Source organism: Mobula birostris, chromosome 29, assembly GCF_030028105.1.
Source record: "Mobula birostris isolate sMobBir1 chromosome 29, sMobBir1.hap1, whole genome shotgun sequence".
Taxonomy (NCBI): Eukaryota; Metazoa; Chordata; class Chondrichthyes; order Myliobatiformes; family Myliobatidae; genus Mobula; species Mobula birostris.
The window spans coordinates 18,256,963-18,545,320 of NC_092398.1; the positions used below are offsets into that span (position 1 = coordinate 18,256,963).

A 288,358-nucleotide genomic window follows, 5' to 3' on the forward strand; every position below is an offset into this window, starting at 1 on the left:
TAGATGCAGGAAGATTGCTCTCGATGTTGGGGAAGTCCAGAACGAGGTGTCACCGTTTGAGGATAAAGGTGAAGCCTTTTAGGACCGAGATTAGGAAACACTTCTTCACACAGAGAGTGGTGAATCTGTGGAATTCTCTGCCACAGGAAACAGTTGAGGCCAGTTCATTGGCTCTATTTAAGAGGGAGTTAGATATGGCCCTTGTGGCTAAAGGGATCAGGGGGTATGGAGGGAAGGCTGGTACAGGGTTCTGAGTTGGATGATCAACCATGATCATACTGAATGGTGGTGCAGGCTCGAAGGACCGAATGGCCTACTCCTGCACCTATTTTCTATGTTTCTATGTCTACGTTTCTATGTAACAGCACTTCCCTACTAGCATGTATTTCCCTCAGTTCCTCCATCTCACTGGACCCTCGGTCCCTTACTATTTCCGGAAGATTATTTATGTCCTCCTTAGTGAAGACAGAACCAAAGTAGTTATTTAACTGGTCTGCCATGTCCTTGTTCTCCATGATCAATTCACCCTGTTTCTGACTGTAAGGGACCTACATTTGTCTTAACCAATCTTTTTTTCTTTTCACATATCTATAAAAGCTTTTACAATCAGTTTTCATGTTTCCTGCCAGCTTTCTCTCATAATCTTTTTTTCCTTTCCATATTAAGCCATTTGTCCTCCTCTGCTGGACTCTGATTTTCTCCCAGTCCTCAGGTGTGCTGCTTTTTCTGGCTAATTTGTATGTTTCTTCTTTGGAATTGATACTATCCCTAATTTCCTTGTCAGCCACGGGTCCATGCGATCTTTAAATGCTTTCCATTGCGTATCCACCGTCAACCCTTTAAGTATCATTTGCCAGTCTAAGCTAATTCACGTCTCATACCTTCAAAGTTACCCTTCTTTAAGTTCAGAACCTTTGTTTCTGAATTAACTATGTCACTCTCCATCTTAATGAAGAATTCCACCATATTATGGTCACTCTTACTCAAGGGGCCTCGGACGACAAGATTGCTAACTAACCCTTCCTCATTTCTCAATACCCAGTATAGAATGGCCGGCTCTCAAGTAGGTTCCTCGACACGTTGGTTCAGAACTCACACCGCATACATTCCAAGAAATCCTCTTCCTCAGCACCCTTACCAATTTGGTTCACCCAATCTATATGTAGATTGAAGTCACCCATTATAACTGCTGATCCTTTATTGCACGCATTTCTACTTTCCTGTTTAATGCCATCCCCAACCTCACTACTACTGTTAGGTGGCCTGTACACAACTCCCACCAGCGTTTTCTGCCCCTTACTGTTCTGCAGCTCTACTCATATCGATTCCACATCCTCCAGGCTACTGTCCTTCCTTTCTATTGCGTTAATCTCCTCTCTAACCAGCAACGCTACAGCACCCCCTTTTTTGCATGTGTATCCCTCCTGAATATTGAATATCCCTGAATGTTGAGCTCCCATCCTTGGTCACTCTGGAGCCATGTCTCTGTGATCCCAACTATATCATATTCATTAATAACTATCTGCACATTCAATTCATCCACTTTGTTACGAATGCTTCTTGCGTTGACACACAAAGCTTTCAGCTTTCTTTTTACAACGTTCTTAGCCCTTATGCAATTATGTTGAAAAGCTGCCCTTTTTGATTTTTGCCCTGGATTTGCCTGCCTGCCACTTTTACTTTTCAACTCACTACTTTTTGTTTGTACCCTCAGTTTACACCCCTCTGTCTCTCTGAGCTTGTTCCCATCCCCCTGCCACATTAGTTTAAATCCTCCTGAGCAACATCAGCAAACGCTCCCCCTAGGACATTGGTTCCAGTCCAGCCCAGGTGCAGTCCGTCCTGTTTGTACCGGTCTCACCTCCGCCAGAATTTGAAACAAATAAGGAAATCGTTGTAAATTGGGGAGCCGCTACGGAGAATCCGGTCAGACAATATTTTATACTTCAATAGAAATGTTAATATAAAACAAAGGACAGACTTATGGGATTGCGGATGTTGAAACCTAGAGTACTGGATTACAAGTTATGCTTGGGGAAATTTATGTGTCAAGCAGCATTTGTAGAGGAAAACGAAAGTTTAAGGTTTCGAGTAGAGTCCTTCATGTTAATTGAAAATATTGAGGATAGATAGCCTGTGCAACTAAGTGGAAGGTGTGTTCTGAATGAAAAATTGGAAAGGGGTAGATTGATCTCGGTCAGGTGCGGTATATCAGAATATGGAAATAGGAGGGATGGAAATTATGGAAATTCCAACATCCAACTGCACATTTGGTGCGGTAAAAATAATAAGAGAAAGTACTTGTAGGGCTAAAATTAAAAACTTACAAAAATATGAGTCATTGTCAGCAGTTCAGGTCTTTTGCAACACTTCTGCTGTTTTTGAAATGATACTTTATTTATTCCTCTAGGTTCCTCTTTCCGATCTGCTGACTGTTTATAAAGGAGAGGGAAGCAATTTCCTGAGTTCAGAATCTTGTGGACAGCAAAACATGACTTACTTGTTAACGATACTCACCTTAGGTAAGTGAAATGAATCTTTGTCAAACAATCCCTTCAATGAATGGTGGCAGGCTACCGCATTAACAGCAGTAAGATGCAGGTTTTAGTGTCTTATGGCAGGGGAATGGGGAACATCTGTTTGCCTGAACTGAAGTTGCGACTAAAATTCAAAAAAATCATGTTCTTTAATTCGTTTTTACCTCATGTTTCAGCTAAAATCCGAATAGAACTTTTAAATAATGTCAATGTCTTCAATCCCTGGAGATCATATCTTCTTGTTTCAATCGATCATTGTCTCGGCAGTTTGCATCTGCCAGCCCTTTAAAACAATTGTCAAATTTGTTTTTTTTCCTATATTCTCTGCGTGCTTACTCGTCAAGTCGAGTTGAGTTGTTTTGGTTACTTTCACAAGGGTGATATTATGTTTTGATATTTTCATCATTGAAAACCGTCATTCGCTTTAATTTGGTCCATCGAAATCATTATTAAAACATGAACAGGACGGGGGTGCTGCGTCGCACGTCACACTTGGGAAACTCTCAATGTAGGGTGGACAAGTGAAGATGGCGATTTCAACGATTAGGAACACAATTCTGTCTGCGTTAGCTGGAACCGTTACAAATTGATTAAGTTTTATACTAGTACACGAAAAATTCAAAGTTCAATGCAAATTTAATATCAAAGTACGTATATGTCGCCATATATTTCTCGCGATTTCTTTTCTTGCGGGCGTTCACAGTAGAATAAATTTGTATTTCCGCACGCCAACAATGACCGACAAACAACCAATCTGAAGAAATAAAGGCAACCTGTGCAAATACAATATATTATTATTAATATATTGTTGTTGTTTTTATTTTTAATAATAATAATTACAAAGTTATTTGAATGACTAAGAGGTCTATTGTTATGGTCGTACTATAGGTGGTAAGGCACAGTTCCTAATGGAAATAAAACATTGCACATATATGTTCCCCATTTTGAAACAAGAGGAAATATGTGGAAAGAATATCAGAAGCATTCATGATACTGGGAAGTCTTTTTGCAGACTCAACACACAGAGTAAATAGCTTTCTTAAAAACAGTCATGTCAGCACATTTGGTATATTCACGTCCCTTGCAATTCTGTTCCTAGGACACGGTTCTCATCGAGCATTGCACAAGTTTGAAACTGACCTCAGCTGACTGCAGTTGCAACAAAATCCCGCGGTGCAACTGACGAAAAATCTAATTCCAGAATCAACCGTACGCTGTCAGCATATTTCCTTAGCTGCTGACTATCAAAACCAATTCTTTGCGAAGCTTGCGCCTTTTAGTCATGGATGTGCCCACTTTCGTGCACAGATCTAGAAGTCTCTGAAACACACCTCTTTAATCTTGCCACCAGTGTGTAGGTAGAGGTAGAGCATATTGCAGCGCAGATAGTTAAGTGAAAAGAAATGAAGTCACAGACTGTTTTCTGGTCGAATTCTTCAGAACTGATGGATTTTATGATTCTCATTGAGACTTGCTACAATGTATCTATCTTCATAAAACAGCCAAAAATAAATGCAGCATAATCTGATCGGCTGGTTACATCCATTTATTGACTAGGTTGCTGCTAATGCTACAAATTCACTCAGGACTTTTCACGATCATCCCCCTTTACTCGCAGGGTTAACACTCTGCAATTATAATTTCCAGATTGTCCAGTGTTTTCAGACATACAAAATAAACTTCTTCCCCTGCAATATAGATTTTATGTTTCCTCATACCTGCGCACAACTGTCCCCTTTCATCGGTAATGTCATCACGGTAGGTCTTACAGAGTTAAGCGGTAGGGTACTGGGTAATGTGGTAGACTAAAGGAATATGGAAATAGAGGTACATATCTCTTTGAAAGTGACTTCATAGGTAGATAGGGCTGTAAAACAGCTGTTGGCAGGTTGTCCTTCATCCAGTCATCCCTCGTAAATCAAAGTATTGGATATAGATAATGGAATGTGTAGTTGAGGTTGTATAACATGTTGGTGAGGGCTAACTTGGAGAACTATGAGCAATTTTGGTGATCCACCTACAGCAGAGATGTAAGCAAGGTAGACAGAGTACACGAAAAATCTACAAGAATGTTGCTGGTTCTGAAGGACGGCAGTTACAGGTGGAACATCCTGGGGAAGCTTTCACTGCTATGTAATGATCTCTCTGTAGAAGCAACGCTTGGTTTACGATTAGAGATAACAGGTGCTTTGGAGTCTGAACTGGCTTCTTTGTTCGGCGGGAAATGAAGAGGGAAGATGCCAGATAGAACCGGTCGTAGGTTTCGACGCGCTTGGGGAAGGGAGGAGCGGATTCAACGCCGCGGAAGGTGGCGCAGTCGACTGAGCATTGGTGGCTATTACCTTTGGAAGAGCTGAGCTCCAACTTGCGCCCATTTGTTTAATTATAATGCGCCTTTTTTGTGTATTTTTCGTCTCTTTTAAAGCTTTATGTAAGATTCATAAATATAATCCCTTTAATCATATGCAGTGTGCTGTCTGTGATTTCTTCGCAGTGAGTTGTAAGCAGGTAGCAAATCACACGGCATCCGCAAAAACCGCGACTTAAGGGTACACGAGGTGACTCAATCTCAAGGGTTTGCCGGGAACTGAGAGTGATTTCCCGAGACTTACGCATCTAAGGAAACCAGTAGGATTTAATTTGTGGGGTTAACGTCCTAGATCGATTTCCTTGGATTCTGTGTGATTGTCCTGAGCATTGATCCAGTTGGTTGTGTGCTTAAGCCTTTGTTAAATTATTGTCCGGAATAGTGATTAAGGTACGTGGCTATGGACGCTGTGGGGTTGAACGATGGTGTGAATCGACGGGGTTACCGGCAAGAATGCGTGCATCCACACAAACCGGCGTTTGGGGTAGGAGAGCGCTCTCAATCTGGTTTTGGTGGAACCGGAGTGTATATCCCCTCGACTTATGCTTCGAGTAGAGTCCTTCATGTTAATTGAAAATATTGAGTTTCTTAAAACATTCCTAAAACGTGCATAGAATGGAGGTGCTGCTTCTCATGTCATACTTGGGTAACTCTCAATGTAGGGTGAAAAATTCAAAGTACAATGCAAATTTATTATCATAGAACGTACATGTAGCCATATATTTCTCGCGATTTCTTTAATGGCGGGCGTTCACAGTGGAATTAATTTGTATTTCTACACACAAACAATGACTGACAAACAGCCAGTCTGAAGAAATGCAGACAGTCTGTGAAAATACGATAAATTATTATCAATATTATTGTTGTTGCTATTGTTGATATTATTATATCAGAATATCAGAAGCATTCATGATACTGGGAAGTCTTTTTGCAGACTGAACACACAGAGTAAATAGCTTTCTTAAAAACAGTCATGTCAGCACATTTGGTATATTCACGTCCCTTGCAATTCTATTCCTAGGACCCGGTTCTCATCGAGCATTGCACAAGTTTGAAACTGACCTCAGCTGACTGCAGTTGCAACAAAATCCCGCGGTGCAACTGACGAAAAATCTAAATCCAGAATCAACCGTTCGCTGTCAGCATATTTCCTTAGCTGCTGACTATCAAAACCAATTCTTTGCGAAGCTTGCGCCTTTTAGTCATGGATATGCCCACCTTCGTGCACAGATCTAGAAGTCTCTGAAACACACCTCTTTAATCTTGCCACCAGTGTGTAGGTAGAGGTAGAGCATATTGCAGCGCAGATAGTTAAGTGAAAACAAATGACGTCACAGACTGTTTTCTGGTTGAATTCTTCAGAACTGATGGATTTTATGATTCTCATTGAGACTTGCTACAATGTATCTATCTTCATAAAACAGCCAAAAATAAATGCAGTATAATCTGTTCGGCTGGTTACATCCATTTATTGACTAGGTTGCTGCTAATGCTACAAATTCACTCAGGACTTTTCACGATCATCCCCCTTTACTCGCAGGGTTAACACTCTGCAATTATAATTTCCAGATTGTCCAGTGTTTTCAGACGTACAAAATAAACTTCTTCCCCTGCAATATAGATTCTATGTTTCCTCATACCTGCGCACAACTGTCCCCGTTCATCGGTAATGTCATCACGGTAGGTCTTACAGAGTTAAACGGTAGGGTACTGGGGAATGTGGTAGACTAAAGGAATATGGAAATAGAGGTGCATATCTTTTTGAAAGTGACTTCAGAGGTAGATAGGGCTGTAAACACAGCTGTTGGCAAGTTGTCCTTCATCCAGTCATCCCTCGTAAATCAAAATACTGGATATAGATAATGGAATGCGTTGTTGAGGTTGTATAAAATGTTGGTGAGGGCTAACTTGGAGAACTGTGAGCAATTTTGGTGATCCACCTACAGCAGAGATGTAAGCAAGGTTGACAGAGTACACGAAAAATCTACAAGGATGTTGCTGGTTCTGAAGGACGGCAGTTACAGGTGGAACATCCTGGCGAAGCTTTCACTGCTAACGTAATGATCTCTCTGTAGAAGCAACGCTTGGTTTATGATTAGAGATAACAGGTGCTTTGGAGTCTGAATTGGCTTCTTTGTTCGGCGGGAAATGAAGAGGGAAGATTCCAGATAGAACCGGTCGTTGGTTTCGACACGTTTGGGGAAGGGAGGAGCGGATTCAATGCCGCGGAAGGTGGCGCAGTCGACTGAGCATTGGTGGCTATTACCTTTGGAAGAGCTGAGCTCCAACTTGCGCCCATTTGTTTAATTATAATGCGCCATTTTTTGGTGTATTTTTTGTCTCTATTAACGCTTTATGTAAGATTCATAAATATAAACCCTTTAATCATATGCAGTGTGCTGTCTGTGATTTCTTCGCAGTGAGTTGTAAGCGGGTAGCAAATCACACGGCATCCGCAAAAACCGCGACTTAAGGGTACACGAGGTGACTCAATCTCACGGGTTTGGCGGGAACTGAGAGTGATTTCCTGAGACTTACGCATCTAAGGAAACCAGTAGGATTTAATTTGTGGGGTTAACGTCCTAGATCGATTTCCTTGGATTCTGTGTGATTGCCTTGAGCATTGATCCAGTTGGTTGTGTGCTTAAGCCTGTGTTAAACTATTGTCCGGGATAGTGATTAAGGTACGTGGCTAAGGACGCTGTGGGTTTGAAGGATGGTGTGAATCGACGGGGTTACCGGCAAGAATGCGTGTGTATTGAGTAGGGTAGACATTCGTAGTCGCAATGAATTGTTAGTTCGGAGTTAAAGTACTGTAAAAGCATTAGGAAACGTTACGATCATGGAGTTGAAGGTTGACAAAATGGCGGGCAAACACTGTTTTAGTTCAGACTAGCGCTAACGTAACGGCAGTGGATATGCCTTCTACTATTGAGACCCCGGTATGGGCGAAGTCGTGGGCTGTCCATACTTTCTGGGTGGAAGGGAGTGTCGGCGAGCGTGCCGAAACAGAAGCCGAGTTTCCCGCACTCTGGGTGCCGCAGTCGACTGAATATTGGTGAATATTGCTTTTGGAAGACTCGAGCTTTAACTTGTGCACATTTGGCTTTTTAATTATAATACACCAGTTTTGCTTTTTTTTTCTTTTCTTTACAAACCTTTTAGTTAGGATTCATACATATATTTCCTTCAATCGTAGCAGTCTGCTATCGGCTATTTCTTGGCACCGAGTTGTATTAGGGCAGCAAGTTACACAGCATCCACACAAACCGGGGTTTGGGGTGGGAGAGCGCTCTCAATCTGGTTTTGGTGGAACCGGAGTGTATATCCCCTCGACTTATGCTTCGAGTAAAGTCTTTCATGTTAATTGAAAATATTGAGTTTCTTAAAACATTCCTAAAACGTGCATAGAATGGAGGTGCTGCTTCTCATGTCATACTTGGGTAACTCTCAATGAAGGGTGAAAAATTCAAAGTACAATGCAAATTTATTATCATAGAACGTACATGTCGCCATATATTTCTCGCGATTTCTTTAATGGCGGGCGTTCACAGTGGAATTAATTTGTATTTCTACACACAAACAATGACTGACAAACAGCCAGTCTGAAGAAATGCAGACAGTCTGTGAAAATACGATAAATTATTATCAATATTATTGTTGTTGCTATTGTTGATATTATTATATCAGAATATCAGAAGCATTCATGATACTGGGAAGTCTTTTTGCATACTGAACACACAGAGTAAATAGCTTTCTTAAAAACAGTCATGTCAACACATTTGGTATATTCACGTCCCTTGCAATTCTGTTCCTAGGACCCGGTTCTCATCGAGCATTGCACAAGTTTGAAACTGACCTCAACTGACTGCTTAGAAAGCAGTTGCAATACAATCCCACCCTGCAACTGACGAAAAATCTAATTCCAAAATCAACCATATGCTGTCAGCATATTTCCTTAGCTGCTGACTAGCAAAACCAATTATTTGCGAAGCTTCCGTCTTTTAGTCATGGATGTGACCACTTCCGTGCACAGATCTAGATGTCTTTTAAAAACACCTCTTTAATCTTGCCACCAGTGTGTAGGCGTGTTGGCGAGTGGCCAAGTGGTTAAGGCGTTCGTCTCGTGATTTGAAAGTCGGTAGTTCGAGCCTTGGCTCAGGCAGCGTGTGTGTCCTTGAGCAAGGCACTTAACCACACCTTGCACCGACACCGGTGGCAAGCTGCATGGGGGCTAATGCCCTTCCCTTGGACAACATTGGTGGGGTGGAGAGGGGTGACTTGCAGCATGGACAACTGCTAGTCTTCCATACAACCTTGCCCAGGCCTGCGCCCTGGAAACCTTCCAAGGCGTAAATCCATGGTCTCATGAGACTAACGGATGCCTATATATATGACGTCACAGACTGTTGAAATCTTCAGAACGGATGGATTTTATGATTCTGACTGCGACTTGCTACAATGTATCTATCTTCATAAAACAGCCAAAAATAAATGCAGCATAATCTGATCCGCTGGTTACATACATTGATTGACTACGTTGCTGCTAATGCTACAAATTCACTCAGGACGAGTTCACGATCATCCCCCTTTTCTCGCAGGGTTAACGCTCTGCAATTATAATTTCCAGTGTTTTGAGACGTATAAAATAAACTTCTTCCCCTGCAATATAGCTTTTACTTTTCCTCATACCTACACACAACTGTCCCTGTTCATCGGTAATGTCATCACTGTAGGTCTTACAGAGTTAAACGGTAGGGTACTGGGGAATGTGGTAGACCAAAGGAATCTGGAAATAGAGGTACATACCTCTTTGAGAGTGACGTTATAGGTAGATCGGGCTGTAAACACAGCTGTTGGCACATTGTCCTTCACCCAATCACCCCTCGTAAATCAAAGTATTGGATATGGATAATGGAATGTGTTTTTGAGGTTGTATGAAATGTTATTGAGGCCTAATTTGGAGAATTGTGAGCAATTCCGTCCACCAACCTACAGGAGAGATGTATGCCAGGTAAACGAAAAACCTACAAGGATGTTGCCGCTTCTGAAGGACCGCAGTTACAGGTGCAATATCCTGGGGAAGGTTTCACTGCTAACATAATTGTCTCTCTGTAGAAGCAGTGTTTGGCTTATGATTAGATATAATGGGTGCTTTGCAATGTGAACTGGCTGTTTTGTTCGGCGGGTAATGAAGTTGGAAGATGTTAGACGGAACCGGTCGTAGGTTTCGACACGGTGGGGGAAAGGGGGAGCTGATTCGATGCCGCCGAAAGTGATGCAGTCGACTGAGCATCGGTGAATATTACTCATGAAAGAGTTGAGCTCCAAATTGTGCCCATTTGACAGTTTAATTATAATGCACCTTTTTTTGTATTCGATTTCGCTATTAACTCTTTAGTTAAGATTCATAAACATAATTCCTTTAATCATATGCAGTGTGCTGTCTGTGATTTCTTCGCACTGAGTTGTAGACGGGTAGAAAATTATACAGCATCCGCAAAAAACGCGATTTAAGGGTACACCATCTGTCTCAATCTCAAGGGTTTGGCGGGACCTGAGAGTGATTTCCGCAGATTTACGCATCTAAGGAAACCAGTGGGATATCAGTTGTGGGGTTAACGTCCTAGATCGATTTCCTTGGATTCTGTGTGATTGCCCTGAGCATTGATCCAGTTGGTTGTGTGTTTAAGCCAGTGTTTAATCATTGTCCGGGATAGTAATTAAGATACGTGGCTACGGACACTGTGGGGTTAAACGATGGCGTGAATACACGGGGTTACCGGCAAGAATGCGTGTGTATTGCGTGGGGATTTTTTAATTCGTAGTTTAAGAACTGTTAAAGCATTAGGAAACGTTACAATCATGGAGCGGAGGTTTGACAAAATGGCGGGCAAACACTGTTTGAGTTCAGACCAGCGCTAATCTAACGGCAGTGGATCTGCCTGCTACTATTGAGAGCCCGGTAGGGGCGAAGTCGTGGGCGGTCGATACTTTTCGGGTGGAAGGGAGTGTAGGCGAGCGTGCCGAAACAGAAGCCGATTTTCCCGCACACTGGGTGCCGCAGTCGTCTGAGTATTGGTGAATATTACTTTTGGAAGACTCGAGCTCTAACTTGTGCATATTTAGCTTTTTAATTATAATACACCATTATTGCCTTTTTCTTTTGTTTACAAACCCTTTAGTTAAGATTCATACATATATTTCCTTCAATCGTTTGCAGTCTGCTATCTGCTATTTCTTGGCACCGAGTTGTAAGAGGGCAGCAAATTACACAGAATCCACACAAACGGAGTTTGGCGTGGAAGAGCCGTCTCAGTCAGATTTTGGTGGGACCGGAGTGTGTATCCCCTCGACTTATACAGGCAAGGAAACCAGCCGGGTTTCACAAGGAAAGATTGAATCCGTTAGGACTGTATTCTTCAGAACGTATAAGACTCAGAGGAGATTTGAAATAATGAAGTGACTAGGTAGGGTAAATGCGAACAAACTTTTTTTTTTACAGTAGGTGGGTGGGAGTCCAACCAGACTTCATGGCTTAAAGTTGGATGGTGAAATGTTTTATGGGAACATGGGTGGGGTAACTTTTTCACTCAGAGTGTCAAAGTATGGAACGAACTGCCAGCACAAATGGCCAATGCGAGCTCGATTTTAACGCTTAAGAGAAGTTTGTATCGGGACATGGCCTTTAGTTATATGAAAGGCAAAGGTCCCCGTGCAAGTCGAATGGAGTAGACAGTGCAAATGGTTTCGGAATATATTTGATAGACTGAAGGGGCTGTTTCTGTGGTTTATTTCTCAATTACTCCATGACTTTGATTTTCTTAACGGGACATCAATACCAGCACAAAGAGACAACATACATTATATGTTCGTGTGTTCTCTTCTGGATATGCTCACATTCGTATCGGTTTCTTTGCAGTATTTATTAAATTGATATGTCTATTCAACGATCAGTTTTAAAAGTGAATGTGTTTCATCTTGGCAATGAAGTATACTTTAGGAAATGCATGTCTTTTCTCAGATCTCCCGTATTGCTCCTTGTATGCCCTGTTTGTCTATTATTTGCAAACATCGGGTGCCTGTTCTTGTCAAACGTATATAGGCTATGTGGCCATCAACAACGCGCACCGAACATGTGACTGTGGTTTCAAATCCAATTGTTGCATATTTTCCATCATTTCGCCACAACCAGTGCTATTTTGTCTTTGATATGTGGCTGTCATTTACAAGTGCCGCAATCTGGACTTCAATATGTATTTCAATAGAATAAATAAGCAAATAGGATAGGAAGTAAATAAGTAAACAAAGAAAAAGTAAACAAACAATTGAACGAATGAACAAAGAAACAAAAATAATAAATAAATGAATGAATAAATAAAACAGCAGAGGAATAAATAAACACATAAAATTGATAAATAAACAGATAGCTAGATATATAAAATTAGAAATTATTTATTGAATAAATAAATTAATATATAGGTAAACAAATAGATGGATAGACGCTAATAAATAAATAAATAGATAAATAGATAAATAAATGGATAATTAATTAAATAAACAAAGAATAAAGCAGCCAAATTGACAAATGTGCACATATACAGACATCTTCGATGGCAATCTCGTTTTGATCTAAGTAGTCTCGATATACATCATGTATTAGCCTTGCCCTACTGATCCACTTAAATGTAGAAATAAAGTGTATGGTATTCAACATCTATTGGCTTACATCACGCGTCGGAACATTTATATTATTGGCAATCGACACTGCTTTCTACTTCACACAGTATTTCACTGAACATCTGATCACCTCAATAACTTTAATTAACATTATAATATCGTTTCTTTTCTCTATTTCGTCGATATTGATTTCGTTCCACTTGAGTGAGGCTGTGTTCCAAACTACTTCATCATACCATATATAATTGGAGAACTAGTTTTTTTGAAATACCCGACAAGCATTAAACAAACTGCTAGCTGGGTACATTTAATTATTAATACTATAATTGTAATCATCATCTTCTTCATCATCATCATCATCATCATCATTTTCATCATCATCATCATCATCATTATCATCATCATCATCAGCAACATTTCATATCCTTGCCATGAGCTTGGAAATCACGTTCTCACATCTGAGACACTTCGTGGGAGCAGAAAGTGAGACAACAGGGGGACTGCCGAAGCAAATAGCTCTTATAGAGCAAAAGAAGGGTATCAATGGGAATGACGCTTACCCAAAGATATCAGGTCACTGAGCGGTTGGTAGCAGTTAGAGAGTGAGGGCATCGAAGAACAGCCTTGGCAAAATTAGGTGGGAGTTGCGCATTGCAGAGCAGTTGAGCAATGTCAGTTTATCAGGCTGACAGTAACTTCTACTCTGAGAGAAAAGGGAAAAAAAAATCAGGCTTGAGATGATATTTGTTTATTTAGCGATTCAGCTCGAAGAAGACCCTTCCAGATCTTCGGAAAACGCTGCGTCACCAATCTCTGACAAACACAATGAACACTAACATCACTACAGGCCAATTTACAATGACCAATTAACTTAGCAGGGTGGGTATTAGAGCTGGACGACTGACAATAACCGAAAAATTAAGTTATTGAAGTTGTTACTATCAATACCGCGTCTGAAAGGCTTTAGAGAGCCCAGATGCAAACTCAGATGCAGTTCCCTAGTCCTTTGATGGGCATTATTGTGAGAACACATCAAATACCTGCTTCTTCTCTCCAATCCTCCCAGTATACTTAAATCCCTCTTCTGTGTCCTGCTAAGTTTTACCGTGAAATCTAAGACGTGAACAGTTAACTGTGTTTCTTCTCCAACAGATGTGATTCAACTGCTGATAAGTTGAAACATGATTTAGGATACAAAATATGAAAGAAAAAAGCTTTCCTTATTTCCAACGTGAAATTAATTAGGAAAGCATTTCAGCTGTTGCTTTTGCAAAAAAAAACCTTATTTTCTCCCTCTTATTTCAGTGCTTCTGAAGGTTCAACAGATTGTTCATTCGCAAGGTTAGTGACTTATTTTTCGAAAATATTATATATAGCTTTTCAAATGCGGTTAATTGCATTGTTCATTCATGGTGTGAATATTCGATTTGATGATGTCAAAGATAAAACTTTTTCCAATATTTTTGTATCTGTGTGCTTTCACCTTTATGACTTCGACTGTATCTCTACCGTTTGCAGAACATTTTGAGACGTGATAGCGAATAGAGATATATTTGCTCGAAAGGTTGCTTGCGGTCATACTAACAGTCGAAAACAACAAAAAAACAGTGCCTTTGGCCCTCCTCGTTAATGCCGTCGGGCTGGGCTCGTCCCTTCTGCTCGGGTTTGTTCCATATTGATCTGAAAGTGTCCTATCGAAGAACGTATCCAACAGCATTTTACATGCCATTTGGACACGTTTATGTTTGTATCTGCCTCACCATTTCTTGCTGCAGCTCGGCCCATATATTCTCTCTCTCTCTCTCTCTCTCTGTCTCACAAGACTGAGTCCTTTTGTGGAGTGGAGTCCTTCTGAATCCACTCCTCTCATCTTAAATCATTGGCACATACTGTGGTTTTTGGCTTTGTGACTTTGTGGATATTAAGGGGGCATTTCTGGTTTGTTGCCAGTGACCCATGGTATTCGTCTGTATGGGGACAGATATTTTACACATAGTTTTTCAGTGAATTCGATAATATATTTGATCGTTTAGTGGCAAAGCTTGAGGATGATACCAAGTGGAAGGGTAGGTACTGCTGAGAAAGCAAATTGAATACAGCTGGACTTAGACAATTTGGATGATTGTGCAAAAATGTGGTTGGTGAAATACAGTGTTGGGAATTGTACGATAATACATTTTGATAAAAGGAAAAATAGTGTGGACTATTATTTAATCGTGGAGAATGTTCAAATATCAGAAGTGCAGATGGGCTTAGGAGTTCTCGTGTAAAACTCCCGGAAGGTTAACTTAGAGGTTGAGTCTGTGGTAAAGAAGGCAAATGCCAAGTTGACTTTTATTTCAAGGAGGATAGAATAGAAAAGTAAGGAGATAATGCTGAGGCTTTATAAGACACTACTCAGGCCGCACTTGGAGAGGCTCTATGTCTCAGCAATAATGTGTTGTTTTTGAAGAGAGTCCAAATGAATTTCACGAGAATGATTACAGGATTGATAGGCTTAACGTATCGGGAGGGTTTAGAAGATTTAGGCCTATACTCGCTGGAATACAGAAGAAAGCGAACGGATCTCATTGAAACACAGCAAATTTGGAAAGCACTAGGCAGTGTGGATGTGGAGAGGATGCTTCCAGTTGTACGGTTATCCTGAACAAGGGGGCATAAGGTTCAGTCGCTTTGCATTCAAAATGAGGTAGTAAATTGGATTAGACAATAATTTTGTGTGAGAAACCCGAGATTAGTAGTAAATTGTTGCCTCTCTGACTGGAGGAGGACTTCTCAGATTTGCATATGCATCTGGGTCACCTGTAAAAAATGGGCTAAGTAAATGGCAGGCGGAATTTAATGCAGACTAGTGTGAGGTGTTGTGCTTCGGTTGGACCAACCAGGGTAGTCTTTACAAAATGAACAGCGGGCACTGAAGAGTGCTATGGAACAGAGATATCTGCGAATACAGGTCCATAATTCTTTGAAAGTGACGTCACAGGTTGACAGGTTCGTTAAGAAAGCTTTAGCAGATTCGCCTTCAGAAATCAAACGACTGAGTGCAGGAAGTGCGATGTTATGTTGAAGTAGTAGGCGTTGGTTAATTAGCTGGAGGAAAGATGTAAATAAGCTTGAAAGGGAACAGCGAATAGTTAGAAGGATGTTGGTAAGTCTGGAGGACTTGAGTGTTTAGGGCAGACTGAATAGGTTAGGACTTTATTCCTTCGACAGCAGAAGATTAAAGGCAGATTTGAAAGAGGTTTACGAAATTCTAAGGGGTATTGCTGCAAGCAGGCATTTTCCACGGAGTTTGGATCGGACTGGATTCATAACTCTATAAACAAAATTCTGCCCTGAATATCATTTTGTATCCAGCCAATTATATATCCATGTTAATCTTTTTTAACTTTTTCGCTGAAACACGCATGCACATATATACGCTCATGCATATGCATGCGCATGTGCATGCCCACACGTTGTCTCTCCCTTTCTATGTTCTCTCATGTACGCTGAAAGAGACAGCGAGCGAGAGTGAGACAGCAAGCGAGAAAGTGAGAAAGAGACAGAGGAAGAGAGAGAGAGAGAAACAGAGAGACCTAGAGAAGGGGGGGGGGAGTGGGGGGGGGGGGGGGGGAGAAAGAGAGAGAGATGATTCCGGCAGCTAGATCCCCCAAATATCGGAAATTTTCAAATTCCTGCCATTTGTATGTACGTTTATCTTCTACCTGCTTGTTCCAATGTCAATGAATGCACTCACACATTCTGGTTCTGTTCCTTTATGTTCAGGCACTTAGGAATCTTTAAAATCCTCTGGCAGAATCTTATCATCTTATTGTGAGGATGGAGGATCTTATTGGAGTGCTCCTATTAACTGTGCTTTTGAAGGGAGAGAGAGAGAGAGAGAGAGAGTTATTTGCCATCGATATGTTGCTTTTGAAATAGAGAGAGCGAGAGACGAAGATTAAAGGTTGGACTGTCACTTTAAGGCATTGGAAGTAACTTTGGATTTCTACTGAGTTGGGTTTGGAGGAAGCACCGAGCAGCTCGAAAGTTGCTATGGTGACCAAAGGCAGGTTGTTGATGTTACTTCCAAGGACTTGCTGCCTGCTCGCATTCCTTTACAGACAAAGAAAGGAGGGACTCATTGAATGACAGGTGATGCTCAGCCTGGCGAAATAAATAGGAGGTCAGATGATACAGACCTCAGACATATGATCTGGACACTGAATGAGCATGGGCATTGTTGTGCCCAGAGGATAAGTGTGTTTTGGAGATCGATCAGGCGGATCGATCCAATCGCACTTATAGTGGAAGGAAGAAAAGGGGTTGACTGATGGGGAGTTGTCTATGTGTCCACACTCGCCTGGGTGATAGCTCCACCGCAGAAAACCGGTCCCCTTTGTTAAAGTCACAGCCGATGACTTGTAAAGGATTTCTGAGGACGACGAGAAGATCCACTGCATCAGCTCACCTGAAGACTCAAATCTCTCCCTCTGTCTCTGTCTCTCTCTCTCCATCACTACCCAACTAAATACCACGAACTGAACTGAACTGAACTTTGCTCAACATCGTAAGACTATATCTTTTAACCCCTAGACTTAAAGAAGCTTGGTTTTCATACATATATTTCCACACTTACTGATTTACGTACTTATGTATATAATGATTGTTAGCCTGTGTGATTTATCTTCATTTATATTACTGTATTGCGTAGTTACTAATAAATATTATTAGTTTATAGCAATACTGGACTCCAAAGTGGTTTCTATTTCTGCTGGTTTCTTTATCCCCGTCACGGGGTGCGTGAGAAAATTGGGGTCTCGTCCGGGATATGAACAAATTGGTCGGGTGGTTGGTTTGAATTGATTGGGGAAATTTCCTTGTGATTTGGTTGTGTGGAGTATCAGCAGAAATGGAGTGTGAAGTCAACTAAAAAGTATGAGTTGCGGGACACTGCTAAAGATTTTTGGAATTGAGGTAAAGAAGGTTGTGACTAAAGTAGAAATTCATAGAAAAATAGTTGACTATCATATAGATAAGGGAACCTTTGATGAGGAGGCGTTGGAGTTGTTCGTGGAAGGTGAACCTACTGAGGATGACCTTCAGCTTCTGTCGGATATATTAAACAGGGAGCATGAATTGAAATTAAAACAGCTCGAGAGAGAGGCTAGGGAGGCAGCAAAACAGAGAGAAGAGGCAGAAGAAAGAGACAGCTCTAGAAGGAGAAATGGCAATGTGAAGGTCACGAAGCAGAAAGGCAGAGACAGTTTAAAAGGGAGAGATTGCAGCAGAGAGGTTTAGAGTCGGACCCTGATTATTTTTACAGCTCGGAAGGGCTAGTTTTCTGTGAAGAATTTAAAAGTTGTGTTTCTGATGAGGTAAGCAGTTGCAGAGGATGCCCCTACCCTTAAGGGGTTTAATAAGAAAGCAGACGAAGCAGTTTTAACCCATGAGGTTGAGTTTACTCCTGAAAAGAGTTGGCCAGAGAATAGCTGGGAGGTTCGAGATGACCTTGAATTTGCAACTGGGACAAGTGATGACAGCCCAGAAGAGGCAGTTGTTCCGGTTGAATGTGTTCAGGTTGTTGAAGTACCTGTGAGTTCACAGGATTCTGAACCTTATGCTAAGGCTCAGTTGAAGTCTGATGTGCCTGACCTGGTTGGAAAGGAATGCAGTTTTTGTGTGTTAGATGATCTTGGTTCAGTGAATAAGGAGTTTAACCTGGTACCAGTGGAATGTGAGGATTCTCAGTCATTTATAGTAGACCGTTGTTTTAAAAGTTGGTGAGGTCAATGTTGTTGGAAATAATGACAAAAGTGCTGTTCCTGGACTTTTGGATAAAGTGCTGGAAAAGGTTGGATTGGTTGCATGACTTTTGACCCTGCTTGCAGGACAAAGGCCTGCTGAGACAGGATGCGTAGTTTGTTGAATTTTGTTTGGACATGTGGAAGTGAGCACCTGCAAGGTCATAATGTTATGGAGAAGGAGTAAAAGAATAATTGTTATGATTTTGGAGTGGAAGTTGCTATGGAAGCAAGGCGTAGTGAAGGTCGAAGAAAGTTGATGAAGAGATTGTTTAGCCTCTTTCATAATGTTTACGTAATTCTCATCAGCCTGATGATGATGCAGAATTTGGTAAACAATGGAGGCATGTTGCCAGCTTTCCAAGTTAAGAGTATTGAAGCTAAACACATGGTGTCATTTACATATCACACAGAGCCCAAGGGAGCCTTGGAATGGCTCAACTCAACTCTTAAGATCATGAGTAAAGGACATTGTATGAGAAATGGGAAAAATTGGGATGAGGGGGTTCTCCTCCTTTTATTTATTGTTGGAGATTCGATTCAGAATGCAGAATGCAGGGTAATCTGTTGGAACCTGTTCAGTTACAGGCCAAAAGGACCTTTGACCCTGCTCAGAGAACTCTGGAAGGGATTTAGTAAGCTTTGAGTCCTTGCTAAGGAAAGTTTATAAAATGGTCGAGTCAAAATAAGACACTTGTTTACTGGAATTGCAGCTGGGAGAATTGTTATGGAACAAAATGAAGTCGTGAAATCTGATAATGGAATGGAAAGACATGTTTACCCATTGAATCTAGACTCACCCAGATGTCAGAATTCCATTGATTTGAGACATATTACTGATAAGGTCCATCAGTTGGACCTTAGACCGCAACAACAAGGGAAAGGACTAATGGGGCTTTTGAAATGGTGCACAGGTGCAGTGCATCACGTCATTATGAATTCAGCCCAGCCTTTGAAATGGTATCTTCACAGAGTGAGCTTTGAGGAAAGTAAAATGATTGAAGAAGAAATTAGAAACAAGAAAGAACAAAGAAAAAGAATGGATGACTGTATTGATAGAGTGGAGAAGGCTAAATGACTTATTAAGTTTTACTTGTTAAAATGATACCGGGGTGTTCCTTTAACAGAGTAGGTTAAAGAGATATCAGCATTTGTGATACTGTCGAGACTGTTTTGCCCTTTGGGATGAAAAATGCACCAGGGACATTTCAAAGAATGATCAATTCGGTGATTAGAGGGTTAGAAAACACAGAGGCCTATTTTGGTGACGTAATGGTCTGGAATGACACGTGGGAAGAGCATATTGCAGCTGTAGAAAAACGGGTTGATAGACCTTCCAAGGCCACTCTTACTGTCAACCTCGCTAAAAGTGAGCTTGGCCATGCCATGGTTACATATCTGGGTTATGTGGTGGGCCAAGGCCAACTGGCTTCTGTACAGACCATGGTTCAAGCTATTGCTGAAGTTCCTCTTCTGACCAGCAAGAAAGCTTTGAGAAAGGTTTTAGGAATGGTTAAATATTATCATAAGTTATGTAAGAACTTTGCAGACATTGCTCTCCCACTAACAAAACTCCTGGGGAAAAGTGAAAGATTTGAATGGAGTAACCTTTGCCAGGTGGCATTTGAACGTCTGGAAACCATATTGTGTTATCATCCTGTGCTCAAAGCACCTGATTTTGCAAAGCCATTTTCTATAACAAACGGTGTTAGTGACGAAGCTGCTGGGGCAGTACTGTTACAGAAGGGAGTGGACGACATTGAACATCCAGTAGCCTATTTCTCAAAGAACTTTAATGTACACCAGAAAAATTATTCAACTGTTGAAAAGGAATTACTAGCACTTATTCTGGCTTCACAACATTTTGGGGCCTAAGATCAGAGACCTGAAAACCGTTCTGTTGCTCAGGGACCACTTGTGGTTTACATGGGTTATAATCCGATGATGGTTCTAACTAAGATGAAGGATAAGAATAGAAGATTGTTAAATTGGAGTCTGATATTGCAGGAAGGTGACTTAAAAATCAAACACGTGAAAGGTACTGACAATGTTATAGCTGATTAGTTATCCAGATATTAATTTGGAAATTGCACATATTTCTGTTCAGTCATCTGAAGATTTTTGTTTCAAACTCTATACTTTACATTTTGACAAAAAAAAACATCTTAATCATTTTTTTTTCTCTGAGGAAAGCGAGTGTAAGGAGATGCTGGAGTACTCCTGTTAACTGTGCTTTTGAAGAGAGAGAGGGAGAGTTATTTCCCACCGATATGTTGCTTTTGAAAAGAGAGAAAGAGAGAGAGAGAGAGAGAGAGAGAGAGAGAGAGAGAGGATTAACGGTTGGACTGTCACTTTAACGCATTGGAAGTAACTTTGGATTTCTACTGAGTTGGGTTTGGAGACAGCGCCGAGCAGCTCGAAAGTTGCTATGGTGACCAAAGGCAGGTTGTTGATGTTACTTCCAAAGACTTGCTGCCTGCTCGCATTCCTTTACAGACAAAGGAAGGAGGGACTCATTGAATGACAGGTGATGCTCAGCCTGGCGAAATAAATAGGAGGTCAGATGATACAGACCTCAGACACATGATCTGGACACTGAATGAGCATTGTTGTGCCCGCAGGAAAAGTGGGATCTGGAGGATAGATCAGGCGGATCGATCCAATCGCTCTTATACTGGACGGAAGAAAAGGGGTTGACTAGTGTGGAGTTGTCTATGTATCCACCCTCGCTTGGGTGATAGCTCCGCCACAGAAAACCGGTCCCCTTTGTTAAAGTCACAGTCGGTGACTTGTAAGGGATTTCTGAGGACGACGAGAAGATCGACGGCATCAGCTCACCTGAAGACTCAAATCTCTCCCTCTCTCTCTCTCTCTCTCTCTCTCTCTCTCCATCATTTCTCAACTAAATACCACGAACTGAACTGAACAGAACTTTGCTCAACATCGTAAGACAGTATCTTTCCACCCCTAGACTTAAAGAAGCTTGGTTTTCATACATATATTTCCACACTTACTGATTAATGTACTTATATATATATAAAATCATTGCTAACCTGTGTGATTTATCTTCATTTATATTACTGTATTGCGTAGTTACTAGTAAATATTATTAATTTATAGCAATACTGGACTCCAAAGTGGTTTCTATTTCTGCTGGTTTCTTTATCCCCGTCACGGGGTACGTGACAGTATTTATAGCTCACACTGACACTGATATTTCTTATCCTGAGCAGTCTGAGACGCCTTAATGATGTGGACAGGTATTGTCTGTGCTGCAGCAGAAATCTTAGAGGCACTGACACATCTTGAAATGAAAGAATTTATCTTACTCTTTGATATCTGACTAATTAACATTTCTTAGTCTGTGCTCCTATATCAGGCCAAGTTGTTCACCTTCCGACCAGACGTCTAGCGATGCGTGCATGTGACCTAGAGTCCAAAAGTCATAGCAACGTACAGCATGTGAACAGACCCTTCGGTCCAACTAGTGCGTGCAGAGACAGTAAAACTGCCTACTCCCATTGACACGCACAGTGTCTATAGCCTTCTATATATCTACTATCTATGTACATCTACAGACTTCTCTTAAAAGCTGCAATCGAGCATAAAGGCACCTCCTGCGCTGGCAGCTCGTTTCACACTCTCACAACCCTCTGAATGAAGAAGTTTTAAATATTTCAGCTTTCACATTCAACCCGTAACATCTCGTTGTAGGCCCACCCAACTTTTATGGAAAATGCCCTGCTTGCCTTTAACTTAATTGTGCCCTTCAGAATTTTGTATGCCTCTATCAAATCTCCTCCCAATTTTCCATGTTCCAAATTGAAAACAAAACTCCAAAGCTATTCTGTCTTTCCTTATGATATAGGCCCTCTATTTCCGGCAGCATACTTTTGAGTTTTCTGTGTTGTCTTTTAATATTATTCACAGCTTTTTTTTTGTAGGCGGGTAACCAGTGCTCCAAGTTAGGCCTCACCAGTGTCTTATACAATTCGAACGTAACAGCCTATCTACCGGCCTCAGAACTTTGATTTATGAAGGACAATCTGCTAAAAGCTTTCTTTACGACGCCATCAACCTGTGCCGCCAACTTTAATGAATTGCGGACCTGTATTCCCTTATTTCTTACTGCCTGCCGTTCACTGTGTAAAACTTATCGTGCTTGAGATCCTTCGTCAGGACCGGCAAAAAAGATGAGAAGCGTGAGTCGTTGATCAGTCCATGTCTATCGAAGTACCCATGTATTTCGTCCTTCAGAATACCTTCCAATAATATTCCCACTACTGTTGTCAGCATCATCGGCCTTTAATTTCGTAGTTAATGCTGACAGCGTTTGATAAACAACGGGTGAGATGTATTTCTTCCAATCCTCCGCTACGTCACATGTCGTTAAGGATTACTCAAGTATCCCAGCTAGAGCACCGACATTTTCTACATTTGCCATGTGTCATGTTCTGGGAATTTATCCAACCTAATTTGCCTCAGGACATCAAACATCTCCTCCTCTGTAATCTGTATAGTGGCCGTGAGATTGATGCAGTTTTGCCTCATTTCTAAATATTCTGAATCCATCTCTTAAGTAAACAAGGATGAAGAACAGAATTTAAGATCTACACCGTCTCCTTTGATTCCATGCGTGGATTACAATTCTGATCTTCCAGAGGAACACGTTTTTCCTTTGCAATTCTTTTGCTATTAGCATATTTGTAAAATCGCTAAAGATTCTGCCTCGCTCTGCCTTCTTTTAGTTCTCCCTATTTTTCTGAAAGAGATTTTGATCACTGGATACAAAGTGTACCAAGGCACATACATCTGTCTACTATTTCAGGATGCATATTGTATACATTTCTGCGAGATTAAATTGAACCTATTGAACCTATAACATACTTATCTGTTTTTCCAACTGTCTGTGATGTCTGCAACTTTAATCCCCTAAATCCCTCGGACTATTGGGTGCTCTGCAATACGGTCTCATTAACATTGTCATACATTTGCTATTACTCAGTGTCACTCATAATGCCTCACTAGACGAGTTCTCTGGTCTGTCATGATATTTTCCATGTATGTATGTCCATACACCAATGTATGGACCCATGCAGCTTGGCACCAGTATCGTCGTAGAGCAATGTGTGATTAAGTGTCTTGCTCAAGGACACAACACGTTCCCTCAGCTGGGGCTCGATCTCACGACCTTCAGGTCGCTAGTCCAATGCCTTAACCACTTGGCCACGTGCCCACACGTGAAAGAGTACAGAGAAACTTAACAAGGACATTGCCGCGTCTGGAGGACCTAAGGTATAATGAAATATTGAATTGGGTGGGACTATATTCCTCAGGACGTAGAAGATTATGAGAAGATTTGATAGATGTATACACAATTATGAGGGCTATAGAGAGGGTAAATGCAAACTGAGGTTGGGTGGGACTTCAACCAGAGGTCATCGGTAAAGGTAGAAAAGCGAAAATTTAAGGGAAACATGATTGGCTATTTCTTCACTCAGTGGGGCATGAGTGTAGAATAGTGCAGGCGAGCTCGATTTCAGCTTTTAAGAGATAATTGCATAGGTACACGGATGATAAGGTTGATGAGGGCCATGGTCCCTGCGCAGGCCATTGGGTGAAGAGCTTTGGTATGGATACATGGGCTGAAGAGCCTGTTTCTCTGCTGTACCTCGATGACTCTTGACATTCAAGATACGGTTTTGTCTGTGGACGAGTTAGTCCCGCTACAGAACAAACAAACCAACGAACAAAACGAATAAAAAAACTAACATGTTGGTTTCTGGGAGAATTGAGCCCTCCTGTCTATGCTATCGGAACATAAAATGAGTAAATTTTCAGCAATTTTACCAAATCATCTATTAAACGTTACTTATATTTTCACTTTTATTGTTAACACCTTCTTTCTCATAGCGTGAACCACAATAATAACCCCATAGCTTCTTTTTTTTCGGGGAGGGGGAGGGTGGAATTTAAATGGAGGGAATTAGATACCAGTGTGTGGTACATATGTGAGACTCGTTGCCAAAGGCAGCTGTGAAGGCCAAGTCATTGGATATATTTAAGGCAGAGGTTGATAGATTCTGAATTAATGAGGACATGACGAAATACAGCGATAAGGCAGGAGATTGAGGCTAAGAGGGTAAATGGATCAGCCATGATGATAAAGAAGAGCAGTCTCGATGGGTCAAACTGAGTTTTTCTACATCAAGACGCCTGCTTATTAATATCCTTCAGTGTCTTGCTCACACTGTACATGTTGATTCCAAGAACCTTTCTGCACTTATTTGAGATACTCCAATTTACACTTTCAAAACCATGTTGTACCCTAATGGTTTAATGCAATGCTTTCGTGTAGACGGATCGCGCATCGAATAAGTGCACCAATGGAAGCATCAAATGAGATATACAACATTTGCCCCAAGAGTTAGCAATCGGTACGGCCACTGTTTCACCTATAATCCGCAAAGCACAGCATTATTTGTACGTAATACGTGCTTCCAATCATTCAGTATTTCCAAAGAGCAATCGAATGAGCAATCACGGGGAGCAATTTAATGAATATATTTATTAAATGTTTCTTTAAATCTGAGGTTTCTTTAACTTTTTCAACTTCAGCAGGACGAAAGAGGAAGAAGACGCGCCATGGTAGCCTATCGGTTAAGGCGACCCTCTTACAGATAGGGGCGTTCTGGAATTCCGAGTTCAGGTCCGCCGCTGTCAGTAAGAAGTTCGTGCATTCTCCCTGTGACGGCGTGGTTCCTTCGACTGCTGGGTTTGCTTCCAAAGCCCGAAACTATTCGAGATTTTAGGTTAATTATCCATTGCAAATTTTCCTGTATTTAGGCCAGTGTTATATAAATGGATTGCCGGGCTCGTTGGGCTAAAAGAGACTGTTTTATGTTCTATCTATAAATAAACAGATGAGATAAATGTAAAATGTATACAAAGAGCGTGAGCAACAACTAACGCTGTCTTTATACTTCATTCTAGCGCCTACTGTGAGACTGATTGGCGGGAACAATCGCTGTTCCGGGAGAGTGGAAGTTCTCCACAATAACCAATGGGGCACGGTTTGCGACGACTATTGGGCGAGAGCAGACGCGGAGGTAGTTTGCCGACAACTTAGGTGTGGTTCGCGTGCACTTGCATTCGAGAAAGCACGGTTCGGGACTGGCCGAGGGAAAATTTGGATGGACAACGTGGCCTGCCAAGGTTCTGAGACTCGACTGTCTGAATGCCGGTTCCGGGGATGGGGCGTTCATGATTGCACACATAGTGAAGATGCAGGTGTTACTTGCCAATCAGGTATGCATATATTTATTTAACTGAAAAAATGCTAATTTAAACAGTAGACCTATAATGAATGATGATCATGGTTAACCGGACTTATTCAACTGTAGTTTTGTTACCAAATTCAACCACTGTCTTTTTCCTTTAGTGCCCCTCGGCATTGCGGCTGGAAGGCTTCCCTGTGAGGGGTTTGTTGCAATTCTGCGATCATTCCGTTGAAAGTGCCCCCAAACAAAGCCCGTTTCGAAGTTTTTATTTGGAGTCTGTCAGAAGGAAGTGGAAACATAGACAGGGTCTCTAATACATACTCATAGTCATTAACAGAGTTACGGACTTGTCGCAGTCTGAACTTAAGACCTCACGGCAGAGCAAACAGACTAGTAAATTGTCTCGTGAAAAACAAATGAGCTGTTAATATTGTCACGTGCCCAGTGGAAAATGACGGAAATTTAAACAAAATTTATAACATTTTGCCAAAATTCATACTTAACGTTTATTCACCACCAAAAGAATAGAGATGCTTATTCGACTTACATACTCAGCAAGGTATAAAACTATACCACAACTCAGATATTCACTAATAAGTATTATACCTTTTCACCAAGCTTCTATACTTCAGAACGCTTCAGAAATTACTGGCTCTCAAGGTCGGCACGGAGTATATTTCCCCAACGGGCACCAACAACGTCCATTGTTTAATTCATACCAGCGAATGATTAAAATAAATTATTTCCACAGCAATGTATCAACATTGCAAATTTTCTCTGTACTCTTCCAATCTTTACTTCTTTCCAGTCGGTTGGTGACTAAGACTGCACACAAACTCCAAATTAGGCCTCACCAACGTATTATACAACTTCAACATAATATCCTGTCTCTTGTACTCAATACATTGATTTATGAGCACTTTTGTGGCAAAAGCTGACTCTATGACCCTGTCTACCGGTGATGGCAGTTTCAACAGTTGGTATAAGCAACCTTAACAGGAATATGATGGCTATTTTCTCCCAGAGAGTGGTCGGTACATGCTTCCAGATGACGCAATTCAAATAGGCATATTATCTACAGTAAAATACAATTGGACGGTTACATGAACAGGCAAGCTGTGGAGGGATATGCACCAAAGGTGGGCAAATGAGACTAGCTTACATGGGAATCCTTGTGAATATGGAATGGAGGCGCCTAAACTGTATTCTTCAATTCGGGCTATCTCTCAGTGGGACGTTTGGATATAATACTGTTGCTCAGGTAAAAAGAATATTAACACATGTCATTTATTGAAATAAACAGAGCCCTTTTGAGGATAATTGTAATCAATTCGCTAGAATTGCGTCTTTTCGTAAATGCGACAACATAGCGACATCAGAACAAAAATGATCACTGCCAGGTATCACTGGATTACCCGTAATGAGATATTATGGCCATAGATATGGAACACAGTGAGGTGGCAAAAGAAGCACACACGAAATCTTTCTGTGCAACGGATAAAATTTATTCATTTCCTTTTATTTCGTGTCTGGATATAAGACTAGTAGGTGGCAACAGTTGTTGCTCGGGAAGAGTGGAGGTGAATCACAGAGGATAGTGGGGAACGGTTAGCGATGATGAATCGGGCTTGAGCGACGCAAAGTTTGTTTGCAAATAGCAGTTTCCATAAAACCCCTTTGAAACCTCTCCAGATTCAGCAGAGCCTTTCTAAGATAAAGGGCAGTAAACTACTCACCACTCTTCAAGAAAGATCTCTCCCAAGGCTTCTAAGCATCAACATTACATCTTTTCTTTAATATTCCATTCCTGTTGAAATGAATGGTACCATTACATTTGCCTTCCTCACCACAGACTAACCCCACAGATCAACCCCTGTGCAACACGACTAGTCACGGCAGGCAACCAGAAAAAAAAAGACTCGCTTCATGGCTACTTTGTTAGGCGTACATGCACACCTGCTAGTTAATGCGTGTAGCTAATCAATAAAAGATTAGAAGGAGTCAGAGTTATAGTTCCACGTCCCGGAGTTAAAATTCAGTCGTAGTGAAAAGAAGGCACGAAAAGCTAAATTCTGCATCACTCACTCAGCAGGAGAAATGTGGATAGGGTCTTAGACAAAGTTTCCCTAACATTTTGTTAGTACCATGGAACATTATCATTACCGCTGGTGGGCGGGGGTGGGGTGGGGGGGGGTGGGGGGGTGGTCCGTGGACCTTCAGTTTAGTACCCCTGTGTTAGACCATAAATCCATAACACATAACAGAGGAATTTCATCAGTGGTGTAATCGAGACTCTCCATCAACTCTTTATAACTGATTTATTAACCCTTCGATCAGCAACCCTTCTTCTCTCCATAACCTTTGAACAAAACATTTGGTTGACGAAAAACAGTTTTAAATCTGCCATCTTCTGCTGACATTTATCCTAAAATTAGCTGGGATTCATCATCAGTGAACTTGAGCTGACAAAAAAAGAAATAATGAACATAATTCAGCTAGCATCATCCCAAAGCCAGTACACAAAAGCATTAAAACAATTCGCCCTACACAGCAATACTTACGTAATTCTCCAGGAAATCTACCCTCATAAACATCACTAGAATAGACTAAAAGTTTTTCAGTAATTAAGAAATGAGTGTGATGAAGAGTCGCAACCCTACACGTCGAATGCTTACTCTTTTCCAAAGATCTGCCGAGAGTAATTCGTGTGTGTTGCTTTGGATTTCCAGAATCTACAGTTCTTGTCCTGTTTGTCAAAGGAATGTGCTTGGCTATGGCCATACCTTAGGTTTTGCCAGTTTGTGCTGAGAAAATAGAAGACTAGTGCAATAATGATAATTAAGTAATATATATCGAAAACATAAGGAGAGCAGGTGAAGAGTCCTTGAAATGGAGTCTGCAGGCTGTGGAAACAATTCATTGAAGGGGCAAGTGAAGTTGAGGGGTACTGCCCTTTGGTTCAAGAGCCTGATCGTTGAGGGGTAATAACTGTCCTGAATCTGATTGAGTGAGCCCTGAGGCTTTTAGAATTTCTTCTTGATCAGCAGCGAGAGCGGAGCGTGACCTCAGCAATCGACACCTGCGATGAATGCTGCTTTCCCTCGGCAGCACGCCGTGTAGGCCTGCTGAATGATGTGGAAGGGCTTTATTCTTGATGGATTGGGTCGTATACACTAGTTTTTGAAGGAATTTTGCTTTAACGACTTTTATGCTACTTGCCAAACCTTAATACATGCGGTCAATTTACGCTCCACCGCACAACGGCAGAAATTTGCGGAAGTTTTAGATTTGTTGCATGATTGTATAGTTTAGTACTTTATTTCTTGTAGGTAGAAGATTCAGGCGAGATTTGATACAAGTATACACAACTGTCCCATACATACTGCTGGGGTCAAATTTGACCCGTTTTGACATTTGACAGCAGTAAAAACACCTATAATGCCATTTTTTTCTAGCCGAAATTTGATGAATTTTCCTAAGGTGACCTAAAATGCACAGAAATGAAAATATTTAAAAATATATACTTTTGTACAGGTGCTGCAAATTTTTGTACATTGAGGGTGTTCCGGGTCAAATTTGACCCGTATCTATTGACATGGATTTTATATCTCTGAAACATTAATTAAGGATTAATAAGCCATTGATTAATGTCAGATAGACTATTCATACATTCTAAATAGATCTGTGGTTGAAAATTTGGTATAGACACTTGTTATGAGGGGATTCTTGGGCCAGTTCAAAATTGACTCGGACTATACTGTGAAAGTATCGAATAAGAAAAGGTTGCCTGGGTTAAGCCAGGTATAGGTTGGGTAATTGCAAACAAGCTCCTTTCGCAGGCTGAGTGGGATTACACATAGAGGCCATGCATCTCGAGTGAAAGGTGAAACGTTTAAGGGGAACCTGAGTGGTGTTCATTCAGGGGGTCATGAAAGTGCGGAATTACCTGCAAACTAAAGTCGTGCATACGAACTCGATTTCAACGTTCATGGGAAGTTAAATTGGGGCATGGATAAAGGGTATGGAGGGTAATGATCCAAATGTTGTGTTCGATGACTGTAGGCGGTTTAAATGGGTCGGCAGGGGCTAGATGGGCGTAACGCCCTGCTGTGGTGCTACAGATTTCGATGACTCTATGATAGAATAACCATGCGGATAGAACATTACTGAATAACACTCATGAACAGCTTACTTTATAGATATAGTCATTCCACAGACAGGTAACATATAGAAATGAACAATTGACGAAGACCAGAAATATGCTTAATCAAAAGAGGAAATTCAGAGTCGATGGAATATGAGCAGGGTATTAATTGTCCCAAAAAGGAACATGTACAACTAGTATTATCCCTAAGTCACCATGTAGATACTTAAACTTAACAGCAATAATGGTGCAAATCTGCAGAAAGCCAAAAGTGTAAATATTACTAGAATAGTGCAAAAGTTCGTAACAATGGACGAATGAGTATGTTTGGCTATGCCGGTACCTCAGGTTTTACCAGCTTGTACTGAGATATTGGTTTATAATGTTAATAATAATAATAATAATAATAATAATAATAATAACAATCGTCATACAATTAGAAGGGCAGATAAGTGTTTGGATAGATGGGTTAAATAATTAAGTGGGAAATTAAGAAGAACTAAATAAGTAAAGTAATACCTCGTTCATTGATAAAGAAATAAATCATATTTTGTGAAACTAAGTTGTAGCATTCATTAAAGTGATTCCATAGTTTGGGTTGAGATACCCAGTTTCTGAACGACGATCAGAAATACCCCTAATAGTTCTTGTGAACAGTTTTATCCTTCCGTTTCAGGTGATGATATGAAGAGAAATTTCCGTTCTATCTCCCAGCAGTCTAACACAGCTGACAATGATAGGTTAGGGTCCTTGCTTGGACATCGACTATGTCCTCAAAACTTCGATACCAAAGAACGACATCGCAGTCCAAAACGCACATTTTAAATCAATCCTCAGATATCAGGGCTTATAACCGATTCACGTCAACCAAAACTTGGTGTCAAAGATAACGGGGAGAAGGCAAGAGAATGTAGTTCAGAGAGAGAATGTACGATCGATGGTAGATTGCACAGCAGATTCGATGGCCATTCTGGTCTAATTTTGCTCCTATTGCCTTTTCGACGTTTACTCTACGATGAAACTCACAAGTCTCTCGCTATCGGAGTGATGAGAATTGAGAGTTCTGTGGTTTCCAATGACCCGGATTCAATTTTAAATCCGGAACAAGGTGTCACAGTTATGGACGTGTTTGCTGCTAGTCCGTTTTGTTATTGTTAACTCTTCCGTAGTAGCTCTAGTGCATCGATATGCTGCCTCAATCCCTAACACGGTCTTGAAGGCGCTGCGGCTGGATGCACTTCACGCATCTGTAGTTTATGGGGATCTCCCTGGACACCAATATAAGAAAGTAAGAAAGTAACAATAATATAAAAAAAAAGCGAAACGTAACAGAAAGTTACCGGGACATCTTACCCAGAGCCAACAACTCTGCCGAGCCGAATTCTAATTTGGGTCAATCCTGACAATCCAGTCTCATCATTGACCTATTATCAACCATAATTGCTCCAACAATGGCCGCTCAGTACAAACATTCATATACTGTGTTGTGGTCAGGAAGGTAGAACATTGAAAAGTAACTGTATCCCCTCGTCCCACGGTAATTTTTCCTTTGAATGTCGTTTCAGAACATGGTATAAGGCTGGTAGGCGGCAGCGATCGCTGTTCAGGGAGAGTGGAGGTGCGGTACAATGCACAATGGGGAACGGTATGCGACGATGGATGGGGAACTGAAGACGCCAAGGTTGTCTGCAAGCAATTGGGCTGTCCCTCCGTCGCAGTAGCAAGAGGAGGGGCGCACTTCGGGCAAGGCACTGGGAATATCTGGATGGATGATGTTGCGTGCAATGGTCAGGAATCCGCCCTTTGGAGTTGTTCCTTCGGAGGATGGGGGATTAATAACTGCGGTCACGGAGAAGATGCGGGCGTGAGTTGTACAGAAGGTAGGTATACAACTAAAAACTTCTTTACTCCTTCTTCATACCTACAGGGAACAACGATGACTCTATATGTTAATAATTCAACCAGCTACTTCCAGTTGTTGTGAGGCATAAGGAGATGAATTTGTATGCTAATCCTTGACAGTGCAGCAGAATCTGGACCTACTGGACAAATGGGCTGAAAATTGTAGCTTGGATTTAATGCAGACAGTTTGGAACCGTTGAACTTCAATAGGATAATCTAGGGATGGTCTTACACAGTGAACGGCTTGGCACTGTGGAGTACCTTACGTCAAATATAACCGGGAATTCAATTTCATTACTCATTGACAGTGTCGTCACAAAGAAATTTTTTTTTTGGGGGACACTGGCCTTTATAAATCAAAGTATGACGTGTAGAAGAAGTTATGATGAAGTTTATAAAAAGTTGGTGAGGCCTAATTTGGAGTATTCTGTGCTATGTTGCTTACTTCCCATCACGGAAGATGTGAATCATTTTGAGAAAATAACAGGGGAAGTTTGCAGGTATGTCGGGGTCTCCAAGACAGATTATAAGGAAAGCTTTAATAGTTTTTCATCTCTTTTCTTGGAACGTTGTATAATGAGGAGAAATCTGATAGAGGTATAGAAAGTTATGTGTTTCTGACAGGTTTCATGCAAGCAGGCTTGTTCAGCAGTTGGGTGGGAATACAACGAGAGGTAACGTGTTGAAAGTGAAAGATGAAATGTTTAACAGGAACTTGAGGGGAAACGCCTTCATACAGAGCATCGTAGACTATGGATGAGCTTGTAACTGAACAAGTGTAAGTGAAGTCTATGAGCAGATTGTATAAATAGATGGACGCTCGTGGGTTCTGGGCTATGGTTCCGGTGTAGGCCGATAGGAGTTGTCAGCGTAAATGGCTCAGAACGAACTGGATGGGCACAAAAACCTGCTTTTGTGCTAGACTCTTCTGCGCCTCTTTGACAGCATAGTAACTGCCCGGATAAAACATTACAGGACGAACAAACAAGAAGAACTTACTTAATACCAGTATATGCCGCAATTCCAGCACATACATCACATTCAGAAATCGATAAGTGGAAGCACCAGAAATGTGGCTGAAATCAGAGAGGAAATTAAAAGAGTATAGAACATGAACAAGGTATACATAGTCCTAATATTAATTTATGCAACTACTATTATCCCCGTCACAATAGTATTAAGGAGTTAGGCTGAGATATTAAAATGATATAAATCTCTGAAAAGCCAAAAGAGTAGACAGAACTAGAATAGTGCGAATGTGATCAGAATTTGAAAAATGTGTGTAATTATCTATGCCTGCACCTCAGATTTTAACAGCTTGAGGTGAGTTACAAGTTCAAAGTAATAGTAATAACAATATCAATAATAATAATAATAATAATAATTGGGCAGAAAGATGAACAGATGGACGCATGGATAGCTGAATGTTTAAGTAAATGAATAAGTTAATGATTGATAGGTAGATAAATAAATAAATTGATATTTTGAGAACAGGAGTTGAAGCATCCATGAAGCAAGTCTATAAGTTGAGTTGAGCTTCATTATTCCAGAACAACATTTGCTGAACACTTACTATGCTGTAAAATTGCCTGGCACCCGTTTTGTCAAACATGTTTGCTCTTCCGTTCCCTTCCACGTTTATGGCCATGGTATGTCGAGAAACTTACAATCCGAGAATGGCAGCTGAGACTGATCAGGTTGGGTTCATTGTGCAGGCACCGATACCGTCTTCAGAGCTGATCGATATTCCTCTGCCAAATAACATCATCACAGTGGACGTCCTTGTTCGAAATCAGTCATCAGACGTCAGTAATTATAACTGCTTCAGTCAACCAAAGCTTGACATCAAAGAATACGGGAATAACGCAACAAAATGTAGTGCAGAGGGAGAATATATCAGCCGTCATGGGATTTCGCAGCGGAACCGATGGCCCCATTGGCCTAATTATGTTCCTGTATCTTTTAAAACAATGGCCCAATAAAATCCACAAATTTCCTGCTGTCGGAACGATGTGAATTTAGTGAACCAAGGGTTCCAATGAGCTGGAGACAATTTTAAATCGGGAACACGGAACCACTACTACGAGTGTGCTTGCTATTCGTCTGATTTGGTTTTCGACATGATAGCATCGAATGATAAACTTCGTCGACAGATTGCAGCACTGTATCCCTTCATACAACTACATCCAATGCGTGTGCAGCAAATGTTGATACCTGCTTCCACTGCAGCGCATATAATGTGGGTTGAGATATTATTGTCTGGTGTATCTACGCTGTTAGTATGAAGCCGTATCATATTCAAGGCAGGAGAAGCAAAACTCAGATATTCCATGACATCTACCTCATCAACCAGAAGACCATAAGACATAACATAATTGCCTCACCGTTTCTTGCTGCAGTTCGTTCCCTATGTGCACCAGAACTCCTCTCTATTTCAATACATTTCGATTGGATTCCTTCTTAATTCATCCCTCTCACTAAAATCATTGCAGATTTGCGTTAAATCTACGGCTTCCTAATTTAAATTTAGGTGAGATTGTCACGGTCCCGTCCGTGAAGTCCGCATTCCGGTTCACGATCCGGTCCAGGTCTTCCAGTTGTCCCTTGTTTTGATTGAGTTAATCATAGGCAAGTGATTCCCATCTTTGGGTTTGGAATATAAGTAGCCTTGGGGTTGATTATGGGGGCTGTTTGTTTTGTCAGTCCCCCTTGGAGCAACTGGCTGATGGAAGGCTAGTGAAACCATTTGTGATCTCTAGACCAGGTTGGAGGACCATTGCTTCATGGGGCCTTGTTGCCTCTCGACGAAGCAGTCATCGTGGTATGGATTTGGCCGTTTCGGTAGCCAGTCAAGGTTGCTGGCTGCCCCAGGACTCAGAGCCACCACGGATTGAGCTCCTTTCCTGTCCTTGCCTCCGTTGGGTAAGCTAGGCCGTAATTACCGTTACCCTGCGGTTGGTTCTGTCCCTTCCTGTCCCTTGCTTCTGTCGGGTAAGCAGGCCGTTTGCCGTTACTCGGCCGTTGGGTCCGGCCCGCCCTGTCCTTGCCTCCGTGTGGTGAAGTTCCGCGTCCTGACCAGGAGATGCTGCAAGAACACAAGCCACGAAGATCCCAAGCCAAGCTCCAAGAACACAAACCTCGTAGATCCCAAGCCAAGCTCCGAGAACAGAAGCCTGAAGTCCCCAGCCTCCAAGCCTCAAGACCAAGGCCCCAGCCTACAGACAAGCTCAAGACACAAGACGCCAGCCTGCAACCAAGCTCATGACCCAAGAACCCAGCCCCAAGCTCAGTCCTCTAGACCCCAGCAACGTCCTGTCCTGAAGCTATGTCATGTTCTTGCCTGGTTCTGGGGTCAGAGCCTGAGGCAGTCGTAGGTTCTGGATCCTTGTCCGGTCTCGGGCTCGGAGTCTAAGCCTTGTCTCCTAGCCCATGGTTTCTAGTCCTGGTCCCGCTCTAACTAGCCAAGTATGCGTTGTTGTCCCTGTTCCATGCCTCTATCCTGTCACGTCGCTACTCCAGTCAAGTCCTGTTCCTTGTACCTCAGTGTCTGTGTCTTTTATCTGGGTCCGCTACCAGCGCCCTCATTGTGACAGAACCAACCAGCCAACCATGGACCCAACGACACAGATACTGGAGATGAACTCTCGCAATCCAGGATTCCCGAGTGTCGAAACATCCCCCCACCCCTCCGACCAGCCCGAGTCGTCCGTAGTCCTACAGAGATTTTTCGGTCGCCTGGACCCCTGTCGACTGGAATGCGGACTTCACGGACCGTACCATGACAGTACCCCGCTCCCCTCCGCTTATACGGGGGCCTCCGGGCGACTGAACAGACTCTTGATGACTAAGGACAACTCGGGCGGGTCGGGGGGAGGTTCCGGCACTAGGGAAACCTGGATGGCGAGAGTTCATCTCCAGTGTCTGTGTCGCTGGGTCCATGGTTGGCTGGTTCGTTCTGCCAGAATGGGGTGCTGGGAACAGACCCAAGTGGGAGCCACAGACACTGAAGTAGAAGGAACAGGACTTGACTATAGTAGGGACGTGACAGGATTCAGACCAGGAGGAGGGACAATAACGCAGACTTGGTCTAGGGAAAGCGGGACCAGGACTACAAACCATGGAGACAAGGTTTCGACTCCGAGCCCAGGACTGGAGAAGGACCCAGAACCTGGGTCTTGCCTCGGGGTCGGCGCCCAGAACCTGGCAGGGACATGACATGGCTACAGGACAGGACGTGGCTGGGATCTAGAGGCCTGAGATTGGAGACAGGCTGTGGTCTTTGCTCTTGAAGATTGAGGCTGGGGTCCTGGGTCTTGAGCTTGGCTGCAGCCTGGGGTCTTGGGTCTTGAGCTTGGCTGCAGGTTAGGGTCCTTGCTTGGACATCGACTATATCCTCAAGATTTCGATACCAAAGAACGACATCGCAGTCCAAAACGCACGTTTTAATTCAATCCTCAGATATCAGGGCTTATAACCAATTCACGTCAACCAAAAATTGGGGTCAAAGATAGCGGGGAGAAGGCAAGAGAATGTAGTTCAGAGAGAGAATATACGATCGGAGGTAGATTGCACAGCAGACTCGATGGCCATTCTGGTCTAATTTTGCTCCTATTGCCTTATCGACGTTTATTCTACGATGAAACTCACAAGTCTCTCGCTATCGGAGTGATGAGAATTGAGAGTTCTGTGGTTTCCAATGACCCGGATTCAATTTTAAATCCGGAACAAGGTGTCACAGTTATGGACGTGTTTGCTGCTAGTCCGTTTTGTTGTTGTTAACTCTTCCGTAGTAGCTCTAGTGCATCGATATGCTGCCTCAATCCCTAACACGGTCTTGAAGGCGCTGCGGCTGGATGCACTTCACGCATCTGTAGTTCATGGGGATCTCCCTGGACACCAATATAAGAAAGTAAGAAAGTAACATTAATATAAAAAAAAGCGACACGTAACAGAAAGTTACCGGGACATCTTACCCAGAGCCAACAACTCTGCCGAGCCGAATTCTAATTTGAGTCAAAGCCTGACAACCCAGTCTCATCATTGACCTATTATCAACCATGATTGCTCCAACAATGGCCGCTCAGTACAAACATTCATATACTGTGTTGTGTTCAGGAAGGTAGAAACTTGAAAAATAAATGTATCCCCTCGTCCCACGGTAATTTTTCCTTTGAATGTCGTTTCAGAACATGGTATAAGGCTGGTAGGCGGCAGCGATCGCTGTTCAGGGAGAGTGGAGGTGCGGCACAATGCACAATGGGGAACGGTATGCGACGATGGATGGGGAACTGAAGACGCCAAGGTTGTCTGCAAGCAATTGGGCTGTCCCTCCGTCGCAGTAGCAAGAGGAGGGGCGCACTTCGGGCAAGGCAGCGGGAATATCTGGATGGATGATGTTGCGTGCAATGGGCAGGAATCCGCCCTTTGGAGTTGTTCCTTCAGAGGATGGGGGATTAATAACTGCGGTCATGGAGAAGATGCGGGCGTGAGTTGTACAGAAGGTAGGTATACAACTAAAAACTTCTTTACTTCTTCATAACTACAGGGAACAACGAAGACTCTATATGTTAATAATTCAACCAGCTACTTCCAGTTGTTGTGAGGCATAAGGAGATGAACTTATATGCTAATCGTTGACGCTGCTGAGGTAAGCGCCACTCAGTAACGTTTATTCTGTGTCGCTTAAAGTGCTGGTGTGTTCAATTCGGCAATGATTTATATCCCAGTTGGTCGGGCATATAGGTGCAGATTTCAGAATCATATAGGGTTGGCCTCATCGTATCAGAAAATATAAGGAATGACCTGAAATAAATAAGTATGTCGGATAATAAATACTAATTATCTGAGCTTGCAGCAGGAGCTGGACCTACTGGACAAATGGGCTGAAAATTGTAGCTTGGATTTAATGCACACAGTTAGGAACCGTTGCACTTCAATAGGATAATCTAGGGATGGTCTTACACAGTGAACGGCTTGGCACTGTGGAGTACTTTACGTCAACTATATCAGGGAATACAATTTCATTACTCATTGACAGTGTCGTCACAGCTGTTTAGGTCACTAAGAACGTTTTATTTTGGTACACTGGCCTTTATAAATCTAAGTATGACGTATAGAAGAAGTTATGTTGAAGTTTATGAGAAGTTGTTGAGGCCTAATTTGGAGTATTTTGTGTTATGTTGGATACTTCCCATTACGGAAGATCTGAATCATTTTGAAAAAATAATGGAGGAAGTTTGCAGGTATGTCGCTGGGTCTCCACGACAGATTATAAGGAAATCTTTAATAGTTTTTCATCTCTATTCTTGGAACGTTGTACAATGATGGGAGATCTGATAGAGGTATAGAAACTTATGTGTTTCTGACAGGTTTCATGCAAGCAGGCTTATTCAACAATTGGGTGGGAATACAACGAGAGGTAACGTGTTGAAAGTGAAAGAGGAAATGTTTAAGGGGAACTTGAGGGGAAACGCCTTCATACAGAGCATCGTAGACTATGGAAGGAGCTTGTAACTGAAGAGGTGTAAGCCAAGTCTATGAGCAGATTGTATAAATAGATGGACGCTCGTGGTTTCTGGGCTATGGTTCCGGTGTAGGCCGATAGGAGTTGTCAGCTTAAGTGGCTCAGAACGAACTGGATGGGCACAAAAACCTGCTTTTGTGCTAGACTCTTCTGCGCCTCTTTGACAGCATAGTAACTGCCCGGATAAAACATTACAGGACGAACAAGCAAGAAAACTTACTTAATACCGTTATATGTCGCAATTCCAACACATATATTACATGCAGAAATCGATAAGTGGAAGTACCAGAAATGTGGCTGAAATCAGAGAGGAAATTAAAAGAGTATAGAACATGAACAAGGTATATATAGTCCTAATATTAATTTATGCAACTGCTATTATCCCCGTCACTATAGTATTAAGGAGTTAGGCTGAGATGGTAAAATGATATAAATCTCCGAAAAACCAAAAGAGTAGACACAACTAGAATAGTGCGGATGTGATCAGAATTTGAAAAATGTGTGTAATTATCTATGCCTGCACCTCAGGTTTTAACAGCTTGAGGTGAGTTAAAAGTTCAAAGTAATAGTAATAACAATATCAATAATAATAAATAATAATAATAATAATAATAATAATAATTGGGTAGAAAGATGAACAGATGGACGCATGGATAGCTGAATGGTTAAGTAAATGAATAAATCGATGATTGATAGGTAGATAAATAAATAAATTGATATTTTGAGAACAGGAGTTGAAGCATCCATGAAAGCAAGTCTATAAGTTGAGTTGAGCTTCATTATTCCAGAACAACATTTGCTGAACACTTACTATGCTGTAAAATTGCCGGGCACCCGTTTTGTCAACCATGTTTGCTCTTCCGTTCCCTTCCACGTTTATGGCCATGGTATGTCGAGAAACTTGCAATCCGAGAATGGCAGCTGAGACTGATCAGGTTGGGTTCATTGTGCAGGTACCAATACCGTCTTCAGAGCTGATCGATATTCCTCTGCCAAATAACATCATCACAGTTGACGTCCTCGTTCGAAATCAGTCATCAGACGTCAGTAATTATAACTGCTTCAGTCAACCAAAGCTTGACATCAAAGAATACGGGAATAACGCAACAAAATGTAGTGCAGAGGGAGAATATATCAGCCGTCATGGGATTTCGCAGCGGAACCGATGGCCCCATTTGCCTAATTATGTTCCTGTATCTTTTAAAACAATGGCCCAATAAAATCCACAAATTACCTGCTGCCGGAAAGATGTGAATTTAGTGAACCAATTGTTCCAATGAGTTGGATACAATTTTAAATCGGGAACACGGAACCACTACTACGAGTGTGCTTGCTATTCGTCTGATTTGTTTTTCGACATGATAGCATCGAATGATAAACCTCGTCGACAGGTTGCAGCACTGTATCCCTTCATACAACTACATCCAATGCGTGTGCAGCAAATGTTGATACCTGCTTCCACTGCAGCGCATATAATGTAGGTTGAGATATTAGTGTCTGGTGTATCTACGCTGTTAGTATGAAGCCGTGTCATATTCAAGGCAGGAAAAGCAAAAGTGAGATATTCCATGACATCTAACTCATCAACCAGAAGACCATAAGACGTAACAGCAGAATTAGGTCATTAGCCTGTGGAGGCAGCTCCGTAATTCAGTCATGGCTGATCGTTTCCCCACTCCTCTGGTGCTCCGGGTGCGGTCTTTTATATACTGGTGAGAGATACTGCGTCCGGTCCTCCCTGTGCGGCCTTCTATATATTCGTGAGACCCGACGGAGACTGGGACACCGTTTCGCTGAACACCTACGCTCTGTCCGCCAGAGAAAGCAGGATCTCCCAGTGGCCACACATTTTAATTCCACGTCCTATTCCCATTCTTATATGTCTATCCTCCTCTGCTGTCGAGCTGAAGCCACATTCAGGTTGGAGGAAGCACACCTTATATTCCGTTTGGGTCGCCTCCAACCTGATTGCATGAACATTGACTTCTCTGACTTCTATTAATGCCCCTCCTCCCGCCTTACCCCATCCCTTATTTATCTATTCATTCATTTATTTATTTCCTTTTTCTCTCTCGCTCTCTCTTCTCCCCCCCCCCCACCCCGCTCACAATTACTCCTCCATCTTCCTCTGGCTCTCCCCTCCCCTTTCTTTCTCCCTAGGCCTCCCGTCCCATGATCCCCTCCCTTCTCCAGCCTTGTATCCCTTTTGCCAAATCAACATTCCATCTCTTAGCTCTAACCTTACCCCCACCCAGTTTTCTCCTATTATTTCCGATGTCCCGCTCCCCCTTCCACTTTCAAATCTGTTACCATCTCTCCTTTCGGTTAGTCCTGACGAAGGTTCTCGGCCCGAAACCTCCACTGTGCTTCTTCCTATGGATGCTGTCTGGCCTGCTGCGTTCCACTAGAATGTTGTGTGTGTTGCTTCAATTTCCAGCATCTGCAGATTTCCTCGGGTTTCCCTGTGAGACATGCTGGGGAGAAACTCTCTGCGAAAAAGGGAATGTTGACTGCCATGTCATTCAACTTTGACTGCCGTGTCATTCAACTTTGAAAGAAGAGGTTGTTAGAGAGGAAGTTGAATCTGGAAGATGTCTTTTTTACTGACGAGTTTGATATGGGTTGTTCCAAGAGTACTCAACACACCATACGGGTGACAGAGGGCACCCCGATCTGATAAAGGTCTCTGTGACTGGTGCCTGCAGAGGTCAAAGACGTTCTGCAGCATCTGCGGATGCTGAAGTAAACTCTGATCAACTCTGAACCCAAAAGCCCTCATCCGTCTCCAATAGTGGTGCCCAGGAAGATGAATGGTAAGATACAGATGTACGTAGAATATCGGACTCTGAAGAGCCGTAGAGTCCATGAGCATTATACGGTCCAGAGAGTCAGGGCACGCTGGTGCTAAAGTGGAGCAAAGCCGTTCAGTGCTCTAGACTTGACGATTGCGTATTATCATATCCCCATGGCTGACAAAGACATAACGGCATTCATATGTACTTTGAGATTCGTCCATTTTGAGAAAATGCACCAGGTCACATCGGGAGCCCCAATGACTTTCCAACGTGTGGTGGCGAAATGGGGGATATGAACTTGCTTGAGGTATTGGTGTACCTGGGAGATCTCATAGTGTTCGGGTCCACTTTGAAGGATTACGAAGTGAGGCTGCTGAAGGCGCTGACCGCCTGAGGGATGAAGGGTTAATACTTTCTCTGGACAAGTGCCAGTTCTGCAAGGCGCCTGTCAACTATGTCGGGCACATAGCCTCATGGGATGGAGTCGCTACAGATCCGGCTAAGATCTATGTGATGACCACATGGCCAAGACACCAGACTCTGAGCGCTCTCCTCTTGTTCCTTGGGTTCTGTGGGTACTAGCAGAGGTTTGTGAAGGATTACTCTAAAGTCAGCCAACCTTTACATCAGCTTCCGTCGGATTGCCGTCCCTTGGGAAGTAAGGGGGAGGACGATAGGAGAGGACGGCAAAGATTATCTTAGTCCTTAGGAGCATTTTGGAACGAGAAGAGACAGTTCAGTTCGTTTAGTTCTGTTCATTCGCAAGGTAAGTGACTTTAATTTTGAAAGAAGGATGTATATCGCTTTTCAAATGAGGTTAATTGAGTTGCTAGTTCAGGATGTGGATGCTCCCGGGTTACTTCTCGATCTAATGATGTCAAAGATAATTTTTCAACATTTTTGTACCTGTGTGTTTTCACTTTTCTCACTTTGACTGTCCCTCTGCTGTCTGCAGACCTTTTAAAGCTGTGATAGATAATAGAGTTATATTCGGTCGAATATATTGCGTACAGTCACACTAATAGACGAAAACTACATGCAAAGAGTTCCTTCGGCGCAACTCGTCAATGCTGGCCAAGCTAGACTCGTCCTTTCTGCTGGGGTTTGGTACATACTCTTTTGAAATTGTCCTATCGAAGAACATGTCCAAATGGCTTTATATAATTATACCTGCCTCACCGTTTCTTGCTGCAGCTCGTTCCCTATGGGCACCAGAACCCCTCTCCATTTCCATACATTTCGATTGGATTCCTTCTTAATTCATCCCTCTCACTGAAATCATTGCAGAATGGCGTTAAATCTATGGCTTCCTAATTTAAATTTAGGTGAGATTGTCACGGTCCCGTCCGTGAAGGCCACATTCCGGTTCACGAACCGGTCCGTGGACACAGGACTCCGGGTTTTCCAGCTGTCCCTTGTTTTGATTGAGTTAATCATAGGCAAGTGATTCTCATCTTTGGGTTTGGAATATAAGTAGCCTTGGGGTTGATTATGGGGGCTGGTTTGTCTTGTCAGTCTCCCTTGGAGCAACCTGCTGATGGAAGGCTAGAGAAACCATTTGTAATCTCTAGACCAGTTTGGCGGACCATTGCTTCATGGGGCCTTGTTGCCACTCGACGAATCAGTCATCGTGGTACGGATTTGGCCGTTTCGGTAGCCAGTCAAGGTTGCTGGCTGCCCCGACACTCAGAGCCACCACAGATTGAGCTCCTTTCCTGTCCTTGCCTCCGTTGGGTAAGCCAGGCCCTAATTGCCGTTACTCTGCGGTTGGTTCTGTCCCTTCCTGTCCCTTGCTTCTGTCAGGTAAGCAGGCCGTTTGCCGTTACTCGGCCGTTGGGTCCGGCCCTCCCTGTCCTTGCCTCCGTGTGGTGAAGTTCCGCGTCCTGACCAAGAGAGGCTGCAAGAACGCAAGCCTCGAAGATCCCAAGCCAAGCTCCAAGAACACAAGCCTCGAAGATCCCAAGCAAATCTCCAAGAACACTACCTTCGAAGATCCGAATTGAAGCTCCAAGAACACAAGCCTCGTATATCCCAAGCCAAGCTCCAAGAACACAACCTTCGAAGATCCCAATTGAAGCTCCAAGTACCCAAGCCTCGTAGATCCTAAGCCAAGCTCCAAGAACACAAGCCTTTAAATTCCAAAGCCAAGCTCCAAGAACACAAGCCTCGAAGATCCCAAGCCAAGCTCCAAGTACCCAAGCCTCGAAGAACCTAAGCCAAGCTCCAAGAACACAAGCCTGAAGTCCCCAGACTCCAAGACTCAAAACCAAGGCCCCAGCCTGCAGACAAGTTCAAGACCCAAGGCCCCAGCCTGCAGACAAGCTCAAAACACAAGACCCCAGCCTGCAACCAAGCTCATGACGCAAGACCCCAGCCCCAAGCTCAGGCCTCTAGACCCCAGCCAGGTCCTGTCCTGAAGCCATGTCATGTTATTGCCTAGTTCTGGGGTCCGAGCCTGAGGCAGACCCAGCTTCTGGGTCCTTTTCCAGTATCGGGCTTGGAGTCCAAGCATTGTCTCCTAGTCCATGGTTTCTAGTCCTGGTCCCGCTCTCCCTAGCCAAGTAGGCGTTGGTGTCCCAGCTCCATGCCTCTATCCTGTCACGTTCCTACTCTAGTCAAGTCCTGTTCCTTGTACTTCGGTGTTTGTGTCTTTCATCTGGCTCCGCTACCAGCGCCCCCATTGTGAAGGAACCAACCAGCCAACCATGGACCCAGCGACACAGATACTGGAGATGAACTCTCGCCATCCAGAATTCCAGAGTGTCGAATCATTTCACCCCCCACCCCCAACAGCCCGAGTCGTCCGTAGTCCTACAGAGCCTTTTCGGTCGCCCGGACCCCTGTCGACCGGAATGCGGACCATGACAGTACCCCCCTCCCCTCCGCTTCTACAGGGGCCTCCGGGCGACTGAAGAGACTCTCGAGGACTAAGGAAAACTCGGGCGGGTGGGTGGTAGGTTCCGGCACTAGGGAATCCTGGATGGCGAGAGTTCATCTCCAGTGTCTGTGTCGCTGGGCCCATGGTTGGCTGGTTCGTTCTGCCACAATGGGGTGCTGGGAACGGACCCAAGTGCGAGACACAGACACTGAAGTAGAAGGAACAGGACTTGACTATAGTAGGGACGTGACAGGATTCAGACCAGGAGCAGGGACAATAACGCAGACTTGGCTAGTGAAAGCGGGACCAGGACTACAAACCATGGACTAGGAGACAAGACTTCGACTCCGAGCCCGAGACTGGAGAACGACCCAGAACCTAGGTCTTGCCCCGGGGTCGGCGCCCAGAATCTGGCAGGTACCTGGCATGACTACAGGACAGGATGTGGCTGGGATCTAGAGGCCTGAGCTTGGAGACAGGCTGTGGTCTTTGCACTTGAGGCTTGAGGCTGGGGTCCTGGGTCTTGAGCTTGGCTGCAGCCTGGGGTCTTGGGTCTTGAGCTTGGCTGCAGGCTGGGACCTTGGGTCGTGAGATTGGAGGCGGGGTACTTCAGGCTCGTGTTCTTGGAGTTTGGCTTGGGATCCTCGGGACTTGTGTTCTTGGAGCTTAGCTTGGGATCCTCGAAGCTTGTGTTCTTGGAGCTTGGCTTCCGTTTCAGGCGATGATATGAAGAAGAATTTCCGTTCTATCTACCAGCAGTCTAACACAGCTGACAATGATAGCTTAGGGTCCTTGCTTGGACATCGACTATGTCCTCAAATCTTCGATACCAAAGAACGACATCGCAGTCCAAAACGCACATTTTAATTCAATCATCAGATATCAGGGCTTATAACCGATTCACGTCAACCAAAAAAATGGTGTCAAAGATAACGGGGAGAAGGCAAGAGAATGTAGTTCAGAGAGAGAACATACGATCGATGGTAGATTGCACAGCAGACTCGATGGCCATTCTGGCCTAATTATGTTCCTATTTCCTTATCGACGTTTACTCTACGATGAAACTCACAAGTCTCTCGCTGTCGGAGTGATGAGAATTGAGAGTTCTGTGGTTTCCAATGACCCGGTTTCTATTTTAAATCCGGAACAAGCTGTCACGGTTATGGACGTGTTTGCTGCTAGTCCGTTTTGTTGCTGTTAACTCTTCCGTAGTAGCTCTAGTACATCGATATGCTGCCTCAATCCCTAACACGGTCTTGAAGGCGCTGCGGCTGGATGCACTTCACGCATCTGTAGTTCATGGGGATCTCCGTGGACACCAATATAAGAAAGTAAGAAAGTAACAATAAGAAAAAATAAGCGAAACGTAACAGAAAGTTACCGGGACATCTTACCCAGAGCCAACAACTCTGCCGAGCCGAATTCTAATTTGAGTCAAAGCCTGACAACCCAGTCTCATTATTGAGCTATTACCAACCATGATTACTCCAACAATGGCCGCTCAATACAAACATTCATACACTGTGTTGTGTTCAGGAAGGTAGAAACTTGAAAAATAAATGTATCCCCTCGTCCCACGGTAATTTTTCCTTTGAATGTCGTTTCAGAACATGGTATAAGGCTGGTAGGCGGCAGCGATCGCTGTTCAGGGAGAGTGGAGGTGCGGCACAATGCACAATGGGGAACGGTATGCGACGATGGATGGGGAACTGAAGACGCCAAGGTTGTCTGCAAGCAATTGGGCTGTCCCTCCGTCGCAGTAGCAAGAGGAGGGGCGCACTTCGGGCAAGGAAGCGGGAATATCTGGATGGATGATGTTGCGTGCAATGGGCAGGAATCCGCCCTTTGGAGTTGTTCTTTCGGAGGATGGGGGATTAATAACTGCGGTCACGGAGAAGATGCGGGCGTGAGTTGTACAGAAGGTAGGTAGACAACTAAAAACTTCATACCTACAGAGAACAACGAAGACTCTATATGTTAATCATTGAACCAGCTACTTCCAGTTGTTGTGGGCATAAGGAGATGAATTTATATGCTAATCGTTGACGCTGCTGAGGTAAGCGCCACTCAGCAACGTTTATTCTGGGTCGCTTAAAGTGCTGATGTGTCAATTCGGCAATGTTTTATATCCCAGTTGGTCGGGCATATAGGGTCAGATTTCAGAATCATATAGGGTTAACCTCATCGTATCAGAAAATATAAGGAATGACCTGAAATAATTAAGTATGTAGGATAGTGAATACTAATTATCTGAGCTTGCAGCAGGAGCTGGATCTACTGGACAAATGGGCTGAAAATTGTAGCTTGGATTTAATGCACACAGTTAGGAACCGTTGCACTTCAATAGGATAATCTAGGGATGGTCTTACACAGTGAACGGCTTGGCACTGTGGAGTACTTTACGTCAAATATATCCGGGAGTACAATTTCATTACTCATTGACAGTTTAGTCACAGCTTTTTTAGGTCACAAAGAAAGTTTTTTTTTTTGGGACACTGGCCTTTATAAATCAAAGTATGACGTATAGAAGAAGTTATGTTGATGTTTATAAGAAGTTGGTGAGGCCTAATTTGGAGTATTGTGTGCTAGTTTGGATACTTCCCATCACGGAAGATGTGAATCATTTTGAAAAAATAACCGAGAAAGTTTGCAGGTATGACGGGGTCTCCACGACAGATTATAAGGAAAGCTTTAATAGTTTTTCATCTCTTTTCTTGGAACGTTGTATAATGAGGGGAGATCTGATAGAGGTATAGAAACTTATGTGTTTCAGAGAGGTTTAATGCAAGCAGGCTTATTCAGCAGTTGGGTGGGAATACAACGAGAGGTAATGTGTTGAAGGCGAAAGATGAAATGTTTAACAGGAACTTGAGGGGAAACACCTTCATACAGAGCATCGTAGACTATGGAAGGAGCTTGTAACTGAAGAAGTGTAAGTGAAATCTGTGAGCAGATTGTATAAATAGATGGACGCTCGTGGTTTCTGGGCGATGGTTCCGGTGTAGGCCGATAGGAGTTGTCAGCTTAAATGGCTCAGAACGAACTGGATGGGCAGAAAAACCTGCTTTTGTCCTAGACTCTTCTGCGCCTCTTTGACAGCATAATAACTGCCCGGATAAAACATTACAGGACGAACAAGCAAGAAGAACTTACTTAATACCGGTATATGTCGCAATTCCAACACATACATCACATGCAGAAATCGATAAGTGGAAGCACCAGAAATGTGGCTGAAATCAGAGAGGAAATTAAAAGAGTATAGAACATGAACAAGGTATATATAGTCCTAATATTAATTTATGCAACTGCTATTATCCCCGTCCCAATAGTATTTAGGAGTTAGGCTGAGATGGTAAAATGATATAAATCTCTGAAAAGCCAAAAGAGTAGACACAACTAGAATAGTGCGAATGTGATCAGAATTTGAAAAATGTGTGTAATTATCTATGCCTGCACCTCATGTTTTAACTGCTTGAGGTGAGTTACAAGTTCAAATTTATAGTAATAACAATATCAATAATAATAATAATAATAATAATAATAATAATTGGGTAGAAAGATGAACAGATGGACGCATAGATAGCTGAGCAGTTAAGTAAATGAATAAATCGATGATTGATAGATAGATGAATAAATAAATTGATATTTTGAGAACAGGAGTTGAAGCATTCACGAAAGCAAGTCTATAGGTTGAGTTGAGCTTCATTATTCCAGAACAACGGTGCTGGGTCCTTGCCCAGTTTCTGTCTCGGTCCATACACCAGCCTCTTCTTGTCTCATCTAGTTCTAGGAGCCGATTCCGAGTCCAAACCCGGACCCTTGGTCACAGCCTAGTTGCAGTCCTGAGTCCTTGTCTAGTTTACTATTTCCTGCTCCTGCCTTGCTCTCCTGGTATCGAACAATAATCTAAATCTAAGTAACCTCACAAGATGTGTCTTGCATTTGGGTCCACCCTTGTTCCCAAAGCTCCCGCCCAGTGTGACAGGTGGAGGTTGATAAATTCTTATTTTCAGGGCCTCAAAGGGTTACGGTGCAAAGTCAGGCGAAGGGTGTTAAAAGGGATAATAATTCGGCTATGGTGGAACAGACCCGATGGGCCAAATTTTCAAATTGTACTCCATATTCTTGCATTAAGCCTTATGGTCTTAAACCTGGAGTGTGAATAATATTTACATCTATCTCAGTTCGGTAAATAATAATAATGAGGAGTTGAAGTGCACTTCAGTGGGAAACGGGAGCAGGGAGAGATGATAATTGGCGGTTGAAATGTGTGCTCTGAACTCATTGGTTGTCTCTCCTGTGAATGCACACCACTTATATCAAACCTGTGCCTTCTGTCACATGGCGTTTTTTCCAAACCTAACAACGTGTCCCAAACTACACTTCCTAGACCATTACTGAGAGCATCAAAATTGGCCTTCCTTCAGTTTAGAATCTCAGACCGCGAACCAGACCTATCGTTCGGACAGTTACTTTGAAACTAACGACATTTTGATCACTAGAGAGGAAGTGTACCGCAACACGTACTTCTGTCACCTGCTGGATCTCATTCATTAATAGCAGATCAAACATCGCCGATTTTCGCATTCGGGGTACTATGTACTGATTACGGAATCTTTCCTGAAAACATTTGGCAAACTCTGTCCCATCTAGTGCTTTTACGGTATGGGAGTCCCAGTCAAAATATGGAAAGTTTAAATCACCTACTATAACATCATTCCCTTTCTCGCAGCAGTCTGCAAACTACCCAACTTTATTCCTCTAAATACCTCGGACTGTTGTATGGTCTATAATATAGTCCCATTAATGTCGTCATACCTTTCTAATTACTCAGTGCCACCCATAATGCCTCACTGGGCGTGTTTTCTGGTCTGCCATGACGGAGCACAGCCGTGACATTTTTCCTGACTTGCAGCGACACCCTTCGTTCTTTAACACCTGACGCTTTGTCATGTTTGAAGAACTTGAACCCCCCGGAATATTGAGGTGCCAGTCCTGCCCGTCCAGCAAACAAGTCGAACTAATCGCTGCAATATCGTGCATGCTTCCCTTTGTTCATTCATGTCCTGTGGTCATCTGTCTTTCCTACAATATTTCTGGCATTGCAGTAGAGGTAGCTCAGGCCATTAGTTGTACCGTGCTCAAGCTATTGATTTCTGATATTGACTTGGGTCTTATCAACATCTGCTTCAACAACCTCTCCACTAACTGTTCTGCCACTTCAGGTTCCACCGCCTGCAGCTCCAGTTCAAAGCCCCGCCTTTCCGCACCCCAGACAGCACTAGCAAACCATCCGGCTAGTATACTTGTCCTCTTTCAGTTCAGCTGCAATTTGCTTTGTAAGGACTTTTGTTTCGGGTTTCATCTGGACGGGAGTTTTATTTTTGGACGTTTCAGTTGCGTGCAACAGTTGTGTGATATTGTAGAGAATCCTAAGGGGGTGGTTTTATATGGAAAGACAGATTAAAAATAGGCAGCATGGCTTCGTACGTGGTAGGTCATGTCTAACCAGTCTAATAGAGTTTTTCCAGGAAGTTACCAGTAAAGTAAATGAAAGTAGGCAGTGGATAATGTCTTCATGGACTTTGGCAAGGCATTGGACAGGGTCGCGCAATGTCTGCACTGTTTTGTGCACTTTATGCAGTCCTGGGTAGGTCTGTAGTCTAGTGTAGTTTTTGTGTTGTTTTACGTGGTTTCATATTGCTTCATGTAGCACCATGGTGCTGAAAAACGTTGTCTTGTTTTTACTGTGTGCTCTACCAGCAGTTATGGTCGAAATGACAATAAAAAGTGACCTGACTTGACTTGAAATTTAATGAATTCGTTCATTAAATGTGTCTTTAAATATGAAGATCTTTTCCCTTAACTTTTCAACTGCAGTTGGGAGAAATAGAAAGAAGATACGCCATGGTAGCGTATCGGTTAGCAGAACCCTTTTACAGTTACGGGCGTTCCAGTATTCCGAGTTCAAATCTGCCACTGTCTGTAAGAAGTTTGTGTATTCTTCCCATGACCACGCAGACCCTCCAAGTGGTGCAGTTTGTTCCCATAGTCCGAAATTGTACATACGAAACCATAGGTAAATTGCCAATTGCAAATTGTCCTGTAATTAGGCCAGTGTCAAACAGATCGATTACGTGGCTCGTTGGGCTAAAAGGGTTTGTTCTGAGCTCTATTTCGAAATACATCTATGACAGTGGTGTCATAGATTTCTTACGGTGGTGTCTGAAAAGAGGATGCTGTCCAAGTTTCATGCCATCTTGGGCAATGTCTCCCATCCACTACATAATGTACTGGTTGGGTACAAGAGTACATTCAGCCAGAGACTCATTCCACCGAGATGCAACACAGAGCGTCATAGGAAGTCATTCCTGCCTGCGGCCATCAAACTTTACAACTCCTCCCTTGGAGCGTCAGACACCCTGAGCCAATAGGCTGGTCCTGGACTTATTTCCTGAGATAATTTACATATTATTATTTAACTATTTATGGTTTTATTACTATTTAATTACTTATGGTGCAACTCTAACGAAAACCAATTTCCCGCCGGATCAATAAGGTATGACTATGACTATGACTATGATAAATATAAACTGTACACAAAGAGAGCGAGTCACGGCTAACGGTGTCTTTATAAGTAATTCTAGCGCCTACTGTGAGACTGATTGGCGGGAGTAATCGCTGTTCCGGGAGAGTGGAAGTTTTCCACATTAACCAATGGGGTACGGTTTGCGACGACGATTGGGCGAGAGTGGATGCAGAGGTTGTTTGCCGTCAACTTGGCTGTGGTTCCCGTGCAGCTGCGATTGGCTCAGCACGGTTCGGGACTGGTCGGGGGCAAATTTGGATGGACAACGTGGCCTGCAAAGGTTCTGAGACTAGCTTGTTGAATTGCCCCTCCCGGGGATGGGGCGTTCATGATTGCACACATGGAGAAGATGCAGGTCTTACTTGCCAATCAGGTATGCCTTACAAATATTTAACTGAAGAAAATATGCTAAATTCAGTAGAAGACTTATTACTAATGATGATGATGGTTAACCAGAATTATTTAACGGTTGTTTTGTTACCAAATTCAACCACATTCCTTTTCCTTTCTTGCCCCTTGACTTTTCTGGGAGGGGCTTTCTTGCATTTCTGCCATCATTGTTTTGAAAGGTTCTCAGAAAAAAAATACCCTTACTAAGTTGTTTCATTTGGAATCTGTAAGAACGAAGTAAACACATAATCCGTGTCTCTGAAGCACACTCATCGTCATAAATAAAGTTTTAGACTTGCTGCAGCCTCACGGTACAGCACACTGATCAGTAGGTCGTCTTGTGAAAAAAAAATCGGTTAATTTTGTCACGAGTCCCAATGGAAAATGACGGATACTTAAGCAAAATTTATAACATTTTGCCAAAATTCATACTTAGTGATTATTCACCTCCAAAAAGATGGAGATGCTTATTTCGATTTACATATTCAGCAGAATATAAACCAATGCCACAACTTAGAGATTTCCTAATAAGTAATATACAGTGGTATGCAAAGGTTTGCGCACCCCGGTCAAAAGTTCTGTTACTGTAAATAGTTAAGTGAGTAGAACATGAACTGATCTGCAAAAGTCATAAAGTCAAAGATGAAACATTCTTTTAAACATTTTAAGCAATATTAGTGTATTATTTCAGTTTTGTACAATTTTAGAGTTTAAAAAAAGGAAAGGAGCACCATGCAAAGGCACACGCCAAGAGATTTGAGCTCTTAGATAACTTTTTCCAAGGTCTCACGCCTTAATTAGCATGTTAGGGCTATGTCGTCTTCAGGGGCAGTCCGCATGGCTTTGTGAAGCGCAGATCGTGTCAAACAAGCTTGACAGATTGCTTGGAGGAGGTGACCAGGCATATAGATGAGGTTAGTGCAGTGGATATGATCTATATGGATTTTAGTAAGGGATTTGACATTCCACACGGTAGGCTTATACAGAAAGTCAGAAGGCATGAGATCCAGGGAAGTTTGGCCAGGTGGATTCAGAACTGGCTTGCCTACAGAAGGCAAAGGATCGTGGTGGAGGGAAAACTAAGTGGTGTCGTGGTGTCGCAAAACTAAGTCCCACGGACCCCACGGTTAACGGTAAAGCTCCATGGCATTAATACAAGAAGAATGTCTAAGGTAATATCCACTTGACTCCTGCTAAGTGAGTGAGGCAGATTTTAGCTTTTTGTATTCCGATTGACACGACTCCATTTTAATTCCGGGACACGGAATGACAGTTCTGGACGTGATTGCTTCTAATCGTTTGCGGATTAGATATTTGCATTAACAAGCAGATGTACACGTACACCTAACAAAGTAGCCATGAAGAGACCCGTTAACTGGTTGGCTGCCGGTGCCCAGTGGTGTTCTACAGGGGTTAGTCTTGGAACTGATTCTTTTTACGGTTTTTGCCAATTATTTTGATGACGACATTGATGGTATTGTTGCAAAGTTTGCAGATGATACTAAGATTGGTGGAGAGACAGATAGCTCCGAGGAAATAGGGAGGCTACAGAAGGACTAAATCTGCTTTGTAGAATAGGCAAAGAAGTGGCCGATGTAACACAGTGTCGGGAACTGTATGGCAATGCACTTCGGTAGAAGATATGAAAGCGTTGACGATTTTCTGGATGGAGTGACAACACAAAAATCTGAGGCATGTGAGAACCCTTGTGCGGGATACCCTAAAGGTTAATTTGCAGGTTGAGTCTGGAGTCAGGAAAGCAAATGCGGTTAACAGTATTCATTTCAAGAGGACTAGAATATTAAAGCAAGCATGTAAAGTTGAGACTTAGAGTGCGGTTGATGTTGTGGAGCAGGTTAATATTAAGGGAGAGGAGGTGTTGGTGTTTTTAAAATAAATTAGTACGGATAAGTCCCCGAGCAGGACGGAATATTCCCCAGGCTGTTCCACAAGGTGAGGAAAGAGATTGCTGAGCCTCTGGCTAGGATCTTTATGTCCTGTTGTCTCTGGGAATTGTACCGGAGCATTGGAGGGAGGCGAATGTTGTCCGCTTGTTCAAAAAAGGTAGTAGGGATAGTCCGGGTATTTATAGAGCAGAGTGCGTTACGTCTGTGGTGGGAAAGCTGTTGGAAAAGATTCTTAGAGATAGGATATATAGGCATTTACAGAATCATGGTCTGTTCAGCATATAAACTTTTAGGGTTCTCTGCACAAGTCCCTTTGCATCTCAGATTTTTGGATTTTACTCTGTTTAGAAAAAACGTCTGCAGAGTTATTTCGACTACCATCGTGCAAGACCATGCATTTTCCAACTTTTTATTTCATTTACCGCTTCCTTGCCCATGTTGCAAATCTGTCTGAGTACTTCTGCACTCGACAAATTCTCTCTCTCCCGATTTATTAATAACTTAACTTTCCCAAACTAATGCACGTTAAAATTTCCCATTACTACAATGACAGATACGCAATTTCAAAATCTTCCGATCCTATGTCACATCGTTGTCAGTATTTGATGCCATTCTATAACAACAGAGCCACGCCTCGCCCTCTGCCTATATTCCTATCTTTCGGATACAATGTACAAAGGACATTCAGCTACCAAATGTAACTGTCTTTCAGCAACGAATCAGCGATGTCCACAGCATCTTCCACAACAATTTTTAAAAATGGCAATAAGCTCATCCAGCTTATTTCTTGAAATTTTTGCAATGGGATATAAGGCTTTGAATATGTATTTGCAACCTTTTATTTATTCTGCATCCTAATGCAGTGATCCTCACCCTGCTCGCTGCATTTTGTCCGATTATCTGCTTACCCTCCCTAACAGCCTGACTGCACGGTACTTTCGTTGTTTCAATACCCTTCGTATCGTAAGTCCCTTCACTCCCCTCCCCTTACCATGCTAAATTAGTTTCAACCATCCCCAAAAGCTCAAAAAAAAAACCTACCCGAGAGAATACGTATTCCTCCAGGGGTACGGTGTAATACTTCCCTTTTGTACATGTCATCCCTCCTGTATTGGCATTTCCACCATCTGCAGATTTTCTCCTGTTCTTGAAATGAATGTGCTTGGCAATGGCTGTACCTTAGAATTTAACAGTTTGAATTGAGAAAATATATTTAAAAATCTACAATAATATTTAAAAAGTAGATGTGTGCTTGTGGATGTTGTCTACATGAACTTTAGTAAGGCCTTTGACAAGGTCGCACATGAAAGGTTAGTTCAGAAGGTTCAGACACTAGGCATCCATGGAGAGGTTGTAAACTGGATTCGATATTGGCAGTGTGGGAGAAGACAGAGAGTGGTAGTGGATGATTTCTTATCAGACTGCAGGCCTGTGACTCGTGGTGTGCAAGTGTGAGGTGTTGCATTTTGGAAGGACAAATCAAGTTATGGCATACACAAGAAACGGTAGGGCACTGAAGAGTTCCGAGGAGCAAAGAGATCTGGGAGTTCAGATACACAATTCCCTGAAAGTGGTGCCACAGGTAGACAGGGTTGTAAAGAAGGCTTTTGGCATCCTGGCATTCATAAATCAAAATATTGAGTATAGGAGTTGGGATGTTATGGGGAGGTTGTATAAGACATTGGTGAGGCCAGCTTTAGAGTATTGCGTACAGTTTTGGTCACCTAACTATAGGAAGGATATCAGTAAGATTGAAAGAGTGCAGAAAAGATTTACTAGGAAGTTGCCGGGTCTTCAGGAGTTGAGTTATAGGGAAAGATTGAACAGGTTAGGACTTTCTTCCTTGGAGCGTAGAAGAATGAGGGGAGATTTGATAGAGGTTTACAAAATTATACGGGGTATAGACAGAGTAAATGTGAATAGGCTCTTTCCACATAGATTAGGAGAGATAAATACGTGAGGACATGGCATTAGCGTAAAAAGGGAAAGGTTTAGGGGCAATATTAGCGGGAACTTCACTCAGAGAATGGTGGGAGCGTGGAACGAGCTGCCATCTGACGTGATAAATGCGGGCTGACTCTTATGCTTTAAGAATAAATTGGACAGTTACATGGATGGGACTGGTCTGGAGAGTTATGGACGGATGCAGGTCAATGGGACTAGTGGAATAATGTTTCGGACAGACTAGAAAGGATGAATGGCCTGTTTTCTGCACTGTAGTGTTCTATGGTTCGAAGTAATATATACCGAAAACATGGGGTGAAGAGTTGAGGTGTCCTTGAAATCGTGTCCGTAGGTTGTGGAAACAGATCAGTGACGCTGCAAGTGAAATGGAGTGGTTATACCTTTTGGTTCAAGAAGCTCATCGCTGAGGGGTAATGGCTGTCCTAAACCTGGTGGTGTGAGTCTTGAGGCAGCAGAAAGAAAAGTGCATGAGCTTTGTGATGGACTTGACTGGCGATGGATGCTGCTTTTCTGCGACAGCACGCTGTGTTGTTGTGCTCAATAAAGGGTAGGACTTTATTCTTGCTGGACATGGCCGTATAAACTAGTTTTTAACGAATTTCCCTTTGAGGGCATTGGTGCTCTTTGCCAGAAGGTAATGCATTCGGTCAATATACGGTTCACCACATAACCATAGCAATTTTAGGAAGTTTTAGAAGTTTTGCCAAGATTGCATCGGTTAGGTAGAAGATTGAGGCGGGATTTAATACAAATATACAGACTTATGCGGGGTACTGATCGGGTAATTGCAAGCAAGCTCTTTTCAGAGCCTGGGTGGGACTACAAAGAGAGGTCCTGGGTTAAGAGCGAAAGGGAAAGAGCTTAAGGACAACTTAAGGGGAAAGGTCTTCATTCAGCGGATCATGAGAATGTGGATCAACCTGCAAACTGAAGTTGTGCACGCGCACTCGATTTTCACGTTGATAAGAAGTTTGGATAGGTCCATGGATGATAGGGGTATAGAGGGTGATTGTCCAGGTGTTCTGCTCGGTAGCAACAGGCATTTTAAATGAAACGATAGGGACTAGGTAGCGGAAGGGCCTACTGTTGTGTGAATGATTTCCATGATACAATACTCATCCTGATAAAACATTACTGAATAAGTACACATGCACAGCTAACTTTATAGATATATTCATTCCACACGCACATAACACACCGAAATCAGTAAGTGAAAAACACGAGAAATATACTGAAGTAAAAGAGGAAATTAAAGGACTATGTAACATGAGCGGCGTATTCGTTGTTCCTACAGAAACATGTACAACTGGTATCACCCCAACGTTACTATATAATACAGTAGATAACAGTAGATAATTCGACAGACAACAATAATAATGCAAATCTTCAGAAAGCCAGAAGTACAAATAACACTGGAATAGTGCGAAGATTCTAAGCAATTGAAAAATTAGTATGCTTAGCTATGGTGGTACATAATGTTTTACTAGCTTGTACAGAGATATTAGTTTAAAATAATAATAATAATAATAATAATAATAATCGCCAGATAGATAGTTGGACAGATGGCTGTTTTGATAAGTGGGTAAAATAAATAATTAAGTTGTAAGTAAAGGCTGAAGTAAATATGTTAATCAATAAATAACTGATTGATAAAGAAATAAATACACATTTTGAGAAAATGAGTTGTAACTTCCATGAAAGTATCTTGGGTTCAGATTCACAATCCCTGTGCAACAATTGGAGAATATACTGGAACATGACCAGATACCCCTGTGAATTTTTGTGAACCGTGCTTGACTTGCTGTTTCAGTCGATATATGAAGATCAATTTCCGTGCTAACTATAAGCAGTGAAAGACTGCTAACAATGATCAGGTTAGGATCCTTGTAGGTGCGCCGACACTGTCTTCAGAATTTTGATACCAAAGTACAACATCACAGTCCAGAAATCCGCATGTGATTTCAATGCTGATATAGCAGGACATTCGACCACTTTACGTCAACCAAAGTTTGGCGTCAAAGATTACAGGAAGAAGGCAAAAGAATGTAGTACGGAAGGAGAATATATCAGCCAAGATCGATTGCACAGCAGATTCGATGGCCACACTGGCCTAAATATGCTCCTGTTTCTGATGGACGTTTGCTCTACGATAAAACACATAAGTCTCCCGCTGCCGGAGTGATGCGAATTGAGCAGTCTGTGGTTTACTATGACCCAGATGCAGTTTTAAATCGGGAACAACGAATGATAATTATGGACGTGTTTACTTATAGTCCTTTTTGCCGTTGTTGACATGACAGCATATAGAGGCAAATATCATCGACATGACAGAGCACAATATTCCTTCATAAGACTACATTCGCTGGCTGACGAAAGATGAGTGTGCAGTAAATATTGTAGGTGACGCTAATGCACCACAAGTGTTGTGGGTTATGATACTATTGACTGGTATATGGACTGTTGTTAGGGGGCAACTTATCACATTCTTGTTTAAGAAAATCAGAACTGAGATATTCAATGACATCTGTCTCTGTAGGCGTGGTAATGTGTGAGCACTCTATTCTTATACTTTATAAGACGTTGAGTACAGTATTGAAACCCTTTTTCATACTGCAACCCTAACGCACTGATACTCACTCTGCAGTCAGCCTTTTTGTTCGAACATCTGCCAGCCCTTCCTAACAGTCAGACTGCACGGTATCTTTGCTCTTCGCCCTATCCTGAGTCCATTCTCTCCCGTTTCCACACGCCTGCAAAGTTAGGTTAACCGTCCCCAACTGTTCTGAGAAGCCAATGCGCGAGAATATTGGTCCTAATCAGCTTCAGCTGCAACGATTCACTTTTCTACAGGTTATACATCACTAGGCAGTTATCCCAATGATCCAATAACCTGAAGACCTGCCAACCCCCGCACCAAATTCTCAGACACATATTTATCTGCCAAACCATTATGTTTCTACGCTCACTTGTGTGTGTCACCGGCAGTAATCCTGAATATCTCATCCTTCTGTCTAGCTCGTCTCTGAGGAACCACTTTGTACCAAGATATCTGAATCCCCTTCCCTTCCCCTCCTATTCAAAAATGCTGTGAACCCGATCCGAGTCGGCCCTTGCCCTGGCACCTGGAAGGCAACAGACCATCCGTGTGTCCCGCTCAAGTCAAAAGAATTTTTTGTCGATTTCTCAGATATGAGTCCTCATTCTCATAAGCTCCCGACACTCCGTCTTTACCTTCTGCAAAAAGGACCCAAGGAAAGTGCATTCTACCTGGTCTCCATGGCGTTCCTCTCAGACGTTATAACGAAAAAGAGCATCCAAAACGATATACTTATTATTCTGGGGGGGGGGGGGGGGCGTACCTGAGAGCTACTCTGAGCTAACTGCCTATTCACCTCCATTTCCTTCTTGGGACAGTCACTCAGTTATCAAGCTCCTGCACGTTAGGGGAGGCTACCTCCCAGTACCTCACTCTCCCGTGCAAGCCGAATGCCATGCGCTGCTGCTCCCGATCCGAAACACGGTCTTCCAGTAGCTGCAGCTGGATGCACCTTATGCACATACAGTTGCCCGTGGCGCTCCCAGGACTCCAACATACGGCGTGAATCCGACACAAAGAACTTTTAAACTACAGTACGTACGCTTGACGCTAGTAGAAAAAAAGAAACGTAACAAAACGTAACCGGATAAGTTACTTAAAGCCATTGGCTCTTCTATGTCCTTTGAGCCAAAGCCCGACAATCCCATTCTCTCTACTAGCCTCACCGCTCACTCAATGGTGGCTCCGCTTGTGCAGACATTCATATTCTGTGTTATGGCCAGGAAGGTGGATTTGAACATACCTGTAAGAGACACTCCGACACAGGTATCTCTATAACCCAGAGTAATTTCTTCTTTGAATGTCATTCGAGAGCCAGAGATCGGGCTGGTAGGCGGCAGCGATCGTTGTTCAGGGAGAGTGGAGGTGCGGTACAATGCACAATGGGGAACGGTATGCGACGATGGATGGGGCACTGCCAACGCCAAGGTTGTCTGCAATCAGTTGGGCTGTCCCTCTGCCGCAGCAGCAATAACGGGGGCTCGCTTCGGGCAAGGCAGAGGGAATATCTGGGTGGATGATGTTGCCTGCAATGGAAATGAATCCACCCTTTGGGAATGTTCCTTCCGAGGATGGGGGAGTCATAACTGCGGTCACGGAGATGATACGGGAGTGAATTGTACAGAAGGTAGGCATAGAACTAAAAACATCTTTGTTCTTTATTTCTTTCTATTTGGAATAACGAAGATTTTATCTTTTAATAATTTGGCCTGCCACTTCCAGTCGCTGTGGGTACAGCGATGTGAATTTATGTACTGATAATTGACGTTGTTGAGGCAGGCACAACTTAATTAACATTTGTGCTATGTCGCTTAAAGTGCGGGTGTGTTTCATTCGGCAAAGTTTTATATCTTAGTTCGTCGCGTATATAGGTGCAGATTCCGATGCATATAGGGTAAGACGCATCAGATCAGAAAATGTAAGGAATGACCGATAATAATTCTGTATGCAAAACAACAAATTTTAATTATTTGTTCGCAGCATTTTTTTAGTTTCCTGGGGTTCACGTAGGAAGTCCTTTCATAAAATGCATACAAGCTTTTAGGGTTTTCTCCACAAGTCCCGTTGCACCTCAGATTTTTGGATTGTACCCTTTTTAGAAAACAGTCTGTAGAATTATTTCCACTAACAAAGTGCAGGACGATGCATTTTCCAGCATTTTATTTCATTTGCCGCTCCGTTGCCCATATTGGAAATCTGTCTAACTACTTCTGCGCTTGACAAATCCTCTCTCTCTCGAGATCTATTAATAACTTAACTTTCCCAAACTAGATGCACGTTAAAATTTCCCATTACTATGTAACCCTCAGGCTCAGGCCAGCTCGCCCAGCTCGCTCAGCTTGTATTCGTCTAGGGGAAACTGAGCTGAGATTTTCACTGACATCGGTCTGTGTAAATTACTAAAATCAATTAATGAAAAACACCAGAAATATACCGAATTAAAAGAGGAAATCCAAAGGGTATACGTTTCCCAAAAGCAAAATGTACAACTGGTATTCTACGACATATTCCTTCCAGCGCTTCCGCCTTCATCTCCCGCCGAACAACAGCCCAAGCCTAATTTTGGTGTCCCTCACCAGAGAACCCACAATCAGCTCTACCATTCTAATTGGATTTCTCCCCATCTCCTATCTTCACCAATAACCCAAAGCATCAGAGAACAGAAAAGCCTGCTCCTACATGACTGCTAAAGGAAATATAGAAAGCATAACAGTAAAAATATAAACCAGGGCATTGGACCTGCTTTGTTGTTTACCATGATAGCATAGAAAGACAGACCTTGTCGTCAGTTTGTAGCACAGTATCCCTCCACAGGACTACATCCACTGACTGACGGAAACCGTGTGCAGTAAATATTAATAGCTGATTCCACTGCAGCGCATTTGATGTGGCTTGAACTATTATTGTCTGATATATGGACTGCTGTTTGTTGGCGTGAAGACTTAACATATTTCAGTACAGGGGAAGCAGAATTGCATTATTCGCTGACATCCGTCTCTATCGACCATAAGATATAGGAGCAGAAATAGGCCATTGACCCATGGAGGAAGATCCAAAATTCATCGTGGTTAATTCCACGCCCCCCCCCCCCATCACCTTTCCTCGACCTTCGCCTTGTACCCTTTGATGCCGTGGCCAATCAAGAAACTATCAATCTCTACCAGAAGTACAGCGGACGGCCTGGCCTCCACCCATTCCACAAATTCACTACCCTCAGTCTAAGTACGCTTCCCCCACCTCTGTTTTAAATGGACGCCCTTCCATCCTCAGGCTGTGCTCGCTTGTCCCCCACCATGTGACTTCTCCTTTCCACACCTTCTCTGTCTGTGCTTTTCAACATTCATAAGGCTTCAGTGAGATTCCCCTACATCCTCTTGAATTTCAGTACCAATCCAGAGCCACCAAATGTTCTGCGTATGATAACCCTGTCATTCCCAGAACTTTTCTTGTGAACCTCATCTGAACTCTCTCCAATGCCAGCACATCTATCCTCAGATGACGAGCCCAAAACTGTAAACAGCACTCAGGGTGAGGCCTTCCCAGTACCTTATAAAGCCTCAGCATCATATTCCTGTTTTCGTATTCTAGACCTCTTGAAACGAATGCAAGTATCCCATTTCCCTTCCTAACCACCGACTCAACCTGCAAGTAAACCTTTAGGGTGTTCCGCACAAGAGCTCTCAAGTCCCTTTGCATCTCAGAATTTTGGATTTTTCCCCGTTTAGAAAATAGTCTGCACATTTATTTCTATTAACAACGTGCATGACAATACATTGTCCAAAATTTTGTTTTATTTGTCACTTTTTTGCCCATACATCTAATTTCTCTTTGTCCTTCTGCAGTCTACCAGGTACGTCAACACTATCTAGCCCTCCATACCGCTTCGTATTATCTGCAAACTTGACAACAAAACTATCTTTTCCATTTTCTAATCATTGATATACTGAACAAATGGAAGTGGTCCCGACATCGATAGCTACGGAATACCACTGGTCACTGCAGCCAACCAGAAAAAGCATCCTTTGAATCGCAGTCGCTGCCTCCTTCCAATCAGGCATGCTCTAACTTTGCCAGTAACTTTACGTTATTAGCACGGGATCTTATCTTGGTACGCAGGCTCATGTGTGGAACCTTGTCAAAGTCGTTCTGATAGGTCAAATATAAAACACAAATTGCAACTGCTTTATCTATCCTATTTGCTATCGCCTCATAGAATTCCGATACATTCACCAGATATGACTTACCCTAAAGGCAACCATGCTGACTTTGCCCTATATTGTCCTGTGTCACCAAGTAGTCCATAACCTCACTGTTAACAATTGACTCCAACATCTTCCGAAACACTGAGGTCAGGATAACAGGTCTATAATTTCCTTTCTGATGCCTTTCTCCTTTAATAAAGAGTGGAGTGACAATTGCAATTTTCCAGTTCTCTTGCACCATGCCGGAGTCCAATTTATTTTTGTTGGAAAAATTATTACTAGTTCCTTCATAGTCTCTTCTACTACCTCTTTCTGGAGCCTACAGTGCAGTTCACCTGTTAAGGATGAGTAATTTTTCCTTAGGATTTTCAACTATTTGAGCACCTTATTCTTTGTAATAGAAACTACATTCATTTCTCTTCATTCACGCCTTTAAAAATCTGGCATACTTCTAGTGCCTTCCACAGTAATTGGTCCTTCTATGTCTCTATTGGGAATAAGAAAGACGCAATATTTAAAAAAAATAACCCATCCACTTCCAGTTGTTGTGGGAAAAACTATGTGAATTTATGTACTGATCGATGACATTGTTGAGGCAGGCACTAGTTAATTAACATTTGTTCTGTCGCTTTAACTGCTGACGTGTTTCATTTGGCAAAGTTTATATCTTAGCTGGTTGCACATATAGGTGAATATTCCTGATTGATGTAGACTTGGGCGCATCGGATCAGAAAATATAAGGCATGACCAGTAATAAACCTGTATGCAATACATGAAATCGTAATAATTTGTTAACCATATTTCTTCAATTTTATCGGGATCACGTCGGAACTCACTTTCTTAAATGTAAACACAAAGCAAAGGTCATCCAATAACGTAGAGCCATAGCAACACACAATACCGGAGATACTCATGAGGTCAGAAAGAATCACTGGAAATTAGTGAAGAGTCGACGTTTGAATAAGCTGCATATAAACTTTTAGGGTGCTCTGTACATGAACTCCCAATCCGTTTGCAGCTCAGAATTTTGGATTTTTTTCCTGTTCAGAAATGGTCTGCTGTCATAGTCCGGAGTCCAGTCCGTGAAATCCGTGTTCCGCTTCACGCTCCGGTCCATGGTTCCTTGTTCCGGGATTTCTGGTTTATCCCAGTTTCTGTTGTGGGCACATGTTTCTCGTTATGGGGCTGAGACATAAATATCTCTGGAAACCAGGGATTCCCTGCTGGACTGTTCTGTTCCGCTTGCTGTCTTTTCCCCGCTCGCCTGACTCCCGGCCTGGATACCTCGCCTGACTCTCTGCTTGCTCACCTAGCCTGGATACCCCGCCTGTATACCCTCCCTGTACCACTGAAGTGTTACCGCCAGAGCAAGACCGGAGCCTTGTTAGGTTTAGATAAGGAACTGTTTTTTGTTCTGTGGAATTGTCTCTTGGTGTCCACGCCTTCGCTGGGGGTGGGGGAGGGGGAGTCCGGCCGTTTGTTGCCACTTTGCGTTGGGATCTATCTCTTCATGTTCAGTGTTCTGTGTATGAGTCCCGGCCCTACGTCCTATTCCCAAGGAGGGGTCCCGGCTCTGTATTCCGTGCTCCTATCACTTCTAGTGCAAGGCTCCGTGCTTCTGAAGGCCCTCGTCCAGCCCGTGTCTAGTCCAGTCCTATCCGAGTCCTATCTATGTGCCTTTATCAGTCCTTGTGTCTCGCTCTTCCCAGGAGTTCCTCACCCAAGCCATGTCCAGTCCTGTAGCCTCGCCTTGTCCTCTCCTAGTTCTTGAGTCCGAGCCAAGTCCCAGGTTCTGGGTCCTTGCCCAGTCTCTGGCTCGGAGTCCATATCCAAGCCTCGAAGTACCCTAGATCCAAGATCCCAAACCGATAGGGCAGTGAAAGAAGTGCATGGAGTAAAGCTAGATCTAACATATAGAGGGGCTTTGAGGAAAGAGAAGCAGAATAAACAGTGCAAAGACAGTAAGATAGAAGGGCTGAAATGTGTGCACCTCAATGCAAGAAGCATCAGGAACAAAGGTGACGAACTGACAGCTTGGATACATACATGGAATTCTGATGTAGTGGCCATTACAGAGACTTGGCTGGCACCAGGACAGGAATGGATTCTCAATATTCCAGGATTTCAGTGCTTTAAAAGGGACGGAGAGGGCGGAAAAAAGGGAGGAGGGGTGGCATCACTTGTCAGGGATACTATTACAGCTACAGAAAGGTTGGGTAATGGAGCAGGATACCCTTTTGAGTCAGTATAGGTGGAAGTCAGGAACAGGAAGGGAGCAGTTACTGGGGGTATTCTATAGTCCCCCACGTAGCAGCAGAGATACAGAGGAACAGATTGAGAGGCAGATTTTGGAAAGATGCAAAAATAACAGGGTTGTTATCATGGGTGACTTTAACTTCTCTAATATTGACTGGCACCTGATTCGTTCCAAGGGTTTAGATGGGGCAGAGTTTGTTAAGTGTGTCCAGGATGGATTCCTGTCACAGTATGTGGACAGGTCGACCAGGGGGAATGCCATACTAGATCTAGGACTAGGTAATGAACCGGGTCTGGTCACAGATCTCTCAGTGGGAGAGCATCTGGTGGACAGTGACCACCGCTCCCTGGCCTTTAGCATTATCATGGAAAAGGATAGAATCAGAGAGGACAGGAAAATTTTTAATTGTGGAAAGGCAAATTATGAGGCTTTAAGGCTCGAACTTGCGGCTGTGAATTTGTATGATGTTTTTGCAGGGAAATGTACTGTGGCCATGTAGTCGTGTTTAGAGATCTCTTGCAGGATGTTAGGAATAAATTTGTCCCGGTGAGGAAGATAAAGAATGGTAGGGTGAAGGAACCATGGGTGACATGTGAGGTGGAAAATCTAGTCAGTTGGAAGATGGCAGCGTACATGAGATTTAGGAGGCAAGGATCAGATGGGTCTATTGAGGAATATAGGGAAGCAAGAAATGAGCTTAAGAAGGGGCTGAGTCAGCAAGATGAAGACATGAGAAGGCCTTGGCGAATAGGGTAAAGGAAAATCCCAAGGCATTCTTCAATTATGTGAAGAAAAAAAGGATGACAGGAGTGAAGGTAGGACCGATTAGAGATAAAGGTGGGAAGATGTGCCTGGAGGCTGTGGAAGTGAACGTGGTCCTCAATGAATACTTCTCTTCGGTATTCACCAATGAGAGGGAACTTGATCATGGTTACGACAATATGAGTGAGGTTGATTTTCTACAGCATGTTGATATTAAGGGAGACGAGGTCTTAGAGTTATTAAAATACATTAGGACGGATAAGTCCCCGGGGCCTGACGGAATATTCCCCAGGCTGCTCCACGAAGCATCGGAAGAGATTGCAGAGCTTCTGTTTAGGATCTTTATGTCCTCGTTGTCCACGGGAATGGTACCGGAGGATTGGAGGGAGGCGAATATTGTCCCCTTGTTCAAAAAAGGTAGTAGGGATAGTCCGGGTAATTATAGATCAGTGACTCTTACGTCTGTGGTGGGAAAGCTGTTGGCAAAGATTCTTAGAAACAGGATCTCTGGGCATTCAGAGAATCATGGTCTGATCAGGGTCAGTCAGCATGGCTTTGTGAAGGGCAGATCGTGTCTAACAAGCCTGATAGGGTTCTTTGAGGAGGTGACCAGGCATATAGATGAGGGTAGTGTAGTGGATGTGATCTATCTGGATTTTAGTAAGGCATTTGACAAGGTTCCACACGGTAGGCTTATTCAGAAAGTCGGAAGGCAGGGGATCCAGGGGAGTTTGGCCAGGACGATTCAGAATTGGCTTGCCTGCAGAAGGCAGAGGGTGGTGGTGGAGGGAGTACATTCAGATTGGAGGGTTGTGACTAGTGGTGTCCCACAAGGATATGTTCTGGGACCTCTACTTTTCGTCAGTTTTATTAACGACCTGGATGTTGGGGTAGAAGGGTGGATTGGCAAGTTTGCAGATGACACAAAAGTTGGTGCTGTTGTAGATGGTGTAGAGGAATGTCAAAGATTGCAGAGAGACACTTATAGAATGAAGAAGTGGGCTGAGAAGTGGCAGATGGAGTTCAAACCCGAGAAGTGAGAGGTGGTACACTTTGAAAGGACAAGCTCCAAGGCAGAGTACAAAATAAATGGCAGGATACTCGGTAGTGTGGAGGAGCAGACCGATCTGGGGGTACATGTCCACAGAACCCTGAAAGTTGCCTCTCAGGTGGATAGGGTATTTAAGAAAGCTTCTGGGTGTTAGTTTTCCTAAATCGGGGGATAGAGTTTAAGAGTCGCGATGTAATGATGCAGCTCTATAAAACTCTTGTTATGCCACACTTGGACTATTGTGTCCAGTTCTGGTCGCCCACTATAGGAAGGATGTGGAAGCATTGGAAAGGGTACAGAGGAGATTTACCAGGATGCTGTCTGGTTTACAGAGTATGGATTATGATCAGAGATTAAGGGAACTAGGGCTTTACTCTTTGGAGAGAAGGAGGATGAGAGGAGACATGATAGAGGTGTACAAGATGTGACAAAAGGCCAAGTTATCAGAAGATTGATGCCGATAAGAGATATAAGAGAGAGACAATGGGGAAACATTCAAAATGCTAATGAGAGAGAGAGGAGAGCGATTAACGAAAAGGGACACAGTTCCGAGTATTGTCAGACCGGTTGCTTTGAACCGGAACTGTTTGAAGTTTGATAGACAGGCGATACCTCAGCAGGGGGATAAAAGGAACACACATTAAAGTTGCTGGTGAACGCAACAGGCCAGGCAACATCTATAGGAAGAGGTGCAGTCGACGTTTCAGGCCGAGACCCTTCGTCAGGACTAACTGAAGGAAGAGTGAGTAAGAGGGGGATAAAAGGAACAGGTTCGCTAAGGCAAGCGACACACCACGACACCACGAGATAACGAGACCCCGGAAGTGCGTTGTGCCCCCCACCACAACTTGGTGGAAGTTTTGGAGGTCTGGTAGCGGGACCGACCATAGACGCACAGGGTGGAAAGGTATGATCGGTAGGAACCTGGTATGTGTGTCCGCCTTTCCCTGGGTGCTGGGTTCACCGCAGAAGAACGATCGTATCCGGAACGGCGGGGTAACAGTCGGTAACTTGAGAAGACGTTACAAAGGGCTGGCCCGAAAGCTAACTGCAAGGAATATCAAAGGTCTGTTTGAATCCGATTTGAATATCATCATTCTCTCTCTCCCTCTCCCTCTCCCCCTCTCCCTCTCCCCAACGGCACAGCAGCGATTACTGAGAACTGAACTAAACTGAATTGAACTCTGCGTCACTTGAGACTGATCATTTTACCCCTAGACTGCGATAGAGCTTGGTTGGTCCTATTATCCTATTATGTGTACATGTGTGTTTTATCGTTGTTAACCTGTTGCATTTATATCCTTACTATTAGAGTACTGTGTTACTTATTTCTTTAATAAAACTTCCTTAGTTCCAGTAATCCAGAGTCCAACTAAGTGGTCCATTTTTGCTGGTTTGGCAACCCAGTTACGGGGTACGTAACAAAGATAATAAGAGGAATAGATAGAGTGGATTGCCAGCTCGTGTTCCCCAGGGCACCACTGCTCAATACATGAGGACATGGCTTTAAAGTAAGGGTGGGAAGTTCAAGAGGGATATTAGAGGAAGGTTTTTTACTTAGAGAGTGGTTGGTGAGTGGAATGCACTGCCTGAGTCAGTGGTGGAGGCAGATACACTAGTGAAGTTTAAGAGACTACTAGACAGGTATATGGAGGAATTTAAATTGGGGGCTTATATGGGAGGCAGGGCTTGAAGGTCGGTACAACATTCTGGGCCGAAGGGTCTGTACTGTGCTGTACTATTCTATGTTCTATATTCTATGACACCAGCCGGCAGCCAAGCTCAAAATCCCAAGCCAAGCTCCAAGAACCCAACCCTCGAGGAGCCCAAGCCAAGCTCCAAGAACCCAACCCTCGGACATCCCAAGCCAAGCTCCAAAAACTCAAGCCTCTAGGATCCCAAGCCAAGCTCCAGGAACCCAAGCCTCGAGGATCCCAAGCCAAGCTCCAAGAACCCAATCCTCGAGGATCCCAAGCCAAGCTCCAAGAACCCAAGCCTCGAGGATTCCAAGCCAAGCTTCAAGAACCCAAGCCTCTAGACCCCATCCTGTCTCCAAGCTCAGGCCTCAAGACCAAGACCCCAGCCTGTCTCCAAGCTCAGGCCTCTAGACCCCAGCCACGTCTTGTCCTGAAGCCACGTCATGTCCTTGCCTGGTTCTGGGGCCCGAGCCCGAGGCAAGACCCAGGTTCTGGGTCCTTGGGTTCTGGGTCCTTGTCCAGTCTGGGGCTCGGAGTCGAAGCCTTGTCCCCTAGTCCATTGTTTCTAGTCCTGGTCCTGCTTTCCCCAGCCCAAGTCTGCGTTCTTGACCCTGCTCCTCTCTGTATCCTGTCACGCCCCTACTCTAGTCAAGTCCCTTTCCTTGTACTTCAGTGTCTGTGTGTCGCATTTCGGTCCGTTCCCAGCAACCCATTGTGACACCTGCAGTTTACTTCTACTAGTAAAGTGCATGATCATGCATCTTCCAGCATTGTATTTCTTTTGCCGCTTTTGTGCCCATACACCAAATATGTGGAAGTCCTGCTGCACCCGACAAACTGATTCTCTCGAGATCTATTAACAACCAAATTTTCCTAATCTACCTGCATGTTGAAATCTTCCATGACTATCATAATATTACCCTCTTGACACAGCTGTTCTATTTCTGTTGTATTCTACAGTCTACATCCCAGTACTGTTTGGAGAGCTGCAGGTACTGCATCAAGGGTCCTTTCATTACTCAACGGACAAAGATTTAAAATCTTCCTATACTATGTCATATCTTTCTCAGCATTTGATGCCATTCACTTACTGCAGAGCCACGTCACCCTCTCTGTCTATGTTCCTATCCTTTCGGTAAAAGGTGTAACCTAGGACATTCGGCTTCCAATTTCAGCCATGAAACAGTGATGTCCACAACATCAGACGCGAAAAAAATTTTAAAGTGCAACAAGACCATCCAGCGTATTTCTTATATTCTTTGCAATGAGATATAGATTTTGAGTGCAGCATTTGCAACCCGTTTTCCTTCTGCATCCTAATGTCTAATATCTGGAACTCACCCCGCCGCCTTCATTTTTTTTCCGATCATCTTGGGAACTAGCTGATTTGATCAGCATTTCTGCTGCGATGATATACATATGCTGCAGTTCGAGGACCTGATAACGCGTTCATATCTGAAGAGAGTCCTTGACGAGGATGCCTTGAACCCAGATGCCGTAGTATCCGAAGCAAGAATGGAGAAACGGTATCAAACTGGATCGAGAACGGAGCAACAATCAAACACTAGAGGAAATTACCAGTAGTAATTACGATAGAGCACCCAACCTCGGTTCAGGTGCTCCTTAAATACTCAGTACTTGGCGCCCAAAATATTATTACCACTTATCGGAACGGTGTAGAATTTTTAAAGAAATAGCCCCGGCTATCCATACTCCTGAGAGTCTAAACACGGAAGCTGGCGCAGTTGGATGCGTGTCGTAATAGGATTTCTCCAAAGGGCTGCAACGAGTGCACGCGTTAAAATTGAGGGGAAACCCCGAAAAATAATTACGTCTATTACAATAGACAGTAGACAATAGGAGCAGGAGTAGGCCATTCGGCCCTTCGAGCCAGCACCGCCATTCACTGTGATCATGGCTGATCATCCACAATCAGTATCCAGTTCCTGTCTTATCACCATAACCTTAGATTCCGCTACCTTTAGAGCTCTATCCATCTGTTTTTTTGAAAACATCCACAGACTTGGCCTCCACAGCCTTCTGGGTCAGAGTTTTCCATATATCCACCACTCTCTGGGTGAAAAAGTATTTCCTCAACTCCGTTCTAAATGGTCTACCCCTAATTCTTAAACTGTGGCCTCTGGTTCTGGACTCACCCATCAGCGGGAACATGCTTCCTGCTTGCAGCGTATCCAATCCCTTAATAATCTTATATGGTTCAAAAAGATCCCCGCTCAGCCTTCTAAATTCCAGAGTATACAAGCCCAGTCTCTCCAATCTTTCGAAATATGACAGCCCCGCCATCCCAAGAATTAAGCTTGTGAACCTATGCTGCACTCCCTCAATAGCAAGAATGCCCTTCCTCAAGTTTAAAGACCAAAACTGCACACAGTACTCCAGGTCGGTTCTCACCAGGACCCTGTACAGCTGCAGAAGGACGTCTTTGCTCTTATACTCAATTCCCCTTCTTATGAAGGCCAGCATGCCATTGGCTTTCTTCACTGCCGGCTGTACTTGCATGCTTGCTTTCAGTGACTGATGTACAAGAACACCTAGATCTCGTTGTGCTTCCCCTTTTCCTAACTTGACTCCATTTAGATATTAATCGGCCTTCCCGTCCTTACCACCAAAGTGGATAACCTCACATTTATCCACATTAAACTGCATCTGCCATGGATCTGCCCACTCGCCCATTTTCATAGTTACATCCTCAAAATTTTCCAGTAGATTAGTCAAACACGATTTCCCCTTCGTAAATCCATACTGACTCGGACCAATCCTGTTACTACTATCCAGATGTCTCGTAATTTCATCTTTTATAATTGACTCCAGAAACTTTCCCACCACCGACGTCAGGCGAACCGGTCTATAATTCCCTGTTTTCTCTCTTCCTCCCTTCTTGAAGAGAGGGGCAACATTAGCCACCCTCCAATCCACAGGAACTAATCCCGAAGCTATAGAATATTGGAAAATGATTACCAATGCGTCCACAGTTTCTAAAGCCACCTCCTTAAGTACCCTGGGATGCAGAATATCAGGTCCCGGGGTCTAATCAGCCTTCAGACCCAACAGCTTATCCAAAACCATTTCCTTTCTAATATAAATTTCCTTCAATTCATCCATTACCATAGGTCCTTTGGCAACTATTACATCTGGGAGATTGTTTGTGTCTTCCCTAGTGAAGACAGATCCAAAGTACCTGTTCAACTCCTCTGCCATTTCCTTGTTCCCCATAATAAATTCACCCGCTTCTGTCTTCAAGTGCCCAATTTTGGTCTTAACTATTTTTTTTTCCTTTTCACATAACTAAAGAAGCTTTTACTATCCTCCTTTATGTTCTTGGCTAGTTTACCTTCGTACCCCATTTTTTTCTCCGTGTATTGCCTTTTTAGTTACCTTCTGTTGCTCTTTAAAAGTTTCCCAATCCTCCGGCTTCCCACTTGTCTTTGCTATGTTATACTTCTCTTTTATTGTTATACTGTCTATTACTTTTGGATAAATATGCTGAGCCTAAACATGAATCTTATCCATTGAATTGGAACACAACAATACGTCAATAATGTTGGATTGCACTTTTTTAACCCCACCGCCCCGTTTTTTTTCATGGTTCTATACCTGTTATGTGCTAATAATACGGATCCAATTTATTGAAAGTTGATCATATATCACTATGTATATAAACGAAGCAATGCCAGTACAACTGCAAATCAAAGATTTTTGTTCTCTGCACTGATACCCGCTGTATTCTTCCACTATTAATTCCCTTCATACGACAGCATACATATTATTTCCAGTATTTTGAATAGTCCATTACTAACTGTCAGATGTTAAGTCTCCCGAAATAGAGGCGGCATACTTGAACCGAAATGAAACAGTCAGTATACATGCAGTATACTTTTTTTTGTCCATAACAAGTAAAAGTCTAGAATCTAGTTAGATATATGGAGACTAAGAATTAATTGCAGAGCCATGTGGAGCGATGCGATGCTTATAACCATTTATTGTACAGTTGGGAGAGTTAAATTGTGTTATTACGTATTTATCATTTAACATTATGATTGTTGTCAATGTTTCTCTTGATTCTCTATTTCAGAGCTTTCGCCGCAACCGCAAATCTCCATCACTCCGGAATACCCAGTGTATGTGCAAGGTGAACGCATCACTATTGTCTGCACTGCTTCACGCCCTAATACAGTTGGTCAGTTTCAGTTGATAAAAGACTCCGTCACTCTCATCAACAGCACAACAAACCAAAGGCAGTTCACCTATGATATTGGAAACCTGACCCAGTCCAAAGCAGGCAACTATACGTGCGTCATGTTCTCGCAGATCTCCGGTCGATGGATCCATTCACCTGCCAGCTATCCTGTTAGCGTACTTGTCACAGGTCAGTTTGACATACCGGGAATGTAGTACATAGTATAAGGTAAACAAATCAGCGAATTTAATACCATAATAATGTGAAAACAATGGCAAGGTACTACGATACCTGTAACCAATTATTTTCTTTAAGGAGGTTACGTTCTTCCCTTGACGGCATGTGTTCCCTCCGGGCGTTCCGGTTTCATCTGCAGTCCAAAATCGAACCCGTTGGTAGGTTAATTGGGTATCTCTACTGATGCTCCGCAGGAAATAAAGGCGCTGTTGCGCCTTTTTCACTAGGGTGGAAGAGTTCAGGGACCAGGTGAGATCCTCGGAAAGGTAGACATCAAGGAATTTGAAGCTTGATACACGCTTCTCTACAGCTCCGTTGATGTAGAAGGGGACGTGACGGTGGCTCCTAGCATGCATGAAGTCCACAATGCTCTCCTTGGTCTTCTGGGTGTTAAGGGCCAAGTATTTGTCGGCACACCACGCGGCCTGGTGCTGGACCTCGTCCCTGTAGGCCGTCTCGTTATCTGCTCTGATCAGGCCAACCACCGTGGTGTCGTCTGCGAACTTGATTATGGAGTTAGAACCATATACAGCAACGTAGTTATAGGTGAAAAGGGAGTACAGAAGAGGGCTCAGCGCACAGCCTCGAGGAGGAGAGGTTATCTAATTTAAGTGATTGGGGTCTGTTAGTCGGAAAATCCAAGGTCCAATTGCAGAGGGATGAGCTGATACCAAGCTGGCGAAGTTTTGCGATCATCTTGGAGGAGATAACAGTATTGAATGTCGAACTGAAGTCAATAACCAGCATTCTGACGAAAGAGTTAGGGCTGTCCAGGTGGGTCAGGGCAGAGTGAACTGCCTTGGAGATGGTGTCATCTGTTGATCTGTTGGTGCGGTAGGCAAATTCATGGAGGTCCAGGGTGAATCCGTCAACATTAGTGGAGAATCCGTCAACATTACCTGCGTAACTACACGTCATGGCTCTACTGGACAGTTTCAGTTATTGGAGGATTCCATATAAATCATGAACAGTACCAGCGACCAACATTATTTCGCCCATCGAATTAGCTACTTGAATCCTAACAGCGAAGGAAACTACACCTGTTCCCTTCGACGGCTGCGTTCTTCCGCAAGCCAATCTGTTCAAATAATGCAAACACGAGGAATTCTGCAGATGCTGGAAATTCAAGCAACACACATCAAAGCTGCTGGTGAAAGCAGCAGGCCAGGCAGCATTCACTAGCAACTTTGATGTGTGTTGCTGTTCAAATAATGATCACAGGTCAGCTGGGTATTATTGTTCTCCAGTAGGTTCTCAAAACAAAATGTAGACGCTATGACAACGGGTAATACAAACGCCCAGCCATCCTGCGGTTGTTACATATTTTCTGCACACATCTTCCCCATGTACACTCTGACATTGAGAAAATTTCATTATCTTTATTACTGTACCTTTTCGTGTACTATGATGTAATATCCCAGGGATAGTAAGACTTTCGTGGTGCCTGACTGTTGGATTTTCCAGCTTTTTAGAAGCCACCATCATCAGCACCATAGCCCACTGATAATTTGATGTTGCACCGAAGTGGAACAAAATGTGCCAAGAACGCTTTGAGGAAAAATGCGAGAGTAGGAAATGAAACATTGATTTTAAAGCTGGAGAACACTGCCTTCTCAGCTTAGCGAGTACAGGAGAGAGAAGTATCCTGCCGAACCAAAACCTAAAACAACGAATCCGATACTTTAAATACGCTCTAAGTAGATATTTATAAAGCTGCGACGTAATGGGAAGATAAGAACAGGAGAAGCACACAGGAAGTGAAAAAAATACCAGAAGGAATTGGCTAAAAGGTCCAGATACACTTATAAGACTTTTGAATACTCTCAAGCTTCTTGTATGCTTGCCTTAAACCTGCTTCCACATTCAGTTCCCAAAGCACTCAGATCTCCGAGTTTCAATCATTTCAATTATTTTTCTATCATCAGCTTATAATATTTAACGATCAAACCACTACCAGCCACGTATGCAGAGATATGCTGCGGTTATTAGCCTGCGAGGCAACCATTTTCCTGGCCTCTCAATGTTAAATGCAAACTCCCTCTTATTCTTCTGAATCCCATGGAAAACGGATTCAAATCTCCAGTCCTCTGGAACTGGTCTGTAATACCTTTCAATTCACTATTTACTTACAACTATTTATGAATGGATCACATATAACCAGGTTCAGGATGATATTATGCAAATACCATATATCTCCTTTAATGTCGTAGGTAAGAGCAAAGGGATGCATAAGAGCAAAGGGAAAGTGATGTTTCGTCAACTCAATAAAAAAAAAGTGAATTCAATTTAAGCTGTTTGTTCAGTAGGTAATCGAACATGCAGTCTAAACTTGTGTTTCGACTAATTAATTAATACAGCAGCAGATGAGGGCGAATACTCCTTCCGCATATTTGAAGGCACACTCATAGCAATTCTTCTGCATGTCTCTTGTTTCAGATGCTCCGCCTGGACCCAAAATCTATAAGAGTCCTGATTATTCGATGTTTCTGCCAGGGGAAACAGTCAACATAACCTGCGTTGCAGAACATCCCGTTGAAATTGGGCTGCTTCAGTTAACGAAAGACACCGCTCCTCTCATCAACAGCAGTGAACACCAAGAACACCGACGAGATCTCACTTATATCATGGAAAATGTGAGGAAAGACATGGCTGGCGTCTACGCCTGCGTTCTGCTTACACAAATATCTGGTCGATGGATATCTTCTCCTTACAGCCGACAAGTTCGTGTTATAGTCACAGGTTAGTGTCTCGGTTTCTGTTATGCAATTTTATGCACTGCTTGGTAGTATTAGATAATTGATCAAAATCTAATACAGCACCAGGAACAGAGTTCCGCCGAGTTAGTTCAGTCAGTCAGCAAATGCTCAACTAAACTAATTCCTTTTGCCAACAGAATATTCACATTCTGTCATTTCCTGCACTATTAAGTGCTAATCCCAAAGGCTCCAGAACGCCTCTGTCGTGTTTAGTTCCATCCCCACACTCGAAAACCATGCAGCATATTTCAGCATCCAACACTTTCTGCGCAAAGACCTGACCACATACATATGCTTATAATCTTCCTCGTCTTGCTTAAATTCAAGCTCACTGATATGAGATATTTCAAACCTCGACAAATCTATCCTCTTTATGAGTACCATACTTTTATAAATAGCTACGAGATCTCACCTCAATCACCGCCGCTCCAGAGAAAACAACAGATTTTTATCCATTCTCTCTGACTGTACATGCCTTTTAATCCAGGCAGCTTTCTGGTAAGCATCTGCTATAGCCTTCACCCAGCCCGCGTAAAATCTCCCCAATCTTCCGATAATAGTGCGATCATAACTGAATGGAATATCCCGGATGCAGTCTCCCTAGAGATTTATGGAAGTATAACATGATTTCACAACGCTTAAACTCAGTTCCTCGGCCAATAAATTGAGGTAGGCTTATTTCCTTCTTCGGCACTCTGTCAACCAGCGTAGTTATTTTCAGGGAACTATGATCTTGGACCCAAAGTTCCCTTCTAAAGGAACTTTAATTCAAGACACTGGAAATTTCATTGAATTCGGTTTAGCAACCGAATCTTCTCCACCCTATCCATCTGCACAGTGTCACCACAAGGTTGCGTGCTTTGCCCGTTGGAAGACTCGTTTTATAGTGGTTAGCAGACACTTTACATTACAGAGCAGGTGAGGAGTGTTGAATTTCTGCGATTGACTGTAACGATTTTCTACGTTCTCTCCGAGACAATGTGGGGTTTTTCCTAGAGCTCCTGTTCTCTCTGACAGGTCAAAGACTCACTGGAATTGTAGGGTAATTGCCCATTGTTAATTATCCCGTGATTTGGCTAGGATGAAATCGGGGGACTGGTGCTCAGCGTGGCTTGAGGGCGTGGGATGGCTACTTCAGCGCTGTTTCTCAATAATAAATAAAAGTAAATATATACTAATGAATATACGGCTAACCACAGTTATAATGCCATATAAATGTTCACTGACGATAGTAAAGTCGTTGGTCGAATCATAGATAGTGACGAGGGAGTTTGAATTCATGGTGAGTACTACCAAAACAACAACACCACAACTCAACGTCAACAAGACCAAAGAGCTGATTATTAACTTTAGGAAGATGAAATCGGAGGTCCAAAAACAGTCCCCATTAGAAGTCGAGCGCGTCCGGAAGTTTAAACTTTTCTCTGTTATAATTTCAGAGGATCTGTCCTGGGCTCAATAAGTAAGTGCAATTACGATTAAAGCAGCCTTGTCTTCCCGAGAAGCTTGCGAAGATTAGTTGTGATATCGGATACTTTGGAAATGTTCTACAGATGTGAGGTGGAGAATGGTAGTCCGAGTGGTAAACACGACGGGAAAACTGGATGAAGTCTCATGCAGTATTTTAACCAAACAACAGCAACTAAACTTACCCGTATTTAAGTTGCTTTATTTTAGAAAGTTTACTCATTATAAACATACTTACGTTATTTTTTTTCAGAACCTTGTCCTTAGCCATACATTGTTAAGAGTCCCGCCGACTCGACATACGTTATTGGACCATCGGTCACTATTACATTCACGGTTACAAATCGTAATTTCATTTGGCGAATCCAATTATTGAAGGTGTCCATGCCAATCATCAACAACAATGGTGATCAACGACACTTTATTTATCGTAGAAACATAGACAGATGGAAAACCTGCCGCACAATACAGGCCTTCAGCCCACAAAACTGTGCAGAATATGTCCTGAACTTAGAACTACCTAGCCTTACCCATAGCCCTCTATTTTTCTAAGCTCCATGTACCCGTCCAGGAGTCTCTTAAAAGACCCTATCTTTTCCGCCTCCACCACTGCCGCCGCCGGCTGCCCATTCCACGCACTGACGACTCTGCGTAAAAAAAACTTACTCCTGATATAACCGCGATACCAACTTCCAAGCACCTGAAAACTATACACTCTCATGCTAGCCGTTTCAGACCTGTGAAAAAGCCTCTGACTACCCACACGATTAATACCTCTCATTATCCTGTACACCTCTATCAAGGCACCACACATCTTCCGTCGCTCCAGGGAGAAAAGGCCAAGTTCACTCAACCTATTCACATAAGGCATGCTCCCCAATCCAGGCAACATCTTTGCAAAGCTTCTCTGCACTCTGTACATGGTTTCCACGTCTTCCCTGTAGTGAGGCGACCAGAACTGAGCAGAATACACTAAGTGGGTCTGACCAAGGTCCTGTATAAGTGCAACATTACCTCTCAGCTTTTAAACTCAATCCTACGATTGATGAAGGCCAATGCACCGTATACCTTCTTAACTACAGAGTCAACCTGCTCAACAGCTTTGAGTGTCCTATGGACGCGGACCCCATGATCCCTCTGATCCTCCACACTGCCAAGAGTCTTACCTTTAATACTATATACTGACATCATATTTGACATACCAAAATGAACCACCTCACAATTCTCCAAGTTGAAATCCATCTGCCACTTCTCTGCCCAGATTTGCATCCGATAATTGTCCTGCTGTAACCTCTTACAGCTCTCCAAACTGTCCACAACACTCCCAGCCTTTGTGTCATCAGCAAATCTACTAACCCATCCCTCGACTTCCTCATCCAGGACATTTATAAAAACTACAAAGAGTAGGGGTTCCCAAAACATAATACTGAGGCATACTACACCACTGGTCACCGGCCTTCATGCAGAATATGACCCGTCTAAGACCACTCTTTGCTTTTTGTGGGCAAGCCAGTTCTGGATCCACAAAACAATGTCCTCTTGGATCCCATGCCTCCTGAGTAACTCAACAAGCCTTGCATAGGGTAACTTATCAAAAGACTTGCCTAAATCCATATACACTACATCTACGGCTCTACCTTCATCAATGTGTTTAGTTAACTCCTTTAAAAATTAATCAGGCTCGTAAGGCACGACCCTCCTTTCACAAAGCCATGATGTCTAACTCTTAATCATATTATTCTCCTCCAAATGTTCATAAATCCAGACTCTCAGGATCTTCTCCAGCAAATTACCAACCACTGAGGTAAGTCTCTCTGGTCTATAATTTCCTGGGCTACCTGTACTCTCTTTCTTGAATAAGGGAACAGCATCCGCCACCCTCCAATCCTCCGAAACCTCTTACGTCCTTATTGATGATGCAAAGATTAACGCCAGAGGCTCACCAATCTGCTCCCTCGCTTCCTACAGTAGCCTGCGGTGTATCCCGTCCGGTCCCGATGTCTTATCCAACATGATGCTTTCTAAACGCTCGAGTTATTCTATTCCTTAATATCTCCATGTACAAGCTTTTTAGTCCGCTGCAAGTCGTCGGTACAATCACCAAGATCCTTTTCTGTAGATAATACTGAAGTATTCATTAAGTACCTCTGCTATCTCCTTTGGTTCCATAAACACTTTTCCACTGTCACACTTAATTGGTCCTATTTTCTTACGTCTTATCCTCTTGCTCTTCATATACTTGCAGAATGCCTTGGGGTTTTCCTTAATACTGTCCGCCAAGCCTTCTCATGGCTGCTTCTAACTCACCGAATTTCATTCTTAAGTCCCTTCCTGCTAGCCTTATAATTTTCCAGATCTCTATCATTACCTAGTTTCTTGCTCCTTTCGTAAGCTCTTCTTTTTTTCCTGACTAGATTTTCAACAGCCTTTTTACACCACGGTACCTGTACACAACCATCCTTTCCCTATCTCATTGGAACGTACCTACGCAGAACCCCACGCAACTATCCCCTGAACATTTGCCACATTTCTTCTGTATGTTTCCCTGAGAACATCTGCTTCAAATTTATGCTTCCAAGTTCCTGCCTGATAGCCTCATATTTGCTCTTACTCCAATTAAACGTTTCACTAACTTTTCTGTTCCCTTCCCCCTCCAATGCTATGGTAAAATAGATAGAACTATTACCACTATCTCCTAAACACACCTAACAAGCTCCACTCCATGTAATTCCCTCTTTCTAGGGAGATGCCAATCAATATTTGGGAAATTAAACTCCCCACCAGAACAACCCTGTTATTGTTACACCTTTCCAGAATCTGTCTCCCTATCTGCTCCTCGATGTCCCTGTTACTATAAAAACACACAGTAGTAGAGTTATTGACCCCATCCCATTCCTAACATCCACCCACAGAGACTTCATAGACAACCCCTCCATGACTTCTTCCATTTCTCCAGCCGTGACATTATCTCTAATCTATAGTGCCACGCCCTGTTTTTTTTCTGAACCATCTAAAGCCTGGCAATTGTAGTAGCCATTCCTGACCCTGCGCCATCCGAGTTTCTGTAATGGTCTCGTCACCATAGCTCTAAATCCTGACCCTGTCGCAAGGACGTGGCGGTGGAACGAACCAAAGTGTGAACACGGGCGCGGAGGTCTAGTCATGAGGCGTTACGGTCGTAGCGAGCGTAATAGGTGTCCAAGAGGGTTGTTACCCGGAGCCTTGGTTTTAGAGGAGAATTCAGGAACGATGCTAGACTTAGAACTGATAGTCCTAAGATCCATGGAACGAGGTTACTCATACACGAGTCGACCAACGAACTGGCAGCTCCTTGCTGTGATCACAGGGTCTTTATCCTGCAGTTCCTGGTGGGAAGCAGGTGCGTGTAGCTGGTGGAACTTGGAAATGATTGGAAATTGAATGAGGTGATTGAGGCCCAATTGCTAAGATAAATGGAAAGGTGGGGGATTGCCAGACGGAACCATGAAAGTACACCCCCCCCCCCCGACCCTGAACGGGAGCCTCAGGTCGATTCTGCAGGCCTGTCAGGATGGTCCCGCTGAAAATGCTGGATGAGGGAAGTGTCTAGGATGAGGGAGCGGGAGATCCAGGAACGTGCTTCTGGACCGTACCCTTCCCAGTCCACCCGGTATTGGAAACCGCTGACCCGACGGCACTCATCTAGTAGTCGTCGGACGGTGTATGCCGTATGGTTGTCGATCATACGGGCAGGTGGGTGAGTCTCAGATAGGGGGCACAAGGGGCTGACGGAAACTAGATTTAATTAAGACACGTGAAAAGTTGGGTGGATGCGCATTGATCTTGACAGCTTTACGCGGACCACTGTGGGCTTCCTCAAGGAGCAGGGCGACTGGTTCTTTCGCTCTGACCCTCCTGAAGTCGATAGTCTAATCTAATGGCTAGCGAGATCAGAGAGTCCAGATAGTCCGTGTCGTCCCTCGCGGCCAACTCATCTTTGATCTTGTCCGAAAGGCTCTGTCGAAACACCTCCCGTTGGGCCTCGTCATTCCACCCGGAGTCTACGGCTCACGTACGGAACTCAATGGAATACCCTGGCCACACTTCGAGAAGCCTGTCGAAGAGTAAGCAACCGTTTGGCGGCGTCGTTACCTCGAATGGATTGTTCGATATCTTTCCTGATTTCAGATACAAAGGATAGGAGGAACAAAGCTCTGGTCGGTTATCTCATATCGCGGTTGTCCAAGCCAAGGCATCCCCTCGTAGCAGCCCCATGATGTACGCAATCTTTGTTTCATCGGAAGTGTAGGTACGTGGCTGCAGCTCGAAGAGAAGGGATAATTGTAACAGGAAGGCCGGGCACCTACTTAGGTCCCCGGAGCAGGATTCAGTCTCGGGGACATACGGCTCTCGAGTGGGTTGTGTTGCTGATTCAGGGGCGAAGCCATCCCGAGCGGTGCGGTTTGGGTAGCCGGGGTTCTTGAAGGGGACGGAGCAAAAAACGCAGAGACCCGGTCCGCTTGTTCACTGACCTGCTGCACATTCGTGGCTAGTGTCAGAAACTTTTCCGTGATTTCCCGAAGTAGTTTGTCGTGGGCGCCCAATAGGTCGCCCTGGCTAGCCAAGGGCTGCTGTACGGGATCGTTGCCCGCTGGGTTCATCGTGGCCAGTTCGTTCCGTCGCAAGGACGTGGCGGTGCCACGAACTCAAGTGCTGAATACGGGCGCGGAAGCCGAGTCAGGAGGAGTTACGGTCGTAGTGAGCGCGGAATGGGTGTCCAAGAGAGTCTTGACCCGGAGTCTTGGTTTTAGTAGAGAATTCAGGAACGATGCTAGATTTAGGACTGATAGTCCTAAGAACCATGAACGAGGTTACCCATACACGAGTCGACCAAGGAACTGGCAGCTCCTCGTTGTGATCACAGAGTCTTTACCCTGCAGTTCCTGATGGGAAGTAGGGGTTTGTAGTTAGTGGAACCTGGGAATGTTTGGAAATAAATGAGGTGATTGAGGCCCAATTGCTGAGATAAATGGCAAGGTGGGGATTGAAGAAGGGACCATGACAGATCTACTCTCTAAGCTCATCCGCTTTATTCATAGTACTCCTCGCATTAAAGTAGGCAGATCTTAATCCATCGGTCTGAGCGTGTCCCTTCTCTATCACCTGTCTATCTTCCCTTTCGCACTGCCTCCAATCTTTCTCGATTTGTTAGCCAATCTCCCTTTTCTCTGTCACTTCAATTCGTTTCCCATCCCCACAGCAATTCTAGTTTAAATTCTCCCCATAGGCTTAGCAGACCACCTTGCCAGGATATTGATCCCCTTGTGATCAGGATCATCCCGGACCCTGGCACCTGGGAGGCAAACTATCATACTCGTTTTTTTCCTGCGTCCACAAAATCGCCTGTCTGACCCCTGAAGTATAGAGACCCCTGTTACTGCAGCAATCCTTTTCCTTTCCCTACCCTTCTGAGCCATAGGGCAGACGCTGTGCCAGAGGCGCGACCACTGTTTTCACCCCTTAGTTTGGCCGTCTCCCCCGACAGTACTCAGACAGGAGTACTTATTGTTTAAGGGACAGCCACAGAGGTTATCTCTGGCATCTGGTTCTTACCCTCCCTCTCCTAACCGTTACCTACCGATCAAATTATAAATAAAAATTCTGTTAGCAGAGCAAACTATGTTTGTATCATTTTGACCCATGTATAGAACAGTACTGCACATTGCAGGCCCTTCGGCCCACAATATATTGCCAACCCTCAAACCCTGCCTCCCATATAATCCTGCACCTTAAATTCCTCCATATACCTCTCTAGTAGTCTCTTAAACCACACGAATGTATCTGCCTCCACAACTGGCTCAGGCAGTGGATTCCACGCACCAACCACTCTCTGAGTAAAAAAACCTTCCTCTGCCATCCCCCTTGTACTTCCCACTCCTTACCTTAAAGCTATGTCCCCTTGTATTGAGCAGCGGTCTCCTGGGGAAGAGCGGCTGGATATGCACTCTCTGTATTCCTCTTATTATCTTGTACACCTCTGTCATGTCTCCTCTCATCCTCCTTCTCTCCAAAGAGAAAAGCCCTAGCTCCCTTAATCGTTGATAATAATGCATACTCTCTAAACCAGGCAGCATCCTGGTAAATCTCCTCTATACCCTTTCCAATGCTTCCACATCCTTCCAATAGAGAGACGACCAGAACTGGGCACAGTACTCCAAATGTGGCCGAACCACAGTTTTATAGAGCTGCATCATTACATCGCGACTCTTAAACTCGATCCTTCGACTTATGAAAACTAACACCCCAGAAGCTTTCTTAACTACACTATCCAACTTCGAGGCAACTTTCAGGAATCTGTGGACATGTACCCCAGATCCTTCTGTGTCTCCACACTACAAAGTATACTGTCATTTACTTTGTGCTCTGCCTTGGAGTTTGTCATTCCAAAGTGTACCACCTCACACTTCTTAAACTGGATAAATCCCTGGGACCTGACAGATGTTCCCTCGGACCTTGAAGGAGACTAGTGTTGAAATTGCAGGGGCCCTGGCAGAAATATTTAAAATGTCGCTGTCTACAGCTGAGGTGCCGGAGGATTGGAGAGTGGCTCATGTTGTTCCGTTGTTTAAAAAAAAGGATCGAAAAGTAATCCGGGAAATTATAGGCCAGTAAGCTTAACGTCGGTAGTAGGTAAGTTATTGGAGGGAGTACTAAGAGACAGAATCTACAAGCATTTGGATAGACAGAGACTTATTAGGGAGAGTCAACATGGCTTTGTGCATGGTAGGTCATGTTTGACCAATCTATTGGAGTTTTTCGAAGAGGTTATCAGGAAAGTGGATGAAGGGAAGGCAGTGGATATTGTCTACATGGACTTCAGTAAGGCGTTTGACAAGGTCCCGCATGGGAGGTTAGTTAGGAAAATTCAGTCGCTAGGTATACATGGAGAGGTGGTAAATTGGATTAGACATTGGCTCCATGGAAGAAGCCAAAGAGTGGTAGTAGAGAATTGCTTCTCCGTGTGGAGGCCTGTGACTAGTGGTGTGCCACAGGGATCAGTGTTGGGTCCATTGTTATTTGTCATCTATATCAATGATCTGGATGATAATGTGGCAAATTGGATCAGCAAATTTGCTGATGATACAAAGATTGGAGGTGTAGTAGACAGTGAGGAAGGTTTTCAGATCCTGCAGATGGACTTGGACCAGCTGGAAAAATGGACTGAAAAATGGCAGATGGAGCTTAATACAGACAAGTGTGAGGTATTGTATGTTGGAAGGACAAACCAAGGTAGAACATACAGGGTTAATGGTAAGGCACTGAGGAGTGCAGTGGAACAGAGGGATCTGTGAATACAGATACAAAATTCCCTAAAAGCGGCGTCACAGGTCGGTAGGGTCGTAAAGAGAGCTTTTGGTACATTGGCCTTTATTAATCAAAGTACTGGGTAAAAGAGCTGGAATGTTATCATGAGGTTGTATAAGGCATTGGTGAGGCCGAGTCTGGAGTATTCTGTTCAGTTTTGGTCAACAAATTACAGGAAGGATATAAATAAGGTTGAAAGAGTGCAGGGAAGGTTTACAAGGATGCTGCCGGGACTTGAGAAACTCAGTTACAGAGAAAGGTTGAATAGCTAAGGACTTTATTCCCTGGAGCGTAGAACAATGAGGGGAGATTTGATAGAGGTATATAAAATTATGATGGATATTGATAGAGTAAACGCAAGCAGGCTTTTTCCGTTGAGGCAAGGGGGGGGGGGGAAATAGAGGACATGGGTTAAGGGTGCGGGGGGAAAAGTTTAAAGGGAACATTGGGGGGGGGCTTCTTCACACAGAGATTGGTGGGAGTATGGAATGGGCTGCCAGACGAGGTGGTAAATGTGGGTTCTCTTTTAACATTTAAGAATGAATTGGACAGATACATGCATGGGTGGTGTATGGAGGGATATGGTCTGTCTGCGGGTCAGTGGGACTAGGCAGAAAATAGTTTGGCACAGCCAAGAAGGGCCAAAAGGCCTGTTTCTGTGCTGTAGTTTCTATGGTTTCTATGGTTTCTCCGGGTTGAACTCCATCTGCCACTTCTCATCCCATATCTGCATCCTATCAATGTCTCTCTGCAATCTTCGACAATCCTCTACACTATCTGCAACACTACCAACCTTTGTGTCGTCTGCAAACTTGCCATTCCACCTTTCTACCCCAACATCCAGGTCGTTAATGAAAATCACGAGAAGTAGAGGTTGTAGAACAGATCCTTGTGGGACACCACTAGTCACAATCCTCCAATCTAAATGTACTCCCTGCACCACGATCCTCTGCCTTCTGCAGGCAAGCCAAATCTGAATCCACCTGGCCATACGTCCCTGGATCCCATGCCCTTTGACTTTATAAATAAGCCTACGGTGTGGAACCTTGTCAAATGCCTTACTAAAATCCATATCGATCACATCCACTGCACTACCCCATCTATATGCCTGATCACCTCCTCAAAGGATTCTATCAGTCTTGTTATACAAGATCTGCCCTTCACAAAGCCATGCTGACTGTTCCTGATCAGACCATGATTCTCTAAATGCCCATAGATCGTATCTCTAAGAATATTTTCCAACGGCTTTCCCACCACAGACGTAAGGCTCACTGGTCTATAATTACCCGGACTATCAATACTATCTGTTTTGAACAAGGGGACAACATTCGCCACGCTCCAATCCTCTGGTACCATTCCTGTGGACAACGAGGGCATAAAGATCCTAGCCAGAGGCTCAGCAATCTCTTCCCTCGCCTCACTGCGCAGCCTGGGGAATATTCCATCAGGCCCCGGGGACCTATCGGTTCTAATGTACTTCAACAACTCCAACATCTCCTCTCCCTTAATATCAACATGCTCCAGAACATCAACCTCACTCATGTTGTCCTCACCATCATGAAATTCCCTCTCATTGGTGAATACCGAAGAGAAGTATTCATTATAGACCTCGCTCACTTTCACAGCCTCCAGGCACATCTTTCCACCTTTATCTCTAAACGGTCCTACATTCACGCCTGTCATCCTTTTGTTCTTCACATAATTGAATGTTGATATCATGTTGATGGATACCTTTTTCAGCGAGCCAAGTAGTTGGAATAACAGTAACGGTCAGTTGCAGATCAGTAGCCAGTACCAGAATCAAAATTAGGTTTAATGTCACCGCCGTTTTTATGTAGTCTATTGTACACTCAGTGAAACCAAATGTCTCTTTCTAAGTCAGTAAGGATTTATGGAAAGGAAAATCACCCTTCGATAAAATAAGCCATTGACATGCGAAGTATTTTTCAGGCATAGCACACTTCACACGGCGAGTAGGCAAAGCAAGATATCACTCTATAAATGAATTACGCGCAGATAAACGAAGTAAAGTGCATAAATAAAATACTCTGTGGTACAGTACAGGTTTCAAGTGGTACTTGGAATCAGATCGGACAGAGAGTTCAGAAGCCTAATGGCCTGACGGAAGAAATTGTTTGCCATCCTAATCGACCTTGTCTTTATGCGTTGGACCAATGGCTGATAGAGAATGTTAAAGAGGCTGCTGGATGGGTGTGTGAGATATTTCATTAAAATTAGGGATCTGCATACGCGGCCCTCCTGATTAATGTCTCCGACGGATAGTACAGAGACCCTATGATTCTGTCAGCCGTTCTCAGTCTTTTCATGGGGCGTTCGGTCTGTAACTCTGCTATTCCAAAACCAGATGGAGATGCCATACTGATTAAGGAGACTTCTCTAAACACATTTAGCAAACTCTATCCCACCTAGTCTTTTTACAGTGTGGGAGTTCAAGTCAAGGTATGGAAAGTTAAAGTAATCTACTATAACAACCTTCTGTTTCTTGCAGCAATCTCTCTACACAACTGTCACTCCAAATTCTGCGTCCTGTTGGGTGGTCTATAATATAGCCCTATTGTTCATTCGTTTGGTTATTCCTTAGTTCCACCTACAACGCCTCACTAGACGAGTCATCCAATCTGTCCTGAGTGTGCAGAGCTGTGGCATTTTCCTTAACTTGCAAAACAAGAGAACCGCCAATTACTGAGTTGTAAATCCAGTCCTTCCTGTAACCAACCCTCAACAATGCTTACAATATTATTATTCCATGCCTTGAGGGCAGATTCTTACCTACGATAGTTCTTGCATGAAAATATACGCAGCTCATGAAATCAGTCGCATTTTGCTCAGCTTTTGGATTCCTGACTTGGTCTGAGATCTTAACAACATCTGCCTCCTTAATCTCTCCACCAACTGCGTGCAGAGTATTCGATCTCAGATCCCCCTGAACCAGACAACCGTGAAGGAATATACCTTCCGGCAATTTCTGTCTTGTCCACATTAACTACTTTCTTTTCCCCTAAGTAAGGAATCCCCTTTCACTTCAGTTCGCCTCTTCTCCCCTCTTCCATTCTGAGTCACAGCACCAGATCCAGTCACATGACTGCCCAACTTTTTGTGCTCGGGCATCCCCCCACGCAACAACACCGAATGTATTATATCTGGGGGATGGTCACCACGGTAATCTCCATCGCAAGTTTCTCCTTCCTGGCTTTCACCCGGTCTCCTAGGTCCTGCATCTTAGGGGTAGCTACCACTCTATGTCAGTGCCATCACAGATTCAGCCTCTTGAATGATAGCGAGTTCATCCAGTTCCAGCGAAGTGTTAGAAGTTGCAGCGTCTGTAGTCCTCAAGGACACAAGGTGTTTCCAGCTTTCCTACATCCATCAAGAGAAGAACTCTGCTACCCTTTCTGGCGTCTCTACTGTTCTAAATGAACAAATATAAAGAAGTAGCAGCAATAAGTATACAACAACATCTTGATTCTCGAAAACATCAGCTATATTAGGGCAAATTTAAAACAGTGCAAGAAATAAGCCTTGAGATTTCAGATGAACAGTGGGAAAAACACAAACATTCCGACTGTCTGAAGCCGTTACGGTGAGAGTATCCAAGCTTATGGTTTTGTTTCCAAAAGTACGATTTTTAAAAATATATTTTATGAACTGCAGCTGATGAATTCACTATTCAGCCTTTTATCTTTAATTATGTTGTTCCAGATTTTCCAACTCAGCCCAGAATTTCAAGAAGTCCAGAATACCCAGTGTATGTAACTGGAGAAGCAGTTACTATTTCTTGTGATGTCGCGTGGCGTGGCTCACGGGGCCAATTTCAGTTGTTGAAGGACTCGGTCTCTGTCATAAACAGCACTGAAAACCAGACGCGGTTCAACTATCATGTTGAAGCTGTCAATGCTGACAGTGAAGGGGACTACGCTTGTGTCTTTGTGATAATGCAATCTGGTCGACTGATACATTCTTCCATCAGCCATCACATTCGAATAAAAGTCACAGGTTAGTAAGGCATCCACTTTATAGCGTTCCATTCTAAATAACATGTCTGCAGGGAACGTTAACACAATGGTTTCTTCCGGGTAAAGACGATTCTGTGAAACTTATATAGTGCATACGGAAGCTGTTGAATTGCCCATTGTCAGAGCTGGGTTATTGCAATTAATTTTCCTCAGTATGGTTTACATTTGGAACATGGATATTTTACTACGTCGTCTAAATCGACTGATTAAATACTGGCCCTGCACATAGAAAAAAAAAAAGAAAGATGGGATAATCCTTTTCTGAGAGAAAAAAAAAAACAGCCAAAATTAACTGTGGGATTACACCACGACTATTTAAAGTTCACGAAGAACATTCGGGACGTTGTCAGCAAAGGTGACCAATGAGGAAAAAAAAAATAGCCTGGAACTGGCTGACAGCAGACAAGAAATCCATCAGACCACACCAACATAATATATAGTATTAGAATTCATCACATCGAGTCTTCTCCGCCCTACCTTCATTGCTGATTCCGAAACACACTCAACCCCATACTCCGGCCTTGAAATTATCAACTTCCGCCATACATATACCACGGACTTGGCAACCACCACAGTCTGTGGCAAAGCATTCCACAGGTCTCCACTCATCCTTGTGAAATTCCCCTGGACTCTCTCCAATGCCAACAGATCCTTTCCGAGATATGGGGTGTAAACCTGTTGACAATACTACAAGTGTGGCCTGGCTAGTGTCTTATAAATCTTCAGCGTTATCTCATTAATGTTATATTATATTACTCTGAAATAAATGCCAACATTGAATTTGCCTTCTTTACTACAGACTCAGTGTGTAAATTAACATTCTTTGAATCTTACTCGAGGACTCCTAAGCATCTATGGTCTTTCAACACTCTCACTACTTGGAATATATTCCACACTATTGTGCCGTTTACCACAATGCACTATCATACATTTCTACAGGATTTCTCAGGACTTAGGATTTGACCAGCTGGTGTAGTGACCTATCCACCTTAAGACATTTGAGATTGCCTCGAGCTTTTTCCTTTGAAGTAGCAATGGCACTCACTCTTGTCTCCTGACACTCCAGTCCTCCAACCCACTTGGGGAAGCTCATCTCTCATGCTTTTGTAATTCCCTTTATTTGTTGCGACACTGATGCATGAGACTTGTACTATTCCCTCTCAAATTTCAATATGAATTTAATCATATTAATATCACAGCCTCTGAAATATTACTCGACATTAAGCTCCCTAATAAGAGCTGGGCTTTTGCACAACACCCCATCCAAGATACCCTTCTCCCGAGTAGGCTGAAGCACAAGGTGTCTAAAAATCCATCTCGTAGGCAATCTGCGAGTATAACTTCTTGCGATTTGGCACCAACTTGATTTTCCCAATCGTCTTGCATATTGAACTCCATCATTGCAATTGTGGCATTTCCCTTATTATATGCTTTTTACATTTGCATCATCCCAATCTCAACCCCACATCATGACTACTATTTGCGGGCTTATATATAATTCGCATAATTTGTTCGTTTTTTTTTCCGACCCTTTCAGCTCCTTAAATTCACCCACAAAGATTTGACCATCTCTGACCCTATGTCACCTCTTTCTAAAGATATAATTGCTTCTCTTATCAACAGAACCACACTACCGTCTAAGCCCTCCAGCCTGCCGTTTCGATACAAATTATATCCATTGATGGCAAAGGTTCAAAGGATATAATGGATGCTATGGCCTTCGTTCAGCCACGCTTCAGTGATACCTGCGACGTCATACCGACCAATCTGTTACGCGCATTGAAATACAGCACTTTCAGCATTGCATTCTTCACCCTTTTGAATCTTGCCTGTGTGGACTATTTAACTATTTGCTCTGTCTGCATTTGTATCCAGTCACTGGCTCGTCCTTGCTTACATAAGCCTTGAGATTTGAGATAAAGAGTGGGGAAAACACAAACATTCCTACTGTCTGAAGCCGTTACAGTGAGAGTATCTAAGCTTGTGGTTTTGTTTCCAAAAGTACGATTTTTAAAAATATTTTATGAACTGCAACTGATGAATTCACTATTCAGCATTTTATCTTTAATTATGTTGTTCCAGATCTTCCACCTCAGCCCCAAATTTCAAAAAGTCCAGAATACCCAGTCTATGTAACTGGAGAAGCAGTTACTATTTCTTGTGACGTCGCGTGGCGTGGCTCACCAGGCCAATTTCAGTTGTTGAAGGACTCGGTCTCTGTCATAAACAGCACAGGAAACCATAAGCATTTCAACTATCATTTTGAAGCTGTCAATGCTGACAGTGAAGGGGACTACGCTTGTGTCTTTGTGACAATGGAATCGGGTCGACTGATACGTTCTTCCATCAGCCATCACATTCGAATAAACGTCGCAGGTTAGTAAGGCATCCACTTTATAGCGTTCCATTCTATCAAACCCTCTCCAATGATTGGAACATCATCAAGTATAATCACCAGAACGGTGAAGTATGTTTATTCAAAAGAGGTTAATTTCTAAACAAATTGTCTGCAGTAAACGTTAACACAATGGTTCCGTCCGGGTAAAGACGATTCTGTGAACCTTATAAAGTGCAGTCCGAAGCTGCTGGATTGCCCATTGTCAGAGCGCGGTTATTGCAATTAATTTTCCTTAGTATGGTTTAACTTGTTAACAATGGTATTTTACACGGTGGTCTAAATCGACTGATGAAATATTGGACCTGCACGCAGTGAGAAAAAAAGAACACGGGATAATCCTTTACTGAGCAAAAAAAAAAAACAAAAAAAAACTGCCAAAATTAACTGTGGGAGCAGACCACGACTACTTAAACTTCACGAAGAACATTCAGGACCTTGTCAGAAAAGATAAGCAATGAGAAAAAGAAAATAGCCTGGGACTGGTTTACATTAGACAAGAAGCCCATAAAACCACACAAACATAATAAATAGGATTAGAATTCATCACATCGAGTCTGCTGCGCCCTTCCATCATTGCTGATTCTAAAACACACTCAGCCCCATACTCCTGCTTTGAAAGTATCAACTTATATATTAGGTCTCCACTCCATTCCACAGGTCTCCACTCGCTGGCTATATTATATAAATCCTCCTTACCCTCTCTTTTTTAAAATGTCAGCCCACAATTTTGTAGCTCTGCCTCTAGTTCTGGATACCCCGCCCAGCAAACATCTTGTTCTCAATCACCGATTCTAGTCCTTTCAATAGTCGGTAGGTTTCAACGAGATTCAACCACATCCCCACCGCCCCGCGTTCTCCTAAATTCCAAAGCGTACAGGACCAGAGCTGCCAAACGGCCTTCATATGTTTACCCGTTCAATCGCTGAATCATCCTTGTGAAATTTCCCTGGATTCCTGTGTCAACAGATCCTTTCCGAGATATGGGGTCTAAATCAGTTGACAATAAGCCAAGTGTGGCCTGGCTGGTGTCTTATAAATCCTCAGCGTTATCTGATTAATTTTATATTATATTCCCCTGAAATAAATGCCAACATTGAAGTTGCCTTCTTTACTACAGACTCAATGTGTAAATTAACCTTCTTTGAGTCTTGCAGGAGGACTCCTAAGCATCTATGATCTTTCAACACTCTCGCTATTTAGAATATAGTCCGCACTATTGTGCCGTTTACCACAATGCACTATCATACATTTCTACAGGATTTCTCTCAGGACTTAGGATGTTGACTATCTGGTGTAGTGACCTATCCACCTTAAGACCTTTGAGACAGCCTCGAGCTTTTTCCTTTGAAGTAGCAATGGCACTCACTCTTGCCTCCTTACACTCCAATACTCCAACCCACCTGGGTAAGCTCATCTCTCATGCTTTTGTAATTCCCTTCATTCATTGCGACACTGATACATGAGACTTGTACTATTCCGTCTCAAATTGCGGTATGAATTTAATCATTAATATCACAGCCTCTGAAATATTACTGTACATTATGCTCCCTAACAAGAGCTGGGTGTTTGCACAACACCCCATCCAAGATACCCTTCTCCCGAGTAGGCTCAATCACAAGGTGCCTAAAAATCCATCTCCTAGGCATTCCGCGAGTACACCTTCTTGCGATACAGTACCAACCTGATTTTCCCAATCATCTTGCATATTGAACTTTATCATTACAATTCTGGCATTGCCCTTATTAAATGACTTTTACATTTGCCTGATCCCAATCTCAACCCCACATCATGACTTCTATTTGCAGGCCTATATATGATTCGCATAACGTGTTTTTTTTTTAAACCCTTGCAGCTCCTTAACTTCACCCACAAGGATTCGACCATGTCTGACCCTGTGTCACCTCTTTCTAAAGATGTAATTCCATCTCTTACCAACAGAACAACACCACCGTCTATGCCTTCCAGCCTGCCGTTTCGATACAAATTATATCCTTTGATGACAAAGGTTGAAAGGATATAACCGATACAATGGCCTTCGTTCAGCCACGCTTCAGTGATACCTGCGACGTCATACCGACCAAACACGCATTGAAATACAGCACTTACAGCACTGCCTTCTTCACCCGTTTGAATCTTGCCTGTGTGGACTATTTGACTATTTGGTCTGTCTGCATTTGTACCCTGTCACTGGCTTGTCCTTGCTTACATTCATGTTATACCCATCATCTAATTGTAAACCTGCTGATTCATCCTCTGCTCTACCACACTAGTTCACAGTACCCCTGCCACATTAGTTTAACCACTCCCAACAATTCTTGTAAACCTGCGCACAAGAATATTTCCCTCCCTACCCACCACCACCCCCCGATTCATATGCAGCCCATCCCTTTTGTACAGCTCACACCCGCCCCGGAATTGGCCCCAGTTATCCAGCAATTATGTGAACCACTACCCGCTGCTGCATTTCTTCAGCCACGTGTTTGTCAGCCAATTCGTTCTTTTCCAAACCTCATTGTCAAGTGGCACAGACAGGAATCCCGAGATTACTACCCTTGTGGTCCTGCTTTTTAACTTCTTCCCTAACTCCTTGTGTTATGCTTTCAGGACCTCCTCCCTGTTTCTACCAATGTTTTTGGTATCAATCAGTGCCACGAATTATGCCTGCTCACCCTGCCTTTTCTGAAGGCAGGAACAAAATGTGCCAAGAATGATTTGAGGAACAATGCGGGCGTAGCAAATGAAACATTGATTTTAAAGCTGGCGAACACTACCTTCCCAGCTTAGCGAGTAGAGAGAGAGAAAAATGCTGCCGAACCAAAGCCTAAAACAACGAATCCGATAGTTCAAATGCGCCCTAACTAGATTTTTGTAAAACAGCGACAGAATGGGAAGATAAAAACAGGAGAAACACACAGAAAGTGAAAACAAAATACCAGCAGGAATAGGCTACAAGGTCCTGATACAGTTATAAGACTTTTGAATACTCTCAAGCTTCTTGTATGCTTGCCTTAAACCTGCTTCCACATTCAGTTCCCAAAGTGCTCAGATCTCCGAGTTTAGAATCATGTATCTTCATGAGCTTATAATATTTTACGATCAAGTCACTACCGGCCACGTATGCAGAGATTTGCAGCGGTTATTAGCCTGCGAGACAACAATTTTCCTGGCCTCTTAATGATAAATGCAAAGCCCCTTCTTATTCTTCTGAATCCCATGGAAAACGGATTCAAATCTCTAAACCTCTGGAACTGGCCTGTAATACCGTTCAATTCACTATTTACTTACAACAATTTATGAATGAATCACATATAACCAGATTCAGGATGATATTATGCAAATACCATATGTGTCCTTTAACGTCTTAGGTAGGAGCAATCGGCACTACTCTGAACGGATGTTACGACCTGGAGACTTACGATCAGCCCTCTTTATAACTCATCTTTGCAGTATTTCTTTACTACGCAGTTTCCTTTCTGTGCGATGTCTCTTTCTTGCGCTCGTTTTTGCTGCAAATGTCTACAAGAAAAGAAATCTCAGGGTATAATACAGTGATATTGACGTACTTTTAAGTGAATCTACATTTACCTTGAAGTTTCACCTTCAATGCAAAAAAGTTACACGGTGTTCTACATATGACGTCATGCACATCATGCATAAGAGCAAAGGAAATGTGATGTTTCGTCAACTCAATAAAAAAAATCATTGAATTCAATTTAAGCTGTTTGTTTAATAGGTAATCGAACATGCAGTCTAAACCTATGCTTTGACTAATTAATACAGCAGCAGATGAGGGAAAATACTCCTTTCGCATATTTGAATGCGCACTCATAGAAATTCTTCTGCACGTCTTTCGTTTCAGATACTCCGCCTGGACCCAAAATCTACAAGAATCCTGATCATTCGATCTATGTGCCAGGGGAAACAGTCAACATAACCTGCGTTGCAGAACATCCCGTTGAAATTGGGCTGCTTCAGTTAACGAAAGACACCGCTCCTCTCATCAACAGCAGTGAACTCCAAGAACACCGACGAGATCTCACTTATATCATGAAAAATGTGAGCAAAGACATGGCTGGCGTCTACGCCTGCGTTCTACTGGCACAAATATCTGGTCGATGGATAACTTCTCCTTACAGCCAATATGTTCGTGTTATAGTCGCAGGTTAGTGTCTCGGTTCCTGTTATGAACTTCTATGCACTGATTGGTAGTATTAGAACATTGATCAATATCTAATAAGCACCAGGAACTGAGGTCCTCCGAGCTAGTTCAGTTAGTTAGCAAATACTTAACTAAACTAACTCCTTTTGCCGACAGAATATTCATATTTTTTTCATTTCCTGCATGATTAAGTGCTACTCCCAAAGGCTCCAGTGCGCATGTCGTATTTAACTCCATCTCTACTCTCGAAAAACATGCAGCATATTTCAGCATCCAGCACTCTCTGTGCAAAGACCTGACCGCATACGTATGCTTATAATCTTCCTCGTCTTGCCTCACATGCAAGTCCACCGATATGAGATACTTCAAACCTCGACAGAAAGACACTGGATGTCTATTCGCTTTATGAGTACCATACTTTTGTAAATAGCTACGAGATCTCAGCTCAATCTCCGCCGCTCCAGAGAATACAAGAAAGTTTTTTTTCCATTCTCTCTGACAGTACATGACCATTAATCCAGTCAGCTTTCTGGTGAACATCTGCCGCAGCCTTCCCCAGTCCGCGAAAAATCTCACCCACCTTCCTATAATAGTGCGATGATAACTGAATGGAATATCCCGGATGCAGACTCCCTAGAGATTTATGGAAGTATAACATGATTTCACAACGCTTAAACTCAGTTGCCAGGGCAATAAATGGAGGTAGGCTTCTTTCCTTCTTTGGCACTTAGTCAACCAGCGTAGTTATTTTCAGGGAGCTATGATCTTGGACCCAAAGTTCACGTCTAAAGAAACTTCAATTCAAGACACTGGAAATTTCAGTGAATTCGGTTTGGTAACCGCATCTTCTCCCCCATTTGCATCTGCACAGTGACACCACAAGTTAGTGTGCTTCGCCCGTTGGAAGACTTGTTTTATAGTGGTTAGCAGACACTTTACATTACAAAACAGGTGACGAGTATTGCATTTCTGCCATTGACTGTAACGATTTTCTACATTCTCTCTGATACAACGTGGGGTTTTTCCCCAGTACTCCTGTTCTCCCTGACAGGTCAAGGACTCACCGGTTTCGTAGGGTAATTGCCCATTGTAAATGATCCCGTGATTTGGCTAGGATTAAATCGAGGGATTGCTGCTCAGCGAGGCTTGAAGACGTCGGATGGCTACTTCTGCGCTGTTTCTCAATATTAAATAAAATTAAATATATACTCATGAATATGACTCTAAGCACAGTTATAATGCCATATATGTGTTCACTGACAACAGTAAAGTCGTTGGTCGATTCATAGGTAGTGACGAGAGAAATTGAAATCTTGGTGAGTGCTACACAACAACAACACAACCCAGCGTCAACAAGACCAAACAGCTGATTATTACCTTTAGGAAGATGAAATCAGATGTCCAAAAAAATAGTCCTCATCAGAAGCCGAGCTTGTGAAGTAGTTCAAACTTTGCGCTGTTATTCTTTCAGAGGATCTGTCCTGGGCTCAATAAGTAAGTGCAATTACGATTAAAGCAACCCGTGTCTTCCCGAGAAGCTTGTGAAGATTAGATGTGATATCGGAAACTTTGAAAATGTTCTATAGAAGTGAGGTGGAGAATCGTAGTACCAGTAAGAATCTCCGACGGGGAAAAACTGGATGAATTCTCATGCGGTATTTTAACACAACAACGCCAACAAAACTTCTCATATTTATGTTGCTATATTTTAGAAACTTTTCTCACGAAAAACATACGTACGTTTTTTTTTTTTTCCGAACCTTGTCCTTAGCCATACATTGTTAAGAGTCCTGCCGACTCGAAATACGTTACTGGAGCATTGGTCACTATTAACCTCACAGATACAAATCGTAATTCCATTTGGTGAATCCAATTATTGAATGTCTCCATGCCAATCATCAACAACAATAGAGACCAACGAAACTATTTATCATAGAAACATCGACACATGGAAAATCTACAGTACAATACATGCCCTTGGGGGTTTTCCTTAATCGTGTCCTCCAAGTCCTTCTCGTGGCCCCTTCTGGCTCACCTAATTTCATTCATAATCTCTTTCCTGCTAGCATAATCTTCTGGATCTCTATCATTAGCTAGTTTTTGGAACCTTTTGTAAGATCTTTTTTGCTTCTGGACTAGATTTACAACAGCCTTTTTACACCATGCTTCCTGTACACTTCCATCCTTTCCCTGTCTCATTGGAACGTACCTGTCGCAAGGACGTGGCGGTGGAACGAACCAAAGTGCTGAACACGGGCGCGGAGGCCTAGTCGGGAGGCGTTACGGTCGTAGCGAGTGTGCAATGTGTGTCCAAGAGAGTCTTTACCCGGAGTCTTGGTTTTCGTGGAGAATTCAGAAACGATGCTAGACTTAGAAACGGTAGACCTAAGAACCATGGAACGAGGTTACTCATACACGAGTCGACCAACAAACTGGCAGCTCCTTGTTGTGATCACAGTGTCTATATCTTGCAGTTCCAAATAGGAAGCTGGTGTGTGTAATTAGTGCAACCTGGGAATGATTGGAAATTAGATGAGGTGATTGAAGCTTAATTACTGAAATAAATGGCAAGGTGGGGTTTGTCAGAAGGTACCTTGTGTGTACCACCCCCTACCCCACCCTCACCGGCAGTCTCCAGGCGATCCTCCCGGCCTGTCTGGATGGTCCAGATGAATATCCTGAATGAGGGAAGGGTCTAGGATAAAGGAGCGTGGGACTCAGGAACGCTACTGTGGACCGTACCCTTCCCAGTCCACCAGGTATTGGAAACCCCTGCCCCGACGGCCCACATCTAGTAGTCGTCGGACGGTGTATGCCGGATGGTTATCGATGATACGGGCAGGTGGATGAGTCTCCGCTGGGGGACACAAATGGCTGACAGAAACTGGCTTTAACTGAGACACATGAAAAGTTCGGTGGATGCGCATGGATCTTGGCAGCTTTAGGCTCTCTCTCTTTGACGCTCCTGAAGTCGATAATCTAATCGAATGGCTAATGAGATCAGACAGTCCTTGTCGTCCATCGCGGCCAACTCATCCTTGAACCTGTCCGAGAGGTCCTGTCGAAAATCCTCCCGTAGGGCCTCCGCATTCCACCCGGAGACTGCAGCAAAGGTCCGGAACTCAGTGGAATACCTGGACACACTTCGCGTAGCCGGACAAAGTAAGCAACCGTTCGTGGCGTCCTTACCTCGAATAGATTGTTCGAAGACTTTCTTCATTTCAGTGACAAAGGAGAAGTAGGAAATACAAACCTCTGATCGGTTATCCCATATAGCCGTTGCCCAATCAAGGCATCCCCTCGTAGCAGCCCCATGATGGACGCAATCTTTGTTTCATCGGAAGTGCAGGTACGTGGCTACAGACCAAAGACTACGGAGAATTGTACACGAAGGCCCGGCACCTACCTAGGTCCCCGGCGTAGGGTTCAGGCTCTGGTACATACGGCTCTCGAGGGGGTGGTGTTACTCATTCCAAGGGCAAAGTCATCCCGTGCGGAGCTGTTTGGGTAGCCGGGGTTCTTGGAAAGGACGGAGAAAAAAAAGCGGAGACCCGGTCCGCCTGTTCACGGACCTGCTGCACATTCGTGGATAGTGTCCGGATGCTTTCTGCGATCTCACGAAGTAGTCGTGAGTGCTCAATTGGTAACGCTGGCTTGTCAGGGCCTGTTGTACGGGATGGGTATCCGCTGGGTTCACCGTGGCCAGTTCGTTCCGTCGCAAAGACGTGGCGGTGGAACGAACCCAAGTGCTGAACACGGGCGCGGAGGCCTAGTCAGGAGGCGTTATGGTCTTAGCGAGCGTGCAATGGGTGTCCAAGAGAGTCTTTACCCGGAGTATTGGTTTTAGTAGAGAATTCAGGAATGATGCTAGACTTGGAACTGATAGTCCTAAGAACCATCGAACAAGGTTACTCAGACACGAGTCGACCAAGGAACTGGCAGCTCCTGTCTGTCTGTATCTTGTTTTACGGCGGTTGGCATCCAGCTTAATGGTGCATTACCGCCACCCTCTGCTCCAGAATGTGCACTAGCCATGTATTCTAAATCTCTTCACCCAATCTCTCTCTCTGTCACACACACACACACACCTACACTTCACCCTCCCATCTTTGACCATCCTGGTATCTTATTCCTGTTTATTCGTCATATTCTATAAAAAAACCCTGTACCCTTTAAAAATGCTAAAAAATACCCGGACTTGTGCTCTCTCACCCATGCCCAGCAACCCTTTTAATGTGAATTCCTGCATCCCCAACTCCCTTAATTTATTTCTCATCATCTCTCTCTATCTCATACTTCCTGCAACTCAGAACTACACGTTCTACTGACTCCCTGACATTCCTCACACAATCCTGTCTGGTGTTTCCCTATCATTTTCAATGTTTTGTTTAATGCACAATGTCCCAGCCTTAACCTAGTCCACACAATTTCCTCTCTTCTGTTTCCATTACCTACCCTAGTAACTGCAACACTCTTTTGTATTTGATATAAATGCCTCCCTTTCCCCTCCCTGTCCCATCTTTCTTGCCACATTCGGTTGACTTTTTCCCAGATTACACATTTAACCTCTGCTTTACTGATACTAATGTGCATTTCCACATTTTCTTTCTTTAACGCCCTCTTTGCCAACTCATCCACCCTCTCATTCCCCTTCACCCCTACATGTGCTGGAACCCATAGAAATTTTACCTGACCTCCCTGATTTGCAATCCTTGTAACTAACTGAAGGACTTCATAAAGTACATCTTGCCGACTGTTTGTGTGAAAAGACCTTAAATTTGCTAGAACTGAGGATGAATCTGAACATATCAATGCTTTGACTTGTCTGGCTTTCTGTACCCATTGCAACGCAACCAACACCGCCAGCATCTCCACTGTAAACACTCCTAACTTATTAGATGTTCTTCTGCTGATTCCAATTGCTTTTGCTGGTATGACCACCCTAAACCCTGTCACTCCTGTTGCAGGTTCCTTCGCACCATCCGTATAAATGTGAGTATAATCACTATACTTTTCCATCACATGACAGTTAAATGCATTTATCAAATCTGTTTTATATCTTTCTCTCCTTTTTACCTCTAACAAATGCCAGTCTATGTCAGGCCATACAAGCTTCCATGGAGCTACAACCGGATAAACTACTGAAGGACTTATCCTCAGATCAAATACTCCACATTCTTTCGCGATATCATTCCCTACCCGACTTAAAGGTATCCCCCTGAAACCTCCCATTTTCCAAGCACTCCTGCAACACTCCTTTAGTAGGGTGAGAATCATTGTTCCCCTGAAAGTTAGCCCAGTAGTTTGCCATCAGTTGCACCTTCTTAGTTCCAAAGGCATTATTCCCATTTCTACCTGTAGGGCTGACACTGCTGACGTTTTAAAAGCCCCAATGCACACTCTCAAGGCCTGAGCCTGAATCACACCCAGTTTCCTTATAAGAGACCTAGCTGCTGATCCATATACTATATTTCCATAATCCAATACAGATCTTACTAAAGCCACATACATTCTCTTCAAAGCTGAACAACTTGCTCCCCATTCCCTACAAGTCAAACATCTCATCACATTTATTACTTTTTTACATTTCTCCTCAACTTTCCTGATATGGTCTGCCCATGTTAATCGTGAATCAAATATAACTCCCAGAAATTTAAATGATGCAACCCTTTCTAATTCAACCCCATACATCCTTAACTTCTTCCCTACCTCAACCCTTTTCCTGGTAAAACATACAGATTGAGTTTTGTCTAGTGAAAATCTACATCCCCAATCATAACCTCACTCTATCACTTTATCAATTGCTTCTTGTAGTTTCCAGATTATATGGTCCATGTTCCTGTCTCTTTTCCACAAGGCCCCATCATCCGCAAACAGTGACCTACCTATATCCACTGGTACCTTTGTGAAGACATCATTGATCATAATCATGAAAAGTAATGGGCTAATCACACTACCTTGAGGTGTGCCATTTTCCACTATGTACTGTTTTGATAATTCTGATCCAATCCGAACATGAAATTTTCTACCAAACAAAAAATCTTTAATCCAATTAAAAACTCTCCCACCAACCCCCATCTTGTGCAGTTTAATTAATAATCCTTCCTTCCACATCATATCATAGGCTTTTTCAATGTCAAAGAACACTGCCACTACTGACTCTCTATTTGCCTGGGCCTTCCTTATTTCAGTCTCTAACATAATCACTGAGTCCATGGAATTCCTTCCCTTTCTAAAACCACTGATAACTTGCCAGCATTCCCCTTTTCTCAAGCTCATATGATAACCTTTTTGTTATCACCTTTCCATTATCTTACATATACTTGATGTTAATGCAATTGGTCTGTAGCTAGTGGGTTTTGACAGATCCTTGCCAGGCTTCCTTATTGGAATTACTAGTGCTTCTTTCCATGCACTTGGTAATCTTCCCTCCTCCCACACTCTGTTATAAAAATGCAGCAACTTCAAGAGCGCTCCTTCTGGATTTTTTAGCATCACAGAGCATATCAGAACTTTCCCTGGGGAGGTTGGTCTCTATCTCTTTATTGCTCTCACCATTTCTGCTAATGTAAATGGATCATCAATTATATCATCTGTTCCTTCCCTCCTGCTTAACACACCTGGGTGTTGGCTCATTATTCTTTCCCTTCTTCTCCTCCATTCTTCAGACAAATTTTCTGAACTGTGTATCAGTACAAATGACTTGGCCATGACCTCAGCCTTATCCCTACTGGAGACTGCAGTTTCCTCCTCAGATATCATTACTGGATATTCCCGTTCCCTTCTATCTCCTCCCATCCTCTTAATCATTCCCCATATCTCTCCCACAGGTGTTGTTCTTCCTACCTTGTCGCAAAAACTCCTCCAACTTGCGCTTTTAGCTTGACGTATAGTTCTTCTCACCACTGCCTGTGCTTTCTTATATTGAACCAAATGCTGCATATTATGGGTTCTTTTAAATAGCTTGAATGCTCTATTTCTGTTTTTTACAGCCTGACAACATTCCTCTGTCCACCGTGGTACCAGTTTTCTATTCATCCTATTTTTACTCCTAGGTATAGATCCTTCTGCTGCCATGATAATTGCTGAAGTCACCTGACTGTTTAATTCATCTACATTTCCAGAAATATCAATCTTTGTCAACCCTTCTTCACTCAACTTCTGGAACTTACCCCAATCAGCTTTTTCAAACACCCACTTTGGGGTTCCGCCACCTGGTCTTACTTCAACTCTTTCACCCACTGAGCACAAAACTGGGTAGTGATCACTGCCTACTGTTGAAGCAGTCCAAACTCCCCAGTTACTAATGCCAGCCAAGGTATTAAACACTAATGTAATATCTAACACTGACTCAGTTCCTGTTGTTATATCTATCCTTGTGCCGCTACCATCATTCATACACACCAAATCCCTTTCTTCCATCAAATCTTCAATTACCTTTCCATTTGGATCTGTAATCTGATCCCCCCCCCCATATTATGCTATGAGCATTGAAATCTGCAGACCACACTACTTTATGTCTGTTTTGTCCTTGTATCTTTAATAGGCTGTCCAAATCCAACCTTTTACATGGATTGTAGTAGTTAATTATAACCACTCCCTCCCCTCTCTCCCACACTTCCACCACTATGTATTCCTGATCATCTCCTTTTTCCAGTACCCTATATGGTATACCTTGCTTGATTAACATAGCACAATCCCCTCCTCCCCCTAGATTTCTATCTTTCCTTATCATTGTATACCCATATACCACAAAGTCTAAAGTTGGTTTCAACCAAGTTTCCTGAATACACACGACATCCGGTTTTACAACCATTTCTTTAATAAAGTGCTTGAATTCCTGGCTATTGGCCAGTAAGCTCCTTGCATTCCATTTTAAAAGAATCACCATAATTAGTATTAACCAACACATGACACTTCCTGGCTTGACTGATACTGAGGTTCTCCCTCACTTCCTCCCATGTCAGTCCTACTAACCCTAAATGGTTTACTGCTGCTTTTACCACCAGCTGAATTTTGTCACTTTTTGACTTTACCTCAGCAGTACTATTAGTCACTCCTGCAATGAATGTTACTAGAGCCTTTTTGTCTACATAAATCCTGTCATTTGTTCTTTGTTGCATCTCTCGTATCCCTATTGCTCCCTGTTCATTAGGAACATTATTCTGTTCTCTTGACATTCTTACAGCTTCTGCATAAGTGATCTTTCTTTTCACTCTTATTTCTTGAATTTTAGTCTCCCGTCTCACAACCTCACACCCACTATATGCAACATTAAGAGCTCCTCCACAATTGCAGCATTTTGGTTGAACTCCTGTTCCGCACTTTCCATATTCATGATCACCCCCACATCTAGCACATCTCCTCTGCCTTTTACAGTTTTTAGCCACGTGTCCAAACCTTTGACAATTATAGCACCTCAGTGGCTTTGGCACATACACCCTTACTGGGTAACTCATGAAACCCAGGAACACCTTGCTTGGCACTCTCTTCTTCAAATTCAATCAATACTGATTCACTTTCCCTTTTCACTCCCTCCTTTGTTTTCAGTCTTCGAACATTCATTACTTTCCCTCCTTTGATATTCCTCTTTATCTCCTCCATATTTATACTCATTGGTATCCCCGTGATCACTCCTTTACAACCACTGTTTTGTGCTCCCACCCTCCCAGTGTATTCCACCTTGCATTTTCCTATCTCTTTTAGCTTGAGTGCTTTCTTAAGTTGTTCCTCATTCGCACATCTTACCAATAAGTTGCCATCATTAAGGACTTTTGCAAATACTATTTCCCCTACCTTATTTGTCAGAGTTGTTGTTAGCGCAAACGGGTTAATTTTCTTCATATGTCCCTGAGCCTTCTCATTAAACCTAATTATGACAACAGCTCCTCTCTGAGCTTGTTCATCTTTCTCATTTTCAGAGCTTTCTCCACTATCATTTCTTATTCTTTTATTCCCTTTGTCTTGGTTTTTATTCATCCGACCCCTCACTACCTCCTCATTCCCTTTATTTCTCCCTTCACAATAATCCACCTCTCCCCAGCTGCATACCTCTGGTTCCAAGTCTCTATCCCTCTCCTTCTCCACTTTCTTTCCCTCAACCCCACCTCTTATCTTGTCCGCCATTACCGGACCCACACGACCCCCTCCGAGCAATTTCCGTTCCTTCCCCACTCTCTTTCCCACAACAGGTTCCAAAACACACTCACGCATCAAGCAAAACACAGCCAGCTTCCAGTCAAGCCACCTCGAGTCCCTGCATCCCTGGCAGCTCCTTGTTGTAATCACAGGGTATTTACCCTGCAGTTCCTGATGGGAAGCAGGTGTGTGTAGTTAGTGGAACCTGGGAATAATTGGAAATTAAATGAGGTGATTGAGGCCCAATTGCTGAGATAAATGGCAATATGGGGGATTGCCTGAAGGGACCATGTCAGACCCACTCTCAAGGTTATCCGCTTTATTTATGATACTCCTTGCATTAAAGTAAGCACATCTCAAACCATCGATCTGAGCGTGTTCCTTCCCTATCACCTGCTTTATTCTCCCTTCGCACTGTCTCCAATCTTTCTCCATTTGTTAGCCAACCTCTCTTTTCTCCGTCATTTCAGTTTGGTTCCCATACCCTCAGCAATTCTAGTTTAAATTCTCCCCATAAGCATTGGCAGACCAGCTTGCCAGGATATAGGTCCCCTTGGGATTCAAGGCCAACCACCTTTCTGTGGAAGTGACACCTGCCGCAGAGGAGCTCCCAGTCATCCACAAACCTGAATCATTGCCCCCTGCTCCAATCCCTCAGCCATGCATTTACCCTCCACCTCATTCTATTCCTATACTCACTGTCACGTGCCACAAACAGTCATCCGGAAATTACTACCTTTGAGGTCCTGCTTCTCAACTTCCTTCCTAATTCCCTGTAGTCTGTTTTAAGGACCTCGTCCTTTTCCCTACCTATGTCGTTGGTAACAATATATACCACGACCTCTGGCTGTTCTCCTTCCTATATCAAGATATCGTTCAGGCGATCAGGATCATCCCGAACCGTGGCACCTGGGAGGCAAACTGTCATCCTCGTTTCTTTCCTGCATTCTCAAAATCGCTTGACTGACCCCCTAAATATAGATTCCCATATCACTGCTGCCATCCTTTCCCTACCCTTCTGAGCCACAGGGTAGAATCTGTGCCAGAGGCGCGACCACTGTTTTCTCCCCCTAGGTAGGCCGTCTCCCCCAACAGTACTCAAACAGGAGTACTTATCGTTAAGAGAACAGCCACAGAGGTACTGTCTAGCATATGCTTCTTGCCCTTCCCTCTCCTGACTGTTACCCACTTAACAAATTATAAATAAAAATTCTGACAGTAAAGCAAACTACGCTTGTGTCCTTTTTGACCAAGGTATCATGTTGATATATAGATCTTCAGCGAGCCAATAGTTGGAATAACAGTAACGGTCAGTTGCAGATCAGGAGCCATTTCCAGACTCAGAATCTGGTTTAATGTCGCCGCCGTTCTTATGTAGTCTGGTGAACACTCAGTGAAACCAAATGTCTCTTTCTTAGTCAGTAATGATGTAGGGAAAGGAATATTACCCTTCGATAAAATAAGCCATTGACATGCGAAGTATCTTTCAGGGCTAGCACTCTTCACACGGCAAGTAAGATATCACTCTACAAATGAATTACGCGCAGATAAACGAAGTAAAGTGCATAAACTAAATAGTGTATGGTACAGTACAAATTAGCAAGTGATACTTGGAATGAGATAACACAGAGATTTCAGAACCGTAATGGCCTGACGGAAGACGTTGTTTGCCGTCCTCATCGTTCTTGTCTTTATGGTTTGGACTCTCCTGCCTGATAGAAAATTTTAAGGAGGCTGCTGGAAAGGGTGCGTGAGATATTTGATTATAATTAGGGACCTGCATACGCGGCCCTCCTGATGAATGTCTCCGACGGATGGTACAGAGACCCTATGATTCTGTCAGCCGTTCCGTCAGTCTTTTCTCGGGACGTCCGGTCTGTTACTCTGCTACTCCAAAACCAGATGGAGATGCCATACTGATTAAGGAGACTTCTCTAAACCTTTTTAGCAAACTCTATCCCACCTAGACATTTTACAATGTGGGAGTCCAAGTCAATGTATGGAAAGTTAAAATAATCTACTTTAACAACCTTGTGTTTCTTGTAGGAAAATCTCTGCACAACTGTCACTCTAAATTCTGCGTACTGTTGGACTGTCTATAATATAGCCCATTAACATGTTCATTCGTTTGGGTATTCCTCAGTTCCACCTATAACGCTTCACTAGACGTGTTATCCAATTTGTTCGGACTATGCAGAGCCGTGGCTTTTTTTCTTAACTCGTAATACCAGAGAATCGCGGAACATTGAGTTGTAAATCCGTCGTTCCTGTAACCAGCCCTCACCAATGCTTACAACATTATTATTCCATGCCCTGGGTGCAGACTCCTTACCTACGATACGTCTTGCATTAAAATATACGCAGCTCATGACATCAGTCGCATTATACTCAGCTTTTTGATTCCTGACTTTGTATGAGATCTTAAGAACATCTGCCTCCCTAATGTCTCCACCAACTGCTTGCAGAGTACAAGTCCCAGCTGCCTCAGAACCAGATAACTGGGAGGCAACATACCATCCGGCAATCTCCGACTTATCCACATTAACTATTTTACGTTCCCCTAAGTAAGGAATCCCCTTTCACTACAGCACGCCTCTTCTCCCCTCTTCCGTTCTGAGTCACAGCACCAGATCCAGTCACATGACTGCTTAGAATTTTTGTGCTCGGTCATCCCCACACGCAACAATACGGAAAAACTGATATCTGTTTTTAGAGGGGGATGGTCACCACGGTAATCTCCATTGCAAGTTTCTCCTTCTTGGCTTTCACCTGGTCTCATAGCCGCTCTATGTCAGTGCCATCACAGATTCAGCTCTTGAATGATAGTGAGTTCATCCAGTTCCAGCGAAGTGCTGGAAGTTACAGCGGGATGCACGTCCTGCGCGTGTAGTCTTCAAGGACACAGGGTGTCTCCAGCTTTCCTACATCCATCAAGAGAAGAATTCTGCTACCCTTTCTGACGTCTCTACTGTTCTAAATGAGCAAATATAAAGAAGGATCAGCAATAAGTATACAACGACATCTTGATTCTCCAAAACTTCAGCTATAAAATAGGGCAAATTTATAACAGTGCAAGACATATGCCTTGAGAGTTCAGATAAAGAGTAGGGAAAACACAAACATTCCTACCGTCTGAAGCCGTTATGCTGAGAGTATCCAAGCTTGTGGATTTGTTTCCAAAAGTACGATTTTTAAAAATATTTTATGAACTGCAACTGATGAATTCACTATTCAGCATTTTATCTTTAATTATGTTGTTCCAGATCTTCCACCGCAGCCCAAAATTTCAAAAACTCCAGAATACCCAGTGTATGTAACTGGAGAAGCAGTTACTATTTCTTGTGACGTCGCGTGGCGTGGCTCACCAGGCCAATTTCAGTTGTTGAAGGACTCGGTCTTTGTCATAAACAGCACAGGAAACCAGAGGCAGTTCAACTATCATGTTAAAGCTGTCAATGCTGCCAGTGAAGGGGACTACGCTTGTGTCTTTGTGACAATGGAATCGGGTCGACTGATACATTCTTCCATCAGCCATCACATTCGAATTAACGTCGCAGGTTAGTAAGGCATCCACTTTATAGGGTTCCATTCTATCAAACCCACTCCAGTGATTCGAAAATCATCAAGTATAATCATCAAAATGATAAAGTATGTTTATTCAAAAGAAAGCAATTTCTAAACAAATTATCTGCAGTGAACATTAACACAATGTTTCCTTCCGGGTAAAGACGATTCGGTGAACCTTATAAAGTGCAGACCGAAGCTGTTGGATTGCCCATTGTCAGAGCTCGGTTATTGCAATTATTTTTTCTTATTGTGGTTTAACTTGGTAACAAGAATATTTTACTCGGTCGTCTAAATCGACTGACGAAATATTGGGCCTGCACGCAGAGAGAGAAAAAAGAACACTGGGCAATCCTTTACCGTGCGCAAAAAAAAAAAAAAAAACAAAGCGGCCAAAATTAACTGCGGGAGCAGACCACGACTACTTAAAGTTCACGAAGAACATTCGGGACCTTCTCAGGAAGGATAACCAATGAGAGTAAGAAAATAGCCTGGGACTGTTTAACAGTACACAAGAAATCCATAAAACCACACAAACATAATATATAGCATTAGAATTCATCACATCGAGTCTGCTGCGTCCTTCCATCATTGCTGATTCCAAAGCACACTCAACCCCGTACTCCTGCCTTGAACGTATCAACTTCCACCTTAAATATACCACGGACATGGCATCTACCACAGTCTGTGGCAAAGCATTCCACAGGTCTCCTCTCGCTGGCTATATAATTCCTCCTTATCTCTCTTTTTAAAAAAAGGTCACCCCTCAATTTTGTGGCTCTGCCTTTATTTCTGGATACCCCCGCCATAGCAAACGTCCTGTTCTCAACCATCCATTCTAGTCCTTTTAATATTCGATAGGTTTCAAGGAGATTCAACCCCACCACCACCGCCCCGCATTCTCCTTAATTCCAATGAGTACAGGACCAGAGCTGCCATTGAAATAATATTCCCTTGAAATAAATGCCAATATTGAAGGTGCCTTCTTTAATAAAGACTCAATGTTCAAATTAACCTTCTTTGAATCTTGCACGAGGACTGCTAAGCATCTATGATCTTTCAACGCTCTCACTATTTAGAATATAGTCCGCACTATTGTTCCGTTTACTACAATGCCGTATCATACATTTCTACAGGATTTCTCTCAGGACTTATAATGTTGACCATCTGGTGTAGTGACCTATCCACCTTAAGACCTTTGAGATTGCCTCGAGCTTTTTCCTTTGAAATAGCAATGGCACTCACTCTTGCCTCCTGCCACTCCAATCCTCCAACATACTTGGGCAAGCTGATCTCTCATGCTTTTGTAATTCCCTTTATTCGTTGAGACACTGATGCATGAGACGTGTACAATTCACTCTCAAATTGCAGTATGAATTTAATCATATTAATATCACTGCCTATGAAATATTACTCGACATTAAGCTCCCTAATAAGAGCTGGGCTATTGCACAACACCCTATCCATGATACTCTTCTCCCGCGTAGGGTCAAGCACAAGGTGCCTAAAAATCCACCTCGCAGGCATTCCGCGAGTACCCCTTCTTGCGATTCGGTACCAGCTTGATTTTCCCAAAGGTCTTGCTATCACAGTGGCGGGGGCATTGGGAGCAAGGGGGACCCAAATGCAAGACCCATCTTGTGAGGTTTCTTAGATTTAGTTTATTGTTCGATACCAGGAGAGCAAGGCAGGAGCAGGAACCAGCGAACTGGACAAGGACTCAGGCCTACGACTAGGCTGGGACGAAGGATCTGGGCTTGGACTCGGAATCGGCTCCCAGAACTAGAGGAGACATGAAGAGGCTAGGGTATGGACTCCGAGGCAGAGACTGGGCAAGACCTAGTACTTGGGTTTTGTCTCGGGCTCGAACCCCAGAACCAGGCATGGACGTGACATGGGCTAGGGAGAGGAGGAAGATGGAAAACAGAGCCTCGGTCTCGGGAGGGCAAGTTCATGGAACCATGGACACACACACAGAACGGAGAGCCGGAACCCCTCCTTGGGTACAGGTCATAGGGCCAGGAGTCATGACACTCCGCAGGGCAACGGCAAGACGGCCTAACTTACCCCACGGCGGTGAGAAAAAGACACTCAACACGTGACTCCCCGCGGGGTAACGGCAGACGGACTGACTTACCCACGGAGGCGAGGACGAGACAAGACCAACACGAATGAACACTAGATATTACCTATCTAGCTCCAGCGATGGAACTAGACCAGTGTGCAGGCGGGGGCTGCAGACGAGGGCTAGAGCCAAGAGCGGTGGAGAAGGGTTTCAGACAAGGGGGTAGGACAGGAATCACAGACCGCCAGTACCAGGACTTGACTCAGAACTGGGAAGCCGCCAGGGCCAGAACTTGACTTGGTGCTTGAAAGCCGATAGGGAGATGACTTGACTTGGTACTTCAATGCGGTCGGAATCGGGACTTGTCTTGGTGCTTGAATGCCGCCGGAGCCACGACTTGACTTGGATCCTCCAGGTAGTGGCGAGCTCTTGACTCGGCCCGGGAATAGTAAACAGCCGTTCTTGATTCCCTCCGGCGTGTTAACTGACGGATCCACCTCGGTGAGGAAACTTTGCAGGCTCGCTTTGACGAGGTAACTGGACAGGTTTGCTCCGGTGAGGAAGGGCGAATTACCGGTACTCGCTTCGGCAGAGACTAGGCTTACTCCAGCCAGATGACATCGGCACACCGTACCTTTGATGACTTTGCAGACGCTCTCGAGCCGAACGGCTGAAAGCCGGAAACTATACACTACCAGTTCAGCTGAGCGTTAATTGCCTCTAATCGGCAAAGTCGAGGGACACGGGAAAACAGGGAATCAACGGTCCGGATCGTAACAAACAAGGTAAATTTAAAAGGACCCCGATCCGGCCCATGACACTTGCATATTGAACTCCAGCATTACAATTGTGGCATTGCCCTTATTACATGCCTTTTACATTTTCCTCATCCCAATCTCCACCCCGCATCATGACTACTATTTGCAGGCCTATATATGATACGCATACTGTTTTTTTTTTTTTTTTTTACCCTTGCAGTTCCTTAATTTCACCCACAAAGATTCGACCATCTCTGACCCTATGTCACCTCTTTCTAAAGATGTAATTGCGTGTCTTACCAACAGAACCACAACACCGTCTATGCCTTCCAGCCTGCCGTTTCGATAAATATTATATCATTTGATGGCAAAGGTTCAAAGGATATAATGGATACTATCAAGATTCCTGACTTTTTCTGAGATCTTAACAAAATCTGCCTCCCTAATCCCTCCACCACCTGCTTGCGGAGTACTCGATCCCAGATGCCTCAGAACCAGAAAACTAGGAGGCAACATACCATCCGGCAATCTCTATCTTGTCTACATTAACTGCTTTCTGTTCCCCTAAGTAAGGAATCCCCTTTCACTTCAGCACGCCTCTTCTCCCCTCTTCCATTCTGAGTCACAGCACTAGATCCAGTCACGTGACTGCCTAGACACTTATTTTTGCTCGGGCATCCCCCCACGCAACAGTAGCGAAAGTGTTATATCTGTGTTTTTTTTTTTTTTTTTTTTTGAGGGACATGGTCATCACGGTATTCTCCATTGCAAGTTGAACCATTTTCCCATTCCTGGCTTTCACGCGGTCACCTAAGTCCTGCATCTTAGGGGTAGATACCACTCTATGTCACTGCCATCACACATTCAGCCTCTTGAATGATAGCAAGTTCATCCAGTTCCAGCGAACTGTTAGAAGTTGAAGCGGGATGTACGTCCTGCTCGAGTAGTCTTCAAGGACACAGGCTGTCTCCCGCCTTCCTACATCCATCAAGAGAAGAATTCTGCTACCCTTTCTGCGTCTCTACTGTTTTAAATGAGCAAATATAAAGAATGAATAGCAATAAGTATACAAGAACATCGTGATTCTCGAAAACATCAGCTATATTAGGGCAAATTTAAAACAGTGCAAGAAATAAGCCTTGAGATTTTAGATAAAGAGTGGGAAAAACACAAACATTCCTACTGTCTGAACCCTTACGGTGAGAGTATCCAAGTTTGCGGTTTTGTTTCCAAAAGTACGATTTTTAAAAATATTTTATGAACTGCAACTGATGAATTCACTATTCAGCATTTTCTCCTTAATTATGTTGCCCAGATCTTCCACCTCAGCCCAAAATTTCAAGAAGTCCAGAATACCCAGTCTACGTAACTGGAGAAGCAGTTACTATTACTTGTGATGTCGCGTGGCGTGGCTCACCAGGCCAATTTCAGTTGTTGAAGGACTCGGTCTCTATCATAAACAGCACGGGAAACCAGAAGCAGTTCAACTATCATGTTGAAGCTGTCAATACTGACAGTGAAGGGGACTACGCTTGTATCTTTATGAAAATGGAATCGGGTCGACTCATACGTTCTTCTATCAGCCATCACATTCGAATTAACGTCGCAGGTTAGTAAGGCATCCACTTTATAGCGTTCCATTCTATCAAACCCTCCGTGATTGGAAAATCATCAAGTATAATCACCAGAATGATGAAGTATGTTTATTCAAAACAGAGTAATTTCTAAACAAAATATATTCAGGGAACTTTAACACAATGTTTCCTTCCGGGTAAAGACGATTCTGTGAATCTTATAAAGTGCAGACCGCAACCATTGGATTGCCCATTGTCAGACCTCGGTTATTGCGATTAATTTTCCTTAATATGGTTTAACTTGGTAACAAAGATATTTTACTCGGTCGTCTTAAGCGACTGATGAAATAGTGGGCCTGCAAATAGAAAAGAAATAAAAAAAGAACACGGGATTATCCTTTCCTGAGAAAGAGGGAAAAAAAACAGCCAAAATTAACTGTCAGACCAGACCACGACTATTTAAACTTCATGAAGAACATTCGGGACGTTGTCACGAAAGATAACTAATGGGAAAAAAATAACCTTGGACTGGTTGACAGTAGACAAGAAGTCCAAAAGTCACACAAACATAATATATAGGATTAGAATTCATCACATCGAGTCTGCTGCACCCTTCCATCATTGCTGATTCCAAAACACACACACAACCCCATACACCTGCCTTGAAGTATCAACTTCCACCTTAAAATATACCACGGCCATGGCATCCAGCACAGTCTGTGGCAAAGCATTCCACCGGTCTCCACTCGCTATATACATAATATAAATATATTATATACACATATTATATATATATATATATACACACACACACACACACACACACACACACACATATATACACTACAGAAATAGAGGCACAGCCGCAAAACAGAGGGGTGACCTTTTTAAAAAGAGAGGTTAGGAGGATATATATCAATCCTCCTTACCTCTCTTTTTAAAAAGGTCACCTCTCAATTTTGTGGCACTGTCTTTATTTCTGGATACCCCCGCCATAGCAAACGTTCTGTTCTCAACCACCCATTCTAGTCCTTTTAATATTCGGTAGGTTTCAACGAGATCCAACCCCACCCCCACCGCCCCGCGTTCTCCTAAATTCCAAAGAGTACAGGCCCAGAGCTGCCAAACGATCCTCATATGTTAACCCGTTCAATCGCGAATCATCCTTGTGAAATTCTCCTGGACTCTCTCCAATGACAACAGATCCATTCCGAGATATGGGGTCTAAACCTGTTGACAAGTCTACAAGTGTGGCCTGGTTAGTGTTTTATTAATCCTCAGCGTTATCTTATTAATTATATATTATATTCCCCTGAAATAATTGTCAACATTGAAGGTGCCTTCTTTACTGCAGACTCAAAGTGTAAATTAACATTCTTTGAATCTTGCACGAGGACTCCTAAGCATCTATGATCTTTCAACATTCTCACTATTTAGAATATGGTCCACACTATTGTTCCGTTTACCAAAATGCACCATCATACATTTCTACAGAATTTCTCACAGGACTTAGTGTGCTGACCATCTGGTGTAGTTACCTATCCACTTTAAGAACTTTGAGATTGCCTCGAGCTTTTTCCTTTGAAATAGCAATGGCACTCACTCTTGCCTCCTGACACTCCAATCCTCCAACCCACTTGGGCAAGCTCATCTCTCATGCTTTTGTAATTCCCTTTATCCTTTGCGACACTGATACATGAGACTTGTACTATTCTCTCTCAAATTGCCGTATGAATTTAATCATATTAATATCACAGCCTCTGAAATATTACTCTACATTAAGCTCCCTAATAAGAGCTGGGCTATTGTATAACAGCCCATTCATCATACCCTTTTCCCGAGTAGGCTCAAGCACAAGGTGCCTAAAAATCTATCTCGTAGGCATTCACTGAGAGCACCTTCTTGCGATTCGGCACCAACTTGATTTTGCCAATCGTCTTGCATATTGAACTCCATCATTACAATTATGGCATTGGCCTTATGATCTGCCTTTTACATTTGTATCATCTCAATCTCATCCCCACATCATGACTACTATTTGCAGTCCTACGTATGATTCGCATTTTTTCCCCCCCTTGTAGCTCCTTAACTTCATCCACAAAGAATCGATCATCTCCGACCCCATATCACCTCTTTCTGAAGATGTAATTGCATCTCTTACCAACAGAACCACACCACCGTCTATGCCTGCCAGCCTGCCGTTTAGATACAAATTATATCCTTTGATGGCAAAGGTTCGAAGGATATGATGGATACTATGGCCTTCGTTGAGCGCCATGCTTCAGTGATACCTGCGACGTCATACCGACCAATTTGCTACGTGCATTGAAATAAAGCACTGTCAGCACTGCATTCTTCACCCTTTTGAATCTTGCCTGTGTGGACTATTTAACTATTTACTCTGTCTGCATTTATACCCAGTCATTGGCTTGTCCTTGCTTACATTCATGTTGTACCCATCATCTAATTGTAAACCTGCTGATTCATCCTCAGCTCTACGACACTAGTTCCTAGTACCCCTACCACATTAGTTTAAGCCACTCCCAACAGCTCTCGTAAACCTACCCGCAAGAATATTTCCCTCCCTACCCCCGCCCCACCCCCGATTCATATGCAGCCCATCCCTTTTGTACAGCTCACACCTGCCCCGGAAGTGGCCTTAGTTATCCAGAAATGATGTAAACCACTGCCCCCTGCTGCAATTCTTCAGCCACGTGTTTTGTCAGCCAAAACGTTCTTTTCCTAACCTCATTGTCAAGTGGCACAGACAGGAATCCCGAGATTACTACCCTTGTGGTCCTGCTTTTCCACTTCATCCCTGCATCCCTGTGTTATGCTTTCAGGACATCCGCCCTCCTTCTTCTAATGTATTTGGTATCAATAAGTTCACGATTTCTGCCTGCTCACCCTGTGTTTTCTGAAGGCAGGAACACAATGTGCCAAGAACGCTTCGAGGAACAATGCGAGCGGAGGAAATGACACACTGATTTTAAAGCTGGAGAACACTGCCTTCTTAGCTTAGCGAGTACAAGAGAGAGAGAGAAATCCTGCCGAACCAAAACCTGAAACAACGAATCCGATAGTTCAAATGCGCCCTAACTAGATTTTTATAAAGCAGCAACAGAATGGGAAGCGAAAAACAGGAAAATCACACAAAGTGAAAACAGAGTACCAGCAGGAATAGGCTACAAGGTCCTGAAACACTTCTAAGACTTTTGAATACTCTCATGCTTCTTGTATGCTTGGCTTAAACCTACTTCCCCATTCAGTTCCCAAAATACTCAGATCTCCGAGTTTCAAATCATGTATCTGTCATCAGCTTACAATACTTAACGTTCAAGCCACTACCGGCCACGTATGCAGAGATTTGCAGAGGTTATTTGCCTGCGAGGTAACAATTTTCCTGGCCTCTCAATGTTAAATGCAAAATCCCTCTTATTCTTCTGAATTCCATGAAAACGGATTCAAATCGCCAAACCTCTGGAACTAGCCTGTAATACCGTTCAATTCACTATTTACTTACAACTATTTATGAATGGATCACATATAACCAGGTTCAGGATGATATTATGCAAATACCATGTCTCCTGTAACGTCTTACGTAAGAGTAATCGGCACTACTCTGAACGGATGTTACGACCTAGAGACTTACGATCAGCCCTCTTTACAACTCATCTTTGCAGTATTTCTTTACTACGCAGTTTCCTTTCTGTGTGATGCAACTTGTGCTCCTTGTTTTTGCTGCAAATAACTAACAAAAAGAATCTCAGGATAAAATACAATAATATTGACGTGGTTTAAAGTGAATTTACATTTACCTTGAACTTTCACCTTCAGTGCAAAAAAGTTAGTGTACATTTGACGTCATGCACATCATGCATAAGAGCAAAGGGAAAGTGATGTTTCGTCAACTCAAAAAATATCGTTGAATTCAATTTAAGCTGTTTGTTTAATAGGTAATCGAACATGCGGTCTAAACCTATGCTTTGACTAATTAATTAATACAGCAGCAGTTTAGGGAGAATACTTCTTTCGCATATTTGAATGCGCACTCATACAATTCTTCTGCACGTCTCTCGTTTCAGATACTCCGCCGGGTCCCAAAATCTGCAAGAGTCCTGATCATTCGATCTATGTGCCAGGGGAAACAGTCAACATAACCTGCGTTGCAGAACACCCCGTTGAAATTGGGATGCTTCAGTTAAAGAAAGACACCGTTCCTCTCATCAACAGCAGTGAACACCATGAATACCGACGAGATGTCTCTTATATCATGAAAAATGTGAGCAAAGACATGGCTGGCGTCTACGCCTGCGTTCTGATGACACAAATATCCGGTCGATGGATAACTTCCCCTTACAGCCAAAATGTTCGTGTTATAGTCACAGGTTAGTGTCTCGGTTCCTGTTATGCACGTTGATGCACTGATTGGTAGTATTAGAACATCGATCAAAATCTAATACAGCACCAGGAACAGAGTTCCAGCGAGCTGGTTCAGTTAGTTAGCAAATGCTTAACTAAACTAACTCCTTTTGCCGACAGAATATTCATATTCTTTCATTTCCTGCACGATTAAGTGCTGTACCCAAAGGCTCCATTACGCCTCTGTCGTATTTAACTCCATCCCTACTCTCTAAAAACATGCAGCATATTTCAGCATCCAAAACTCTGAGCAAAGACCTGACCGCATACGTATGCTTATAATCTCCCTCCTCTCGCCTCAAATGCAAGCCCTTCGATATGAGATATTTCAAACCTCGACAGAAAGACACTGGATGTCTATTCTCTTTATGAGTACCACACTTTTATAAATAGCTACGAGATCTCAGTCGCTCCAGAGAAGACAAGAAAGTTTTGTCCATTCTCTCTGACAGTATATGACCATTAATCCATCAGTTTTCTGGTGAACATCTGCTGCAGCCTTCCGCAGCCCCCGAAAAATCTCTCCCACCTTCCTATATTAATGCGATCATAACTGAATGGAATATCCCGGAAGCAGACTCCATAGAGATTTATGGAAGTATAACATGATTTCACAACGCTTAAGCTCAGTTCCTCGCCCAATAAATGGAGATAGGCTTCTTCACTTCTTTGGCACTCTGTCAGCCAGCGTAGTTATTTTCAGGGAGCTATGATCTTGGACCCGAAATTCCCTTCTAAAGGAGCTTTAATTCAAGACACTGGAAATTTCAGTGAATTCGGCTTGGTAACCGCATCTTCTCCACCATTTGCATCTGCACAGTGACACCACAAGTTTGCGTGCTTCGCCCGTTGGAAGACTTGTTTTATAGTGGTTAGCAGACACTTTACATTACAAAACAGGTGACGAGTATTGCATTTCTGCCATTGACTAACGATTTTCTACGTTCTCTGATACAACATAGGGTTTTTCCGGTACTCCTGTTCTCCCTGACAGGTCAAGGACTCACCGGTTTTGTAGGGTAATTGCCCATTGTAAATGATCCCGTGATTTGGCTAGGATTACATCGTGGGTTTGCTGTTCAGCGAGTCTTGAAGGCGTCGGATGGCTACTTCTGCGCTGTTTCTCAATATTAAATAAAATTAAATATATACTCATGAATATGAGTCTAAGCACAGTTATAATGTCATATATATGTTTACTGACGACAGTAAAGTCGTTGGAGGATTCATAGGTAGTGACGAGGGAGATTGAAATCTTGGTGAGTGCTATACAACAACACAACTCAGCGTCAGCAAGACCAAACAGCTGATCATTAGCTTTAGGAAGATGAAATCAGATGTCCAAAAAAAAATAGTCCTCATCAGAAGTCGAGCGTGTGAAGAAGTTCAAACTTTGCGCTGTTATTCTTTCAGAGGATCTGTCCTGGGCTGAATAAGTAAGCGCAATTACGATTAAAGCAAGCCGTGTCTTCCCGAGAAGCTTGCGAGGATTAGGTGTGATATCGGAAACTTTGAAAATGTTCTATAGAAGTGAGGTGGAGAATCGTAGTACCAGTAAGAATCTCCGACGGGGAAAAACTGGATGAATTCTCATGCGGTATTTTAACACAACAACACTTCTCATATTTAAGTTGCTATATTTTAGAAACTTCTCACGAAAAACATACGTACCTTTCTTTTTCCGAACCTTGTCCTTAGCCATACATTGTTAAGAGTCCTGCCGACTCGAAATACGTTACTGGAGCATTGGTCACTATTAACCTCAGTTATAAATCGTAATTCCATTTGGCGAATCCAATTATTGAATGTCTCCATGCCAATCATCAACAACAATAGAGACCAACGAAACTATTTATCATAGAAACATCGACATATGGAAAATCTACAGCACAATACATGCCCTTGGGAGTTTTCCTTAATCCTGTCCTCCAAGTCCTTCTCCTGGCCCCTTCTGGCTCACCTAATTTCATTCATAAACTCTTTCCTGCTAGCCTTATAATCTTCTAGATCTCTATCATTAGCTAGTTTTTAGAACCTTTCGTAAGCTCTTTTTTGCTTCTGGACTAGATTTACAACAGCCTTTTTACAACACGCTTCCTGTACACTACTATCTTTTCCCTGTCTCATTGGAACGTACCTGTCGCAAGGACGTGGCGGTGGAACGAACCAAAGTGCTGAACACGGGCGCGGAGGCCTAGTCGGGAGGCGTTACGGTCGTAGGGAGCGTGCAGTGGATGTCCAAGAGAGTCTTTACCCGGAGTCTTGGTTTTCGTGGAGAATTCAGAAACGATGCTAGACTTAGAAACGGTATACCTAAGAACCATGGAATGAGGTTACTCATACACGAGTCGACCAACCAACTGGCAGCTCCTTGTTGTGATCACAGTGTCTATATCTTGCAGTTCCAAATAGGAAGCCGGTGTGTGTAATTAGTGCAACCTGGGAATGATTGGAAATTAGATGAGGTGATTGAAGCTTAATTACTGAGATAAATGGCAAGGTGGGGTTTGTCAGAAGGCATCTTGTGTGTACCACCCCCACCCCACCCTCACCGGCAGTCTCCAGGCGATCCTCCGGGCCTGTCTGGATGGTCTAGATGAATGTCCTGAATGAGGGAAGGGTCTAGGATGAAGGAGCGTGGGACCCAGGAACGCTACTGTGGACCGTACCCTTCCCAGTCCACCAGGTATTGGAAACCCCTGCCCCGACGGCCCACATCTAGTAGTTGTCGGATGGTGTATACCGGATGGTTATCGATGATACGGGCAGGTGGATGAGTCTCCGCTGGGGGACACAAATAGCTGACAGAAACTGGCTTTAAATGAGACACAAGAAAAGTTCGGTGGATGCGCATGGATCTTGGCGGCTTTCGGCTCTCTTCCCTTGACGCTCCTGAAGTCGATAATCTAATCGAATGGCTAATGATGTCAGAGAGTCCAGACATTCCTTGTCGTCCATCGCGGCCAACTCATCCTTGAACTTGTCCGAGAGGCTCTGTCGAAAGTCCTCCCGTTGGGCCTCATCATTCCACCCGGAGACTGCAGCTCAGGTCCGGAACTCAGTGGAATACCTGGCCACACTTCGCGTAGCCGGGCAAAGAATAAGCAACCGTTCGTGGCGTCCTTACCTCGAATGTCACTGAAATGAAGAAAGTCTTGGAACAAAGGAGGACTAGGAAATACAAACCTCTGATCAGTTATCCCATATAGCCGTTGCCCAAACAAGGCATCCCCTCGTAGCAGCCCCATGATGGACGCAATCTTTGTTTCATCGGAAGTGCAGAAACGTGGCTACAGACCAAAGACTACGGAGAATTGTACACGAAGGCCCGGCACCTATCTAGGTCCCCGGCGTAGGGTTCAGGCTCTGGTACATAGCCTTGAGGGGACTCTTGAGGGGGTGGTGTTACTCATTTCAAGGGCGAAGTCATCCCGAGCGGAGCTGTTTGGGTAGCCGGGGTTCTCGGAAAGGACGGAGAAAAAAAGTGGAGACCCGGTCCGCCTGTTCATGGACCTGCTGCACATTCGTGGATAGTGTCCGGATGCTTTCTGCGATCTCACGTAGTAGTCGTGAGTGCTCAATAGGTAACGTTGGCTTGCCAGGACCTGTTGTACGGGATGGGTATCCGCTGGGTTCACCGTGGCCAGTTCGTTCCGTTGCAAGGACGTGGCGGTGGAACGAACCCAAGTGCTGAAGACGGGCGCGGAGGCCTAGTCAGGAGGCGTTATGGTCGCAGCGAGCGTGCAATGGGTGTCCAAGAGAGACTTTACACGGAGTTTTGGTTTTAGTAGAGAATTCAGGAATGATGCTAGACTTGAAACTGATAGTCCTAAGGACCATGGAAAAGGTTACTCAGACACCAGTCGACCAAGGAACTGGCAGCTCCTTGTTGTGATCACAGGGTATTTACCCTGCAGTTCCTGATGGGAAGCAGGTGTGTGTAGTTAGTGGCACTTGGGAATAATTGGAAAATAAATGAGGTGACTGAGGCTCAATTGCTGAGATAAATGGCAATATGGGGGATTGCCTGAAGGGAACATGTCAGACCCACTCTCAAGGTCATCCGCTTTATTTATGATACTCCTCGCATTAAAGTAAGCATATCTCAAACCATCGATCTGAACGTGTTCCGTCCCTATCACCTGCTTTATTCTCCCTTCGCACTGTCTCCAATCTTTCTCCATTTGTTAGCCAACCTCTCTTTTCTCCGTCATTTCAGTTTGGTTCCCATACCCTCAGCAATTCTAGTTTAAATTCTCCCAATAAGCATTGGCAGACCAGCTTGCCAGGATATAGGTCTCCTTGGGATTCAAGGCCAACCACCTTTCTGTGGAAGTGACACCTGCCGCAGAGGAGCTCCCAGTCATCCACAAACCTGAATCATTGCCCCCTGCTCCAATCCCTCAGCCATGCATTTTCCCTCCACCTCATTCTATTCCTATACTCACTGTCACGTGCCACAAACAGTCATCCGGAGATTACTACCTTTGAGGTCCTGCTTGTCAACTTCCTTCCTAATTCCCTGTAGTCTGTTTTCAGGACCTGGTCCTTTTCCCTACCTATGTCGTTGGTACCAATATATACGACGACCTCTGGCTGTTCTCCTTGCTATATCAAGATATCGTTCAGGCGATCAGGATGATCCCGAACCGTGGCACCTGGGAGGCAAACTGTCATCCTCGTTTCTTTCCTGCATCCTCAAAATCGCCTGACTGACCCCCTAAATATAGATTCCCATATCACTGCTGCCATCCTTTTTCCCTACCCTTCTGAGCCACAGGGTAGAATCTGTGCCAGAGGCGCTACCACTGTTTTCTCCCCCTAGGTAGGCCGTCTCCCCCAAGGTAGGCCGTCTCCCCCAACAGTACTCAAACAGGAGTACTTATCGTTAAGAGAACAGCCACAGAGGTACTGTCTAGCATATGCTTCTTGCCCTTCCCTCTCCTGACTTACCCACTTAACAAATTATAAATAAAAATTCTGACAATAAAGCAAACTACGTTTGTGTCCTTTTTGACCAAGGTATCATGTTGATATATAGATCTTCAGCGAGCCAATAGTTGGAATAACAGTAACGGTCAGTTGCAGATCAGTAGCCAGTTCCAGACTCAGAATCTGGTTTAATGTCGCCGCTGTTCTTATGTAGTCTGGTGAACACTCAGTGAAACCAAATGTCTCTTTCTTAGTCAGTAAGGATGGATGGAAAGGAATATTACCCTTCGATAAAATAAGCCATTGACATGCGAAGTATCTTTCAGGGCTAGCACTCTTCACACAGCAAGTAAGATGTCACTCTACAAATGAATTACGCACAGATAAACGAAGTAAAATGCTTAAACTAAATAGTGTATGGTACAGTACAAATTAGCAAGTGATAGTTGGAATGAGATAACACAGAGATTTCAGAACCGTAATGGCCTGACGGAAGACGTTGTTTGCCGTCCTCATCGTTCTTGTCTTTATGGTTTGGACTCTCCTGCCTGATAGAAAATTTTAAGGAGGCTGCTGGAAAGGGTGCGTGAGATATTTGATTATAATTAGGGACCTGCATACGCGGCCCTCCTGATGAATGTCTCCGACGGATGGTACAGAGACCCTATAATTCTGTCAGCCGTTCTGTCAGTCTTTTCTCGGGACGTCCGGTCTGTTACTCTGCTACTCCAAAACCAGATGGAGATGCCATACTGATTAAGGAGACTTCTCTAAACACATTTAGCAAACTCTATCCTACCTAGGCTCTTTACGGTGTGGGAGTCCAAGTCAATGTATGGAAAGTTAAAATAATCTACTTTAACAACCTTGTGTTTCTTGTAGGAAACTCTCTGCACAACTGTCACTCTAAATTCTGCGCACTGTTGGGCGGTCTATAATATAGCCCATTAACATCTTCATTCGTTTGGGTCTTCCTCAGTTCCACCTATAACGCCTCACTAGACGTGTTATCCAATTTGTTCTGACTGTGCAGAGCCGTGGCTTTTTTGCTTGACTCGTAAAACCAGAGAACCGCGGAACATTGAGTTGTAAATCCGTCCTTCCTGTAACCAGCCCTCATCAATGCTTACAATATTATTATTCCATGCCCTGGGTGCAGACTCCTTACCTACGATACGTCTTGCATTAAAATATACGCAGCTCATGACATCAGTCGCATTATACTCAGCTTTTTGATTCCTGACTTTGTATGAGATCTTAACAACATCTGCCTCCCTAATGTCTCCACCAACTGCTTGCAGAGTACACGTCCCAGCTGCCTCAGAATCAGATAACTGGGAGGCACCATACCATCCGGCAATCTCCGACTTGTCCACATTAACTACTTTACGTTCCCCTAAGTAAGGAATCCCCTTTCACTACAGCACGCCTCTTCTCCCCTCTTCCGTTCTGAGTCACAGCACCAGATCCAGTCACATGACTGCTTAGAATTTTTGTGCTCGCTCATCCCCACACGCAACAATACAGGAAATCTGATATCTGTTTTTAGAGGGGGATGGTCACCACGGTAATCTCCATTGCAAGTTTCTCCTTCTTGGCTTTCTCCCGGTCTCATAGGTCCTGCATCTTAGGGGTAACTACCACTCTATGTCAGTGCCATCACAGATTCAGCCTCTTGAATGATAGCGAGTTCATCCAGTTCCAACGAAGTGCTGGAAGTTGCAGCGGGATGCACGTCCTGCGCGTGTAGTCTTCAAGGACACAGGGTGTCTCCAGCTTTCCTACATCCATCAAGAGAAGAACTCTGCTACCCTTTCTGGCGTCTCTACTGTTCTAAATGAGCAAATATAAAGAAGGATCAGCAATAAGTATACAACGACATCTTGATTCTCCAAAACTTCAGATATATTAGGGCAAATTTATAACAGTGCAAGACATATGCCTTGAGAGTTCAGATAAAGAGTAGGGAAAGCACAAACATTCCTACCGTCTGAAGCCGTTACGGTGAGAGTATCCAAGCTTGTGGTTTTCTTTCCAAAAGTACGATTTTTAAAAATATTTTATGAACTGCAACGGATGAATTCACTATTCAGCATTTTATCTTTAATTATGTTGTTCCAGATCTTCCACCTCAGCCCAAAATTTCAAAAAGTCCAGAATACCCAGTGTATGTAACTGGAGAAGCAGTTACTATTTCTTGTGACGTCGCGTGGCGTGGCTCACCAGGCCAATTTCAGTTGTTGAAGGACTCGGTCTTTGTCATAAACAGCACGGGAAACCAGAGGCAGTTCAACTATCATGTTAAAGCTGTCAATGCTGACAGTGAAGGGGACTACGCTTGTGTCTTTGTGACAATGGAATCGGGTCGACTGATACATTCTTCCATCAGCCATCACATTCGAATTAACGTCGCAGGTTAGTAAGGCATCCACTTTATAGGGTTCCATTCTATCAAACCCTCTCCAGTGATTGGAAAATCATCAAGTATAATCACCAAAATGATAAAGTATGTTTATTCAAAAGAGAGCAATTTCTAAACAAATTATCGACAGGGAACTTTAACACAATGTTTCCTTCCGGGTAAAGACGATTCGGTGAACCTTATAAAGTGCAGACCGAAGCTGTTGGATTGCCCATTGTCAGAGCTCGGTTATTGCAATTATTTTTTCTTAGTATGGTTTAACTTGGTAACAAGAATATTTTACTCGGTCGTCTAAATCGACTGACGAAATATTGGGCCTGCACGCAGAGAGAGAAAAAAGAATAGGACAATCCTTTACTGTGCGCAAAAAACAAACAAACAAACAAAAAAAAACAAAGCGGCCAAAATTAACTGCGGGAGCAGACCACGACTACTTAAAGTTCACGAAGAATATTCGGGACCTTGTCACGAAAGATAACCAATGAGAGTAAGAAAATAGCCTGGGACTGTTTAACAGTACACAAGAAATCCATAAAACCACACAAACATAATATATAGCATTAGAATTCATCACATCGAGTCTGCTGCGCCCTTCCATCATTGCTGATTCCAAAACACACTCAACCCCATACTCCTGCCTTGAACGTATCAACTTCCACCTTAAATATACCACGGACATGGCATCTACCACAGTCTGTGGCAAAGCATTCCACAGGTCTCCTCTCGCTGGTTATATAATTCCTCCTTACCTCTCTTTTTAAAAAAAGGTCATCCCTCAATTTTGTGGCTCTGCCTTTATTTCTGGGTACCCCCGCAATTGCAAACGTCCTGTTCTCAACTACCCATTCTAGTCCGTTTAATATTCGATAGGTTTCAACGAGATTCACCCCCACCCCCACCGCCCCGCATTCTCCTTCATTCCAATGAGTACAGGACCAGAGCTGCCAAACGGTCCTCATATGTTTACCCGTTCAATCGCTGAATCATCCTTGTTAAATTCCCCTGGACTCTCTCCAATGACAACAGATCCTTTCCGAGATATGTGGTCTAAACTTGTTGACAATAATTCAAGTGTGGCCTGGTTAGTGTCTTATATATCCTCAGCGTTATCTCATTAATTTTATATTATATTCCCTTGAAATAAATGTTAATATTGAAGGTGCCTTCTTTACTAAAGACTCAATGTGCAAATTAACCTTCTTTGAATCCTGCACGAGAACTGCTAAGCATCTATGATCTTTCAACGCTCTCACTATTTAGAATATAGTCCGCACTATTGTTCCGTTTACTACAATGCCGTATCATACATTTCTACAGCATTTCTCTCAGGACCTAGAATCTTGACCATCTGGTGTAGTGACCTATCCACCTTAAGACCTTTGAGATTGCCTCGAGCTTTTTCCTTTGAAATAGCAATGGCACTCACTCTTGCCTCCTGCCACTCCAATCCTCCAACATACTTGGGCAAGCTGATCTCTCATGCTTTTGTAATTCACTTTATTCGTTGAGACACTGATACATGAGACGTGTACAATTCACTCTCAAATTGCAGTATGAATTTAATCATATTAATATCACTGCCTATGAAATATTACTCGACATTAAGCTCCCTAATAAGAGCTGGGCTATTGCACAACACCCCATCCATGATACCCTTCTCCCGAGTAGGCTCAAGCACAAGGTGCCTAAAAATCCATCTCGTAGGCATTCCGCGAGTACCCCTTCTTGCGATTCGGTACCAGCTTGATTTTCTCAAAGGTCTTGCTGTCACAGTGGCGGGGGCATTGGGAGCAAGGGGGACCCAAATGCAAGACACATCTTGTGAGTTACTTAGATTTAGTTTATTGTTCGATACCAAGAGAGCAAGGCAGGAGCAGGAACCAGCGAACTGGACAAGGACTCAGGCCTACGACTAGGCTGGGACGAAGGGTCTGGGCTTGGACTCGGAATCGGCTCTTAGAACTAGAGGAGACATGAAGAGGCTAGGGTATGGACTCCGAGGCAGAGACTGGGCAAGACCTAGTACTTGGGTCTTGTCTCGGGCTCGCACCCCAGAACCAGGCATGTACGTGACATGGGTTGGGGAGAGGAGAAAGATGGAAAACAGAGCCTCGGTCTCGGGAGGGCAAGTTCATGGAACCATGGATACACACACAGAACGGAGAGCCGGAATCCCTCCTTCGGTACAGGTCATAGGGCCGGGACTCATGACACTCCGCGGGGCAACGGCAAGACGGCGTGACTTACCCACAGATGCGAGGACGAGACAAGACGAACACGAATGAACACCAGATATTACCTATCTAGCTCCGGCGATGGAACTAGACCAGTGTGCAGGCAGGGGCTGCAGACGAGGGCTAGAGGCAAGAGCGGTGGAGAAGGGATTCAGACAAGGGGGTAGGACTGGAATCACAGACCGCCAGGGCCAGGACTTGACTCAGAACTGGGACCCTGCCAGGACCAGAACTTGACTTGGTGCTTGAAAGCTGATAGGGAGATGACTTGACTTGGTGCTTCAATCCCGTCGGAATCGGGACTTGACTTGGTGCTTGAATGCCGCCGGAGCCACGACTTGACTTGGATCCTCCAGGTAGTGGCGAGGTCTTGACTCGGCCCGGGAATAGTAAACAGCGGTTCTTTATTCCCTCCGGCGTGTTAACTGACGGTCCCACCTCGGTGAGAAAACTTTGCAGGCTCGCTTTGGCGAGGTAACTGGACAGCTTTGCTCCGGTGAGCAAGGGCGAATTACCGGTACTCGCTTCGGCAGAGACAAGGCTTGCTCGGGCCCGATGACATCGGCACACCGTACCTTTGATGACTTTGCAGACGCTCTCGAGCCGAACGGCTGAAAGCCGGAAACTATACACTACCAGTTCAGCAGAGCGTTAATTGCCTTTAATCGGCAAAGTCGAGGGACACGGGAAAACAGGGAATCAACGGTCCGGATTGTAACAAACAAGGTAAATGTAAAAGGACCCCGATCCGGACCATGACACTTGCATATTGAACTCCAGCATTACAATTGTGGCATTGCCCTTATTACATGCCTTTTACATTTTCCTCATCCCAATCTCCACCCCGCATCATGACTACTATTTGCAGGCCTATATATGATACGCATACTGTTTTTTTTTTTTTTTTTTACCCTTGCAGTTCCTTAATTTCACCCACAAAGATTCGACCATCTCTGACCCTATGTCACCTCTTTCTAAAGATGTAATTGCATGTCTTACCAACAGAACCACACCACCGTCTATGCCTTCCAGCCTGCCGTTTCGATACATATTGTATCATTTGATGGCAAAGGCTCAAAGGATATAATGGATACTATCAAGATTCCTGACTTTTTCTGAGATCTTAACAAAATCTGCCTCCCTAATCCCTCCACCACCTGCTTGCGGAGTACTCGAACCCAGATGCCTCAGAACCAGAAAACCGGGAGGCAACATACCATCCGGCAATCTCCATCTTGTCCACATTAACTACTTTCTGTTCCCCTAAGTAAGGAATCCCCTTTCACTTCAGCATGCCTCTTCTCCTCTCTTCCATTCTGAGTCACAGGACTCGATCCAGTCACGTGACTGCCTGGACTTTTGTTTTGTGCTCGGTCATCCCCCCACGCAACAGTACCGAAAATGTTATATCTGTTTTATTTTTTTTTTTTTTTTTTTTTTTTTTTGAGGGACATGGTCACCACGGTATTCTCCATTGCAAGTTGAACCATTTTCCCATTCCTGCATTTCACCCGGTCTCCTAGGTCCTGCATCTTAGGGGTAACTACCACTCTATGTCACTGCCAACACACATTCACCCTCTTGAATGATAGCAAGTTCATCCAGTTCCAGCGAACTGTTAGAAGTTGAAGCGGGATGTACGTCCTGCTCGAGTAGTCTTCAAGGACACAGGCTGTCTCCCGCCTTCCTACATCCATCAAGAGAGGAATTCTGCTACCTTTTCCGGCGTCTCTACTGTTTTAAATGAGCAAATATAAAGAATGAATATCAATAAGTATACAACAACATCCTGATTCTCGAAGACATCAGCTATATTATTGCAAATTTAAAACAGTGCAAGAAATAAGTCTTGAGATTTTAGATAAGGAGTGGGAAAAACACAAACATTCCTACTGTCTGAACCCTTATGGTGAGAGTATCCAAGTTTGCGGTTTTGTTTCCAAAAGTACGATTTTTAAAAATATTTTATGAACTGCAACTGATGAATTCACTATTCAGCATTTTCTCCTTAATTATATTGTTCCAGATCTTCCACCTCAGCCCAAAATTTCAAAAAGTCCAGAATACCCAGTCTATGTAACTGGAGAAGCAGTTACTATTACTTGTGATGTCGCGTGGCGTGGCTCACCAGGCCAATTTCAGTTGTTGAAGGACTCAGTCTCTATCATAAACAGCACGGGAAACCAGAAGCAGTTCAACTATCATGTTGAAGCTGTCAATACTGACAGTGATGGGGACTACGCTTGTATCTTTATGAAAATGGAATCGGGTCGACTCATCCGTTCTTCCATCAGCCATCACATTCGAATAAACGTCGCAGGTTAGTAAGGCATCCACTTTATAGCGTTCCATTCTATCAAACCCTCTCCAGTGATTGGAAAATCATCAAGTATAATCACCAGAATGATGAAGGATGTTTATTCAAAACAGAGTAATTTCTAAACAAAATATATTCAGGGAACTTTAACACAATGTTTCCTTCCTGGTAAAGACGATTCTGTGAATCTTATAAAGTGCAGACCGCAACTGTTGGATTGCCCATTGTCAGACCTCGGTTATTGCGATTAATTTTCCTTTGTATGGTTTAACTTGGTAACAAGGATATTTTACTCGGTCGTCTTAAGCGATTAATGAAATAGTGGGCCTGCACACAGAGAAAAAAAAAAGAAGACGGGATAATCCTTTACTGAGAAAGAGGGAAAAAAAAAACAGCCAAAATTAACTGTCGGACCAGACCACGACTATTTAAACTTCATGAAGAACATTAGGGACGTTGTCACGAAAGATAACCAATGGGAAAAAAATAACCTGGGACTGGTTGACAGTAGACAGGAAGTCCAAAAGTCAGACAAACATAATATATAGGATTAGAATTCATCACATCGAGTCTGCTGCGCCCTTCCAACATTGCTGATTCCAAAACACACTCAACCCCATTCTCCTGCTTGAAAGTATCAACTTCCACCTTAAAATATACCACGGACTTGGCATCCACCACAGTCTGTGACAAAGCATTCCACAGGTCTCCACTCGCTATATACACATATATATATACTACAGAAATAGAGGGACAGCCACAAAACTGAGGGGTGACCTTTATAAAAATCCTTCTTACCTCTCTTTTTAAAAAGGTCACCCCTCAATTTTGTGGCTCTGCCTTTATTTCTGGATACCCCCGCCATAGCAAACATCCTGTTCTCAACAACCCATTCTAGTCCTTTTAATATTCGGTAGGTTTCAACGAGATTCAACCACATCCCCACTGCCCCGCATTCTCCTAAATTCCAAAGAGTACAGGCCCAGAGCTGCCAAACGGTCCTCATATGTTAACCCGTTCAATCGCGAATCATCCTTGTGAAATTACCCTGGACTCTTTCCAATGACAACAGATCCTTTCCGAGATATGGAGTCTAATCCTGTTGACAAGACTACAAGTGTGGCCTGGTTAGTGTCTTATTAATCCTCAGCGTTATCTTATTAATTTTATATTATATTCCCCTGAAATAATTGCCAACATTGAAGGTGCCTTCTTTACTACAGACTCAAAGTGTAATATTAACATTCTTTGAATCTTGCACGAGGACTCCTAAGCATCTATGATCTTTCAACATTCTCACTATTTAGAATATGATCCGCACTATTGTTCTGTTTACCAAAATGCACCATCATACATTTCTACAGAATTTCTCACAGGACTTAGTGTGCTGACCATCTGGTGTAGTTACCTATCCACTTTAAGCACTTTGAGATTGTCTCGAGGTTTTTCCTTTGAAATAGCAATGGCACGCACTCTTGCCTCCTGACACTCCAATCCTCCAACCCACTTGGGCAAGCTCATCTCTCATGCTTTTGCAATTCCCTTTATTCTTTGCGACACTGATACATGAGACCTGTACTATTCCATCTGAAATTGCCGTGTGAATTTAATCATATGAATATCACAGCCTCTGAAATATTACTCTACATTAAGCTCCCTAATAAGAGCTGGGCTAATGTATAACAGCCGATCCATCATACCCTTCTCCCGAGTAGGCTTAAGCACAAGGTGCCTAAAAATCCATCTCGTAGGCATTCCGCGAGAACTCTTTCTTGCGATTTGGCACCATCTTGATTTTCCCAATCGTCTTGCATATTGAACTCCATCATTACAATTGTGGCATCGGCCGTATGATATGCCTTTTACATTTGTATCATATCAATCTCAACCCCACATCATGACTACTATTTGCAGTCCTACATATGATTCGCATAACTCTTTTTCCCCTTGTAGCTCCTCAACTTCATCCACAAAGATTCGATCATCTCCGACCCCATGTCACCTCTTTCGGAAGATGTAATTGCATCTCTTACCAACAGAACCACACCACCGTCTATGCCTGCCAGCCTGCCGTTTCGATACAAATTATATCCTTTGATGGCAAGGGTTCGAAGGATATAATGGATACTATGGCCTTCGTTGAGCCACGCTTCAGTGATACCTGCGACGTCATACCGACCAATCTGCTACGTGCATTGAAATAAAGCACTGTCAGCACTGCATTCTTCACCCTCTTGAATCTTGCCTGTGTGGACTATTTAACTGTTTGCTCTGTCTGCATTTACACCCAGTCATTGGCTTGTCCTTGCTTACATTCATGTTATACCCATCATCTAATTGTAAACCTGCAGATTCATCCTCAGCTCTACGACACTAGCTCCTAGCACCCCTACAAAATTAGTTTAAGCCACTCCCAACAGCTCTCGTAAACCTACCCGCAAGAATATTTTCCTCCCTACCCCCACCCCACCCCGGATTCATATGCAGCCCATCCCTTTTGTACAGCTCACACCTGCCCCGGAAGTGGCCCCAGTTATCCAGAAATAATGTGAACCATTGCCCCCTGCTGCAATTCTTCAGCCACGTGTTTGTCAGCCAAAACGTTCTTTTCCTAACCTCATTGTCAAGTGGCACAGACAGGAATCCCGAGATTACTACCCTTGTGGTCCTACTTTTCAATTTCCTCCTTAAATCCCTGTGTTATGCTTTCAGGACATCCTCCCTGCTTCATCCAATGTATTTGGTATCAATAAGTTCACGATTTCGGCTTGCTCACCCTGTGTATTCTGAAGGTTGGAAGAGAATGTGCCAAGAACGTTTCGAGGAAAAATGCGAGCGGAGGAAATGACACACTGATTTTAAAGCTGGAGAACACTGCCTTCTTAGCTTAGCGAGTACAGGAGAGAGAAAAATCCTGCCGAACCAAAACCTGAAACAACGAATCCGATAGTTCAAATGCGCCCTCACTAGATTTTTATAAAGCAGCAACAGAATGGGAAGCTAAAAACAGGAAAAACACACAGAAAGTGAAAACAGAGTACCAGCAGGAATAGGCTACAAGGTCCTGATACACTTATAGGACTTTTGAATACTCTCATGTTTCTTGTATGCTTGGCTGAAACTTCCACATTCAGTTCCCAAAGTACTCAGATCTCCGAGTTTCAAATCACGTATGTCATCAGCTTACAATATTTAACGTTCAAGCCACTACCGGCCACGTATGCAGAGATTTGCAGAGGTTATTTGCCTGCGAGGCAATAATTTTCCTGGCCTCTCAATGTTAAATGCGAAGTCCCTCTTATTCTTCTGAAACCCATGGAAAACGGATTCAAATCGCCAAACCTCTGGAACTGGCCTGTAATACCGTTCAATTCACTATTTACTTAAAACTATTTATGAATGGATCACATATAACCAGGTTCAGGATGATATTATGCAAATACCATATGTCTCCTTTAACGTCTTAGGTAAGAGCAATCGGCACTACTCTGAACGGATGTTACGACCTAGAGACTTACGATCAGCCCTCTTTACAACTCATCTTTGCAGTATTTCTTTACTACGCAGTTTCCTTTCTGTGTGATGCAACTTACTTGTGCTCCTTGTTTTTGCTGCAAATGTCTAACAAAAAGAATCTCAGGATATAATACAATAATATTGACGTGGTTTTAAGTGAATCTACATTTACCTTGAACTTTCACCTTCAGTGCAAAAAAGTTAGTGTTGTACATTTGACGTCATGCACGTCATGCATAAGAGCAAAGGGAAAGTGATGTTTCGTCAACTCAATAAAAAATATCGTTGAATTCAATTTAAGCTGTTTGTTTAACAGGTAATCGAACATGCAGTCTAAATCTATGCTTTCACTAATTAATTAATACAGCAGCAGTTTAGGGAGAATACTTCTTTCGCATATTTGATTGCGCACTCATAGCAATTCTTCTGCACGTCTCTCGTTTCAGATACTCCGCCGGGACCCAAAATCTGCAAGAGTCCTGATCATTCGATCTATGTGCCAGGGGAAACAGTCAACATAACCTGCGTTGCAGAACATCCTGTTGAAATTGCGCTGCTTCAGTTAACGAAAGACACCGCTCCTCTCATCAACAGCAGTGAACACCATGAACACCGAAGAGATGTCTCTTATATCATGAAAAATGTGAGCAGAGACATGGCTGGCGTCTACGCCTGCGTTCTGATGACACAAATATCTGGTCGATGGATAACTTCCCCTTACAGCCAAAATGTTCGTGTTATAGTCACAGGTTAGTGTCTCGGTTCCTGTTATGCACGTTGATGCACTGATTGGTAGTATTAGAACATTGATCAAAATCTAATACAGCACCAGGAACAGAGTTCCAGCGAGCTGGTTCAGTTAGTTAGCAAATGCTTAACTAAACTAACTCCTTTTGCCGACAGAATATTCATATTCTTTCATTTCCTGCACGATTAAGTGCTACTCCCAAAGGCTGCAGTACGCCTCTATCGTATTTAACTCCATCCATACTCTCGAAAGACATGCAGCATATTTAAGCATCCAACACTGAGCAAAGACCTGACCGCATACATATGCTTATAATCTTCCTCGTCTCGTCTCAAATGCAAGCCCATCCGATATGAGATATTTCAAACCTCGACAGAAAGACACTGGATGTCTATTCTCTTTATGAGTACCATACTTTTATAAATAGCTACGAGATCTCCGCCGTTCCAGAGAAGACAAGAAAGTTTTGTCCATTCTCTCTGACAGTACATGACCATTAATCCAGTCAGCTTTCTGGTAAACATCTGCCGCAGCCTTCCGCAGCCCCCGAAAAATCTCACCCACCTTCCTATAATAATGCGATCATAACTGAATGGGATATTCCGGATGCAGACGCCCTAGAGATTTATGGAAGTATAACATGATTTCACAACACTTAAGCTCAGTTGCTCGGACAAAAAATGGAGGTAGGTTTCTTTCCTTCTTTGGCACTGTCAACCAGCGTAGTTATTTTCAGGGAGCTATGATCTTGGACCCAAAGTTCCCTTCTAAAGGAGCTTTAATTCAAGAGACTGGAAAATTCAGTGAATTCGGTTTGGTAACCGCATCTTCTCCACCATTTGCATCTGCACAGTGGCACCACAAGTTTGCGTGCTTCGCCCGTTGGAAGACTCGTTTTATAGTGGTTAGCAGAACTTTGCGTTACAGAACAGGAGACGAGTATTGCATTTCTGCCATTGACTGTAACGATTTTCTACGTTCTCTCTGATACAACGTGGGGTTTTTCCCAGTACTCCTGTTCTCCCTGACAGTTAAGGACTCACTGGTTTTGTAGGGTAATTGCCCATTGTAAATGATCCTGTGATTTGGCTAGGATTAAATCGTGGGATTGCTGCTCAGCGAGGCTTGAAGACGTCGGATGGCTACTTCTGCGTTGTTTCTCAATATTAAATAAAATTAAATATATACTCATGAATATGAGTCTAAGCACAGTTATAATGTCATATGTATGTTAACTGACGACAATAAAGTCGTTGGTTGATTCATAGGTAGTGACGAGGGAGATTGAAATCTTGGTGAGTGCTACACAACAACAACACAACTCAGCGTCAGCAAGACCAAACAGCTGATTATTAGCTTTAGGAAGATGAAATCAGATGTCCAAGAAAATAGTCCTCATCAGAAGTCGAGCGTGTGAAGAAGTTCAAAGTTTTCGCTGTTATTCTTTCAGAGGATCTGTCCTGGGCTTAATAAGTAAGTGTAATTACGATTAAAGCAACCCGTGTCTTTCCGTGATATCGGAAACTTTGAAAATGTTCTATAGAAGTGAGGTGGAGAATCGTAGTACCAGTAAGAATCTACGACGGGAAAAACTGGATGAATTCTCATGCGATATTTTAACACAACAACAGCAACAAAACTTCCCATATTTAAGTTGCTGTCTTTTAGAAACTGCCCTCACGAAAAGCAAAAGTACGTTTTTTTTTTCGAACCTTGTCCTTAGCCATACATTGTTAAGAGTTCTGCCGACTCGACATACGTTACTGGAGTATTGGTCACTATTAACCTCACAGTTACAAATCGTAATTCCATTTGGCGAATCCAATTATTGAATGTCTCCATGCCAATCATCAACAACAATAGAGACCAACGGCACTATTTATCATAGAAACATCGACACATGGAAAATCTACAGCACAATACATGCCCTTGGGGGTTTTCCTTAATCCTGTCCTCCAAGTCCTTCTCGTGGCCCCTTCTGGCTCACCTAATTTCATTCATAAACTCTTTCCTGCTAGCCTTATAATCTTCTAGATCTCTATCATTAGCTAGTTTTTTGAACCTTTCGTAAGTTCTTCGTTTCTACTGGACTAGATTTACAACAGCCTTTTTACACCACGATTCCTGTACACTACCATCTTTTCCCTGTCTCATTGGAACGTACCTGTCGCAAGGACGTGGCGGTGGAACGAACCCAAGTGCTGAACACGGGCGCGGAGGCCTAATCGGGAGGCCTAACAGTCTTAGCGAGCGCGGAATGGGTGTCCAAGAGAGTCTTTACCCGGAGTCTTGGTTTTCGTAGAGAATTCAGGAACGATGCTAGACTTGGAACTGATAGTCCTAAGAACCATGGAACGAGGTTACGCATACACGAGTCGACCAAGGAACTGGCAGCTGCTTGTTGTAATCACAGGGTCTTTACCCTGCAATTCCTGATGGGAAGCAGGTGTGTGTCGTTTGTGGAACCCGGAAATGATTGGAAATTAAATGACCCGCTCTCTAAGCTCATCCGCCTTATTCATAATATTCCTCACATTAAAGTAAGCACATGTCAAACTATCGATCTGTGCGTGTCCCTTCCCTATCACCTGCTTTATCCTCCCTTTCGCACTGTCTGCAATCTTTCACCATTTGTTAGCCAACCTCCCTTTTCTCCGTCACTGCAGTTTGGTTCCCATCCACTGAGCAATTCTAGTTTAAATTCTCCCCATAAGCATTAGCAGACCAGCTTGCCAGGATATAGGTCCCTTTGGGATTCAAGGGCAACCACCTTTCTGTAGAGGTCACACCTGCCCCAGAAGAAGTCCCTGTGATCCACAAACCTGAATCACGGCCCCCTTTTCCAATCCCTCAGCCACGCATTTACGCTCCACCTCATTCTATTCCTATACTCACTGTCACATGTCACAAACAGTCATCCGGAGATTACTACCTTTGAGGTCCTGCTTCTCAACTTCGTTCCTAATTCCCTGTAGTCTGTTTTCAGGAACTCCTCCTTTTCCCTACATATGTCGTTGGTATCAATATATACCACGACCTCTGGCTCTTCTCCTTCCTATATCAAGACATCGTTGAGGTGATCAGGATCATCCCGAAACCTGGCACCTGTCAGGCAAACTGTCATCCTCGTTTCATTCCTGCGTCCACAAAATCGCCTGTCTGACCCCCTAAATATAGAGACCCATATCATTGCTGCCATCCTTTTCCTTTCCCTACCTTCTTAGCCACAGGGCAGAATCTGTGCCAGAGGCGCGACCACAGTTTTCTATCCCCAGGTAGGCCGTCACCCCCAACAGTACTCAAACAGGAGTACTTATCGCTAAGGGGAGAGCCACAGAGGTACTCTCTAGCATCTGCTTCTTTCCCTTCCCTCTCCCGACCGGTACCCACTTATCAAATTATAAATAAAAATTCTGTCAGTAAAGCAAACTTTGTTTGTGTCCATTTTGAACCAAGTATCAAGTTGATGGATAACTTCTTCAGCGAGCCAAGTAGTTGGAATAATAGTAACGGTCAGTTGCAGATCAGTAGCCAGTACCAGAATCAGAACCTGGTTTAATGTCGCCGCTGTTCTTATGTAGTCTGGTATACACTCAGTGAAACCAAATGTCTCTTTCTTAGTCAGTAAGGATGTATGCAAAGGATTATTACCCTTCGATAAAATAAGCCATTCACATGCGAAGTATTTTTCAGGCATAGCACACTTCACACGGCTCGTAGGCAAAACAAGATATCACTCTACAAATGAATTACGCACAGATAAACGATATGCGTTGGAATCTCTGCCTGAGAGAGAACTTTAAAGAGCCTGCTGGATGGGTGCATGAGATATTTGATTATGATTAGGGACCTGCATACGCGGCCCTCCTGATGAATGTCTCCGACGGATGGTACAGAGACCCTATGATTCTTTCAGCCGTTCTCACAGTCTTTTCTCAGGACGTCCGGTCTGTTACTCTGCTACTCCAAAACCAGATGGAGATGCCATACTGATTAAGGAGACTTCTCCAAACTCGTTTAGCAAACTTTATCCCAGCTAGACATTTTACAGTGTGGGAGTCCAAGTCAATGTATGGAAAGTTAAAATAATCTACTATAACAACCTTCTGTTTCTTGTAGCAAACTCTCTACACAACTGTCACTCTAAATACTGCGTACTGTTGGACGGTCTATAATATAGCCCGTTAACGTGTTCATTTGTTTGGGTATTCCTCTGTTCCACCTACAACGCCTCACTAGACGCGTTATCCAATCTATTCTGACTGTGCAGAGCTGTGGCGTTTTCCTTGACCGGTAACACCAGAGATCCGCCGAATACTGAGTTGTAAATCCAGTCCTTCCTGTAACCAGCCCTCACCAATGCTTACAATGTTATTATTCCCTGCCCTTAGTGCAGATTCCTTACCTACGATACGTCTTGCATTAAAATATACGAAGCTCATGACATCAGTCGCGTTATGCTCAGCTTTTTGATTCTTGACTTTGTCTGAGATCTTAACAACATCAGCTTCCCTAATCACTCCACCAATTGCGTGGTGAGTACACGATCCCAGATGCCTCAGGACCAGACAACCGGGAGGCAACATACCATCCGGCAATCTCTGTCCTGTCCGCATTAAGTACTTTCGCTTTCCCCTAAGTAATGATCCCCCTTCACTGCAGACGCCTCTTCTTACCTCTCCCATTCTGAGTCACAGCACCAGATCCAGACACATGACTGCCTAGACCTTTTGTGCTCGGGCATTCCCCCACGCAGCAGTACGGAAAGTGTCATATCTGTTTTTTTTTTGAGGGACATGGTCACCACGGTATTCTCCATTGCAAGTTGAACCATTTTCCCCTTCCTGGCTTTCACCCGGTCTCCTAGGTCCTGCATCTTAGGGGTAACTACCACTCTATGTCACTGCCATCACATATTCAGCCTCTTGAATGATAGCGAGTTCATCCAGTTCCAGCGAAGTTTTGGAAGTTGAAGCGGGATGTACGTCCTGCTCGAGTAATCTTCAAGTACACAGGCTGTCTCCCGCCTTCCTACATCCATCAAGAGAAGAATTCTGCTACCCTTTCCGGCGTCTCTACTGTTTTAAATGACAAAGATAAAGAAGGAATAGCAATAAGTATACAACGACATCTTGCTTCTCCAAAACATCAGCTATATTAAGGCACATTTAAAGCAGTGGAAGAAATAAGCCTTGAGATTTCAGATAAAGAATGGGGAAAGCACAAACTTTCCTACTGTCTGAAGCCGTTACGATGAGGGTATCCAGGCTGGTGGTTTTGTTTCCGAAAGTACGATTTTTAAAAATATTTCATGAACTGCAACTGATGAATTCACTATTGAGCATTTTGTCTTTAATTTTGTTGCTCCAGATCTTCCACCTCAGCCCAAAATTTCAAAAAGTCCAGAATACCCAGTGTATGTAACTGGAGAAGCAGTTACTATTTCTTGTGACGTCGCGTGGCGTGGCTCACAAGGGCAATTTCAGTTGTTGAAGGACTCGGTCTCTATCATAAACAGCACGGGAAACCATAAGCATTTCAACTATCATGTTGAAGCTGTGAATGCTGACAGTGAAGGGGACTACGCTTGTGTCTTTGTGGCAATGCAATTGGGTCGACTGATACGTTCGTCCATCAGCCATCACATTCGAATAAACGTCGCAGGTTAGTAAGGCATTCACTTTATAGTGTTCCATTCTATCAAACCGTCTCCAGTGATTGGAAAATCATCAGATATAATCACCAGAATGATGAAGTATGTTTATTCAAAGGAGAGTAATTTCTAAACAAATTATCTGCAGGGAAGGTTAACAGAATGGTTTCTTCCGGGTAAAGGCGATTCTGTGAACCTTATAATGTGCAGTCCGAAGCCGTTGGATTGCCCATTGTCAGAGCTCGGTTATTGCAATTAATTTTCCTTAGTATGGTTTAACTTGGTATCAAGGATATTTTACTCGGTCGTCTAAATCGACTGATGAAATATTGGGCCTGCACGCAGAGCGAAAAAAAAAAAAAGACCACGGGATAATTCTTTACTGAAGCAAAAAAAAGCAGCCAAAATTAACTGTGGGACCAGACCACGACTAATTAACCTTCACGATGTACATTCGGGACGTCGTCAGAAAAGATAACCAATGAGAAAACAAAATAGCCTGGGAATGGCTGACAGCAGACAAGAAGTCCATAAGACCACACAAACATAATATATAAGATTAGGATTGATCACAGCGAGTCTGCTGCGCCCTTCCATCTTTGCAGATTCCGAAACACTCAGCCCCATGCTCCTGCCTTGAAATTATCAACTTCCACCTGAAATATACCACGGACTTGGTATCCACCACAGTCTGAGACAAACCATTCCACAGGTCTCCACCTTACCTCTCTTTTTAGAAAGGTCAAACCTCAATTTTGTGGCTCTGCCTCTATTTCTGGATACCCCCACCATAGCGAACACCCTGTTCTCAACCACCCATTCTAGTCCTTTTAATATTCGGTAGGTTTCTACGAGATTCGACCTCACCCCACCGCCCCGTGTTCTCCTAAATTCCAATGAGTACAGGCCCAGAGCTACCAAACGGTCCTCATATGTTAACTTGTTTAATCGCTGAATCATCCTTGTTAAATTCCTCTCGACTCTCTCCAATAACAACAGATCCTTTCCGAGATATGGGGTCTAAACCTGTTGACAAGACTACAAGTGTGGAACGACCCAAGGTCCTGAACACCGGCGCCGAGGCCTAGTCAGGAGTCGTTACGGTCGTAGCGAGCGTGGAATGCGTGTCCAAGAGTGTCTTTACCCGGAGTCTTGGTTTTTGTGTCGAATTCAGGAAGGATGGCCCCTCACCAATGCTTACAGTATTACAATTCCATGGCCTGAATGCAGATTCCTTACCTACGATACTTCTTGCATTAAAATATACGAAGCTCATGATATCAGTCGCATTATGCTCAGCTTTTTGATTCCTGACTTTGCCTGAGATCTTAACAACATCAGCTTCCCTAATCTCTCCACCAACTGCGTGGTGAATACCCGATCCCAGATGCCTCAAAACCAGACAACCGGGAGGCAACATACCATCCGGCAATCTCCATCTTGTCCACATTAATTGCTTTCTGTTCCCCTAAGCAAGGAATCCCCTTTCACTTCAGCTCGCCTCTTCTCCCCTCTTCCATTCTCAGTCACAGCACCAGATCCAGACATATGACTGCTTAGAATTTTTGTGCTCGGGCATCCCCCCCCCCCACGCAACGATACCGAAAGTGTTATATCTGTTTTGTTTTGAGGGACATGGTCACCATGGTAATCTCCATTGCAAGTTGAACCATTTTCCCTTTCCTGGCTTTCACCCGGTCTCGTAGGTCCTGCATCTTAGGGGTAACTACCACTCTATGTCAGTGCCATCACATATTCAGCGGCTTGAATGATAGCGAGTTCATCCAGATCCAGCGAAGTGTTAGAAGTTGCAGCTGTATGCACGTCCTGCGCGTGTAGTCTTCAAGGACACAAGGTGTCTCCAGCTTTCCTAGATCCATCAAGCGAAGAATTCTGCTACCCTTTCTGGCGTCTCTGCTGTTCTAACTGAGCAATTATAAAGAAGGAACAGCAATAAGTATACAACAATATCTTGATTTTCCAAAACATCAGCTATAGTAGGACAAATTTAAAACAGTGCAAGACATATGCCTTGAGATTTCAGATAAAAAAGTGGGGAAAACACAAACTTTCCTACCGTCTGAAGCAGTTGCGGTGAGAGTATTCAAGCTTGACATTTTGGTTCCAAAAGTACAATTTTTTTTTTTATTTTATGAACTGCAACTGATGAATTAACTATTCAGCATTTTATCTTTAATTATGTTGTTCCAGATATTCCACCTCAGCCCAAAATTTCAAAAAGTCCAGAATACCCAGTTTATGTAACTGGAGAAGCAGTTACTATTTCTTGTGACGTCGCGTGGCGTGGCTCCCCAGGCCAATTTCAGTTGTTGAAGGACTCGGTCTCTGTCATAAACAGCACGGGAAACCAGAAGCATTTCAACTATCATGTTGAAGCTGTCAATGCTGACAGTGAAGGGGACTACGCTTGTGTCTTTGTGACAATGGAATCGGGTCGACTGATGCGTTCTTCCATCAGCCATCACATTCGACTAAACGTCGCAGGTTAGTAAGGCATCCACTTTATAGCGTTCCATTCTATCAAACCCTCTCCAGTGATTGGAAAATCATCAAGTATAATCACCAGAATGATAAAATATGTTCATTCAAAACAGAGTAATTTTTAAACAAATTATCTGCAGGGAACGTTAGCACAATTTGTTCCTTCCGGGTAAAGACGATTCTGTGAATCTTATATAGTGCAGACCGAAGCTGTTGGATTGCCCATTGTCAGAGCTCGCTTATTGCAATTAATTTTCCTTTGTATGGTTTAACTTGGTAACAAGGATATTTTACTCGTTCGTCTAAATCGACTGATGAAAAACGGGGCCTGCACAGAGAGAGAAAAAAAGAAGAACACGGGATAATCCTTTACTGAGCAAAAAAAAAAAGCAGCCTACATTAACTGTCGGACCAGACCACGCCTATTTAAACTTCACGATGTACATTCGGGACGTCGTCAGGAAAGATAACCAATGAGAAAACAAAATAGCCAAGGACTGGCTGACAGCAGACAGGAAGTCCATAAGACCACACAAAAATAATATATAGCAGTACAATTCACCACATCGAATCTGCTCCTCCCTTCCATCATCACTGATTCCAAAGCACACTCAACCTCATACTCCTGCCTTGAAAGTATCAATTTCCACCTTAGATATAACACGGACTTCGCATCCACCACAGTCCGTGGCAAACCATTCCACAGGTGTCAACTCGCTGGCTATATATAAATCCTCCTTACCTCTCATTTTTAAAAAGGTCACCCCTCAATTTTGTAACTCCCTTTATTGATTGCGGCACTGATACGTGTGACTTGTACTTTTCCCTCTCAAATATGAGTTTGATCATATTAATATCACTGCCTTTGAAATATTATACATTCAGCTTCCTAATAAGATCTGGGCTATTGCACAACACCCCATCCAAGATACCCTTCTCCTGAGGAGGCTCAAGCACAAGGTGCCTAAAAATCCATCCCGCAGGCATTCCGCGAGTATCCCTTCTTGTGCTTCAGTACCAACTTGATTTTCCCAATTGTCTTGCTCACTGAAGTCCAGCATTACAGTTGTGACATGGACCTTATTATATGCCTTTTACATTTGCCTCGTCCCAATCTCAAACCCACATCATGACTACCATTTGAAGGCCGAGGTATGATTCGCATAATGTTTTTTGTTACCCTTGCAGCTCCTTAACTTCACCCACAAAGATTTGACTATCTCTGACCCTATGTCAGCTCTTTCTGAAGATGTAATTGCATCTCTTACCAACAGAACAACACCACCGTCTATGCCTTCCAGCCTGCCGTTTCGATACAAATTATATCATTTGATGGCAAAGCTTAAAAGGATATAATGGATACTATGGCCTTCGTCCAGCCAAGCTTCAGTGATACCTGCGACGTCATACCGACCAATCTTCTACGCGCATTGAGATACAACACTTTCAGCTCTGCATTCTTCACCCTTTTGAATTTTGCCTCGGTAGACTATTTAGCTATTTGCTCTGTCTGCATTTGTACCCAGTCATTGCCTTTTCTGGGTATTTTGGGCTACTTGAGAAACGTCGCAGATCCTAACACCCGATAGGAAAACTACCAGCTGCGTTTTCATTTTGCGCCCACTAAATCGCCTATCTGACCCTAACTATACAGCACCCATTACTGTTGTCATCCTCTTCAGTTCCCTACCTTTCCTAGCCACATGGCCAAACTCGGTACCGCAGGCACATCTGCGTTGCACTCTCCAGGCAGTTTGCACCCTACTCCCCTCAAAAGAGTACTCGACATGCTGTACTAACTGCTGGAGGTGACGGCCACAGGGCTTTGTCCATTATAGAACATAGAACATAGAACATAGAATAGTACAGCACATTGCAGGCCCTTCGGCCCACAATGTTGTGCCGACCTTCAAACTCTGCCTCCAATATAACCCCCCACCTTAAATTACGCCATATCCCTGTCTAGTACTCTCTTAAACTCCAATAATGTATCTGCCTCCACCACTGACTCAGGCAGTGCATTCCACGCACCAACCACTCTCTGAGTAAACAACCTTCCTCTAATATCCCCCTTGAACTTCCCACCCCTTACCTTAAAGCCATGTCCTCTTGTATTGAGCAGTGGTGCCCTGGGGATGAGGCGAGGCGCTGTCTATCCATTCTATCTATTCCTCTTAATATCTTGTACAGCTCTATCATGTCTCCTCTCATCCTCCTTCTGTCCAAAGAGTAAAGCCCTAGCTCATTACTCTCTGATCATAATCCATACTCTGTAAACCAGGCAGCATCCTGGTAAATCTCCTCTGTACCCTTTCCAATGCTTCCACATCCTTCCTATAGTGAGGCGACCAGAACTGGACATAGTACTTCAAGTGTGGCCTAACCAGAGTTTTACAGAGCTGCATCATTATATCGCGACTCTTAAACTCTATCCCTCGACTTATGAAAGCTAACACCACATAAGCTTTCTTAGCTACCCTATCTACCTGTGAAACAACTTTCAGGGATCTGTGGACATGTACTCCCAGATCCCTCTGCTCCTTCACACTACCAAGTATCCTGCCATTTATTTTGTGCTCTGTGTTGGAGTTTGTCCTTCCAAAGTGTACCATCACACACTTCTCCAGGTTGAACTCCATCTGCCACTTCTCAGCCCACATTTGCATCCTATCAATGTCTCTCTGCAATCTTCGACAATCCTCTACACTATCCACAACACCACCAACCTTTGTGTCGTCTGCAAACTTGCCATCCCACCCTTCTACCCCCACTTCCAGGTCGTTAATAAAAATAACGAAAAGTAGAAGTCCCAGAACATATCCTTGTGGGACACCACTAGTCACAACCCTCCAATCTGAACGTACTCCTTCCACCACGACCCTCTGCTTTCTGCAGGAAAGCCAATTCTGAATCCACCTGGACAAATTTCCCTGGATCCCATGCCGTCTGACATTCTGATAAAGCCTACCGTGTGGAACCTTGTCAAATTCCTTTCTAAAATCCACGTTGATCACATCCACTGCACTACCCTCAGCTATATGCCTGGTCACCTCCTCAAAGAACTTTATCAGGCTTGTTAGGCACGATCTGCCCTTCACAAAGCCATGCTGACTTTCCCTGATCAGACCATGATTCTCTAAATGCCCACAGATCCTACCTCTAAGAATCTTTTCCTACAGCTTTCCTACCACAGACGTAAGGCTCACTGGTCTATAATTACCCGGACTATCCCTACTACCTTTTTTGAACAAGGGGACAACGTTCGTCTCCCTCCAATCCTCCGGTACAATTCCCTTGGACAACGAGGACACAAAGATCCTAGCCTGAGCCTCAGCAATCTCTTCCCTCGCCTCGTGGAGCAGCCTGTGGAATATTCTGTCCGGCCCCGGGGACTAATCCGTACTGATGTATTTTAACAACTCCAACACCTCCTCTCCCTTGATATCAACATGCTCCAGAACATGAACCTCACTCATATTGTCCTCACCGTCATCAAGTTCCCTCTCACTGGTGAATACTGAAGTTGTCTCTTCCCTCTCCAGACAGTCACCTATTCTCTGCCTGCTATAGCCTTAGACTGACTATTTCCCTGTTGCTTGCATCTACCACCTCTTCACTTTCCCTAACAAACCGAAAGTTATCGTGGTCTACATCCAGTTCCTCAGCAGGGTCTCTAAGGAGCTGCATCTCGCCGCAACTGGTGCAGATGAGGCCATCGGAGAGGCTAGTGATCTCCCGGAAATCCCATATCTGACAATCTAACAGAAAACTGGGTCTGCAGACATGCCCCCGATTCTCTCAAGAGGTAAATAAGGAAAAAAAAAATAAGAGGTAAGGACTGAACTTACCCACTCACCTGTTGTCGCCGAAGCCCTGTTGAGCCAAAGTCTTACCAGTCTGACTCAGAGCACTCCGACGATAAGTATTCCCACGATGAGTTACTAGACTCCACTAGACTGCACCCCTCTTTTACGGAGATTTGGTTTTTAAAGCTCTTCGCCAGTCCTGCGCGGGAACACTTCAATTAGTCTACTCAGCAGACGAACCAAAGACCGTTGGGTAGTTTTGATATAATACGGGAAAGTTATGACATAAGAAAATTGTCAGTTGCTATATCTTCTCCGTAAAATATAGTAACTCTGCAAATATGTAAATTTCTGAAATTTTATGTAACGATTACAGTGATTTGAATACACAATAACAATAACAATTTTCTGAAGTCTGAGTGATGACAATTGGAACTGTCATGCACGGTAAAATATATTGTGATGATGAATCTTTAATTATGTACAGATGATCAGTATGTATTGTTAAATTACAAATTTAAATACATTTGCAAATTTGAATTAAAGTAAACTCTACACACATGCTTCTATTTTCACTGTATCATGAATTCTCATCGTTGTAATATATATTGTCCTGTCTTCACCTCGGATTCGCATTATACCTAATGCGTCATTTAATTCTTGAGCTTCAGCAGTGATGAATTGCAGAATATAACGTAGTGATATGGTCCGTGATTACTGCTGTCGGTTACCCTAACTCCACAGCTCTCGTCAAGAATAGTATAGACATGAACGAGAATAAGAAGGCCACCTTTATCAGATTCCGCTCCCATGAATAAATTACTATGACTTTGAGTTTCAAAACATTAACGTCCCTTCAACACTGTCAGTTCTGAGCGATGCAAATATCCCTCTGTGGCTACGGTCAGTTGAGGAACTGCAGCAAGCTATCATCAAATCCGGTAAATCAATCACTAAGAGTTAAAGTGGAATCGGAACCCGGATCACAGACTAATCACGGAGCATACATTTCAGGTTGCATTGGAGCCGTATCTATTTTCTGTTCTCAACCTTCGTTCACATATATAATACAATACTCCCAATGCCGCAAAGTAATAATAGCAATTTCATTCACTGATTGTTCGACGCCGAGTTAATTCCACCAACAGTAAATTCGAAGCCTTTACTCCGCTGAATTAATTTTATTTTCAATTATATTTACAGGGATTATCCCTTCAATTCACTTAATACATAATATATAATGTAATTATTTCTCATTTCAGAGGGTCTTCCTCTCCCGCATCTCTCACTGGAACCCAAGCATTCTATTTATATGTTGGGTGAATCGCTCACTATCGGATGTGCGGTTGAAGGTGGGACTATCAATGGTCAGCTTGAGCTTCTACAAAGCTCTATTCCCATAAGAGTGCAAGAAAACCAGGAGAGCTTCAAGCATTTAATTCCAAGCATTAGCGACAGAAATGGCGGACACTACTCATGCCTCTATAAGAAACAGGTTTCAGGAAGATGGCTTCACTCCGTTCCAAGTGATTCCACCGAAGTAATTGTAACTGGTCAGTAGATTTAACCGAATGCCATCAGTATATGATCGTATTTATAGGGTTTTCAATAGAGACATGAGAAGTAAATTAAGATAGTATTGTTTTGCGTTTTAATCTTGCAGTATTTTGTATCTAGTAGAGCATGTTCGATGTACTGAATAATCTAATGTGGTTCTTGGGTCTTATGGTCTTATTGGAGAGGAGGTAGGAGCTTGGGATTGAGGGAAATAATTAACCGGCCATGATGGAATGGCGGAGCAAATTAAATGGGCGAAACGCCCTATTCTGTCCCAATATCTTATGGTCTTATAGTCTTTATAGTTAAAAACAAAATCGACTTATTGACGCATGCAGAAGTACAGCCGGAGGACTTCAGGAGCCCCAGAAGGTCACGGTGAGGATGTACACACGTCTTACAGGCAGTGGTGGGACTGAACGCAAATCGCTGCCGAGATAAATCGTAACACCTTAGTTAGTAATTTCCCTCCCATATCCCTGTACGTCTTTGGAACGTTGAATGAAATCTGTGTTGCGTATTGTTCTGATAACCACAATGATACCATGCCAAACCGAATGAGACAAGTATTTAACTGAACTTGGAAAACCCTTAGCAATTGTTCCTCACTTTCTTTGATACCGGATTGAAAGTGAAGTATATATATACTTCGAGACAAATATGCAATAGAACAAAAAAAAAAGACACTGACCGTTTTTTTTTGTTTCATTTATTCAACTCCGATGCTTTTTTTTTTGTTGATTACAAGTATCTATTATGGTTTCAGCTGCGTCACCTCCACCGGAAATCTTGATATCTCCCAATTATGCAGTTTATGTGATTGGCGAGTCTGTCGTGATAAGCTGCATAGCTCCACGCGGAAATTCAGTTGGCCGCTTACGAATATTGATAGGCGAGAAATCAATCGCAGATCAGCAGATCGAGCAAGACGGACAAGCGCTGAACTACTCCTGTAGGATTGTGACACTGGAGGATGAGAGGAGCTTCACTTGTTTGTATGAGACAGAAATATCAGAGCGTTTGATATCATACAGAGATTCATTGCAGATAAGAGCAACAAGTAAGGCGAATATTTCCACTATCCCATAAATTTTGCAGAAATGTACACCTGTTGTTCGAGGAACTTCGGAAGACAAATTATTGCATGTGTAACTTTGTCAATGCACAGCCATTATTCAGGCCGTTTCCTTTCCTGGGAAAGACAATGAAACCTCTAATTAGATCTATGGTTAAAACTTCTATCGTCACGACTTGCTACAAAGGTTTGGTACCCTGATCTTTTCCACTTCACTTCGGGGAACTGCATTGCCATTTTTCGCATGCATTGGTAAAGGCCTTATCTTGAGGCTAACATTATTTTTTCTACCCTTCGCGGACACTGCATGATTTGCGGATTTTCATGGCATTATCTTCACCCAGATTTTTAGCTGTCAGGAAGGATTAGAGAATTGTCTTGTTTTTCCCTGCATCTTCGGAGACAGGCGAGTATTTAGAGAGCAATATACAGTTGTGAGAAGCATAGGCATTGTAGATAGTCAGTCTATTAGCCAGGGTAAAACTTTCAATTGCTAAGGGCATGGGTTTAAATGAAAGGAAAATGTTTAAATGGATTGTGGGAGACGAGTTTATTTTTACGCAAAAAATTCCATGACTCTTCTCGACGTGAAGGGAGGGGTGTTATGGCATTGGCAAATTCTTTATTTATAATATGATTATATTTTCTCCTCCAACGACTTCCTGTTAGATGTTTCGTGATTAGGTTCCAGAACTTGTTATGCAAAACGCAATTTCCTGTGGACAACATACATAAAATGCTAGAGGAACTCAGAAGGCCAGCAGCATCTACAGAAAACAGTACAGTCGACGTTTCGACCCGAGACCCTCCAGCATTTCGTGTGTGTCACCTGAATTTCCAGCATCTGCTGATGTTCTCTTTTTTGCAAATGTACTGTGGGTTAACATTGTTGAATCTCCGTGCGGTTCCACCTTATGTGATTGCAAAATAACTTTCAATATTCACAGCATATGTCATAATGTCGTCAACATTTTTGGACAGAAACAAGTTATTCCACTTTACGGTTATCAAACTTCATGCGTTGGACTTAGGGTTTTCGGGTAAAGCAAATATTTATTGTAATATTCACATTACACTTCTAAAGGGAGTGATTACGCTCTCTTTTGAGCGGCTGTTATCCCTCTGATCAACTGCAGGGACTTCTTACCGCTGGGTCCGGAAGATCAGATGTTAGATGCAACGAATGAAAATAACATGAATGATATTGCAAGATACGCTTGCAGGGACTATGCACTTCTGGCCATTGTTCTTCCAGCTGAGATTGGAGGAATAATTCTGCGACCTGATCATTTTTGATCGAGCAGCTTATTCGCTGGTTGATCACCATCACTAGCAAACACCATCGCTGCTGATGTCATGAAGGCGTAACGTGGATGCTGTCTAGCATTCATTCGGGCTGTTTCGACGTACATGATCTCGATCTGGTATCTGGTGATGGTGCTACGATCTTTCAAATGGTTGGAAAGTTACATGCTCCTCGTTCATACCTTTGACGTAGCGAGCAGACAGTCAGCCGCGTGTCTCAGGTTACCCAGTCCCTAGTCTGCTTTAGAGACTATGATCAGGTTTGCCTCCCGTGGATTACAATTGCCGAAATATCTCCCGGAGGCAACTCTGCAATTATAAATCTGTTACATCAAAATAAGTTTGTGAGCTCATCTCTTGTAATTACAAGTTACTGTTTGTATGACATGTGGGGCTGATGTTACTGGCCACTTACCAGCTTATGATTGATTTTGTCAAGGTTGTATAGCAATGCATCTATCAAGAAAAGTATGCACATGAAGACACTGCCCCTTTTAATTGTACACTCTTTGGGCCTATTATGTCGACACAAATTTCATCGTTGGTATTTTTGTTATTTCAGATCGCCCACCACCTCCAACACTCTCGCTCAATCCTAATTATCCCATATATCTGGAAAGAGAAGAAGTCAACATTACGTGCCATGCTCCGAGCCTTCACAGCCATGACCATCTCCAATGGCTCCTACGTTGGAAATTTGAAGAAACAACCAGAAACATGACACAACAACATGTTAGTACTTCATTTACGGTAGTAAATAACAGAAATGAAGGATATTATTCGTGTTTATACGACCAACAAATATCAGGACGTTGGATAACATCTTTCCCCAGTGCCGTCGCGAAGATCCAGAGTAAGTCTTTCTTTTGGAAAGGACTTTTGAATATACCGTGCTGCTTAACGAAAACAATACAACATGAATAACACAAAGCAATCAATTGGTAAATTTGGTAAATTGATGAACTGATTTCCTTTTGTCATGTACACCGACATGCAGTCAAAAATGTTTTGAATAGTTTCCATAGAGTTCATTTCAATATAGCAGTTCATCGAGGTAGCACCACTGAAAATAATAGCAATATACAGGATAAAGTGTTACGGTTCTACAGCAAATGCAGTGAAGATAGACATTAAGTTGTAAGTCTAGAATGTTATATACTGCGAGGATAAAAGTCTATTTTATGTACTACAGAAGAGCTTGGTAGTCTTGTAACTGCGGACTCTGGGCAGCCTTTCAACCTTGTTTTATGTGACTTCGGGATATTGCATTTTCTGTTCAATATGTGGGGTCAAAAGAGAATGCAGTCTTTGATAATGGTTGTTGCTTTACCAAGGCAGCAGGAACTTCACGTAGAGCCCAAGGGTCGAAAGCTGGTTTGCATAATGTGCTTAGCTGTGTTTACAACACTCGGCAAGAGCTGAGAATATAACGACATTATTAATTTCATACATTTTGCCCTCGTCCTAATGTAGTAGTTAAAACTAATGCCAAGGTCTAAGTCAAGGTAAGTGGACTCTAGGTACGAGAACTTCCTAGAGTCACAGCGAGAAAGTACATAAATAGTTTCTGTGGCACAACTCGTCCATTGCGACCAAGGTGCCTACTCGAGCTAGTTCCAGGTTTTTTATTTAACCTTCGTTTGGCCCATTTCACTCTAGTATAAACGATTTGGGTCGAGATTCTTCTTTAAGACTGAGAAGGAATGGGCAAAATGCAAGAACAAAATGGTGGGAATGAGGGAAAGAGGCTAGCTGGATCGTGATACGTAAAGCCTGGTGGGCAGGAAAGGTCAAGGTCTGAAGAAAAAGGTATCCGATTGGGGAGAATAGTAGAAAATAGGGGAAAGGGTAGGAGAAGGAAAAAGGACGGAGCGGAAAGCAACAGGCAGGTGAGAAGAAGAGAAACATAAGAATTTGAAATAGAGGAGAGGCGCAGAAGAATTTTGTTTACCAGAAGGAGAAATCTATTTCATGCCATTAGGTTGGAGGGTGCCTATACGGGATTTAAGGTGTTGGTCCACTATCCTGACTGTAGCGTCACCTTGGGACAAGAGGCCACGGACTGATACATCGAAAGGGGAATGCAAATTGGAATTAAACATGTTTGGCTACGTTGAAGTCGCGCTTATGGCGGATGGCACAGTAGTGCTCAATGAAACAGTACCCCACTTTACCATGTCTCTCATCAAAGTAGAGGAGACCGCATCGGGAGAACTGGGCACGATATCCGACCCAGCAGATATGTAGGTGAAGTGGTAGCTCATCTGGAAGGACTTGTCACGGCCCTGAAAGGAGGTGAGGGTGGCAGTTTATGGGTAGGTATATCTCTTAGGCTGCTTGGAAGGAGATTAGTTGGGAGGGATGAATCGTCAAGAGAAATCGCGGAGGGGAAGATCCCTGTGGAAATTGGAGGGGGTGAGGTAAATATATGTTCAGTTGTAGGATCCCTTTGAAAATAGCGGTGGTTGCAGAACTTAGTGGATTGCGTGTTGACTCACCTTATGTACATTACAATTTGAAATTATACGATCCTTCATCAGTAAATCTAAAAAAAAAATGAATTCAACTGCCAAACTATTTTCAAAAGATAGAAACCTGAAATATGGACTAGGTAAGTGCAGAACAGTAAATATCGAGAAATGTGCAATAGAGCTAGTAGAATATAATACAGAGCAGCGGGATACAATTCAAGCGATGGGTGAATATGAAACATATAAGTATTTGGGATAACAAAAAACAAAGAAAATAAAGGATAGTACAATAGAGGAAAACATTCCACAAAATTTACTTCAATGCTTAAAAAATGTGCTAGAGCTCAAACGTAAAAAAAAAAAAAATAACAAAAGCAATAAACACTATTGCTATGCCCATAATCTCGGATTATTTTGGTATTGTATCTTGGCCCGACACCAATCTGGAAAGGGAAACATAAGAACTCAATTGTAGACAGCACTCGGCATAGCCATACCCACTTAGATGAGCACTACTTGGAACTGAAAGAGAAAGAGGAATAACGTACATTCAGATAAAACTCCAGAGGTTATATTTTCATCAACGAAAACAGGATTCAGTACTCCACGCCAGATCATGCAATTCTGATAAGAAATGCTCAACATTAAACTTACATGAAGGACCAAACAATAAAAAATACAAAGTTATCACAACAGATGACACAAAATGGAAGAGCATTTGTTACAATAAAAAAGTTAAATATTGACAAGGAACGTCATACCCCTGGCTCCGAGTTGGAGACGTCTTCCCAGAAACAGTGGGGTTCCTTGTGGAAACACAGCACCAGGCGTTTAACAAACAAAATATCAAAAAGACATAATAAAATTCCAGCAAATTCACAACGATAAAGGCAGAAAAAGTGAAGAGAAACCTGGAACAATTAAACACATTAAAGGATTTAGGAGCAGTTTAGCGCAATATAATTTCGTACAGGCATAATCAAGTGGCAATCACCATTCAACAAAATCTTGCTTTAAAATGCAAAGGCATACAAGACACAATACGCACGATAAGTACAATCTAGTTTTAGTACCCGAGTTCTAAAAATAATATTACGATAGATCCACTATTACAGATCAGATCATCCATAAGAACGTTCCGGATAAACATTGAAGTAGAATTAACTAAATAGATATCTCCATTCCAGACACACGTAACATATAGTAATTCATAAGTTAAAAACACCGGAAATATTATGGAGTAAAAGAGGAAATTGAAAGACTATGGACAATGAACAGGATATGCATTGTCCCAATAGTAATATAGATAACAGGCATCCTCCCTGTCACTACATAATAGCGTTAAACATTTAGGCCTACACACTGATATTTCAGCGATTGAGAAATGAATGTGCTTGGCTATGCCCTTACCTCAGGTTTTACTAGCTTGAGATGAAAACAAAATACAATAATATTAATCCATTACATTGGTGTTTGTTTTTTTTTTGCAATTTACACGAACTGAAGAGAATTGTCAACTCCCGACTTCTACCTTACATTCACTTTTTTTGCACCTACGTAATACATCGTTCTCCCTTCACAAAGAGGACACATATTCAAAATAATGTGACGGCTGCATTCTGCAGTCAATAACTAACGCCTCTCCATTTTATGACCTGAGTAGCCTAGCAAGTGTTCCGATGCGATGCATACATAATAGTGACTTGAACTGCAGATTCGCAATTAAACCATCCATCCTCTTTTCCAATTTTAGAGTGGTAATTGTTAGCTTTTCCTCGATCTCGCTTTCATTTCATAGGTTTCTCCCTGTTATTTCTGTTCCCGCCCACACTTCGAAGATATGCTACTCGATACTTTAATTGGTACTTTATGTAAATTGGGCAGCAGTTCTATATGACAGAGAAATTGTTACAATGTAGTTGGAAGGGAAGTATCAGTTATGAGAATGATCTTAGGGCCGGGGGAATGCCTTCTCACATGTTCCTCTCGCACTTGGCTGATATTACAGACATGTTGGAGGCTGTGCTTTATAATTTCATTTCTGGTATTGATTGCTGAGCACGGATGCAGAGATGGCCTCTGAGATGTGATTGAGTGCAGTTAGATATTGGCACAAATATTTGTACTAATTATATTGATTTGTTTCAGGGATAAAGCTAACGACTGGTCTATATTTCGAGCGCCAGTCGGGTGTGTATATGAAAGGAGAAACAACTGCTATTACGTGTTTCATCACTAGCCAAAATAGTGCCCACAGTTTCTTGTTCTACAAAGGAAATGCATTGTTGCGATCAGTAGATGTTAGCTCGTCTGATCAAATGGCCTCGATCGTTATAAGCAATATTTCTGACGCAGACAGAGGCTCTTACTCCTGCATGTATGAAGTTATCATTTCTGGACGGCGGTTGCAATCAGACGAAAGTAACACAGGCTTATTAGCAGTAGAAGGTAATATTCTCGCATACGTATTTTCTGTTAACGGACAGGAGAAATGATGATAGAGTAACTTATAACTGGTAAATACTATGGAAATGTTGATTGGCTGTCATCCGCACAGGTCATTCCATACACAGGTACACCGTTGTGGCAAAGAAGGAAATCAAAAAAGTAATGCATAATATAGTGTTACAGATGCAAAGTAAGTGAAGTGCGGACTGACAATTAAAGTGCAAGGCCATGTATTGCTAATTTGGGCGAGCAAGCGTACATTCTTTAGGATATGAGATCTCCGATCAACATTCTGGCTATCCATCTTAAAGGATGATGATGGTTGCTTTCAGTCAGTTAGTAGGGTTTGAAGGATACCCCGCTCCTCAGAAAGGAACAGCATGTGTGTGAATGGATTTTAGGTGTGTAGGGGGTTGCACAGGTCCAGACCCACCCTCTTGCCATCACCTCCCGGCAAGATGGGGTCCGAGACGGCTGGGGGAAGTTCTGTTGCAGTGAACGTCCAGCCCAAGCTTCGAAGCAAGGGATGCTCGTTCCGCACTTCACGGCACGTGTTTGCTACATGGCCGTTGACCCTACGAGAGGGGTCATCCGCCCTTTAACAGGTCTTGTTTTTCGTCCTGCAGGGTATCTAGCCACCCTCAACACCAGGCAGGCCTGGTGGGGGAGCCGGTTTAGTCGCCGACCACCCGACCATGCGACAGGTAGTACTGGGTTACATGGTACCAGTAGCACTCAGACGAGTGACCCCACAGTCTTATACCACCACGACAGAAGTTTCCTTTAGTCTGCGATACGTTTTCTCTCGCTTTTATATCATCTGTCGGATGAAATATGTGAAAATACAGAATAAACGGTTCTCAGTGGCCCATGATTATGTTTATGAATTGCACTGTGCTGCCATTTCATAACAACTAATTCCACGCTATTGGTTAGTGCTTATAAACTCGACTTTGATTCTGAACTTATTTTGCTTATTGATCATTCCGACCAAGTTGTGAAGAAAAATCGTGGTCGTCTGTAGCACTTAAATTCTTTTCATCCTATATATGAGCACGTTTAGTTTCGCAGATTATCAGCTACGATGCAAATTCTACTCTGATTTTAGAATCGTCTAACTTCAGTTGCACCCTGATCAAATTTTTCTATTGAAATTATTGAAAACGTACAAACATGACGCGAGAAATATTAGAAATTGTTTCAATGTTTGAAAACTATTCATTCCATTCACCTTTCTCCACTGCAGAACTGTCGGTACCAACTTTATCAGTGCATTCAACAGATGTTGAAATTGGCGGAGTCATCAAGTTTATCTGCACATGCCCAGGTGTCTACCCGGAAATCACATTCATCTTGCAGAAAGCCGGAGAAGATAATTCCGAGTCACGGGTTATTTCCGGCAGAAACCACTCTGTCACCTTCGACATTAGCAACGTGACTCTTTCTGATGAAGGAACGTACTTCTGCCGATATCAAGTCGTTTTAAATGGAACTGCGTTGTCTTCAACCTCTAGCTCTCCTCTCTTGGTAACTGTAAATGGTGAGTGTGGTCAACGCAGTGACAGGATTCCGATGAGAACTAATGGCAAAGAAGTTACAGGTTTTAACCAAGTGATATCGATCGGAATAGTCCTAAGGGTTCTATAATCTTTTATCCTTATTTTCATTTATATCAGCTGCCTTCAATGTATATACAGTGTGCTTGGATCGTTCATGTATAGCTAGAAATACAACCATTTGAAGCGATGGTGGACAATTACTATTACGTTTATATCTATCAACAACCTATACTGCATTCAGGTAACCTCATGGCCGCGATTTCACCTGCTTCGCCCCCCGATCAGGATCAGGTGAAGTCATGGGAACAGGTGGTGGATGTTCGTTTGAGCAGCTGGGGCATATCACAATGCTTGGTTACGCAACCAAGCGGACAATCTCTGAAGAGTATTGATAATGGTCGGGTCCCCCGGTTTACAAAAAAAACTGCCACACAAAAAAGGCAATGGTAAACCATTTGCAGACAAAAGTTTACCAAGAAAAGCTCTGGCCACTTTTACCATCATTACTCTCAATGATGATGATCTTAGCAGTCATAAAGTTATCGTAGAACGTCTGAATAAAGTAGATAACTTTATTTGAAAGTTGTGAATACTGAGGTGGGGTAATACTGCTGTTAAAAATATAAATATATAGATTTATTTTATAAAAGTTCAGTTCATCCAGTCACGAATCTGTGCTGTCAGACCCAACTTAATGTTTTAGATTAGAAATTTCCAGACCTAATAGTTATTTTAATATATTTTGCATATCGCAGTAATATTGGAAAATATACATATTGGATCTTTGAACGTCCAGAGTACGTAACCTGGATCAGGACTTCTGTTAGCCTGTTCTCTGAATGATGTGTTTGATCTAGGAGCGTGTCCTCTAGGTAAAGCTCTTATTAGTGAAAACCCGGGTTTTGTTTTAAATAGAATCGCAGCCAAAGTGGACTTACTGCAATTGCTCTAACTCAACTGCCCATCTCTTCACAGTCAAATCCTGGATCAAGATAATATACGAACATATATATATTATCGCAGTGGGGGTGCTGGTAATGATCGCAGCTGCAACAGCAATAATAATAATCAGCAACAACAAAAGAAAAGGTAGGATGATGGGCAGAACACCTGAATATCAAGAATAATCCATTCGATACTGAATTGGAGGATATGCTTAAAATAATGAATATATAATGTGCAGATATACTGTGTAATTGGAGTATATACGTCATTATGGCAATAACTATCAACGTTATGTAGAAAATGTACATGGGACTACACTCGGTGGCCAGTTTATGAGGTACATCCTGTATCTCCTTTGGTATCCCCTATACTTTACATATCTCCTGTTCTCATAATGTGATCACTGAGTTTATGCTCGTTATTCGGCTGCTGTACCCATCAATTTAAAGATTCTTACTGTTGTGCGTTCAGGCACAATATTGTACACATCAATGCTATTACGTATGGTTGTATGACGCATTAGCGCCTTCCTGTCAGCTTGAAATAGTGTGACCATTCTCCTCCGACCTAACTCACTAACAAGGCGTTTTCACCCACAGAACTGCCGTTCACTGCATAATTCTCTTCACACCTTTCTCTGCCATTCTCTGTAAATTCTTGAGGCTGTTATGCTTAATAAAAAGAAAAGAAGGGGCATCAATAGTTTCTGAGATAGTCAAACCACACCGCCGGGCTCCTACAATTATTCCACGGTCAAAGTCATTTACATCATGTTTCTTCTACAGTCTGATGTTAGGTCAAGACAACAATTGAATTTCTTGACCACGTTTGAATATTTTCTTGCGTTGTGTTGCTACCACCTGATTGATTAGATATTCATATTATCGATACAGGCGTATCGGACAAAGTGGTCACTATGTGCATGTCTTGTAAAAGCATCATCTTGCTTTCTCTTCAGCGTTAAAATAGAGATCGAAGTACGTGAGTGCCAAGATTGGCTGCTTAAGCGTCCTGGATGTCATTGTTGACAAGGTCATGCAGAAGCAGGGTTTCGTGAAGTCCTTGGGAGGGGTGCAGTACTGAAGAGTGAAGTAGTTAGTCTAGAGCTTAGAAATAAGATATCTGGGCATATGTTTCACTGATTGACAGACCTCCCAATATATAGCGAAAGTTAGAGGAACTGATTTTTTTATAAACATTTATTTAGCGATACGGTGAAGATTAGGCCCTCACGACCCTTCGAGCAAGACCGCCACAGAAACACCCCAAGAATCCCGATTAAACTTAACCTAATACAGGGACAATTTACAATGGCCACATAACCTATCCGTTGCGGCTTTAGACCTACGCATTCCACGGGGAGGACGTAGACAGAGTCCTTTACAGAACGGCGGGGGTGGTGGCGGCGTTCCAAACACATGTGGGGCGGAGTTCTGTTAGTGCATGCCGGAGAAGTTCTTCAAATAGTATATGGAGAACACAGTCAGAGGTGAAAATATACTGGAGCTAGTTTTGGCAAACAGAGGAGAAAAGATTTGGACTCAGTTTGGAGAAATAATCTTAGCCTAATGAAGACCTGATAGTAAATGGAAGTGTTCTGAATAATCACCACAATTCTTATTTTAAGACAGCTAACTGTAAGAATAAATTTGAATCTGGCTGGAAGGAGTAAAATTGGAAGGAAACAAATTACAGTAAGTTAATACAGCAGCTGGGAAAGTTAATGGGAAGAAACAGTTGTGAAATAATCTATGACTTACATGTAGTAGTTGTTTAAACACCAGCTATAAGAGTTCAGTATCGACATATTCCAAAAAGGTGCAATAACAACGATTTAAAGGTAACTTGATGACTCGAGAACTCCTACATTAATATCAACTAAAAAGAGGCATAGTGTGCTTTAGGAAATCCTAAATCCTGACAGTGGCCTTGGGAGTATTAAAACGGTAGGAAAGTGCTGACCCAGCCGATAAAGAAGGCAGCAAAAAACACGAAATGATCAAGTATAGTCCCAGGCATTTTAAACATACGAAGAAAAAGAAGATACGTAAGGCGAGGGTAGGCCCATTCTAGGTTAAAGGAAGGGCTTTGTTCTTGGAGACAGAGCGGGGGTCGGGGGGGGGGCTGCTATTTTCAAGGTGTCCATGTTTACGGACAAGAAGAAATTGGATGTTACTGCAAGTAGATTAGGCCATGCCAATCTGCTGAAACGATTTGAGGTTAATGACGAGGGAGTGCTCAAATGCATAACGGTGGATAAGTGCATCGGCTCTGATGACATATATCCCAGAATGCATCACGCTGCTAATGAAGGTGGCAGAGGCATGTATATTAAGGGCATTTAGAAAATATTTAGATAAGCACATGGATGCTAGAAAAATTGAAGACGTTGTTGGAAGGAATGTTCAGATGGAATTTTAGAGTAGCTTAAAATTGTAGGCCGTGAATTTCTATACTGTGCTCTGTTATATAGCAGAGACTTTGACAAAGATTATTGTATCCCCATTCAGAACGGCCGAAGTCCCGGCAGACTGAGGAACATCAAGTGCTGTAGGCCTGTTCGAGAAATGAAATAGGGCAATGCAGCTAAATATTGACCAATGAAACCCACCTCAGTGTTACAGAAACTATTGTTGACACTGAAGAATATGAGTGATGCACATTTTGAAATGGCTGGCTTGATACTGGACAGTGGCTTTACGTGGGGAAGATTATGACTTGGAAATTTGATTGATTTTTTTGAAGAAGATGAAGGGGCTTAATGGGCATAATGCAGCGACATTGGGCATAATGCATGGTCTTTGATGAGGCAGATGGCAACGTCCCAATTGCTAAGTTAATTCAGAACATGAATATGCCTATAGTCCAATGTAAATTGCAAGTTTTGATCCGAACCGGATTCCCCATAGGAGGCAGACAATCGGGGGTGGATGACTGCTATTCTGGCTGATTGTCCATGACCAGCGGTGATCTGTTGTTCCCGATATACATCAATGATATGGATGAATATGTACGTGGACTGATTAAGAACTTTATGGGCGACACCAAGAATAATCATGTTATGGACATTGTAAAAACATATGAAAGAATATAAAGGAAGATATAGGAACATATATCTAACTGGCGTATATATTTAATTAGAAAGAATATACTTGGAATAATATGTGAAGTTCTATTCGGCCATTATAAGAATCATAGAGAAATTAAAACAGCGAGGAAAGGGTCATTCGGGCCGATCTAGCTATGAAGCAAATCAAAACCACCGGAACACAATTCCCTACTCCCTACATCTTATGCACATCTCTCCATCTTACTTATATCCATATATCTACAATGTATTTGACACTACCATCATACCAGTCAGCGCATTCCAGGCATCTACAACTCTCTGAGTAAAATCTTACCCCTCAGATCCCCTTTAAACCTACCCCCTCAAGTTCAATGTATTCCCTCTGCTATTAAGGATTATGGAAACAGTGCAGAAGACGTTCACAAGAAGTTATCTCGGTTCGAGGTATAAACTGTAGGGCCGTATTCAACAATTTTGGTTTGTTTCCTTAGTGCATTCGATGATGAAGGTATAGCTGGTAAGTTTTTTTTAATGGTGAGAGGCACATATAAGGTGGACATCGGGAATATCTCCCAGAGAAGAAACGTCTGCGGCAAGGTGACAAACTTTTAATTCTAGAGGAGAAAGTTTAAAGATCATATCAGGACAATGCTCCTTTTACACGCAGAGTTGTGGGTGCTTGGAATCCGATCTCCAGTGTAGAAAAGTAATCAGGTGGTTTGCTGCTATTTAAGAGACTTATATACAGGGAGATGCATATGAGTGCAATAGAAGAATGGAGATGATGCACAGAAGAAGCGTATTCAATGCACATCCTCATAAAGATCGTCGCAATATCGCAGACCAAATGTCCTGCTCAGTGCTTTATAGTTCTGTGTTTGATGTGCAAATGCAGAATAGTAACAGTATCGACTGAAAGGCAAATGTGCTGACTTCACCTCCTGAGAAAACTTAAAGTGCGAAAAAAGTCAAAAAAGAGCCGTGCTATCAATTCTACTTTTACAAAATAGAGCTATTGTTGCTGGTCAGGATGCTTGCCCATGTATCTACATCTCATTGCTCCCATCTCCGGTGTTTCTTCACGTATGGCTACCTATAACAATGAATCCATGTTTCCGCGGCCACGATTCATTGTTATCAGGTGTCTGGAAGACTAGAAGATTAATTCCAAGGACCGAAGCATGGACTGAATCCCATTAAAGTTATTTCAAAGGATCGACGCTCTCTCTCTCTCTCTCTCTCTCTCTCTCTCTCTGTATATATATATATATATATATATATAGACAGAGAGAAAGAGCGTGAGAGAGGGACAGATTGTTTGCATGAGTGAGAGTTGGATACATAGATACAGATAAGGAGAGAGAGAGAAAGAGAGAGAGAGAGAGAGAGAGAGAGAGAGAGAGAGAGAGAGAGAGGGGGGAGAGAGAGAAATCAGATTATACATAATTTTTACAGTAGAGTACAGGACTATAAAGTATTAACGACCATACGGTTCTGTTAGGAATTAAGTCACTGAGGGATGTAGCTATCCTTCAAAATAATGATACGAGACATTGGGCTTCCGTACCTCCTGTCCAATATTATGTGGCCGAACATGGTCTGCCTAGCTGGTGGGAATTTGATAATGGTTCTTTCCTTCTTGAGACGGCGCCTGCTGTACAGGTATAGAACATAGAACATAGAATAGTACAGCACAGTACAGGCCTTTCGGCCCACAATCTTGTGCCGACCCTCAAACCCTGCCTCCCATATAAGCCCCCACCTTAAATTCCTCCATATACCTGTCTAGTAGTCTCTTAAACTTCACTAGTGTATCTGCCTTCACCACTGACTCAGGCAGTGCATTCCATGCACCAACCACTCTCTGAGTAAAAAACCTTCCTCTAATATCCCCTTTGAACTTCCCACCCCTTACCTTAAAGCCATTTCCTCTTGTATTGAGCAGTGGTGCCCTGGGGAAGAGGCGCTGGCTATCCACTCTATCTATTTCTCTTATTACCTTGTACACCTCTATCATGTCTCCTCTCATCCTCCTTCTCTCCAAAGAGTAAAGCCCTGGCTCCCTTAATCTCCGATGATAATGCATACTCTCAAAACCAGGCAGCATCCTGGTAAATCTCCTCTGTACCCTTTCCAATGCTTCCACATCCTTCCTAGAGTGAGGCGACCAGAACTGGGCACAGTACCCCAAGTGAATTTTATAGAGCTGCATCATTATTAGGGACAGTCCACTTCTCTCTACATCTCCTTATATTATGCCCTTTTTTAAATTGCCGTACCATACCATAATGCAACCGGTCAGGATACGATCAAAGGTATAACTGTTTTTTCACAGTGATCATTGAGAGGCGGAACGTCATATGAATGTATGCATGCTGGAGCTAGATATCACATGCTCCAGCATTTTGCACCACGGAATACTTGGACATTTACATTGCCTCACTAGAATCTACGGCGAAATGCCAAAACGGTATCAAACCCCAATAGCATTATCTCGCATTTATCTTTATATACTGTACTTACTAAATATGCTTTTTCTAGTAGTGATAACACAGAAAAGCGAAAAACCCAACTAATTGCAGGTGCAAACCAGGATGAATTTTGATTAATTACAGACTTGTTTGTTCTATCTTGCACAGCTTTTGGATACAATGCAACTGACCTAAGCAAATCCAAGCCTTGCTCCACGGCAGAGACAACTTTCTGAACCTTGAACGTTCTGTCGAGAAAGCAATCTGAATCATTACATGTCTTTCCGAGGACTTCCGAAATCTAAGAATATTCCAGTATTCACTCCTCTGCTCTTCAATAGCTTCTGCCTCCCGCCACATCAATTAATACAAATTGAGATTGGTTAATCATTTATTTCAATGTTGAACATTTGATAATAGCACGAGTATGTTTCTTAAATTTACCTGTACAATACTCATATGCTTGTCTTGACAATAAAAAAATATTTTAAAGATAGTGAAAAACTACCATCTGGCGGAAATTTTTATTTTTATATAATTAGACATTTTGCTTCATCATTCAAATCATGCAACAATAAATTACATAACACATTTCAAATCTTAGCAAGTTATAAGGGAAAGGAAATATCATTTGTCTTTGTTAAGGACCAACGTAACAAGTTATAACAGGTAGTGACTGGGTGTTAAGATACGTTCAGTCCCATTGATGTCATTTAAGCAATGGTTCACAACTTTGATCGTAATTTTATTAGTACGTGAGAAACAGTGAATGACATGTGAAACTCTGACAAAAGCAGGCAGTACCAATACTAACTATGATTAGAAAGCGAGATCAAGTGATAGGATAACTCAATCACGTGAAGAGAGAGAGCCTCGTTCAGAGAAATCCACATGTGGACAGCTAAAGATGTACAAATTGTATATAACAACCCAGGAGTCATTAAAAAAAGACGAAGTACAAAGGGTCATAGAGATAAACATGAGCGTCCTCGCATGCACAGTGAATCAACAAAATATACAGAGAAACGCATTGTTTGTATAACATCAAATCAATGAGCTTTGAGCAGGGTAGCTCGGAAGAGTCTCCATAGTTCTGGCGCCAACAAAACATGCCCACGACTTCAAAATTCCCGATAGCCAGTTAACAGATGCGCACACACTATACTAATGCAGGGAAATTGCACGTTATTTGCTTAATTTCTTGTATTCTGAATTATAACTGTGTCTCATGCTTATGCCTTTATTTAACTGTGCATGATAGCTTTCTAAAGACTAGCTGACTGATGTCCATGAACAATTATATCTCTAATTATGGAACGAAATACAAAGAACCTTGTAATTAAATAGTAGCAATATTTAACAATGAGCTGAAGTACAGACAGATATATCACTTTTTCTCTTTTATAATCTTGCGTTTGCTGTCTGTGCCACGCGACAGTAGGGATAGGAACAGAATGAGGTCGCTGATAAATTCGTAGCTGAAGAATTGGAGCAGAGGGCAGGGAATCAGACCTCTTCTGGGGTAACTATGACCTGTAGAAAAGGGACGGGTTGCACTGGAATTCGGGGCGGGGCGGTGGGAACCAATATCCTGCAAGCAGGTTTGTTAGAGCTGTTAGGAGTGGTTTAAACTAATATAGCGATGGCATGGGGACTAGTGTGATAGAGCTGAGAATGAGCCATCAGGTTTACAACTAAATAATGTAATGTGCAGTACGAATATAAGGAAGGACAAGCAAATGATTAGGCACAATTGAAGACAGAAAGAAGAGATAAGTTGCAACACAGAAGCAACATTCAAAAGGGTGAAGAATGCAGGACTGAAGGTGCTGTGTTTAAGTGTGCGTAGCATTTGGAATAAGGTGGACGAACTTGTGGCGCAATTAGAGATTGGCCGGTATGACGTTTGGGGCATCACTCAATCAGGGCGGAAAGAACATTATAGTTCGGAATATAACATCAAAGGATATACTTCGTATTAGAAGGACAGATGCGAAGGCATAGGCAGTGGTGCGGCTCTATTGATAAGACAGGCAATTACATCTTTATAAGAGACAATTACATCTTTAGAATGTGTGTCAGAAAATTTCAAATATTTGTGCGTGGAGGTGAAAAATTGCAAAGGTTAAAAATAAAAGTTATAGAATCATATTTTGATCCACATATAGTAGCCAAGATGTGCGTTTCAGATTGCAAAGTGAGCTGGAAAGTGCATGTAATAAGGCGAATTCACAATTGTAGTAGGGGACTTCAATATGCAAGGGGATTAGGAAAATCAATTTGAGGTCGGATAGCAATAGGGGGAATTTGTTGAATGCCTACGAGAAAGCTTTTTCAGAGCAGCTTGCGCTCCAGCCTACTCGAGGAAAGGTTATGTTAGATTGGGTGATGTGTAATAACCCAGAGATTATTAGAGTGGTTAAAGTATATGAACCCTTAAGAAGCAGGGATCATAATATGATAGAATACAAACTGCAAATTCAGAGGGAGAAACCAAAGTCAGACGTACCAGTATCGCATTAGAATAAAGAGAATTACAAAGTCATGAGAGAGGAGCTTGCCCAGACCGATTGGAGGGTGTTACTGGTGGGGATGACAAAGAACCTAGCTGGCTGAAGTTTCTGGAAATAGTTCACACGATGCCGGATGGATATGTCCCACATCAGAAGTTTTCAAATGGTAGAGCTGACAAGTTAAGGAAGTTAAGTACTGCATGAAAGCCAGAGAAGGGCGTATAAGACAGCAAACGGGAGTGGGAAGTTGGATAATTGTAATGCTTTTAAAATTCAAAAGAAAACAACTACAAATGCTAGAAGAATAGCAAAGATGAACTATCAGGGCAAATCCGTGGATAATATAAACCAAGATTCTAAAAGAATTTTCAGTTATACAGTATCAGGAATAATAGGGCTGTGATAATTGATATTGCACCACTGGAAGATGATGCCAGTGAGGTAAAAGAAATGGTAGATGAAGATAATAACGTTTTGCTTCATTCCTTACTGTGGAAGGCACTAGCTGTAGACTAATGACAGGGAGCAGGAGGGAGTGCCATTGTTATTACAATGGAAAAATAGTTAGGCAAACCGAAAGGTCCTGACTACTTCCCAGTGCTCTGACGAGTTTGCTGAAGAGATAACAAATACATTGATCATGGTGTTTCAGGAATCACTTGATTCTGCATGCACCTGGACTGGAAAGAGGGGAAATTTTGGGCCAGATAGCCTCACCGCAGTGGCTGAAAACGTTTTGGAGACCATTATAAAGGAAGATGTTTGGGGGTATTTGGAGACTAATGATAAAATAAGTAAAAGTCAGCATGGTTTCTGTAAAGTCAAATCTTGCCTGACAAATCTGTTAGAATTCTTCGAAGAAGTAACAGGCAGTAGGCAAAGGAGAGGTAATGGACGTCATTTATTTAGATTTTCAGAAAGCATTTGATAAAGTGTCTCACATAAGGCTGCTTAACAAGATAAAATCCTATGTTTTATATGAAATATAGTACCAAGGATAGAGGAGTGACGGACAGGCAGGAGGCAGCGTGTGGGAATAAAGAGGGGCATTTTTGGTTGCCTGCCAGTGGCTAGTGGTCTTTTTGCAGGTGTCAGTATTGGGACGGCTGCTTTGAACATAGTTTGTCACTGAGTTAGACAGTGGAATTGATGGTTTTGTGGCAAAGTTTGCAGATGATACAATAGGTGGTGGGGTAGCTAGGGCTAAGGAAGCAATGATATTGCAGCAGGACTTCGACAACTTGGAAGACTGGGCAAAAATATGGCAGATGGAATACAATTTTCGGATAGATATGATAATACATTTTGGTAAAAGGAACAATAATGCAAGCTATTATCTAAATGGGGAGAAAGTTCAAACATCAATGGTGTCCAGGGGCAATTGAGTCCTCGTGAAAGAATCCCAGAAGATTAATTCACAGGCTGAGTCTCTGGTAAAGAAAGCAAATGCAATGTTGTCATTTATTTCAAGGGGAATAGATATAAAATCAAGAAGATAATGCTAAATATTTAAGGCACTGGTCAGGCCGCACCTGGAGGCCTCTCAAGAGCTTTGGGCCACTTACCTCAGAAAGGATATATTGTCTTTCGAAAGAGTCGGGAGGAGGTTCACGAAGATGATGCCAGGAATGAAGGGCTTAAAGAATAAGGAGTACTTGACAACTTTGGGGCTGTACTCACAGGAATTTAATGAATGCCTCAGGATCTCTTTGAAATCTGCCAAATATTGAAAGGACTATATAAGGCAGATGCAGAGAGGATGTTTCCCCCTCTTGTGGTTCTACTCAGAACTGGAAGGCAGAGACCCAAAACTGAGTGGCTACCTTTTAGCACAGAAGCAAGGAGCATGGTCACAACGCAGATTTATTTCATTTTCATTCTTTTTTTTCCCATCAAGATTTCTTCGCTCGCTTTCCCGAGCTGTAATTGCGATACTGATGTCGCTGGAGAGCTGTAACCAAACCTACTGCAAATAACCTTGCCATCCTTTAAATATCAGTGATCTTTGAAACCGTCCCCATTCTCCGTTTCACTTCACTTTCACCCTCCACTTGTTCTCCATGAACAACAATCACTGACAGCTACTTGAATTTTGTCTCACTGAGATAGAAGAATGTCAGCAAAGTCATATCTTGTGGCACGTTGTTTTCCAGAAAAGAAACTAACATAATCTTAGTCTTGTACTTCATTAAACGCCACAGCATCGCTGCCATTGCTGAATAACAACAATGGCAGAAACAATATGCTATTCCTCTAACATTACTGTGGCTTGAATTCTACCAGGGAAGGTTGGTAAGAAAGTCCAAAGTCATTTTATACCTTGAATATAAGACGATAACTAGGAAAAGAAGAAGAGAATGAATGATAAATGCATTATTTATGCATCAAATCAGAGAAGGAGATGGGAGTTGGGAAATGGTAGGGCATTGAGTTATTAGCAACGAAGGAATGCTTCATCTCATTAAAAAAAAACACCAGTTAACGTGGATAAGTGCAGACGACCTTACGAGATACTTTCCATGTCATTGAAAGAGGCAAGAAACTTCATTTCTTGAAACTTGAGGAACATTTTTTTACATCATCTATAGTAACGAGAAGATTCCGGAGAATTAGAGAGCAGGAAATGTTTTTCATTTGTTCAAATGCGGAATAGGAATAATGTAGGAAATTATAGGTGCGTGAAGTCTCAATTCAGTGGTAGGGCTATTACTGAACAGAATTCTTAGAGACGGGTGTAACGCGCTGTAATGGCTTCTCTGTAATGTTTCACTGCTTAGGCTAATGAAATGGCTCCTCTGTAATGTTCACTGCTGAAGTACAGTTTCTCCGTAGCAGCAATGTTTGGGTTATGACTGGAGATAACAGGACTCGTTTATGCATGTTAGCCGATCAGGATTTTGTTGCCCTGTCTTGTAAATCTGGGAGGAGATGATTTAGCGGGTTTTTTGTTGAGGAGACATGAAGAGGGAAGACGCGCGTGGAGAGAGCTGGTAGACCATCGGACCGTGTGGACTGGGATCTGAGGGTCCGAAAGTCGGCGACACTTGGAGGAGACCGATATTGGAAGAATGACTACTGAGTGAGCTCCAACGTGAATTTTTGACTTTTCTTTGAATTGGGCCCTTGCTTTTATTTTCATTACTCATCCTGTATTCATATTAAGATTCACAAAGTGCAATCACTTAATTGCAAAAAAAAAAAAACAAAACACTATTTTGGGGGCTACGTTTGGGATGGATTCCGTTGGATGCTCTGTTATTCCCTTGAGCAATGAACGCGTGGGGCAGATATTTGTACTCCGGATGAATTTTTAATTCCACTGTTAAGTACTGTTAACGTTGCGATTGTGAGGGAGGTTTGATAAAATGGAGGGCACAGCTCTAGTTTTAAAGCAGACCAGCACTGAGGCAGTGGTAGTTAGGGGCGGAGATTTCAAAGACAGGGTTATATTCTTTCTGAGGAGTGAAGGGAAAGAGTGGTCGGATTTGGAATGTCTAATTAGTCCACGTTCCCCGGAGAAGAGTGAGAATTCTGAGGTAGTATCCGCCCTTACTTCTCTGGTGAATAAATGGAAAAATCAGATTCGAAGTCCCAGCTATGGAAGGTTCCCCCTATTCTCTAGAACAACGCCCACTCCTCAAGGGGTGGAGGAGTATGAGATCTGGGCGGAGCGGACGTCTCAGTTGTTAGATGAGTGGCAGTGCTCTGCTGATGAAAAGCGACAGAGATTTGTTGAAAGTTTGAATGGGCGACCCTGAGGGTTACACGGGCTTTACACACGTTTGGAAAAATATGACCTGATTAGGAAGAGCCAGGATAGGCTTTGTATGGTTCTGTAGTGGCTAACGGAATTGATAAAAGTTTTTGAAGAGGTGACGAATGTGGTTGATAAGGATAGGACAGCGTACACTGTGCACCTGGATTTTTGTCATTTGACAAATTCACTCTAAGTGCGCTAATCCAAGAGTTAGAGGCATATAGGATTCGCGGTGAATTGCTAGTTTATGCATTCGAACTTGGCTGTCCAAAATAAAGTGGCGAGTAGTGATGCGAAACAGTTATTCTGGCTGCAACCAACGATGTTAGAAACATAGAAAGATAGTAAACCTACAGCACAATACAGGCCCTTCGGCCCATAAAGTTGTGCCGAACATGCCCCTACCTTGGAAATTACCAGGCTTTTTCACTACCACTCTTTTCTAACTGTATGTGTCTGTCCAAAAACTTATTTCCCTCCACCAAACTGCCTGCTTCTATCAATTGTGGTAGTCGATACCACGCACCGGCCACTCTGTGTGCAAAACTTTAAAATCCGGTTGCCCTCAACCTAAAATTATACCCTCTGCTGTTTGATATTTTGTAATCAAACATATGTTATGACTGTCTACCACCTCTTTGTTTCCATATAATTATAAGTTTTCTATCGTGTGCTTCCGACACTCAGGGGAATATATTTCAAAGAATATGTAAATTTATTTGTCAATTTTAAACCTGAAGTTGCAGTGTTGTAAAACTCCGTAAGTGACCTAATAGATACACACTTGCAACACATGCCATCAATGTTAGCGCGCAATAAAAGGAAGTGCCTACTAATTGCAGAAATTTTATTTTAAACTGCCGTAATTTCAACCATTTGCGAACTGAGCGCTGATGAAAGGTAACAGAACAACAAATCGTAACGAAAAATACCTCTTACCCTGCGTGATTTTTACCCTGTGTTGACGATCAATGTTTCTTCACTTGGTATCGCTGACACCTGCAAACGCTCAATTAAGTACTTTTAACGCAAACTGATAGGAAGGAAATTGAGGAGGAAAATACCTCACCCTCACATTCGCCTGTGGATAATACTGCAAGTAATAAGCACTGACTTCGTCAGCACAAGAGAAGCTAATTATATAATTTCATGTCGAGGCAGCGGGGATGCATAGATGTAATTGTTTAAAATAAAATGGTATAAATGCTACCAAATGCTTGAAAGAGGAACATCTCATATTCCGTCCACGTTGTCTTTAATTTAACGACATGAACATTGATTTCTCCAACTTTCGTTAATTTTTACCCCCATTCCTATCAATTCCTCAATCTAACTAATCTCCTACTCCTCCTTTTCTCTTCATCTGGCTCTAATCTCTTTAAGGTGAAGGGTTGCAGGAATTTAATGGTTTGTGTATTAAATTAACAGTGGCCCATGTCTGGAATCGGCTCCCAAAAGTAGCAGTGACAGAATCTTTCCCTTTCCCTCATGTGTTACTGTCCTCTGCATCAACCCCAGTCTTCCTCAGCTCTTTAACTTTTCCACCTACCACTTACTAGCTTCACTCTTGACTCTCCCCTCCGCCAATCAGTTACCCGCTCCCTCACTGGGTAACCCCGGATGACATGCTACATTACTGAATAGCTCGATGCCCTCCTCATAAACGTACGAATTAAGACGCCTGGGAGACACCTTTGGGAAGGTAACTCCTGGACAGATATGTAAAGGAATTGTTAGAGTTGATCGTATACTTTCATCGTTATAATTCATGGGAATATTTAAATTACCATGTAATGAACACGTGCAGATAAACCCCTTCATTTTATGACAGAATACTTGCATTGCTGTACAGTGTTGAAGATGAGTATACTTCAAGTGATAAAGGGATATTTGAAGGAAATTATAACAACAGAGTTAATAATTTTATTATTGGTTTCCATCACACCCATAATAATCATGTCAGTGCCCTTAGTGAAGCTATTAGTTAAGTTTTATGAAATGGCATAAAAACGGGTAGGTGTAAAAACGAGAAGAATTTATGTGAAATCTATATACACATCTAGAAGTCACGGCGCAGGGGTTAAACTGGTATAAAACACATGATGCGTCATGTTGATTTGTAAGCAGCAAGCCGCGGCATCGCGGGACAGAGTAGAGGGGAAAGTGAGCTTCCAGATACTTAGTACGTGATTGTGCTCTTGTGATCGTATGCGTTCTTGCTCCGAATACACATAAATACAGCCAAAAGTATCGGCGTTATTACTGAGTCAAAGTTTAAAGGCACATTGCCAGCAGTCACGCTGACTGTAGGTAATGTGTCTTTGCAATTTAACGCCGCAACAAAGCTGTTTTTATCTGTATTCATATATGGTTAAAATGACAATTAAAATTGAATTAAATTGAATTGAATTGAATCAGTGTAAAGTGAGTGGAAGAACATCTAGAAAGTATACGAGCGGGGAGTTCTTCACTGCGATGGTTATGGATGCATGGAACGAGCTCCCAGACAGGAAATTGCAGACATGAATGCAGTTACGATATTTAAACGAGATTCAACAAGGCACTCATTTAAGAGATAAAGAGAAAAAATAATTTAGATGTACGTGGGCCAAACACATGCAAAGGGAATAAGATCTGATAGACAACGTAATCGGATTGAACAAGTTGAACGAAGGGTTTCTTTCGTTGATGTGCAGCTGTACGACTCCATAATTCGGAGTCCCTATGTATTAGCTTAATTTGCTTGACCTTGTTTAAAAAGTAGCAATGAAATTATATGAATGCATGTCAGCATGTACACACGCACGAACACGTGCGCCCACACTCCCCCCACGCACACACACGCACGCATACAGCTACACACACACACACACACACACACACACACACACACACACACACACAGAATTTATTCACTCACGGCCGGAAGTAGAAAGGGAGGTGATGCGTAAATGTGCGCTTTGAGCTGTTATCTTATGTGATTCCCATAGTGTCAGAACCTAAGTATTTGCCGGAAATCGCGACCATATAGGCAGAATAGGGATAAAAGACGAGATAGATCTCCCAGCCGACATAATTGTCGGTCAAGAACTTTTCTTTCGTTCTCATTCCAGAGCATGGTGACAAGCCAGTCGATGACAGAGATCATACGTTGGGAAGACACATGGCGAACTACAATATACAATGGGTAACAGTTTGCGACAGTGTCTGGGTCAAGGTAGAGGCCGAGCTTGGTTGCCTGCAGCTTGGTGTCGGCTGCAACATAGTGCCACCTGCAGTTGTAAACTTCAAGCAAGAAAATGGGAATATTTGGAAAATTAATTTTCCCTTTGGGAACGTTCCTCTGTCTTCTTCGGACAAATGGAAGATGCGGAAGTGAACTAGACCGATGGTGAGTTTATAGGCTTACAATAAACTTATAAATTTACAATAAATAAAATGTTTTCTTTGACCCCTTCTGTATTGATAGCGGCAGAACAGATTTATGAAAAACACAATCAGCCTGCCTTTGACTGAAGTTCATCAGCTCCGCAGGGAGCACACTTCGACAATGAAGCGGGGAAAATGGATGAGCTTCTAAAAATGGATTTGTTGCCAATAGTGGCACCAGATCTTCCTTCTGGAACTATGCCTTCTCAGGATGGAAGATTTACGAGTGCGATCACGGAGAAGATGACAGGCGTGAATTGTACGGAAGGGTGTTTATAACTTTACAAAGAAAGAGGATTTAAATTGGTGCTTTGCACTTGCTGCTGAGGCAATGTGTTCATCATATTTTATTTCTCTTATTGAAATGAAGATATCGTTGATTACTCATGGAATTGGCGATAAAACACTTAATACACACCATTTCCTACAGGGGTCCAAGTTACTCTAAGGCCCTCCTTTTAGCGTGTCCTAATGGACTCATAGGGCGGTACGATGCGCATACAGCCCACGTCGACAGAGGTGCCCACCCGCTAGACCTCCTTCCCTGCATTCAGTCGATATCTCTCCAAGCCCTTCGCTGCGTGTACCTCTCAAATAGTTCTTTACTGCTTGAATTTTAGCTACCACAACAACTTGCTTGGCACCTTGTGCTATATACTCTCCACCCTCTGCGTGTTCTGTCGGAATGGTATTTTGCAGAGCCGTATATTACAGAAGTCAAACAGCGTCACGGGGAGAATGTTTTTGAGTGCGTGTGGGAAAAATTCATGCAGGTTTACTTTAACTTTGTTCTTACCCCCTGCTGAGATCGTTGATAATTAGCAGTTTCAGAACATATTCGCACTTTGAAGCCTCCTATATTATTTTGCATATTACTATTTGTCAGATGTCAACTATGTTAACAATGCGGTTACAAGTCTGCATTTTTAAGCAGTATGACGGCGATCCACAATACTTGTAGTATCAGTTAGTAACCGCACAGTTGCCACACATCATGTAAATAGCACTAATGGACAAAGAATATGCACACATTCAATATGAGTTTCTTTTTAATTCTCAACAACCTGCCAACCAGAACGTTTAGGTAAGGTAATAAACCAGGAAAATATATTCTTGTCGGTTAACTTTATTACAGATCAATCAATGTCCGTATCAGAGTGAATCGGCGAAGCTGGCAGAATTCTAGGATAAGCATTACGTAATATCGGGACAGGACAAAATGAATGAAACAGAGCACCATTACCTTCACCTCCTGGTGAAAATGTGGATATTAAGGGCAGTGTTCGTCCCCAACGTGCATCCAGGAAACACAATTTTAGAATGAGGCATGGGTGGTGCTTGTATTTTGTTGATCTAACTTAACTAATATAAAAGTATTTTGTTAAAAGTATATGCAAAGCATGAACGAAAATCCTTTTCAATTGAAACATCATATCCGCGATTTCTCAGCGATTCTCAGGTGCAGCTTCCCTATGACCGCAGTTGCTGATCTCTCATCCTGAGAAGGAACACTTGCACCTTCAAGCATCTCTGCTCGTGAGCCACAGCCAATCTGTGTGCAAACAAAGTGGGTGGGGAATTTTGCACAACTTGTGTGCAAACAACTTGGTATCTCAACATGGGTGGCGAATTTCCCCAAATTGTCCACTGTACGTCACTTTCAGTTGGTCTGTGACACGACAGTTAGAATCATACAGTCATATGTCAGTCTCTGGAATGTGAAGGGAGAGAATAAAAAAGAATCTGAGACAAATTATTTTCGAGAAAAACGACGCTTCGTTAATGGAGTTGCCCAACCGTTAACACGGCGGCTGTTTCAGCTGGCTATGGCCAAATTTCCTGCTTTCATGCAACAGGTATTTACGCCTGGAGAGAGTCTCTCCGCATAATAAGAAATTAGAAGTCCACATTCTGTTTTAAAGTGTCTTGCATTCTCCGTGTAATTTTATGCCAGAAGATGGCGGAGTTCTGGTGTTGCCCAACACATTATTAGATAGTGTCGTGATGATCCCGGATATAATTTTGACACATTTGCACGAATTTATACATATTCATGTATTTAACAAGATTTTTATGATTATTATCATCATCATTATCTGTACTCAAGGTGTTCTATCTCAATGTGCGGAGTATAAGAAATAAGGTAGATGGTCTTCTTGCACTATTACAGGTTGCCAGGTATGATGTTGTGGCCATCACTGAATCGTGGCTTCAAGATGGTTGTAGTTGAGAGATAAATATCTAAGGTTACACGTTGTATCGGAGAGATAGGAAGGTAAGCAGAAGGGGTGACGTGGCTCTGCTGGTAAAGAATGGCTTCAAATTAGTACAAAGATGTGACATTGGAACGGAAGATGACGGATTCTTGCGGCTTGAGTTAAGAAACTGCAAGGGCAGTTATATATATAAGTCTCCCAACAGTAGCTGGGAATCATTGATTACAACAGAAAGAAGAAAAAGCTTATCAAAACGGCAATGTTATGATAGTCATGGAAAATTTTAACTTCTAGGTCGTTTGGAGAAATCAGGTTGGAAATGGGATCTCAAGAGATTAGTTTGTGGAAGAATTAGGAGATGGCTTTTCTAGCAGTTTGTTTCTGAGACTACCAAGGGACCAGCTATACTGGATTGGGTGTTGTGTACTGAACCGAAGGCACTTAGGAAGCTTAAGTTTAATGATCCTTGGAAGGTATAGATCAGAATTATGATTGAACTCAACTTCAAATTAGCTAGGGAAAAAAGTAAATTCCAATGTAACAGTATTTGAGCAGAGTAACGGAAATTACAGTGGTATGAGTAAGCAATTGGCCAAAGTAAATTGGAAGGAGCTGCTGGCAGGGAAGTCAGCAGAGCAGCAATGTCGTTTCTGGAAAAAAATTAGGAAGTTTCAGACATGTGTATTCCAATAATGAAGAAACAGTCAAATGAAAAAAAATAGTACCACTGTGGCTGCAAAGGAAGTGAAAGCAAATGTAAAAACAAAAGAGAGGGCATACAACAAAGAAAAAGTTAGAAGGAAGTTAGAGGATTTGGGAAGATTTTAAAAAAACGACAGAAGGCAACTAAAAGAATCATAAGAAGAGGAAAGATGAAATATGAAAGCAAACTAGCAAATAACATCAAAGTGGATATTAATAGCTTTTTCAAGTATAGAAAGAATGGAACAAAGATGACAGAGGATATAGGCCCGCTAGAAAACGAGGCAGGAAAAATAATAACGGGGAACAAGGTGATGGCAGATGAAGTAAATGAGTATTTTGCATCAGACTTCACTGTGGAAGACATTAGGAGTGTGCCAGATGTTATACTGAGTGGAGGAAGAGAATTGGGTACAATTACTATTAAAAGCGAGAATGTGCTCAAAAGCTGAAAGATCTAGAAGTACATAAGTCACCTGGACCAAATTAACTACACCATCTGGTTCTGAAAGAGGTAGCATTAGAGACTGTGGTGAAAGACTGTGATGAAAGAAGATGAAATAGACGGTTTCGTTGCCAAGTTTGCAGATGATACGAAGATTGGTGGAGAGGCAGGTGGTGTTTAGGAAACAGGTAGGTTGTAGAAGGACTTAGGCAGATTAGGACAATGGGCAAGAAAGTGGAAAATTAAATATCATTTTGGAAAATGCATGGTCATGCGCATTGGTATTAGACATAATGAGCGGTCTGTTTTCTAAACGGGGAGACAATCCAAAAATCTGAAGTGCAAAAGGACTTGGGAGTCCTTGTGTAAATCACCCTAAATGTTTATGTTGAGTCGTTGGTGAGGAAGGCAAATGCAATGAAAACATTCATTTCAAGAGGTCTAGAATACAACAGCAGGGATATGATGCTTAGGATTTATAAAGCACTTATTAGGCCTCACCTTGAGGAATGTGTACAGTTTTGCGCTCCTCATCTTAGAAGAGATGTGGTGGCATTGGAGCGGGTCTAGAGGAGCATCACAAGGAGAATTCCAGGGATGAAAGGGTTATCATACGAGGAACGTTTGCTGGCTGTGCGTCTGTACTCGCTGCAATTTAAAAATATGAGGGGGTATCTCATTGAAACCTTTCTAAAGTTGAAAGGCCTAGACAGAGTAGATGTGGAAAGGATGTTTCCCACGGTGTGAGAAGCTAGGAGAGAATGGCACAGCCGAAGGATAGAGGGACGCCCATTCAAAACAGAGATGCGGGGAAAATTCTTTAGGCATAGGTTAGTGAATTTGTGGACTATCTTGCCATGTACTGATGTGGAGGCCAAGGGGTTGTGTGTATTAAGGCAGAGATTGATAGGTTCTTGATTGGACATGGCATATTAAACACACATTGGATTCAAATGGGAACAAATGGAACTTCCAAAAACATGATCACATTCTCTATGCGGATAATCTGTTTATCCTCCAGTTATTTCAACGATTTACACATTGTGCACACGGGAAATATAGAGAAATTCAACTTTTTATATTCGTGAAAATATTGTCGGATCTGTACCCTTTCTGACGCATTTTTCCGCTTTGCCTTCCCGTGAATGGACAGAACTGAAAGAAGTTTGAATTAACGTGTCCATGCACGAAGGATGAATACAACGAATGATGTAACAATTACCCACCCAGGAAAATAAAAATGTGATTCTGAAGTGAATACCTAATCAATGATCTGCATGCTTTGACTAGAATTTCACGGCATAGCACGGACGGTGCTTGGACATTATTAATTGATATATAATGACATAAACGTACTTTCTCCATAGGCAATAAAAATAACGGAATTTCTGTTTAGTTTTAAAATTATACACTTTGCTTGCTTACAGTGTATCCCTGCATCTTCCCCGTAATCGTAGTTGATAACTTTGCACCTGAATAAGCAAAATCCCCAAAAGCAAGATTTGTTTAGTGCACTTATTATTTCCATCCAATTTCCCAGCTCCGTCAGCCTAAATACGCGTTCTTAAATTCTGCTGCAGGTGAGCTAATAACGAAGTCATTGCAAACAAACTTGATGTCTCCGTTGTTCCAGCCGTCAGTGCAAACTGCCCCCATTCCAATTTGCAGAAATCATTCGGTGCCACCTTGTAGTCCCTTACTGGAAATCAGAAATCAAATGGAGTGAATAAATTTCGTCTGAGACACCGCGTGATACAGCACGGAGTCGGCACCTCCAGCATTTCGAAGCCCGCCACAAAGCAATCTCCAAGGTAATCCTTCCCTAATCACGGGACATCTTACAATGACTAATTACTCTACTAACCAGCACGTCTTTGTACTGTGGGAAGAAACCGGGGCTACTGGGGAAAATCCACGCGGTCATGTTGCAGGAAGTGGCGGGTACTGAACCCAAGTCAGTGGGTACGCTAAAGCGTGTGCTAACCACTACGCCACATTGCTGGCATATTAATGTAGTTGTCACAGTAAATGGATTTGTAACAGATACATGCAATATCTTAAGACGAATGAATCCCTGTGTGATATCTTTCTTTGCCGTATGACGCCCTTTTATCGACTTGGCAATTTCTGTGCAATCCCGTACACGTAGAATGTTGCAGTCATTAGTGACACCCACCTCGTATCCTGTCAAATGGTCTTCTAAATCCTGGACATTGCATTTGAAATGCGCTATGCTCAATTAACATCCTGGTTGCTATTCAAGTGTTTTCTTTCGGCTGGGCCCCACGTTCTCTTTGCCATTTCTTACGAATGGCATTCTTTTAGTATTTACTGAATATTACTGCAGTCTCAAATATATTTCTCACCCGTATTCATACTGTCCAGAACAGGCCAGTTGAACTCATATTGCTTAATGCTTGTTTCAGCAGTGATACATGACATTACAACATCAAAGTTATAGCTTAAGGTAAAGAACGAGAGCAACCTCGTGAACGCCCTTGTCCTTTCTTTTAGCAAACCGATTAAGAATCTCACTTTCCTCTTGTTTTTGTGTATTGCCTGTTTCGCTTGTTGAAGTCGATTATTAAGCAGGGTGTAAAATGCCCGAATAGAGCTGTAGAATGTCTATTCTACGGAACTGCAAGTTCAAGGTTTACACAGCTCAGTACATTCAGTACATTCTTCTAATATACATTCATCAAACATGTTGGCTCGCCTTCACTTCTCAGTTAACAATCGCTGACATTATTTCCCGAATTATATTATCTATATATTCATTATTTTACTCTAGCCTTTGATGTATTCTTACTGGGCTTTTGTGCTCCTTTTCCCGCTGATTCGGTCGACCATCTATCAGAGAAGCATTCATTGTCGGTCTGTCTTTTCGTCTGTCTGCGTATCTTTCTGTCTCTGTATTTGCTTGTTCGTCTCCCTATCTGTCTATTTTTTCTTTCTTTCTATCTATCTATCTGTCTGTCTATATGCTTATTTAATGTCTGTGTGTCAATTTAACTGTCCTTCTATCCATCAATACACCCATTTGTCGACAATTTTAGCAACTCACGATTTAAGCCTACTGTAGTCACGGGATGAATTAGATTGACTAATTAGCATACTAACCGGTACATGTTTGGACTCTGGCGGGAAACGGACGCACTGATTCCTTACAGATGACTTCGGAACTAAACTCCGAACTTCGAACTTCGACGTCCTGAGCTGTAATAGTAACACAGCAACTGCTATAGTACGTGACGCACAATTTATTGAAAAGCTAACGCACTACCTTATACGGCAGTGGTATACGCCCCCCACCCCAACCCCAAGAGGTGACACATTAAGTGGCCAATTAACCAATCAACAAGCCTATTTATGGAGAGTGGGGTGACGAATATATATTTCAGCAGCTGGATTAAACTCAGAAAGAAAGAAGGAGAAAGTGTGAGCTCCACCTGGAGACTAAAGGGTGTCTGGATTGAGCCCATGTCGGTGAAGCTATAAAGCAGAATTTCTACTACATGCAACATGTGCTCTGTTGAACTCACCAGAGACATCGAAAGACCACAGAGAGCAAGGCAATTATGAGTATCTGTATCCTATTAGACGCCTTGGATTATTTATAATGAATTAAATTCTAACAGGGCAAGTTGACCTTAAATAAATATCTGTGAACACATTGTGACTGGAACAGGCAAAAGACGACGAAATGAATATGTATTTAGCTACCTCTTCAATCGCTTTACTTTATGCAATTGCCTTTATTGATTTATTCGCCTTTCACGATTCTCAACTCTGAATGTTGTAATTGGCAGCATAAATATAACTTCCACACCTGAAAACACGATGTAATGTTATTATACAACGTTGTGTTTCACGGAGATTGCCTATACACAAAATATTCCACAAATAATATCTCTCCATGAGTCTGGACAGAGATCTACTCCCATCAGCCGCGATTGACCCATACAGTACTGTGTAAACGTCTTAGGCAAATATAGACAGGGTGAAATTGGTAAAACAACCACGGGCAAAGGATGTTGGAAATGACGAGGGTGGATCACCACTAAAAAGGTGTGGGACAAGTGGCAGCAAAGGAAACCCAGGGGCAAGGGGTGGCGCGGGTACTGACTCATCAGCCCTGATACACTAGACAAATAAATTAATTACAAAGAACTGGCTCATTTTTCATTACCTAATGTATTTCTTTCCCGCTCCCTCGAATTTCCTTTTCCCAACTATGATTCTTCTCTCGTTGCTCCTTCCCATTCTCAGTCCACAATAGAAACCTATATCGGAATTAAGTTTAGCATCACTCACGTTTGTTTTTTTTTTTCCAGCAGCAGCAGAGTGCAATACACAAAATTACATGGCTGTGCACAATTCTTAGTTACACGAGCTATATATGTATGTTTCAGAATTTGCACATTACTGCGGCTCCCTAAACCTATCTTCTCCATCTACTTATCTAGATGTATTTTTAGTTTTGATGATGACCCCGCCACGATTGCTGATAGGCAGCGGACGAGTTAGGCAGAAGAGTTTGTTTCCATGATGTCCATATCTATGACTCAAATAGTAGCAAGTTACGAGATGATTTGACATCATATCGCCTGTAGTTTTTTTTTTTCACACGCTGGCTTCAAACTAAGGTACTTCTACTTATAACTAGGACAGTTTCTTCTTAGTTACTTGCAATTATATATTATCTGTACTTGTATTATCATTATTAACGCCAATATTACTACCATTGATAACAGTGGCATTTAGCAGTAGTATTAATATTGCAAAAAGTGATCCTCTTCCTCTGAGTGTTCTGCTTTGTTGCCATACACAAACCATCACTGGAATCCTCTTAAAATAATATTTTTTTAGCATAATCTCTCACTAAGATTTATGTTGGCCGGTCTTTTAGCTAATATTATGGTAGCAAGGCAGGAAACCGTCCCAACTTAACTTATTGAATGTCAGTGGGGAGAGTTTTGAAAAAACAAACATTCCATAAAATCGGTCAACAGAATTAACATCATTAAGAATAACGTCGCAACTCAGAAAATCTGTCTGAGTGATCCCACAACAACGATCTCACACTCAATGTCAGAGAGCAAGGAGCTGATTACTGACTTCAGAAGGAGGAAACCAGAGGTCAATCAGTCAGTCCTGTCGTGGTTCAGAAGTGGTGATGGTGAGCAAACTTAAGATCCTTCGTGTTATCATTTTAGAGGATCTTTCTTTGACCCAGCCCGTATGTGCCATTACGAAGAAAGCACGGCAGCGCCTTTACTTCTATAGATATTTGAGAAAACTGGGCATGAAATCTATACCTTTGGCAAGCTTTTATAGATGTGTGGTGGTGAGGAAATCGTCTGGTTATATCACGGCCAGGTAGGGAATAACACCAATGGACCTATGCGGGAAATACCTTAAAATTGCGGATACGGTCCAGTCCGTCATCGGTAAAGGTCTCCCCTCCATTGAGGGCATCTACAGTAAGAGCACTCGCAGGAAAGCAGCATCCAACGTCAAGAACTCCCATCACCCAGGTCCTGCTCTCTTCTTATGCTGACATCAGAAAGAAGGTCAGGACGCCGGACATTATTTTCAGGAACAGTTCTTACACTTTAACAATCAGACTCTTCAACTTCACTCGCCCCATCACTAAACTATTCCCATAACGTATGAATTCATCCACAAGTACTCTTCAACTCATGTTGACAATATTTATTGCTTATTTACTATCATTATTTTTTTTTCTCAGCTGAAGCTAGTAAACCTGAGTTACGGGCAAAGCCAAAAACACATTTCTCAACTGCTACGAACTTTCGCAGTACTCTAGTGGCGTTTTGTATTGTTACTTTCGGAAGAATTACATATATAGTGCTGTACACACCTAACTGGTTAATGCTATTGTGTAGTGACTTTGGGATGATATTACTATTGCGAGTATGTATACTGTGTTCATGTTGCATGGTCTTTCAATGCTCGGTTTTATTTCAGCATATTTCTGATGCTTTCACTTTCATGATTTCTTTATGCCGTGTGCTTTGAATGCCCATACTATTGAGTTAGATCATCTTGCTTGTTTATCATGTAATATTATATCCGGACGGTTATTATGGATTGCCTTATTTAATAATTGATCAGTTGTAACTCTGACTCTAAAACTGGATCAGGCCTGTATTTATAGTAAGGCGTCCTCTATGAACTGATATTTTAAAGCAAGATGTTGGTGAATGCCACTTGATTGCGCCTGTGTAAGTTAAATATATTGAGTTAAACTGCTTCAGGATCCATCAATATGGTGGATTGTTCCTGGTTTCTCTTGACATTTTCTGCATTTATCGTTTTGAAATTTTATCATGTATTTTTTTTGATTTTTTTTTTTGTGTCAGCACCCTGGTCCTGTATTGTCACAAGAAACGCCTCTGTATCTGGGAAGAGGTTTCCAACTATGACTCAGGCAGTCGACGCTTCCACGTCGATTTATAGTCTGACCAGGTCGTGAGGATGTCTTCGATAGAGTAGCATGCTCTTCCATTAGTTAACTTTTCTTCAGTATTGGTGATGTCTTCCTTTTTTCTGAGCTGTGCTTTCCTTTAGGTTTAGTGATATGTACTTCTTATCAGAATTGGATATGCTCGCCTGGGGTGTTACATCCAATTTTCGTTGACGAAAATATATCCTTATAAGTTTTATCTGACTGTCTATTATTAATATCTGTTATTCCCCTTCCCCATTCTCTCCTACATAGTGTTAGACTACGTGCATTGCAGTGTACATAGCGCTTCAAATTTTGTCATTTCAATTCAAATTTGTCTTTATAAATTTCCCAGATTGGTTTTGGTCCAGGATATTATGTGAAGAAGGTCGTTATTTTACGTAACCGGCAACAATGAATATCAATTGAGTCAGGTTATATAAAAACAACCAAACATTTATTAAACACGGATAAGCAATAAAAAAAAAACAAACGAAAACCTTAACTGGAAATTAACCGCTATGCGGTTATTCAACAAATCGCCACTCGGTACTGGTTCTTAAAGCTATAAAGGCGAAAACAGTTCTTAAAGCGGTAAAGTCAAATACAGTTCTTAAATACGTAAATTCGAAAGTCCAACAGATTTATACATTCAATTGGGGGAGACTTCCCTGGAGAAGGATTTCTTCATAGACGCGACTTTCCTGCTGGTTCTGTCCAAAGGATTTACGATGAAGAAAATAAACGGCTTAAAACAACTGTCCTTTATTTCTAGAGAGCAAACCTTGCATGAACTTCCTTGCTCTTTTGACGGGAGTTATCTCGATGCAGGTCGATACTTCTTCAACGAAGACTCAATAAGGTCGATCATTTGTTAAACTGCCGAACGATACCAACTACTCTTAATCTTTCAGGTTCTGTACTTCGATGAAGTCTTCACTCTCCATACTAAATCAGCAAATCTGTCAGAAATGGGTAAACTGCCAGTCTAGCACTATTGTACCTTACAATAGAACGTAAAAGTCCGTTTTAAAAATGAAACTGCGTCATAAGGCAAATACGCCACGGAACGGAGACTCGTAGTAACGTTCTAGCTGGAAACCTAAACTGCGTCACCAGGGGTCTCCCTTTTATACCGGTGGTGAACTTGTCATCACATGACCTCACATCGGCGGGAAAATTCCATCAGGTAACCTCCAAAAGACCATTACATCATTCTCACAAGAAAGTCATAAGATCTCCTTGAGGTATGTAACAGTTAATATTGGTGTGGCGAATGTGATTATTGCCTTTGTTATACTATTATTGTTGAACTCTGTTCGGCAGATTCTCTTAAGCCTTTTAAGACGGTGATTTAAAAGTCACCCTGCAAACAGGGGGCAGATGGACATCGGGCGGCTGCAGGCAGACACAGCTGTCTTTGGCCCTCAGAGAGCATACCTTTGAAGCACAACGGCGTTTAACGGGGCCCAATGCTGAGATCCCGCCAAAGCACAAAAGATAACATGTGCCGGCTTCTTTCTCTTGACTGGAATGGGAGTTGCAAAAACAATATATTATAAAAAATAAAAACGACAGGGTAGTAATCTCAGGATTGCTGCCTGTGCCACGTGCTAACGAGCGTAACAATAGTATGATCAGGTATATTATAATGAGAGACTAGTGTTGGGGGTAGGGCTTCGGGTTTATTGATCACTGGGGCCTTTTCTGGGGGCGCTACGACCTGTACAAAAAGGATGAGTTACACCTGAACCCAAAGAGGTCCATTATCCTAGCAAGCAGGTTTAATGGAGCTGTTATGGAGGGTTTAAACTAACTTGACAGGCGGATGGGAACCGGAGTGACAGGGCTGAGGAAGATGAAAACAGAAATAAATCCAACATAGCGTGCAACAGAAATGATAGAAACGACAGGCAAGAGATGAGGGATAATCACAGCCAGAGGGGTGATTTACATTGCAATAGAGCTGTGATTCACTTAAAACAGAAAGCGACAAATACTGGACTGAAATGTTTATATTTGAATGCAAGCAGCATTACAAGTAAAACGGACGATTTTGAAATTCAGCTACAGATTGGCAAGTATGACGTTGTGGCCATGTCTGAAACTTGGCGACAGGATGGCTGTCATTGGTAGCTCAACGTCCACGTTAGTAGACAGAGGGGGTGGTGTGGCAATGTGTACAAGATATAATATTAAATCATTAGATCATAGGATCGGAAGCTGAGTTAAGAAATCTCAAAGGTAAAAGGACCCTAATGACTGTTGTATACAGGCCTCCAAACAGCATGCGGGATGTGGATTACAAATTACTGCAGAAGATAGAAAAGGCGTGTCAGAAGGGTAATGTCAGGATAATCGTCGGAGTTTTTAACGAAAGTGGATTGGGAAAAACAGGCCATTACCGGACCCCGTGAGAGAGAATTTGTCGAATATCTAAGCAATGGCTTTTAATAACAGATTGTTGTTCAGCCCACCAGGAGCTACGCTCTGTTGGATTGGATGTAGGGCAATGATCCAGAGGTGATATGGGAGTTTAAAGATAAGGAACCTTTAGGGAACCGTGATTACAATATGATCGAGTATACTTTGAAACTTGAGAAGGAGAAACTAAATTCCAATGTGTCGTTATTTTAGTGGAATAAAGGAAATTACAATGACATTAGAGGTGAACTGGCCAAAGTTGACTGGAATGGGACACTAGCAGGAAGAACAGCAGAGCAGCAATGGCTGGAGTTTCTGCTGGAAATGAGGGAAGTGCAAGACATATATGTTCCAAATAAGAAGAAATTTTCGAATGGAACAAATATTATACCGTGGCTGAGAAGTGAAGTCAGAAACAAAGTAAAAGCTAAATAAAGTGTACACAAAGAAGAAAAAGCTTATTATGAAAGGAAGCTGGCGACTAATATCAGAGAAGATACTGAAAGCTTTTTAAGTATATAAGCTTAAGGAGATCTCCGTGTAGATATAGGACTAAAGAAAGTTACGCTGGAGATATTGTAACGAGAGACGCAGAGATGGCAGAAGAATGAAAGCGTATTTTGCATCGGTCTTCACAGTGGAAGACATCTGCAGTATATCGGACATGTACGATTCTCAGGGAAGTAAAGTACGAGCAGAGAAATTTACGACTGAGGAGGTACTCAGGAATCTTAATTGTCTAAGGATGCATACGCCCCCTGGACTGCACTCTCAGGTTCAGAAGGAAGTAGTCGGCGAGTTTGCGGAGGCATTAACAATGATCTTTCAAGAATCGATATATTCTGGTATTGTACCGGATGACTGGAAAATTGTTAATGTTGCTCCGCTATCTAAGAAGGGTGAGAGGCAGCAGAAAGGAAACTGTAGATTTGTTAGCCCGAAATCAGTGGTTGACAAGTTGTTGTAATCGATTGTTTAGAATGAGATTACGGAGTATCTGGAGGCACATGACAAGACAGGCCAAAGCCAGCATGGCTTCCTGAAAGGAAAATCCTGCCTTACTCGCCTATTGCAATTTTTTGAGGAAACTACATTATGCAGGGTAGACAAACGAGATGTATTAGATGTAGTGTACTTGGATTGTCAGATGACCTTTGAAAAAGAGCTGCACATGAGGCTGCTTAGCAAGATAAGAGCCCAAAGAATCATAGGGAATTTGAAACATTGACTAATGGGCAGAAAACAGAGAGTGGGAATAAAGGGATCCTATTCTGCTGGCTACCGGTGGAATTCCATAGGGGTCGGTGTTGGGACCGCTGCTTTTTACGATGCATGTCAATGATTTGGACCATGGGATTAATGGATTTGTGGCTAAATTTGCCGATGATACAACAATACTTGGAGGAGCAGGTAGTGTTGTGGAAACAGTGAGTCTGCAGTGAGACTTGGATAGTTGGGAATGGCAAAAAGTGGCAAATAAAATACATTGTTGGAAAGTGTATGGTCATGCACTTTGGTGGAAGAGATAAACAGGAAGACTGTTATTTAGATGGGAAGAGAATTAAAAATGCAGACATGCAAAGGGACTTTGGAGTCCTTGTGCAGGATACCCTAAAGGTTAACCTCCAGGTTGACACGGTGGTGAAGAAGGCGAATGCAATGGTGGCTTTCATTTTGAGAGGTATAGAATATATGAGCAGGGATGTGATGTTGAGGCTCTACGAGGCACTCGTGAGGTCACACTTGGAGTAGTGAGTGCAGTTTTGCGCTCCTATTTTAGAAAGAATATACTGACAGTGGAGAAGGCTCAGAGAATATTCACGAGAATGATTCCAGGGATGAATGTGTTACCGTATCAGGAACGTCTGGCAGCTCTTGGGCTGTATTCCCTGGAGTTCAGGAGAATAAGGAGGGATCTCATAGAAACATTCCGAATGTTAAAAGGCCTGAACAGTTTAGATATGGCAATGCTATTTCCGAGGGTAGGGGCGTCTAGGACGAGAGGACACAACTTCAGGATTGAAAGACGTCCATTTAGAAGAGAGATGCAGAGTACTTACTTTAGTCACAGGATGGTAAATTTGTGGAATTTGTTGTCACGAACGGCTGTACAGACCAAGCCATTGGATGCCTTTAAGGCAGAGATAGGTAGGTTCTTGATTAGCCAGGGCATCAAAAGGTATGGGGAGAAATCAGGGGAGTGTGGATGACTGGAGAAATTGGATCAGCCCATGATTGAATAGCAACAGACTCGATAGGCCGATGGCCTACTTCTGTTCATATATCTTATAGTCTTTTGGCCTTGAGGTACATTGTTCTAGCACTTTTCCTTTAATCCTTGGACGCAGTCGCTTCAGAACTGCAATCTCCTTTTCGGCAAACAACTGAAACATCCGCACTTTCCAAAACATCTCCGCAGATCGTTGCCCATTCTTCTGTGAAAGGAGTTTGCACTCTTTCGGAGAAGCGACTGCTCCTGACAACCATAGTCCGTGATTTGAATAACTGGAAACACAGTTGGTGATGACTTGCGCTCTATATGTGCTGCTTTCATTTGTCTTCTTCTTTTGCTTCGCAACACTGAAAGAAATTTTGGAGGAAATTATCTCGATATGAAAAGAAGGGTGTGGTCGACGTATTAGTAATTTTCGTTTGATTGCACCTACGCGAAATACTGCAGGCAAGTGATTTCTGTCCGCAGGTACTAAATCATTGGAAACAAGGTAGACTTACAGACATGCAGACATTGGAATGTGGAGCAAGATGCGGGGTGCTGGAGGAACTCAAAGTCAAAGTTGATCAACTTGAATGGAAAGCAATGCAGTGAATACTCAACACAAAAAGGTATAAATGATGAAAATCAGCAACAAAACAGAAAATGTTGGAAAATTCACCAGCACAGGCGTAGCTGTGGTATGAGAAACATGGTTAAAGTTACAGGTTGGACACCTTCGTTGGAATTGAGTAGGAGGAAATATAAGTTGATTATATTGGAATATATTGATTCGGTGGAGGACGTTTACGCTTTTATTTAATGTAGGAAACCTGATTGTCAATGCAAACAAAGATACATGGTAAATGAATTATGGGTGAGGGACTTGGATATCCAAAAGAAAAGGGTCGTGTGTTCAATCTTACCGTAGATTGATAGAGTGACCCACATTTCTTCAGGAAGATAGATCATCAATATCTTCGCAGATACCGTTATGGGCCGGCATTTGTGCTACTTCAGATTCAGAAGCCCACATCCGTTGAATGATTAAAATATGTGTCCCATGAAAACACCACTAATTGTTTTCATACATAAAGTGGTACTAATTTAACTGAAGGGTTTAATAGGAACCAGTATATATGAACTCAGCTGTGCTTTAAACAGACGTGAGCGTGATGCATTTATAAAAGATAAATAGTCTTCCAGATTGCAACACGAATGCATAATATTTTCTACTAGTGATGCAATTAATGCAATAGACTACTTATGTATTCGTCAGATATTCACCCATCAAAGCTAACGTATCAGTATAGCCGTGAAGCATTTCAAATTACTTTGCCCTGAAGCTCATTTATGACTGTTGCTATGCTATGTTTTGCAGTTAAACTCCAAAGGTTGACTGAATAATTTATGCACAGTTTGTCCGCAAAAGAGTGGACATGGTCTTAAGTCAGCAAGCTTTGAAAGACCACAAGAGAGGCGGCAGCACTTCTCATAGAGAACGGTAAGCAGTTTTGAAATGTTCAGATGTTGCAAGCTCTAATTTCAGAAATGTTTGAACGCTGGTACTTTGTGATTTTACCACTGAAAACGGTTCACACTGGTGTGTGGTTGAGGGGGCATGAGAGAGAGAAGGAAGACAATTCATAGAATGATAATGACTGGCGTATACTACGAAACATCCTTTGTGTTCACTGGATGCAGAAGTAGATAATTTGATAGATAGCTAACTATATAGATATATAGATAGATAGATGAACAGACAGGCAGACAGATAAAGATAGATAGATAGATGGGTAGAGAGAGAGAGAGAGAGAGAGAGAGAGAGAGAGAGAGAGAGAGAGAGAGAGAGAGAGAGAGGAAGACAAAACGAAAATTTGGGCCTGTTATCTGTTATACTGGAATCTTGATACCGGACGCAGTATTTTGAAGTCAAATCAGACAGAAAATCACACATATTCAGACAGCGTATTAAGTTATGATAAGAAGATTATGCCATTTCCTGAACTTTCTTTCTCTGCTTAAGCAACTAATGAGTTGATGTTAAATTAAGGTGTACGATGTAATGTAAGAACACTGTTAAACAATGAAATTAGATTCTCCTTTAGGTAAAACAGAAGCTGACAGAACTATAAAGGCACAGACAAATATCAGAGAACTTTAAAAGAATCGACAACATGAAATTAAACTATACCTTTCACGTCTGGAGTATTGGAATAGATCCATGTAAAAAAAAGAAACAAGTTGCACTATCGAAGGATTACTTACAAGAAAGTGCATGAATTATTTAATCAAATCTAAATTAACTTTTCGAGAATGCTAAGTTGTCAAGCAGCACCAGTGATAAATATTTTTTTTATGGGAGTTAGAGGAAAAGTTGGAGATTTTGCAACGCGGGTATCGCAAATCAGTTCTGGGAAACTATAAATCCAAGAAATGTAAATTGCTCACGCATTTCAATAACTGAGTAGTGACCAGTTTTATGCGAAAAACGCATAAGCCTGCATGAATATTTCATGGCTGAATGTAATTATTCAAAATTATTACAGAAACGTTTGTTGCCATTCACCTTCCATGCAATTGGTCACACCGAGGAATGACGAATCTTCGGGAATTGGTCCCAGATCGATCTGGGTGATTGCCAACCCAGAGACGCAACTCTCTCCTTTTCATGCACTTTCGCCTGTTGCTGTCACATGATGTTCTGAGCCCCGCCTATACCTGACAAATCCTATTACCTTTCGCCAATTTGATTGTAACTCAGAAAATAGACCAGAAATTAATACTGCTATGGTTCTGCCTTTAACGTTTAGCCCTAATCTCTCATGATTACTCAGCAAGAATACAATCCTCGTTCATCATTAGTGCCTACGAGGACTACAGCAAATGGATCCTCCTTCTGCCAATGGGAAGGGGATTGCAAGTCAAAGAATAGATGCCATTATACTTGAACTACATCCAGTGGCGTTTATAAGACCTGGATTTTTTTAATATATGCAACAACGTACAGTGGAGAATGTCTTCTTTCCCTGTGTATGAACATACACCGTATATTTAAACGATAGTGAAGATTAATTTTCCTTACATATTTCTAAGAGATAGAATTTGGCATCTGGGAATAATTTAAAAACATTTAGCAATACATGCGGAGGGCAGTGTTAGAATTCAAAAGAAAATTGAAAAACTGTATGATATACGTATGCCGAACTGAGGTATGAAAAAATAAAGTAGCAAAATCCAGGGAATATGTACAATGGAGGCTCCCGTTTCTAAAAGGAAAATCTGCAGACTCTGGCGACTATTCTCTACTAAGTATCGAAGTATCAAACGTCTGTGAACTCTAATATATCAGTTTAAGTACCCATGGAAGCAGAAAATACGTCAGCTTATCAGGAAAAAAATCGTATCAGTATTGTCTTCGAACCACCATCCCACCTCCTTGGCTTCTACGTATCATTTTGTTTCAAAATGAAGTCAACGAAATAGCCGGGGTGTTCTTGAAATGAAACGTATTTTTCTATCAGTCAATGATCTCTTTGTCCCTTATCGTACCCTTGAATATTGGAATCTTTCAAGATAAACAAACTGGGACTCCTATACAAGTGTTCCTTTCCAATCATTTTTTTTTTGCCAGCTCCTCTCTCAGGCCTCTGTAATTCCATTTGTTCCAATGTAATACTGATTCACCTGACTTTAGTTACTCTTTCTCAAATTGCAGGATGTATTCGGTCGTAATATGATCACTGGCTTCTACGGCTTCCTTGACAAGAAATTCTCTAATCAAGTCCTGCTCATTCCATAACACCAAATCCAGAATAGCTGATCCTCTAATGTGTTCTACTACCAGGATTTCAATGCTAGAGTTTTCGTAGGAAAGACAGATGAGCTCAGTCTATGGATCAGCATGGAGTTGTGTTATTGTAGCCATTAGTGAAACTCGGTTGCAGGAGTGACAGGACTGCCGGTTCAGTATTCCGGGGTGTCATTGCCTCCGACGTGACAAAATGGGACGATTTCAAGAAGGAGTGGTGGCGGTACTAGTCGGGGAAAATATCATGACTGATCTCGGTCAGGACAGACTGGAGAACTTGACTAGTGCGGCGTTATGGGTAGAATTGAGGAATAACAAAGGTATGACCAAGTAAATGGGATATATTGCAGACCATCCAACAATCCGAGGGATCTAGAGGAACAAGTTAGTAGAGATATCACGTACTTAACTATCCAAGAAACATACGATAGTTAAGTACGTGATTTAACTTTCCATATATTAAATGGGACACCCATACTGTAAAATGGCTCGATGGGATAGAGTTTGTCAAATGCACTTAGGAAAATTTCCCGAATCAATATACATATGTCACAACTAGAGAATGCGATATCTGACCTTTTATAGGGAACAAAACAGGGTAGGTAACCGAAGCATTTATAAGGGAATACTTCTGATCTGGTGATCATAACTCCAATAGCGGCAATAAAATTATGGAAAATTATAGGACTGGTCTTCGGGTTGAGCTTCTAAATTACAGAAAATTCAAATATGATAGCACCAGATCTCCAGAAAGTTGTAGATACAGCCCAAGTTATTACAAGCAAAGTCCTGCCCAATATTGAGTTCTTTTTGATGGACCGTTGCCACAGGAAAGCAGCATCAGTCGTCAAATGCTCCCACCATTCGGACCGTGCACTTTTCTCGCTACTACTATCAGGCACACACCTTACGACCCACATAACTATGTTTTAGAATAGTTGTTGCCCTATAATAAGCAGACTCTTGAAACAACATGGTCAATTTAATTTAACAACACTCTGAAAGAATTCTAGTCCCTACAGAATGTGTATAGTTTTTTTGTACATTGGTTGATGTCAGTCTTTGTCTGTGTATGTGCGATCTTTCCTAAAATTCTTTGTACAGCTCTTTCTAGTAAATGCATGTAAGAAAACGACTCTCAAGTTATAGTAGGTATCTCGGTAATAAATTTACTGTTGACGCACTTTGAACTATCCTACTAACAGTGGCGATCCCAGGAGGCCCTGAACAGGAAATCCCGTATCTTATCTTCTTTTATAATTAACGGATAGTAAATTCGGTGATTATCTAAAATATTTTACGATCTATAGAAACAATTTTCAGGAGTGGCACCATTTGTCGTACTGGAAAGCAAATTAGTTTATTTAAAATGAAATACTATACAAATATGACTGAACATCTGGATAGTGAAAGCACGCTTGGGTGATGCAAATATTTTCCAGTACGCGAAAATGTAGACTACTCATATGGAGCTATCTTCATCTATCTCGTCCCCATGGTCTTGTTCCTCTTGGTTGGTAATTAATGGCTGTAAGTTATGTACTCGGCTTCCTGTCAAATGGAAATATAATACAGTTAGTTGGTAAAATGGAAATTTTATCGACAGGGGAAACTAACGTTGCAGCCTTCTGAAGATTGACGCGAATTGGGTTTCAGAAAGGTATTTGGTAAGGTACCCCAGGCAAGGCTTATTGTGAAAGTAAGGAGGCATGAGACCCAAGGGGACATTGCTTTGCAGATCAAGAATTGGCTGGCCCAAAGAAGGCAAAGAGTAGTTGCAGACGGGTCACAATCTGCGTTGTGGTCGGTGACCAGTGGTGTGCCTCAGGGATCTGTTCTGGGACCTATTCTCTTCGTGATATTTATAAATTACCTGGATGAGGAAGTGGATGGATGGGTTAGTAAAATGCTGTCAGAGGTTTCAGTGGGACGTTGATAGGGTGCAGAACTGGGCTGAGAAGTGGCAGATGGAGTTCACAACAGATAAGTGAGAGATGGTTCATTTTGGTAGGTCAAATATGATGGCAGAATATACTATTAATGGTGAGACTTTTGGCAGTGTGGAGAATCAGATGGATCTTGGGGTCTGAGTCCATAGGACACTCAAAGCTGCTACGCAGGTTGTCTCTGCGGTTAAGAAGGCATACGGTTGATTGGCCTTCATCAGTCGTGGGATTGAGTGTAAGAGCCGACAGGTAATTTTGCAGCTATATAGGACCCAGTTTAGACCTTACTTGGAGTACTGTGCTCAGCTGTGATCGCCTCACTTAAGGAAGGATTTGGAAACCATAGAAAGGGTGCAGAGGAGACTTACAAGTATTTTGCCTGGATTGGGGGCATTGCCTTATGAGAATAGCTTGAGTGAACTCGGTCTTTTTTCCATGGAGTGTGGCAGGATGAGAGGTGACCTGATAGAGGTGTATAGGGTGATGAGAGACATTGATCGTGTGGATAGTCAGAACCTTTTTCCCAGAGCTGAAATGGCTAGCACGAGAGGGCATATGTTTAATATGCTTGGAAGTAGGTACAGAGGAGATGTTAGGGGTAGGTTATTTACGCAGAGAGTGGTGGGTACCTGCAATGGGTTGCCGGCAACAGTGGTGGAGGCGGATACGATAGGGTTTTTTAAGAGACTTCCGGATAGGTACATGGAGCTTCAAAAGATAGAGGGCTGTGGGTAACCCAGTGTAATTTCTAAGGTAAGGACACTCTGGGCACAGCTTTGTGGTCGAAGGCCCTGTATTGTGCTGAAACACGATGAAATCTGCAGATGCTGGAAATTCAAACAACACCCACAATATGCTGGTGGAACGCAGCAGGCCAGGAAGCATCTATAGGAAGAAGTACAGTCGACGTTTCGGGCTGAGAGCCTTCGTCAGGTTTTCTGTAATTCTGTATTTCCATCCCGAATCACAGGACTTAAATGATCTATCGAGCAGCATTGAACGCTGTCGTCCTGAAATAATTCTACAGTAATACGATACGTAATAAAATTAAAGCGAGTGACCTTCCACTAACTGTCCTCTTTTTGTGAGTTTTTAACTTAAAGGATAAGCTAAAAGCATTGCTGCTTGTTATCTGGGCATGTAACCTGTCTATTATTTTACTGACTGCACAATGCTTGATCAACACCTCCACCCACTCCACCACTACTTTATCATTTCCCGTCAGAATAACTTTATGTCAATAACGTCATGCAACCAATCTCGTGTGTATTTATATTTTGATGTGTGTGTGTTTGGGACCCCAGTTGCTTACAATATATTTTAATGACTTGGATGAAGGAATTAAATGCAGCATCTCCAAATTTACTGATGACACGAAGCTGGGCGACAATGTTAGCAGTAGGGAGGATACTAATAGGATGCAGGGTGACTTGGATAGGTTAGGTGAGTGGGCAAATTCATGGCAGATGCAATTTAATGTGGATAAATGTGAAGTTATCCACTTTGGTGGCAAAAGCAGGAAAACAGATTTTTATCTGGATGGTGACCGATTAGGAAAAGGGGAGGTGCAACGAGACCTGGGTGTCATTATACACCAGTCATTGAAAGTGGGCATGCAGGTACAGCAGGCGGTGAAAAAGGCGTATGGTATGCTGGCATTTATAGCAAGAGGATTCGAGTACAGGAGCAGGGAGGTACTACTGCAGTTGTGCAAGGCCTTGGTGAGACCACACCTGGAGTATTCTGTGCAGTTTTGGTCCCCTGATCTGAGGAAAGATATCCTTGCCATAGAGGGAGTACAAAGAAGGTTCACCAGATTGATTCCTGGGATGGCAAGACTTTCATATGATGAAAGACTGGATGAACTAGGCTTATACTCGTTGGAATTTAGAAGATTGAGGGGGGAATCTGATTGAAACGTATAAAATACTAAAGAGGTTGGACAGGCTAGATGCAGGAAGATTGTTCCCGATGTTGGGGAAGTCCAGAACGAGGGGTCACAGTTGGAGGATAAAAGGGAAGCCTTTTAGGACCGAGATTAGGAAAAAATGCTTCACACAGAGAGTGGTGAATCTGTGGAATTCTCTGCCACAGGAAACAGTTGGAGCCAGTTCATTGGTTATAGTTAAGAGGGAGTTAGATATGGCCTTTTTGTCTAAAGGGATCAGAGGGTATGGAGAGAAGGCAGGTACAGGGTTCTGAGTTGGATGATCAGCCATGATCATACTGAATGGCGGTGCAGACTCGAAGGTCCGAATGGCCTACTCCTACACCTATTTTCTATGTTTCTATGTTTATATTATTGTGGTTTTTTTTGTGCTGTTTCGGATCCGGTGTAAAAATTATTTTTATTTTGATTTATTTAGAGATACGGCTCGAAATAGGCCCTGACAACCCCGATCTCTGATTTAACTCTAACCTAATCACGGTACAGATTGTAATAACTTATTGACCTATTAAGAGCTGGGTATTTCAACATTGGGAGCACAGGGAGAGAGCACACGCATTCCACGGGGATCACCTACAGAACCCTGATAGGTGACGTCCGAATTGAACTCAGAATTCCGGCGCCCCGATCTGTAATAGGATCGTGCATCGTCACCATGTCGACACTTTGGTCCCCTTCAAACTTTTGTGCTTGAAGTGATATTAAACAATCTCGAATCTTCCACCTGAACTTAAGCAGAAAAAGAAACTTCTCGTTTCAACATTATGTCTTCAGAAAATTCGCAATTCCTACCTTTTCTGTCCCAAATATATCCAGCTTTTCTATAACGATTTACTACAAATATTCCAATCACGATTGAAATTATCACGGCTACAGAGAAACCAATGATTCCTTTCCGATTAGAAGAACCTACAAAAATACAGTAAAAAATACGATTAAGAAACAATGCAATCTTCCAGTGAATATTGAATATTGCAAGTTATAGTTGTGAGATTCGTATAGGCTAACTTTCACCATTGTCTTCTTCCCACTCTCCACCCGCTGCATACCCACTGAAACACATCTGGAGGGAAAGAGCGTAGGATCTCGTTTCGGTTCGAGACATTCTAACAGGACTGAAAAGGTAAGGAAGTTTTGCAGTATATAATCGTACACAGTGGTGAAAAATAGATCGATGGATTAATGCTTGGTTGTTTGGATGGTTGCTAAATTGCATGGTTGGATGGATCGTAACAATGAATTGACTTATAGATCAGCCGATAAGAAAGTACGTGGACGTTTGGAGGCGTATATAAATGGACAGGTGGAAGGATGGACGAGTGAATGGAAGTGTCTGCAATTGCGCGTACCGATGGGTTGCACGGATGGATGGATAAATGGATGGTGGTGGATGGATGGAGGAATGGAGCTAAGAAGACGTGAATTTCCGGATGAAAGGACAGATGTTGGAAGGATGCAATACGAATTGCTAGATGGATGCGTCGATTAATAGATGTGTAGATGATTGAACAGAGCAGCGCGCTCGTCGTTGGATGCATAGGGGAACAGTATGCACGCGCAATGCAGAATAAAATATCAAGAACACCAAGCAACACTCAAACACTGTCTGAGCAGTGACAAGTAACATCCGAGCCCGATCAATGCCGAGCACTGGTAATTTCTGGCACATTGATGTCAGATCACCCATACTTTCTAGTGAATAACATGACTATCTCAGAGCTATTGGAATATTAGCGTCTTGTTGTTTACACTTGACATTTCTTAACCGAACCAGACACTTAATAAAATGGTTTGTAATAAAAGTATATATGTTTCTCAGTGAGTGATATGGCCTCTAGAATTCAAATGGTTAATCAATGACTGTACGCTATCGATATTCCAAAACCTGGTCTTGGCCGCTCCCACTGCCCACATTCCGGTTGTTTTCTCTGGACCACGGCTCGTAAGATGCCTCCCCGGTGCCCGCAGCGAAGGCTGTTAGCAGCCGCATTTCATTATCTGGCCTTAAATTCTCAACGTATTCTGCTCTGCTACGGCGATCTGAGTGTGCAGTAACTTAATAAACCAGATAGAATAATAGATTCCTCTCAGAACATTTCTCCCCAACGTCAAGAGTCGCTGCATGAAAAAGACAACGTCCTTTGCTCAAATATGCCCACCATCTTGGACATGTTACCTTCTCACTTCTACCAATGGCCAATAGGTTCAGAAGCCTAATCGCAAACTATTAGGTTTAAGAATAATTACTTCCCTCAACAATTCGGCACTTAAACCAACATGCACAACCCAATTGATTACTTCTGGATAACAACACTCTGACCGTTCTGACCACGTTCCATGAACTTCGTTTTCTTTTTCTCGTAATTATTTTCTTTTCTATCTAAGACTGTATATAATTTAAAGCTAATATTCTGTGAATGTTGTGTATCATATGGTGCGTGCCGATGTTGCTACTGCAAGTTCGTCAGTAATGGCAACAGTGCACTTGTACTTGCGACAATGAACTCCGCCTTGACCTTGAATGGGACTGAACATCGCGGACCCAGAAGAGTCACTAAACTTGACTTCACTTAGAATATTGCATAGTTGCATAACTGTAGTTATTCCTATGCACTAGGCTAAAAATTGTTTGTTTCCCTCCACTATAAAGTTATTATGCGTCATTCACAAAATGTACTGCCATTCATTGCCAAGATTCCTCTAACACCTGGTGAAGCTGCGACGTCAAACCATAAGAGACCCCGTATAGATATCCCTGAATGGACAACCGAGCTTGACTTGAAACTATATTGCAGGTCCTTTTCCCTCGCTACATTTAATTTCTGGTATTCCCTCCACAACAGCCCTGAGCAGAATATTTACCCATTCAACCACGCGACAGCATTCAAGTACGCAGCTGAAGAACACCTTCGCACAAGTACTCAGGGATGCACAATAAATACTGGCATTGCAGAAAATCATTTAAAACCAATTGAAATCTATGATAGAAGCAAACATATGCAAATCCCCAAGACATCAATGCAAATTCGTCCCTCTTGAAACGTCCAGATGGAAGATTTGGTTTCGTATAATTTGAAATTAATGTTGAACAGCCACAGTGGAATGGACAATTTATATTTGTGAGGTAGATGCCATTTTTGATTCAGCACGTATCAAGTAGACTTCCTAACAGAGTACTGGTATACAAAATAAAACGAAATTTAATAAATAGGCATATATTTAAAAATTGAATGAGTACCTGCCGAATTTCGTCTTCTGGGTAAAGGTGTATCTGTAGAAAGAAGAGAGACGTATTGAGCTGAAGGTTTGTAATTCTGCAAGCAGCATCTTGCATGACATTACGTGCGTGGAAATTCAAGTCACGTTCACATTTTCACAATGTTAATGATTGGATGGGTCTGGTTATTCTGGAATTTGTTCATGCCATTCAAATACGTGGCTTAGTAGGGTACATGCACTGTTTTATTAAAGTTGATAGTGTACGTCAGTTTGTCAGTCTGGAGATGACGGTGTTCGATTTCAAATGTCGACTGTCCAAGGGAAATCTGTCGAGGATGCGGTTGTTTCAGCTCATTGAGTTCGAGCCGATCATCACAAACCATTCCCGATAGTCTTTTTTTTTTATTATTCGGCCCATATTCCTGGTTAGGCCCGGGAGCTACTGGACGAACTCCACAGTGTCACCGAGAAAACGTGTAAACTACATCGTCAGTAGTAGAGAGAGAGACCAAGATATATACTTGTTCTCTGAAGCTGGGAGATAGTGGTTCTACTACCTTTTATCCGGACAATTCTCGTCCGCTGATGATGGTCACATAGTCCTACTTTGTGGCTGCAGAGAGGTTGAAATTGTCCACTGTATTATTCCAATTGGGTTGTGCCAGTCGGGAACACCAAACTGGCATTGTATGCTGAGGGCCCAGAAAATGTGAGCCGCTGGACGGACTGAGGGGAAGGTAGAGACTGTGTCTGACGTATATCAACTCCAATGTAGAGAAATTTGTGTGAGAGGAGGGTTTGACTGGAAGAACAATGTTTCAGGTCTTATACGTTTTAAATATGACTTTGGTCTTGTATGGCAAGCAAGTAGGGACTAGAGAGACGAAAAGAGAACATGGATTAATAGACACATCATAGGATAGCGAAGAGCAGTATCTCCCGATAGCAACTAATATGGAGGACTGTGAATTAGGGACTGAAGATCCTCTCGCCCAGGTATATACAGAGCGGACAAATTCTAAACAGAATGGACGAAATGGTTGAACTCGCTGGATGAAGCAACTGCAAGTCGTATGATATCGAGGTTAAGGAAAGGAAAAAATAATTCTGGGAACAGGTGAGGCGGAGACGAAGGAACTGAAAAAGTGAATGAAATTTTTACAATTTATAAGGTGGGAAGAATTGTAGTCAAGATAGCAGTGAGAATCAGTACGTTCATAAAATATATAAGTAGACAGTCTGTTACCAAACATGTCCTCAGAGCGATCAAAAAAGGGAAGAGAGGACAGGTTTTTAATAAAGGTTTCCCTTGAGAATATACTGCAGGGAACAAGGAATGATACTTGTATAAGTGACAGGAAAGAAGGAGGTAAAGTCACGATAGACGTGATATCATAGTACGTATAGTCACATATGGAGATGTCGTCAAGATGTATCTTTTCACAAGAACTGTCAATCTCACCTGATAACGTTAGTTTCAATGGGTCACTTGCTGATGACACTATCCACTGGTCTCCCGTTAAGTATGTATATCGACAGGAATAGTATCCTTCATCATCCTGTCCAATCCTTTCGATGTGAAACGTTGCAGAGACATCCTGGGGAGTCAGATCCTCGTGAGACAGGTAAACGCTGTTCCTTAAAAATTCTAATCTTTTGCTTGCATTATGTTTCTGTATTGTACATTTGAATGTAATGGACTCCCCATTTTCAAAAACGTCATAGTCTGGAGTCAACGACAATCTCGGCTTTGGACCTGCAGAATATTGACGGGAAATCATTCATCATGTTATTGGAAATAGGTTGCAGGCGTGTGATGGAAATTCAGCAATTTATCAGTGCTACTAATATCAGATTTAATCAATAAGAGACTGTAGATTTTCTGGTTGACTGATAACGCAACAAACTGTTTCTCTACATCAGCAAGACCAAGACATTGAAAGATAGACGATGAAACACATCACTTCTCATCGACGGGTCAGCAGTGGTAAGCAGTTGGATGTTCCTGGTTGTCAACATGTCTGAATATCTTTTCTGGGTCCAACACAAACTTTTACGAGTCAGATGCTTCCCAATTTGACGACAGAATCAACATCGATTGTTTTTATTTTAAATTATTGCCCCATAGAAAGCGTTCTCTATGGATGTATCATAGCTTGATATAGAAGCATAGAAACATAGAAAATCTACAGTACAATACAGGCCCTAGAAATTACCTAGGGTTAACCACGGCCGTCCATTTTCCTAAGCTTCATGTACCTATCCGGGAGTCTCTTAAAGGACCCTATCGTATCTGCCGTCACCGCCATCGCTGGCAGCTTATTTCACGCACTCACCACTCTCTGCGGGAAAAAAAAAAACTTATTCCTGACATCTCCTCTGTACCTATTTCCAAGCACCTTAAAACTGTGCGCTCTCGTGCTAGCCATTTCAGTCCTGGCAAAAAAAAAGTCTGACTATCCACACGATTAGTATCTCTCATCAACTTATACATCTCTATCAGGCCACCTCTCATCCTCCGTCACTCCAAGGAGAACAGGCCGAGTTCTCTCAACTTATTCTCATAAGGCATGCTCCTCAATTCAGGAGACATCCTTTTAAATCTCCTCTGCACCCTTTCTATAGTTTCCATATCCTTCCTGCAGTGAGGCGACCAGAACTGAGCACAGTGCTCCAAATGGGGTCTGACCAGGGTCCTATATAGCTGCAACATTACTTCTCGGCAATCCCATGGTTAATGAACGCTAATACACCGTATGGCGCCTTAACCATAGAGTCAAGCTGCGCAGCAGCTTTGAGTGCCCTATGGACTCAGAACCCAAAATCCCTCTGTTCCTCTACATTGTCAAGAGTTTGACCATTAATACTATACTCTGCCATCATACTTAACCTACCAAAATGAACCACCTCACAGGTTTCTGGTTTGAAATCCTTTCGCCTCTTCTCAGCCCAGTTTTGCATCCTATCGATGTCCTGCTGAAACATCTGACAGCCCTCCACACTATCCACATCATCAACCTTTGTGTCATCGGCAAATATACTAACCCATCCCTGGACTTCGTCATACAGGTCATTTATAAAAATCAACAAACGAACGGGTCGCAGAACAGATCCCTGAAGCACACCACTGGTCACTGACTTCGAGGCAGAATATAACCTGTCTACAACCACTATTTACCTTCTGTGGGCTAGCCAATTCTAGATCCAGAAAGAAATGCCCCCTTGGATCCCATGCCTCCTGACTTTCTCAATAAGCCTTGCATGGTATCAGGTGCCTTGCTGAAATACGTATACACTACATCGACTGTTCTACTTTCACTAGCCTGTTTAGTCACATCCTCAAACAAATCAATCAGGCTCGTAAGGCACGGCCTGCCTTTGACAAAGTCATGCTGAATATTTCAATTTCTATTATGTCTCTCCAAATTTTCATAAATCCTGCCTCTCAAAATCTTTTCCATCAACATCCTAAACACTGAAGTAAGACTCACTGGTCTACAATTTCCTGGGCTATCTGTACTCCCTTTATTGAATAAGGGAACAACATCTGCAACCCGCCAATCCACCGGAACCTCTCGCGTTCCCACCGATGCTGCAAAGATCACTACCAGAAGCTCAGCAAAATCCTCCCTCGCTTCCCACATCAGCCGGGTGCACATCACCTCCGGTCCCGGAGAGTTATCCAACTTGATTCTTTCCGAAAGCTCCAGCACATACTCTTTCTTAATGTCTATATGCTGAAGTTTTTCAATCCGCTGTAAGACATACCTACAATCGCCGAGATCCTTTTCCGTAGTGAATACTGAAACACAGTATTCATTAATTACCTCTGCTGTCTCCTCCGGTTCCATACACACATTTACATTGTCACACTTGATTGGTCTTATTCTCCCATGTCATATCCTTTTACCCTTCACATACTTGTAGAATGCCTTGGGATTTTCTTTAATACTGCTCGCCAAAACCTTCTCATGGCCCATTCTGGCCATTCTAATTTTATTCTTAAGCTCCTTCCTGCTAGCCTTATAATCTTCTGGATCTCTATCATTACCTAGTTTTTTGAACCTTTCGTAAGCTTTTCTTTTCTTCTTGACTAGATTTCGAACAGCTTTTGCCCAGCATAGTTCCTGTACCATACCATCCTTTCCCTGTCTCATTGGATCGTACCTATGCAAAAGGCCACTCAAATATCCCCTGAAAATTTTCCACATTTTTCCGCACATTTCCCTGAGTATACCTGTTCCAAATTTATGCTTCCAAGTTCCTGCCTGATAGCTTCATATTTCCCCTTACTCCATGTAAACGCTTTCCTAACTTTTCTGTACCAATCTCTCTCCAATTCTATGGTAAAGGAGAGGGAATTTCGATCACTATCTACAAACAGCTCTCCCACTGAGAGACCTGACACCTGACCAGGTTCATTTCCCAATACCAGATCAAGTACAGACTCTCCTCTTGTAAGCTTATCCACATATTGTGTCAGGAATACCTTCCTGAAGACTGCTAACGATCTCCAAGCCATCTAAACCCCTTGCTCTGGGGAGATGCCAATCAATATTTGGGAAATTAAAATCTCCCACCACGACAATCCTGTTGTTATTACACTTTTCCAGAACCTGTCTCCCCATGTGCTCCTCGATGTCACTTTTACTATTGGGTGGTCAATAAAAACACCCAGTAAAGTTATTAACCCCCTTCCTGTATCTAATTTCCACCCACAGAGTCTCAGTAGACAATCCCTCCATAATTCCCTCCTTTTCTTCAGCCGTGGCGCTATCTCTCCTCAACAGTGCCACGCACTCACTTGTGTTGCCTCCCACGCTGTCCTTTCTGAAACATCCAAAGCCTGGCACGCTCAGCCACTGTTCCTGTCCCTGAGCCGCCCAAGTCTCTGTAATAGCCACAACATCATAGCTCCAAGTACTGATCCACGCTCTAAGCTCATCCACTTTGTTCATGATGCTTCTTTCATTAAAATAAACACATCTCAAACCATCGCTCTGAGCGTTTCCGTTTTCTCTCACCTGCTTATCGCCGCTTTCGCAGTTTCCCCAAGCTTTCTCCGTCTCTTCAGTTCGGTTTCCACCCAGCAGTAATTCTAGTTTAAACTCTCCCCAATAGCCTTAGCAAACCTTCCCGCCAGAATATTCAAGTGCAACCCGCCCTTATTGTACAGGTCCTACCTGCCCCAAAAGAGCTCCCAGTGATCCAGAAATACGAATCCCTGCCCCCTGCTCAAATCCCTGAGCCACGCATTTATTCTCCACCTCACTCTATTCCTATAATCACTGTCGCGTGTCACATGCAGTAATCCGGAAATTACTAACTTTGACGTTCTCCTTCTCAACTTCCTTCTTAACTCCCTGTAGTCTGTTTTCAGGATCTCCTCTCTTTTCCTCCCTCTGTCGTTGGTACCAATATGTACAACGACCTTTGGCTGTTCATACAGAAATGCTCTCCAGGTGACCGCAAGAAACCCGAATGATGTAGGCAGAGGTCGGTCTATTAGGGACGCCAGCCCGCCCACCATTGACTCTAACCAATCTTCTTGTTTTCTCAGTGAAACAACAAGCACAATCAAAGACACAAACATCGGTGTATGTTCTATCGTCTCCACTCTCCATTTGCGTAGAAGCACGTACAACCAGGATCAAGGGCAGCATCTATCCCGTTATTATCAGATGCTTGAAGGGATCACTTGAAATATAAAATAGTCAGTTGACCTCACAAACTACATCATAATGATCTTCCACGTTATTGTTTAACTGTACTGCATTTTCTCTGTAGTTTTTACACTTCATTCGACGTTGTTAATAATTTTACCTTATTCTAGCTCGGAGCAATTTGCGAGGGAGAAGGTAAACTCGGAAGTGTCATTATTACAGTTGAACAAAGGGAATTATAGTGCTATGAGGGAGGAGCTGGCCAAAGTTCAATGGAACAATACCCTAGAAGAAATGTCAGTGGAACAGTAATGGCAGGTGTTTCTGGGAATAATGCGGAAGGTGCAGGATCAGTTCTTTCCAAAGAGGAAGAAAGATCCTAAGGGGAGTAAGGGGAAGCTGTGGATGACAAGGGAAGTAATGGACAGTAGAAAAATAAAAGAGAAGTATAACATGGCAAAGACGAGTGGAAAGCCGGAGGATTGGGAAACTTTTTAAGAGCAACAGAAGGTAAATAAAAAGGCAATACACGGAGAAAAAAATTAGGTACGAAGATAAACTAGCCAAGAATATAACGGGTGATAGTAAAACCTTCTTTAGGTATGTGAAAAGAAAAAAAAAATAGTTAAGACCAAAATTGGGTCCTTGAAGACAGAAAAGGCGGAGATTATTATGGGGAACAAGGAAATGACAGACAAGTTGAACAGGTACTTTGAATCTGTCTTCACCAGGGAACGCACAAACAATCTCCCAGATATAATAGTGGACAAAGGACCTAGGGTAATGGATGAACTGAAGGAAATTTTTATTAGGCAGTAAATGGTGCTGGATAGACTGTTGGGTCTGAAGGCTGATAAGTCCCCGTGACCTGATGGTCTGCATCCCAGGGTATTTAAGGAGGTGGCTTTAGAAATCGTGGACCCATCGGTAATCATTTTCCAATGTTCTATAGATTCAGGATCAGTTCCTGTGGATTGGAGGGTGGCTAATGTCGCCCCTCTCTTCAAGAAGGGAGGAAGAGATAAAACAGGGAATTACAGACCGGTTAGCCTGACGTCGGTAGTGGCAAAGATGCTGGAGTCAATTATAAAAGATGAAATTACGACGCATCTGGATAGCAGTAACAGGATTGGTCCGAGTCAGCATGGATTTACGAAGGGGAAATCGTGCTTGACTAATCTTCTGGAATTTTTTGAGGATGTAACTATGAAAAATGGACAAGGGAGAGCCAGTGGATGTAGTGTACCTGGACTTTCAGAAAGCCTTTGATAAAGTCCCACATAGGTGATTAGTGGGCAAAATTAGGGCACATCGGTATTGGGAGTAGAGTACTGACATGGATTGAAAATTGGCTGGCTGACAGAAAACAAAGAGTAGCGATTAATGGATCCCTTTCAGAATGACAGGCGGTGACCAGGGGGGTATCACAGGGTTCAGTGCTGGGTCCGCAGCTGTTTACAATATATATTAATGATTTAGAGGAGGGAATTAAAAGTAACATTAGCAAATTTGCCGATGACACAAAGCTGGGTGGCGGTGTGAAATGTGAGGAGGATGTTATGGGAATGCAGGGTGACTTGGACAGACTGGGTGAGTGGGCAGATGCATGGCAGATGCAGTTTATTGTGGATAAATGTGAGGTTATCTACTTTGGTGGTAAGAACAGGAAGGCAGATTATTATCTAAATGGAGTCAAATCAGGGAAAGGGGAAGTGCAACGAGATCCAGGTGTTCTTGTACATCAGTTACTGAAATCAAGCATGCAAGTACAACAGGCTATCGAAAAAGCTAATGGCATGCTGGCCTTCATAACAATGGGAATTGAGTATAAGAGCAAAGAGATCATTCTGCAGCTGTACAGGACCCTGGTGAGACCACACCTGGAGTACTGTGTGCAGTTTTGGTTTCCAAATTTGAGGAAGGACGTTCTTGCTATTGAGGGAGTGCAGCGTAGTTTCACAAGATTAATTCCCGGGATGGCGGGACAGTCATATATCGAAAGATTGGAGCGACTGGGCTTGTATACTCTGGAACTTAGAAGGCTGAGAGGGGATCTTATTGAAACATATAAGGTTATTGAGGAATTGGACACGCTGGCGGCAGGAAGCATGTTCCCGCTGATGAGTGACTCCAGAACCAGAGGCCACAGTTTAAGAATTAGGGGTAGGCCATTTAGCACTGAGTTGAGGAAAAACTTTTTCACCCAGATAGTGGTGGATATATGGAATGCTCTGCCCCAGAAGGCAGTGGAGGCCAGGTCTCTGGATGCTTTCAAGAAAGAGATGGACAGAGCTCTTAAAGATAGCCGCATTAAAGGTTATGGGGATAAGGCAGGAACTGGGTACTGATTGTGGATGGTCAGCCATGATTACAGTGAATGGCGGTGCTGGCTCGAGGGACGAATGGCCTACTCCTGCACCTATTGTCTATTGTCTATTGAGCACGATGTAATGAACTGATCTGTACTAAGAGAATAGAAGACAACTTTTTCTTTGTACCTTTGTACATGCCAGAATATAAACCGATACCAGTACAAATAAAAAAAAAAACGATTTTGCGGACTTCGACTTCGCAATTTTCTTGAAACTTCACACCTTTCCCATTCCATCTTCAGTGCTATCCATTTTACCTACGTAGGCCCTGTCACATATATCCTGCGTTCCAATCTCTCCAGCGAATAATTTCCATCCCCCGATCACATGCGCACACGCATACTGCACCTGCTATTTACACGCAAGATTTTATAAATACTGCTTTTCCCGCTCTGCTTTCATTTCTACTGGATCCGTCTTTATTAATTCATTTTTATCTTACTTCTACACCATATTCTACCACTTTGCTACCACTATTTATACTGGCCAACGTTTATGACTAACTTCAACGTTCTTTTCCTACCAGAGTCGATTTGCCAATCGGCTCCTGCGCCTGCAACCGGACACGCCCATCGTTGGCTAGCTCTGCACAACCTTTTGTCTTTTCCAACTCTATGGGTCTAGAAACGTTGACTGTGCATTTCCCTCCACGGATGCTGAGTTACTTCACTGCTTTGTCTATTGCACACTGTCTCCAAAATATCGAGTCCGTGCTTCCATCTGCAAATATCGTCTGACCCACTGGGCTTCGCCAGCAACTCGTTTATGTGTTCTTTGTCCCAGGAACTTGGAGTGTGATGTATGTTAATTTATGTTATGTATCGTCGTTATGGGGAACAATGCAAATCAGGAGAAAACGTATCTGCCACCCTGCCTTATTTTCAGGTAGGTATGATGCAGCCTGATATTTTCCTTTTGAATTTACCAGAGCTGACTTTAATTTGCGATGACATGCCGTAAATTAGTCCCTCTCTCTCCCTCTCGCTGTCTATTCCTTTCTCTGTCTCACTCTCTCTCTCATTCTCCCTCCCCCTCTCCCTCTCCCTATCCCTCTCTCCCTCTCTCTCCCTCTTTCCCTCTCCCTCTCCCTCTCTCTCCCTCTCTCTCCTCTCGGACGGCAGCAGGGCCGATGACTTTAACCCTAATGCGAGGGGCCGATGAAGGGGGAGGCGAGCTTGCGTGAATCCACCTTGAGTGGCAGGTGTCGGGTTGAGAACCACACACGCTGTCCCTGGCGGTGACGTGGGGACTTGGTGCGATGACGATCAGCTTGTCGCTTGTTGCTAAAAAAGGCACGGAGAAGGGCGGAGCGATTGCGCCTCCACGTCCGCTGACAACGGCGGATGAATGCTTCGGCAGATGAAACCATGGAATTTAAAAACATGCAGTTCTAGTAATCTGGCTATTTCTTTGACAGATGGGAGTTTAGGCAAAGGAATGAAGTGCACAGACCTGGAGAAACGATCAACTACTTTGAGAATGGTGGTGTTACCATCTGGTGGGGGAGGTCTGGTGACAAAGTCCAGGGCAATGTGGGGGCAGGGCCTCTTGGGGAAAGGCAGGGGTTTTAACAGATCAGCAGGTGACCGGTTAGAGTTTTTGCCTTGAGCACAGGCCGATCAGGCTAAGAAAAAGTTGCGGATGTCATCTCCCATGGAGGGCCACCAGAACTGTCGATTATTGAAGGCTGCAGGACGCTTGGTTTCAGGGTGACAGGATAACCGGCAAATATGACCCCACTGCAATACCTGTGAGCGGAAAGAGCTGGGAACATAAACACGGTTAGTGGGGCATTGACTAAGGGCTGCCTCGCTCTATTGAGCAGCTTGCACCATGTCCTATTGCGCTGCACCCACGAGACAGTGAGCAGGGAAGGGGTAATATGGTACTTTAGGGGTCTCAGAGTGAGGGGATCTACGGGAGAGGGCATCAGGGTTTCCATACTTGGAACCGGGGAGGTAGGACAGAGTAAAATTGAATCTTGGGAAAAACAGGGACCAACGAACATGCATGACGGGAGTTGAGACGCTTGACGTTACGGATATATTCCAGATTCTTGTGGTCAGACCAGACTAACAATGGCACAATTGCTCCCCTTAACCAATGCCTCCACCCCTCCAGAGCTAGCTTCACAGACAGCAGCTTCCGGTTTCCGACATCGTAATTCCGCTCCGTGGGAGTGAGCCGGTGAGAGATGAAGGCGCAGGGGTTTACCTTCTCATACTTGGCCGAGTGCTAAGAGAGAACAGCTCTTATACCAATTCCAGACGCATCCACCTCCACAATGAACTTTCGGTCGGTGTCGGGTTAAATCAGAATGGGGACAGAGTTGAAACGTTCTTTCAGGTCAGAGAATGCTTTTTTAGCAGCAGGGGACCAGTAGAGTCTGACAGCAGGTGAGGTAAGAGCAGCGAGTGGTGCAGCCAATGTACTGTAATTTCTGATGAAGCGGCGATAGAAGTCAGCAAAGCCCAAGAGGCGTCGTTACTCCCGACGAGTTGAAGGTTGGGGCCATTCGACTACAGCCATGTCCGGCAGCAGCAGGGGAGGAAGACGGCCGGATGATGCTTGCAGCCAGAGACTCTTGAATGTACTTATTCATGGCTTCTGTTTCAGGCACTGACAGGGAATATAGGCGGCCGCTTGGGGGAGATGTGCCAACAAAAGGTCAATGGCGCAATCATATGGACGAAGAGGCGGTAGGGAAATGGCCTGGGACTTGCTAAGCACGGCCTTGAGGTCCATGTATTCATAAGGGATGGCACTAAGGTTCCCCAAATTCCTCGGGGAGTTCTGGGCTTGGAGACAAGGGGATCTGAACATGGTGGAGGCAGTAGGAGTGACAAAGTGGGCTCGAAGCCTACAATCTTGCGACTGAGCCAGTCAATATGGGGGTTGCGTTTAACTAACCAGGGATGGTCCAGGACAATAGGAGCGTGAGGATGGTAAATAACATGAAGGGTTAACTGTTCATGATGATTGCCGGATAAGCTGAGTCTCTCCGGGGCCGTGACATGGGTGATGTTAGCCAGTCTCTGACTGTTCAAGACGTTGGCCAGCAATGGTGACTGGAGAGCAGACGTGGGTAATCCCCACTGGGCAGACAAGTCGGGATCGCTAATACATCCCTCCGCACCGGAATCAACCAAGATGGAGACTGCTTGCCGTTGGACGCCCCACTCCGGAGAAGCAGGAATGAGAGTGAGTATCGTCGAGGAGGGCTGGACAGGGGTCACACTCACAAGTACTCCTTGTCCTACTGGTGAGCGCATGGCTTTTACTGGGAAGGTGGAGATGAAGTGGTCTGGTTAGCCACAGTACAGACAGGAACGGGTGCTGATTCTCCTTTGTCTCTCAGTCGGAGTCAGGCGGGTACTGTCAACCTTCATTACTTCGGGCTCTGGAATTGGAATTGTAGATGGGGGCAAACAGCGGGGCAAAGTAGACTGCTGAGGAGCTTGTAACTCACCCAGTGCCCCAGCGACTCTCTGGAACCCCTCCCTCTGTTGCACTGCTGAAGGTGAACATCAATGCATATGTCGAAATCCACCAGGGCTTCAAAGGTGGCAGGAAGGTCCTGGGTGACCAACCCATCTTTGATGTCTTAAGAGGGGCCATTCAGGAAGGTGTCGTATTGTGCCTCCGAGTTCCAGCCCCTGCAGGTGGCTCGGGCCCGGAACTCTATGACGTAATCTGACACAGATCTGCACTCCTGGTGCATGTGCAGCATTTCATAGTCAGCGTCTCTTTCACGTTTGGAGCGAACAAACACTTTTCTCATCTCCTCAGAAAATAACTGAAAACTAATGCAGAAAGGGCAGGCTGCCTCCCAGACGGATGCTCCCCATTCTCTCGCCCGACCGGACAGTTGAGTAATGAAGGAGGCCACCTTGGTTCAATAAATCGGAAACGTTGTTGGTTGTAAATCAAAAATGAGGGTGCACTGGGAACGGAAAGAGCAGCAGGAACTGGTCTCACCTGAGTACTTTTGTGGAGGAGGTAGACATGGCTCTTGGACGGGAGGAGTAAGAGAGAACGCGGAGGACGGGGTGGAACATGCAGTCGCAGAATGTTGATGGGCGCTCTGGTACAGCTAGAGTGACTGAGACTGGGTGACAAGATCGGCTACATTGCCAGAAAGCGACTCCGCTGCCCTGAACACGGAGTCCAGCTGGTTCTGGTGTCTCCCGAGCATCACTCCTGGTTGTTCCTGGACAGCTCTCAGACGACCGGGGTCTGCTGGATCCATTCTGGCCAGATTGCACTGTCAGGGCGCGGAAGCAGGGACCCAATCGCAGACCAAGTACTGTGCGCACTGTGATATTTACTGAGTAGCAAATCCAGGGGGGCAACAAAGTCGGCGCCAATGTTCAGGTGGAGATCAAAAATTCCAGGTAAATCCAAAAATCAGAATCGGGAAATAGGCAGAGTCGATATTCGGACAGACAGAACTCGGATACGAATGCTGGAAAGGCTCAGGAAAACTCACTGTTACAATCTGGCAACAAACGTGAAAACACAGGACTAAAAGATACTCAGCAATAAATAGAGGCAGATGATAGGTAGAACACAATGAGAAGTAGCAGCAAAATAGGTAATAATGAGAAAAAAGGTGAGGAGCGGAGTACTCAGTAATACAGGGGCCAGAGTAGAACATGACAGGGGACAGGAGGACATGGCGCATGAAAACAAATAGGAGCAGTTGGCAATGCAAAACCACAGACTGACGGCTCGGGGGAAACACACAAAAACACAAAGTTCTACTGGAGGTACTGACAAATTGATTATATGTGCAACACTTTAAACGTTGAAGGATGATTAGTTTAAACTAGTCAAACACTTCAACAGGATCAACCGTTGAGTTGCTTTTTTCCTTACCTGAACAAATTACACCAGCGTCCTCATTGTGGTTACAGTTATGTTGACCCCAATGGCGGGAAGGACATTGCCAAAGAAACAATTCTGTCCCTTGGCAGTTCAAGTCGTCCAGGATTATAGGACCCGTCCCTTTGCCGAAATACGCGTGACTCTTTGCTGATATAGCATGCCCGCATCCAAGCTCTCTGCATACAATATGGGCATCTTCAACTTGCCATTGGTCATCGCAGACGGTACCCCACGTTTTGTTGTTCAATACTTCCACTCTACCTGAGCAAGCATGGCTTCCGTTCAGCAGCCGGATTTCTACTCGTTCTGTTAAATAGAAGTATATTATAAAAATCAAGCTTAAGTAAAATGCGTTGTCTTTTATTTTATGACTCAGAGTTCTATAATTTTTCAGATTTTATTGAATCCAACTGTAACTATCTTGTAACGAACAACAAAAGCTCTTTTGTGCAGTGTTTAGGAAGTCGACGTCTCTTTTTTTCACAATGAAAAATGAAAATATATCTCTTAATGTGATGGCAAAAAATGTGTGGATTCTGGAACCTGGAATCAAAATAAAGCTGCTATTATAAGTATTAATGTTTCTTCTAGTTTGAATCTGTCATGGTCCGGATCGAGGTCCCTTTAAATTTAGCTTGTTTATGTTACGATCCGGACCGTTGATTCCCTGTTTTCCAGTGTCCTTCGACGTTGGTGATTAGAGGCAATTAACACTCGGCTGAACCGGTAGTTTATAGTCTCCGGTTTTCAGCCGTTCGGCGCGGGAGCGTCTGCAAAGTCATCCAGGTTACGGTGTGCCGATGTCATCTGGCCGGAGCAAGCCTCGTCTATGCCGAAGCGAGTGCCGGTAATTCGCCTCTCCTCACCGGAGCAACCCTGTCCAATTACCTCGCTAAAGCGAGCCTGCAAAGTTTCCTCACCAAGGTGGGTCGGTCAGTTAACCCGCATGAGGGAATCAAGAACCGCTGTCTACTGTTCCCGGGCCGAGTCGAGAACTCACCACTACCCGGAGGCCCCAAGTCAAATCCTAGTCCTGGCTGCCTTCTAGCACCCAGTCAAGTCCTGGCCCTGGCGGCATTCTTGCACCAAGTCAAGTCCTGGTCCTGGCAGCATTCAGGCACCAAGTCAAGTCCTGACCCTGGCGGCTTCCCAGTTCTGAATCAAGTTCTGGCCCTGGCGGTCTGTGACTCCTGTCTTACCCCCTTGTCTGATTCTCTGCTCTGCCCCTCTCGCCTCTAGCCCACGTCCGCAGCCCCCGCCTGCACTTCGGTCTAGTTCCATCGCCGGAGCTGGATGGGTACTGCCTGGTGTTCATTCGTCTTGGTCTTGTCTTATCTTGTCCTTGCCTCCGTGGGGTAAGCCAGGCCGTCTTGCCGTTGCTCCGGAAGTGGGGGTGAAGGGGATCATGTTTTGTCTTGTCTGGTCTTCGCCTCCGTGGGGGTAAGTCAGGCCGTCTTGTAGTAGCACCGCGGGGGTTCATGTTCTGTCTTGTCTTGTCTTATCCTCCGTGGGGTAAGTCAGGCCATTTTGCCGTTGCCCCGCGGGGGGTCGTGAGTCCCGGCCCTATGTTCTGTATCCAAGAAGGGGTCCCGGCTCTCTGTTCTGTGTGTGAGTCCCGGCCCTATGTCCTGTACGCAAGGAGGGCTCCCGTCTCTGTGTTCTGTGTATGTGTCTATGGTTCCATGTACCTGCTCTCCCGAGACCGAGGCTCTGTTTTCCATGTTCCTCCTCTCCCTAGCCCATGACATGTCAATGCCTGGTTCTGAGGTCCGAGCCCGAGGCAAGACCCAGGTATTGGGTCCTTGCCCAGTCTCGGACTCGGAGTCCATACCCTAGTCTCTTCATGTCTCCTCTATTTCTGGGAGCCGATTCCGAGCCCAAGCCCAGACCCTTGGTCCCAGCCTAGTCGAAGTCCTGAGTCCTTGCCCAGTTCGCTATACCCTGCTCCTGCCTTGCTCTCCTGGTATCGAACAATAAACTAAATCTAAATAACCTCACAAGATCTGTCTTGCATTTGGGTCCACCCTTGCTCCCAATGCCTCGCCATTGTGACAGAACCATAACCATGCCAATCCGTTTGATGTCCATTTTCCATTCCTTGAAATGTTTGTATTAAATATCAAAACATCATGGTACGAAATGATCATCCAGTTATGAGTCCACTCTGCATAAAGCCATAGCCGTTCCACTATGATGTACAACGTAACAGTACATTCATTATAAATCGTCCGATTTCAGACTGAAGTAGGCTCTCTTTCGAGCTTCATGTCAGGTTGGTTTTCACCAATGTGACCGTAATTCATTGGGCTGCAGCACCCCTATCCTTCCCCAGAAATATAAGGCAAACATTGCAACTATTTGAGCCACAATTAAACGCACAATCCCAATAAAATTGGTTGAAAATTTCCACTCACCCGCAACATCTATCGCCACGAAGTTACTGTAGCTGGAATTGAATACCTTGCCGTTTATTTCGGTTTCATAAATGCAGGTGTAGTTTCCACTATCAGACACGGTGACGTTCGGAATTCGGAACTCAGCGCCATGGTTTGTCCATTGCGTGGGTACCCAGTCCATTCCTGTATCCTTGCCATCCTTAATTAAGCGAAACATACGTGTCGTATAATATTCGGGAGCAATGCAGGTGATTCGAACACTTTTTCCTTGAACGTACAAACCAAACATGGTCGTCAGGGTGAGCTTCGCACCCTCTGGTTTGCCTGAAAATGTGACAAAATCAACAGTAGAGCTACACAGTTTTTTGACAAAGCTCGCAAAGCCAACAATGATTAAAATTTACATCGCTCATGTTACACTCATTTTAAATATTTGTATCTCTCCAATATATGGTTCCAAGCTTAGCCGCGAATCGAGTATGGTTGGGTATCAGGTTTGAAACCCCATCACATAAAAATCCAGAGCTTCAAAAGTGCCAACAGCATCTTTAAAATTCCTCATCCCTAGGAGAGGAAGGATATTCGAAGATGAGTTACACCTGGAGTCAATTAAAAGACAAGTCCGGGACAGAAGACCTTGTCAAGTTGCTGCCCATCTAAGGGTGATGAGTATAAATATTTGTAGCGACGCCTGTTATCACATTCCGAAGGCTATAATGAAAATTAATCACTGTATAAACTCACAACGATAAACTGACATGAGACTGAGTGGTGTATGTGTGTTCTCTATTGTTTTGGAACTCCTAAATTCCTACCCGAAATATAGACATTTATTTCCTTCTCCAAATGTCGCTGGACTCATTTTGTTTCCCCAACACATTGTAAGTTTATTTGTTGTTTTTTTTTTGTTTTGGCTCAGAATTGGAGTATCTGCTCCTTTTTACGTGTATTTCTCATACTGTAATTTGTGAAAGCACACTAAACACTTCTGCCCTCAAATAGTCGTTAAACTTATTTGAAACTACATCGCGGCTAATAAAGAAGTAGAGTTTGACGGCAAAATCATTGCTGCTGTATTTAAGATTTGCTGAATTTAAGAGGTAACGATCATATTAGATGGGAGCAAGCTTCTCGTAACAAAATTGGAAAATAAGTCTCAACTACGTGTTTCTGTGTGACTGCATTGTAGCGGTCGGAAAGGATGTACAACGGTGGTCAAAACAGCTAACGCATCACAGGCACGAGCCTAGGCGTCAACAAGAATATTTATGCAGGAAGGTGCCGGTAAACGGCCAGCAACAACATGAAAGATCCCACCCACGCTGCTCGTAGACAGTTTTTTTTAACAGTAACACCCACACCAGGACCACCGGGCTCAAAAGCAGTTAACATCGCCAAGCAGTAAGGCTGATCAACACCTCCACCCGCTAGCACACCACTGTAACCTAGCCCCCCCACCCTAATCAACATTACTTTATCATTTACTGTTACTGTTTCAGTGCTACCTTATGTACAAGCACTACTGTGCCTGGCGCTGTTTTATAGATTTACAATTAATCTATTGACAAACACTATCTTGCATATATATTTCATTGTTTTTCTTTATCTCTATTCTTTATCTCATTGGATTTTGTGTGCTTTTATCGGTTCAGGCTACTACAGTAATTATTTCATTATTGTTTAAATTTGTGCATTGCAGGTAATATTAAACAAACTTGAATCTTGAAATACAGTAGGGGTGCGTGCAAATATTTACGTAGCAAGAAAAAAAAATACCTGTATCAACATATAGTCATGGAGCAAAAATATTCACTTACGTGTCAAAGTTATGTTGAGCCATTCACTGCGAGCTGACGTGTAATGTCTGCCTGATATGTCCGTTTGGTATATACAGCTGTAAGAACCTTCTTTGCTTCTGTCGATTTGGCTAACTTTCAGAACTGTAGTCCAATTTGAGATTGGGCCAATCGACGAAATAACGTTGGTGCTACCCGATTTGTAGAGAGAGAACCTGAGGTTCGTATATACCTTGGGGGCTGAACATATGACAGAAGCATCCTGGCCCTGTAGGTACTGACCAAATGGCCGATTCAGGGAAACCAGTGGACTCCGCAGTTCGGCTGGAACACAAATACAATTGATCTGCTGAAAATAAATACGTTAACTTGCGTGATTGCAGACAAAGAACGCAAATACGTTCCTACGTTTAGTCCATACGCTGGAGATGAAAGGAGTGTTGAAACATATAATGCGAATTGAAATAGCACGGAAAGTAACAGAAATTCCCAGAAGGTCAAACAACATCTGAGGGAAAGGAAGATCACTCAAGTCTTCGTCAGAATACCCTGGACATGTTCGAACTGAACTGTTTTCATCTCGCAGATACGACATAACCCGTAGAGAATTTTTAGTGCGTTCTAATATTACTTCCGTAATGTAGTATATGTGTTTTTTTTCTGATCACTGCTGCCATTAAAGCTTTGGTACCACGAATTAACTCTAAAATTAAATGGTACATTTGCCGTGACTGGGGTAAACATTGGAGCCAGTTTTGCGAGCCTGGATAACGGCGAATTTCTTAAATTCAGCCAGTGAGCCATACCTTACAGTGCACAAAGGGTCATCTGAACTTGGTTCATCACAATTAACCGATGGCTAATAACTGGGATGTGAATCTCAAAAGTATACGTATTTGACGCTACGGTTCGATCATTACCCAGTACCCGTTGAACTTCCTTTCATGTGTCCGAAAATAGTTTTCCAAATTTTCAGATAAGATCAATGGTGTGGATTATTTCAAAGAAAAAAAAAGCAAATGCTACTATTGGCTGGGGAGGAGGGCCAACAGTGAGAAACTGCAGACCAATTAGTTCCAACGGGAAACACGTTACACGCTATTAGGAAGTGCGAGCACTTCAGGGTCGATTGCGCTCAATCTGTTCCTACATCTAAAGTAGTGCGGCTGGGTTGTGTAAATGTTCCAGCGTACTTGAGGAGGAAGAACAAGAGGTAAGTATTCTGTCGCTGTGATCCTTGTTGAACATTATGTTCATGTCACATAGATCAGCTTATTAGTAGGTAGCGCCCAATACTAAAAAGTAATCAATGACTTCTGGTTGCATGAACATGCCGCATTTCTCAAAATATTATCGGTTATCATTGACTCATTTTCTCCCATGTTCGTCAAATATTTATCTATAATTTAGTCTTCACCTTAATGTATCATAGCCATTAGTACATCGCAGAAAATTCGTAGCACTTACTAGATACACTCAGTCTCGTTCGGTCACTCTGGGTTGAGTTGTATAGCTTCCCCGATCTTTTAATTTGGTACACGCAAATATAATCTCCCTGGTCTTTGGGCCGTACGTCTTTAAGATACAAAATCGTGGAGAATCCTGGTGTCTTCGCAACGGCCGCGGCGACGTAGGCACTGTTTTCCACCTTGGACAAGATAAAAGTCACACCCAGGTAGTCACTTTGCGCCGAGCACCTCACGCCCACCGTCTCGCCTATTGAGAATACGCCAGATGACCTTAACAATTCAACTGTTGGCTTTGGTGGTTTATCTGGTAAGGAGGAAAAAAAACATAAATATTAATTATTCTTACCTATCGGTTAGGCAGTATAGTGATGACTCAGAAGAAAGACGTTACTTCTTTACAAAAAGATATTTCGACACAAAGTCGCATATAAAGTGTTGGAGGAACTGGGCCCAGCCATTTGCAGGACGCTCCAGATTCCATCATATGCAATCACTTGCAGATTTTAGAGGCAGAGCTTCGCTGCAGTTTCTCTCACTTGCACTGCAACCAATCACCAAACAGGATTCATTAAAAAGGGCGAATAAAAATATTGCAAGTGCTTTCGGAACGGTCCTGCTTTTGACTGTGCCGCTGTTTAGACTGGCTTTGGGTCACCAGGCTTAAGTGACATCAGGTTTGGGCAATATAAAGTATCCGGTAAGCTGCTCTTTTTGTTCTTATTTGTTCATCCCTCGCCTGTTAGTGAGGTTGACTCCAGGGGCAGTGTTTGTACTGAGATCTCTAAATTCTAGGAGCACTGCAGTCTCCAGAAAAACCACATTGTCACAGCAAGCACTGAACTGCAGCTCCTGAGAGAACGTAGTACGGAACTGGAGTTGGAGGTCCACAACCTTCGGCTCATACGGGAGAATGAGTAGTGGATAGATAGGATCAACAGGAAGGTAGCAAATCTTACGTTTTAGAAGACAGGTAACTCTCAGCAGAACTAAGGAAAATTAACTGAAAGTGCAGAGTACACTTGTGGCGGATTCCTTCAATTGAATGTATATCACTTGAGATACTGTTGAGGGTGACGTCCAACTTGAGGGGCATAATGGTGGATGGCACAGTGACCGAACCTATGACCCTGAGTCTGGTGTTGTGGCTCAGAAGAGCAGAGAGGTGTTCAGAGATTCCATAGTTATAAACGAAATTCTGTGGATGGGATGGAGACACGCAGATGGTACGTTGCCTCCAAGGTGTCATGATCCAGGATGTCACAAAGAGGGTCCATGGCATTCTCAAGTGGAAGGATGAGCTACCATGGTAGGTATTCACACCAATGACATCGGTAGACAAGGTAGGTTGATCTTCAGGAGAGATTTTAGTGAGTTTGAACGAAAAAAAAAAGAACCTGGAAGGTAGTAATCTCTGGATTGCTGCTTGTGGCATACGCCAATGAAGGTGACAATAGACTGATTTGGCAGCAAAATGCGGAGTTGATGAAAAGGTGCTGGGGGAATGGGTTCATCTTTATGGATTAATGGGATCTCTTCTGCGGAAGATACGTCCTGAACAAAAGCGGCCGTTCCAGAGCGACGACCCGAGGGGGAGCAATTACCCTACTGTCAGGTTTGAGCTTTTCTGGAGGTGTTAATCTAATCTGAGAGGGAGCGGGAACAGGTGTGATAGTGCTGCGGATGAAGGGTTGCTTTACAAATAGAGGCAGTGTGTACTGAGACGACTAGGAAAGAGGAACTGGTGACAGGGCAAAATTGCAGTTAACAAAATGAGATGCTTATTGAAAGGCGAACAAATCAAAATGGGTAAATACTACATTGAAGGTGCTGTATTTGAATACAGGCAGTGTGCGGAATAATTTGAAGAACTTGTACCACGGTTACAAATTGCATTCACAATGTTGTGGTCATAACTAAGTCATGGCTGAAAGACGATTATAGCTGGGAGTTTAGCATCAAGGATACACATTGTATCGAAACAGCAAGTGGTTAGGTAGAAGCGGTGGCGTAGCTCCGATGGTAAAACGAAAATGTAGTCAAATCATTTATGGAGCTGGTATGGCGTCAGAATTTGTTGAATCGTATTGGGTAAAGCTAAGGAACTGCAAGGGTAAAACAACCCTGTTGGAAGTTATATGCAGAGCCCCAAACTGTAGAAAGGATGTGGTCTGAAAGTTACAGTGGTAGATAGATAATGCATGTCAAAAGGGAAATGCAACGACAGACTTGTGGGGATTTAAATATGCCAATGATCTGGAAAATCAGTTTGGAACTGGATCCCAAGGCAGGAAAATTTAGAATGACTCCTAGATGCCTGTACAGAGTAGCTGTTAGTTGCGCTAAATTGGGGATCAGCTATCCTGATTGGCTGTCGTATAATGAGCCGTAAATGATCGGAGAAATTAAGGTAAAAGAACTCGCAGTGTCAAGTGATGAAACTCTAATATAATTTACCCTGGAATTTGAGCACGAGCTGAAGTAAGATGTTTCAGTATTTCAGTGGAGCAAAGGGAATACAGAAGCATGAGGGTGGAGTTGGACAACATTGATTGGAAAAAAAACACTTGTAGGGATGAAGGCAGATCCGCAATAGCTGGAATTCGAGCAAGCAATTCATAATGTCCAGAATATATAATTCCCAAAGGGCAGAATTATTCTAAGGGAAAGATGACACAAACCACGGATAACAAGACAAATTAAAAACAACATAAAAGCCAGAGAGAGGGCATATGATAGGGCAACAATTAGAGGCAAATTAGAGGATTAGAAGCTTTTAACAATCAACAGAAGGCAACTAAAATAGTCAATAAGTAGGAAAGGATGGAATATGGAAGTAAGCCGGCCAATCATATTAAAGTGTTTACCAAAGGTAAGATACATAAAGTGTAGAAATGAGGCGAGTCTGGATATTGGTCCACTGGAAAACGATGATGCAGAGCTAATAATAGGGTGCAATAAAATGGCGAACGAACTCAAGAACTATTTTGCATCATTCTTCGCTGTGGAGGTCACTAGCGATATACTATAAGTGTAGGAGTGCTATGGGGTCACAACTGTGTGAAGAAGGGTCTTGGGAAACTGAAAAGTCTGAAGATGGATAAAGGTCGTGGTCTAGAGGTATACATCCCAGGATTCTGAAAGAGGCGGGTTAAGACATTTTGGAGGCATTAGTACTGACTTTTCAAGAATCACTTGTTTCTGGAATGGTTCTAGAAGTCTGGAAAATTGCTTGAAGAAGGGAGAGTGGCAGAAGATTGTAAATTATGGGACAGTTTGTCTGACATCAGTGATTAAGAATATGTTCGTGTCGATTGTTAACGATGTGGTATTGGGGCATCTGTTGGAATTACTTGAAGAAATAACAAACAAGATCGATAACGAAGAAATCGGTATATGCTGTGTACTTGTATCTTCAGAAAAACTTTGGAAAGTGTCACTCATGGGGCTGCTAAACAAATTAAGAGAAATGGTATTGGCAGGAGCAAGGACAGCATTCATAAAGCAGTGGTTGATTGGCAAGAGGTAAAGTGTGTACAGAAAAGGAGCCTTTTCTGGTTGTCTGCCGGTGACTAGTGGTGAACACAGGAGTCTCTGTTGGAACCGCTTCTTTTTACGTTACCTGTAAATGACTTGGATGACTGAACTGATGACTTTCTTGCAAAATTTGCTGACCAAAATAGGGTTTGAATTTTGAGAGAGGCTACAGAGGGTCAAACGTATTAAGAGAATGAACAAAGAAATAAACAGATGGAATAAAATATCAGGAAGTCCATTTCAAGCACTTTTGAAGAAGGATATATAAGCGTAGACTATATTCTAAAAGAAGAAAAAATCAAAAAATCTGAGGTGCAAAGGCATGAGAGTCGCTGTGCAGGATTCTCTAAAAGTTAATTTGAGTCTGTGGTGAAGAAGGCAAATGTGATACTAATATTTATTTTTAGTGGATTAGAATAAAAAAGCAAACGTGTAACATTGAGGCTTTACAAACCACCGGTGAGGCCTCACTTAGAGTATTGTGTGCAGTGTTGTTCTCGTTATCTCCGAAACGATGTGTTAACAGTGAAGCGGGTTCAAACGAGCTTCACGAAAATCACCCCAGAACCGAACAGCTTATAATATGAAGAGCGGTTGATGGCTCTGGGCCTGTATCCACTAGAATTACGAAGAATGAGGGGACACCAAAGGGAAACCTATCGCATACTGAAAGGCCTTATTGGAGGGGATGTGGAGAAGATGTTTCCTATCATGGGACCAGAGGATACAGCTAAGAATAAAAGGGCATCATTTTAAATCGGAGAGAGGGAGAAATTTCTTTCGCCAGAATGTGATGAATCTGTGGCATTGGTTGCCACAGGCGACTGTATTTAAGGCAAAGCTTGATCGATACTTGATTGGTCAGGGCATGAATGCATACGGGGAGTAAGTTGGAGATTGGGGCTCAGAGGGAAAAAAGGATCAGACACGATGAAATAGAGAAGGAGATTCGATGGGCACAGCGGCCCAATTCTGCTTCTGTATCGCTGGTCTTAATGTCCTTGAACGGGAAGTCCGATAAAATGTGATGGATATTGCAAAGCCCATGAGTGGCAAAGCCCTACCCACAATTGAACACATCTACTCGTAACGCTATCGTACGAAGACAGCATCCATCATCAGGGAACCCCTCCACACAGGACATGCGTTCTTCTCGTTGCTGCTACCAGATACCTGAGAAACCACAGCACCAGGTTGATAAAATGTTATTATCCCTCAGCCATCATATTCTTGACCAAATTGGCTACTGTCATTTAATTTCATTTGCCCCACACGTTCCCGAAACCTATGGACTGCCTTTCAAGACTTCTTCTTCTCATGTTCTTGATATTCATTGCTTATTTATTGATTATTGTTTTTATTTATTTCTTTTTGCGTTTGCACGAATTTTTGTCTTTTGCACAGTTGTTGAACACTCACTGGTACAGTCCTTCATTGATTCTTTTATGGTTATTATTTTATTGAATTGTTAATTATCGCTGCAAAACAATGATTCTCAGGATCGTAGACAGTGACATATGTGTACTTTAATTAGGAATGTACATTGAACTTTGAAACTGTACATCCTCAAGGAACTAATTTTAACTTTGAACAGCGGTTTCACTTTTAAGAGTCATTGACGAGTCGGAATCTTGAAGGCATAGAAACATACAGCATAGAAAAAGGCCTTTCGGCCCATTCTTTCGTGCCGAGCCATTTAATGGCCTAGTGCTATCGACCTGCACCCTGACCCTAGATAAAGTCATTGCTTTAACGCAATAGTTTCTTTCCCCCGACTGCTCTAGCTTTATTGCATGTCTCAAGGTACAGAAGGTCGTTTAATTTGCCATTGCCCCAGTGCGTAACCGAGTTCAGGAATATGCATAGGATATGATATACGAAGAATAAAACTAAATCACTATTGTATTGATGGAGATGGTAGATCTGTGTGTGGTACGACTAGGGATCAAGATCCGCTTACTTTGCCCATCCATCTGTGAGCATTTGCAAAATCTATGTTAACCACAAATTTTACATGGAAGGTAATAACAAGAGCAAGAGGCAAGCAGCAAAATGATATGCAAATATAGCGGTCTCCCAGTCTGCGTCGGGTCTCGCCAATATATAAAAAGGCCACATCGGGAGCACCGGACGCAGTATATCACCCCAGTCGACTCACAGGTGAAGTGTTGCCTCACCTGGAAGGACTGTTTGTGGCCCTGAATGGTGGTAAGGGAGGAAGTGTAAGGGCATGTGTAGCACTTGTACCGCTTACACGGATAAGTGCCAGACTGGGAGACCGCTTTGCTGAACATCTACGCTCTGTCAGCCAGAGAAAGCAGGATCTCCCAGTGGCCACACATTTTAATTCCACATCTCATTCCCATTCTGATATGTCTATCCATAGCCTCCTCTACTGTACAGATGAAGCCACACTCAGGTTGGAGGAACAACACCTTATATTCCGTCTGGGTAGCCTCCAACCTGATGGCATGAACATCGACTTCTCTAACTTCCGCTAGGCCCCACCTCCCCCTCGTACCCTATCTGTTACTTATTTTTATGCACACATTCTTTCTCTCACTCTCCTTTTTCTCCCTCTGTCCCTCTGAATATACCTCTTGCCCATCCTCTGGGTCCCCCCCCCTTGTCTTTCTTCCCGGACCTCCTGTCCCATGATCCTCTCGTTTCCCATTTTGCCTATCACCTGTCCAGCTCTTGGCTCTATCCCTCCCCCTCCTGTCTTCTCCTATCATTTTGGATCTCCCCCTCCCCCTCCAACTTTCAAATCCCTTACTCACTCTTCCTTTAGTTAGTCCTGACGAAGGGACTCGGCCTGAAACGTCGACTGCACCTCTTCCTAGAGATGCTGTCTGGCCTGCTGCGTTCACCAGCAACTTTGATGTGTGTAGCTTACGTATTGAACGACTACGTCGTGTCTTATGTACAGCATTAGTGCATATGGTTCAAGAAAATGCCTTATACATAAAACTAACAGAGAAGGGGCTGAGGGAGAGATATTGTCATCGTCAGAAACGTTCACATCACTTATAAGAATGTAAGTTAGTCGTGTTAATGGATCAGGATGATAATGCATGCACTGAAACACATCATGTAAAAAATCGAATCGTTCTAACACGACCCTGTGCGAGTGACATGCACATTGTGCAATAAATCCACCTGACCGTAAAACAAGGAGTTCTGCCTCACTGCCTGCCTTTCCTGCGTTAATACAGTGTTCATAAACATGTAATCCGTTGGATGATCTAAAACAATTTTAAACAATCCTCCATCTCTATGTTTATTGTTAATTTAGGAATAAATGTCCTGTACCATTTATTTGTCGCATCTATTTTGTATATTTAGAACTAACATACTATAAGACATGAGAGCAGAATTAGATCATCCCCTGACCTATTACCTCTCTCAACCCTATTTTCTTCCCTTCGCCCCTTCGCTTTGATGCCTTTACCTATCAAGTACTTCTCAACCTCCGCTTTAAATATGCTCAAAACTTTACCTCCACTGCCGTCTGTCGCACTGAGCTCCAGAAATTCGCTGCCCTTTGGCTGAAGATGTTCATACTCATCTCTGCCCTCCTTGTATTCTGAATTTGTGGCCTATATTCCTGTACTACCCCCCCCCCACCCCCCAAAAAATATGGGGTCGGGTAGCTGTGTTATTTTTCACTTATTCCGAGATGCAGTACGGGAACAAATCTTTCTTGACCAAGGAGTTGAGGCCACCCAATTGCACCTATGTGCGTTCTTAACCATAAAAATAGACGTATTTGGATTGTGTTAGGAAAACTACGCGGTCACAAGGATATGTATCAACTACTCACAGAGTGTCACGTAATTGAACCCGGATCGGTAGTGCTGTCATGGCGTCACGCTAACTGCTACACGACTCTGCTGCACTTACCGCAGACTTGTCTCGCTTCCCCTCCCTGAAACCTTCTAACTATTTAAAAGTAGAAATACCTATCACAATGACTTGTACTTGATCACTTTCATCGGATGTATACCGCCTTCCATCTCTTTCCACCTGATATCTGCAAGTGTAGAACCCTTCGTGTCCAGTGTTGATTTGTGTGATGACAAAAGTTATTCCATTCGAATTCGCTGCTGCTTTGATGGATTTCACGTAGGCAGGCTGGCCGATTTTGTAGAGGTAAAACGTAGCACCTTCGTAAAATGACGGCGAAATACAGTCCAACGTTATGTTTTCCCCTTGAGAAAATAACCCCTTCGTCCTCTTCATGTGAATACGTGGTTTCAGCGGTTGATCTAAAAGGAAAACGAGCAAATAATGAGATAATGTCCAATATCCGACGCTGCTTTCTTGCAAGATATTTATTCGAGGTGTTTAATCATATACAGCTTTCTAATACTATTTCTAGTTCCGTAACAAACAAAAGGAAAGTGACGTTTTATAGTGTGAATGCAATATAAATGCACAGTACAGAAACATGTCTGCTATTCATCGAGTCCGTGTCTACGTTCAAACACGCATTTGACCAAACATTGCAGTACCCCACTTCATTCTCTCTATCCTCCCGTCTGATCATTGCAGATTCAAGCATTGGGGATGGGGAAGAAAGCCGAATCACCACTGGAGCAGCATGTTCTCACACGGAAAAGCTACACACTCCACAAGCAGTCACTACCGGAACTTAGGATTGAACCGGTCATTGGGGTCGCCAAGACGAAGTTCCACGAGTTGTTCAGCTGCGGGCAAAAAAAACACTGCGAATTTCAGAAACAGCGTCACTATGAGGTATGCATTTGCAGACCATTTCGAGCTATTGATATTGTCAGTTTGCCATATCAGTTCTGAACATTTAGAGGCACAGCTACTTTTTCTCACAACCACAGAGTATCCATATTGAGTTCTCTATTTCCAGAAAATTGCTTAATTTCTGTCGTTTTTCTCTCTTGTTCAGATCACCTACTGCAGCTCTTTTTGCTTACAGCGTACTCTTCCCCATGTCTGCTATTTAACTACACACACTACCCTTTTTCATTCCTTTCTTTCTTATCAGATGGCGTCATCGTCACCCGTTTAATGCTAGTTATCACGTTCCAGCGTCTGTCGTTAACCCCTCTCTTCCTTGTTCCATCTGCCTATCACTCTTAGTTATGTGCATTGACCTATTCACGCTCAATGAACTGCTGAGATGTCCGCTGTCCATTTGCGGACGTCACAAACTTTACAAAAAATACTTAGTTTAATTTGTAATTGTGGTCGGAGAAGAACTCGTGGACAGAACAGACTGTTCTTGTACTGCGATTTTCTATTTGTCTAGATTGTGCCTGACGGGCTGAGTTCACCATGCTTTACTTTCGGCAGTTGTAATTGATCAAAACAGCCATGCTTTTCTAACTGAACTGACATTGGCAAGAGAAGTACTTTGGCTTCCCTAAGGAGAGATAAGTTGAAATTAGTACATTATAACTGTAGGTCAAGCACTATTTGATGGAGTGTGACTCTGCGCATGGAATACCTTATCACATACCGCATTACAATGGCCTGAATTAACTCCAGATATACAGTTTATTTTATTAGATACACCTGTACACCTACCCGGCAAGATTTGTAGCCTTGCACAGTTTCCAGCCGTGCTGCGTTTCCTGTCGAGCTAGCAACTGGGAAACAAGCGGTCAAATACTAAAGGAACGGCAAATTTGCAGCCCGATATGCCGCAAGGCGCTGAGAGGAACAGCAACAGCAACCTGTCCTTAATGCAACTATGTGGCACTTAAGTGGCAGAAATTTAATGTAGAAAACATGATCAGGAAGTTCAGGCATTGTTTAGATCAAGTATCTTAATGGGGAAGAACTGTCATTTAAGTGACTTTGACCGCAAAATGTTTGTTGGTGCCAGGCGGGGCGGGATTTGAGTATTTTTTTTAAACTGCTGATCTCCTGGTATTCTTACACAGAGCAGACTATATAGTTTACAAAGAATGATGTGGAGAAAACGTAAATTTACTGAGTGGCATTTCTGTGGGCGTAAATGCCTTATTAACGAGAAAACTCGGAGGAGAATAGCCATTCGGGTTCAAACTGACAGGAAAGACCCATTAACTCAATAATGTCACGGTACAACAGTGGTTTGCAGAAGAGCTCCTCTGAATCCTCAACTCGTTAAGGGGGGTGGGTTGTTGCAGCAAGAGATCACACAGCGTTCCATTTCTGTGCATAATAAATTGGCCAGTGCGTGCATTTTGCCCATAAATGAGGCAAGAGACACTTAAATATTACAAGCGTTCCACACTTGGATATTCAGTGGGACTGCTCACCTGAACAAATAACTCCAGCGTCGTTTTTCATGGGACACAAATGTGGCTGAACCGTTTCGTAGGGACATACCCACAAATAGGTCTCTGTGCCTTTACAGTCGAAGCTCTCCGCCCACGCTGGCCCATCCCCTTCCCCAAAATCTCCGTTCCGTGTCGCTGACCGAGCAAATCCGCAATGCATCTGCCTGCAGGCAACGTCTGCATCTCGGAGGTCCCAATACGAAGCGCAAATTGTCATCCATGTTCCGTTCACAAAACATTCAATCCTTCCAGAGCATGGATCTGGGCCATTGACCAGTCTCAGTTTTATATCGGCTGAAACATCAAAATGTATAATCAAGTTAAATTATCAACTCTAAAATATGACACTTCGAATCAGAAGAAAACAATTAACGGGTTCGGAATTTTTTGGTCACTCGCGAGATATATCTTTAAAGTAAAATCTATTATTTTAAAGGCATCTTCTTGGTGTAACAACGGAACGCTAATGTAGCGGTAGTGCAATCACGTTAAAACGCTGGCATTCATTAATCGGGATTCCATTCCCGCCGCTGATTGCAAAGCATTTGTACCTTCTCCTGGTGAAGAACTGACCGTGTAGGTGCTCCTACAATTCACACAACTACGGTTAGGGTTAGTAAATTGTGGCATGCGATATTGGTGCCGGAATCCTCGGGATAGTTCAATGATGACCATAGTGCAATCCACATTTGGTCTGACGCAATAGCGCGTTTCGCTGTAGTTTCCACGTCTTTGTGGAAAGTAACGCTAATTCGTGGAACAATCGATCAGAATTAAATTACTAGCTATGGAACTGAGTCCGTGGCGGACGAGTGGATATTCTTTGAGGAATGGGCTTGTGGTAACTGTCCGGAGACTTCTTCATAACAGAACGGGGAACCTAAGATTCCTCGGTACATTTGGAAAACATTTCCCTTTTGTGTCTGAAACCATATCATTACGTATTGAAAACGTGAAATCAGATCACTTGAATGGGCGTCCATGTTCGATGTGTAAAACCACCAATTTGAACTCTACAATCAGACTGACTTCAACGTTGAATATGTTAGGTGATTTTGTACACTTAGTTCGTTCTATCAAAATTCTTTTAATGTACTAGTTTAACTGGCTGTTGAAATGCGAATGTAATTATGTGTGAAGTCTTTCAAAGTGCATTGCCACCTTGACAATGAAATCACAGTTGGGAACTTAACATCCAGGGAAACGCATTGCATCGAAAGGATAGGCATGTAGGCAGAGGGGTAGGGTGGCTCGCTTTGTAAAAAAAAAAAAAGAGAAAAAAATCCTTGAAAGTCGTAATATAGTATCAGAAAACGTAAAATCCTTATGGGTCGTGTTAAGGGAATGTAAAGTTTAAAAAAGGCCTTGACGGAGTTATATAGAGTGGTTGGAGTGCGGTGTAAAGTAATCACGGTAGATAGCAGAGGCACGTAATAAGTACAGTGTTACGATAGTCATGGTGGATTACAATATGTAGATATATTGGGAAAATGAGGGTGGGTCTGTATCTGAAGAGAGGGAGTGTGAAGCATGACACAGAGACGCCTTTTCAGAGCAGGAAAAGGCAATTCTGAATTGGTTATTGTGTAATGAAGCAGTTTTGTTATGGAATTTTAAATAAAAGAGCCCTTAGAACGCATTAATCATAATGAGAAAGAATTAATCATGCCGTTCAAGAGAGAGATGCTAAAGTCAGGTGTATCAGTCAGCATTCCCACAGAGTCATGGAAATTACAAAGTTAAGTGAGAGGAGTTGGCTAAAGTTGATTAGAAGGGGCCACTAGCAGGGATGACGGCAGAGTAGCAATGGCTGGAGTTTCCAGGAGAAATTTAGGAGTGTAGTATAGATGTATCCCAAAAAAGAGTAAATCTTCTAAAGTGAGGATGGCTTAACGGTGGCGGACAAGGGAAGTAAAAGACAGAAGAATCTTAATTTAAATATAGCTTTAACATTTTGTTTTTTTTTTAATTATTATTATTGACATACTGTTTAGTTTGGTAAATAGTTTCACTCTTATTATACTTATTGATATATTGACTTGATTATTTTAGTGTATGTTTCTTTGTCAATTTTCAATAATAATTAATAAAAAGATTTAAAAATGACAGAAGAAAGCAAAATAACAGGTATATAATGTAACAAAAAGTAGGATGGAATTAGTAGTTTTTTTTTTAGATAACAACTAAACGGCCGTAAGGAGAGAAAAGATGAAACATGGAAGAGAGCTAGCTAATATTATAAAAGCAAATACAAAAAATATTTTGATAGATAAAGAATAAAAGAGAGGCGAAAATAGACATCGGACCACTGCAAAAATGACACTGGAGAGTTAGTAATTTGGGAGAAAGAAATGGCAAGCAACTTAAAAAAAATTCTCCCGTCGGTCTTCAATGTGGACGACAAGAGCAGTACGCCAGAAATTAGATAGTATTGAACAGTAGAAGAGAGTATGGTTGCTATTACTTAGGAGAAGCTTAAGAAGCTGAATGATCTGAAGGTAGATAAGTTATCTGGAATAGATGTAGTAGTTTCCAGGGTTCTAAAAGATGTAGCTGAAGAGATTGTGATAATTATTGAGTTCTTTCAAGGATCACTAGATCCTCGAATGGTTCGACTGGTTCCAAAGGATTGGAAAATTCACTTTTTAAGCCGGAAAGGAGCCAGAAAAAGGAATTTTTAGGTCAATTTGGCTGAGTCTGTAGTTGGGACAATGCTGCAGTCCATTATTAAGACTGATGTTTAAGAGTACGTGGAGGAAAAAACGCTGCATGCTTTCCTTGAAAGAAGCCTTGCCTGAGAAATCATTTGGAATTGTTGACGAAATAAACAGGCAGGACAGATAAAGTAGTGTCATTGAATGTAGTTTACTTTTATTTTCAGAAGGCCTTTGATAAGGTGCCGCACACCAGGCGGCTTATTAGAATAAGAACGCTTAGTGCTACTGGAAAGATATTATCATGAATGCAAACTTAGCTGTCTGGCAGGAGACAAAGAGTCTGAACAACGGGGACCTTATCTTGTTAGCTGTTGGTGACTAAGGTTTTCCTCAGGGGTCGCTGATAGACTGTTTCTTTTCTCCTTAAATATCAATGATTTGGATGACAGAATTGATGGCGTTGTCGCTAAGGTTGCAGACGATAGGAAGATGGTGGACTTGCAATTCGTATTGAGAAAGACTGGACTCTCCAGATGCACAGGTTAGGGGAAAGGTTGAAGAGGTGGGCAAATGGAATATAATGATTACGTGTGGTGCCAGCACTTTGATAGAAGGAATAAAAGCCTGGCTACTTTCTAAATGGGGAGAAAAAAATGGAGCACTCGTGTAGCTTTCTTTTAAGTTTAACTTGCAGGTTGCGTCGGTGGTAAAGAAAGCAAAATACGCTATTAGCATTTTCCTCAAGACGATTAGAATATAAGACCGATGGTGCAATTCGAATGTTAAAAGATATTGGTCAAACCCCACTTATTGAAGGTGATGTGCTGGCATTGGACAGAATAAAGAGCATGTCCACGAGAATGGTTCTCAGATTTAATGTTTCAACATATGAGGCGTGTTTATTTTTAGCTCTGGACATGTACTCACTGGAATTCAGAAGAATGAAGGGGATTTCGCTGAAATCTTTCTAATATTGAAGTTACTAAACGAGGTGGATGTACAGAATATGTTTCCTATAGTGTGAGCGTCTAGGATCTCAGGCCACAGCTGCAGAATACAGGGCCTTCGGTTAAGAACAGAGATGAGTATCAACTTGTTTAGCCTGTGGGTGAAGAATCAATGCCAATTCTGCAGTGAGGGCCAAGTCATTTAATATATTTAAGGCGGATGTTGATTGGTTATTGATTATCCAGGGTCTGCTTCTATGTCTCATCGGCTTACAGCTGTATTATTTTCGGTCAACACAGTCCTGTGCGATGTGGAAACAATAATCCCGCTAGTTTCTGTGTCTATCATGGTTACATCTTACATAATTTGCTTGGATCTTAACCACGACGATTCAGGTATAAAAGAACACAACAAAATAGGAGCACGACTAGACCATCAGGCCATTCCGCTCTGCTCCACTATCTTATATGATTTCGTGAGACTGATCAATGCTGGCTTCAGCGCTTCATCTGTGTCCTTCGCCTCACCGCCCTATTCCTCGAGCTCGGAAACATTTGGACGCATGCACATTGAGTACTTCTTGTGATCCACATTCTAATACCTACAGCGGACGTGAATTCCGCTAATTTATCACCCTGTGCGAGAAAATATTTCTGCTTATCTCGGTACTGAATGGCTGACCCCTTACTTTGTTATGATGCCCACTTATTAAATGTACGCCGACTGGTAAAAGCTTCTACGATATTCTACCCTTTCCACCCCCCGCAAAAGCATACATATTTGTATCGATTCGCCCCATATTTTCATAAGCCAGAGAATGCTTACTCAACCTATTTTGTTTGTGTTGCTCAGCAAAAATAATCTTCTTCATTCTCATTTTTTGAATCAGCCTGGTGAATCCCTTTGGAACCTCGCCAGCATTGTTACACCGAACTGCTGGACAAGAAGACTAAAGTTCTCTGCTGTATTCTAGTTTTGTCCACTGCGACCCTCTGTATAATTGGAACGGTGTTTTAATGTTTTTTTAATGGCAATCCCTTTGACAATTAAAGCCAAAATATCCTTTGCCGTTTGAACTCAGATTGAAACTACCAGTTGGGTTTTTATAATTAACTGCGACGAATACCTTTAATCCTCTGCACTTCCTTACAGTATGTTCATTCATATTTCACTTTCCAAAATGTAGGATCACACACTTTTCCCGACATTAAACACCCTTTGCCAGTCTTTTCATTTTCACTATATCGCGTTGGCGAATCGGTTTCTTTATCTTAGCAGGCTCCTTAAAGCTCCATTGTATCATCGCAAATTGAAAAATCTTACATTCTTCAGCTCAAAATGAATTAATGTTGACCGAGTCATAGACTCAGCACTGAATCAGATCCTTTGGTTCACCTCTTCCATGTCAACCGAAATGCCCTATACACTCATTCGATTTACTAACAATTGGCCCATAGACTTCCGATCCTTTCGAAACATGCATCTGTACATTCGTCTTTTTAAAATCGGTATTGTAAATCTCTCAACCATCATACGGTAGTTCACTATGGAGGGAACAACTGGGAGCCAATAACTGAACTTGGTGCCCTATACCAATTATCAGCGTCTAAAAAGGATCAATTTACTCCAAGATAGACGATCTTCGATCCATTCTCACACAATTCATCCGATACCCTGGGTGTTTATTTTATATAAAAGCTTTCTATATGGAAACATACGGAAATATAAATACTTCACTGTTTCAGGTTCACTTCTATTAGTATCCCTTGTTCTATTATCGAAAGAAAAAAGTAGGAAAAGTCGAGCAACTTATTTTTGTAAACTTGGTTCACCTATGATGGAACTAAGATGAAAAGTTATAATTACGTAGTCATGGAGTCGGTTGGATGTTGGATAGGCTGCATTTTTATTCCTGGCGGAGAATGAATGCGTCCTGATAGAAGTGTTTATGTTTATGAAAGGGAAAATGGAGAGAAAGAAGAGAAAGAGAGAGAGAGAGAGCGCTTGTCAAAGGCCTTCTGAAAGTTCCAATATACAATATTCACTACTTTCCTTTAATCTATTCTACGTGTAATCTTCTCAAAGATTTGCAACAGGTTTGTCACGGAAGATTTCCCCTAAATGAAACCATGCTGACTTTTTCCTTCTACGTCACCGAGTACTCCATAACCTCATCCTTACCAATTTACCGCAATATCTTCCCAACAATTGAGGTCAGGCTAACTGATATATTATTTCCTTTCTGCTGCCTTCCTCCTTTCTTCAAAAGCGGTGTGATATTTGCATTTTTCCTGTCCTCTAGCATCAAACCAGAATCCAAGTAAAGTCAAGTCAAGTCGCTTTTTATTGTCATTTCGACCATAAGCTGCTAGTACACTACACAGTGAAAACGAAACAACGTTCCTCCAGGACGATAGTGCTACATGAAACAACACAACACTACAGCAGATTAAGTGAAACAACACAAGGCTACACAAGACTACGTAAAACAACAGAAAAACTACACTAAGCTACAGACCAGCACAGGACGACGTAAAGTGCACAAAACAGTGCAGGGCAGTACAATAAATAATTAACAAGACATCAGGCACAGTAGAGGACAAATTACAATGTACTAATAAATGATGTAGATGTCAGTCTAGGCTCTGTGTATTAAGGAGTCTGATGGCTTGGGGAAGAAACTGTTGCACAGTCTGGTCGTGAAAGCCCGAATGCTTCGGTACCTTTTGCCAGATGACAGGAGGGAGAAGAGTTTGTATGAGGGGTGCGTGGGGTCCTTCAAAATGCTGTTGGCTTTACGGGTGCAGCGTGTGGTGTAAATGTCTGTCATGGCGGGAGGAGAGACCCCGATGGTCTTCTCGGCTGACCTCACTATCCGCTGCAGTGTCTTGCGATCCGAGACGGTGCAATTGCCGAACCAGGCAGTGATGCAATACCCCAGGATGCTCTCAATACATCCTCTGTAGAATGTGGTGAGGATGGGAGGTGAGAGATGGACTTTTCTCAACCTTCGAAGAAAGTAGAGATGCTACTGGGCTTTCTTGGCTATTGAGCTGTTGTTGAAGGACCAGGTGAGATTGTCCGCCAGGTGAACACTAAGAAATTTCGTGCTCTTGACAATCTCAACGGAGGAGCCGTCAATGTTCAGTGGCGAGTGGTCGCTCCGTGCTCTCCTGAAGGCAACACACATCTCTTTTGTTTTGTTCACTTTAGGAGACATACTTTTGGTTCTGCACCAGTCCGTTAACCGATGCACCTCCTCTCGGTATACTAACTCGTCGTTCTTGCTGATGGGACCCACCACAGTTGTGTCATCGGCGAACTTGATGATGTGATTCGAGCTGTGTATTGGTGTACAGTCGTGGGTCAGTCGAGTGAACAGCAATGGACTGAGCACACAGCCCTGGGGTGTCCCCGTACTCAGTGTGATGGTGTCGGAGATGCTACTCCTGATCCGGACTGACGGAGGTCTCCCAGACAGGAAGTCTAGGATCCAGTTGCAGAGGGTGGTGCTCAGTCCCAGCAGTTTCAACTTTCCAATCAAGTGCTGAGTAAGGTATGTGTTGAATGCTGAACTGAAGTCTATGAAAAGCATTCGAGCATACGTGTCTTTTTTGTCCAGGTGGGTGAGGGCCAGGTGGGGGGTGGTGGTGATGGCGTCGTCTGTTGAGCGGTTGGGACGATATGCGAACTGCAGTGGGTCCAGTGAGGGGGCAGCAGGGTCTTGATGTGCCTCATGACGAGCCTTTCGAAACACTTCATGATGATGGATGTGAGTGCAACGGGACGGTAGTCGTTGAGGCAGAACACTCAAAACTTCTTCGGCACGTAGACGATGGAGGCGGCCTTGAAACACATTGGAACGACGGCGCTCCTCAGGGAGATGTTGAAGATGTCAGTGAGAACATCTGCCAGCTGCTCTGCACATCCTCTGAGCACTTTGCCAGGAATATCCAATAGTTTTTGAAAGATCATTGCTAATTACCTCGCAATCTCTGCCGATACCTCTTTCAGAAACCTTGTGTGTAGTTCATCTTGTCCAGGTGACTTACGTACACTTAGGTCTTTCAGCTTTTGTTCCACTTTCTCCCTTGTAGTTGTAACTGCCCTCACTTCTCTTCCCTTACACCCTTCAACATTTGGCACACTGCTAGTGTCTTCCAGAATGAAGACTGTTGCAAAATACTAATTTAGAACATCTACCATCTCCTTGTCCCTCATGATTTCCTCGACCTCATCTTCTAGCAGTCCTATATCCACTCTTATATCTCTTTTATATTTTACATACTTGAAAAATCTTTTACTATGCACTTTGATATAGTCTGCTAGCTTGCTCTCGTATTTCATCGTTTCCCTCCTGATGATTATTTTAGTTTTTCTCTGTAGGGTTTTGAAAGCTTCCCAATCTTCCATCTTCGCACTAATTGCTGCTTTGTTGCATGCCCTCTCTTTGCTTTTACATTAGCTTTGACTTCCTTTGTCAGCCACGGTTGATCTACTTTTCCATTGGAATATTTCTTCGTTTTAAGAATACATCTACCTTGCACCTTCCTCATTTTTTTTTCCAAAAGCACAAGCCATTGTTGTTCTGCTATCATTCCGGCAGCATCTCCTTCCAATTTCCTTTGGCCAACTGCGATCTCATACCACTGTAATTTCCGTTACTCTGCTGAAATATTGTTAAATCGGACTTTACTTTTTCCCTAGCAGATTTCAAGCTGTATTGAATCATACTGTGATCTATGCCTTCTGGGATTATTTAACTTTAAGCTCCCTAACCGCCTTCAGCTCATTACGCAATACCCAATCCAGTACAGCTGATCCCCTAGTAGGCTCAACAACAATCTGCTCTAAAAACGCATCTCCGAAGTCTTCCAAAAACTAACTCTCTTGAGGGCCACTTCCACCCTGATTTCTCCAATCGACCTAGAAGTTAAAAGTTTCCATGGCTATCATCACACTGCTGTTTTGATAAGCCTTTCTTACTTCCTGTTGTAATCAATGGTCCTCATACCAGCTACTGTTGAGAGGCCTATGTATAACTGTCCTTCCAGATTCTTAACTCAACCCACAAGAATCTAACATCTTCCGATTCAATGTCACAACTTTGTACTAATTTTAAGCCATTCTTTACCAGCCTAACCACATGGCCCCCTCTGCCGGCCTTCCTATTTCTCTAATACAACGTGTAACTTTGGACATTTAGCTCCCAAGTACAACCATCTTCACCAACAATTCAGTGATGGCCACAATATCATTCCTGACAATCTGTAACAGAGCAAAAATATCATCCAATATATTTCTTATACTCCATGCATTGAGATGTAACATTTTCAATAAAGTATTTACTACCCTTTGGATTTTGCATACGTAATGCCCTGAAACTCCCCATGCTGGCTGCAATTATGCCATGTCATCTGCCTGCTCTTTCTGACGGTCTGACCACACGCTATCTTTGCTTTTTTATGCTCTGTCCTATCGTGAGTCCCTTCCCCCGGGTTCCTATCCCCACAAAATTAGTTTAAACCACCTCCTGCCACCACCACCCCCTCCACCCCCGCCCAACAGCGCTAACAAACCTGCCCGTGAAAATATTGATTCCCCTCGGATTCTGGTGCAACCCGTCACTTTTGAGCAGATCGCACAGAAAATATCCCAATGATTCGAGAATCTCTGCCCCTCCACCAGCGTCTTAGCCACCCATCATTCTGCCGAATCGTCCTGTTTCTACCCTCACTGTTGTGAGACACAGGCAACAATCGAGAAATTACTATGCAAGAAGTCCTGCTTCTCATCTTCCTGCCTAGCTCTCTAAATTTTATTTTTGCTTTTCCTCCTATGTCATGAAATAATTATCTATTTCCTCTTAGAGTTCGGAGCTGCAACGGGACTTGGGAGTCCTCGTACAAGATACCCTTAAGGTTAACCTCCAGGTTGAGTCGGTAGTGAAGAAGGCGAATGCAATGTTGGCATTCATTTCGAGAGGAATAGAGTATAGAAGTAGGGATGTGATGTTGAGTCTGTATAAGGCGCTGGTGAGACCACACTTGAAGTACTGTGGGCAGTTTTGGTCTCCTTATTTAAGAAAGGATGTGATGACGTTGGAGCGGGTACAGAGAATATTCACTAGAATGATTCCGGGAATGAGAGGGTTAATATATGAGGAACGTTAGTCTGCTCTTTAACTGCATTCCTTGGAGTTTAGAAGAATGAGGGGAGACTTCGTAGAAACATTTCGAATGTTGAAAGGCATGGACAGAGTGGATATGGCAAAGTTGTTTTCCATGATGGGGGAGTCTAGTACGAGAGGGCATGACTTAAGGATTGAAGGGCGCCCATTCAGAACAGAAATGCAAAGAAATTTTTTTAGTCAGAGGGTGGTGAATCTATGGAATTTGTTGCCACGGGCAGCAGTGGAGGCCAAGTCATTGGGTGTATTTAAGGCAGAGATTGATAGGTATCTGAGTAGCCAGGGCATCAAAGGTTATGGTGAGAAGGCAGCGGAGTGGGACTAAATAGGAGAGTGGATCAGCTCATGATAAAATGGAGGAGCAGACTCGATGGGCTGTATGGCCGACTTCTGCTCCTTTGTCCTATGGTCTTATGGTCTTAGATTATTGGCCCTACCAATTTCCCACAAATAGCCATCGAGTTGCTTAGGCTGTAGACTTCCAACTTCCACAATCATAAGGCATGAAATCGGATTGTTCAGCTCAACTGGTCCATGCCGACTTTGTTGCCCAGCAAACTCCTCCCATTTTCCGGCGTTTGGCCCGCAGTCTCATAAACCTCTCCTGGCCATGTACCTATCTAAATGGCTTGTAAACATCGCTTATTTAACCATTTGAACCATTATTTCAGTCAGTACATTCCACAAAAGAACTGTCCTTTGCGTGAAAACGTTGCCCCTGATGTTCATTTTAAATCTCTCGCCCATGATATTAAAGCTATGCTTTGTTATCTTCAGCAAATCTTCCCTGGAAAGAGGGACCCGATCTCACTGTTTCACCATGCTATTCCCCTCGTGTTTTATGCGCCTTTTCTACGTCACTTTTTTAAATTCAAGGATATATGATGCAAGGACTGGCTTCCTAGTTTACGGCTTTATTTTTTTCCATTAAATAAAACCCTACTCAAGGAAACTTGTACTTCTACCCTGCAGACTGTTAAATCTTTCTCCGTGCTTTCTAGTTTAATAATACTCTATGTTTTGTGTAACAGGGTGAACAAGACTACACACAAAATTCCAATTACTTCCCCACCGTTGCCTTAGACAACTGTAATATAACAGTCCATCTCCTCTACTGTACGCGCTGACTGAAGGAGGTCAGGTTCCATTATGCCTTCTTCAGCACCATCTCTACGTCTTGATCACTATGGACGGCTGAGCAACATGAGAATGGAATATTTGGAATTGACAACCGAGTGTCAATCTGGCATTGTAAATCTAATGTCAGTGGGATTCTGGCTTCCTTGCGTTATTTTATGTATGGAAATGAAATTTCTGAGACATCTAAACGCCCTGAGATCTAGAGATACTGAGTACTCGTACTTTGTTCTGATCTTGAGAATACGGGTCGGGTGTGACGGTGAAGTTTCTATGAGTTATTTTTCGTAGGTTATTACACTTACCAACCACTGAGATTTTTATGGGCTCGCTGTGTGATGAATTGTACATCTGTCCCGATGAGTTGGTTTCATATTGACAAGTGTAATCACCACTGTCCTTGTTACTTTCAGCCATGATTTTGAACACTACGAAGTTGTCAGTCATAGTGCTAGCCTGGGACCTGATGCAGTTCTTTTTATCGTCTTTATACAGGTAATAACTGGTAACCTGGAAATAGCTCGGCGCACTGCACTGCAGGGTTATTTCCTGGCCCGGAAGATAATTTGGAGGATCCTTATCCGTGGATAGAACGGGCTCAGGCGGCCCATCTGAAAAATAAATAAACGCCGTTATTCTTGAATGTTTTTTTGAAACATTAAATGCTAAGCCATTTTGAGGAGAGAAGTGATAACTAATAATTTTGAAAAATAACAGAGCTGAGTAGTGTCTAGCGAATATTTTATATTTTACTTGAAACGGGTACAGGTTTCAGCAAATGCATTACCACAACTACATAGAGATAATAGTTTCTAATTTTCCAGTTGATTATGTTTTTACTTGAGTTGACCGATGACTATTTACTGTGTATATATGAATTGCTACATGAAATAATATTACAGCAGTGTTGGTAATTTATTTATAGAGTGGCAGTGGTTCGCTGGCTAGGGTACTATTGGGCAGTATAAGGACAGATATGTATACATAGCAGTTCGTGTTGCATCCAATTTATCGGAACATAATATTAGTGCTCTTTCCGGTTATTAGTTTGGTGCAATTGACCTTGATAACTGCATACTATTACCTAGTTATTAAGTTTTCAATGTTCTCCAGTCATTATAAATACTTAACAAACTACAAACGTAAGAGAGTAGATGTGATAATTAAATAGTGAACTCACATAAATATATAAGCCACAAGGGACAATGATCAAGTGGATGGTCACAATACTTTTATTTAAAATACTAGACTCAGAATTAGAGGATGCAGAATCGTGGTCTGAGGAGAAAGATTTAAAGGGGACCAGAGGGGTATTATTTTCATACTGGGGTCGCAAACATGAAACTTACTTAGAATGGACGAGAAAGTGGCTCAGTGCTATGTAATTCTATCGCAATAAACAATTTTGATTGAACGCAACTCGTGTTTTGTAAAACAGCCTCTTCATTCGTTTGAAGCATACAAATTATTCAAATTACCTTCTACCTTTTTTAACAAAGTCCGCTAATAATAAGTTACTGCACAAAAAGAAATGCATTAGAGATTACAATACCATAGTCCTAAGTATATTTGTTTTGTAGATTTTTTCAGTTTCTTATTGTTTGAATCTAATGCTACTAACAGAGAAATACAAATGCGTAGCATTTGACGGCAAACTCCTCTTATCAGTCCAAAATATAGAACAGTACGACCAAGGAACAGACCCTCCTCCCACAACGCTAAGTTAAACTAGTTAAATTTGCGATTAAATACTCAACTAAGGTAAATCCTTTGCCCGCACTATGTTCATAGCCCTCCATTCCCTGCCCATTGCCTATTGCCCACTCATGTGCCTATCTCAGTGCTTTATACATATGTGTGTGTGTGTGTGTGTGTGTGTGTGTGTGTGTTTATGTGTGATCGGATAAACATCTATCACGTCTTATATTTGCTTCCTTTGCTCCAGCGGAAACAGCTGAAGTTTAGCCATAGCACATGCCCTCTAATCTAGTCAGCGTCCTTAAAAGATCCTTCAACACCCTTCCCAAAGAATCCACATCACTTATATAACAGACGACCATAAATGAAAGCAATCATTATCTTGATAAGAAATTCGCTCAAGAATTGATAGCAAAATCTGAACGATATGAAGCGGCAGTTGCACACGATTTCAGAATTTAACGATGATATTTTAGGACTCGATAGAGAAGTGTCAGATGGAAATGCCTACCTTTCACTGTTATTGTTTGCTGATCGCTGAGTTCCGAGCTGAAGACCAACTCTGCAATATCTACATCGTAGCTGCACGTGTAATTTCCCGAGTGCGTTGTCTGAACATTGACGACTGTGAAGTTCACCGATATTTCGTTATCCGGTATCGGCAAAGACACGAGGGGTTTCTTCTCACCAACTCTGTGGAGGAACATCCGACTGCCGGGGTAGAAGGAGGATAACGTACACCGGCCTGTCACGTTCTCACCCGGCATGTAAACACTTGGTGAACGGAATATTGAAATGGATGGTTTCAGGGGCTGCTCTGAAGGGGGGGGGGGAGAAAAACAACATTTTGTCGTACTTGCTGGAGATTAGAATGTGGGTTGGATGTCACTGAACACAACTCAATATTGAAGGGCCTAAATAGGGTGGATGTGCAGTAGCTGTCACCTGTAGAAGGAGACTGTAGGACCAAGCAGTTCAGTCTTACAATAGATGATCATCCGTTTGGAACAAAGATGAGGAGGAATTTCTATCGGTAAATGGTAGTGAATCTGTGGAATTCATTGCCTCTGACAGTTGTGGAGGCGAAGTCATTGGATGGATTTAAAGCAGACGTTGATGGGTTCCTGATTAATCAGTGTGTCAAAGATTATGGGGAGAAAGCAGGAGAATGGCGTTAGAGACATAATAAATCAACCGTGATGGAATTGCAAATCAGATACAATGAGCCGAATAGCCTAATATTGCTCCTATGTCTTATGGTCTTGAGGTCTACATATAATAATGTGAATAAGTTAACAACACCGTATACGGGCAATATTACAGCTGCCTTGTGGGAAATGGTTTTCATATATTTTAAGTATTTGACATTTGCTGCGCATGTTTATGGTCATTCATTCGAGAAAGCTCGATCTCATATATTTAACTCAATATACATAGTTCAGGTAGCCCTGAAATTAACTCCAGACAACGTTACCTTAAGATTAAAAAGTGCTTTGTCTGATGAACTCAGGCCTCTTCCTCATAGCATTATGGACTGCGGCTGCACTCTTGAATTTATTTTAGAAACAATAAGAGTCTGAGGAGGATGCGAATTCTCCTAAGATAGCAAGATTCTGTGACTTTTATAATTGAGGGCGGAGAGTTGATCTCGAATTGTGCTCTAAGATGAAGTTTAAATATTGTACAGATATTGAATCATACCAAGTCCAGATTGCGAGAAGTTAAGAGAGACAGGTTTTCTGCTATTGCACAAAATTTCAATTTACTTTGTGTTTACCTGAACAAGTTACTTCCGCTCTGTAGTGACCGAAGCAGATGTTCTCTGTCCAGGACAGCGTAAGGCAGTTCCACAAAAGCGTTTCGGTACCCAGGCAGTGGACGTAGTTCAGTCGGACTTCGTTATCTCCCATCCCATAGCGTTCACTAGGGGAGGCGTTCTTCACGAACCCACAGCCCAGATGCCTGCACACTACCTGCGCTTCTGAAATTTGCCAGCTGTTTCCGCAGACTTTCCCCCAGGTACCATTGTAGTAGATCTCCACTTCTCCTTCGCATTCTTTATCCTTATTTGCAAGTCTGAGCTTTACACCTTCTGATAAGGAAGACATAGAACGGTTGCCTTTGGGATACTAAAGGAAACTGGAGTACGGATAATTAATGTTTGCTTTTCTCAGTCCTTCGCTTGCAATGCAATTGCCAAATAATATTCCAATACAATGCTATCTGCTGAAGCACTTTCAGTACTTAAAGTATGGTAAAAGGACCTTCTCGCCCAATGAGCCCGCTCCACCCAATTACAACCAGTGACAGTTTACCCTCCAATGCACACTCCTACGTATTTGGTAGAAAGCAGAGCACCCAGAGGAAACCCACGTGGTAACGGTGAGAACGTACAAACTCCTTACTGACCCCGCAGCGGGAAGTGAACTGGTTCGTTGGCGCTGTAATGCCTTTAGATAGATACTGGGGTACCATGCTGCCCCATGCAGAAAACGTTAGAAGTGCAGTACATCACTTACCTTGCACTGTAATATTTATGGCACTGCTCAACGACGAGTTGCAGCGAAGATTTTCCGACAGAAATACTTCATATTTGCAGTAGTAACTTCCCTCGTCGCTTTTTTTAATCTCTGTTACATTAAACAAAGTCTGGTGTAACTCGTCGGTTGCTATCTGGGTACTAATGAGGTTAGTTTCGTTGTCTTTGTACAGATAGAATTTGCATTTTTCATAATAATCTGGCGAGTCGCATAGTAAAGTGACGTCCTGTCCTTCCACTATAACACTAGGAATCCGATTATGGATAAAATCAGGTGGCGGCAGAAATTCTGGAAAAAAAAAGATCAAAGATAAATTTGAATATTAATTGAATTCAACAGTACACGAATGGGTTTAAGATGATAATTAATATGTAGTTATATTTCTATCTTTTTGACAATTAGAACATACAACGGTAAACCGTAGAGTAGGCCTTTCGGTTCACGACGTTGCATCGCCCAGTTAACCTACTCCAAGATAAAGCCAACCCATAATGCTGGTAAGAAGTTGAAAATACAACTTATTTTTCACTGTCATAACTTATGTTAGCGAGGTACTGATATTGAGGTGATTCGATTTAAATCTTTACATGATGTTTTAGGAATGTCATTTGTTTATTGCAATTTGGAAATGAACTTTTAGTGTCGCTGAGTAGTAATTAGAGAACATAGAGGTTTGCTGTATAATCCCTGTTTTCCCTAAGGAAGCTGCACCTTTGTAATCGTTGAGGTAGCGCAGGAAAAGTGCGGGACGGACACCGGTGCAGGTTCTAACATAGACTGTTCCACGTAGCCGACAAACAGGCAGGCATAACTGTGACCCATGCGAGTGCCCATGGCTACCCCTTTTGTTTGACGGAAGTGAGAGGATCCAATTATTTCGAGTGAGGAAATGTCCTTTAAGGCTGAGGAGAGTGGTGATGGAGGGGAACTGGTTGGGACTGTTGTCCAGAAAAACAGCGGAGAGTTTTGATGCCTTCCTGGTGGGGGTCGGAGATGTACAGGGACTGGACATCCATAGTAAAAATAAGCTGATGGGGGCCAGGGAACCTGAAATGATTAAAAAGATCCAGAGCGTGTGAAGTGTCACGGATGTAGGTAGGAAGATGCTGAACTAGGGGGTATAAAACTGAGTCGAGGTATGCCGATATGAGTTCGGTGGAGCAAGAACAAGCTGAAACAATGGGTTTACCTGGATGTTTTGGGATGTTGGGTAGCATGTAAAACGGGTTGGTGATGGTGCGGGAAACAATGGCCTGGTGTTCTTCAGTAGGGGTCCTGTTCGAGGGGTAAGTAAGATGAGGTGTCTCTGAGTTGGCGCTGGGCCTCAGCAAGGGAGAGGTCAGTACGCCAGACTACTACAGCTCCATGCTTATCTGCGGGTTTGATGGTGAGATTAACTGTTGATGCGGAGGGAGTAGAGAGCTATCGGTGTAGGATGGAGTGTCTTTGCCAAAGAAATAGGCTCGGAGGAGGAGGCGGCGGAAGAAGAGTTCAGCATAATATCTCCTTGTATGGATTCAGCGTGCCCTGTCATTCCCATGTTGAAAGTAGAACGTACCTTTTAACATTACGTTTACGTTGTCACTCTTCACGGATCTAAATGCTTTCCCAGAAATTTCGGAATCGTAACTGCAGCTGTAATTCCCTTTATTTGCTTCTGTAATGTTCGATATTACAAAGGTCGCAGTGTAATGCCTTGTTCTAGGTTCTTTCGTTAGGATGGGCGTATTGTCGTTGTCTTTGAAGAGGTAAAACTTTGTGGAAGTGTAGAAACCTTGAGTGCTACATTTTATCTTCAGGTCTTCTCCTTTCATAAAAATATCTGTTACTTTCCCATTGTAGATGGTTGGCTTCGGTGGGTGATCTGCAACAGAACGCCCGGAAAAGTAAACGTTGTGAAACAGGACTGGAGGTAAACCAGCTGACTGTATCTGTCCTATGATGTCACACTGGAGGTTCAGTTGTACTCTCAGTGACCGCATTGTTATGTACACCACTGCACCTGCTCGTTAATGCAAATGTCTAATCAGTCAATCATTTGGCAGCAGCTCAATGCTTACAAACGATTCAGTTGTTTTCAGATAAACATTAGAAGGAGGAAGGAATTTGATGTAATTGACGACCGTTGACTGATTGCTGGTGCTGGTCAAGGTGGTATAAATATCTCAGATATTGACGAACACCTGTGGCATTCACGCACAACAATGACTGCTGTTGACAGGAAATGATATGGGAAGAACAGTATCTAATGACTGGCAGTTCTGTTGGCGGAAGCATCTTGTGAATAAGACATCAGAGGACAATGGCCAGACTGGTTCAAGCTGACAGGAAGACGCCAGTAACTCAAATAACCATATGTTATAACAGTGGAAAGCAGAGGAAAGTTGGAGTGAATAGGAACAGTAGCAGAAGACGAGGAACGAACACTCAGTAGCAGTGGAAAATAAGTGTAAGTTGTTTTCATAAGAATCCTCGCGTTAAAAGCTGATAAAAACGAATAGGAGGGGGTATTTAAGGACTCCATTGCTTCAGGCTCGTAATAGCAAAGTAATATACACAGAAATTTTCAAAATCTTCGTAATTTTTAATGTTTAAAATGTTTTATGTTTATCTTCTTACTGCATGGTTACATGTCACGTTGCACGATGAAGAATCCTTACAGGAGTATTAATCGGAGCAAGTGTTTGTCAATTTTCAATGGCTTCCCCGATGAAAGAAATAATATTACCTTATTACTGTGGAAAGATTATATGACAAACAGATTTTGCAAGACATGTTTTTTTTAATTCCTTTTGATAATTTCAAGGTAATTCTGAAGTTGTTCTATCTATACTTTAAGAACCACGGTGGGAAATATTACACCAGCATGGAAGTGTAACGTTGTCTGGATGCTGAGCAATTTTCTTATATAAATTAAATTATACCTGTAGATTAATAAATACAGTAGATGTCAATGTCAGTCTCTCACCAGTATTGCATATTACGCCAGCGTCCTCCACGTGATTGCAGTTATGTTCCCCAATTTGCCTGACTTTGCACTGACGGATGTTCGTCTCAGTTCCTACGCAGTGCACGTCGTCCAACCAGATGTCATCTATACCTTCGCCGAATTGAGATGAGCCTCTTGCTGATTCAGCAAACCCGCAGTTTATCTGCCGGCAGACGACGACAGCATCTGCCATATCCCAGTAATCATCGCAAATTGTCCCCCACGTGTCATTGTAGAGAACCTCCACTCTCCCAGAGCATATGCTGTCTCCATCGACCAGACGCAACGTAAGTTGATCTGAAGAATACAAAAATAACAGATATATTGATGACAACCAATGTTATTTCTTAAAGACATGCTATAATTATTTGACCAAGATAAAACAGTGTCACTTTTTTCTATATCTTACTTAAACATTGTTAATGAGTCTCATATCATGGCAATAATCTTCCTAAAGCTCATCTAGACCGAACCGAGCAGCAGGCACCACAAAGTCAGTTACCGCACCGCCCTTCTGATCCTACAGAAGACCCATTTTATCCCCCAACATTTCGATCAGTTCAACAAAGATTGCATCACTCTCCCGTACACTGGATACGTTACACTGAACAAGTGCAGAAGTAAGTCAGGAAACTTTGGGACGTGGCAGTAGTGGAGGCCGAAGTAACAGGAAGGAATAACATTGTCACAATGAAAGTGTACATCATTTATACAAAAACACAGCCGAACAGGTTTCAATCCGTATGATGTGCAGCAGCCTATGGTGTCATAGAGGACAGAAACTAGCCTGTTCATTCAATCAGACCTAGATTGCCAATGGCCATGTAAGGCTCCCATCGAGATTCATTTGTCCTCGTTTAGCAGGAATGCGTCGAAAGATTGCGACTTTGTTCATGATCTACTTGGCCTTATCATTATTTTACAATTTGCACTACCAAGGTGTCTAAATTTCGTGCTGTAACGTAATGTGTTACTGTGATGTAGAGATAGGGTGGAGGTTTTGTTTGTTCGTTAATGGTTCCGAGAAAAAAAATGTCTAAGCACTCGGAACCATTACTTTCGTCGACTGCACTCCCCAGTACGAATTTCAAAAGGTACCGTTAGTACGTGGTTAAGAATGGCGTACTCAGTGCCCTCATGGGAACCAACACGAAGTTCAATTATCTAGCACGCTTAGACTTTCTATGGTTGTTTGTTCCATTCCCACAAGGGAAGAGATTACGCAGCAAAAACGTCAGGATCACTAGACACAAAAAGCTACTTCCTCCAAGCCGTCATTATGAGTAACATCTCCACTGATTGACAATCCCCATCAGATTCCCCACGTCTATTACAACAGCATTTCGTGTCAGACTTGCCTTATGTACAGATAGTATTATACCTAGTGTCCCTGTGTGCACATACAATCTGTCAGTCTATGTATAAAAGCTAATCGTATGCATTTATATTTATTGAGTTTTATCGTATTATTTACTCTTACAGAGTTTATTATCATACATCTGATCAGGATGAACAATCATTGTGTTCTATTTTACACTCGTGTAATGTCGTATGACAATAAGCGAACTTGAATCCTGCTTGTCCCTTGCTCAGTAGCTGTCTCTAATCTAAACCATTCTCTACTCTATCTTTGCTGACCTATTTTTTTTTATCCTTCTCCTCTCTCTCACTTTTTCTGGCGAATTAATTTATCACTATCATACAACTTCAACCCCTCTGACATCCACCTCCCATCCTACGCCTACAATTGGCCCCGCAAAACTCCCTGACGTCTCATGTTCTCTCTATGGTAGTCAGCTCCCCTCTGCACCCTCAGTCCCGATGCAGGGTGTCGACGAGAAACGTCGACGATTTCTTCCCTACCCCCATGTGGCTGCAAACCTCCAAATTTCTTCCAAGAGATTGTATGTACGTTCAGTGCTGCAACTAGACCTGAGACGAATTTCCAGATGAATTCAACTGGACGAGTGCTGATTTTTGACATAGAAGGGTCGAAAATATTTCGTCGAGGCCCTGAATATAGATATCTGATATGTCTGGGAAGGGAATGAACAGGGGGAGGCAGAACCCTGTCGAGGTATGAAGACAGAACATTGGTGGGACAAGTGCAAATTGTCACGGACAAGTGCAGGAGAAAGGTAGCTTCGTGACTAGCAAGAGAGGAAAAAGGAACGGAGAGACAATGCAGACTACCCTGTGACCGTTCCCCTCAATAACAATTATACACTGCGGATACAAGCCAGGGGAAAAGCAGAGCTAACGAGTCTCTACACTGAATCTAGCTTTCTGGCTAATAAGAGAAGGGGAGGAGAGGAGAACGGCCATGAAAGGACATTCAATAGATTGGGGTATAAACAGGAGATGTTGTGGACAGGAAAGAGATTCCAAAATACTGTGGTGCCTCCACTGTGTAACGATCAGTGATACCTCAGATTGTATCCGCAATATTCTTAATGGCGAATATGTGCCAATATGCACAAAGTCGTCGTTGATGAACTTAGAATATGTGTCAACATATGGAAGTAAGAGATTGGGCTGTTACAGAGAATTAGCTGTCAGGAGGTTCAAAATGTGAACTCTAAACATTGATCAAGAGCAGGATTGGCTATTGGATGTTCCTGGATTTATATGTTTCAAAATGACAATGAAGAAGGTAAAAGAGTTGCGAGGGTAACCTAACTAATCAGGGAGCGTGTCACAACTGCAAAAAGGGAGGGGTTCGTCGATGTATAGACTGCTCTGTCACTGTGAGTGAAAGTCAAAAACAGGAAGGGAACAATCACACTATGAGAGTATTTTTTAGAAAACCCTCCCGAGCAACAGTGAGACCGCGGTACATAACGTTAGATATACTTTGGAAAGGTGCAAAACTAGCAGGATTGTTATCATAGGGGTCTTCACCGTATCTAATATTGATTGGCATCTCCTTAGTGCGAAATGTTTGAATGGGGCGAAAATTTGTAAAGTGTGCCCTGACACAAAATTTGGAGAGGCCGACTCGACGAGTGGCAAGACTGAATCCGGTATGGGTAAATGAAACTCGTCAGTTGTCAGATCTCTCGGTGGGTGAGCATTTCGGAGGCAGTAGCCACCACTCGCTGCGCTTTAACATAGTCTTCGAGAAGGATAGGAACAGATTTTATGAGAAAGTATTTCATTCGGGAGGACGAATGAAACTATTCAACAGGAACTGTGTAGATAAATTTGGGAACAAAAGTACACAGGAAAATACAAAACAGAAATATGGAGGTTGCTTAGGGAAATTTAAATAGGGTTCTGGAGAGATTTGCCCCTTTGAAGAAGGAAAGTAATGATAGGCTGAAGGAACCATGGTTGAAAACAGATGCGCTCTTGATAGCTGCAATGCAGCCAGGATGGAGCTTAAAAACTGGAAGAGATTGTGGAAGTTAAGGCGATTGATATCACGTCAGATATTGGAAATTAAAAGTTCAAGAGATCCATAAAAGTCGTCAGTGAACGTGTTAAGAAATCATTGTCAATTATATACGTACAGAAGCCGAGAGTTGCAGGAAAAAACGTCTTTTATCAGGCTGGGTCCGAAACTTGCTGAGGAGCGAGCGCAGGAATCTGAAGGCGAGACCAACGGGAGACGAAGACATAGCAAGGGCTGGAGCTGGGATGGGGCATGGGGAGAGGACGTGGCATGAATTCCTGTCATTCAACACCGACAGATTTTGAGCATGGTCTCTGATAACGAGTTTGTTTTCACTGTTCATATCTTGTTAGAAGCAGAGACGTGCAAGAAGTGCAGATTGTAGCTTTCTGGCATTCAAATATTTTCTTATCACTTAATCCCATGGTGGAAATGCTAATACAAGCAGCCATAATTTTATACTGATTTTGGAACGTATAGGAGAGGATGTCAGAGGTAAAGAATACACGACTGAAGCTGTCATATTTGAGTGCACGCAGTATATGTAATTAGGTAGATGAAGTTGTACCAGGGATACAAATTGACATGCATGCCTGGTGTTGTAGGCATCACTGAATCAAGGCTGAAAGACCATTAGAGCTGGGTGATTAATGTCCAAGGATACACACTGCATCGAAAGGACAGGCAGAAAGGCAGAATGGGTGGTATTGCTCTGTTGGTACAAAAATGAAATCATATTATTAGAAAATGGTGACAATATGTCGCAATATGTTGAATCATTGTCGATAAAGTGAAGGAACTGCAAAGATAAAAAGACACTGATGAGAGTGGTAGACAGACCCCCAAACATTTATAAGGATGTGTTCTACAAATTATGATGGAAGATAGAAAATGTAGGCTAAAAGGACAATGTTACAAAAGTCATGGGGAATTTCAATATGCAGGTGAATTAGGGAAAACAGCTTTTTGCTGGATTCAAATAAGGGAATTTCTCGAAAGCCTACTGGTGGTTGGGCCCACTAGGGAATCAGCTGGTCTGCTAGATGTTGTGCAGTGAACTGGGATTGATTAGAGACTTTAAGGTAAAAGAACTCTGAGGAACAGTGATCATAACATGATCGAATCTGCCCTGAAATTTGAGAAGCATATGCTAAAGTCAGCAGTATCAATATTACAGTGGAGTAAATGCAATTTCACAGGCATGAAACACGAGCTAGCTAGAATTCATTGGAGAAGAACAAAGGCAGGGATGACGGCAGAGTCGCAGTCACTGGAGTTTCCCGAGGCAATTCAAAAGGCATGGAATATATAAATCCCAATGAGGAAGGGTAATCTAAAGGTAAGATGACGCAACCGTGACTGACAAGAGAAGTCAATGCCAACATAAAACCAAAGAGGGGCGTATAATAGAGAAAAATTTAGTGGGACGTTAGATGATTGGGAAGCTGATTAAAAACCAGCAGAAAGCAACTAAAATATCATTAAGATGGTGAAGCTGGAATACGAAAGTAAGCTATCCATTAATATAAAAGAAGGATACCAACTGTTTCTTCAGGTGCATAAAATGTAAAGGAGAGGCGACAATGGATATTTTGCCGCTGAAAAACAATGCTGGAGAGCTAGTAATCGGGGATGAGAAATTGGCGGAGCAACTGAATAAGTACGTTGCATCTGTCTTCACTGTGGAAGACAATTGCAATTTTGTGGAAGTTCGTGGTATCACTGGTCATGAGGCGTGTAAAGTTGGCATTACTAGAGAGAAGGTTCTTGGGAAACAGAAAGGACTTAAGGTAGATAAGCACGTGGACCAAATGATGTACACCTCACGGTTCTGAAAGAGCTGACTGAAGAGACTGTGAATGCATTACTAATGAGCTTTCAGGATTCGCTATGTTCTGGAAGGGTTCCGGAAGACTAAAAAGCTTTAAATGTTACTCTACACTTCAAGAAGAGAGAAAGAGGCAGAATGAATGACACTATAGGCAAGTTAATCTGACGTCAGCGGTTGGGACGATATTGGAGTCCGTTATTAAGGATAAGGTTTCAGGGTACCTGGAGGCAGATGGTTAAATACGCCGTAGTCAGTATGGGTTATTTAAGCTAAAATCTTGCCTGGCAAGTTCTTTGGAATTATTTCAATTAGCAATCAGAATTATCAAAAGACAATCGGTTGATATTGTGTACTGGAATTTCTGAAGCCTTTTGACAAGGTGCTACAAATTAGGCTGCTTAACAAGCTACAAGCCCATGGTATTACCAAAAAAAAACTATCATGGATAAAGCAGATTGGCGGCAAAGATTGGAAATGAAAGGAGCTTTTCCGGTTGACTGCCGGTGACTAGTGGTGTACACCGGGGTCTGTGTTGGAACCGCTTCTTTTTACGTTATGCGCCAATGATTTGGATGATGATGGAATTGATGGATTTGTGTCCAGGTTTACAGACGATATAAAGATATGTGGAGAGCCGGTAGTTTCAAGAAAGTACAGAGGCTACAGTATGACTGAGACCGATTAGGAGAATGGGCAAAGAGATGGCAGATGGAACCATTCTTGCCACCATTCAGGGCCCCAAACAGTCCTTCGAAGTGAGGCAACACGTCATCTGTGAGTCTGTTGGGGTCATCTATTGCATCCGGTGCTCCCGATGTGGCCTCCTCTACATCGGTGAAACCCGACGCAGATGGGGGGACTGTTTCGTCGAGCACCTCCTCTCTGTCCGCCAAAACAGACAGGATCTCCCAGTAGCCACCCACTCCAACTCTGCTTCCCACTCTCATTCAGATATGTCCATACATGGCCTCCTCTACTGCCATAATGAGGCTAAACTGAGGTTGGAGGAGCAACACCTCATATACCGTCTAGGTAGTCTGCAGCCCCTTGGTATGAACATAGAATTCTCCAACTTCCGTTAATTTTCTCCCCCTCCTTTCCCCTATCCCTATGTCACTCTGCCCCCTCTCCTAGCTGCCTATCACCTCCCTCATGGTTCCACCTCCTTTCTACTACCCATTGTGTGGGGCCCCCTATTCTTTCTTCACCTTTCCTGCCTATCACCTCCTTGCTTCCCCTCCCCCACCCCTTTATCTTTCCTCTTACTGGTTTTTCACCTGGAACCTACCAGCCTTCTCCTTCCCACCCTCCCCCACCCCCACCTTCTTTATAGGGCCTCTGCCCCTTCCCTCTACAGTCCTGACGAAGGGTTTCGGCCCGAAACGTTGACTGATCTTTTCCACGGATGCTACCCAACCTGCGGAGTTCCATAAGCGTGTTGTGAGTGTTGCTTTGACCCCAGCATCTGCTGAATATTTTGTGTTGGCAGATGGAATGTAGTGCCTGGAAATATATGGTCATACGCTTTGGTAGAAGTGATTATCTTCTAAATGGAGAGAAACTACAAAATAAAAAAAAAAGCTGAGGCGCAGAGGAACTTGGGAGTCCTTGTACAGAATTCCCAAAAGGTTAATATGCAGGTTGAGTCTGTGGTGAGAAAGGCGAATACAACTTTAACATTCTTTTCAGGCGGAATAGGACATAAAGACAAGGATGTAATTTTGAGAATTTATATATCGACGCCTCATTTGGTCTAGCGTGATACACATATCTTAGAAAGGATGTGCTGAAACTGGAGAGGGTTCATAGGAAGTTTACGAAAAAAGGTTCACGAGAATGATGCTAGGATTAACTGGCTTTTCATAAGACGAACGTTTAATGGTTCTGTCCCTGTATTCACTAGAATTCAGAAGAATGAAGGGTGACCTGATTTAATTCTATCGAGCATTGAAAGACTTTGATAGGGTGGATGTGGAGGGGTTATTTGCTATAGATCAGAACGCACAACCCCAAAACAGAAATGAAACATTTAATAACGGAGATGAGGGGGAATTCTTTATACAGAGATTGGTGAATCTGGGAAATTATTTGCCACACTCAGCTGCGGATGCCAGCTATTTATGTATACTTAAGGCAGAAGTTGATATATTCTTGATTGGTCAGGGCATGAAGGGATACGGGGAGAAGGCAGGATACGAAAATTGGCTCAGTCATAATGAAATGGCGGAACAGAATCGATGCGCAAAATGTCCTAATTGTGCTCCTATATCTTATGATCTTATGGTCTTATGGTAGGTGCTTGCCACAGAGAGTGGTGGGTACGTACTACCGGGGTAGTGGTAGAAGAAGATACTTTGAGGCATTTAAGAATATCTTAGATAAGCATATGGCTGACAGAAAAGTGGTGGAAAATGTTGGAAGGAAGGGTTCCGTTGCATTTAGAGTAACGGAAATGATCAGCACCAAACCAAACTGTATTGTGCTGTAAAGCTCAACGTTCTCGTTTCTACGTTACTAACTTCTGCAAAGAAATCTTCTTCATTTAGGTATATCCGTAAGTGTTCTAAATTAGACTGGCATGATTAGTTGCTGAGATTTGCAAGCACAGTTTTTACTTCCTTTCTCATGTATCCCCTTTATTATCCGTGCAAAGTCATCAATCTAAATAACGAAACTAAGATTGATTTACGCGATAGTTTTTATAATTTTGTTAATTTTCACTAACCTTCAGAAGCCACGCTTTTACTGATAAGAATAAGAACTGTGGAGGAAATATAAAAAAGTTTACAATATTATATTACATTTGACAGCATGAAGGCTGATATTAATATTTTAAACTTTACCGTACACTTTGCATAAATGCAGTTATATTATTATTTCTCTTTTTTCTGCTAAAGAAAACATTGCATATCTAGTTGTATGTTTTGAATTTTGAAAATGCATTTCATAAACCTGTTAGTACTAACAGTGAGGAAGGTCAGCGTATGGAAATTCACACAATAATAATTCATCGACATTGGAAATCTCTTTTTTACTTCAATTTGGCAATGAACTCCGCATGTGTACGTTACCATTGCACTGGTTAATAAGCAGAAGAAGCCGTCTAGAAATTTATACCACTCTGTTACTACTCTCCTAGTAAGACAGCACAACTGCGATTAGAAGCAATGTTAGCCATTAAGATTGCTATTGTTGCATCTTCAATCAGAAGACTTGGAAGTGCAACAGGTGCAAGTTGCAAAGAATGGGCGAAGTGGTTTGCAGAACAGTAGATAATACACAGGAACCACTGACTTGATATGTTTAATGGAATTTGGAGCTGTTGTCGTCTGAACGCCGGTGCTAATTAATTAATAATAAACTTAGAATGGAAATAAAACAAGAAGTTAAACGATAAATCGATGAAGAGACTGATTAATAGATAGGTAGCCAGGCTCGAGAATAGACAGAGATGCCGATAGACAGAAAGATGACTAGATAGGTCAAGGGATAGCTCGAGAGATAATAGATAGAAAGATAGATATATAGTTAGACAGAAAGAGTCAAGAGAGAGGGAGGGATGGTGAGTGTGAAAGAGAAGGGAAGACTGCACTCTCCAAGTAAAATATTATGTAACTAATATAACTTAGTTTTAATTTATCAAGATAAAAATCTACATTAGGTCAGCACGTTACCATCTGATTAACAATTTGATGTGATGGGAAACGGATTAAAAATTTCCTTGCATTTATGAATACAACAATAAAATCTGCAACATCAATATTATTTGAAACGTTAATATTCCAGTTTTGGATGGCTAAATACTGCTTACACTATTACAAATTTTGAAATAATCTGGAGAAATCCTGAGAGTTCCAATGTTCCATTATCTACCGTGTCAAGTATCAGAACCTGTTTGCAACTGATAGATGGATGATGCAATTTTATTTTCAAACGACCTCGATATGTACAAATAATAAATACAAGACGCTGATGGAGAGATGCGCGCGTTAGAAACGTGTCACTTCAATACAGGAGAGAATAAAACTGTTTCCTTCTGAGCCAGAGGGCGAACACAGGGCTTCATATTATATTCTGGAGACTGAAGTTTTAAATACACTGAAGAGAAATAATCTACATTTTTGAAGTTTCATGGTGAAAATCCAGAAGGCATTAGTTTTGCCTGACGAACAAAAGAGTGTAGATTTTATTTCATGATACACGATTAGAATGTGGAATGTACAACTTGATAGTGTGTGGAAGGAGACACAAGAGTAAAAAGTAAGAGTAAGAATCAAATGTAAATAGGAGGAAATATGTTCTTTCGGGATCAGAATGATATTTGCAAACTGTTACACAGTGTGACTTCATTGTTCTTTATAAAAGACTTATTTACCTCATTATGCTAATATAATAAATTAAATTTCTCGTTAATTATTGTCGCATATACCAAGGTACAGTGAAATAATTAGTTTTGCATGTCATCTATATATGTATAATTTCATCACATCTGTGCACTAAGTCAAAGAACAAGCAGTAACAGAATGTAGAATGCATTGCCACAGTTCCAGAATGTGTAGTGCAGGCAGATAGCACAGTACAAGGGCATGACGTGGTAGATTCTGAAAGATGAAAAATCCAATTTATCCTTAAACTTGTGAGGAGAGGGGGTTCAATATCAAAGCGGGTTGGAAGTTGGCCTTGTGCCGGGTTGTACACCCTTTCAGGTGTTTCTACCATCTTTCCAATAGAGGGGCAGGGGTGAGAATTCCTTGATGGGTTAACTGTATGATAATGATGATACTTCACAGAGCGACTGAAATTGTATATCTAGTACATTTGTTTCAGTAAAGCAATTTAAATGAAATACTAACCGTGTATGACCTCATTCAGAGAAGAGTTACCGGCATAATAGTGGCAATAGGCTGATGAGGAAAGGTTGGACAGTATAGACGTTTACCTTTTTGGTTTTAGATGCCGCAGTTCTGAAGGGATTTAGTATCACAAGTTTGCAACACATGATGCGAAATAAAACTTTCGATCGACTGTTTGTGGCAAGCAGAATAAATATTGGAAATCAACCATACTCACCTCCACAAAACACAAAACTGAGGTGCATCTTGATTTAATTTCAGTGACACATTAGAAGTTGGAAACACAGACTTTAGTTACTCATGAGGAGCTTCTCTCTGCCGTTTGGCATACGAGGTGATCTTCTGAGAAAGAGAAAAAAAAATACTGTGTTTAGGTTTTGCCGGCTTGTATTTAACATATTGTTGCAATAAAAGTAAACTGGTTTTGATATAGAATGCGTTCATATGGCATACTTCACGCTGATTCAGACGGGCCGACATGATTTGCTGTTGCCAAAAAAAAAAAAATATTTTAGATGTGGGTGTGTAAACTGACTGAGCAAGGACTCACGAGGCGAGAATTCGATTTCTACTGTTTACTTGAAATCTGAATCTTATATACACAATTCCCGCTGCCTTGCGTGTGTAATCAAAACCTAGGTGAGAAGAAAAGAGACTTCGGTTCTATCGGCATCCTGCCATGCCTAAGAACATCGTAGCTATTTATTTACTTCAACAACATTTTCATGCACTCATTATATGTTTAGTTATTAATGTGGCATCTTACACCCTCTGCCTTCAATGTCCTCTAAATATCTTAGAGATAAAATTCTAAACACTTCATACATGGTGAATTAATTGCCTCACACTTAAAAAGAGAATTAAGTCAACCAGTACACTAAACCGCCCCTCCACCGCACGCACAAACACATCCAGGCTCCCTACCTAACAGATGAATATGTCTTCAGGTACAAAAGTTCAAATTCGACGACCGTTGCCCTGAACTGACTGATGACAAGTTCTGATGAATAGTCTTGAACTGAAAGGATAAATCTGATCCTATCTCAGTTAATGTTTTCTGGGCTTCTATTTAATTATTTTTTTCATTTTGATCCAAAATGTTCTTACCTCATTTAATAAGTTAAAGTATCCGATGACTACTATATCACAGCGTCTAAAATTATCAGATATTTGTTCACTGATTTGTCCACGCTTGCATACTCTGACTTTTACAGTTCTTTTAAAAGACGATTACAAGGCCTCCGTTCTAATTTTTTCTTGAAGTTTCACTTAACTTCGCCCAATGTGTTCTACAAGAATATAATGGTAAGAACACTTAGCAGACGAGGCAGCCGTAAACGTCACATACTGTATGACAGAAACATATCCATTCAAAGACCCTTTGTCACTGCATCGTTAGGTTAAGTTGAAACTGCTGACGTAATTGCCTCTCCCAGAAAAAAAGTTTTATTTTCCTTGGATCAAAATTGTTTATTTTTTTTACACCTAATTCGTTTTGAAAAGAAATCTACAAACGTACTTTATCTCAATGATGCCTCTCTATAAATTAGCGGTTAGCAATAGATATCTAATTCCCATATCACCATCAGCAACATTAGTTCATTGTCCTTATTCACTGTCCTCCTTGAAGTACGGTACTGACATTCAGGATAAGTATACACCATATTTTTCTTGTTCGAATTTTATCTTCTGACTTTCAGTTATTTCCTGCAGTCCACCCAAGATCTAACGAACATCTTGTCATTTGCTGTACTACTTCATACACCACTTAACAACACTAGCAAATCTACCGGCGAGGAGATAAAACAAAGAAACCGCATGCGGTCTGACTTACGTTATTCAAAAATGATCCCAATTCCACAGAAATCTGAAGTGCTACATAACGTTACAACTACGAATATATTTGCTAGGCACTCCCCCGCTCTTTATTCAATGACTGGTAGCTCAGTGAGTAATGTGTAAATTCCTCCTCTTTATCTCTTATCTCCTTATCTATTTCGCAACAGATTAACTTTGCAATCATGTGCTCACAGACAGATAACGCACGGGAATAGAGCTCGCTAATCACTAAAACCCGGCCGCCCATCGCTAAACATTTACAAGGATCTTGCTTTAAGACGTGCATGCTTTAATCTTCCCTCATTCTCATGTTCCCCAGACTGTAAGACACACATACACATGTAGGCACTTTACAGTGGCAAATTAACCAGATGACTCGCAATTCTGTGTGGATCTAGGAGGATGTAGAAGCACATGGTGGAAAGTCGGACGGTAACAACTGGAACGTACAAAGTCCAGGCACAGGGAACACTTCAGATTAGGATTGAATCAGGGTTCTGTTTCTATAAATCAGCGGTTCAATTTGTTGCGCCGCTGTTCTTCATTGCTTTGTTGTTAGAACAGGTACTCTCAAATAATCCATTTCTCCCATTTGCAGTAATCTGTAAATTGTATAGCTGCCTGAAAAGACTTTCCTCAAGGTCTCAATTATACTCAACGCCATGGGAACAACATGCCGTTCAGTAACTATAAATCTGAACAAATAAACCCTTGTCTTCACTTCTACCTTTGAATCTTCGTATCATTTGCTGCAGCCGTTTCAACACTCTTCATGAACCATTAAATTGGACTTAAAATCTGAATATAATTAAGCCATGGAACCGCTACACTTTTTGACTGCTGTGCAAATACCTCTTTACTCTTTATCTCCTTTTTTTGTCACTAGCAGAATGTGTTCGGCCAGGAAAACGAACCTATCGTAATCACAGAGACTGTAAGATTGAAGAATATTTCGGCCATTGAACAGGGAAATAGATATTATGGAATGCATATCTATTAATGCTTTCATAGCATTTTTCTTTTCCTTGAGTATATTCAATTGAAAAGGCCTGATCTTCCTTTTTTTTAATTTAATGTAATAAATGTAATTATTAATTTTATATAAGAATTTAATACCGTAATAAATGTAGCTGCCGTTGTTTCTTAAAACCTTTACTGTGAACCCTTTGATTTGTGTCACCCTTTCTGCTGCTCTTCAGCTTTCTACCACGTTCTGTTTTACGATCTATGATGTCCGTTCATCTAAATGTTGAAACGGGAGCATATAATAGCACTGAAATCCTCTACATTTTTAGGCAAGTTATATGATGTGAAATACCAGCGGGAGTACTGTTCTCTGGCATGTTTTTCTGCCCAAGTGAAACACCCCCGTTGCATACAATCTCAGTGCCTCATATCAATGTAATGAAAAGAGTGTTGTAGCCATATATTTGTTTGAAATATATTAGCAATATTTACTGAGTCCATACTCCACTTATGATGTAGAAGAACGATTGCAATAACTCGAAGTCCAACCTGTTTCAGTTCCATTTGTTGAATAATAAACTACAACGCGTTAAGGTGGCATAGATGTCTTCATCTATTACATTCTTATCCTTGTCAATGTGACCATATGTACAGTAGAAACATAATAATTCTAACAGATGTATTTTTCAACCACATTCTTCTTCCTTCTCCCCAGAACCCTAAATTCCATTTTGTGTTAATGAATTTCTCAGATTCACACCTCCCTGGCCTAAGACAGTTTTCCTCATCTTAGTTTTAAAGAGATATACCTTGATATTCAGAAGATGTCCGCAGACTTGACTCTCCCAATGATGGACACATCCTCCCCATATCCATTCTATCGAGTCATTTCAGTACCCAGTAGATTTCATTTAGGTTTCCCTCCCTCCTGCATTGTTCTAAACTCTATCGAGTATAGGCTCAGGGTCTTCAAGCGTTCATCATATATTGTGCCTTGCACCCCGGGGGTCATATTTTGGAACTTCCGTTACACATGAACCATTTAGAAGGCAACCGCTATCAGCCATTGGCTGGGGAGAAACACAACATAAGACCATAAGACAAAGAAGCAGATATGGACTATTCAACCCTTCGACTCTGCTCCGCCATTCTATCATGGCTGGTCCCAGTTCCCACTCAACCCTATACTCATGCTTTCTCACCATACACTTTAATACCCTAACCAATCAATAAACGATCAATTTTCGCTTTAGGTGTAACCACAGAAGTGGCTTCCACCGCTGTCTGTGGCACAGCATTCCACAGATTCACTACTCATTGAAATTCGTCCTTACCTCCATTCTGAATGGTCGCTCCAGAATTTTAAGGTTGTTCCCTCCAGTTCTGGACAGACCACCAGAGGAAATATCCTCTAACGATTCAACTTATCTAGTAGTTTCAAAATTAGGAACATAGAAACAGAGAAAACATAAAAACATAGAAAACCTACAACACAATACAGGCCCTTCGGGCCACAAAGCTGTGCCGAACATCTCCGTAGCTTAGGAATTACCTAGAGCTAGCCATAGCCTTCTATTTTTCTCAATTCCATGTACCAGGAGTCTCTTAAAAGAGCCTGTCGTATCGGCCTCCACCACGGTCGCAGGGTGCCCATTCCACGCACTCACCTCTCTCTGCATAAAAAACGTATCCCTGACATCTCCTCTGAACTTACTTCCAAGCACCTAAAAACTCGTGATAGCCATTTAAGCCCTGGGGAAAACAAAAAAAAACCTCTGACTATCCACACGAACAATGCCTCTCATCATCCTATATACCTCTATCAGGTCACCTCTCATCCTCCGTCGCCCGTCGCTCCAAGGAAAAAAGGCTGAGTTCCCTCAACTTATTCACATAAGTCATGTTCCCTAATCCAGGCAACAGCGTTGTAAATCTCCTCTGCACCAATTCTATGATTTCCACATCCTTCCTGCAGTGAGGCGACCAGAACTGACTCCAAGTGGGGTCTGATCAGGGTACTATATAGCTGCAGCAATACCTCACTGCTACTAAACTCTATCCCACGATTGATGATCGCCACAGAGTCAACCTGCGCAGCAGCGTTGAGTATCCTATGAACTCGGACCCCAAGATCCCTCTGATCTTTCACACTGCCAAGAGTCTTACCATTAATGTTATATTCTTCCATCATATTTGACCTACCAAAATGAACCCTCTTTCACTTATCTCTGCTGAACTCCATCTGCCACTTTTCAGCCCAGTTTTGCATCCTATCGATGTCCCGCGTAAAGCTCTGACAGCCCTCCACACTATCCATAACACCCCAAATCTTTGTGTCATCAGCAAATTTTCTAACCCGTCCCTCCACTTCCTCAGCCAGTCATTCATAAAAATCACGAAGAGTAAGGTTCCCGGAACAGATCCCTGAGGTACACTTCTGGTCACCGATCTCCATGCAGAGCATGACCCGTCTACAACCACACTTTGCTATCCATGTGCAAGCCAGTTCTGGATCCACAAAGCAATATGCCCTTGGATCCCATGCCTCCTTACTTTCTGAATAAGCCTTGCATGGGGTACCTTATCAAATGCCTTGCTAAAATCCATGTACACTATATCTACTACTCCACCTCCATCAATGTGTTTCGTCACATCCTCGAAAAATTCAATCTGGCTCGTAAGGCACGACCTGCCTTTGACAAAGCCATGCTGACTATCCCAAAACATATTATGCCTCTCCAAATGTTCATAAATGCTGAATATCAGGTTCTTCTCCATCAACTTACTAACCATTGAAGTAAGACTCACTGGTCTATAACTTCCTGGGCTATCTCTACTCTCTTTCTCGAATAAGGAAACAACATCATCAACCCTCCAATCCTCCGGAACATTTCCCGTCCCCATTGATGATGCAAAGTTCAACGCCAGAGGCTCAGCAATCTCCTTACTTGCCTACCACAGTAGCCTGGCGTACATTTCGTCCGGTCCCGGTGACTTATCCAACTTGATACTTTCCTGAAACTCCAGCACATCCGCTTCCTTAATATCTACGAGCTCAAGGTTTTTAGTCTGCTGTACGTGATCCCTACAATCCCCAAGATCCTTTTCCGTAGTGAAAATTCAGTAAGTTTCAATGAGATCCCCTCCCCCTCCCCACCACACATTCTCAAAAATCCACTGAGTGCAGGCTCAAAGCTACTAACCTCTCCTCATATGATAACACTTTCATTGCTGGCATCATTCCCGTTAACCTCTTACCGACGTTTTTCACTGACAACATACCCTTTCTAAGATATGGGGCCTAAAACTGTTGATAATATCCCAAGTGCGGCGTGAGTAGTGTCCTATAAAGCCTCAAATGTTATCTTCTTATTATGCATTATATTCTAGTCCCCTTGAAATGAATGTATTTCATTCGTCACATTGCATTTGCGTTCTTTACCATAGGCTCGAACTGTAAATTAACTTTCTGTGTCATTTGCACGAGAATTTCAAAGTCGTTTTGCACCTCTGGTTTCTGAGTTTTTCGCAATTAATTTAACATCTGCCCTTGGTTCCTTTTACGGAAAATCATTACGATACACCTTCCAACACTGCATTCTATCTGCCACTTTTTGCCCATTATTCCAATTTATCTAATTCATTCTATAATAGAATTGCTTCCTCAGCACTACCTACCCCTCCATCTATCTTCGTATCTCCTGCAAACTTTGCCACAATACCATCAGTTCCATTATCTAAATCATTGACTAACAATGTGAAAAGTAGCGGTCCTAATAATGGCACCTGAGGAGCCCCACCAGTCACAGGAAAACAACCAGAAAAGGCCCCCTTTATTCCCAATCGCTGCCTCCTGCTTGTCACTCATTCCTTTACGCATACTATAATCTCTTTCCTGTAATACCATGGGATTTTATCTTGTTAAGCAGCCTTCTAAAAGTTCATTTAAATGAGATCTACTGCCGCTCTTTTGTCCACCCTGCTTGTTACCTCCTCCCAGAGCTCTATGGGATTTGTCAGGCAAGATTTCCCATCAAAGAAACATGCTGACTTTGACTTCTGTTATCATTAATCCCCAAATACCCTGAAATCTCATCTTTAAAAATGGACTCCAACACTTTCCCAACAGCTGAGGTTAGGCGGACAGGCCTATAATTTCGTTTCTTTTACCTTCTTCCTTCTTGAAGAATGGAGTAACATTTGAAATTCTTCAGTACTACGGAACCAAGCCAGAATCAAGTGATTCTTTGAGATGGTAAGCAGAGGATCTTCAGCAACCTATTTCAGTACGTTGGGATGTAGTTCTGGTCCGAATGACCTATCTACCCTAAGACCTTCCAGTCTGCCGAGCACGTTTTCCTTTGTAACAGCAATGGCACTCACTCCTTTTCCCTGACACTCATGGATATCTGGCACAAAGCTAATGCCTTCCACAGTGAAGTCTGAAGCAAAGTACTTACTTAGCTTATCCGCTATGTCTTTCTTCCCCATTGCTACCTCACCAGCATAATTTTCCAGTGATTCAATAATAATGCTCACCTCCCTTTTACCCTTTATATAACTGAAAAAAATATTTTAGTATTCTAGTTTATATAATTGGATAATTTGCCTTCATATTTAACCTATTCCATTCTTGTGCTGTTTTACTTGTCTTTTGCTGGATTTTGAAATCTTCCCAATTATCCAACTTCTCACTCACTTTTGCTACATTATATGACAATTCCTTAGCTCTTATGCAGACCTTAACTTCTCTTGCTAGCCACGGTTGTGTACCCCTGTCATTTGATAATTTCTTCTTTAACGTGACGTATCTATCCCGCACCTTGTGAAATGTTCCCAGAAATTTCAGCCACCTCTGCTCTCCCGTCATCCCCACCAGAATCCCCTTCCAAATCACCTGTGCAATCTCATCATTCAGGTAAATTTTTGTTTAGGAGAAACTCCCTAATAAAATCAGGACTATTACTCAACACCCGATCTAGGAATGCCTTTCCACTAGTAGGCTCATGCAAAACCTGCTCTAAAAATCCACCTGGTAGGTACTCAACAAATTCCCTATCTTAAGATCTGCCACCACCTTGATTTTCCCAATCATCTTACATGTTGAGGCCGCTCATTAGTATTGCAATATTACACTTATTAAATGCCTTTTCCAACACCCTTTGCAATCTCAACTTCACATATCGACTACTATCCGGAGGCCCACAAGTGATTCCCATAATGTTTCTTAACTCCACCAAGGATTTGACATTCTCGGACCCTATGTCACCACTTACTAAAGATGTAATTCCATCTCTTACCAACAGAGATACACCACCGCCTTCGCCTTCCTACTTGTAGTTTCGATACAAACAATGTCCTTGCATAGTAAGCTACCAACTATGGTGTTCTTTCAGCCAGGAGTCGGTGATGCCCACAATGTTATACCGACCTGTCTCTTACTGATCCAAGAGCTCATCAACCTTATTCCAAATACTACTTGCATTGAAATACAGCAACTTTAATCCTTCATTCTCCAACTTTTTTAAATTTTGCATCTGTGGTGCAATTGAACTCCTCGCACTGTCTTCATTTGTACCCGACCATTCACCTGTCCTTCCTTACATTCATATTACACCCATCATCTACTTGTAATCCTGCTAGCTCATCCTCAACTCTATCATACTGGTTGCCACCCTCATGCCATATTAGGTTAAACCACTCCCGAGAGTTTTAACAATTCTGCCGGCAAGGATATTTGTCCCCTTCGGATTCAAGCGCAACCCATCTCTGCTGTACAGGTCACTCCCGCCCCAGAAGAGGTCCCAATGATTCAGAAATCTGAATCCCTGCCCCCGGTACAATTCTTCAGCCACGCATTTATCTTACACTTCATTCTATTTTTTTCCTCACTGACGCGTAGCACAGGCACCAATACCGAAAATGCTACCCTTGAAGTCCTGCTTATCCCTGACCAACTCACCAACATCCTGTTTTCAGGATTTCCTCCCTTATTAACCTATGTCATTGGTACCAATAGGTACCACAACTTTTGTCTGCCCACCCGCCCTGTTCAGGATATTGTGCACGTGTTCTGAACCCAACTCGGACCCTATCACCAGGGCGGCAAGCTAACATCCGTGTTTCTCTTTCGGATCCATATAGTAACCAACTGGCCCCCTAACTATAGAGTATACGAGCACTGCTACCTTCCTCTTTCGTTCCTTACCCTTTTGAGCCACAGGGCCAGAATCACTGCCAAAAGAAAAGGCTGCTGTTGCTTCCCCTAGGTAGGTTGTTCCACCCAATAGTAGCAAAGATGGAGTAGGTATACTTGTGGGGGACGGCCGCAGTTATGTTCTCTACCATTTGATGTTTTTTGTTCCCTCTCTTGAAAGTTACCCATTTTTTCTGTCTCCTTTGGAGTGACTATCTGTTGATTGCTCCTGGCTATCACCTCCTCACTTTCCTTAACATGGCGAAGATATGGTCATCGGGGAGGCATGAAGTCATCTCGAAAGAAGGTATGCTCTAGCGAAATAAGAGGTCTAACATTTAAGAATAACGGACGGGTAATATAATTCGTATATGGGGTAGTGAATCTCTCGAGGGTGTCATCAAATATATTTAGGATGCTGATAGATACATAATTCAACAATCGACTACTTAACAGATATACTAGACGGCAGAGAAGAGCATTTAAGACCAGCATTACTCAGACAATGTAATCTTGTATGACAGTGCAGGCTGGAAGAACCTCGTGACGTAAAGCTATTTTCTTACATACGGTTTGTTACCCCTTCCTAATAATATTACACTGTCTAGTCCTTTCTTTCTTTCTTTCTTTCTTTTTTGTCTTGTCGTTTGCATCCTATATTCTGTTAATACTAGCAACACACATAAAAGTTGCTGGTGAACGCAGCAGGCCAGGTAGCAGCTCTAGGAAGAGGTACACACGACGTTTCAGGCCGAGACCCTTCGTCAGGACTAACTGAGTGAGTCACTCTTCCTTCAGTTAGTCCTGACGAAGGGTCTCGGCCTGAAACGTCGACTGTACCTCTTCCTAGAGATGCTGCCTGGCCTGCTGCCTTCACCAGCAACTTTTATGTGTCCTGCTTGAATTTCCAGCATCTGCAGAATTCCTGTTGTTTTCTGTAAATACTATTTCGTTTTGGTCGGAGACATTCTAATGTTCTATAACCATTGTAATATAGCACCGACGCTGTCCCGTCAGCTGTCAGCTCACGTTGTAAGCTCTAGCCATCTACACCTGAACTTATTCTCCAGCATCAACCGGAGCCATAGAAACACAGAAACATAGAAAACCTATTGCAAATTTCTGGCACTACGGCCACAATACTGTGCCGAGCATGTACTTACTGAGAAATTACATCAGGTTACCCATAGCACTTATTTTACTATGCTTCATGTACCTATCCTGGAGTCTCTTGAAATGCCCTATCGTATCCGCCTGCACCATCGTTGCCTGCAGCCCACTCCGCACACTCAACACTCTCTGTGTGAAAAATTTAACACTGACAACTCCTCTGTACCTCCTTCCAAGCAGCTTAAAACTGTTCCCATTCGTGTTAGCCATTTCAGACCTGGGAAAAAGCCTCTGTCTAATCACACGATCAATGCTTCTCATCATCTTGTACCCCTCCATCAGGTCACCTCTCATCCTCCACAGCTCCAAGGAGAAAAGGCAGAGTTCACTCAAACTATTCTCAAAGGAATGCCTCCCAATCCAGGCAGCATCCTTTCAAATCTCCTCAGCAGACTTTCGATAGTTTCCATAGCCTTCCTGTAGTGAGCTGAGCAGTAATCAGAATAGTATTCCAAGTGGGGCTGACCAGGGGTCCATGCAGCTGTAACATTACCTCTCGTCTCTCAAAATCAATTCCAGGGTTGATGAAGGCCAATGCACCGCATGCCTTCTTAACCACAGAGTCAACCTGCACAGCATCTTTGAGTGTCCGATGGACTCTGACCCCAAGGTCACTCTGTTCCTCCACACTGCCAAGCGTCTTACCATTAATACGATATTCTGCCATCATATTTGACCTACCAAAATGAACCGCCTTACACTTATCTGAGGTGTACTCAATCTACCACTTCGCAGCCCAATTTTGTACTGGGCTTCTTAGCCCAGTTACATCTGACAGCCCTCCACACTATCCACAACAACCCCAACCTTTGTATCATCAGCAAATTTACTAACCCATCCCTCCACTTCCTTATACAGGCCATTTATAAATATCACGACGAGAATGGGTCCGAGAACAGATCCGTGATGCACACCACTGGTTACGGGCCTCCATGCAGAATATGACCCGTCTACTCCCACTCTTTGCCTTCTGTGAGAAAGCCAATTCTGGATCCCTAAAGCAAGGTCCCTTTGGATCCTATGCCTGCTGTCTTTCTCAATAAGCCTTCCATGGGAAGTCTTATCAAATGCCTTTCTGAAATCCATTTACACTGCATCTACTCTTCAAGCTTCATTAATGTGTTTAGTCACATCCTCAAAAAAGTTCAGTCAGGCTCGTAAGGCACGACCTGCCTTTCACAAAGCCATGCTGACTATTCCTAATCAAATTATGCCTTTGGAAATGTTCATAAATCCTGCCTCTCAGGATCTTTTCCATAAACTTACCAACCACTGAAGTAAGAGTCACTGCTCTATAATTCACTGGCTAGCTCTATACCCTTGCTTGAATAAGGAAACAACATCTGCAACCCTCTAGTCCTCCGGACCATTTCTCGACCCCATTGATGACGCAAAGATCATTGCCAGCGGCTCAGGATCTCCTCCCTCGCCTCCAACAGTAGCCTGGGGTTCATCTCATCCGGTCCCGGAGACTTATCCAAATTGATGCTTTCCAAAAAGCTCCAGAACATTCTTTTCCTTAATGGCTATATGCTTAATCTTTTCAATCCGCTGTGTCATCTCTACAATCGCCAAGATCCTTTTCGGTAGTGAATACTGAAGCAAAGTATCCATTAAGAATATCTGCTCTCTCCTCTGGTTCCATACACACTTTTCCACTATCATAATTGATTGTTCCTGTTCTCTCACGTCTTATCCCTCTTGCTCTGCACATACTTGTAGAATTCCTTGGGGTTTTCCTTAATCCCTTTCCAATGCTATGATAAAGGAGATAGAATTTTGATCACTATCTCCAAATTGCTCTCCCACTGAGAGACCCGACACCTGACCAGATTCATTTCCCAATACCAGATCAAGCACAGCCTCTCCTCTTGTAGGCTTATCCACATATTGTGTCAGGAAACTTTCCTGAACACACCGAACAAACTCTACTGCATCTAAATACCTTGTTCTAGGGAGATGCCAACCAATATTTGGAAAATTAAAATCTCCCACCACGACACCCTGTCATTAGTACAGCTTTCCAGAATCTGTCTCTCTACCTGCTTCTCGATGACCCTGTTACTATTGGGTGGTCTATAAAAAATATACACAGTAGATTTATTGATCCTTTCCTGTTTCTAACTGCTACCCACTGAGACGCAGTAGAAAATCCCTCCATGACTTCCTCCTTTTCCGCAGCCGTGACGTTATCGCTGATCATCAGTGCCACACCCGCACCTCTTTTGCCCCTCTCCCTGTCATTTCTGAAACATCAATAGCCTGGCACTCTAAGTAACCGTTCCTCGCCTTGAATATCCATGTCTCTGTAATGGCCACAACATCATAGCAGGAATTACTGATCCACGCTCTAAGCACATCGGCTTTGTTCATAAAGCTTCTTGCATTAAAATAGACACAACTCCAACCATCGGTCTGAGAGCATCCCGTCTCTATCACCTTCCTATCCTCCTTCTCGCACTGCCTCCAAGCTTTCTCTATTTGTGAGCCAACAGTCCCTTCCTCCGTCCCTTCCGTTAAGTTCCCATCACCCTGCAATTCTAATTTAAACTCCCCCCAATAGCCTTGGCAAACCTACCTGCCAGGATATTGGATCCCCTCGGGTTCAAGGGAAACTCGTCCTTTTTGTAAAGGTCCCGCCTGCCCCAAAAGAAGCTTCAGTGATCCAGAAATTTGAATCCCTGCTCCCGACATTACTACCTTGCAGCTCCTCCTTCTCAACATCCTTCCTAGCTCTCTGTAGTCTGTTTACAGGACTTCCTCCTTTTTCCTACCTATATCGTTGGTACTTATGTGTAACACGACCTCTGGCTGTTCACCTTCCCACTTCAGGATATCGCGGACACGATCAGAAACATGGCACCTGGGAGGCAATCTATCATCCGCGTTTCTTTCTGCGTCCACAAAATCGCCTATCTAACTCCCTAACTCTAGTGTCCCCTGTTACTGCTGTCTTCTTCCTTTTCCTACCATTCTGAGCTACATGGTCAGCCTCTATGCCAGAGGCACGGCCGCTGTTGCTTCCCCCAGGTAGGACGACCCACCCCCCCCCCAACAGTAGTACTCAAACAGGAGTAATTGTTAAGGGGCCAACTATTGGGGCACTCTCTAGTACTTGACTCTTGCCCTTCCCTCTCCTAATTGTCTCCCGAGGTCCCGGTGTGACTACTTGCCTATAGCTCCTCTTTATCACCTCCTCACTTTCCCTAACCAGACGAAGGTCATCGAGCTGAAGCTTCAGTTCCTTAACATGGTCCCTAAGGAGCTGCAACTCGACGCACCTGGCGCAGATGAGGCCTTCCGGGAGGCTGGGAGTCTCCAGGACTTCCCACATCTGATATCCAGTAACCAGAACCCCAGCCGGTTCCGGTTTCTTTTCTTCACAGGTAACTTACCTCGCTTCAACCCGTTATCGCCGACGCCCCGTTGAGCCAAAGCCCTCCTACTCTGTTTCCTTCCAATCTGTCCCACGCCCCACACACCCGCTCTGTAAAGCAGTCTCTTTTTAAACTCCTCTCCCTGACTTAACTTGCTGACGTCCACGCGCTTGCGTAGTCATCCTCGGCCAAACCGCTGAAAAAAAATCTCTCTATTTTTAAACTCGTCGCGCCGGTCGAACTTCCGGACGACCACGCGCTTCCGGAGTCATCCTTCGATCATATCAGTCACTCACTGGTATTCTCAAGGGCTCACGTAAATGTTATCAGGGTAACTCCCTTAAACTCTCTCTTCAAGGTTTGAAGCAGATAATAAAAGAAGTCCCGTAAGACAAGCACGGGAGTAGTCCAATCGGGCAAGCAAACTGCACCGCCCACTTAGAAGTATCATGATGACGTGCACCAGGATTTAAATTTTCTTCTGTGTTAGTTGATTATCGCCCTGGAATTCTCGCTCATTCAGATACTCTAACTCATCATCCAACAATCTACATACCTTCTACATTCATCACACTCCTAGAGAAGAAAGGACTACGCATCAATGTTTTCAATGTCATCTATGTTTTCTTGAAGTAATGAAGCCCCTTCCACATTAGGTATATCACTCTATTTTCATGAACATTCTCCCCGGCCATTAGTTTTCTGAACTGCCAATAAATCGATGACTAACAACAGCTTATTCCTTAAGAAAATGCGGTACTTACTTTTGCAATTCATAGTACTGAAGTCATTACTGAGTCGCGGCTGGAGGAAGGTAGTAGTAGTTGGGTGATGAATGTCCAAGGTTACACGTAAAATCGGAGGGATAGGAAGGTAGGCAGAGGGGGTGGTGTGGCTCTATTGGTAAAGAATGGCATCAAATCAGTAGAAAGATGTGACATACGATCGGAAGATGTTGATTCCTAAGAAACTGCAAAGGTAAAAGGATGTTGATGGCAGTTTTATACAGGCCTCCCAATAGTGGCTGGGAGGTGGACCACCGGTTACAACAAGAAATAGAAAAGACGAGTCAGAAGGGCAATGTTATGGTAGTCAGTGGAGATTTGAACATGCAGGTCCACGGGGAAAATCAGATTGCTAACGTATCTCAAGCGATTGACTTTGTTGAATACCTAAGAGATAGCATTTTAGTGCACTTTGTCGTTAAGTCTACAAGGGGATCACATACAGTATAGTGGATTGGATGTTATGTAATGAACTGCAGGCGATTAGGGAGCTTAAAGTAAAAAAAGAACCCTTAAGAACCTGTGATCAGAGTATGATTGTGTTCAACTTGAAATCTGATAGGGTGTAAGCATATCCTGACGTGGTATTATTTCAGTGAAGTAAGGGAAAATTCATTGGTATGAGAGGAGTTGGCAAAAGTAAATTGGTAGAAGCTGCTGGCAGGAATGTGAAGAACATGCGTGTTCCAAAAATGAAGAAATAATCAATTGTCAAAATAGTACGACAGTGGCGGGCAAGAGAAGTCAAAGCTATTTTAAAAGCAAACGAAAGGGCATACAAAGCAAAGCAAAGATTAGTGGGAAGATAGATTATTGTGAAGTTTTTAAAAACCTACAACGAGCAACTAAAATTTCCTTAGAAGGGAAAAGATGAAATATGAAAACAAACTAACAAATAATATCAAAGTGGATAGTAAAAGTTTTTCTCAAGTATGCTAAAAAGAAAGCAGAAATGATAATGGATTTAGGACCACTAGAAAATGAGGCAGGAGAACTACTAACGGGATACAAGGAGATGACTGATGAACTAAATGAGTATTTTGTGTCAGTTTTCACTGTAGAAGACGATAGTAGTATGCCTGATGTTGTAGAGTGTAAACGAAGAGAAGTGGATTGGGTTACTGTTACAAGTCAGATGGTGCACAAAAAGCTGAAAGATCTAAAGGTACATGAGTCACCCGCACCAGAGGAACTGCACCCCAGGATTCTGAAAGAGGTAGCGTTACAGATTGTGGTGGCATTAGAAATGACTTTCAAAACTCATTGCCTCTGGCATGGTGTCAGAGGACTGGAATATTGCAAAATTTATTCCATTCCTTAAGAAAGGAGGAAAGCAACAGAAAGGAAATTATAGGCCAGTTAGCCTTACCTCAGTCTCTGGAATATGTTAGAGTCCATTATTAAGGATGAGTTGATGGAGTACTTGGTGACACAGCACAAGATAGGACAAATTCAGCATCTTAGAAACGATGTGCTGGCATTGGAGAAGGTCCAAAGCTGGTTCACAAGCATGATTTCAGGAAGGAAAGCGTTATCATACAAGGAATGTTTGATGGCTCCGGGTCTGTACTCGCTGGAATTCAAAAGAATGAGCGGGGATCTCATTGAAACATTTCGAATGCTGAAAGACCTGGACAGAGTAGATGTAGAAGGTTGTTTCCCGTGCTGGGACAGTCTTGAACAAGTGAGCACAACCTCGGGATAGAGGGGTGCCCTTTCAAAACAGAGATGTGAAGAAATTTCTTTTGCCAAAGGATTGTGAATTTGTGGAACTGGTTACTAGATGCGGCTGTGGAGGCCAGGTCGTTGGGTTTATTTAAGGCAGAGATGGATGGGCTCTTTAATGGATAACGCATCAAAGTTTACAGGGAGAAGGCCAGGTCCCTGGGTTGAGGAGGAGGTAAATTATGCATCTGCCATGATTGACTGGCGCAGCAGACTCGATGAGCCAGATGGCCCAATTCTGCTCCTATGACTATGGTCCTGTGTGTCTAAAGCAGCAAATTTCATATGAAATAAGTAAGTGCTAATAAATCGGATTCTGATTCTGTTAGTGATAATACCGTAACATTCGCCCACTCGGCCTTCTTAGCGGGTTTAATATAATTCAATAAGATGACCCTCAAATTCTACGATCCAGTGTATTCCATCCCAACTTCACCAACCTCTCATGCTAGAGTGCCCCTCTCCTTCAAGGAACGGGCCAAGTGTGCATTTTTACCTTTGCATCCAATGAATAAGTTTCCAAAACACTCTACAGAATTCCAAACGTGAGTTCGTCTTCATCTGCAATTAATCATATTTATATACGCTATTTATAAACTACAGCTATGGAGCAATAAAGTTTAATATGCACCTTTGCTTTCTTAACTATGCGTAACGCACGCATGAAGATATTCTGTGCTTCATACACAAGAACATTAGGATTCCACTGTACGTCATCTTTGCACAAATGTTCATCATTTATTCAATGAGTGTAAACCACTTTCTGAACGTGACCTCGTCAAGATAAAGTCGATTGTTATATCCAGAAAAAAAGTAACTTTGAGAATATTTTCGTATGCTGGTAGCACCTGAGCCTGAAACAAGAAGTATGAAACTTGGTCAATGCCTCCGAATACCAGGAAGTTGCACATTATAGCAAATGAAAATCTCTATAATTATAGAATTTTGACGAATATCTGATGCTTCCAGCGTTATTTATTTTCTACAATCCTCAGCTACGAGAAATCATGAAAAAATGCATGCAAGTTCTGCAAATATTAGCGTACTACATGAGGATGAGAACAAGCATCAGTTATGTTTACCCGCCATTTTAGTTACAGGCATCCATGGGTTAATTCCCGAAAACTGATGCAAACCACGCTATAGACTGCTGCAACCCTCCACCCCACCTTTAATGTTTTGGAAAGCAAATAAGCCTGTGTATGTCCATCGTTTCCATGTTGAAATTGATGTTGTGAGTGCAATATTAGTCGGTGATCTAATAACATTTTTTGAGTTACAGAGGAAAGAGTCACGCTAGCAGTGCCCTAAACCTCAACTCCAATTAGTTCTGGTACACGTTGTTCAAAATCTGGGGAGAGACACGCGTCAGAATCTCAGATGTCACCAGCATTTGTTTGTCAAACCTTAGCTCTGAGATAAGTAAACATGGCTATCGAGATCGTAGGGCCATAAATCAAAGTCCATGATTGCGGCGCTATTAGGAGGTCCAATGTAACTTTTTCTTCAGAAAAATTACTGATAGAAATGCCCGTTGCCCGAAACGAAGCGAGATGCTCTACATTCATTATTATATGGTTTACCATTACTAATTAATTTCGACCAAGTGAAAAATGTGGGGGAAGGTTGTAAGCCCAGAGAGAGTTTTGGCCTAAATGAAAGCAACATAAAGTTGGCGGTAATGGGGAAATAAATATCTACGATGCAGCGATCTTCAGTCATTTTTTTACACAAGTGGCCCTGGAACGACTGGATAAATCTTTTGTCGACTTTCAGATTTATCGAGCTCTGGGTCAATTGCTACATCTGCAGTGCGCGTACCAAAAGCCTAGAAACCGAGAATGTACAGATAGGACGAATAGGGAAGGAAGTTTTCATTAATTAGAGACATTTATGCGAATGTGACAATATGATTAGTAAGCTCGTAGATGAAACGGACATGGACGATGATCAGGATGGCCGTGTGTCACTGGATGATGTTGAATAATTGGCAAAGTAATAAATACTGGAGCATTGTAGTAAGTTGATATCAGCCACAATGGCATCAGCTGTTGAGTAGTTATAGTACTAGCACGAAAAGTATTCGACATCAAAGGACTCAAAGTAGATAAGTTATTGCTATCTCATTCGAAAGCTGGGGAACAGAAACATACAGTGCGAGTGTGCATGTGTCTGTATGTGTGTGTATATGTGTGTGTGTGTGTGTGTGAGAGAGAGAGAGAGAGAGAGAGAGAGAGAGAGAGATGTATAAAGTAAGTTCTTCCTAAAAGGCTGGGCGAGGATTTCTTTCTTAATTAATGCCTTATCCCTCTTTGAAGATCAGCGTGAGAAACCTACGTAGAGCACAGACAGGGAAAGAAAAGGATAGAGTGATAGAAAGATAGAAAAGGACAAAGATACAGAGGAATAGGCACTTCATGAACGTTTCGTAGCAGAACCTTGACAAAGTACACCTGGTAAACATACATTGTTTGTAGACTTCAAAGTCCTATCGATCTCAGTAAACAGAATACTCGGTGGGCCAGACTGAAAACGAACAGAGTCCATGTATTTCGACATTAACTAAATAACCAAATCCACAAGCCACAGACTTCAGGCTAAATAATTAAATCGTCAAAGGTTACGTTCTATAAATTCTCATCCGTTCTGATATATCTAGCACTATGCATACATATATCGAACTCCATCTTGAACAGTGCCATTTAACTGAATGTCTTCTTGTCCATCGGAAAAGCAATACTTTGAAACGTTCGTTTTAACAGCACTTGCATGAAGTACTTGATGAAACATTGAATATTAAAGACGCACGTACGGTATTGTAAACTATAATTTCACAAGGTTGTAACAATAACCCGAGTTTACAAAACCGTCAACTATATATAATCTTACCTTGTTACGTCTTCTTCTTTCCACCAGGAAAATCGTGGTGGTGACTTAATTACTCTGTACACTTACTTCGCTGTAGTTGCATGTGTCGCGTAAGATAAGTAACCACTTATGCGCATGCACATTAATAGTTAATCAATTCATGTTACGCTCATTCTCTAGATTACCAAACACTTTTTTCTGTTGTTCCGAATTCGCCTTAACCGTGCCTAAAGCAAAGCCAAAAACCCTTCAAATTTGTATCCAATAGCAGTGCGATCCAGGAACAGCTTCTTCCCCTCTGTCACCGATTCCTAAATGGACAATGAAACAATTAACACCAGCTCACTTTTTAAATATTTATTGTTTCTGTTTTTTCACGATTTTTAACCTGTTCAATATACAAATACTGTAATTGATTTACTTATTTATATTTTTGCTTTTGATTCTTCTGTATTATGTATTGCATTGAACTACTGCTGCTAAGTAAACAAATTGCGTGACACATGATAGCGGTAATAAACCTAATTCTGATTCTCAGATATTAAGGCTGAGGATATTCTCTGAAGTTCAAGGAAATATCGGCCAAATTCAGAGAAATGGAACAGGCTCCAGTGGAAATCTTGGTTGTTATGGACGAGTTGTACTACTGGGCCTGTCTTTTTTTATTGTGAATATACTGTTTGCATGCTAGTCCATTAGTTTGGCAGAATGGGCGATATAGACATCGTAGTGCCTGTTGCTGTACTGCATTGTTCCATATTGTATGTTCTAGAAGTTAGGACTATTTCTATCCCACCTCAACAGATTTGACAAGAACATTTCACCTGGAATAGGAAAATGGGACAGTAAAATTATCTCGATTTTTAACAGTGAAAAGTACGAAGATGCTTTTATGAAGCATCTAATGCAAATATACTTGCTACGATAAAGCACAATAACTGAACGGGAGCTATGGGTAACAGTTATTACGGTCTTATTTATTCATTCTCCTCTCTCTCGGTTACATTGATCTATGAAATGAAAACGCGTCAGCGATTTAATAACAGATTTACTAAGGACAAAAAAGGAGAATTTTCAGAAAGCTGAGTTTAAAGTAAATGGAAACAAAGCACGTTGAAACCGCTAACGATATAAACCTTACTTCGAAGTTACCCCATGCCCATAGCTTCCGCTAATGCCCCACCTACCCCTCGTACCCCATCCCTTATTTATTTTTATACACACATTATTTCTCTCACTCTCCTTTTTCTTCCTCTGTCCCTTTGACTATACCCCTCGCCCATTCTCTGTGCCCCACCCCCACTTCTCTTTCTCCCCGGGCCTCCTGTCCCATGATCCTCTCATATCCCCTTTGCCAATCACCTGTCCAGCTTTTGGCTGCATCCCTTCCCCTCCTGTCTTCTCCTATAATTTTGGATCTCCCCTTCCCCAACCCACTTTCAAATCTCTTACTCACTCTTCCTTCAGTTAGTCCTGACGAAGGGTCTCGGCCTCAAACGTCGACTGTACCTCTTCCTAGAGATGCTGCCTGGCCTGCTGCGTTTACCAGCAACTTTGATGTGTGTTCCATGCCCTTTGACGGGCTTACTTGCCCAGATCTATCAGTGCCTTTTAAAAATATATTGAGCAAAGACCAGTCCAACATTGATCTCTTGCGTTCTTCATCTTCTTTGCAGTAAAACAGGGTTCACTTACATTTACGATGTTCAGAGATGATTTCTCCGAAAGCAAGATAGCAAGCAAATCCCACTGTACGGGGTACCATCCTTCATGTTACCCATCCAGTTTGGTAAACGTTAGTTGTTAATTGCCGCTATTGCCTTACGAGAAGAATATTAAAACCGGAAATAGCTGTTGTGAGGGTTCCTGTCCAGATCCAGGCGCGGGAAATCATGGACATTCGATTAATAGAGTTAATGTAAGAAATTAATTAAACAAATAAACGAAATCAATCTTTGAATAATGTAAGGACACAGAGAACCGGAAACTTCGCTCAGAAACACTCCAAACTAGGATCAATATCGACCAAGCACTGAAGAGACAGAATTATATAGAGATAATATTGCCTCTTTAAATACATCTCAGTGCAACAAAGAATTCATGCCCTGCTAACTAATTCTCAAAAATCAGAGAAAACAATAAACCCAAAAAGTCAAATAAGAGTAGAAATTAATGTGAGCCCCCGACTAAATGCAAATTATACAAAGGCATTAGGCTGGTGGGGTGGTAGGTGAGGACAAGGCGTACTCTGTCCCTCTGTCCATGTCTCTGTCCGACCGCTTCATTTTGACTGCGGATGTACAATCCTTATGCACTTCCATTCCCCATCAAGAGGGCCTCAAAGCCCTCTGCTACTTTCTGGACAATAGACCTCACCAGTTCCCCACCAACACTACCATCCTCTGGTTTGCGGAACTGCTACTCACACATAATAACTTCTCTTTTGGCTCTTCCCACTTTCTTCAGACTAAGGGTGTAGCTATGGGCACTCGCATGGCCCCAGCTATGCGTGCCTCTTCGTTGGTTATGTGGAACAGTCTCTGCTCCAAACCTATACCGTTACTGTTCCTCAACTTTTCCTTCACGACATTGACGACTTCATTGGTGCTGCTTCCTGCACCCATGCTGAGCTCGGTAATTTCATCGACTTTACTTCGAACTTCCACGCAGCCCTCAAATTTACTTGGTCTATCTCGAAAACTTTTCTCCCCTTTCTTGATCTCTCGGTCTCCATCTCTGGAGACAGACTGTCCACTGACAACTTCTACAAGCCCGCTGACTCTCATAACTAACTCGACTATGCCTCTTCCCAACCTGCCACATGCAAAAATGCCATTCTCTATTCCCAGTTCCTCCGTCTCCGCCGCATCTGCTCCCAGGATGGGGCTTTCCATTCCAGGACATCTCAAATGTCCTCTTTCTTTAAGGAACATGGTTTCCCTTCTGCCGTCATCAATGATGCCCTCACCCGCATCTCCCCTATTTCCCGCACTTCGGCCCTCATCCCATCCTCCCGCCACCCCGACAGGGACAGAGTTCCCCTTGTCCTCATCCACCACCCCACCAGCCTCCAGATCCAGCACATTATCCTCCGCAGCTTCTGCCACCTTCAACAGGACCCCACCACTAATCACATCTTTCCCGCTCCACCCCGCTCCTCTTCCCGCAGGGATCGTTCCCTACGCGACCTCCTGGTCCACACGTCCCTCCCCACGGATCTCCCACCCGGCATTTATCCCTGTAGACGTAAGTGCTACACCTGTCCCTACACCACCTCTCTCTTGCCACCATTCAGGGTTCCAAACAGTCCTTCCACGTAAGACAAAACTTCACTTGTGAGTCTGTTGGGGTCATCTATTTCATCTGGTGATTCCGGTGCGGCCTGCTCTACATAGGTGAAACCCGATGCAGATTCCGGGACCGCTTCGTCGAGCACCTCCGCTCCATCCGCCAGAACAGACAGGATATCCTGTTTGCCACCCACTTCAACTCTTCTTTACATTCCCATTCGGATATGTCCATACATGGCCTCCTCTACTGCCATGATGAGGCTAAACTCAGGTTGAAGGGGCAATACCTCATACACCGTCTAGGTAGTCTTCAGCCCCTTGGTATGATCATTGAATTCTCGAACTTCCGGTAATTCCCTCCCCTTCCTTCCCCTATCCCAGTTTCACTCTGCCCCCTCTCTCAGCTGCCTACTACCTCCCTCATGTTTCCGCCTCCTCCTACTACAAATTGTGCTTTCCCCTATTCATTCTTCACCTTTCCTGCCTATCCCCTCCCTGCTTCCGATCCCCCACCCCTTTATCTTTCCCCTTTCTGGTTTTTCACCTGGAACCTACCAGCCTTCTCTTTCCCACCCTCCCCCCACCTTCTTTACACAGCCTCTGATCCTTCCCTCTTCAATTCTGACGAAGGGTTCCGGCCGGAAACGTTCACTGATCGTTTCCACTGATGCTGCCCGACCTGTTGAGTTCCTCCAGCGTGTTGTGAGTGTTGCTTTTCTCCCAGTACAGATTTATGATTGGGCGGAGGTCTTTCGAATCTGGATCTAGAGTTTTCTGTAATATTTCAAATAACTTATTGTGCTTCAGCTGAAGCATTACGAAGCCAAAAATGCATTGCTGGGTATGCTTATTGCCCTGTAGAAGTATTAATGGCTGCTTTCCAGTCGCCGCCCTCACGACTCCAGATTAAATTGTGAGCCTTCCTGAGGTTTCATTTTATAAAAAGTAGTCGCCATTTTGTGGAGGATTTTGGCCAAGTGGGTCGGGTAAATGCGTTTGCAAGACTATCTAATTGCTTGCCCGTACTGCTTAATGCCTGGATCTGCAGAGAATCGTGGACTTTAGCCTACTGATGTAAACACAAGACTACGTGGTAGTGCCCCCTAGCGGAATGCTGTATATGACATAATTGTGGAAGAAAATTCTGATTAAAGGGTTAAAATATTTGAGTTGTTAACTCCCTGCAGCTTCTTTTAATTACCAATAAGGCTAGTGCTGATCTTAGTTCATAACACAGAAGCGTAAGCAACATGCAGAAATTGAAGTTCATAAGTTGGAGGGGGGAGACTGCGGGTGTCATGTTTCTGACAAACAAACAGTGTATGTTTGTCTTTCACCTGTCTGGTACTAATACATAAAACAAATTATGTTTCTGTAGTTTAATGACTTACTGGATCGAAGGATTTAATGAACCTTATTTGTATCATAAATAAAGACTAACTATTCGGCCTTGTTTCGCAGCATGCTTGCAGTAATCTATCTCAGTTACAAAGATGATTTGGCAACTTATCTCTGCGTGTTGTGGGCAGAAAAGGTACTCTGGCATTTTCGTGGGAATTGATAAGACGAGAGAGATTTACTGTTTTAATTGAATTTCTGTGTGCATGTATAAAATGAAGATGTGACTGTTGCTCTTTGGAATACTTGACAACCGCACCATTCGTGAGTCATTCTTCTCTTATTCACGAGTGAAGGTATCTCCAGTCACTTCGAAGTTTGAGTTCAATTTATTAGTGACAAACTTTAACTAAAATTTCTTAGCAAATTAATTTTTTAACAATTTGGCGACGAGGATACGGGATCCAAGAGAACCCCTACTGAGAAATTTATTTAAGTCTAATTAATCTCTAATTAATAATAAGAGGAATAGACAGCGTGGATAGCCAGCGCCTCTTCCCCAGGGCTCCACTGCTCAATACAAGAGGACATCCGACAACGTGGGTTACGCTTAAGAAGCGTTTATGGGGAACGTTTGTCCGTGAGCCGTTGTGAGTCTCCGGGGCAGACAAGACCAGTAGGGCAAGACGAGGTCCCCGCCCTCCCGGTGACCATCCCAAAGCTCCTGGAGAGGAACAACTCGCTAGATGGAAGATGGGGTCCGACACCCGCAGGGAGTCCATTGGAAGGGCAAATGAAGGAACAACAGGGATTTCGAAAAATGTGATAAATTTAGGCCAGAAAAGGGTAAGGCAATTCTGTTGTGAATGAAAATTGACTACAATTGGCTACAGCTTAACCTAAAATTAACAGGTAAGAAATGAGTAGTAATGAAAAAAAAATACGCTTAAACTAAGAGCACTGTACTGAAGAGAAGGAACACAACCTCGAGGCCTGCCGATCCACCTACAAAGGCGCCGATGAATAAACATACTGAGAAAATGGTATGGAATTATATGTAGATTAAGCAAATTCTGGGTTGCCCCTCGCGCCCCTGGGCTCCGCAGCCGACAACGTATGGTCGGAAACTGAAGACAGCAATTATGTGATTACTTTGCTAGCGATTTATACGGATAGAGCTAGGGAAACTGGCCTTTGGAGGTTCGTTTCATTTAAACAAATTTCATTACAGGAAAGATGATACCAAAAGAGTGTACGGGGTCCCGAAATGGGATTTGGAATACATGATGTGATTTGTTTTACACGGGAAGAAGTGGCCAAAGGTTTTTCTGCTGACTCAGTGTTTCCATAACAATACCTGCTCCTCCAACTCTTTTTTGACCATGGAAAGGATCGTCCATAAAGCCATGAACTCTGTATTTCAGAAAATTAATTTGTAATGGGAAAAGTGCTGGGTCCAACAGCATCCCCTGGAGAAAACGACCAGTCACCATCAACCAACAAGAAAAGACTATTTAATTACACTGTTTGCCTTCTCTCAGTCAGCTAATCTTCTGACTGTGCTAGAGTCTTTCTTTTAAAATTAAGGGCTCTTACCATATTTAGCAGCTTCATGTGCGGCACCTTGTCAAAGGCCTTCTGAATATCAAGTAAACAACAACCATTGGTTCTCTTCAGTCTAAATTTCCTGCTCTTTCCTCAGCGAGCTCCAATAGATTTGTCAGGCATGATTCGCCATGAAGGAAGTCATGCTCATTTCGACCAATTTTATAGTGTGACGCCAAGTACACCGATATCTCATTCTTAATTGGAGAAGTTCTGCAGGTGTCATGGCTGTACAGGGACTGGAGGTCATCACTTCTTAGATATAGTATGACTAATTAGGCTGGGGATAAGAAGTAGAAGAATAAACTAATAGATGCATACGTAATTTTAGGGACTTTGGTGTTTAAAGCTCATCGTCTTTTTTTGCAAGATGAGTCTGAGAAGTCGATTTAAGGCTTACAGGGAATTGGTTAAAATAGGGTCTCGGGAGCGGATCGGGAGGACTGCCAGAGGAAGCTATAGACGCAGTTCACTGTTAATGCTTAAATAATACTTTGTCCTGTATATAGATTGAAGAGGAGTATTGGCGAAACGTATTCAAAGTGTCTATCTCAATTACCATTGCAGTGATTGCGAGTCATCTCGTGTATGTGTGTGTGTGTGTGTGTGTGTGTGTGTGTATGTGTATGTCTGTGTGTGTGTGCGCGCGCGTGTGTGTGACCAGTTCAGATTACAATATTCTAATATTTTTAAACTCGTTGTCTTTTGTATTATCGTTAGGACCTGAAAACCATTCAAGAGCTTTAGACATGTCTGCGCGTGGCAGGAATGAATTCAGTACTGAAACCCAATTTTGCCAAGACAGTCAATATGGATTCATTTTCCGCAAGCAGAGACATAAAAAGTGTTCACTAACAGTCCAATTCGTTGAAGTGCATAACATAGTCCAGCTAATTGGGTAAGGCGTGTTCGTGACATTTACCATGACCTTTTACTTTGAAATATTTTAGAGCTTCAACCTATTTAAATTGTCAGTTTTTGAGGTTACAACACTGTTACAAATTGTAACTATAAGCACAGAATGGAAGTCGGTCGCTCAAAATGTTAATAAAATGACAGCCCGCTGAGCAGCAATGCTTGCTAGTCAAAATATCTTATTAGGTATTTTGTCTGCCTAACATCGTTTTCTTGTGTTGTGAACTGTGATTTCCGTTTGTTTGGTGTGAAGAAACCTATATACTATTTTGCTAACACACATAAACTTTCAAATCCCTTACTCACTTTTCAAATCCCTTACTCACTTTTCCTTCAGTTAGTCCTGACGAAGGGTCTCGCCTGAAACGTCGACTGCACCTCTTCCAACAGATGCTGCCTGGTCTGCTGCGTTCACCAGCAACTTTTATGTGTGTTGCTTGAATCTCCAGCATCTGCAGAATTCCTGTTGTTTACTATTTTGGTAAGTTATCTTTCAAAAAGAAAGTCACAAAGAAAATGCTGCATAGTTTCCAGGCTGTGTAAAAAAAAAAATCCTGCTGTGAGTTTGTCTGCGCAGCTGTAAATTTAAAAAAAAAGAGAGAACATTGCACATGATTTCGTCCCCATTATCTTCTGAAATCTTGATGAATCCGTGATCAGTATTATTTTATTTTAACGACATTGCAGAGGTAGAGACACGCTCTTTTCCGGTGCATTTCTCAATTGAGAAGATTCATTTTTAAAGTCCACCGTTTGATCCAAATCTACATCCAAGACCAACAGCAAATATCAGTTAGATTTTGTTCCCCTTGTCTTGAAAGCAATTATCTCTTTAGAAAAGCTACAGCCGGCGAACTTGGAATTTGAAACAGATTAGGGGAACGCACAAAACAAACATGCAGGACCGGCAGCATCTAAGGAAATTGAAGCAATTATAATGACTCGGGACAGAACCCTCGTCGACTTTCTCTATTATGAGACAGAATACGCACAGGTGTTTTTCTATTTCTTGTCTGATAGACTCAGATTTACCTTCTGTCACCGGCGTGCCCTTGTGAAAAAGAAATAATACTCTGTGGAGCACTTAGGTACCGAAAGCACGTTACGCACTTGTCAGGCGGCTTGAAGCAAAAGTTTGTTTGTGAAACTAGCGTTCAGACGTGATGCAGCTAGTCGTGACCGGACTGGGTTGGGCAACATCTCCTGTAGCAATTTAACATGCAATTTCTCGAGATATCCACGTCAGAGATTGCACAGAGTGTATTGCATGCATTGACCCTTTCGAGACTGACTCAATCTAATACCGCTCACCCCTATTCAATCGGCCATTGGTTCCAACGAAAAATGATTTACTCTTAACAGTGCTTCGATCATGAAATAAGTGCATTTTATGATTTTCCGCATTATATGTTCAGCTTTGTTTCATTTTACTTATCCGTTTGTTTCATAGGGTCAGCTGCATGAGAAAAAATAAATTGGTTGGTACACTGCGTAAGAATTACAGACCATCCAACAGTCCGAGTGACTCAGAGGAACAAATTTGTAGAGAGATCGCAGACTGTTGCAAGAAATATAAGGTTGTTACACTAAGTGTTTTTAACCTTCCACATATTGACTGGGACTCCCATACAGTTAAAGGTCTAGATGGGATAGAGACAATAAAATATATTCAGGAAAGTTTTCTTAATCTGTACAAACAGGGAGTATGTAATACTGGCTCCGCTATTCGAGATTGAGAGAAAGCAAGTGGCTGAAGGTTGTGGAAGTAAACGCTTTGCATCTCATGATCACAATGCCACTAGTTTCAAAGTAAATATGCAAAAATTGGGTGTATCTGCAAGATTAGATTCTGAATTGGAGAAAGGCCAACTGTAATGCTAACAGAAAGGATCTGGAAAATATGTATTAACACAGGTAGCTTTCTGGTAAAGGTGTACTTGGTAAGTGGAAGGCCTTCGAAGGGGAGATTTTAAAAGTACAAATCGTGTATGTGCTTTTCAGAATACAATGTAAAAATAACAAGTGCAGCGTACCTTGGTTTTCAAGGGATGTTGAGGCCTTGGTTAAGATTAAAAAAGTGGTGCATTGCAGGTATAGTAAGTAGGAACAAATGAGGTACTTGAAGAATATAAGAAATGCAAGTGTGCATATAAAGAAAGACATCTCCAGGATTAAAAGAAGACACGAGGTTGCCTTAGGAGACAAGGTGAAGGAGAATCCTAAGTGGTTCTACAGATATGTTAAAAGCAAAAGAATTACACGGTCCACTGGACGATCATAATCCATGCGTGCGCTTAAAGAGATGAGGGAGATCTTAATTGCATTTTTGCATTTGTGTTTACTCGGGAGACGGACACGGAGTATATTGAAGCAAGATGAAGCGGCATTTACTTCATGGACTCTATACAGATTACAGAGCAGAATGAGTGTGCTGTTTTGAGGCAAATTAGCATGGATAAATCCCTATGCTCTGACACGGTATTCCGTCGGACCCCGCGGGAAGCTTATACGATGACTGACACGGCTGCAGAACAGATCTTTAAATCAATCTTATCGATGGGTGAGGTGCCGGAGAATTGGCCGATAGACAATGTTGTTCCGCTTTTTAAGAAAGGTTCTAAAAATAAACAAGGAAATTGTAGCCGGTGAGCCTGACGTCAGTAGTGGAAACATCATTGTCTGGTAGTGTGAGGGACTGGATTTATGATTATTTGGATAGTCGTGGACTGATTACGGATAGTCAGCGTGGCTTCCTGCGTGGTAGGTAGGGTCTGGAAAATCCTACGGAGTGCTTTCAGGAAGTTACCAGGAAAGTTGATGAAGGCAAGGTAGTGGATGTACTCTACCTGGACATTAGGGAGGCAATTGACAAAGTTGCGCATGTGAGATTCGTCAAGAAGTTTCAGTCGTTCGGTATTCAATATGAGACAGTAAAATGGATTAGACCTTGGCTTTGTGGGAGCAGGCGGAGAGTGGTAGTAGATGGTTGCCTCTCCCGATTGGAGGTCAGTGACTATAGCAGTACCTCAGGGTTTGGTGCTAGGTCCGTTTTTGTTTGTCATCTATGTCAACGATCTGATGATAATGTGGTGAACTGGATCAGCAAATTTGCGGGTACCAGCAAGATTGGGATGTAGTAGACACTGAGGAAGGCTATCATAGCTTGCTACGGGATTTCAAGCAACTACAGTAATGTGGTGGAAAATGGCAGCTTGACTTAATGCACACAAGTGCGAGATGTTGCACTTCGGTAGAGCCAACTTGTGTAGATTTTAGAAAGTGATTGATATGGCACTGAGGAGTGCGATAGAGCAAAGGGATCTGGTAAATGAGGCACAAGATTTATTGACAGTGACGTCACAGCTTGATAGGGTTGTAAAGAAATCTTTTGGCAAGTTGTCTTTCATAAATCTTAATATTGAGTATAGGACGTGGGATGTTATGTTAGCTGTGTAAGATATTGGTAAGATTGGTAAAATATTGGCATAATTCGGAGTAGTCTGTGCTAAGCTCGTCACCTACCTACAGGAAGGATATAAATAAGGTGGAAATAATACACGGAAAAATACAGGTTTTTTGTCGGGTCTGGCGGGCCTGAATAATATAGTGTCAGTACCTCCAGTTGAACTTTGTGTTTCTGTGTGCCTTCCCCTAGCAGTCAGTCTTTGGTTTTGCATTGCCATGTGCTCCTGTCCACGCTCCTGCTGTACTCCTGCTCCTGTATTACTGAGTAATCCGTCTCTCATGCTTCACATTATTACCTGTTTTGCTGCCACCTGGGTCTCATTGTGCTCCACTTATCATCTGCCTCTCTGTTTATTTCTCGGTGTATTTCAGTCCTATGTTTTTACCTGTTGTTGCCAGATTGTGTCATTGAATTTTCCTGAGCCTTTCCAGCATTTGTAACTGCACTCTGTCCGTCTGAATATCGACTCCGCCTGCTTCCCGATTCTGATTTTTGGATTTTTCTGGATGTTTTGATCTCCGCCGAAACTTTAACGCGAACTTTATTTGCACCTTGGGATTTGTTACTCAATTAACATCACTGAGTACACAATACTGGGTCTGCGATTGGATCCCGGCTCCAGCGTACTGACCAGTCTGGCCAGAATGGATCCAGCAGACTCCGATTGTCTGACAAATGCCTAGAACAACAGGGAGTGATGCTGGGGAGACACCAGATCCAGCTGGACTCTGTATTCAGGGCAGTGGGGTCGGTTTCTGCCAATGTAGCCGATCTTGTGGCCTACACTCAGTCACTCCAGCTGTCCCAGAGCGCCCATCAACATTCTGCGACTGCATCTTCCGCCCTGCCCTCCGCGTCCTCGCATGCTCCTCCCGTCCAAGAGCACCGTCTACCTCCTCCAGAAAAGTACTCAGGTGAGCCCGGTACCTGCTGCTCTTTTCATTCCCAGTGCACCCTAATTATTGAATTGCAACCAACAACATTTCCAATTGATGGAGCCAAGTTAGCCTACGTCATCACCCAACTGTCCGGTCCGGCGAGAGAATGGGGAACAGCAGTCTGGGAGGCAGGTTCCCCTTTCTGCAGTAGTTTTCATGTATTTCCTGAGGAGATGACAAAAGTATTTGATCGCTCCAAACATGGGAGAGAGGCTGTCCGTGAAATGCTGGGGGCACAGATATGTGTCAGATTACGCCAGAGAGTTCCGGACCCTAGCTAACTCCAGCGGCTGGAACTCGGAGGCACAGTACGATAACTTCCTGAACGGCCTCTCCGAAGGTAATCAAAAATGAGCTTCCCAGGACTTTCCTGCCACGTTTGAAGCCCTGGTGTATTTGGCCATCGTTATTGATGTTCGCCTTAAGCAGCGCCGCAGACGGAGGGGTTCCAGAGAATCCCTGGGGGCACTGGGTGAGTTCCAAGCTCCTCGTCAGTCTACCTTTCCCTGCCGTTTGCCTCCATATAACCTTATAACATACAACAATTACAGCACGGAAACAGGCCATCTCGACCCTTCTAGTCCATGTCAAACGCATACTCTCACCTAGTCCCACCGACCTGCAGTCAGCTCATAACCCTCCATTCCTTTCCTGTCCATATAGCTATTGAATGTTACTTTAAATGACAAAAACGAACCTGCGTCTACCACTTCTGCTGGAAGCTCGTTCCACCCAGCTACCACTCTCTGAGTGAAGAAGTTCCCCCTCATGTTACCCCTAAACTTTTGCTCCCTAAATCTCAACTCATGTCCTCTTGTTTGAATCTCCCCTAAACTCAATGGAAAAAAGCCTATCCACGTCAACTCTATCTATCCCCCTCATAATTTTAAAAATCGCTCAACTTTCTACGTTCCAAAGAATTAAGACGCAACTTGTTCAACCTTTCTCTGTAACTTAGGTGCTGAAATCCAGGTAACATTCTAGCAGACGACACAAAGATTGGTGGTGTTGTAGACATTGTAGAGGATTGTCAAAAATTGCAGAGAGATATTGATAGGATGCAGAAGTGGGCTGAGAAGTGGCAGATGGAGTTCAACCCGGAGAAGTGTGAGGTGGTACATTTTGGAAGGACAAATTCCAAGGCAGAGTACAAAGTAAATGGCAAGATACTTGGTAGTGTGGGGGAGCAGAGGAATCTGGGGGTACATGTCCACAGATCCCTGAAAGTGGCTTCACGGGTGGATAGGGTAGTTAAGAAAGCTTATGGGGTGTTAGCTTTCATAAGTCGAGGGATAGAGCTTAAGAGTCGCGATGTAATGATGCAGCTCTATAAAACTCTGGTTAGGCCACACTTGGAGTACTGTGTCCAGTTCTGGTCACCTCACTATAGGAAGGATGTGGAAGCACTGGAAAGGGTACAGAGGAGATTTACCAGGATGCTGCCTGGTTTAGAGAGTATGCATTATGATCAAAGATTAAGGGAGCTAGGGCTTTACTCCTTGGAGAGAAGGAGGATGAGAGGAGACATGATAGAGGTGTACAAGATAGTAAGAGGAATAGATAGAGCGGATAGCCAGCGCCTCTTCCCCAGGGCACCACTGCTCAATGCAAGAGGACATGGCTTTAAGGTAGGGGGTGGGAATTTCAAGGTGGATATTAGAGGAAGGTTTTTTTTTACTCAGAGGGTGGTTGGTGCATGGAATGCACTGCCTGAGTCAATGGTGGAGGCAGATACACAAGTAAAGTTTAAGAGACTACAAGACAGGTATATGGAGGAATTTAAGGTGGGAACTTATATGGGAGGCTGGTTTGAGGGTCAGCACAACATTGTGGGCCGAAGGGCCTGTACTGTGCTGTACGATTCTATGTTTTCTATGTTTTCTGTGTTCTGTGTTTTCTATGTTAAATCTTCTGTTATGTTGGTTTTGAAATTCTTTAATGCAATATAGGTTGAAAGACGACTTCCTGCTACTTGAAAATTGACAGTTGTTATCCATATACTGAAAACTGGTTAAGATCAATCAGATCCTTCCAGTTATAGACCTATTTCGCTAACTTCATGTGTATGTAAGATAATGGAACGAATGGTTATTGCAATCTTTATTTTGTGCAAAGTAGTGGAAATTTTGGGTGACAGGATGGAGATTCATCTCTACCAAATGAGGTGTAAGGCACTCCTTCCCTCTGATAGCCTGCAGGTCACCCTTGGACAAGCTGTAGCACCTGTTTATACCCCACTCAGGGCCACTTGAAGCCATGGGAGGAAATGGTGGATAGCTATATGAGCAGCTGGTGCATATCACAATTTTTTTCCTAGTTATGAGACCATTGACACCAGGTAAACAATCTCTGTACAGTATTGATAATGGCTAGGATCGTCCATCTTGTAAAGACATTGCCCAGGAGAAGGCAATAGCAAACCACGTCAGTACAAAAATTTGCTAAGAAAATCAGGGTTATGGAAAGACCATGATCGCTCACATCATACAACATGGCAAAGAAAAAATGAACAAACAAGTGGAAAATTAGCTGTACACCAAAATGGATTTCATAAAGGGAGTATGACCACGGACTTGGTGTTAAGTTTGGAATTTGATATTCATAAGGCCCAAGTTAATAAAGAATCAGTGATAGCAGTTTTCTTTGATGTAAAGAAATCTCAAGGTATGTTATAGACGCAAGGATTGCTACTTAAACTGGAAAAGATCGGAATAGGTGGTAGTTAGGAAAATGCAAGCAAATATTAATGAAGTAAAGGAATGGGGACATTGGTGGGGTTTAAATTTTTTGCAACGACTCAAGTTATTTGTTTTTCTAAAAGGAATATTACACCCACAATTGATTTCAAATTATACGATAAATATCTTAAGAGTCAGTGGTGCAGTTTCTAGGTATGTGGATGGACACGAAGTTAACATGGAAGGTGCATGCGAAGAACATTCTAGCGAAGTGTGAAAAACCCCTTAATGTGCTCAGGTGCTTAGTTGGGTGTGATTCGGATGAGTAGGAGGTCACTTAAACAAACATATGTATGTTGTTTTAATCAGATCTGTCTTTGATTATGGATGTGTTGCTTATGAGTCAGTCTCATCAACAGTCTTAAAGTCCCTAGATAAAGTTCAAAGTTAAGAATCAAGATTTTGTGGCAGTGATATTAAATCATCGCCAATTTCAGAATTATTGGTAGAAATGGATGAAGTACCTTTACAAATGCAGTTTACAGATGAGTTTACAATGGTTTACTGGGTTAACATAAGAGGACAGAAAGGTGGTCATCCAATATTGGCAACATTAGTAGAGTATTGGGAGTCACTGTTTTCATGAGGTCTTTAGTTTTGGGTGGATGAGAAATGAATGGGCACAAAATGTTGTATTGTTTAATGTAGATTATGGTCCTAGTGTACCACTTTCTGTCACTCCTCCATGGCTATTCCCTTTGCTTGTAGCTGATTTGGGCCTTCGAGAAAAGATGAAGAGGAAGAGTGATTATTTATCAATGACACGGCGAGTTCAGCAATATATGCGAGGCAGATATTATGGATTCTTATATATCTACACACAGATAGTTCAGTTGATCCAGTGACAGGTCGTACAGATGTTTCAGTTTATGTTTCAAAGTTTCAGGTGACTGTTAAGAAAAGATTATCGGACAAAGTATCAGTATTCACATCTGAGATGGTCGCTATCATTTTGGCCTTGGAGTGGATTGAAGAAGTACTTCTGTGTTCTGATTCACTGGCAGTCTTGACAATGATTAAAACAGGTAGTTTAACTTCTAAGCCAGACATTCTTCTTGAGACTGGACATCTATTGAGGCTTCAGGGTTGAAGGAAACAAGGTGGAAGATATTCTTACCAAACACTCACTTAAAATTAAGCATACAAACGTAGTAGTGCCTTTGCAGAAGGGGGGACTGAAAGCCATAATTAAAAAGTCTATTCAATCACTGTGGCGACAAAATTGGGATAAGGAAAAGAAAGGATGGCATTCATATAAAATTCAGAGGATGCAGGGAACTCAAATGGAAGATGGGTATAAAAGGAGAGAAGTTAGACTTAGACATTTACGTATCGAACATACTAGGCTGAATAATTCCCTTTTCAGAATTGAGCACATCTACACGAAATATTGTTGCAGGAAAGCAGCATCATCATCAGGGACCCCACCACCCAGGTCATGCTCTATTTTCACTGCTGCCATCTGGAAGGTGCAGGAGCCTCAGGACTCACACCACCAAAATCAGGAATATTTACTACCCCATAACCATGAGGCTCTTGAACCAAATGGGATAACTTCACTCAACTTCTCTTGCTCCATCATTAAAATGTTCCTTCAACTTACCACTCACTTTCAATGACTCATCTCATGTTCATGATATTCATTATTTTTTAGTTATTTCTTTTTTGTATTTGCATAGTTTGCATCATTTGCACACTGGTTGAATGCCCAAGTTGGTACAGTCTTTCTTTGATTGTATTATGGTTATTATTCTAATATGGATTCATTGAATATGTCCACAAGAAAATCAATCTCCGGATTGTATATGGTGATATATATGTATTTTTATCATAAAAATACATTGAAAACTTTGATACTGGCATCTGTAGGAGTGCACTTGTCAAGAAACGGTGTAGCATATGTTTTTGAGTGTATTTCCTGAGTTAATAAGGTAATATCTAAAAGGAAATCTTTGGGATAGACCCCTTTTAACATGGAAAGTTTGTTAGTATATCATTACCATCCTATAGTGCATACGTGTGCATTTTCTGAAAAGCATCAGACTTTTTGATATCTTTTGAGTTTTTTGGAGGGTGGAATTTATTTGATATACTTGCAGTCTCCTTACTCCACACGTCAACTCATTCATTATGCGGCGGTAGTGCACCGAAACAGGAGTGTGTGGGCCATGGCAGTCAAAGCTCAAACTGGGCACGACACCTGCTGATGATGTTGATGATGATGATGATGAGTGCACCTTTTTTGGTCTGCGAACCACTTTTAAACTTTACTTGCCTGCCTGTACTAGGGTTACCAGATTGGCTTTTTCGGCGGCAAATTCCAGAAATCTGGCTTTTTCCCCAACTTGATTGGTGTCAGAAAATTCATCTAGGCTGTTTCCCCGGCTTTTTTAAATTCCCGTTCCAGAGCTCGAGGCTATGCATGTTGACCGTACCCGTTTGACGCCAGCTGAAAGACAAAGGAGAATCAGCACCCGTCCCTCTCTGTACTGTGGTCAACCAGGCCATTTCACCTCCTCCTGCCCAGTAAAAACCAAGTACTCACCAGTAGGACGACGAGTACTGCTGAGCGTGACCCCTGTCCAGTCCTCCTCGACACCACTCACTTTCATACCTGTTTCTCTGGAGTGGGACGTCCAACGCTGAGCAGTCTGTGCTCAAGGCAAGAACTCGAACTGGTCACCCGCTGGTCAGTTACAACCCCTGTCTATCCCCAAGAAACCCTGGTCCCACATTGCCCTGATCTTTGTCACCGGTCTTCCCCCATCAGATGGTAATACCACCATTCTCACAGTAGTTGATTGTTTCTCCAAGTCCGTACACTTCATTCCTTTACCTAAACTCCCCTCGACCAAAGAAACAGCAACATTACTAGTACTGCATGTTTTTACATTACAAGGTTTACCTGTAGATATTATGTCACACAGGGGCTCTC

General features: G+C 42.7%; 2 protein-coding genes across 6 annotated transcripts; one reads left to right on the plus strand and one right to left on the minus strand.

The window, feature by feature from the left end:
- Positions 1 to 2,410: 2,410 nt before the first annotated feature.
- Positions 2,411 to 160,948, plus strand: LOC140190023 (uncharacterized). Of its 5 annotated transcripts, XM_072246419.1 has the most exons (25): positions 2,418 to 2,522; positions 13,891 to 13,926; positions 25,365 to 25,679; positions 31,361 to 31,675; positions 36,884 to 37,198; positions 45,501 to 45,815; positions 71,403 to 71,696; positions 74,181 to 74,483; positions 87,032 to 87,325; positions 89,428 to 89,721; positions 93,603 to 93,905; positions 106,304 to 106,597; positions 110,743 to 111,036; positions 115,087 to 115,389; positions 122,477 to 122,770; positions 127,038 to 127,331; positions 131,291 to 131,593; positions 136,963 to 137,256; positions 139,457 to 139,750; positions 144,816 to 145,106; positions 148,053 to 148,343; positions 152,110 to 152,409; positions 153,656 to 153,949; positions 154,944 to 155,057; positions 160,623 to 160,948. In XM_072246419.1, the coding sequence occupies exons 1-25, from the start codon at positions 2,492 to 2,494 to the stop codon at positions 160,688 to 160,690; spliced, it is 6,543 nt and encodes a 2,180-aa protein (XP_072102520.1). In that variant the 5' UTR covers positions 2,418 to 2,491; the 3' UTR covers positions 160,691 to 160,948. The 5 variants fall into 5 exon arrangements, with proteins under 5 accessions (XP_072102521.1, XP_072102520.1, XP_072102523.1 ...); XM_072246420.1 differs by lacking the exon at positions 144,816 to 145,106 and having other exon boundaries at positions 2,411 to 2,522; XM_072246422.1 differs by lacking the exon at positions 136,963 to 137,256.
- A 28,659-nt stretch (positions 160,949 to 189,607) lies between these two features.
- Positions 189,608 to 252,549, minus strand: LOC140190136 (scavenger receptor cysteine-rich domain-containing protein DMBT1-like). The gene is made up of 18 exons (XM_072246647.1): positions 252,425 to 252,549; positions 250,080 to 250,115; positions 242,109 to 242,426; positions 240,699 to 241,004; positions 239,120 to 239,428; positions 238,378 to 238,692; positions 237,112 to 237,417; positions 235,208 to 235,513; positions 223,950 to 224,264; positions 221,628 to 221,933; positions 214,130 to 214,435; positions 212,684 to 212,986; positions 210,885 to 211,190; positions 208,462 to 208,776; positions 197,011 to 197,304; positions 195,568 to 195,600; positions 193,122 to 193,238; positions 189,608 to 189,986 (listed from the first exon to the last, which is right to left on the minus strand). Exons 1-18 carry the CDS (start codon positions 252,450 to 252,452, stop codon positions 189,898 to 189,900), a joined length of 4,308 nt encoding a protein of 1,435 aa, XP_072102748.1. The 5' UTR covers positions 252,453 to 252,549; the 3' UTR covers positions 189,608 to 189,897.
- Between the last annotated feature and the right edge of the window lie 35,809 nt (positions 252,550 to 288,358).

Bases quoted from the DNA above. Each gene is read 5' to 3' on its own strand.
- LOC140190023 (XM_072246419.1), top strand. From the start codon at position 2,492: ATGACTTACTTGTTAACGATACTCACCTTAG. The intron at 111,037-115,086 runs GTTAGTAAGGCA...CTCTCGTTTCAG, and splicing joins CATTCGAATTAACGTCGCAG to ATACTCCGCCGGGTCCCAAA. The intron at 127,332-131,290 runs GTTAGTAAGGCA...CTCTCGTTTCAG, and splicing joins CATTCGAATAAACGTCGCAG to ATACTCCGCCGGGACCCAAA.
- LOC140190136 (XM_072246647.1), bottom strand. From the start codon at position 252,452: ATGCACCTCAGTTTTGTGTTTTGTGGAG. The intron at 241,005-242,108 runs GTGAGAGACTGA...GTTCTGTTGCAG, and splicing joins TGGCGTAATATGCAATACTG to ATCACCCACCGAAGCCAACC. The intron at 214,436-221,627 runs GTATTTCTACTT...CCTCCTTACCAG, and splicing joins AGTACAAGTCATTGTGATAG to ATAAACCACCAAAGCCAACA.